Source organism: Oryctolagus cuniculus, chromosome 1 (assembly GCF_051225735.1).
Source record: "Oryctolagus cuniculus isolate XC-2025 breed Fujian yellow rabbit chromosome 1, ASM5122573v1, whole genome shotgun sequence".
NCBI classification, from domain to species: Eukaryota; Metazoa; Chordata; class Mammalia; order Lagomorpha; family Leporidae; genus Oryctolagus; species Oryctolagus cuniculus.
The window spans coordinates 122,072,230-122,298,778 of NC_142867.1; the positions used below are offsets into that span (position 1 = coordinate 122,072,230).

A 226,549-nucleotide genomic window follows, 5' to 3' on the forward strand; every position below is an offset into this window, starting at 1 on the left:
AGGTCACAACAATCATTCAATTAATGAATGAACCCCTCTGCTAGCCTCGAGTTCATTATAACCGAAACTCTGAGTGGGCGGATGGGGTGTTGGCTGACAAATGAAATGTTGAGAGACTGCTTTGGAAGGGCAGCAAACTTCATGTGTGTTCACTGGGCACTGGTCGTTCCCATGATTTATGCAATAATAATATCTCAAGGCTGCTATAGATGTTGAAGGTCACCTAGCGCAGCCCCCCTTCTCATCTTTCGATGTCTTCTATCACATCTCACCAAAGATCATGCCTGGACAATTCCACAAATGAAGAACTCATTACTTCCTAAGGCATCACAGTCCATTTGGGGGGCATCTCCAACCATCTGAGAACTCGTTAGTCATTCACTCAACCAATGTTTATTAAGTGCCAGTGAAATGCCCTGTTTTAGATACTAAAGAAAAGCAATAAATAAACCAACCTAAAGAATAAATAAAAAAAAAAATCTCTACCCTCATGGAGCTTACTCCCTTGCGTTAAACCAAAAGTTGGTCTTACCCCAACTTCTTCCTCAGTGGGCTACTTATAACCCTCCAGACCCTGTTATTACGGGTGGGAAAATGTGCTGAATTATTCTCTCTAATAAATAGTTGAAGGCAGTGTTAGTGCTCCATTTGGTCTTGTCTTTTCAGTTCTCTCAATTATCCTTGGCTAATTGGAAGATTGTGACACTGTTTTCAAATTTCTGAACTTGCTCTGCTTTGCCAATGTTCCTTTTAGAGAGTGCACTGGATGGTTCTGACCAGCCCAGAACACAGCAGAAGCGTCATTATCTTCTTCTAACTCTCTCATTTACATTAATACAATCTGAGTTTACACTGTTATTTTTATATCAAAAATCACTGCTGGCTCATTTGAAACTCTCAACTAATTATCTCAACCCTGTTTTTCTGCCAAGGTATTGATCGGAATTGGAAATGTGTCCTAATAACAGGCAATAACCAAACCACAAATGAGATGCTCCTGATAAACAAGCTTATGTCTCTCAAAGTGTTCTACATTGACTTTCCGGCCAGCTGAAGACCACAGTGCCCCTGGTGCCAGCCAGAAGTCTCCTCTACTGAGTGAGAAGTTGTAGATCCTACTTATAAATGTCAAGTCTAAACCTCAGCTGAAGTATCTGGAAACAGTGTGACAAAGGAAGCTCAAATCTGGCACGGCATCTACAATAATTAAACTGATCTATCTGAGCACTATATGCAGTCGGCTCTCTGTATCCATAGGTTTTACATTCGTGGATTCAACCAACCATGGATTGAAAATATTCAACTAAAAAGACTGCATCTGTGCTGAGCATGTAAGTACTTTTTTCCCTTGTCATTGTTCTCTAAACAACTATTCACATAGCATTTACATTGTATTAGGTATTCCAAGTAATCTAGAGATGATTTAAAGTGTGTGGAGGATTGAGTAAGTCATAAGCAAATACTGGCGTTTTATTTAAGGCACTTGGGCATCTGCAGATTTCGGTATCTGAGCAGAAGTCTTGGACAGCAACTGAAAGAAAACTGTACATTACTTCGTTCGATCTTCACAGCACTCCTTTGACGTGGATAATAATAACCCAGGATGGAGATTAATAACTTGCCCAAGCCCAGACAGATTTTCAGGGTGAAGTAGGATCAAATACGTATCAGTGGACTCCAGAGCTCATGCAGCTAACCACAATAACTGCCTGACTCCCATCCTCGATGCTAGCTGTCCAGTAATACTCTTAGAGGGAAGAATCTGCCCTAATACATGAGTCGTCCTAAATTCTCTTGTAAAAGCAAATCAACAATCAAGTTTAAAAACAAAGAATGGGGCTAGGCATTTTAGGGTGCCACTTGAAACACTAGCATCCATACTGAAATGCCTGGCTGCATTCTCGCTCAAGTGCACCCTGGGAGGCAGCAGGTCTTGGCACTAGTACTTGGATCCTTGTCATCCACAGGAGACACCCAGATTGAGTTCTTGTCTCCTGGCTTTGGCATGGCCCATGCCTAGCTGTTGTGGGCATTTGTGAAGAGAACCAGTAGATGGAATATCTGTGTGTCTGTCTCTGTCTCTCTGTCCCTCTGCCTTTCAAATAAGATGGGGAAAAAAAGAAGAATTTTTTAATTTGAAAGTTAAGATGGCCCAACAGGCCTATTAGCTTGAAAGGGGTCAGGCTGTTTTCTCCCATAAACCCTGGGAAGCAAGGATCTGTGGTCCTTTCATGAAAAATCCTTCTGATTTGGGTCTGCTGATCTCTTATTCTGTCCAACTCAGCAGCCAATGGAGAGTCGAGTTTGCGGGTGAAGAGCCCTTTCCTGACTTCAGTGCTTGTCCCGTTGTTAATGGCAGGAGTTTGCATATTTTACCTGATGATCTGACTCTGCAGAATGGGTTCTGAGTTACACAAATCCAGAGGGTGAGCTAATGGACATGGTTTGGAGATCACTTATCAACTCACTCTAGAGCAAGGCCTGGCTCATTTCAACCAAGACACATAAGGATCCTGAGACCTCGATCTGCTCAGTAAGCAGACTTCCCCTTGCCCAAGAAAAAAAAAAATCTTAAACACTGACTTCAGGTTGCCCATGCATTATGGAGAGACCTCACAAATATTTGGAAGGATTCTTGATTAAAAAGTGAGTAAAGAGAAGTTTCAGATTCCCGAACAATGGTTAAGTCGTGAACAGAATCTCTCTCATTTTCTCCTCTCCACTTAGAGAGAAATTCATTTTTATTTCATTTCTCCATCTATGTATGAGCATTTCCCCTTCTTATTTTATGTTTCTTCTATCCCTATCTCTTCTTCCTATATTTACTGTGTACTTCCAGTTAAAACAATCAGACTATGTAAAAACAAAACTGGAACAATTAGTATGGTAGAACTTTTCTAGTTTATTTACCAAGATGCCCTGTGACTAAAATAGTTGGGTAGCAATCTATGGTATATCACAAGTAGACAGCCATGCTTCATACACACATATATAGAGCCTTTCAATGTATTTTCCCTCTTTTACTCCTATGCATCCAATTTAACATGAATTTAGGGATATTTCTCATGGAAGAGTCCCAGAGAGCATGCCAGCTTAACTTGCTAAAGTCATAAAGAAATCGTGGCTCTGAATTCAGGCTAGACCCAAAAATTCATTCAGCTAAACACATAGCTACCTGACTTCTCATCTCCATGCCTAGTTGTCCGATAACACTCCCTGAGAAGGCAAGATACACAGCAGCTGTGACACATTCATTATTCTTCTTCCTAAATTCTCTTGGAAATGCTAACCAACTGAATAGACTCATGCAACAATTTTTCTTTTGTTTCTATATACAAGGCACCAGACAAAAGATTCTGTAATATTTTATGCAATCTGTTACTATCAAAATCATCTAAATAAATAAATTAAAATGACTTAAATATAACTCCTACAGAGGTCTATAATTATTAGCCCCAAAATTCACAGCAACGTATCTATCCACCTGAAAATTCCTCCACTCTAGGTGGTAAAAATTATCTGGAAATCTAGAATGACAAATCTTAGAGCACTCCAGTATGTCTCATTTCCTCATCGAGTATCAGAACGCCACAGAAAATTCATTGCAGAATCCAAAATGCTGTCACTCCTGGAAGTAGTGGATGATCCTAGCAGTATTTCAGATGATCTAAGAGCATTAAGGGGAGGTCTTGACAGCTTCAGCATGGTTCAGTATGGTCCACAAGGTAAGGTCAATGGTAACAGCCGTGAAGACTTGTAACAGCCAATGTTCCATGTGAAGTTTTCCAGTCTGAATCCATATGGCATTTGACCCTTGAACCATAGGGCTCAAGTTCATCCTCCAAGATGAAGATGAAAAGATATAGGGGATATAGAAGACTGCGTGATAAATGTCCTGAGAAAGGGACAAAGACCAAGCTGATGGATTTTCAAAGCCACTTCTAGATGAAAACGATCAGAAAGGAGTAGCATTTGAAATGGATGCTATAGGAGGTTTGTTTTCAACCCAGGGCACAGAAGAGGTCACTCCACACAGAAATTCACTAGAGTTAGGGAATGCAAGGACATCCAGGGCACAAAAAACTATCCAAATAGTTGAAATGCACATAGGATAAAGGAGTAAGATGATAGAACCACGTAAAGCATTGCTTTGAAAATCACATTAAATCGTTTTGAACTTTATTTAATAAATAAATGTAATCCTTAAAGACCTTCATGTACAGGGGAATTAAAAAAACCAAGTATGTATACCTTTTACTTCCTCTTGGGCTGTAATATTCTGTAATAAAAGAGAATGTTTTATAGCATTTTTTTTAGTTTTATTTCTTTATTTGAAAGTCAGAGTTACACAGAGAGGAGAAGCAGAGAGAGAGAGAGAGGTCTTCCATCCGATGGTTCACTCCCCAATTGGCCACAACGGCCGGAACTGCACCAATCCGAAGCCAAGAGCCAGGAGCTTCTTCCGGGTCTCCCACGTGGGTGCAGGGGCCCAAGGACTTGGGCCATATTCTACTGCTTTCCCAGGCCATAGCAGAGAACTGGATCAGAAGTGGAGCAGCCAGATCTAGAACTGGTGTCCATAAGGGATGCTGGCGCTTTAGGCCAGGGCGTTAACCTGTTGCGCCACAGCACCAGCCCCAAGGGAATATGTTTTATATCTTTTGTTTTCCTAAGCATTTAGAATAGTTTGGTTTTAAACAAAACCCAGTAAAATTCAGCAAACGCAGATATCAGCAATGTGAAGATGATTAAGACATGATTCTAGTGAAAGAGGCAGAGTTGGAAACAAGTAGGTTCAATGTCATCAGAAAGACAGTAGAGTTATGCACAGGACTTGGAAGCATGAAGAGGCCCTAAATATTTGTGCTCAATAAATAGCTGTGGCCTAAGGATGTGGGAGTGTTTGGAGATCTGAAGTTGGCACGAGATGTACAAATGCAGAGTGTGATGTCAAAGAGACCGCCTCAAACGGCTCCACTCAGGCCAAGACTCATGTGCAGCGGACAGTCAGCCCTCTGTACCCATAGCTTTCACATCCAGGGATTCAACCAAGCACGGATATAGACAACACTCAGGAAAAACACTTGCCTCTCTGCACTGAACATGTACAGGCGTTTTTCCTTGTCATTTTCCCCATACACAATACAACTGTCAACTATTTACACAGTATTTACATTGCATTAGGTATCATAAGTCATCTAGAAATTATTTAAAGTCTGTGACTCTGCCACTGCCTAGCTAAAACTAACTTCTCAGAATCTGTATCTCTGGTTGACAAAGTTAGGAGCAGAATGACCACAACTTTTAAGTTTAAACTTTGATAGACTCCTTGTGAGCTGGGTGATTTTACTGTTACCTTCCCCACTGTGTATCCTATAGCAGTACAAAGCATCTTCAAATAGTTTGTGGAAAATGTGTCCTATGGGGAAAAAAAATCCATGCTTGGATTTCAAAAATTGCACCAAAATAAACTGATCTTTTGATTCCATTTTTTGCACTATTTTTTTGAAGTCCGTTCATATACTATGGATCCTTCTGACACCTCTAGCCTGCAGGGCAGAACGTGAAGAGGAGCAGAGGTGGGGGAGGCCCAGTGGGATGCTGGTGAGCTCTGTGCGTGCTGTCAGCTTGCTCACAAGCTGATCGGCTGCAACACCTCCACAGCCTCCATGTCCAGACGCCCAGCCTGGCCAGGGCTCTCCCTTGGAGCCCCAGAGCTTTGCTCAGTCCCATCAGACAGCTGAGCCACTTCTTCACTCCCCCTGGTTTATAAGAGAAGGAGACTTCTGTGCTATGTCTAATGTTATCTAGTCTGTTTTAAAAATGAGACTAGAATAGCCACAGCTCCTCCCTCAGAGGGAAATCCTCGTGGCGCTATTTTAATTGTGTGATGGATTAAGCCCTGGTGAACTGCTAGCATAAATCAACTGGGTCATGCTGCAAACTGCAGGAGGGAATATGGAGGCAGAGGTGGAGGGTTCTAAAAATCACCTTAAAAGACAGAAAGGGAAGAATAAAGGGACCAGAATGAAGCCTCGGAAAAGAATTACCTTCACATTGGCAAGAAAAGTTGGAGAGGCATAAAAAATTCTCCCTCTCTGAGCCTGGTTATTGTTGGCAAGCATCAGAGGTTCTGCTGCAAGGACCTCCCATGATGTCCAGCAGAAAAAATAAAAAAGATGAGAGTGTGTGGGTGTTTTCATTTTAATTAGAGTTATTTATAGGCTAGAGATTGCTGTGTTTATGCGTGTGCATTTTCTTCCTTGATGGTCATCGTCAGCTCTTTTGGTCTTCTCATTACAGAAACAGAGCGGCAACCTACCCACTTCTGGTTAGCACTCTTCTGAGAACCCAGAACCTTCTGCTGAGTCAGGTAGAGATTGAGCTGAGTCCTGCAAAGCAACTCCTGAGACACCACTTCTGCCCTAGGGAAAACGGGACTGCTGACCTGCCCCGCATGTCCCTGGTGTCAGGCTGGGCTGTGAACAGGAATCTGGGGAGACGGGGAGAAGAAATTGTGAGTAAAGCTCCTGATACAGAAGCTGGTGAGTGGGAAACCGAAGGAACGAGCTGGTCATAGAGTTGCCCGTGTCTCCTCGCTCCGCCCCGCCCCCCAGTAGCTCCTCCAGGTTCCCAGAGAGGGAGAAAGGGAGTTGAGGCTAATCCAGTTCTACCATAAAGGATAGATGGTCCTGGGCGATCACTTCTCTGGAATGGACTTCTGTTTCTCTTTATGTAAAGTGAAAAGGCTTAAACGGAACTATCTTCATGAATCTTCACTATTCTGATATTTTACAAGTCAGGGAGTTCTATAAGAAGTCAGAGTTGCTTCACCCACTGTTTCTTCAAAGCATCCTTGACCAAGGCATTATGTTTCTCACCAAGCCTTTGTTAAGAAGCCCGTGGAGGGGCAGGCTCTGTGGTGTAGTGGGTAAGGCCACTGCCTGCAGCGCCAACCTCCCATATGGGCACCGGTTCAAGTCCTAGCTGCTCCACTTCCAATCCAGCTGTCTGCTGCGGCCTGGGAAAGCAGTAGAAGATGGCCCAAGTCCTTGGGCCCCTGCACCCACATGAGAGACTGGGAAGAAGTCCCTTGCTCCTGGTTTCGGATTGGCTCAGTTCCAGCCATTGTGACCAATTGGGGAGCGAACCACTGGATGGAAGACCTCTTTCTCTCTCTCTCTGCCTCTCGTTCTCTCTCTGTGTAACTCTGACTTTCAAATAATAAATAAATCTTTAAAAAAAAGAAGCCTGTGGAATGGGAGCTACCTCTGAGGAAAGAGGAAGGGCAAATAATGATAGCTGGGCCACTTGCCCAGCTGCAAGGGACACCACGTAAGAATGTAGGTTAATATGGAATGACATGCCAAAGGAATAGGCACCCCGGGAATGCCTGAGTCTCTGCAGAGAGAAGTTCACGTGCCGTAAAATGAGGTACAGAAGGTAGGAAAACCTGTCATTATACAACAAGCAGTCACCCAAGTTTAAGGGCCTATTAGGTAAAGCTTGATGTAGAAGCAAAAAAGAAACCTAAAAGAATGAGACAATGATGCTCTCCACCCAGCACGAAACTCCTGGTAACCTCCATTCATCACCAGTTCCTTACCCTTCACCCCCAAATGCACACCGCATCGTGACTACTTTGTTCATTAAATAGCCTCTAAATACTCCTGGTCTTTTTCTGGGGCGATGGTGGAAAAAGAAGAAAGATAAATGGTCAGAGGGGAAAAATCTTGTGACTTAGCTAAGAAGTGATGGAAGGGGGAAGGAAGGGAGGGAGGGAGGGAGAGAGGAAGGGAGGGAGGGAGGGAGGGAGGGAGGGAAGGGAGGGAGGAAGGGAGGGAGAGAGGAAGGGAGGGAGGGAAGGAGGAAAGGAAGGGAGGGAGGGAGGGAGGGAGGGAGAGAGGAAGGGAGGGAAGGAAGGAAGGAAGGAAGGAAGGAAGGAAGGAAGGAAGGAAGGAAGGGAGGGAGGAAGGGAGAGGGGGAAGAGAGGGAGGGAGGGAAAGAAGGGAGAGAGGGAAGGGAGGGAGGGAGGGAGGGAGGGAGGGAGGGAGGGAGGGAGGGTTGTGAGGGAGCCCCTAGCAAGGCGTTGCATTATTCCTAGGAATTTGGCTCATGCCAGCCGGTTTGTTTCAAGACCTTCCTAGCTCCTTTGTGGTTCCCAGATGCTGAGAAAGCCATTCTTTAAGAGGGAAATTGTTATCCGTTCCTTCAGTTGTGCAATCATCAATTTGCAAAACCGAAGCCCATCCTTGCCCTGCCAGATTTCATCTGACCCCAGACAATTAAGAGACCAGCGCTGGCCATTTGCATGGCATCTTGGATCCCAAAAAGACATATGAAAAAAATCATTCATCTCTGAAATATTGGCTGAAACAACCTTGTAACAATTTTTCAACTCCGCTAGCCTACAGAATGCTTACAAATCTCTTCTGACACTAGACACAGGCCAGAAATGATATATCTGATAGAAATTGTCCAAAAGAATTCAGTACTCAAGCTCTGGAATTTGACCCAATTTTTAAAACATCACAGCCTAATTTCCTTTCAGAGCAACCTTGCATTTTTCTAGCTCTTCTTCTTCTGGCTAACTTTGAGACAGTTGGCCCAATGCAAAAAGAGTTCCCTTATTTAGTTCACAAGTTGGGGGAAGGGTAGTCTTACCCCAAGAAGCAACAGGACTCACTGTATATACTTAGAAACTCCTGTTGACACACCGAAGCCCTTCTGCACTCAGCACCAAATGTGGTCCACTGACCGTGCAGGTTTTCCTTGTCAGAAGTATTCTGACCTGGAGACCTTAGCAGATTTAAAACTAAGGAACACGGGTCCTCTTCGCCCTTTCCTAAGACAGCTCTCAAGCACGCCCTGTCACATTTCTGTCCCTAAGATCTCTACTTATATTTTCTGTAGTTTTGATTATCAGAAAGCTAGGGGCTCCATGCAGCCTCTCTCTCTTCCTAAGATGGACTTCTAGCTATTAATATACATTCTTCCTTTTTTTCTTGGTCCAAGACTTCCTATATTTCTGAATCAGCAGCTGTACACATCTGGCACAAAGCAGACTTTTAAATTTGTCACTTCCTAGTTTTCTGAAAGATGGCAGATTCTGAAAATTCCTGCAACCCACCCCCCTCCTGAAGTTTTCTACCATGACTCCATAAAAGAAAAGCTTAGACAAATATTGTCAAATCATTTTGGCTAATACTGCTGAAGCAAAACGATCCATTTCATGATTTAGTATCCTCCCAGCCAATCTCCCTAACACTGCCTTCTGTTTCTTCCGTTTTCCCTAAAAAAAAGAGGTTTTGTTTTCATTTTGGTTTTGTTTGGATACAGTTATTTTTCAGTCATTAGCTCTCTCACTACACTGTTGACAGCGGAAGTTCTTGGTTTATCTTCTTGTGTCTGTTACAGCTTTTGATCTCTTAATAATTCAGAAAACAGTAAGATGGAGGATGAACAGCAATTTGAAGAGAGTCCTCTAGCCAACGTTTCCACTGTCTTTCTGCTCTCTAAGATTTCTCAGTTGTCTGAGATATCTCGATCCTTGGGGAGAATGGAGTCAAACATTCACCCTAAGATTCAGCCTCCACACCTCATGTTTCAAAAAATTATGGCCATACTGAGACATTACACATTCATTCTTTTCTCCTTAACATTAATACTGAACTATTGCTTAGATCCGGGCCCTGTGCCAACCACTGAGAGATAAAGAAGTTACTCGAAGGATACATTGAGTCTCAAAATAGAATGATGATAAGGCGCTTTCTCTGTCTGAAAGTCTTATCCCATTCTCACTAACTACCAATACATCAGAATGTCTGCTGGGCAAGAAGATTTCTAATGCTCAGCTAAGGGACTCGTTATTTCAACACCTATTAGATAGATCTACATGCAAGGATACTTTTTTATAAGATGGGCAGACCCTTGAGATTGCAATGGAACACTGTGGAATATTTTAATCTCTCAAGTGAGTTTCTTAATGTTTTTATTTAGTCCTTCCTCTACCATCCTTTAATCCACATAGGTAGATTCAGAGGACAGATAAGGGCTCTACTATAACATGCAGGGCTGGATAGAATCCAGTACTTGTCTGTATCTCCAATCTCTGCTGCTATTCCTCTCCCTCTGGTGATCATGGTAGCCTGAAACATAACACATCCTTCCTACAACAGCCCCTGAAAATCTTCGCATACACTGTCCCCTCCACAAAATGCTGGAGTGGGGGCTAAGGCTGGGTGGCGGAAGGCTCAGAAGACTCTCGCAAAGGAAAACATTTCTGATGTGATGCAAAGGACCGTAGTCCTTGTGGGACTTCTTCAGCCCACAGAGATATCATGTCTCCCCCGGGAAGCTCCAGCCTCATTCACTGGTGGTGAGCAGCTGTCGCTCTCAAACCCCAGGACTCACTCAACCTTCTGTGACTTACTCCAGCCCTTCTGGGAAACTATCCTCCCCCTCATTCTTAGACCACACATCTCGTTTTGTTGGGGCTCCATGTAGCACAGGCATGGAAACAGACACTGGCATGGAAATGGGGGGTCATTACCCAGTATCACTTTTTCTGAGAATGCTGGAATGAAGGTGCTCATTCTTTGTCACTGAGATGAAATCTGAGTGGTTAACATCTAGAGCTGCACTCAACCTACCAGGGCCTTCTGAAAACGCCATGCACCCCGTAGACACAGAGCTGTGAAATGGAGAAAGCGAAACTAGGTGCAAGTGGTTTGGGGACTCCCATTGCCAGAGCTGTGTAAAGACTCCAACTTTTTAAGGATGTGAGAATTTTTTTTTTCTTAAACCAATGTGATTTGGATTTTCTCTCTCTTTCAAGAGAAAAAGTCCTTACCACATACTCTGGATGCCTCTATCTTCTTGCATTTTGGCAGTTGCGATGTGGGTAAATGCTTTCTCCTTTTCTATTTGTCACACTAGATTGGAAATTCCATGGAAGCTGGAACCATATGAGTTTCATTTATTGCTGTTTCTCCGATTCCTAGTGCAATATGGACCACATGGTCAAATATTGGTAAATATATAGGAATGACTGGATGGATGAATGAATGAAAGATTCCAAGATCCACAAATGGTAAAATTTCCTATTCCAAGGACCTGATTGAAAATAATAATAATAATAATAAAATCTAGCTCTCTAGGCCTAATGTTGGAGTTCATGTTCTGTTCTGGAAAAATTTCCATTAAACAAGTTTTCTATTCACTTTCTCATTCCCCTGGAAGAGCAACTCATCTATGTATGCTTTAGTTATGAATCTTGGTAGACTACGCTACCTGCCCCAGTGCATAACTCCTATGAAGTCTGCACATTGGGAGTGGTGGGCAGAGGAAGCATTCAATCAGTGCAGAGCACCCCTCACATGGCCTTCACACCAAAACCCCTAACAAAGTAATTAGTAATATAGGCAAGAGTTTCATATTTAGTCCATTGGCTCCATGGAGATTTCACTCAGTTGGCTCTAAATTAGGTCAGAGAAAAAGTGGGATACAATTTATCTTCCCCATGTACTCCAACATAGGACTGGAAACTTTTAGAATTAGAAAACAATTGGAATTTGCAAAATGAAATAGCACCTGAAGATTAAGGGTCCCTGTAGGCCCCTGATGGCAGGCAGGCTTTCAGCTATCCATTTGAATAACCATAGTTATTGTTTTGACTTCATGCCTTTGGTCTGGTTTCTGTAGTTGTGTGGTTGGTTTTTTAGCTATTGCAGCTTGTGAAGGAAGATGTAGGCCCTGGACTTTAAAAGTAAACCATATGGGACTTTGACCTTTGCGAGTCACTGTGGTTTCTGGCAGCATTGCTTGCAGGTGAGTAACTTTTCTTAATGCACACAGACCTTAGCTAAATGCCAACTAAACGGGAGGATGGGTGGTTTAGTAAATGTGTGCAAGCTGTGTTAATTCTTGCAAGAGTTTGATCCAAGGAAAAAGTGTCATTAGGCCCTGTGGCAGAATAGGACAGAGGGGATGCTGCAGGACATTTTTTGTTGTTTCACTGTATCTCTCATTCAAGAAAGCCGATCTAGACTTCAGATCTCAAAGACAGCCACTGCTCATTTGTACTAGAGAACTATTGTCAGGTGCTAGCTTAATATTTTTTAATCAGGAATGGTTAATCCTGAGTCAGGTACCCATATCTGTTTTAGAGCCCACAGAGAGCAACGTGGCAGAAATAATTTTGAACTCATGTGGTCTATCCGAAGGTCTGAGAATCTCCCCAGCATGAATTGCATGAGTTAGTTAAATACATAAATTGAGGAAAAGGCTTTAGACTTTGGAGTTCCAAGTTACTGATAGATTGTTTTAGTAAACAAAGAAAAAAGAATGAAGGTCCCTATTTAAAAAGAACACTATCATCTTGGGATGATATAAAGAAAAATAAATCAATGATATTACTATTAACCTGAATGCTAAAAGGGGAATTTAAACATCTTGGTCTAAAATGTTTGCCCTCTAAGATTGAAGCCTGCTCAGAATATCCAACAGAACTGGGGTTTTTTGAAAAAAGAAAAAGAAAAAGGCCATGTTTGAGCCATACAAGCAGAACAGAGGCAAATAAATAATAAGTCTTCAACAATGAATAAAATAAATAAAAAGAAGTGGACGGTATTTCCTTTTCCTTTTTTAAAAGATTTATTTATTTATTTGTAAGGCAGAGTTACAAAAAGAAGGAGAGACAGAGAGAAAGAGAGATCTTCCATCTACTGCTTCATTCCTCAAGTGATCACGATGGCCAGGGCTAGGCCAGGCTGAAGCCCAGAGCCTGGCACTCCATCCAAGTCTCCCATGTGGGAGGCAGGAGCCCAAGAAATTGGCCCATCTTCCGATGCTTTTCAGGCACATTATCAGGGACCTAGATCAGAAGTAGAGCAGCCAAGACCCACATCAGCACTCACATGGGATGCTGGCCCCCACTGCAGCACAACACATGTCCCAGTATTTCCTTCTGATATCATACCGGAGCCTTGTTTGTTGAGCCTGCCCAAGGATTCTTGGGCAATTTGTACATGTTCGATGCTCCTTTTACAACCTTGTTAGAGTCCAGACACTGTAAGGTTTCAGTATACTCTGCAGATTTGACAGAGCAGATAATCCCACAGGCTACATGTTTATTGCCCTAGAGGACTTAGTCAGTTTGATACCTATTCTACTTATTTTTAACATCTTTAAAATGCTCGGTTCCTCAAAGCTTCCCTCTCTGAGTCAGTTTCACCAACTCGGTGATGCCTTCAAGAATGAAGCAATGTATTTGAGAAGTTGTTCTTCTACACTTGTATGCTTTTAACTTTTTGAAAATGACTCCTTAGCAGGTAGAGGACCCACTGAGATGCCCATACAGACTAGCTTTCCGGAGCCAATTAAACTGCAAAGCCTGTAAGTGTGTGTGCATTGTTTCAATCCAAGAATGTCATTTCATGGTTCCTAAGGTGGCTCCCAAGTGGCATCTACACTACAACTATTATGACTCATTTTCTAGCCTTTTTCTCCTGATTTTGTAGGTGTTTTGGTTTGCTTTTTCCTTTGCTTGATCAAGTTTGGTTTGTTATGAACTGTGTATGGCTGGTGAGTTATTCCCCACAGGTGCCAACAAAGAATGGGAATCTCGTTTTTATCATCTGTCCATTGGATGATCTGCCAGGTGTGACAATCTATTTTCTCCAATATGAGAAACAACACAGATTCTCAGTCTATTAAACTTTTTTGTCTTTTAGTCCATTTATAAGCTCAAATAAATGTTGTATGTCTTCTGAAAGGAGGACATATTTTGAGATCCAGTCTGGTGAGGGTTTTTTTTTTCTTGGTATGTGTTTATGTCGGTCCATAGCTGAATTATAGAACTGTATCCACCCACTCTGTTTATGTCTACACGTGAGCAAAGCCTTTATTTCTCGGTGTATGAATGTGAAATAGTGCCCTACCATTAGAGTATGTTAAGAAATTAGATCATGAAGTTTGAAATTAAATGAATTATGTTTAACAAGTTTGGAGAAAATAATGCTTCTATAAACCTCATATTTTCTCAGAATTCAGAATATTGTCCTAGAAGATAAAGGGACTCAACTAACATCTTAAGCATCTGCTTAAGAGAATAAAAATTGTCTTTGAAGAAATTGTTCACAAAGATTTTTTTTAATGTAGAACTCCAGGCTTACATAATCAAGGTGAATTCTAGAATAATCAAACTGGTTTGGTCATTTTGCTTTAACATAGCCATTTGTAGTTCCCCTGATTTTATCAGTGTTAAGCATATATTTTATTTTTATAGGTTTCTAAGTGTTTTCTTATGACAAGACCAGTTATTCTGAACTTTGTAAATTTCTTACACTGGTTTACCAATCAAATTAGGTGAAATTACTTCTGTGTAATTACTATGATTATGAAAATTATGTGCTCAACTGAATTGCAATATAATTTAAGCAAAGTTACAGCATGTTCTGCAATATTTCCACTTAAAGGTAACTTCCAAGATCCTTAATTAATTTTAACCTAGATTTGTGCAAAATCTAATTAATTAAAGGATAATATTTGGACATCTGGATAATTTCCAATGCGATAGAATACCCGCACTTTATATACATATAATGTTCTTCACTTTCGTTTTATTTTGCGAGGGAGAGTGGGATAGAGAATGACAGAGACAGAGACAGAAATCGTATCCTGTGGCTCACTCTTCAAATGCCCACAACAGCCAAGATTGGCTTGAACCAAAACCTAGAACCAAGAACTCGCTCTAGGTCTCCCACATGGTGGCAGGAACCCAATTACTTGAGCCATCACCACCAGGTCCCAAGGTCCACACTGGAGTTAGCAGCAAACCCAGGCACGGTGCTGTCACAACTGGCATCCCAACCACTAAGCTAAAAACTTGCCCCTATTTAGATATATATATGTGTGTGTGTGTGTGTGTGTGTGTGTCCTTACTTGTGTAGGTTATATATATGTAAATATATTTATCATTCATATATGTTATGGAGTGTCTATAACTTCGGGTCATGTTAATGAATAGGTTCTTTTTTTTTTTTTAATTTATTTAACAGATAGAGTTAGACAGTGAGAGAGAGAGACAGAGAAAGGTCTTACTTCCACTGGTTCACTTCCCAAATGGCCACCACGGCCGGTGCTCGCCGATCCGAAGCCAGGAGCCAGGTGCCTCCTCCTGGCCTCCCATGCAGGTGCAGGGGCCCAGGCACTCGGACCATCCTCTGCTGCCCTCCCGAGCCACAGCAGAGAGCTGGACTGGAAGAGAAGCAACCAGGACTAGAACCCGGTGCCCATATGGGATGCCGGCGCTACAGGCAGATGATTAACCAAGTGAGCCACGGCACTGGCCCCGAATAGGTTCATTTTCTACACTTGCATGAGGTGCAGAAAATTTGTGTGTGGCTATAGGAGGTTGTATTATGTGTATTACCACATCCTTACAAGTCTGCTTGTACATGGACAATGATCATTCATCTGCCTCAGAGCTTTTCCTATACAAGTAGAAGTTAACTTATTGCAATACAAGTTATAGTGAATATAGATCACTATGCTATACTAACAGAAATAGAGATAAAAATTCAACAGTGTTTGCAAAGTGATGGAATATGTTTTTGTTTATCAAAGAAAATATAAGAATCATTCTGCTCTAAACTGAAGTATATGAATTTTCCAGAACACATGAAAGGATAGTGAAAGTAAAGCTGCAATGTGAAAACCATTGAATGCTGAGGCTGACACTGTAGCATAATGGGTTAAGCCTCCACCTCTGGCACCGGCATCCCACATGGGCACCAGTTCGTGTCCTGGCTGCTCCACATCTGATCCAACTCCCAGCTGATGGCCTGAGAAAGCAGTGGAAGATGGCCCAAGTGCTTGGGCTGCTTCATCCATGTGGGAGACCCGGCAGAAGCTCCTGGCTCCTGGCCTTGGATCAGCCCAGCTCTAGCTGTTACAGCCATTTGAGGAGTGGACCGGCAGATATAAGACCTTTCTCTCTGTCTCTCCCCCTCTCTGTCTATAATTCTACCGCTCAGATAAATAAATTTTTTAAGAAAAAAAAAAAACATTGAATTCATCATAAAGGTGTGAGAGATTTCCAGAAAGTACATTTTCTAAGTCATATTTAAAACAATTGTGAGCTGGCATTGTGGCATAATGGATAAAGCCCTGCCTGCAACACCAGCATCCCCTCTGGGTGCTGGTTCCTGTCCCAGCTGCTCCACTTCCAATCCAGCTCTCTGCTAATGTGCATGGGAAGGCAGCACATGATGGCCCAAATGCTTGGGCCCCCGCCACCCCCATGGGAGACCCGGAAGAAGCTGCTTGTCCCTGGCTTTGACCTGGCCCAGCCCTGGGAAATGAAATAGCATATGTAAGATCGATTCCTCTCTCCTCTCTCTCTTTCTGTCTCTCCTTGTCTCCCTGTAATTATTTCAAATAAATGAAACAAATCTTTAAAAAATTGTAAAATTTATTCTAATAAAAGCAGCACAATGCATTAAAATTGTGATGAACTTTTATTCCGATGGGTTTACTCATAAAATAATTTTTAAAGGCAGCTTGTGAATCCTTAATGCCAAATATATTCAACTAGAGTTCAATTGATCTTTAAATCTTCAGCTTTTCCTTAACAAGAGATAGTAAATGGTACTCTTTACCATCCATGTAATCTTTCCAGATACCAACAACTCCATTTATTGACAGAATAATTTCTGTGTTTAGATCTACTTACTGTTCTTCTTTTCCCTTTGATTATTTTTAAAATCATTATTTCTAAAAGAAATTAAGTTTTTAAAATAATTACATTACCTTCCTCTCTGTTTATTTGAATATGTTATCACCTTCTTGACTAATAGGTAGTCAAGCTATTTGTGTTAATTGCACTTCTTGGAGAAACAGAACTGATAGGATTTGTATGTACAGAGAGGGGTTCGCATGATTATGGAAACTGGAAACTCCAAAATCTGCAGAGTTCTCAGTCGGTTGGAGACACGGGGAGAAGCTGATGTTATGGTTCAAGTCCAAAGGCCCTGTGCTGCCAAAGCCCCTCCCACTCTGTTCTGTTCAGAGCCTCAGCTGATTGGGTGAGGCCCACACACATTATGTTTTACTCGAAGCCCCCAGATTTAAAAGTTCATCTCATCCAAAAACAATCACAGAGACATCCAGAATGTTTGACCAAATATTGTGGTCTAGCCAACTTGATAGATAAATTAACCATCATACTACTGTTTTTTCATACACACAGGATCCTATCTTAGACAGACCATTAATCTATTTAAAAATTTTTTTCAAATTTGTTTTCTAAGGTCATATCCCAAATTTGGGATTAAAAAAAAAAAAACAAGAATTTTGTTGATAGCCAAAACTTTCCTTGGAGTTTTCCAGAAAGGTCAAGGCAATTGCAAAGATTTGTTCATTTAGCTTACAAAAAGAGAAATACTAGAAATGAATGGGTACGTTTGTGTGTGATGTACTTCTTAATCAGCTCAGTGCTATTTCCAGAACTGTCTAGGAAGACTTGTTAGAGTAAAGGATGGTTTCATGTAGGTAAAATGTCACTAATATAAATGTTCAGATATTACACACTTAATGGACTGAAAATGCCTGGAAATTTATTAATATGTTCACTATATTATGTTCTTATTCTCAGCAGAAACCTTGATCGAACCTTCATGAAATTGTTACGTTCTGTCTCCCAGTAAAGAACCGTATGCATCTCCATTGGCTGTGGCTGATGACCGCAATAAATTAACAACACAGACTATGATTACTTCAATCTCCTCTACAGATATTTGTGCTTTTCCCTCATGCTTACCTGAAGGCTGACAGCCGTTCCTGTCTTCCATGAGGAACAATACCCGCAGCTCACACAAGGACTGTACTGAACACTTTTAATAACTGACATTTTGAAGACTAGACACTTGTCAACAGGGGTTCCAGAATTAAAGGTCATAATTCTTAGTCAATTGTCAGACTGGACTTGACTTTAGGACTCAAAGAGTTCCCAATAATTTTTTTTAGTTCAAAAGCAGATAATTTCATGAATAAAGACTATAATATCCAACAGCAGAAGAATGACGTGGACAAAATGCACTGATGAAGATTTAATGAGGAATGCTTATTTGGCATATTATGTATCCTTTTTTAGACTTATTTTACTTATTCGAAAGGCAGAGTGAGAAAGAGAGAAAGATGAAGAATCTATATCTATATCTATATCTATATCTATATCTATATCTATATATATGCATTTTTGAACACTATATATTCTAAAGAGGGAGAGACACAAAGAGGAAAAGATCTACCTGGGGGTCCATTACCCAAATGCTCACAACAGCTGAGGCTGGGCCAGGCTGCAGCCAGGAGTCTGGAGCTCCTTCCTGTCTCCCACATGGGTGGCAGGGCCCAAATACTTGAACCTTCTTCTGCTGCTTTCCCAGGAGCATTAGCAGAGAGCTGGATCAACAATGGAGCAGCCAGGACTTTAACTGGCACTCCAGTGTGGGATGTTGGCATCTCAAGTGGCAGCTTCACTCACTGTGCCACGACTCTTTTCCTTCATATTATCCTTAATGTTCTATGTTCTCCTAAAAATATGAGGAAGTTCCCTCCTTCTGCTCACAATCTATCTCAACCTTTCACTTTGGTACTAAAAGTAGACATTTGTAAGTAGTAACTGGTTCTCAGCGACATTTCAGAATTCAGAGATTATTTCAGGACTCTGCAGGCCACACCATCTCTGTTGCCACTGATCTACTCTGATGACCACATCTAAATAAATATACTGAGGAGTATATCTAAATTCTAAAGTAGCCATTGGTTATATGCAAATGAATATGCATAGTTGTGTTTCAATGATACATAGAAAAAGCAGGCACTGGGTCTGATTTGACCCCGTGTGCCAAAGTTCATCAACACCTCATCGAAAGCTCCCTGGAACTTCTCTATTTGCTGCCCAGGAACCTTGACTACTATGAGGCTGCTATAGTTTGGATAATAGTTGGGGTGTCCCCCAAAGGCCCATGGGTTGGGGTGTTGCTCTCCAAAGTCTTACATTAATGGCTAATGGATTAAGGGTAGAGACTTGATGCAATTACAATGTTCAGGAGGTGGTCCTAGTGGGAGGGCCTTGGGTCATGGGGGATTCTCTCAGGAGATAATTCTCACAGCCGTGTTCGTTATTTAAACCAAGTTCCATGGTTATTATACCTAGCTTCTCTCTCTCTGCTTTCTGGCTGACATATCATCTCTTCTCCACTCACCACCCTCATCAGATACCAGAGCAGTGGGGCCCCCTGACCTTGTATTGTGAATCTCCAAAATTGTGAAAGAAAACCAACCTTTCCCTTATGAGTCAGCTTCTCTCAAGGTATTTTGGTTGTAATGACCAAAACCTGACCAGATCACAGGCACAGGGTTTTTTTGGTGAATTTGTTAAGGTCCTTTGGATTCATGGGGTTTTCCCTCTACCTCTAACGGATATTTTATCTCCAGTGTGGTAGAGGCTAATAAGCACCAGCCATCTTCCACCAAACTTGGAATTAATTAAGAGAGAAACACAAGGGTCAGACAGGTGGGGATCAACATGTCAGTTTTATGATAGATAAAATCTATTTTGCAGAATGCAGCTGAGGTTTGCAGTCAAGTGGGCATGCTAATACTTCATTCTGAATTAGGCAGCCCGGCTCACCCAGTCACCAGCACATCTGGACACAGGCTCCTCCGTGAGGGCCTATATCTGTCAAAGCTAGAACGCGCAGCAGCCTGGATGTTATGCTCAGCAGGAGTATCTCAGGAGAAGAGGAGGTGGGGTGGGGAGGGAGGGTGAATCAGGCATGCCCAGGTTTATCTCTCAAATTCTCAACAGAAAAAAAAAAATCAATCCTCTTTCCACGAGCAGGAACGAGTTTAGGGGACTGAAAGGCCATGAGTATTTCCCTACTAGAGTTCATCCCTAATGAAATATAAACCAGGAAAAAGATGAAAGGTTTCCCCCAACACCTAAATAACCCATGATCCACTCACTCTCCTGGGCAAGATGTTCAATGATCCCTCCTTCCACACACATGCCCGACTCTGGTATCTTAGCCAGATGCAGCTTAAGGTGCTTCACTAGCTAGCTCCACGCTGCTGCTACCCAGCAAGACTCTTCCTCCCTGACCAGATGAGTCTTCTCAGCCTCTGAATTGTGCCATTCATAACCCCGGCTCTTGTCGTCGCCCACGCCCTGGCATCCTCCTGTAATGTCCTCTGTAGTTTTCTTACTTGATTCTTCTCTATCACTCTATTCTCAGAGACGTCTCTACCCTTGAACTCCTGCAGCTCCTAAGCCCTGTACCACCCATTAGGCATTTGCAGTTTGTATTGTCCATTAACTTTGCACAATTCTATTCCATCTCCAAATTTAGGATTTCAGTTGCTGGATGATCAGAAACATTTACCAGGGTTCTTTGTACTTTCAAAGGAACTAGCACAGCAAGTTCACCTGATAACATAGGTATTCAAAGGTTTACTCATTTATTTTTTACCCTCTAAAACAGTTTAACTATATTTTAAAGGTTTATTTATTTGCTTGAGAGGCATAGCTACAGAGAGAGAGAGAGAGAGAGAGAGAGATCTTCTATCTTCTGGTTCACTCCCCAAATGGCCACAACAGCCAGGGCTGGACTGATATGAAGCCCAGAGCCAGAAGCATCTTCCAGGTCTCACAGGAGGATGCAGGGGCCCAAGCACTTGGGCCATCTTGTACTTCTTTCCCAGGCCATCAGCAGAGAGCTCGATCAGAAGAAGTGGAGCAGCTAGGACTCGAACTGGCACTCATAAGGGATGCCAGCACCTCAGGCAGATGCTTAACTGTCTATGACACAGCGCTGGCCCCTAAAACATTTCATTAAATAATTGCAAGTATATAACAATAAGAGTCTATCACTAATTGAAACTATTTCCATCAGTAAAAATTAATGAGAGGACCTGATTTATTTAGAAGGGCTTCAGGAAATTTCATGTCTCTGTGGTGCTATTGTCCCACAGCTCTGAAACGGGCTTTTAGACTGCTTATTCCCAGCATTGTGGAAATGCAAGCGTGCTGGCTTTCTTGACTGCAACCTTTTGTGAGAAGCTCGGATTGTAAGGTTGTTTGCTTCCAGAAATAGAAGTGGAGTATTTTGATCTTTCCTTCCTCCTCAAGAAAGCCAGCTGAATCATCTGTGACAACAGCACCCAAGTCATTTGGAGGTGTCAGAACACTTGCATAGGCAGCTAAGTCCCTTCAAATAGCGCTTTTCCATACAACGGTAACATTAATTACTCAAAGCAACTCTTTTTTCACATCAGGAGTTCAATGCAGTGTGACACCATCCTGGAAAAAAAAAAAAAAAAGAGCTTTAGAAATTTAAGAAGAATTTGGAGTTGCCACAATATGGAGAGGGGACGTTACTGTCATCTCATAGCACAGTAACTAGAGATACTAGAAATCCCACAATGTGAAGGCCATTCCTGTGCAATGAAAAATTACCCCAGATTCAACTGGTTCTTGAATGTCCCTCCAGACACTCATGTGGGTGAAAACTATAATTATCTGAGCCGAATACTTAATTCCATTTACATATAAACACTAGGACCTAATTTTTGTACAGTTTAAATACATGATTTTGTGTGGTTTGAATTTTCTATCAATGCAACTGCTATGGAAATCAAGGAGAGACTGCATTTTGTCTCATATGGAAATTTAACAAGCTGCATTCATCATTCTGAAAACTCAATTGCTAGTGGCAGCACCACTTTTGGCATTTGAATACCCGTTGCAACACACACATCAGATGTGGAATCATTATCTCAAATATTTCCTCAGTCAAGCAAAGTGTTTTGCAGAAAGCATTTTTCTCCGGAAGTATTCAGCCCACTCCTTGACCCTACTCCCATCAACACTGAGTACAACCCCAATTACACTTATCAACTTGACCCATGCTTTTTCTTTACATGTTCATGTCCCAGCTTTTAAAGCATGAAAAACTTAAGAGCCTTATTCATTCTTTTATCTTTCCAATCTTGTGAAGTAACCAATACACAGAACACATTTCATAAATATTTAGTGAATCCATTCATTCATTCTTTATTTTTTTTTTATTTTTATTTTTTGACAGGCAGAGTTAGACAGTGAAAGAGACAGAGAGAAAGGTCCTCCTTCCACTGCTTCACCCCCACAAGTGGCTGCTACGGCCAGCGTGCTGCGCCAATCCGAAGCCAGAAACCAGGAGCCAGGTGCTTCCTCCAGGTCTCCCATGCGGATGCAGGGCCCAAGCACTAAGCACTTGGGCCATCCTCCTCTGCACTCCTGGGCCACAGCAGAGAGCTGGACTGGAAGAGGAGCAACCGGGACAGAATCCGGTGCCCCAACCGGGACCAGGACCCGGGGTGCCGGCGCCGCAGGCGGAGGATTAGCCTAGTGAGCCACAGCGCCAGCCACCATTCATTCATTCTTAAACTCATTTTATCACAAATATTTTTTCAGCACTTACTGCTGAATGTTAGAAATATTTTAGAGAGTAAACAACATACAGTCTCATGGAGTTTTAATTCTAATCAGAGACAGAAAAAGCACCGATTACAAATTCTAGCTTTCATAAAAAATTCATAAATGTCTCAATCCACAAGTACAAGGTGTTATGGCAGCGTATAAATGGAGGAACCAGGCCTAGGGTGAAAGAGAAATGGGAAGTGACATCTAAGTGTATCAGCTACCTATGCTACATAACAAAGGAGCCCAAAACGCAGTGACTTAAAACAACTCTTTGCTATTGTTCATAAGCCTGTGGGTTGGATGAGAAGTTCTACTGAGCTGGCTCTGGCCCCATTCTACTCTTGGATTCCCCCACAAGTTTACAATCAGCACCTAGGGGTTGGCTGGCCTGGCCTGGCCTGGCCTCAGCTGGGATCCCCAGCAGACTAGACTAGGCTGTGGAATTCCACGGAAGGGGTGGTCTTCTCTTTCATCAGCTGTACGCAGACCTAAGAGTGAACAGGAGGGGTCGGTGCTGTGGCATAGTGGGTAGAGCCACCACCTGCAGTGCTGGCATCCCATATGGGAGCCAGTTTGAGTCCCGGCTGCTCCACTTCTGATCCAGCTCTCTGCTATGGCCTGGGAAAGCAGTACAAGATGGCCCAAGTCCTTAGGCCCCTGCACCTGCATGGGAGACCCGGAAGAACCTCTTGGCTCCTGGCTTCAGATCAGCGCAGCTGCGGCCATTGTGGCCAATTGGAGAGTGGGCCAGTAGATGGAAGACCTCTCTCTCTCTCTCTCCCCCCCCCCCCTTTTCTCTCTCTGTGAAACTCTTTCAAATAAATAAATATATCTTTAAAAAATAACAATAATGAACAGGAGCTGGCCAGACAGACACTCAGCAGAAGAGAACTGTGGTCAGCCTGTAAAGGCCGTGAGGCGGGAAGAAGTGGACAGCATTCCAGAAAGTCACGAAAACCAGCATAACGGCATGCTGGGAGTGAGCAAGTGAGCCATTCTCTGGTGAGTAGGAAGGGATCAGATGTTGGAGAGCCATGTGCTAGAGCTTAGCCTTTATCTAAAAAAAAAAAAGCTTAAAGCAGGACAGGGACATGAACAGCTCTACAGAAATTTCCTGGTGATGTTGGCACTTTGAAAGTCAGTGTTGGGGAGAGGCATACTTAGGAATCGGTAAGACCTGTTATCGTGTTATCCAGGTGAGAGATGAACGAGTATGCTCAGTGAATGAATGAATGTGGTGTATGGTGAACAAATGAATGAATGAATGGAGAGAGTGAATGAATACATTAAATTAAAATTAAACTTCAGGTGCGAGGTTTAGGACCTACTCATAGTAAAACTGTCCTGGGTCAAGTCACAGCTCCCCACTTACCAGTGGGGTGAGTACTTCATCATTTTGAGTCTCAGCGTCTTCTTTTCCAAAATGGAGATGGCAGTAAGACAGAGCTAAGCATGGTGCTGTAAGAACTAATGATCTCACAGAACATTCCACGCAGACCAGGCAAGTGATAGGCGCTCCCACAGTGCACAACTGTTATTGTTGTTAGAGGATGAGGCCTGGAACCCTGCATGATCTCACACACTGAGAGCTGTTATCCCCATTCCTCTCCCGAAAGGAAACCCTATTCTAATCGCTACTGGGCGCTGCAGCCCTGACTCTGATCATGTGGTAGCAATTAAGTCAGAGCCCAAGCTGGGACCAGATAGCATCCACTGCCTCTTGGCTTGCCCGCAGATCCTCCTCAGGTCTGTCTGATGCTGTCAGCTGGCTTCAACTCCGGGGGAGGACAGAGAGAAGCCAGACAGCCGTGAATCTTGCTGTCTGCTTGCAAACGTTCACAGTCTCCCAGGACTAGGAGGAGCTGCTGTCAGGGGAAATGGATAGCTCAGTAGCAGAGGCTGATGCCCTTGGGCTGTACCCAAGCCCAGGGTCAGCTAAATCCTTCGAGAGACCGCAGAGCCCGGCCATGGCCTGGTGTCCCCAGCAACTCCTGTGCAGCTCAAAAATGCAAAGGCAAGGGGAAAAGAGGTGGACACAGGATCCACACCCTGAGCTGCTCTGCGCAGGGCACATCCAGAGGGTAACCGTGTGAGGGCTCAACTCTCAGGATAGGTGGCCTTGCACAATGATATGTAAAGAATTTTTATCGCGTAAGGAAGGCAGTGTACACAGACAGCACTAATCTCTCAGAGTGATGATGGGGACTGCAAACCTTAGAAATGTTTGTATTTTCTTCACCCCTTGCTGCATATTCTCATTTTCACCAACGAAGAAATAGCATCCCAAAAATGAGAAAAACAGTGAAATGTAAAAATCAAACAGTAACTACATTAGGAGCACACATTCTTCATAAATCAATACACTCCTTTTAAAAAAATTCCTTTCTGGAGAAAAAAGAGTTCATTTAAAACCAATCCCAATTTACTCCACTTGGGTATATTAGATAACTGTTTGACCCTAGCAAAGTATACCCAAAAACTCCCCTGACCTGCGCTGCGTGCCTCCGTGTAATATCCCTGGCCTATTCCCAGGGACAGTGATTCAAGATCCAGCTGTTGCTGTAAGAGGCAAATGCACTCCTAGATGAGACATTGCTGAGCCGTGTAACCTTGGGTAGGTTACTTAACTCAAGCTCATCACCTGTAAAATGAAGAGGAAAGTGGTAGCTTCAAGGTGGAGTTTGGAATGAGGTGAGATGCATAGTTGCTGGCTTACAGAAGATAAAAAGGAATTCAAATAGCGAATTGGCAAAAGGCACCGCCAGAATGTGCCCTGCTGGATTCACTTTGGCAGAGTCACAATTGCTTTCTGAAAACTGCTGAAAAGAAGGACCTTTTCCCAAACATCTCCCCTCCTGTTTGGATGTCTCTACCTGGATTTAGTGGTGGTTGTGAGCAGAGCTTTGCAGGCACATGTTGGTCCATCCACCCTCTTCCCTACTTACAACTGAGTGAGCCTCGGGCAGGCTGTTGTCTGAGGGCTTTGGGGCTATCCCTGGGATCAGAATACCTACTGGACAAAGCCAGTGTGCAGAGGCTCATCCAATGACGTCATAGGATCAATGGCCAAGAACGGCCAGAGAGATCATTCCCTCACTTCTTTCAGGCTCTGGTCAAATGTCAAGACACTACAGAGGGCCGGCGCCGCGGCTCACTAGGCTAATCCTCCGCCTAGCGGCGCCGGCACACCGGGTTCTAGTCCCGGTCAGGGTGCCGGATTCTGTCCCGGTTGCCCCTCTTCCAGGCCAGTTCTCTGCTGTGGCCAGGGAGTGCAGTGGAGGGTGGCCTTGAGCCCTGCACCCCATGGGAGACCAGAATAAGTACCTGGCTCCTGCCATCGGATCAGTGTGGTGCGCTGGCCACAGTGCACCGGCCGTGGCGGCCATTGGAGGGTGAACCAACGGCAAAGGAAGACCTTTCTGTCTGTCTCTCTCTCTCACTGTCCACTCTGCCTGTCAAAAAAATAAAAATAAAAAAAGAGACACTACAGAGGCTTGCCTCTGTCCCCACCACGTACTCACATCGTCCATCTCTGGTCTCCAACTCTTCGGAGGGAGACTGGCCTAATTGTGGCCAGACTGTGGCCTGACCCCTTTCCAGCATTGTTGCCTGCACCTGAGCTTTCACACGTACCCACATGTGTGTGCCTCCCCTCAGAATTCTGTGCCACGAGGATAGAGAACTTTCTGTTCTATTCCCTGCTTTACATATGACTGGCATGTAGTAGGCATGCCACAGGTATTTGAAATCAATGAATAAGTAGATGACAGGGCCAGTGCTGTGGCGTAGTGGGTAAAGCCACTGCCTGCAGTGCTGACATCTCATATGGGCGCCGGTTCGAGTCCTGGCTGCTCCATTTCCAATCCAGCTCTCTGCTATGGCCTGGGAAAGCAGTAGAAGATGGTCCAAGTCCTTGGGCCCCTGCACCCATGTGGGAGACCTGGAGGAAACTCCTGTCTCCTGGCTTCGGATCAGCACAGCTCTGGCCATTGCAGCCAATTGGGGAGTGAGCCAGTGGATGAAAGACCTCTCTCTCTCTCTCTCTCTCTCTCTCTCTGTGTGTGTGTGTGTGTGTCACTCTGGTTTTCAAATAAATAAAATAAATCTTTTTTAAAAAAGATAAGTAGATGGCTGGATTAACTGAGCAGTACTTCAAGGGGGAGCAGAGTCCTAGGGCAAGACTACTGTCATGGTTTCACCCGGAGGAAGACCCAAGATTAGTCTCCACTGATTGATCACTTACTGATGTAACACTGGCTAGGCACTGCTCTCCGAGTCTCAATTTCAGCATCTGCAAAATGGGGGCAATAATCACTCACCAAATGTACCTCCAAGGACTACTTAAAGGATAAATTTAAGTCATGGAAATAAATCTACTTCGAGCCCTGTAAATCACCCTTCACAAATGAGAGGTTGGTATTATTTTTTTAAGTACCATAGCAGTGTATTTCCTAAGTGATACCCCAACAGAAAAATGTTCCAATTGGCACGGGTCAAAAGAGAATGCTTCATTCAGGATCCACGTCTGATTTTAAACCTGGCTGCCTCCACCTGCCCCACCCAACACCAGCTCACCACCTTGGCCCCAGACTTTAGAGCGACACAGGCACAGCAGCTCCAAGTGCGGCTGGAACTCTCCAGCAAAACACCCCAGGCACAGCCAGCCCTGGAGCCGACCGAGGCTGATGCTGTGATGCGGCGTTGTCATTGGGTGAACTGGAGTTTGCGTCAGGAGTTGTCGCTTTCTGGTGGTTGCCTGGTGACCCTAATGGAAAATGAGCTGTGGCAGACCATACCACAGAAACCACTCCCTCAACTGGCAGGCTCAGCGGAAAACCTGCCGAGTGCCATCGAAAAGGGGAGGGTGCTGCCCCCAAAAGAGCTGTTGCAAGGGTGCCTGTGCATAGGAGGTGGCAGGGATGGGAAGAGAACTTCAGGGCTGAGGAAGGGCCTGGACCACGGCAGCCCAAGGCGTAACTCCTACAGGAAGGACGAGCTCACCTCCGTGGCTCGTGCTCATCCCCAAGCCTGACTTTAGGAACGGTACCCATTGCTTCCATCAGTGATGGGTACCTCCAACAACACAGCAGGGCACACTTCTGAAGTTGCCCAGGAGTTGCTTGTGCCCATAATTAGAATGATTGTAAGCTGGGCACACAGAGGTAAAGCCACCTGCTCAGAGACACAGCATTCCTGGGACAGCAGGGGTGTTCTGGCTGTGTGGCCCCATAGGAAAGGATACTAAGAAGGGACTAGGACAAGGATCCAAGGTGAAGGCCCCATCAGTGGGGAGGCAATGACCCAGGGCAATTGAATGAGGCTGAGCTGCAGCCCTGAGCTGCTGAGATACCTGGTTATCAAAGTGTGCGGAGGCGCCGTGTGATACACGCCCTAGTGTGCTCGCGCCCCTCCCAGCTGCATTTCCTCCCACATCACTATGATAAAGACTCACTTATGAAATGAAGAAACCGAGCATCTCAGAGGTTGAACAATATGTCTGGGGTCACCCAGTTTCTCAGTTACAGAGCCACGTCTAAGACGACCTCTTCTGATTTCAAGTCTAAAGTTCCTTCTCCTTCCAGCCCACCAACACCCCCGGAAGGGAAGTGATTTTCCCCTGCCCTTCTATTCTCTTTCTCCATTCTTTTTCTCTTCACCCAATCTCTGGCAAGTGACACCCCCACTCCAGTGCTGGCTGCTCTTTGTCTTGATAAATCAAGAGAGAAATCCAGTGATATATTGTTTGTTTGTTTGTTTGTTTGTTCACTCATCTATCTGACACTTGTTTGTTGAGTAGCTACCAAGTTCCAGACATCAAACCAGGTGCTAGGGATGCCGCAGTGAACAGAGAGACGTGGCCTCAGTCCTTAAGGAGCAGAGAGATATTTATTTATCCCTGTGAGAGACAGTTTAGAGAGTTGTGAGGCAGCCCAGCAAGCACGTTAAGTACCCCCACATGCACACACAGTGCTCCCCATTGCCACTCCTGCTTGATTGAGAAAGAAACCTGGGGCAGGTGCTCCATGCAGCAGTTAGGTGCTGGGGTGCCCACACAGCCCATATCAGAGTGATTGCTTCAAGTGGTGACTCCATTTCCAACTCAGCTTCCTGCAAATGCACGTGCCAGGAGGCAGTGGACGATGGCTCAAGTACGACTGTGCCCGTTACCTGTGTGGGAGACCCAGATGGAGCTCCTAGCTCTCAACTTCACCCAAGTCAGCCCTGGCTGTTGCAGGCATTTGGGGAGTGAACAAATGGATGGAAAAATCTCTCTCTCTCTCAATTCCAAATAAAATGAAAAATAAATACAATTATAGAAAGAAACAGAATCTTTATCTAATCCCTTCCCCTCTATGCAAATAATTTCCTACATAGACCGTCAGTCATCTTTCCAGGCTACTAGTGATTAGTGTCTGTCCAACATAAGTTAGAAGGCTGAGAAAAACAGCAATAAGTAGCAGCGTGCTGCTTCATACACTTATATATGGATTGAAAAAGATGTTGCTGAAAGTATTTCAGTGACTGTTACCAGCACTTGCATAACGGGCTGAGTGCAGTGAAGAATGGCTAAGACCACAGCTGAGAGCAATCCCATTCATGAGAGAAGCAGTAGGGAGGCCCGGCCAGGAGCTGGACCCTCCCCGTCTGCCTCCAGGCCTCCGAGTTTGGAGCGCTCCTCAGGTTTCTGGGTGCTCCACTTCATTTGTACTTGGCTGAGACAGTTTCCTGTTTCTAAGAAAAGCCTGCTTGGATGTCTGACGAGGTCTTTCGCGCAGCAAATCCTGTGGCCAAGGGGCAGCACAACAGGGCAAGGAAGCCACCTGGGTGGGGCAGGGGGCCAGGGTGGGGCGGAGGGGAGTGTGTTCTCATTAACCCCCTCCAGCCCGCAGGTGGCCTGGGACTTGCAGAATGAAGTGATTACAAATATTGGTCAGGCTGGATGAAAAACAGAAGAGAAACTTCGGCCTGGGCCAAGTACGCCTGGCCTGAGTGAGGAACATCTGGAATGGCTAAGCCTCAGTGCAAAGATCCCACTGGACAAGGACCACAGAAAGGGTCCCAGGTGTTCACACAGCCCTGGGGGCGCCTGAGGGACCCTGCTCTTCCTCTGGCCCCTGCCATGCCTCTCTCCAGCTCGGCCTCCTTTCCCCAACTCTGTTGTCCTACAGATCGCTTTTGCAGTGATGATATCACACGGCTGTTGTCATGGAGACAGCTGTTAGGGCAAAACAGAACCGTATGACCTTCACCCTACAGCTTGCAACCTGCGGCAGGACGTGTTCTGCTACCACAAGCCTCAGTGGAGCACTCTTGAGTACAAACACACTGGGAATCACCGTGGTGGGAACAGAGACCCTGACACAGAGCCAGAGACAGCCGCGGGAGTGGGAGGAGCCACCTCCTGCTGCAGAGGGTGGCAGCATGCAGACCAGGATGCGAGTGACAGCTGCCTCTGCTCTCCACCACCCACCAGGCCCGTGTGCTCCAGACTCTTCTCCCACTCGTCCCAGCTCCTTCATCACTCCCGAACCACATAGACAGCAGTGCTTGAGTGGTTTGCAATGGCTTTTGATGGGAGACTCTCTCTACAGAAGGTCTCTGAAGGCAGTGTCTGCCGTCCCTGCCACACGAGATCCAGTCCTCAGTCACACTTCCCAGGCAGTGCAGCCCTGCGAAGTCTGCTTGAATCCCTAAAAGCCTCAGTATCCCAACAAAGATGAGAATACACTGGCCCTCACTGGGTTATGAGGATCAGAAGTACACAGAACGGAGGTAGATTCCACCTCAGGGATCTCCCTATTTTTTTTTTTCGTGTCTCATACTAATTCTTGCCATCCACAGTCAAAGAGCTCTTATGAAAATATCAATCCATGGGCCAGTGCTGTGTCTGCAGAAGATGGTCCAAGTGCCACCCACTTGGGAGACTTGGAAGAAGCTTCTGGCACCTACCTTCGGATTGGCCCAGTTTCGGCCTTTGCAGCCATTTGGAGAGTAAGTCTCTCTGTAAGTCTGACTTTCAAATAAATAATTAAATCTTTTTTAAAAATATGAAGCCAGTTATGTTGTTTCCCACAGAAGCCCTCCAATGATTTTCCACTGGGAATGAGATCTTAACCATGGCCCACAAAGCCACACACCCCCGGCAGCCCTCCAAAGCATGCCTTCCACCTTGGTCCCACTCATGCATCTGCCCCGGCTGCCTGGCCAGGCTCCCTCTGCCCTTCCAGGTTCTTCTGCTTCAGAACCCTCATACCTGTATTTCATAAAACAAAAATGTGCAAAAGTAAGCATAACCTTTTTCACTGCTTTTGGTTTATTTGGAAGCAGAAAGACAGAGACAAGCCCCCATGCATTTGGTTTACCCTTAAATGGCTGCAGTGGTCTCTGGGCCAAGAGGTAGCTAGGAGCCAGAAATTCAATCCAGGTCTCCCAGATTGGTGACAGGGGCTCAATTACATGACCCATCGCTGCTGCCTCCGAGGGTCTCCATCAGCAGGAAGCTGGGTTCAGGAGCCAGAGCCAGGAATCGAACACAAGTGCCCCAATATGGGATGCAAGCCTCCTAAGTGCTAGGCAAACGCTTGCCTCTAAAGTGATTTTAATTCCACTTACCACAAACTTGTTGTAGTACCCTCGTGTATATTTATATGTTTTATTAAAGCATTTAATGTGGTGTCTATTAGAGAAATATTAGCTTCTTATGCTATGAAGTTATAATGAGCAAATATTGGTAACTAATAACTTGCTTCAGTGATAATAGCCACTTCTTACGTGGGAAGAGGTCATTACAATTTGTGGGGCATTTTGACATTCACAATCTCGTACAAGTCTCACAGTCTGCTAGATGGCCAACGTTATTCCTACTGCTGTTTGGGAACCTGCTGGACTAGAAAGCAGATCTTCAAACAAGATCAGACCAAGGCTGCCTCAATCCCCCCAGGTAACCTGCCTTCAGGTTAAATCACGCTTTAATCCAGGACAGAGCTATGCACTGTGCATCCCCTCCAGGAGCCTCCTGGACAGGGAGGAAAGCAGGGACTGCAGCCCTGTGGCGGGCAGTGGTTCGAGCTCCCTCCAGCTCCTGGAGCCCGGTTCTGACTGGAGTCATCCCGCATCTTCCAGGACTCACAGTGGAGGCACAGAGTCCTTGCAATTCAGCTGCTTCCTGTCCCACAGGTCCCTGTGCAAATCGCAGGCTCCAGGGCAGCCCACTGTGGGCCCCAGAATGCAGAGCCTACCTAAAGGTCACAGCAGCTGTGGGAAGAGGGGTTGAAACCCACTCTCTCACTGGCTTCCTTCTCTTCCCTCTGAAGTGTCAACAGGGGTTTCCCCATCCAAATGTGGAGCTGGGGGTTGAAGAAAGAGAGGAGAAGGTCTGAAGGTTTTGTGCAGAATGAGGGAAAGGGGAATTCCCTTGTCCAAACACGAGATTTGCTAATAAGAGTAGTCCAAATGAGGAAAAAGGAATGGCAGATAAGGTACAAGGATGGCTGCTTGTGACACACAAACCCCTGGGTTCCCCAAGTCCCCTCTGGCTAACTCCTCTGACTTTAGCACTGCTGTCTGTTCCTGCTCAGGTTCTTGCCATCACATATGTCTAGGTTGGAGGGAAAGCAGGAGTTGTGGAAGCCCTTTCTTCTCTTCACTCTGCCTTTGGGTTTGCTCAGAGAAAAATCATATGCTGACATTCCCAGAAATATTAATTTTTTTCACATTTCTAGCAGATAACAGCAGTCAGGTTCACCCTTTCCCATTCCCACTCGAATAGAACTAACACGAGTATCAGAACTGCAGATTAGCTATCTAGGAAGATGGAAGAAGAAAATGGAATGCATTCGACTCCTAGCAGCCCGCAAACCTGGTACCCCAGCTTTAGTAGATCAAGTGACCCTCCAAGAAGGCAAGGACTAGACGTCGGCTTACAACTCAGAGTTCCCGGTCTCCAGTGAAGCAGTAAACACGGCAGGGGAAATGTAGACTCTTCAGTCAACCGATCTAGGTATGAGTAAGGTGAGCCACTGATTAATTGTGTGAACTTGGCCAAGTGATTGAACCACGCTCCCCTTGCCCCAGTTTTCTCACGCACAGCATGAGAAAAATAAGTATACCAGTGTCTCAGTTCATCTTCTGCCATTATAACAAAAGACCACAGACTGGGTAACATATGAAGAAAAAATGTTTATTCAACTGGCAGTTCTGGAAAGTGGCAAACCCAAAAGCATGCTGCCAGTGAGGGCCCTCTTACAAGCAGGTGCTTGTGGAAGACAAAAAGGACTCACTTTACAACAACAGGCTCTTGTAGGCGAGAATTAACCCACTGCCATGAGAAAGGCATTAATCCCACTTAAAAGCCCAAGCAGCTCACAAAAGGCCTCCCACCACCACCGCAGTGGTGGGCCAATTTCATCTTGGGTTTCAGAGAGGAAACACCACATTCAAACCCCTAGCACTTCCCTTAGCATTTTATGATATTTAAATGAAATAATTTATGCAGAGTTAGCATCACAACAAGGACTCAACATATATTAGATGATATTGTTGCTACTGTTACTACTCAGTCCACTGGGCCGGACTGGCAGATCCAATGTGTGTGAATTTCTTCCAAGTTTATGGTTGGAACCATCCCTTAAAAGTCTATTTTCATTAGCTCCATGGGGTCCCTGGCATAGACTCATTCTAAGAAAAGTGAGAACCAGGTGTGGAGAACAATCCCCATAGCAAAGCTTTAGCCCAACAAAGCTGTGGGGGGAATTCCTGGATGGTTTTTGACTACTAGAACCAAGGCCCTTTTAATGGGAACTCTCACTTTTGTCCATAGTAGGAGTGGGGGCTCTCTGTTCAGTTTAGTTCCTATATTCAAGAGTTCTCCTGGTTTCCCCCAGACTCTGCACTAAGATGGCTAATGAGGCATTTGCCTTCAAATTAATTCCACCAGGATGTTACCATGACTTATCCTCAGTTGGTAGCATTGGAGCACTGAGTCTCAGGGTTAACCAGAAGTTTTGGACAAAGGTTGTGGAAAGTAGGCACATCTTCCTTGGAATCCTGAAAAACAAATAGAGCAGAGACCTGTGCCATGGGACACTCGAGACCTGGGTTGTCAGGGAAGGTCTTCGTTTCAAATCATCTCATCTGTTACACTCATCAATCTGCAATATTTTCTGGAAACTGTATTTCCAGGCTGTGCCTCACACTTGGATATTGCACAGAAATTCATTTTTATACCATGTGAGTTTCAAATTTAGTCTACTAAATTGGACCAATTTATGAATGAGAAGAACCCTAGACTGAACATTGGTTCTATAGTCACTCTGGAACGTCAATGGGCTGAAAACTAGAGACGACGGGACCTAACACCACAGCCAATGACTACCATACAAAAGTCCCTCCTGGATGACTCCAGGGCCTCCCAAAAGAAACACTAATGCCTGAAGTTCTGCTAAAAACAGCCCTAAGAATAATTGTGTTTATAACAGAGAATTATTATCACCACCATCCTTGGAGAATCTCAAAGCAAAATCTATTCCTCCCCAGTACAGCGCCATTGCAATTCTGCAGCCTAAGGAAACAAGCCCAGATGGTAAATGAGCCACATGGCTGTAGAGCCTGTTGGAGAGCCCAGGCACTTGGTGGTCCAGGCCTGGTGGTCCCAGGCTCAACTGCTGTGTTCTTAGTCTGGGGAACCTTGTGGCCCACCCTGGCTCTCACCCAAAGTCCAACATGAAAGTTTCCACTTAAAAGACAACACTATTTCAGAGAAATTTAGCTTTCTCACCAGCTCTACAGAAGCCACCTGTGCGAGGACATTTCCTGTTGCTTAATTTGTATGGTCTCATGGCCTCTGCTGTCTGCCCAGCTCCAACGTGGCCACTACTGCCAAGACATTTGGATGTGCTTTGCCTGTTCCTATTTGCTTTCCTGGGAAGTCTGGGTAGCAAGCACCAAGCGGGAGATCTGGCCTCTGCAAATACTTTCTAATGGAAGAACAGCCACCTGGTCCTACGTGGGCTGGAGTGGGAGGCTGGGAGGAGATGCTTTGACTCGCTGACTGCCGAGTGTCACAGGAAAGGTGGGAACCAACAGCCAGACACACACAGCCCCTCGCTCCTTCCTCATTGTCCACGGCAGAAACCGGACAAGAGAACACCCCAGGCTGGACTTTCTTTATCAGCCCTCACCAGCCTGCGCTGGATTTGGTTCTTTCCAGTGAAAAATGAGCCCAAAAGCCCTGGAGCCTTCTTGGTGATTTACTGAGAACTTGACTTCCACACGGGCTTTCCGGCTGCAGCCAACCCCAGGAGTCAGAGGGAGGAAGAGGAAGAAAATCATAACTGGATGGTCAGATGAGAAACAGATGTTGGAGTCTTCCCTGGGAGGGAGTTCTCCACCTCGACCCCCTCTCTTCATCAGCTTACAAGCTTGGCCCTGAAAAGCAGTCCCTTGCTCTACCTGCATTTCATTTGCCTCCCCTCCACTCTCAAGTGTCTTCCTGCCACCCGCTCCATGGGGATCTACCTTACTGGTTCATTTGTTTCTGATATTAACCAAAAGAAAGGAGTGACAGGTGCTCTGATGGCAGACACGCACTGGACAGGCGGGCCCTGCCATTGAGGAGTTTGCAAGTTATAGAGGGGAACAGAGCCAAATAGGAAATGCAGAGAGGCTAGGTCTGCCCAGGGCAGAGGTGAGGCCTGCACACTGGAAATAGGCAGCAGGGGCTGTGACCCCCGATTTTGTGAACCTGGGGAAGCATTGGAGTGTGAGAGGAGTTCTGAGTTGAGTTTTAAAGAGATTAATCAATTGAAAATGAATAGAAGTCCTTTTGAAGGTATGGACTTGGCAGGCTGCAAGAGATTCACACAACACAGTGGTTAAGAGCAGCATCTCTGAAGCCAGACCGCCTGAGATTCAAACTCAGCTTGAGCTCTTACAAACATACCAGGCAAGTTACCGACTCTCTGTGCCCTGGTTTCCTAGTGTGTAAAGAGAAGATGTTGATGCTTATCCCATAGCATTGCTACAAAGAAAATGTGTAATATTGTCTGAAAAGCGGGGTGGGAGGGGGTGGGGTGGGGGGCTGACATTGCAGTGTAGCAGGTTAAGCTACCACCTGTAATGCCAGTATCCCATATAGGCACTGGTTTGAGTCCCGGCTGCTCCACTTCTGATCCAACTCCCTGCTAATGAATCTGAGAAAGAGATGCAAGGTACTCCTGCACCCATGTAGTGTCTTAGGTGATAAGATAGAGATATTGATCAGAGGCACCTTATGTTTTCCACACTTCCAGATGCCAGACCTGGAAACTAGCAGCTAGAATAAACTCTCCCAGGGCCAGTACCATGGTGTAGCATGTAAAAATTTCCATCTAGGGGCTGGTACTGTGGTATATCAGGTAAAGCCACCGCCTGCAGGGCCGGCATCCTATATGGGCACCAGTTCATCTCCCGGCTGCTCCACTTCCCATCCAGCTCTCTGCTGTGGCCTGGGAAAGCACTGAAGGAAGGTACAAGTCCTTGGGCCCCTGCACCCTCGTGGGAGACCCGGAAGAGGCTCCTGGCTCCTGGCTTCGGATCAGCACAGCTCCGTCCATTGTGGCCATTGGGGGGTAAACTAGCAGATGGAAGAGATCTCTATGCCTCTCTCTCTCTCTCTCTCTCTCTCTCTCTCTCGCTCTCTCTGTAACTCTGCCTTTCAAATCAATCAATCAAAAAAATCCCCCACCTCCCACACTGAATCCCATGTCCTAGAGTCCAGTTCTCTCAGATCCCTCAGATCCCTTTCCCTCCTGTTGTCATCACTTGCTCTGACCCCTTATCTCCTCTCACATGGGTCACAGCACAACAGGTCCGCTGGCCTCCAGCCCTCTCCCACCTCCACCAAGTGAGTTTCTTACTGCTGCTGGCATCAATTTTTGGCATTTCCTCAGAACATTCTTCAATTTCAAATTATATTTTTAAATGCATTTATTTATTTATTTAAAAGAGTTACAGAGAGAGGGAGAGACCTTCCATCCGCTAGTTCACTCCCCAGATGGCCAGAATGGCCAGGGCTGAGCCAGACTGAAGCCAGTGGCCAAGAGCTTCATCCAGGTCTCCTGCATGGGTGGCAGCACCTAAGCACTTGGGCCATCTTGCACTGGTTTTCCAAGGTCGTTAGCAGGGAGCTAGATTGGAAGTGGAGCAGCTGGGACACGAACTGGCACCCATATGAGATTCCGGCATCACAAGCAGCAGCTTTACCTCTATGTCACAAAGCTGGCCCCTCAATTCAGAATTAGCATATGGGCCTCCCATTCACTGTAGAGAAGTAGCTGAGTTTCTAAACATGGCGGAATCCTCTGTGGTCTGATTCCTGGTCCAGTCACAACTTTAAGTGTCCTCAGCCTCTCAACCCAGGTGGAGTATTCGTCCATGAAAACGCCATGTTCCTTCTGTGGACGTGTTTCCCTGAGTGCTAGCAACAGCTTCCTTGTCCAGGCCAGCAGACACACTCCTACTTCCTCAGAACAAGTTCTTGCATCCTGTCTTCTGTGACAATTTCTCTGAATCTTCTGAGTCACCCTTCTCAAAGTGTCTTGCACTTGAACCTATCTACATGGAAGATGGGGTCAGGAAAAAAGTGTGTGTGTGTGTGTGTGTGTGTGTGTGTATATATATATATATAACACTCATTTTTCCTTATACCAGTGGGGAATTTTGGCATGGGCTAGCAGCAAGGAATATGAAACTCTTATGGGCAGGGTTAATTTCTTCATTCAAAAACTCAGCAATCAAATGTATTGTTCCTTGGAGTAGGACAAGAAAGCAGCAGGGAAAGGCTGGGAGTTTTATACAAATGGAGCTCCTTCTGTGGTAAAAAGAAACTCCAGGAGTAGAGACGAAAATTGGCTATCCCTTCCCTTACACACATATTCACATTGTAACTTTTAATCACGTTAAGTGATATTTTCCTCATCCTATATCCTATACCTTCATCCTATACAAGTGCACGCCTAATACTTATACTTTACACAAAGGAGGTGTTTCAAACTATTTATTAAATGTTGAGGGGTGAGGAATCAGCGTGGGGTGGGGTCATTTAGTAAGGAATTGCTACATCAGCAGAAGTGGAAGGTGAGGAAATAATTAGGGAAAACTTCATGGAAGAGGAGATATCTGAGCTGGACATTGGCAAAGGGGTAACTCCTACCACACAGACACGAGTAGATGCTACACTACCCTTACTGCTTGGAGGGATAACCTCTAACTGCTCTACTCTTACTGTAGAAAAGACGAAACCTCTACACAGAGAAGAGTGACTCGAACTGCATCGAAGGGGTAGACTCCACCTACTCAGAAAGGTCAGCAGTAACAACCATTGCCTGGTGTTGATGTCACTCTAGCAGCACGAAGCACGGGGAGCTGGAGGCTGCAGGCCTTGGCATCGAGAGAGTCACACGTTGCACTACTAGATGATGAAAATGAGAGGCTGCAAAGCCTGCGGGCCACTGGTCGTGTGAGTTTCTATTTAAATGAAAGCCGAGAAGATGGAATGATGTTTCCTTTTCCATCAATATATTGCTTTCATTTCCAGGGTTTTTTATTCATGAAATAATTATAAGAAAATTTCCAGCAGAAAATTAAGCTTTATTTACAGAAAGGCTGTATTCAAGCCTAAAGGTCATCAGAGGTACTGAGTAGAATCCAAACTCTGATTACTTACAACGCTCGAACTTCTTTCAAAGATGCCTCAGTGACTCCCGCAGTGGCCAGCATGGAGCTTTCCTTCCAGATCCTCTTCTCTGAGAACAGCCACTTTCCCCAGAAGAGCTGATAACCATTTATGATTGTGCTGTGAGATCCTTACCCTTGGCCGTACCTCAATGGTACAGAAATGGGAACTTGACCTACTGGGAGAATCCACTTCCTATCCAGCTCTCTGCTATGGCCTGGGGAAGCAGTGAAGGATGGCCCAAGTCCTTGGGCCCCTGCAGCCACGTGGGATGCAATTGAGAGTTTGCAACTGAGAGTGAGAAATTTTGTGAATCCTTATGTGTGGCTCAAATGTAAACTCTAAATTGGGGAATTCAGGATCCGCTGTCTGTTGCCTTCGTTTCATTCATCTGATGATTGAATAACTGGGAGATGTGGGGTAGGAGCAGATAGGAAGAAAAGACACCAACTTGTATGGCTAAAAATCTTGGTAAGAGAATTGATTTAACAAAGGAAGGAAGAGGAGTAGTCTGAGCTGATGTCTTGGTTTTTGGTCATAACTATGAAGAGAATTACAGCATTAGTAACAGAAAAGAAGAACAGTTTTGAAGATTTTGGAAATCACTATTTACAAAGAACTAAATGAGATCAGAAGAGTTGGAGAGTGCCTCAAGAGGATGCCCAGGGTTGAAGGATGGGCCCAGACCCTTTGAAATCACCCAACATTCAGGGCAGAAGAAAAGGAGAACGATGCAGAGTTCTGATCTACTTTGGGAAAGAGGTAACGTCAGCTTCCCTCTCACAGTTAAAAGATCTGGATGTAATGGAGCAGACTGGGGAGATGTTTTGATTCAGAAACAGCTGCTGACAAACACCAGTGGAAATATTGGCCATTTCAGATGGAATCTGGTAATATACTTTAGAATGGTGACAAGTAGGGCCGGCGCCGCGGCTCAATAGGCTAATCCTCCACCTTGCGGCACCGGCACACCAGGTTCTAGTCCCGGTTGGGGTGCCGGATTCTGTCCTGGTTGCCCCTCTTCCAGGCCAGCTCTCTGCTGTGGCCCGGGAGTGCAGTGGAGGATGGCCCAAGTGCTTGGGCCCTGCACCCCATGGGAGACCAGGAGAAGCTCCTGGCTCCTGCCATCGGATCAGCGCGGTGCACTGGCCACAGTGCGCCGGCCGTGGCGGCCATTGGAGGGTGAACCAACGGCAAAGGAAGACCTTTCTCTCTGTCTCTCTCTCTCACTGTCCACTCAGCCTGTCAAAAAAAAAAAAAAAGAATGGTGACAAGTAGGTACCTTGACCCAGCAGAGTGGAAAGAGGGCCGTCTGCTCTGGCTACTGCCTGCCCACCCACAAGAGAAGCTCCCAGCGAAGGATGTCTCGCCCCTACCTCCACAGCTCCGTGGTCAGGGGTAGGGCTTGAGCCCTTCCCTCAGGAGATGTAAATTGTCACAGAGACAGAGAAGGGCTTGGCCCGACACGCCATGATGGAATTCATGATGCACAAACTCTGGAACGGCCTCCAGGTCGTGCTTCCTATCATGTGGAACAGGAAAAACAACAGAACAGTGCTTGCCAGAGAAGGAAAAGTGCCACAGAAACACAGAGAAGAGGAACGACACGGAGAGGAAGCCCTGCTGATTTTCCTGATACTGCTTCTGCAAACTTCTCATTTCCAGCTACTGCCTGACAGCCAGAGGCCCCTCACTCACCCCTGAATTGATAAACCACTTTTTTCCCTAGGAGAACTCAAGATATTTCTCATTATTTGCAAATAAATGAATACATAAATGTTCAATCTTAGGAAGTAGTTTCAGACATGCAAAGTTATATATGTAAAGGTAAATATTATAGCATTACATGTGATAAAATGATCCGCAATTCAAAAACCTATCAGTGTTACTTTGGTAAATAAATAAATAAATAAACCATGATTTTGGCTGGCATTGCAACATAGCAGGTAAAGCCACCGCCTGCAAAGCCAGCATCCCATATGGGCACTGATTCATATCCCTGCTGTTCCACTTCCGATCCAGTTCCCTGCTAAAGGCCTAGGAAATCAGCAGAAGATGGTCCAAGTGTTTGGGTCCCTGCCACCCACGTGGGAGACCTGGATGAGGATCCTGGCTCTTGGCTTCCACCAAGCTTGGCCTTGGCTCTTGCACCATTTGGGGAGTAAACCAGCTTTTGGAAGGTCTCACTTTCTCTGTCTGAATCTCTCTGTAACTCTGACTTTCTAATAAATAAATAAATCTTTTTAAAAATAAGTAAAATAAACCATGGTAGTAGTTGTGATAGTTTGATATCATTAGTTAATACTTAATATTCACTTTGAGTCAATAATTGGGTTTTTTTTTTGCTTTATATGCATCTATTTTAATCCTAATAGCAGCCCTAGAAAGTAAGTGCTATTATTTTAAGATAAGCAGTAAAGTTTCTAGCACATTGCTTTGCATGTAGCAATAGTTTAAAAAATGCTAAATAACTATTTGTTATTCTCATTTTTATTGATTAGAAAATTATAGTTAAGTTTTATAAACAACAAAGGTGTCACTCAAATGACTCAAAGCAATGTAGTATGAGAAATGTAATACAAGCATACTTCAAATACTCCATGGAAAATGGAATTATAAGATTATGCATTAATTTTGGTGCCAACATATTTTGAAATCCGTGCATAAGAGGGCTTCAAAAATTCATAAAATGCATATTAAGAAAACTATGGGTTTCAACCTTTTTTTGCACCAAAATAAGTGTATCTTCTAATACCATTCACCACATACTTTTTGAAGTATCCTTGTAATGTATGTGGAAGTGAGATTAGTAAAATGCACCCCTTCCTACCTATTGATCTGGACAGCAAGTATCAGATAGCAGTCCCTTGATCAAGTGTTAGAAGCTAGTAGTACCATTGTTTAGAACAAGCAAAGACTAAAAAAATAATCACTTACCCCAAAAGTTACACTCAAGGTACAGAATGAACCACCACATGTATGAATGATCAATAACACACATGCACATATATTTATCTAAAAGTAACAGCAGGCAGAGCCCCAGATTGTTACCAAGTTTGCTTACTAATTAAAGGAAATTTCAGGATCCTAACTCTGGTTCCTTTGTGTCATGGACACTGAGCTTCTTCTGAGCCTGGCGTGATCAGTACTGGTGGATGGCAGGGTGGTCATTTCTTTGAAGAAAGGCGTATTCATTGCAAGTGATCATTGTCGAATGCTCAAAAGTAAGGCTGACATTTTATGCTTATAAACAACTGCACAAATACTCACATTTATAAATGTTGGAGTTGCAATTCTTCCCTAAGAATTCTGAGTGTGCCTACCGTGACTATTTATATTATCAGTGCTGCAACTCAGAAATAGAGGTTTTTATTTTGGCATGGATTTTCCAGACTGAGTTAGATCTTAGGGTCTTCCTCATTACACTGATCGCTCTATGGTTATTTCCCATTATTTCTTATGAAAAACCCATACTGACACCAGAAGTTGGATTCTTAAAACACCAAACTTGTTACTTCCCAGGGATTTTTTTGTTTTTTATTTTTGTTCATTTATGTGTGGAATACAAAAAGTACCTTCAATTTCACAAAATAACATGAAAATGACAGGTGTTAACATATCACATGCTACACACTCTTATTTTCTTTAAGATTTATTTTTATTTATTTGAAAGGCAGAGTTACACAGCGAGAGGAGAGGCAGAGAAAGAGAGAGAGAGAGAGAGATTCTTCCAACTGATGGTTCACTGACCCAATTGGCTGCAGTGGCTGGAGCTGCACCAATCCGAAGCCAGGAGCCAGGAGCTTCTTCCAGGTCTCCCATGTGGGTGCAGGGGCCCAAGGACTTGGGCCATCTTCCACTACTTTCCCAGGCCACCCAGCAGAGAACTGGATAAGAAGTACAGCAGCCAGGTCTTTAACTGGCGCCTACATGGGATGCAAGCACTTCAGGCCAGGGCGTTAGCCCACTGCACCACAGCGCTGGCCCCACCAAACACTCTTAAGAGTTCCAATAGTCTCTTTTTTTTTTTTTTTTTTTTTTTTTTTTTTGACAGGCAGAGTGGACAGTGAAAGAGAGAGACAGAGAAAAAGGTCTTCCTTTGCCGTTGGTTCACCCTCCAATGGCTGTCGCGGCCGGCGCGCTGCAGCCGGCACACCGCGCTGATCTGATGGCAGGAGCCAGGTACTTATCCTGGTCTCCCATGGGGTACAGGGCCCAAGCACTTGGGCCATCCTCCACTGCCTTCCCGGGCCACAGCAGAGAGCTGGCGTGGAAGAGGGGCAACCGGGACAGAATCTGGTGCCCCGACCGGGACTAGAACCCGGGGTGCCGGCACCGCAAGGTGGAGGATTAGCCTAGTGAGCCGCGGCGCCAGCCTCCAATAGTCTCTTAATGGAGTCTTTGAGTTCTGCTACATATATCATCATGTTATCTACAAAAAGGGATAATTTGACTTTCTCCTTTCTGATTTGTATCCCTTTGATTTCTTTTTCTTGCCCAATGGCTCTAGCTAAAAGCTCCAGAACTATATTGAGTGGCAATGGTGAAACTGAGCATCCTTATCTGGTTCTGGATTTTGGTGAAAATGATTCCAACTTTTCCCCATTTAATATGATTCTGAGAGTGGGTTTGTCACATACTGCCTTGATTGTGTTGAGGAATGTTCCTTCTGAACCCAATTTGCTTAAGTTTTTTTTATTATAAAAAGATGTTGTATTTTATCAAATAATTTTTCTGCATCTATTTGTTAATGTGATATATCATATTTATTGATTTGTCTATCTTGTACCATCCCTGCATACCAAAGACAAACTTGGTTCCTGTGAATAATCTCTCTGATGTGGTGTTGGATTGAGTAGTTAGTATTTTGTTCATGACTGTTAGATGTATGTTCATCAGGGATATTGGACTATAGTTCTCTTTTTTTGTTATATATTTTTCTGATTTTGGATTGAACTTGATGCTGCCCTCAAAGAAGGAGTTTGGAAGAATTCCCTCCTTTTCAATTGGTTTTAATAGTATGAGAAAAATTGGAATTAGTTCCTCTTTAAAGGTTTCATATAATTCAGTGATGCAGACATCCCATCTTGGGCTTTTCATTGCTGAAAGATCCTTTATTACTGATTCAATCTCTGTTTTGATTATGGGTCTATTTATAATTTCTGTATTTTCCTGACTCAATTTTGGTAGACTGCATATGTCCAGAAATCTATCCATTTATTGTAGATTTTCCAATTTTATAAGGCATATAGCTGTTTATAGTAATTCCTGATGAAGTGTTTAATTTCTGTTATCTGTTTTAACATCTCCTTTTATTTCTCTGATTTTATTAATTTGAGTCTTCTCCCCTGAACCTGTTTTTGTTTGGTTGGTTGGTTAGCTGAATCAATGATGTATCAACTTTGTTTAGTTTTAAAAAAAATAGCTCTTCATTTCATTGATCTTTTATATCATTTTTTGGTTTCAATTATTTTATTTCTTCTCTATTTTTTTTAAGGATTCATTTATTTATTTAAAAGGCAGAATTACAGAGAAGCAGAAGCAGAAAGAGAGAGAGGTCTTCCGTTTGCTGCTTCATTCCCCAAATGGCCATAACAGCTAGAGCTGCACTTATCAGAAGTCAGGAGCCAGGAGCTTCTTCCAAGTCTCCCACACAGGTTCAGGGGGCCCAACTTCTTGGGCCATCTTCTACTGTTTTTCCATGCTATACTAGAGAACTGGATCAGAAGTGGAGCAGCCAGGACTCAAACCAGCACCTATATGGGATGTCGGCACTACAAATGGAGGCTTTACCCACTATGCCACAGCACTGGCCCCTATTTTCTCTAATTTTAGTTATTTCTTTCCTTCTACTAATTCTGGGCTTGGTTTGTTCTTGTTTTTCTAGGTTCTTGCGGTGCAATGTTAGATAATTTATTTGGTTCCTTACCAATTTGTTGATGTAGGCACTAATTGCTATAATTTTCCCTCTTAACACTGCTTTTGCTGTAGCCCATAAGTTTTGATAGGTTGTATGTCATCTTCATTCATTTCTGGGAACTTTTTTATTTCGCTTTTGGTTTCTTCTATGACCCAGTCTTTATTCAGGAGCCTGTTGTTCAGTATCCATGTGTTTGTGTATGTTCTAGAGGTCCTTAGGTTGTTAATCTCCAGCTTCATTCCATTGTGGCCAGAAAAGATACATAGTATGAGCTCAATTTTTTTTTATTTGTTGAGGCTTGTTTATGGCCTAGCATATGATATATTGTAGAGGAAGTTCCATACACTGATGAAAAGAATGTGCATTCTGCACTCATGGGATGAAATGTTCTATAGGCATTAGATCCATTTTGTCCATAGTATAGATTAACTCTGTTGTTTCTTTGCTGATTTTCTGTCTAGTTGATATATCCATTGATGAAAGTGGGACATTGACATCTCCCATTATTATTGTTTTGAAGTCTCTCCCTTTAAGATACATTAACATTTGTTTTAAGTAGACAGGCTCCCTGACATTGGATGCATATACACTTACTATAATCACATCTTCCTGCTGAACTGAACCCTTAATCATTAAATAGTGCCCTTCTTTGTCTCTTTTAACAGTTTTTGTGTTAAAGTCTATTTTGTTTTATATCAGAATGACTACACCTGCCCATGTTTGCTTTCTGTTAACAAGGAATATCTTTTTCCATCCTTTCACTTTCAGTCTGTGTATATTGTTGTTGGTGAGGTGTGTTTCTGGTAGTCAGCATATAGATGAGTCTTTTTTTAATCTATTCAGCCAGTCAGTATCTCTCAATTGGAGAATTTAGGCCATTTACATTTAAGGTTATTACTGATAAATAATGAATTGGTCCTACCATTTTTCCATAAATATTGCTACTGTTTGCTTTAGATTTCCTTTGTACTTTTTCTAGGAGATTTTCTGCCTTGACAGCCCTTCATAATGATGGCTGTCACTCTCTGTTTCTGTGTATAGCACATTCCTAAATTTCATTTGTAATGCCAGATGTGTGGCAACAAATTCAATTTCTGTTTGTTTTGGAAGGTCTTTATTCCACCTTCATTTATAAATGAGAGCTTTGCTGAGTACAGTAAAATGGGTTGACAGTTTTTCTTTTAGGATTCAGACTATGTCTCTTCATTCTCTCCTAGCCCGTATGGTTTTGATGAGAAATCAGCTGTTAATCTAATTGGAGATAATCTGATGGTAATCTGGCATTTCTGTCTTACACATTTTAGAATCTTTTCTTTATGCTTTATGTTTTACTGTTGAAATTTGGCTATAATGTGTTGTGGTGAAGATCTTTGCTGATCTTTTTCTGATCTTCACCTCAACACATTATAGTCAACTTAGGAGTTCTATGTGATTCCTGTACTTCAGTGTCCCTATCTTTCTACAAATTGGGGAAGTTTTCTGCTATGATTCCCCTGAACACACCTTCTAACCCATTCTCCCTTTTTCACATCCTGAGGCAATGTATGTCCTAAGACATGTATGTTTGGTCATTTGTTAGTATCCCATAAATCTCAAACACTATTTCCAGTTTTTCTAATTTTTTCCTTCTTCTTTTTTATGCCTGACTATTTCCAAGGATTTGTCATTAGACAAAATACGAATAAGAGTCCCTCAAAATAGCCAAGGTCATCAAAGGAAAGTCTGAGAAATCATCAAAGCCAAGAGGCATTACAGAGATGCATAATGTAATATCCTGGAAAGAATCCTAGGGAAAACTAGCACTGGGTTAAAAATGAAGGAAATATGAGTAAACTATAGATTTGGTTAATAGTAATATAACAATGTGGGCCCATTAATGGTGAAAAATGTACCATATTAATGTAAGATGTTAGTAACAGGGAAAACAGGGTGCAGTTATATGTAATATCTTTCAACATTTCTATAAACTTTTATCTATTCTAAAATGAAAACCTGATATAAAAAGCATGGTTAATCATACATTTACCACATTACCCAGGGTTAACCAAACAGAAACAAACACTTTTGAGAGACAGAGATCTTCCATCTATTGGTTCACTTCCCAAAGCCCAAAACAGCCAGAGCAAGGTCAGGCAGGCCAAAGCCAGGGGCCTGGGACTCCATCCAGGTCTTCTATGAGGGCGGCAGGGACATCAACTGCTACCTCCCAGGGTGTACACTAGCAAGAAGCTGGATGAGAAGTGAAGTAGCCATCCCTAAAACCAGGCACTAAAATATGGGATACAGAAATCTCAAGCAGTGACTTAATGACTGCATCAAATGCCTCCTCGGCAAAAACTTTTTCTTGAATGTTCATAGCAGATTTAATTGTAACTCCTGTAACTCCCCCAAAGTCTAAACAATCCAAATGGACTTCAACAGATGAATGAAAGTGCAAATTGTGGCATATCTAAACAATGGAATATTTCTTGGTAATATAAAGGAAAAAAATTGTTGATAGATGCACCAATAGGAATGGTGTCAGAATCGTACTGAGGGAAGGAAATCAGACCAAAAATAACACATAGCATAAGATCCCACTTACATAAAATTCTAGACATTCAAGCTAATCAACCGGAACAAAAAGCAGATCAGTTACCTGATGACAGGACGTGGGGTGGGGTGCTGTGTGGGAGGAATGGATTATACCAGGAATTGAGGAATGTGGATAGATGATGGATATGTCCCTTAGTTTTAATGTGACAATGGTTCATAATGTAGAATATGCCCATCTCTATCAATTTGTACATTTTAATTTGTTCAGTTTTTATGTCAATTATACTTCAATTACATTATTTAAATCGTACCTTACAAAAAGAAAAGAACAAGTATTTATATATAAAGAAATGACTTGAAAATATGCATGTTTACTTATGTAATGCATCAGTTAATTAAGGTTTTAAGTGTTAGGGGATAAAGTGAAATTCAGGATTCAATAGGATTAGTTAGAAACCATTTTAGAAAAAGAGAAAGCTGTGTTCTCTGTTGTGAGCCAAGAAACTGCTAAGATCCGTCATCTGTAAACAATTTACTTTGGGAAATTATTTTTCCCTTGTAGTGGTTATGTGTTTCCCTGAGCAATTCATACTCCAATTCAATGACCTTAAAATGTAAGAAAATAGAGGTGCATTTTGCTGTTAGTGGAAACAGAGACTCTGGCTGGCTTATGAATGACTCAAGCTCATATCTTAAACTCATTAACACCAGACAGCCAGCTGAACTAGTTGGCCACATTATAAAGTGCAGTGAGGTGTAATTAAAGTACACTAAACTGCACAAGTGTGAAATGTACAATTTGATCAACTTTTAAATGTGTATAAACTCATGAAACCATCACCACATTCAAAATAACACATATTAAGTCCTAAAGTTTCTTTATGCACCCTGTCACTCTCATTCCAAGCAACTATTAATCAGCTTTCTATTTTCCTTATGATTTATTTATTTGAAAGGCAGAAAGATCTTCCATCCACTAGATGACTCCCCAGACACCTGCAACATCTAGGACTGGGCCAGACTGAAGCCAGAAGCCAAAAACTCCACTTGGGTCTCCCACGTGGGTGGCAGGAACTCAGGTCCTTGGCCCATAATCCGCTGCTTCTCAGACACATTAGCAGGGGGATGGACTCTAAGTGGAGTAACCAGCACTCAAATCGACACTCAGTAGAATATGCAGGCATCCCAAGTAGCAACTTAACCCTCTGTACCACAACACCTGCCCCTAATCTGATTTCTTTCAGTACTGAATAATTTATTCTTCTGATAGAATTTCACATAAATAGAATTATACAGTATTGCTTCTTTCTTAATTACATTTCAATGTCTTCAAGAACTTGCATTGGCACCTCTCTTATTCCTGATACTGGTAGTATCATCTCTGTTTTGTTCCCAGTAAGTCTATCTAGAAGGTTATTGACTTGAATAATCTTCTCAAAGAACTGTCTGTTGATTTAATTAATTTTTCGCTATTGCTTTTCTGTGTTCAGATTCATTGATTTGGGTTCTGAACTTTTGTGTCTTCATTTGCTTCAGGTTTTAATTATTCTTCGTCCTTGTCTAGTCTCTCTCTCTTTTTTTTTTTTTTTTTTTTTTTTGGACAGGCAGAGTTAGACAGTGAGAGAGAGAGAGAGAGAGAGAGAGAGAAAAAGGTCTTCCTTCTTCCGGTTCACCCCCCAATTGGCCTCCACAGCCGGCGCTGTGCCGATCCGAAGGCAGGAGCCGGGTACTTCCTCCTGGTCTCCCATGGGGTGCAGGGCCTAAGCACTTGGGCCATCCTCCACTGCACTCCCAGGCCACAGCAGAGAGCTGGACTGGAAGAGGGGCAACCGGGACAGAATCCGGCGCCCCAACTGGGACTAGAACCCGGGGTGCTGGCGCTGCAGGCGGAGGATTAGCCTATTGAGCTGCGGCGCAGGCCTAGTTTCTTTTTTTAACATCTAATCTCAGAATAGTTATAAATTTACAGAACATGAAGTGCGAGTTGTAATACAAGGAGTTCCCATATACCCCTCTCACAATTTCCTCTATACCTCATATTGGTAGCTCTGTCACGTTTAATGAACCACACGCAGCTTCCCTCATTTTTTTATTCTAAAAACATTTTATCCCTCCCAACTTTCCCAACCTCTATTAATCAACATTCTGTGTTCAAATTGAGTTGTTTTTAATTTTTAATTTTAGCTCCTACAGAATGAGGGAGAACATGTATTTGTCCTTCTGTGTTGGGCTTATTTCACTCAATATGATGTCCTCCAGTCTCATTCATTTGGCTGCAAATGGCAGGATTTAATTCTTTTTATAGCTGAATAATATTCCTGTGTGTGTGTATAACATATGTGTGTATATATATATATATATATATATCTCACATTTTCTTTATCCTTGCATCTGATAATGGTCACCCTGGTTGATTTCATATTTTGGCTACCATGAACAGTGCTGCAATGATGGTGGTGGTGGAGGTGACTGTTGGGTACAATGTGTTCATGTCTTTTGGGTATACACCCAGTAGGCAGAAACGGAACTGTCGTATGATCTAGTTCATTAAAGCGGAATCTGAGTTCATTGATCTGAGCCCTTTTTCCTTTTCTAATATAAAGCCTTTTGTGTTACAAGTTTCCTAAGGACTGCCTGGTTGTGTTTTAATTTTTATTGAACTCGAAACATTTCCAAATTTCTTATTAATTTTTAGATTTTTATTTTCTTTTTTTTAAAGATTTTATTTATCCATTTGAGAAGTAGAGTTACAGAGAGAGAGAGAGGCAGAGGCTTAGAGAAAGGCCCTCTACCCACTAGTCCACTCTCAAATGGCCGCAGCAGCCAGAGCTGAGCAGATCTGAAGCCAGGAGCCAGGAGCTTCCCCCAGGTCTCCCATGTGAGTGCAGGGGCCCAAGCACTTGGGCCGTCTTCTGCTGTCTTCCCAGGCCACAAGCAAAGAACTGGATCAGAAGAGGAGCAGCCAAGACATGAACTGGAGCCCATGTGGGATATCAGTGCTGCCAGCAGAGGCCTAGCCTACTAAGCCGCAGCGCCCTTTATTTTCATTTTTATTTGAAAAGCAGAGAGACAGAGAGAAAGAGACACAAGGAGACAGAGGGAGATCTTCCTTCTCCTGGTTTACTCCCCTAAGTGCTTGCTGGACCAGACTGAAGCCCGGAAGCTCAAAAATCAATCTGGGTCCCACATGGGTGGCAGAGACGCAGGTGTTTCAGCCATCATCTGCTGCCTCCCAGGGTGAACACTTGTAAGAAGCTGGAACAGAAGTGGACCAGCCAGAGCGCAAACCAGGCACTCTGATATGGAATGCCAGTGTCCCAAGTAGCAACTTAACTGCTGCACCAAATGCCTGCCCTCCAATTTCTTTTTTTAAGATTTATTTATTTATTTGAAAGTCAGAGTTACACAGAGAGAGGAGAGGGAGAGAGAGAGAAAGAGAGAGAGAGAGGTCTTCCATCCGCTGGTTCACTCCCCAGTTGGCTGCAATGGCAGAGCTGTGCTGATCTGAAGCCAGGAGCCAGGAGCCTTTTCCAGGTCTCCCAGGCGGGTGAAGAGGCCCAAAGACTTGGGCCATCTTCTACTGTTTTCCTAGGCCAGAGCAGAGAGCTGGATCAGAAGTGGAGCAGCTGGGTCTTGAACCGGCACCCATATGGGATGCCAGCACTTCAGGCCAGGGCGTTAACCTGCTGTGCCACAGCACTGGCCGCTCCAATTTCTTTTAATTTTATCCTTGACCCATTAGTTATAAACACTTGCTTATGACTTCTTGGGGATTTTCCAGCTATCTCCTAATACTAACTTCTAATTTAATAGCTGTGTGGTTTTAGAGCAGATTTTCTACTACTTGATTCCTCTTAAACGGTTTATAACCCAATATATGGGCCATCTTGGTCAATGTTTCATTGACACTGGAAAAGAAAGCGCATTCTATTGTTGGGTACAGTGTTCTGTGACTGTCAGGTCCATCGCGTTAACACTGCACAAGACGTTTAGATACTGGTTTTCTATCAGGTGTTGAGATCACCGGCCAACAGTGGATATGTTTGTTTCTCCTTTATCAGTTTTTGCTTCATATCTCATGAAGTTCAGTCATCAGGTGTGTAAATATTTAGAATTACCCCATCATCTCAGTGAACTGATGAATCGGCTACTTTACTATTATTAAATCTGCTTTTTTTCTGATGTTAATGTAGCCACATTAGATTCATGTTGATGAATATTAACGTTATCTATTGCTTTCCATCTTTCCATTTTACATATTTGTGTCTTAATATTTAAAGTGCATTTTTAACTTTAACTTGGGATTGTTTAAATCTTTATAATCTGATTGTGTACAGAAAGTACGTCGAAGATGCCTATTATCTTAATTTCATTTTTCCATGAGCTTTTTTAAAATCCCTTTATCTATTGTTAGCTTTAAACTTACCACTGCTTTTTTATGTTTATTACATTTATTTGTTACTCTCTTTCTCCTGTCTTTATGTACTCTTTTGGAAAAAATGAGCATTTATACTCTTTATTTTTACTTCATTTTTTGCATTATTTTAATGCTTGAGTTTGGGGTCATCAAATACATCTTCACTGTAACAGCTATCTTTCAAGTAAAATTCTACCAGTTTATATATATATATATTTTAAAACCTTACAGGCAATACATTTTCATTCTCTGTTTCTTGAACTGTGTACTATTGTTACACATTTTTTAAAAGATTTTGTTGCGCTTGAAAAGGAGAGTGAGAGAGATCACCCATTTGCAGAATCACTCCTGCAAATGCTCACACCAGGCACATCTGGGCCAGGCGGTAGCCATCACTTGCTGCCTCCCAGAGTGTGCATAGCAGGAAGCTAGATTCCAGAGCAGAGTCAGGACTTGAACTCAGACCCTCCAATAGGGGACCAGGGATACCACGTATCTTCTTAACTGCAAGATCAAATACCCCGTTGTCACACATTTTATTACTACACTTCTAATAAGCCCTGTATTACTTTACATTTGCTTTAATCCATCAATTTTCTTTTAAAGAGATTTAAATAATAAGAAAAAAATTTGCACACATAATTCTTATTTTCAAGGTTCTTAATTCTATCCTATGCATCCAAATTTTCATCTAGTATTAGTTTTCTTCTGCTTAAAAGATATCCCTTACAATGTTTTGCAATGCAGTTCTGTTGGTGATAAAATCTTTCAATTTTTTTTCTTAAAAAGTTTTTGTTTTGCCTTTATTTTGAAAGATATTTTCACCAGATGTAGAATTCTACGTTGGCTGGTTGTTTCTCCTTTCACTCTTTTAGAGACACTGTGCACTATCTTCCTGCTTTAATGGCTTGTCATGGGAAACCTTCTGTTCTTCTTACTTTTGATCCTCTGTGTTAATGTGTCTTCTCTGATTGCTTTTAGAGTTCTTTTTATCGCTGGCTTTAAGCAATTTGATTAGGATGTGCCTTGACATTTTTTTCATGTTTCTTGTACTTGGGGTTTGTTGAGCTTCTACTTCTTGGATCATTGAATATACAGCTGTAATTAAATTTGGAATAGCTTCAGCCATTAATAATTCTTCAAATATTTTTTCTGTCACACTCCCTGCTCCATTGGAGGCTCCAAATACATATTTGTGCAGACACTTAAAATAGTCCCACAGCACACTGCTACTGTATTCATTCTCCCTTCCCTTTTCCTATATATCTGCTTAATTCTGTCTTGCTTCCATTGCTCTGCCTTCACTAACTTTGTCATCTGCAATACTGAATCTGCCCATCAGTCCATCCAGGGTGTCTTTCCTCTCTAGAATTTTTACTTTAGTCTTTTCTGTATGTACTTGCATTTTCATTCTTTCCTCTAACTTCCCATTTTCAAAAAGATTTATTTATTTGATTATATTTATGTGTTGAACATGTGAAAGCATTAATCTCTTCTAATGTCCTTGTGCGCTAATTCTGTCATCTATGTCATTCCTTGGAAATTGTCAACTGCTTTTTTTTCTTCTCTATGGATCATATTTTCCTACTTCTTGCTGTGCCTGGTGATGCCAGACATTGAGAACTTGGTGGATAAATTTGTATTCCTAAAAATATTCTTGAGCTAAGTTACTTGGAAATAGTTTGACCCTGCTGAGCCCTGCTTTTAAGCTTTAGTAGGCACAAATAGAGTGACATTTAGTCTAGGGTGAATTTTGCTCCACTATCAATACAAAAGCTTTCAGTACTCTACTCAATGCCCCATGAATGATGAAGTTTAAGAACAGGCAAAACTAATCCATGGTCAGATAAATCAAAATAGTGAGGGACTGTAGAATGCAGATATGGGAACTTCTGGGGGTCTAACTTACACATAGACGTATTTATCAAAACACATCAAACTGAGCCAAATATGTGCATGTCACTGTATGAAAGTTTTACCTAATAAAAATCATGATATGTGTAGATCTATACATGTTGAAAAGAGTTCTAGGGGCCAGTGCCGTGGCACAGTAGATTAATCCTCCACCTGCAGTGCCAGCATCCCTTATGGGCTCCAGTTCTAGTCCCAGCGGCTTTACTTCCAATACAGCTCTCTGCTGTGGCCTGGGAAAGCAGTAAAAGATGGCCCAAGTCCTTGGGCCCCTGCACCCACATGGGAGACCAGGAAGAATTGCCTGGCTCCTGGCTTCGGATCGGCACAGCTCCAGCCATTGCAGCCATTTGGAGAATGAACCAATGGAAGGAAGACCTTTCTCTCTGTCTCTCCCTCTCACTGTTACTCTCTCAAATAAAATAAGTAAAATCTTTAAAAAAAAAAAAAAGAAAAGAAAATATTTCTATCAAATTTTCAACAGTAGAGAATAATAGGTGATTTTTAAAAATAACGTCTGAGTATTTTGTGTTATCTAAATTATCTTTTTTAATTGAAGATTTTACTTATTATTTGAAAAGCATACTGACAGTGAAAATGAGAGCAAGAGCCAGAGTGAGAATGAGAATGAGAAAGACAGACAGAGATTTTGCATCCCCGGGTTCACTCCCTAGATGGCTGTAATGGATAAGGCTGGGCCAGGCCAAAGCCAAGAGCCTGAAAGCCATTCAGGTCTCCCACATGGGTAGCAAGGGCCCAAGCACTTGGACCACCTTCTGATGCTTTCAGAAGCAGAGTAACACAACAGAGACTAAAGGCATCACAAGCTGTGGCTTAACCAACTGCACCCAGCACCAGCTCCTAAATTTTCAATAAATATAAGCCTTTTGAAAATATATCAAACTAATATTTCGTGAAAGTCTATCTTGTAGGATAAAGGAAAAGCAATTAACTTTTATTGGGTATTTGCTGCCTATCACGTCCCTTGAAAGTCACTTTATTCCATTGCTCCATTTGATCAACATAACAATTCTATGAAGTAACTAATGTCCCATTTGCAAAAGAGGAACTGCGGTTCAGAGAGATTACAAGTTCAAGGTCCTCCACCTGATCTAGGGTCTGCCCTCTTCTGAAGCCCGAGTCTTGATCCTAAGAAAATAATTAAACTACCAGAGACGGATGTTTTAAATTCAGAGAGTAAAGAATCCGTGGCAGGGTGGAAGGCTCCCATGAGTACATCACGGTGCACAGGCATAAGATTTGCCACAGGACCCTGAGCAGTCACCCTTAAAAAGCCAAAGTGAGTAATCCTGATGTCAGAGGCACAAATCAGGGAGTGTTCATCCGAAACTCAAGGAAGTCTAACCTGAGATAAAGAAAGAGGTGAGTAGTTTAGGGAAGAATCCAGAAACTCTAATACTTAGCATAGCGTTTGGTGGGAGAGGGAAGGCCTGTGTTCCTTCCTTCTAACTCTTAGGAGGACTACAGACAAGGGCTATTTTGCACCACCCTGATGGAGGAAGGGTCAAGTCGGTCAGATTACATGATTGAGAATGGGGGTCTTCCCAGTATCAGCTCCTCCAGCCCAGCCCCAGCCTGACTCACTGCTTGGTCACCTGTCTGGAACGGGCTGCGGAGAGCACACCGGTGAGTCACCGGCAGGGCTAGGGGGCAGAGCCGCTTCCAGCAAACAGTGTGCAGGCCAAATCCTCCAGCTGCGTTCACTCCCTCCACTCGCTGTCACATACCATTTCAAGAAGGTTCTCTTTGGATATCTGCAGCATATGTTGTGGGCTGGACTTCAACAGCCGTACTTGCTTTCCATTACATCCAGCATCTTAGAACTGGGATTGGCACATGCATTGCTCTTACAGCTTGGACCGCAGTCTCTGACTCCCAGAAAGCTCCCTCAAAACTGACAGCAGGGAAGGGGCTGGTGAATCCAGCATTCAGACTCTCTGTTTAGAATGTGGGTTGTGACAGCTAAAGGACTTCCAAATGTGCAAGTTATCCTCAGAAAGCCGGCCTATGACTTCTATCAGAAAATGTCAATCCCAGTTTGAGCAACCATTTGAATGGCAATTGGTAGAAAAAGATTATGGCCACATTGTGATGGCTTCACCCTCCTTCAGCTTGTGTATAAAATGGGAGCTGGGGAGAGAAATGGAAGAACTGAATTCTGCCTCCCATCTCCTACACACACACACACACACAGAGAGAGAGAGAGAGAGAGAGAGAGAGAGAGAGACTTTACCCTTTTTCATTGCTTAGCTTGGCTATGCCAAATGCTATGTGCCCAGGGCCAGGTCCAGACTCAGTGGGGGCCTCTGGGTTCCCGTGGCTCATTTATTTCTGAGACCTTTGGCTGAGTTGTATCAGAGAGGCTAATTACCTCCAATTGTGGCACTGTTGTGTGATACCTTCTGAAGAGAAAAAAGAATGAATGAAAAGGGGAAAAAAGTGATCTGCTGACAGCTGGATGCGAACCATCATACAACCATTTACTGCGCATTGCTTGGGGAGCCCCAGGAAGGCCTCCCTAAAACAGCTCTCAAACACATATGCATTCAATCCTCCTCTCCTCTCAGGGCCAGCCCAGCCGCGCTACGTTGGAAAACACAAGCTTACATTTCTGGCCATGAGCGGTGGCTCCCCAAGGGTCAGTAGTTGGAATCTGTAGAAAGCAGGCTCCACTCAAGCCTGTGGATCTGCCCCAGAGCCCCAGCAGAAGCAGAGTGAGACCAGGAAAGGCCAAAACTTCTTGAGCACTAACTGTGTGGCAGGTACTATCCTAGGCACTTAGAAATAAATACGCCATTGATCCTGTAAACAGATCTGTGAGGCAAGTGTCATTATTGTGAGGTGGAGCAAACAGAGGCTCAGCGAAGTCCGTGTGTTTCCAAAGCCACATAGTAAATTCAATCTGTAAACTCTACTTGGTTGCTAGAGTCAGAACATAAATATTTCCTTATTGCAAATGTTGAGCTTCCCCTACCACAAGCAAATATTCCTTTAGAGCAGTCATCTCAGAACTTCTGACCCCATACTCCCGTCACTAAACGCCTTTAAGAACCACTCTGGGACCAGCATTGTGGCATGGTAGGTTAAGCCACCCCCTGGGACACCGGCATCCCATATGTGTCTAGATTTGAGTCCCAGCTGCTCCACTTCCAGGTCAGCTCCCTGCTAATGTACCCGGGAAAAAGTGCAAGATGACCCAAGTCCCTTAGGCCCCAGCACCCTCATGGGAAACCCAGATGGAGTTCCAGGCTCCTGGCTTCAGCCATCAGGGGATGGACCAGCAAATGGAAGATCTCTTTCTCTCTGTATCTCCCTCTCTTTCTTTAACTCTGACTTTCAAATAAATAAATAAATAAATAAAGTCTTTAAAAAAAAAGAGCCACTACAATACATGCATATCTATTTATTTACAAACTACCTGTGATAGGTAATACCTGTTGGCATGTACTGATAATATACCCCAGAGGACTAGTGATTGTTTATCTAAATTTAATATAGTCTTGTTAACTTGGAAAATATTTTTTACCAAATTTTATCAAATCTAGTTAAAATCATTATTGTTTTACTGCAATACAATAATTTGTTTCTGGAACAGAAATAATCCAGCTTTTTTCTTGTCTTCGTGAGTTTGAATTGTTCCTACTGTCTATAGCTCACAGCTTCATTACAGGAAACATTTTAAGTCACTTGTCCATTTTGTGAGGGTTATGTGGTTAAAATTGGATAATTTGGTTTGTAAATTCACTCATTGTTCATATGCAAACCTTAAAATACCATAATACACTAAAAGAGAAATAAAGACACCATTGTAGACCCTCCACCCACGCACATTGCATAATTCCACTTTCCTCACAGTGCTTTGGCTACATGCAAACAACCCAAGGAAGCCTGACTGAGGGCTCCAGGGCCAATACGTATATTTAGTATTTTTATAAATATATTCATAAAAAAAGTCTCGTCCACTTCTAGATTAAATACAAGTATCACACTGCTTCCTCCCGCATCCCATGTCACACTCCATCAATCTGAGCACCCCTCTTTTTGGACACCCTTGCAGGATGATTGTCATGATATTGCTCAGTTGGCCCCTGCTAAGACACAGGAACTGAGGGCTAGATGAGAAAAACTGGTGTCTGAAAAACTGGTGGTGGGCAGATGGAACAGGAGTTGCCCACAGTGGGGTGGGGGGTGGGGGGTGTTCTCAGAGCCCCAGGCAAGACCTGTGCCTGGGGGTGAGACCACACTAGCCTAGGTTCTGGGTCATCCCCAGTGGATTCTAGGGCGTGCTGGCTACAGCAGCCTGGCTTTCTCAATTTCTTCCTTTCTGAGTGCAGCTATTCCCAAAGCCTCCCTCTTAAATACTTGAATACCAGAGTAAATGAAAACACTCTCTTTCAGCACAATGATCCCTTAAGGTTTGTTTTCCAATATGGAAAATAAAGGCATTTCTGCCCTTCCATGGGTAAAAATAACTTGCCATTGATTTTGAAATCCCTTTCATTTGTCTCCCGCAGACCAGTCTCATACAATGGCACTTTGTGTGAGAGCTTTCTGCACGGGCCAGCCTGGCCCCATGGCCTACCGCCTGCCAACCAGAGGAGACCAGAGGAGGGCCTGGAGCTCCATAGTGGGAGAGGACTTTGGGCAGGCCCAACGTTGCTGTTGGATGTCATTCAGAAGTCCCTGCTCAGCGGGGGGAGCCCAGAGAGGAAAGCAAACAGAGCAAGGAGAAGTGGAAAATGCTGAGTCCTGGAGCTAGTGGAATAGCACTCACCCTTCCCAGCCTGGAGCCAGCGCTCTGCCCACCTGCAGCTGCCATAGCAGGCGGGGCCGCAGCAGGAGAGCAGGCCTTGGCACCCAGAGCCCGTGCAAGGCTGGGAGGGCAGAGAGCAAAAGATCCTCTCTTCAGACAGGCCTCCAGCGTCCTTACCCTCGGGGCTGAAAGTTTTCATTGTCTGAAGGGTTCAAGGAAAAATGGTTCACAAAGAAGGGATGAAAAGCTTGTATTGAGCTATGGTATTAGATTTACAAATGGTTCCCACTTGCCTAGCACTTCTATTAAGCATCAACGTATACTAATGGCAACCACCATACCTATCCTGTGAGACTGGTATTCACATCTCCTCGTCACAAATGAAGAAATCAAGGCACACATGAAATATGTCCAAGATCACACAGTTCAAAAATGGCCCATTTAAAACCTCAAGTCTAGTTTGATAATCTGAAGTCTTTAAAATGGACTGCCTCTTCTCTTTGACTTATCAAATTTCCTCTCTACATAGACAAGATGTCATACACACACAGAGGAAACTCAAGATTGAAAGTAAATGCAATGGAGGAAAATGAGAGAAAAAGAACCAAGGACTAGAATATGACAAAGACTTAAAAAAAAAAAACTAAGATAAAGAGATGGCAAGAAATGCAGAGTTGGGGGTAGAAGTGGTCATTGCACTGGCCACACAGACACCTCCTCCTTCCTGTGGCCCAAATTGGATTCTGGGAGTGACGGGGAAGCTCGGGGTTCATGTGGCAAATGGGACTCAGACTTCTCTCCGGGGAAGCTCTGAGGAACAGCAGCTGGAGCGGAGGGATGAACAGCTTCTCTTTCCCTTCCAATTACAGCCTGGGACGGAGAGAGGTACAGGGCTCCAGAGACAGATTAGTGCTCTGACGAGAGAAGACAGCCTGTGTCAGTCATGCACACAGTCCTGTCGCACCCACTTGTGACAGAGCCGAATAGCTCTTTTCCCCAAAGGAAGGAAAGGGAGGAAAGAACGGAGGAGGGAGAGAGAGAGGGAAGAAGGAATGAAGGGTGGGTGTGGAGAAAACAGAGAGATGATTTCTCGCTTCTGTTGGAAGGGATGAGCCCCCAACTCTTATTAGATACCTAGAATTGGCCCTGGAATCCTCAGACCTGAGTCCTAATTTTGCCTGTTCTTACCTTTTTTTTTTTTTTTTTTTTTTTTTTTTGACAGGCAGAGTGGACAGGGAGAAAGAGAGAGAGAGACAGAAAGAAAGGTCTTCCTTTACCGTTGGTTCACCCTCCAATGGCCGCTGCAGCCAGCAAGCTGAGGCCGGCACACCGCGCTGATCGGAAGCCAGGAGCCAGGTGCTTCTCCTGGTCTCCCATGCAGGTGCAGGGCCCAAGCACTTGGGCCATCCTCCACTGCCCTCCCGGGCCACAGCAAAGAGCTGGCCTGGAAGAGGGGCAACCAGGACAGAATCCAGTGCCCTGACCGGGACTAGAACCCGGTGTGCCAGCGCCACAGGCAGAGGATTAGCCCATTGAGCTGCAGCACCGGCCTGTTCTTACCCTTAAACCCTTTATCTAGACAATAATGGGGCTGGACTTTAAATGTGAGCTTCTTTCCAGATCACAAATCCACTCTCTTGTTTTTTGAGGGTGTTTGTTTGTTTGTTTGTTTGTCTCTGTATGTATTCTGGATATTAATTCTTCACCACATCTGTAGCTTACAGATATCCTCACCCATTCTGTCCAATGTCTCTTCACCCTGTTGATTGTTTTTCTTTTGCTGTGCATAAGCTCCTTGGCTTGATATAATCCCATTTGTCTAGTTTGGTTTGGTTTTCTGTGCTTTTGGGGTCTTATCCAAAAACTCAAGGCCTACACTAATATCTTGGAGTGTTTCTCCTGTGTTTTCTTCTAGCAGTTGCATGGTTTGGGGTCTTCAATTTTGGTCTTTGATTCATTTTGAGTTGATTTTTGTATGTGATGAGAAGTGTGGTTCTAATTTCACTTTTATACATGTGTGTATCCCATTATTTCCAATGCCATTTATTAACTCCCTTCTCCAATGTGTGTTCTTGGCCCCTTTGTCAAAAGCCAATTTGCTGTTCACAGATGGACAGGAGGAGATTGAATAATGGGGTGCAAATCAGAGTGAGATAAAGGGAACAGGCTTCAAGTGTTACACAGACAGTGGGGTGACTATAATTCACAAGAACCTGTTACATATTTTCTGAGCAAGTGTAAGAGAGGAGCTCCAAGGCTCCCATCCTAATGATAAAAATAAGGAAACGGCCAGTGCCGCGGCTCACTAGGCTAATCCTCCACCTAGCGGTGCCGGCACACCGGGTTCTAGTCCCGGTCGGGGCGCCGGATTCTGTCCCGGTTGCCCCTCTTCCAGGCCAGCTCTCTGCTGTGGCCCGGGAAGGCAGTGGAGGATGGCCCAAGTGCTTGGGCCCTGCACCCCATGGGAGACCAGGAAAAGCACATGGCTCCTGGCTTCCGATAAGCGCGGTGCGCCGGCCTCAGCGGCCATTGGAGGGTGAACCAACGGCAAAGGAAGACCTTTCTGTCTGTCTCTCTCTCTCACTGTCCACTCTGCCTGTCAAAAAAAATAATAATAATAAGGAAACGGTAATCACCCTGATTTGATCAATACAGTGAAATGTGACACACTATACCCCATTCATATGTATGATTACTGTTCATCAAAATAAATGTTTAAAGTTTTTTAAAGTAAATTTTAAAACTTACATATTCTGTGACCAAGGACAGGGCTGCCATGGTCATCTTTGCTTATAGCACCTGTGGTTGGGGTCCTCGGACAGTTTCCTGCACCCATGCACAGCAACACACAACCTTTGTCCTAAACACAATTTCTGTGTGCCCACTGCACTGCTGCTTCTTTTGTAAGAATCTCTTCTGAGAAAACCCAAGAGTTAGCCGACACATCCCTGCTTCCATCCTTGTCCCTTGCTATCCGTTTTCTACTCTACAGGCAGAATGGCTTTTTTTTTTATTTCTTTTTTTTTTCTTTTTATTTTTTTATTTTTTTTTTTTTTACAGGCAGAGTGGATAGTGTGAGAGAGACAGAGAGAAAGGTCTTCCTTTGCCGTTGGTTCACCCTCCAATGGCCGCTGCAGCCGGCGCACCACGCTGAGCCGATGGCAGGAGCCAGGTACTTATCCTGGTCTCCCATGGGGTGCAGGGCCCAAGCACTTGGGCCATCCTCCACTGCACTCCCTGGCCACAGCAGAGAGCTGGCCTGGAAGAGGGGCAACCGGGACAGAATCTGGCGCCCCGACCAGGACTAGAACCCGGTGTGCCGGCACCGCTAGGCGGAGGATTAGCCTAGTGAGCCGCGGCGCCGGCCCAGAATGGCTTTTTGAAGCACACACTGGGCCACACATATGGCCTCAAGATGCCAAGTTAATCTTCACATTCCCAGTTCATCTCCTGTCCATTCTTTCTCCTCATCTCCCACCCTTACTCCTTTGTATCTATCGCTCTGGTTCCACACATCTCAAACTTCTTGCCTAGTCCATATGCTTTCCCAACTCCTCTCGACCTGGCCCTCTTTTCTCTCCACCTAGCTAAATACTGCTCACTTTCAAGCCCTAAATTCCTTCAGGTTAGGTGTCCTTAGGTGTCAAATCACAGTATTGTTTTCCCAGATGGTGATGCTCCCTTTACTCATCTATGACCCTTAGCTTGCTAAAAGTAGAACAAAGCAAAAAGTTGTTTGCCTTCTTCCTTACGGCTTCCCTGGTACTGAGCCCAGTGTCAACCACATAGCCAGGGCAAAATGAGTGTTTGTTATCTGAATGAATGTGTTTGTTGGCATCATAGAGTAAGGCATCTTCTAGCTATAGCATCCTATGGAGCCATGAACTGGGGTCTCAAAGACTGCATTTTTAGTTTCTGCAAACCAGAGGCCATTAGACCTCCCACCACTCCAGCATTTACTCTTCTTAGTCTCTCATTTCCAACCCAAACCTCAAATTCAGCAAATCCTATGACCATGAAAACCGATGGAAACAATATTACAATTGATAACTGAGTCAAGTAGGTTCAGCCTAAAACCTGGATGTATCACCTAGAAATTGGATGAGACACAGGACAGCGCAGGAACAGGGATAAGGCTGACAGGAGTTGGGGAGAGTTAGCTCTACTGCCTAGTACCAGTTCTTTTTTTTTTTTTTTTTTTTTTTTTTTTGACAGGCAGAGTGGACAGTGAGAGAGAGAGACAGAGAGAAAGGTCTTCCTTTGCCGTTGGTTCACCCTCCAATGGCCGCCGCTGCAGCCGGCGCACCGCGCTGATCCTGGCAGGAGCCAGGAGCCAGGTGCTTTTCCTGGTCTCCCATGGGGTGCAGGGCCCAAGCACCTGGGCCATCCTCCACTGCACTCCCTGGCCATAGCAGAGAGCTGGCCTGGAAGAGGGGCAACCGGGACAGAATCCGGCGCCCCAACCGGGACTAGAACCCGGTGTGCCGGCGCCGCAAGGTGGAGGATTAGCCTATTGAGCCACGGCGCCGGCTACCTAGTACCAGTTCTATCACTGACTCTAAGATGTAGAAGTTCTGGGGCTGGCACCATGGCATAGCAGATAAAGCTGTCGCCTACAATGCTTGCATCCCACATGGGCACCGGTTCGAGTCCCAGCTTTCCACTTCCATCTGAGTCTCTGTCATGGCCTGGGAAAGCAGTAGAAGATGGCCCAAGTCCTTGGGCCCAGCACCCATGTGGGAGACCTGGCCATTGCGACCATCTGGGGAGTGAACCAGCAAACTGAAGACCTCTCTCTGTCTCTCCCTTTGCCTCTTCGTAATTCTGCCTTTCAAAAATATAAATAAATCTTTAATATATATAAGTTTCGAATTCTGGTGCTTTCTCTTCTACTCATTATTATCTGGGCCATTGTTGAGTCTAATAGGATCATGGAGAGTATCACAGCAGTGAAAGGATTTACTGTGAGTAAGTATGCCAGATGAGTACACCAGATACACCAGGTACACGAGATGAGTGGACACTGAGACTCTCACACCAGGACAAGTGGACACCAGGACTCCCACAGGTACACCAGGATGGTGGACACTGGGACTCTCACACCAGGACAAGTGGACACCGGGACACTCACAGGTACACCAGGATGACTGGACCCCGGGACTCTCACAGGTACACCAGGATGAGTGGACGCTGGGACTCCCACAGGTACACCAGGACGAGTGGACACCGGGCTATCAAACGAGGATGAGTGGACAATGGGACACTCACAGGTACACCAGGACGAGTGGAAACCGGACTCTCACAGGTACAACAGGGCAAGTGGACACCAGGACTCTCACAGGTACACCAGGGCAAGTGGACACCGGGACTCTCACAGGCACACCAGGATGAGTGGACACCAGGACTCTCACACCAGGATGAGTGCACACCGGGGTTCTCACAGGTACACCAGGGCAAGTGGACACCGGGACTCTCACAGGTACACCAGGACAAGTGGACACCAGGACACTCACAGGTACACCCGGATGAGTGGACACCGGGACTCTCACACCAGGACAAGTGGACACAGGGACACTCACAGGTACACCAGGACAAGTGGACACCGGGACTCTCACAGGTACACCAGGGCAAGTGGACACCGGGACTCTCACACCAGGATGAGTGCACACCGGGGTTCTCACAGGTACACCAGGACGAGTGGAAACCGGACTCTCACAGGTACACCAGGGCAAGTGGACACCGGGACATTCACAGGTACACCAGGACAAGTGGACACCGGGACTCTCACAGGTACACCAGGACGAGTGGACACTGGGACACTCACAGGTACACCAGGAAGAGTGGACACCGGGACTCTCACACCAGGATGAGTGCACACCGCGGTTCTCACAGGTACACCAGGGCAAGTGGACACTGGGACTCTCACAGGTACACCAGGACGAGTGGACACTGGGACACTCACAGGTACACCCGGATGAGTGGACACCAGGACTCTCACACCAGGACAAGTGGACACCAGGACACTCACAGGTACACCAGGACAAGTGGACACCGGGACTCTCACAGGTACACCAGGACGAGTGGACACCGGGACTCTCACACCAGGATGAGTGCACACCGGGGTTCTTACAGGTACACCAGGGCAAGTGGACACCGGGACTCTCACAGGCACACCAGGATGAGTGGACACCGGGACTCTAACAGGTACACCAGGAAGAGTGGACACAAGGACTCTCACAGATACACCAGGACGAGTGGACACCAGGACTCTCACAGGTACACCAGGAAGAGTGGACACCAGGACTCTCACATGTCATTCCCCCTCTTCATGGAGGAACAACACAGGACCCTGCGCTGTTCTTTCATCTGCTCGGCCCTCCCCTGGTTTGCTGCTGGTTCTTCCCGGGTTGGCTACCGTCCCTTCCACCTCCGTGGAAGGGCGGTTCCCCCTGCCACATTCCCCACTTCCGCAGGGGAGCGGCACACCGCCGGCCGGCTCTCTCGGGGGCTGCACAGGTGTTCCCTCAGATGTTCCCCTTAGATGTTCCTGGTGCATGTTGTCTCTCTCCTCCTTTATAGTCCTCTTCCACCAATCCCAACTCTGCTACCCACACGCCGAGTACACTGCTCTCCTCCAATTAGGAGCAGGTCCTACAGTTTATTGGTTGAACTGGAGGCAGCTGTGTAGAAGCTGTTTCTCCCTTCTCAGCGCCATATTGTGGGAGAGCAGATGCATAGAATAAGTCTTAATTCCAGTAACTTAGTCTAGTCCGAGTTGCTCCCAGTTGCTCCCCACACTCACAGGTACACCAGGACGAGTGGACACCGGGACTCTCACAGATATACCAGGACGAGTGGACACCAGGATTCTCACAGGTACACCAGGACGAGTGGACACCAGTACTCACACAGGTACACCAGGATGAGTGGACCCCGGGACTTTCACACCAGGATGAGTGCACACCAGGGTTCTCACAGGTACACCAGGACGAGTGGAAACCGGACTCTCACAGGTACACCAGGGCAAGTGGACACCGGGACTCTCACAGGTACACCAGGACAAGTGGACACCAGGACTCTCACAGGTACACCAGGACGCGTGGACAATGGGACTCTCACAGGTAACCAGGATGAGTGGACACTGGGACTATCACAGGTACACCAGGACGAGTGGACACCGGGACTCTCACATGTACAACATGATGAGTGGACACTGGGACTCTCACAGATACACCAGGACGAGTGGACACCAGGACTCTCACAGGTACACCAGGACGAGTGGACACCGGGACTCTCACATGTACAACATGATGAGTGGACACTGGGACTCTCACAGGTACACCAGGGCAAGTGGACACCAGGACTCTCACAGGTACACCAGGACAAGTGGACACTGGGACTCTCACAGGTACACCAGGACGAGTGGAAACCGGGACTCTCACACCAGGATGAGTACACACCAGGGTTCTCACAGGTACACTAGGGCAAGTGGACACCGGGACTCTCACAGATACACCAGGACGAGTGGACACTGGGACTCTCACAGATACACCAGGACGAGTGGACACCGGGACTCTCACAGGTACACCAGGAAGAGTGGACACCAGGACTCTCACAGATACACCAGGACGAGTGGACACCAGGACTCTCACAGGTACACCAGGACGAGTGGACACCAGGCCTCTCACACCAGGAAGAGTAGACACCAGTACTCTCACAGGTACACCAGGACGAGTGGACACCGGGCCTCTCACACCAAGACGAGTGGACACTGGGACTCACACAGGTAACCAGGATGAGTGGACACCGGACTCCCACAGGTACACCAGGACGAGTGAACACCGGGACTCTCATAGGTACACCAGGACAAGTGGACACTGGGACTCTCACAGATACACCAGGACGAGTGGACACCAGGACTCTCACAGGTACACCAGGAAGAGTGGACACCAGGACTCTCACAGGTACACCAGGATGAGTGGACACCAGTCTATCACACCAGGACAAGTGGACACCAGACACTCGCAGGTATACCAGCACAAGTGGACACCAGGACTCTCAAGGTACACCAGGACGAGTGAACACCGGGACTCCCACAGGTACACCAGGGCAAGTGGACACCAGGACTCTCACACCAGGACGAGTGGACACCAGGACTCTCACAGATACACCAGGACGAGTGGACACCAGACACTCGCAGGTATACCAGCACAAGTGGACACCAGGACTCTCAAGGTACACCAGGACGAGTGAACACCGGGACTCCCACAGGTACACCAGGGCAAGTGGACACCAGGACTCTCACACCAGGACGAGTGGACACCAGGACTCTCACAGGTACACCAGGACTAGTGGAAACCGGACTCTCACAGGTACACCAGGGCAAGTGGACACCGGGACTCTCACAGATATACCAGGACGAGTGGACACCAGGACTCTCACACCAGGATGAGTGCACACCGTGGTTCTCACAGGTACACCAGGGCAAGTGGACACCGGGACTCTCACAGGTACACCAGGACGAGTGGACACTGGGACACTCACAGGTAACCCGGATGAGTGGACACCGGGACTCTCACACCAGGACAAGTGGACACCGGGACACTCACAGGTACACCAGGACAAGTGGAAACCGGGACTCTCACAGGTACACCAGGACGAGTGGACACCGGGACTCTCACACCAGGATGAGTGCACACCAGGGTTCTCACAGGTACACCAGGGCAAGTGGACACCGGAACTCTCAAGGTACACCAGGATGAGTGGACACCGGGACTCTCACAGGTACACCAGGAAGAGTGGACACAAGGACTCTCACAGATACACCAGGACGAGTGGACACCGGGACTCTCACAGGTACACCAGGAAGAGTGGACACTGGGACTCTCACAGGTACACCAGGACGAGTGGACACCGGGACTCTCACAGATATACCAGGACGAGTGGACACCGGGATTCTCACAGGTACACCCGGACGAGTGGACACCAGTACTCACACAGGTACACCAGGATGAGTGGACCCCGGGACTTTCACACCAGGATGAGTGCACACCAGGGTTCTCACAGGTACACCAGGACGAGTGGAAACCGGACTCTCACAGGTACACCAGGGCAAGTGGACACCGGGACTCTCACAGGTACACCAGGACAAGTGGACACCAGGACTCTCACAGGTACACCAGGACGCGTGGACAATGGGACTCTCACAGGTAACCAGGATGAGTGGACACTGGGACTATCACAGGTACACCAGGACGAGTGGACACCGGGACTCTCACATGTACAACATGATGAGTGGACACTGGGACTCTCACACCAATAAGAGTGGACACTGGGACTCTCACAGGTACACCAGGATGAGTGCACACCGGGGTTCTCACAGGTACACCAGGATGAATGGACACCGGGACTCTCATACCAGGATGAGTGGACACCAGGGTTCTCACAGGTACACCAGGACGAGTGGACACTGGGACACTCACAGGTACACCCGGATGAGTGGACACCGGGACTCTCACACCAGGACAAGTGGACACCGGGACACTCACAGGTACACCAGGACAAGTGGAAACCGGGACTCTCACAGGTACACCAGGACGAGTGGACACCGGGACTCTCACACCAGGATGAGTGCACACCAGGGTTCTCACAGGTACACCAGGGCAAGTGGACACCGGAACTCTCAAGGTACACCAGGATGAGTGGACACCGGGACTCTCACAGGTACACCAGGAAGAGTGGACACAAGGACTCTCACAGATACACCAGGACGAGTGGACACCGGGACTCTCACAGGTACACCAGGAAGAGTGGACACTGGGACTCTCACAGGTACACCAGGACGAGTGGACACCGGGACTCTCACAGATATACCAGGACGAGTGGACACCAGGATTCTCACAGGTACACCCGGACGAGTGGACACCAGTACTCACACAGGTACACCAGGATGAGTGGACCCCGGGACTTTCACACCAGGATGAGTGCACACCAGGGTTCTCACAGGTACACCAGGACGAGTGGAAACCGGACTCTCACAGGTACACCAGGGCAAGTGGACACCGGGACTCTCACAGGTACACCAGGACAAGTGGACACCAGGACTCTCACAGGTACACCAGGACGCGTGGACAATGGGACTCTCACAGGTAACCAGGATGAGTGGACACTGGGACTATCACAGGTACACCAGGACGAGTGGACACCGGGACTCTCACATGTACAACATGATGAGTGGACACTGGGACTCTCACACCAATAAGAGTGGACACTGGGACTCTCACAGGTACACCAGGATGAGTGCACACCGGGGTTCTCACAGGTACACCAGGATGAATGGACACCGGGACTCTCATACCAGGATGAGTGGACACCAGGGTTCTCACAGGTACACCAGGACTTGTGCACCGGGACTCTCACAGGAACACCAGGACGAGTGGACACCGAGACTCTCACAGTCACACCAGGATGAGTGGACACCAGGACTCTCACAGATACACCAGGACGAGTGGACACCGGGACTCTCACAGGTACACCAGGAAGAGTGGACACTGGGACTCTCACAGGTACACCAGGACGAGTGGACACCGGGACTCTCACAGATATACCAGGACGAGTGGACACCAGGATTCTCACAGGTACACCCGGACGAGTGGACACCAGTACTCACACAGGTACACCAGGATGAGTGGACCCCGGGACTTTCACACCAGGATGAGTGCACACCAGGGTTCTCACAGGTACACCAGGACGAGTGGAAACCGGACTCTCACAGGTACACCAGGGCAAGTGGACACTGGGACTCTCACAGGTACACCAGGACAAGTGGACACCAGGACTCTCACAGGTACACCAGGACGCGTGGACAATGGGACTCTCACAGGTAACCAGGATGAGTGGACACTGGGACTATCACAGGTACACCAGGACGAGTGGACACCGGGACTCTCACATGTACAACATGATGAGTGGACACTGGGACTCTCACACCAATAAGAGTGGACACTGGGACTCTCACAGGTACACCAGGATGAGTGCACACCGGGGTTCTCACAGGTACACCAGGATGAATGGACACCGGGACTCTCATACCAGGATGAGTGGACACCAGGGTTCTCACAGGTACACCAGGACTTGTGCACCGGGACTCTCACAGGAACACCAGGACGAGTGGACACCGAGACTCTCACAGTCACACCAGGATGAGTGGACACCAGGACTCTCACAGGTACAACACTATGAGTGGACAACAGAACTGTCACACCAGCATGAGTGGACACCAGGACACTCACAGGTACACCAGGACGAGTGGACACAGGGACTCTCACAGGTACACCAGGAAGAGTGGACACTGGGACTCTCACAGGTACACCAGGATGGTGGACACCGGGACTCTCACAGTTACACCAGGATGAGTGGACACCGGGACTCACAGGTACAACAGTGTGAGTGGACAACGGAACTCTCACACCAGGACAAGTGGACACCGGGACTCTCACAGATACACCAGGAGGAGTGGACACCGGGACTCTCACAGGTACACCAGGAGGAGTGGACACCAGGACCCTTACAGGTACACCAGGACGAGTGGACATCACAGTTTTAATACAGGCTTTGTCGGCTGGGCTACAGATTGTTTGGTTGTTCCTTGTAGTAACAGGAGGCAATTGGAATTGTTGCTCAGGGCTATGATATGGTATTTTAGGGATGTTGCACACATGTGCTCCTAGAACAGCTGAGATGCACAGCTCTGGGTCATCAGCGTGAAAACGATGCAGAGAAATCAGAAACATGTTAGACATGCACTACTCCTGTCACCCTGATGACACTGGTCATTGTCTTTATCATCACCCTTACCTTTCTTCAGGATGTAGAAGCATCTCAAATTAAAGGCGCATTGGCATCAAAATGCATGTAAGTGGAGGACATCATGTTGAGAGACATAAGCCAGACACAGAAAGACAAACAGCACATTTTCTTCCTTATGTGTGAGAGCTGAAATTTAAAATAAAGGGTGGGGGTAATCAAGAAACAAAAAGGAAAAAAATGAAAGAAATGCCTCTGTGTACCAGTATTGCTGCACACATAGCTTTGTCAAACTTTGTTTTAGGCCTTTGTCAAACCAATGGTTAAGAATGTTATATGACTGTAGTTTTAATGATCTGTGATTACTTGAAAATTTTCTGCCTATGCACGAAATGGTCGTTTTTCCATTTAATTATTGTTGATAGCTGTTGCCTACATACCTACTAAACTAGGGTCTTTTTGCTTTTTATTTGCTAAACTTCTTCTGTGGTGAAGCATTAAATGTTTTTACTGTAATGTAATGTAATTTTTGAAATACGTAATTTGAAATGTGCCATCTCAAAAACAAAAAGGGAAGAAAGAAACAAAGAAAGAAAGAAACATGGAGGGAGGAATGGAGGAAGTGAATATCATTACATTCTTCCAGTTGTATCTACAAACTATATTGAGTTTGTTCAAAATTAATTAAAAATAAAAATTTAATTAAAAGTAATTTAAAAATAAAGGTGCATTGGTAGCACTACAGTTGTCAATGTTCTTTTCCCTATGAAACCAGAACAAATGAGCAACTCTGGTCTATTTGAGATTATTAGCACAGAATGGCTTCCTAATTCTTAGAATTTGTGAACTTGCCTTCATCAGAGATCTGTAGGAACAATTCCCTTTTTAAAAAAAAAAAAAGATATATTTATTTATTTGAAAGGCAGAAGGACAGGGTGGGATTTGGGGGGACACAGACAGAGTCTCTCATCCAATGGCTCAATCCTCAAATGCCTGCAACAGCCAGGGATAGGCCAGGTCTAAGCCAGGAGCCAGGAGCTCCATGCGGGTCTCCTATGTGAGCGGCAGGGGTCCAGGCAGTGGAGTCATCACTTGCTGCCTCCTGGACGCATTAGCAGGCAGCTGGGTCGGAAGTGTGGAGCAGCTGGGACTCAAAACGAACACCCCAATACGGGATGCAGACATTGCAAGAGGCAGCTTACTCACTGTGCCACAACACTCACCCTGAAAAAAAAATTTTTGGAAGCTCTCAGTCCCATCTCTCCTGAAGTTTGGACCATTCTTGCATGATCAAGGCAAACCCAGACCAAAGCTCATGGTCATCATCCAGCATGGGATGACTGTTGCCATTTCTCCAACTATCTCTGCGCACTTACTACTTCCGGGCACTCCTGGGACTTGGGCATCCAAAGAAGGGTCACAGCAAAAATTGCCAAACTGCCTGTAACCAGGTTCACAGCATTCACTCCTGCCCAGGGCCAGTGGCTCAGGCTGACAGCACAGAGTGGACACGACAGAGATAGGGGCTATCTCTTGACCCTCAGTAATTCCCACAAGTGGCTGTTGAAAACTTCCTTGTTCCTCTACATCCTATCACATGGAGTGGTCAGAGCTGACATCAAAGCCCTGTGCAAACGCTGTGGCTGAGAGAACTCCAGAGCCTGAGTGGCAGGCATGAGAGATTAGAGACAGGACTGTGGATTCCAACAGGCCTGGGGTTCGTGGAGCACGTCATGGCGACCTGGCCATTGTCATTCCCTAGTGTCGCTCTGGACAGGGGCTCATCCCTATCACTGCTGTGGACGTCAGCACGTGGAGATACACCAGGCAATCCAATGAAACAGGCTTTCCCAGGATAGAAAGCATTTGCCAGGAAAACAGAGACAGGGAAAAGGACCCGCACATCAGTAACAGGAAACACCACTCACCAAGGAGCAAGACAGCTACAGCCACTTGATCCCTTAACTGAGGACTCTTAATTTTTCAGTGCGTGTTTTTTTTGTTGTTGTTGGTTTTTTTTTTTTTTTTTTTTTTTGCTTTTTTTGTTTTTTGACAGGCAGAGTGGACAGTGAGAGAGAGAGACAGAGAGAAAGGTCTTCCTTTGCCGTTGGTTCACCCTCCAATGGCCGCCGCGGCCGGCGCACCGCGGCCAGCGCACCGCGCTGATCCGATGGCAGGAGCCAGGTGCTTTTCCTGGTCTCCCATGGGGTGCAGGGCCCAAGCACTTGGGCCATCCTCCACTGCACTCCCTGGCCACAGCAGAGAGCTGGCCTGGAAGAGGGGCGACCGGGACAGAATCCGGCGCCCCGACCAGGACTAGAACCCGGTGTGCCGGCACCGCAAGGCAGAGGATTAGCCTAGTGAGCCGCGGCGCCAGCCAGTGCGTGGTTTTTAATTCAGCTTCAGACCTTTTAAAATTTCAGCATTTGATCAACACTTGGCTTTTGTCGGATTCCTTAAACCTCTGCCTCACTGTAAGAGGTGCCAGAAAGCTATTTCTTTTCTGCTACTGATTATTCTTAGGTGAGGATTCTCACCGCATGGATGCACCCCACAGAGAGGGGTACCCCAGCAGCTGCTGAGGCAAGACGCCCATCAAAGAGCAAGGGCCTGGTCCTTCAGCCAGCTACCACGGGGGTCAAGAACCCCCACATCGGATCTGGCTTCTGTTCAGCCAGAACTGTGTTACAAACACCTCCCGAGCAGCCACTGGGAAACAGCAGAGAGCAACAGAGGAGTGGACTGAAAGGAGACTTTGTCCTTGCCCCGTGTTTGCGGTGTGAGACGTACCTCTTAGTAACCAGGGCCACCGCACCCACAGATGGTGAGCCATCAGCCAGCATCCTCAAAGGGAACCTTTCAAGTTCTAGGGTGGCACTGTGGCGTCATGGAAAGAACCAGGCCTTAGCAATCAGATGGCTGCTGATGAACCTGATGCCCTCTTGTACTCGCTTCCAGTGTACGTTCCGGAATAAAATGAGCTCCATGCCAAAGAGACACCGAACATGGATAGGCACGTACACTGTGGTCATCAACTCCAAATCTACGGGGACCAGGCAAGGAAGTAAGTGCGTGGGGCCAACCCCTCAGGAACAAACGTAGGAGTCGTGTCCATCTACAAAGGGAGGCTCACCCTTACTGCCCATGGGGGATGCTAAAAAGGTTGCCAGAATTCTGAGACCCTCCCATCACCCCATTCACATGGGCTGCCCGGGTGGGTCCAACACCACGTGGGCCAAACAGGATGTCTCTACGGCACAGAATCGGTGTGTGCGTAACCTCTGGTTTACATTGTCTGCCCTCTTTTACCCCAAAGCACAAGTCACAGTCTTTCTCCTTTTTAGGTTAAAATGGTTGCATTTCATTATACTGGAAAGTTCTGTTGCTGTCTTATGAAGGTGGTTGTGGGGCCTGGGGCCATAGCTCGCTCTCAAGTTGTAGCAGTGGAAAATCAGACTAGCCGTTTTTCTCCCACCACTTCCTGAAAGGCTGTTCAATCTAGATGTTGACCACGACTTTCCTTCATGATTCCTTTTTCCTGCATACCCTGTGTGCCCTTCGAATTCTACCCTACTCTATCCCCAGCCCCCAGCATGGATCTTGGTGGCCCCAGCAACATCATTCAGAGAGATCCCCAAGGCCAGCTGCCTGACACTTGTTCACATAAAACCCTAGCTCTTGCTTTGGGACAGAGATGCCTGACCAATTCCATTAAAGTTTATCTTGTGTCTTTTACCCCAGCCAGTATTAAATCAGATACTTTGAGGGTAACAGCAACTTGGCCCAGAAGGAAAGCCCTCTGACCAAATCCTTGACACAGGCAGAAACCTATTCTCCCTGTACTGCTTATTTAGGGGAAGGAGAGCTCCCATATGGCCTTAGGCTGGCTCAGGAGTTGTGGTTTTTCCCAGGTTTGCAGCTGAAAACTCGAAAAATATCAGGCCCTCAAGCCGTTCTCCCAATGCCTCCCAGAGAGAGGCAGAGGCTACACCGGGATTCAAGGGCCAGGGGCCTTCCTCGTGGCCAGTCCAGCTCTCCGACCACCAGACCACACAGTCCGCGCTGAACGTGTACTCAGCAAGCCTCAAGCTCCTGCCCGAAGAAGCAAATTTTCCAAAAACAGAGCTCTCTTTGTGATCCACTCAGCAAAAAGCCTCCTTCCAGCTGTGAGTCGGGCTTCATGTCGCAAACGCTGGTGTTCATTAAAAACATCCACCTTCTGCAGTCTCAACAAGGAAAAAGCCCCATGCGGGACACATCCCTGAGCCCTCCCCTCCAAAGCACTTACAAACACGATCTCCTTTATGACACGATTTGCGGGGGGTTCTGATAACATGTCATCACTCCCAGGGCCCGAACTGTCACGGAGCAGTTGGTGTCAGAAAGAAAGGTGGATCAACAGTCTCCACTCAGGATCCGCAGCTCCCTGGGGTCAACACCAGGAGCTGTTCCTAGCGGAGATCAAATGTGTATCTGTTGAGTCACTCAAATTTTCCTCAAGTGGCTCTTAGTCCGAACAAATGAGGTGTGACAAGGCCCAGGACCCTCCAGAAAGGAAGACACAACCTACTTAGTAAGTCGGATACTCAATGACTTCCCTACATTCCCACTATAGTTCTGGCTCTATTGGGAAGTCTTTCCCTAAAATGGTCCTGGGCTGATGAGATCAGAAAGACTGCACTGCCTCTCCTCTTGAGCTTGTCTCTGGATGGTGAATTTGTCTTACACCAACACATGATCCAGACAGGAAAGAATCAGGTCAAAGCCGCATCATTATGAATGAATTTCTTTGTTTTAATTTCACACAGTTTAAAATACAATATGAAATCAGGCTACAGTATATAAAAAACTCTCCAGCAAAATGATGTGCCAGCATCAGCTACGAAAATAAACAAACAAAAAACTCCCCCATAAGAAATTTTTTTGCATTTAAAAAAAAAAACCACATAGACACTTATATCGCTACATCTCTAAGCTACCTCAGTTCTGATTTTTTAAAAAGCACCTGCTTTTCCTTTTTTTCATCTTGCTTTTAAATTTTCAGCTTTTAAAAAATATAAATTATACGAAAATACAAGTTGGAAAATAGTCAAACACAATATAACATCTTTTTCACCCCTGTACTTCTCAGCTTAAAAAAAAGGTATTCTTAAAAAAAATTCAATAACTGAGGCAGTATTCCTGATAGAGATAATTTCATTTTAATATATAAATTTATATATGTATATGTATACATATATTTATGGTTCCTTGAAACTTCTTTGGAATGTAGGTAAGAGTTCAACAGATTTATATAGACCCCACCAGAGACAGCAGCATGCACAGCATGTCTAGGAGAGAGAAGGTATATTTTTCACCATGACGTTAGGCAGGTTAATGCTCTAAAACCCAGAGTGCTCATCTCCAAAGTGAGGAAAAGCACATCTGATCTTTGAATGCCACCTCCAGTCCCCACAGCCACAAAATCAGGGCTCCGTGTAGGGAAGTCCCTCCCTACAGTGGGCCCTGAACCCTCAAAACCAAAACCCACACAGGTTAAGGCATCTCTGGGAAAATACGGGTTTCACCCAGCTAGACCAGATTCGCCCATCCTTCCTCGGAAGTTAACATGTGTTTTTAAAAAGCATAAATGCAACAATTCTGCTACATTTCCAGTGTATAAGCAACCCACCACTCTTCCTGGGATGGTCTCTGGCCTTGGACAAAAGGAGAAAAAGCATGCGGCCAGATGGACAAAAGCTGTCTTTAACTATCTACAAATCCTGAAAACGGTGGACCATGAGAGGGAGAGATGGATCCTAGCACGCGAGCGGGCGGAGGAGCACGAGGAGGCACTTTCTTCTATCTTTTCTGCAACAGCAACTGCAGGAGTTGGACAGACGCACAGAAGGGGAGTCTGCAGCTAGACTGAGTCGGAAAGGTTGCTGATTCGAGAAAGTGAGTTTATGCCTGCTTCCAAGAGCGAGCAATGACGGATACCCAGCCCTGCTCTGCTCTCACTCGGTACTGAAATATGGAAAGACTTCCCTAGAAAGCCCAGATATTATTTCAGCTGCAGTTTTGCATGTCTGCAAACACACACACACACACACACACACACACACACACACACTCCCTTTGCCAGTGCCCAACAAAAAGATCATATAATCTAAGAGAAAAGAATATAGTCCAAACAGTTCCACCTAACACTCCCTGAGCAGCTCCTTAAGTATTCTGAGAGCTTCATTAAGGCACCTGCATCTGACAGATAAAAATTACACAGCTGGGAGAGTTCTGCCTTTGCTCCCATGTGTGGGTGTGGGGACACTCGGAATCACAGGGCGATGTTCCTGGTAACAGCTCAGGGTCTGCAAGAGGATCTGGGAGGAACAGCTTTCCTGCCTCTGTGCTTGAAGGCAATCACCACGACTTGTCGCTCAGCTAAATCCCAAAAGGGCCAGCTCTGAGACGCTCTCTTCAGCGTTTCTTCCCTTTTCTCAAGGAAACGTAAGGCCATCCCCTCCACTGAGCTGGGCATCTTTAGAGCAGGAGGGATTCTGATTGTATTCGGCATTTTTTTCTCCACAAGTTAGATGTCCATTTTTGCTCCTAAATCCCTTTTTAAGATCCTGTCTCACAATCAGCAGAAAGATGGGCGCTTCGGTTGATTATGGTTGCATTTAAACTTTAAGGAAATTAAAAATGCATTCGAATCTCATGAATCACCTTTTTTTTTTTTTCACTCAAGCTCCTCCCTTTGTTTCCTTTGCCTTCAAGTCATTCCTCTCTTCCACAATTAATCTTCGTTTGCCCTGGCCCAGGACATGAGACCCACGCCTCGGGAGGCCCTGACACCACTTATACCCTTGACTTTGCACACACAGTCTCCCAACATCCTTCCCGACTGGCTTAGCCTCTTCCAAGGAAAGCCTTGTACCTCTCTTCCCAAAGACAGCCAAGTTAACATTGTACTGAAATGCTCTCTTGCCTAATGCTTCTGAAAGCCAGCACACTTCACCTCGTGTAGACTCTGAAGTTATTCTCACACTCACTCAACAGAAAGCTGCCCGTTTCGGCCTACTGAATAACAGAGTCGGGGGAGGGGGCAGCAACGGTGGGATGGACACTGGGACAGGAGAGGCTGCAGGTTGTTAGTGAGGGATGCTAGGGATCCAGGACTTCCTTCTTCAGACCTGCATGCAGCCTTTATCCCAAGTAATCTATGTTACAGGTGTAGAACAAATCAAGACCCAAGTCACTCTTCCTCCTCAGCTTCCTCTCCATGACTTTAGCAGTGCTCCTAAGTTGACCAAGGCCCCAAGCCAGAGCTTACAAGAATACATTCAGTTCCAAGGCTCAATGTTTCCTAGCCCAACATTAAGCCCAAACCCCAAGAATCCACTAATGACAAGTAAGTAAAGGGGTGAGAGAATATTTTTTTAAATGGTAATGAAATTCACAAGCACAGTTCCCCTGTGCCCAAATCAGCATTAACATTTCCTTCATATACAAGTCACATGAATTTGGAATCCCTGATCTTAGTCACAGAGCCTTGCTTTTCCAATGGGGTCTATATAAACAGGTTTCTTTCACTGTGACAGAATCCTCAGCCTGCAAATAAAAAACAAACTGGCATGATACCGCAATACTGAGACCACCTTAGAGCTTAAGACGATTTTTAAGAAAAAAAAAATACTGGCACAAAATTTAATAAAATAAATTTTAACACAAAAAAACCGTTTTGGCCCCTCCCCACGGAAGTCCATCTTTGTTTTGAAAGAAGAGTGAAAAAGGTAAGTAGTTGTCAATTTTTAGCGCATCCCCCCGACAAATATTTTAGCCCACCCCCCCTTTTTTTGTCCCCCCGGATTTCAACACAAGAGAACGAACTGCCTCTCACCAGTCTTACGACTCTTGATGTGACAATTTTCTCTTGCTAATGGGTTCCTAACTCAGGACACGGTTTTGTCATGGATGACTGAAGAAACTTATTGAACACGTTAGTCTCTTCCTCCCTTCAGCCAGATCCTTCTCTGAGAAGACCCTTCTTCTCCTGAGAATCTGCCCGAGAACTTCTCGCCCTGCCCCACCCACCCCACAGGTCCTGGCTTTCCGTTTCCAACCACACACAATGGCTTACAGCTGCAGCTCCCTTAGCTCCCACCCCTGAATGTAAAAAAATTGAGTTCTGGAAAATAAAAAATAGAATAACAATGGAAAATTGAGAGTCCACCCAACGTGGCTGTTCTTTGCAAGGTCTCAGCAGGGTTGGCCCTGCCCCTTCCATGTCCATCACTCATCGGCATCTGGCTTGACATCCAGCATGGCGTGGAGCTCCTCGGGGGTATAACCCAGCAGGCTCTGCAGGTCACAGACGAAGCGGTAGACATAGCGTTTACCCGCTGTCTTGTGGATGATGTTTTTGTCGTAATAGTAGCGTAGGCCACGGCTCAGTTTCTCATAGTTCATCTTCGGCTTGTTTTTCCTCTTTCCCCATCTCCTGGCCACCTACAGTGTCAAAAATAAGAGGGAAAGCTACAGGATCAATCAAGCATACATCGCTTCGTTGCCTAAAGCCATTCGCGGAGACTCATGATGTCTGCAGATTCACGTACAGACGGGGGCACTTCTCTGAGCCATGGCTTCGGAACTCCATCCTTGCAGGACTGGGCAGGGATGGAAGCCAAGCTGATGAAAACACGGTGACCCTGAACTTCCATATAATGAGGTTAAAGTATTTGGTTTTGGAGGGAAAAAAAAAAAAAAAAAGGAAGAAAAGCTGCCTTAAAGACCCTCCTCGTAACCCACATGGTTAGGAGCACGTTCTTGCTTTAAAAGCGTGAGCCGTAGCGGGAGGGTGTGGAGGGGAACAGCTGAGCTGCAATCACACCTGCCTTTCATCAACAGGAAGTGCTTTCTCTGTACCAGGGCATAAATATTTTCTCATGTCTGCCAGAAGAGAGATCTTGTCTCTTGCTCATTGTTGTTTCTACTCAGAATTGGGCCTGGCACAGATCAAGCGTCAGCAAGCACTTGTGTAAGGGAAGAATGGATGCGTGAACAAAGCATACTCATCTTCCAAGGGCTCTCGAGACATCCGGGCCCTTTCACACGGCAATAGGAAGAGGACCAACTCGGAAAAGGCGACTCTACTGACAAAGGGCCTACTCTGTATGCTCCCGGCACTGCAGGGGCATCCTATCGGACAGTCCAGGAAAACAAGTGGGCAACGCTGGTGCTTTCCCTATTGTTCAGGTAATGAAAGTGAGGCTCAGACAGGCTGTGTAACTTGCTCAAGTTCACACAAGTAGCAAGTGGGATTGCTGGGATGCCAATCCTAGACTATGTCATCTACGCCCACACCGCCCCTTCTCTGGGCTTCCTCTCAGCCTTCTCAACACAGGGGCTCTCAAGTCACTTCTTTCTTACCTCATCTGGGTCCGAAAGCTTGAACTCCCAGCCATCTCCTGTCCAGCTGATAAAGGACTGACAGGATTTATCAGTGAGTAATTCCAGAAGAAACTGCCACAGCTGGATTGGTCCACTGCCTGAAATCACAAGCCACAGGGATCGTCACACCACATACCCAGCGCTCGGGGTGGCAAATCCAACCTCGCGGCAGCCTGCCCACCCCTCCCGCTGTCCCTCCAGCCAGAAGAGGAAGGGAACCTATTGGGGGGTGGGGGGTGCTGGTGGAGGGAGTAGGACGAACTCAGACAGAAAAAGAGAAAAACCTCTTACCCATCCCCCGCCTCCCAAAAAATGTAAGATAATCTATCATTTGCCTTATTTTAACTGACTTAAGGGCTAAGAGAACTTTATTGCTAAGCGAACTCCAGATGGTTCTAAGTTGTCCCCTGGATTATTCTAAGGCAGCATAATCCCTTTACACCTTCAACAACACAGTCATTATGTTTGCCTGAAGGAATGAGGAAGGTGCTAAGGATGTCTTTACCAGCTCCAAGGAGAAGTCAGGGCTCCCAAGTGCTCCTCCTGTCACAGGGAAGCAGACACTACATGTCCTTTCAGTCGCAATACTCCACTGCCCCAACCTCCCAGGCCAGCATCCAAACCAGGAAAGGAAAGCACTGTGGATACCCGAGGAGTTAACCTGCCTCCCAGGAACGTCTCAGATACCCTTCACAAGTTCAATATCTTCTCAACATACACACACATGCTTCCTTTTGTTTACCATTAACGCTGCCAAGATCTTAGCTCTGGGAGGCCTGGCATACTCTGACAGTCCATTTGTTCTCTGCTAAAGGATGTATGCCACATAGTTTCCCTGGAAGAAAATTTCTATGCTGAAAAGATAACCCTACCAGTGGTTTCCTATCCAATTTATGGGCATAGCTGCAGAGCCCGTGCTGCTGGTGTCTACACTGTACCTTCTGACACCTCTCAGAAACAATCCAGACAGGCTGTGATGAGCAAGACCCGCCCATGTAGATGAGTGACACTCAGGATGCTCTAACCATATGGGAGCACAGGACATTCTACAGCTCTCATCCTGCACCTGAATTTCAAATATCTGCTCCAAAGCAAACGGAGATTCAACGGGAAGCAAGCTTTAGGTTCTCTTTCAGTGGAAAAAAGAAATATCCTTTGTGCCCTCTCATGGAGATTTCTCACTGTATCTTGCATCTTGTACTTCTACAAGTCATGTTTAGATTTATCATTTTACTGGCTTCTAAAATCCACTCCCCAAGGCCTCTACTGTAAGCCAGGCACAGAGGCCCTACCATTTCCATCCTAGTGGGTGCAGAAGAAAAAAGCTAAGTCATTTTGCTCTAAGGCACAGTTAGCCAATGGTGACACTGGACCTAGCAACCAGGCCTTTAGCCTCTAAATACTGGGGTGACTGCACTGATGCTTGGCAAAGAGACAGCTCCTGAGCTGCACTAATCATCCCACAGGCCACGACTTCCCACGGTAACAACTTCCTAACAGCGGTCCCTAGCGCTCCTCCTTGGCACACCTCAAGCTAACCACGGAAAATGAATTATCCCTACCTCATCCTTCCAAGAATGCATCTTCAGCTCTGTAAAACCATCCTGGGGGAAATATTTTCCATGTTTTCCAGAACACAATGATTGAGCAAATGCCTATAAAATCATTTAACATCCTAAGACACAGCCCAGAGGGCTACACTGGTAAAGCCTCAACTTCTCTATCTTCTGTTGAAAACTAGTCTACAAATCAGGTGCACCTGCACATTTCTTGGGGGTTGACTGGAGTCACCAGCTATGACTCCATGCCTTGGCTCACAAAGCAAACATGACATTACAGGAGAAGCCATCCCAAGGGGCCCAAGGAGTTAGGAGAGCAGATCTCAAGAAACACAGCTGCGAGAGCCTTGTGATGTAACAGGTTTCCTGAAAAAAATTTACACAGCGTCTCTGAGAGACACAGGAAGAAAAACCAACTACCCCAAAGCTTTGTCACTGAGGCCTCGCCAGAGTCGAGACCTCAGATCTAGGATATAAGGGGGTGAGCAACTGCTTTAAGGCCCTGACAGAGAGAAAACTCACAAGAGATGATTTAACCATGCACCCCCTTATTAACCTGTGCGGCCGACACAACTGCTATCCCATTTGTTTCCATCACTTCACAGCAGAGAAAGCTGATGCAGTGTGGGGCTCCCCGACCTGTGCAAGGGCGGTCAGGTCAGATGGGGAACACGCAGTGTGGCCCCCAAATTCTTCATCTACACACTGCAGCGCTCTGGATAAGACCCAGCATTCCCAACCACCCGCCTGGTTGCACTGGCCCAAGGAATCCAAGGCCCTGGCTTTAAAATTTTCATCTTCTCTTCCTCAGCCCTCATGGTAGTCACAGGACACTGGGCACGGCCAGGGGTTCTACCTCCACAGGTGATGTCCCCAGCCCCCGTGCGTCAGGTGTCTAAGGAACAGGTGCCCTGCAGCAGCTGTGAAGTTAGCTGTGACATTTCATTACTGCTGTGTCCACCTTATAACCCCTCTCACTCTCCCTTATTAATCTTTCGGGGGAGATGGGGGGTTAATTATGCCAAGCTGAGGAACAGGATGGACAGATGGGGGAGCCTTCTACCCCCACAAATCCCAGCCACAGGCAGGGAGCAGCCAGCACATCGGCATGTCCTGGAGAGCAAGGCGCTGGAGTCAACCCAGCCTCCCCACCCCAGAGACTCAGCCGCCATCAAGGAGCAGGGATCCGGTTCTCGTCGCCGGTGCCAGCTCACAGCAGATGGAGCGGCGGATGGAACGGTTCCTGCGGTTTTGTTCTGCCACTGCCATTTCCAGATCTGAAATGTCAAACAGTCGCAGGCTGCAGGCGCCCTGCTCTGGGCCCTTCTGTGTGTACTTGACCCCTGGGGTCTGTGTATATGACCGCGGGACAGGGTGAGTCCTGGCCAGAGTATTTGTTCCTTCATTGGGAGTTTCTATTTGTTCAAAAGCATCGTAAAAATGTTAAATGCCGGGACTGGGACCCCAAGTCCTAGGTACTGCACACTGGAACTCTTTTCACATCAAAGGAAGAGGATAAACAGGAAAAGCAGATGCCTGCGGACGGCACAGGGCCTTAAAGGGGAAAATCGTTTCCGGTTAGCTTCTGCTGTGGTTTGGGGATGGACTGAGTGCGTCCCCAAGGGCTCGCGTGTCGGGAGCCTGGTCCCAGTGTGGCAGCAGCGAACAGTGCTGCCCTGAGAATGAACAGAGGTGATTTTGTAGTGGGATCCCTGAGTTGGTGATGAAAGGCAAGCCTGCGTCCTCCTCACAATCTGGCTTCCCTTCTCACCAAGGGATTCTCTCCCTGGCACACACGTGCTCCTGTCTTGTCGTCTTCTATGGTGCGACGCAGCCAGGCAGGCCCTCACCAGAGCCTGCACCACGTGCGAGCTAAGTACACCTCTTTTCTCTGCAAAATGTCCAGCCTCAGGTATTTCATTATAGTAGCAGGAAAGGCAACACAACGGCGACGTCAGCTCATCGCTCCATCCCCTACTTCTGGCAGACAAACCCTGGAAGCTCAGCCCAGCCCAAATGCACACCCAGTATCCCAGTCCTTTAGAAAGGCCACTCGGTTCTACCAACGAGAGGGACCCACCACTGCTGCCGAAGCTCCCCCTCTGGGATCTTCTGACCGACTCCTAAAACTGCCCTTGTGCAGTGGGGAGCAAGAGAAAGAGGGCAGCTGCGGAACAGTTCTCCCAGCCAGGATGCCGGGCCACGGCACGAGTACCGGCACTGGGCCTAGTGGATGGTCTCCCCGGGGAGCCTGTGTCTCCCTCGCTTCAGGTCTCAGAGGGCAAATCAGGGCCCCGGAGGCCGCTCTGGGGTTGGAATGCGGGCTGGCCAAGCACAGCCGGCAGCCACATCCGAGGTGAGGCCCATCGGAAGTTTTCAGGCCCCAGACTCATCCTACAAATGCCTCAGGCTCGCTCTCCAGGTTATGGCTTTGCCAGCCTAAGTCTGCCCAAATCCACAGTGCTCCAGGGCTCTGGCCCTTGCCCTTGCTCCAACAGAGCCTACAATTGTCAAGCCCCTTTCTCTCTGCTCCCAGCACCTCCCTCCCTGCCCCTGGGCCCAGCCCCATCCAGCTACCCAAATGGACGGTGGTCCCAGTGACCTCTGTCCCTGGGAGCAGAGACCACTGCTAAGAATAGCGCGCGTCATGGGAAAGGCGAGCTCACATGTTCAGTGACTCACAATGGCGTCCCTGTCTGGGGGCCCCACGGCGGTCAAGAGTGCCCTTCACCATGCCGCCCGGGAGTGTCACACATCAGGAATCCAGTGCCTCACTGGGAAACTATGCTTCTCAAGTGGAGGCTCCGAGCAGGACAACAGAGGGAGCCCTGTTAGGAGGAGGTCTGCGGGAGCAAAGGCGGCACACACGCTCACACACACGCCCCCCGCACGCACCCTCTGCGCCCTCCCAGCACCCCCTCACCGGCCACAGGCAACTTCCTGCACGCTTGGTTCTTCCCAGCGTCTGACTGACAGGCAAGGTCTTTACAGCAACACTGCTGCTCGTCCGAACGTGAAGAACACAAGGCTGCCCCAGAGGACCTCGCAGGCGAGCGGCTGGCGGGGTCCCAGCCGCCGCCTGCACTGCTAGCATCCCATCTGGGTGCCAGTTTGAGTCCCGGCCGCTCCACTTCCAATCCAGCTCTCTGCTATGGCTTGGGAAAGCAGCGGAGGATGGCCGATGTCCTTGGGTCCCTGCCCCCGTGTGGGAGACCCAAAAGCTTCTGGGCTGGCTCCTGGCTTTGGATCAGCCCAGCTTCAGCCATTGTGGCCATCTGGGGAGTGAACCAGCAGATGGAAGACCTTTCTCTCTGTCTGTAACTCTACCTCTCAAAGAAAGAAAGAAAGACTAAAGCAAATTCCTGCTCACATGGCTCCTGTTTAAAGTCCCGTCTCCTTGTCCAGGAGCTGCAGTGCCCAGCATGTACCTTGATGAGGGTTGGTTATTAAAAAAAAAAATCCCCTTCCTTTTTAGCCCCTTATCTTGAGGCTAGGAACTGAACAGCCTAAATACATAAATGGCAGTGGGCAGGATAAACTCTAGCAAAATGCCCGTGGAGATAACCCTCTCTGTTGACCAACGGGTCGGTATCTTTCTTCTCATTTTCCAGGTTTGGGGGTGGCCTGCCCTTGGTTGGCGAACAGCGTTCGTGACTGACTTTGGGTTTTGCCTGTACTCCTTCCTCATTTCCATTTCAACCACGAGTTCCCATCTGTCATCTGTGCCCGGTGAGAGGCAGGCGCAGAAGAGAGGTGGAGGTCCCCTCTGGGCAGCCCCCTCCAGCTCTCACTGTGGCCCACCTGCTCTCTACCCATACGTCTCCTCGCCAGAACACACGCGCAAGAGAAGACGCTTCTGTTTTTCTACTGCTGTAACCCAAAGCATAGAAGACCACCCCAGGAAGACACACCTCACCTCACCTCACTAACGATCATCAACAAACAGAACTCTTAGCTGTTGGGCGACACTAGCGTTAGCTTCCTCAGCACAGAGACGGTATCTCACTTGACCCTTGTTCGTATTCTCCATGAAAGGTACGACAGCTCAACTCCAGCAACTCTCCCTAAAGAAAGACATGAGGATCTGAAAAGCCCCCCCAATATAGCATGGGTGACTCCCAGGCTATGTGTCATCAACAAGCTCCCCAAAATAAAACTGACCACACCTCCTGCCCTTTAGGGGTTCATCTGCTACTCTGAGAAACTAATCTCCTTTAGCTCGACTCTAAAAGTCAAGTCAAATACCTCGGTGTGGGCAGGACACTAGATTTATTTTAACCTATGAAACTCTCATGGTTGGTTGCCCTTGCAACAGGTCTGACTCTGCCCTCATCGCACACATCTGGCAGGTGGCCCCAAAACAGAGACCGGGTCTAGCAGCCCCTCCCTTCCAGCCAGGTGTCTCTAGCCACAGCCAAACGAAGACAGCAAAAACAGAACCCTTGAATCCAGAAATGACCCATCTGCTCTCAAACATACCTTCTTTCACGCCACTATAGGAGCACCCGCCTCTCAGGGTGGGCGAGGGGACTCCGGGGTCTGAGCATCATACCCCCCCCAATCTGCATTCATACAAGAGCCCCACATCTGTTCCTATGAAGTCCTTATGAAACAAGGTTGCTGGCAAAGTCAACAGAAAACAGTTGCTTGTCCTTTGGAACAAACTCAAGCTAAAGCTGCCCAGTGGTTGGCCTGAAAATAAATTACACGAGAGGTGATATGACCTGGGCTATTTGGCAGTCAGGGCACCAGAGAGACTTTTTTTTTTTTTTTTTAAGAAAAGTAAGGGCAGGGGCTGTTTGGTATTTATATGGTACAGTTTTATGCCTGGGAGTGCCTCCTCCATTTCTTCTGAGTTATGCCCTTTCTTTGCCAACACCCTAACCGAATCTCATCTCATCTGTAACATGATCCAAATATGGTGCTTTCGGTAACTAGCCAACAAGATTTTGGTTTAATGAGTCACTGAATAGTCAACGTATTCTATAAATATGCTCCTGTATCAATGGCTAGGGCAGTACTGGGGATATGAGTTCCAATAACTCAATTCGTAACAACAGAGAACAACTCAACAGGTGTTTAAGAAACACACCTGATGAACCCAACGATGAACAGTAACTTTATGAGCTTGTATTTATTTATTGCTAAGATAGCCAGTATCCGACAATGGAAACAAACTGGAAAACAACTCACAAATCAATTAAAACCAGTCTGTGAATGTTAAGTTCATGTCCCTTGACACGCTGGAAGGGGGAAAAAAAGGAGGAAGCATTTCAAAGAAAAATTAAGAAATTCAATCTTTTCACAATGGTAAGCAGTGGAGGGTAACAGATGATGGCATGGCATCCTATAAAATTTTTAAAAATTCACACCCACACCCACACATACACATACATACATTCACACACACACATACATTCACACACACACACACACACATACATTCACACACACACACACACACACACACACACCCCTCCCTATAGGAAAGTCTGCAATGAGGATTCAAAGTTGCAAGGCTTAGATCTCAATTCTCTGATTCACTGTGCAATCCTGTCCAACTCCTCAAACTTCTCTGGGCTTTAGCTTTCTCACTGGTAAAATGGAAATACCAACCCCTACTCCACTTTACAGAGATGTAAATCAAGTCCTTATTATACAAAAATATCATCTTTCTAGATAAACCTACAGAGGCAATCACAGCGCAGAACTGTTCAGGATCAATAGAAAATGCAGCAAGGGGATTAAACAGAAAAGTGGAGCAACAGGGAAAAGTTTTAAAAATAGAATCTTCAAAGAAAGAAAGATTGAACTTTGAAATTTCAAAAGCACTAGGTAAGATTTAATTAGGCTTCCAAGAATGAAATTGGCCATTTACAAGGCAACTTTATGAAAGCAGGTTGGAGGTTAAAAAGTTTTAATTATAAAAATGTAAATTGTGTTAATATCTTCAATGTGAATAGTTAAGATTTTCTAAAGTTAGGGATGACCCTGAAATCCTGGCTGTAATTAGAAGTAGGCACCAAAAGGGAGAGCAGATGCAAACTGCTTTGCAAGTGAAAGTATCACAGACATTTATGGTTTGGGGAAATCTTGGCCACAGATGGACTTAGATCCTCTTTCTCCCAAGGCACTTTTCTCCCTAATCATTCATGCCCCTCTCTAAGTGCCCTCCACCCATCATTATGTACAGCCAGCCTACAGTCAGCTCAGCAGCACTGCCCACACAGCAGGTAGTCTGGGCTCAAAGACAGCTCCCACCAGCACTAACAGAGGGTAATGCAGAAGTTCTTGTCCAACCACCATTGCCTGGGGCGGCCCCCTCCAGCCAATCCAGTTGCCTAGCAACTGGCTGGCAGGTGCCCCACCTGCAGCAAACCTAAGTGAGGCTCACTCAGCCAGTTGGCTTGGGTCTGAGAACAAGACAGTTAACACATTTTTAGTGTCTGGAGGAAAAACCTTTGTTTTTGCTTGGCTCCCACACCTGCATGTGTTGAAGTACACATGTGTGGGGGTGGCTGCAGAGAAAGGAGACTGTTCCTCTCTTAAAGGGGCAGCCTCTATTCAAATGCAGCCACCCCCTTCCTCGCGACCCACCACAAACTCTGTCTAACCCCATCTGACCCAACACCCAAAGGTAAACTTGGACAGCGAGCCGGTGAGCTCAAGTCAGGAAGTGGCTTCTTTATCGTTTTTTCCTCCTGATGTCTTCTAGGTAAACTTTACTCTTTCAAGAAGTCACCAGAGATGGGTTAGGTTTGAACTTGGGGATGGTACGGCTGACAGTTTTGTTATAAACCAAAGAAACAGTGCTGACCAAGGTGAAATGTCTTAAGAAAATGCCTTCCTCTGCATCTAGGAAATGAGAGGACACGGAGGACGTGTCCACTGATGGAGAACAGGCCTTCCAAAGTCTACAGACTAACACTTCTCATCAGGATGCTCAACTTGGTCTCTGGAATTTATTTTGTCCTAGGAGTACAGTCCCTCTGCATATTAAGAGTGAGAGAAAACACTAGTTAGGCACAAGAGGAGACTTAAAAAAAAAAGGTATGTAGAAAAATGGAATTAAGCAACATTTACCTTGGTGCAAAAAAAATGTTTTTTGAAATGCCTTCAATTTTTTGATAACATGAAATTTTCCACAAAATTTTGGAAGACTCCTTGTATGCATGGATTTCAATTTTTTTTTTTAGAGCAAAATAAACTTACCTTTGAATTCCACTTTCCATGAACTTTTTGAAGCATCCTCAGAATTCTTGGGGAGGGGAATTAGATACTAAGTGATCGTCAGCACAATGAATTTTTCATGGCGCTGATGCAGCACATAATTTCTGAATACCCCTCAGATCTAAGGTGCTGTATCCAGATTGGCAAAAACAGCACTACAGAATAGTAACAGCACAGGAGCAGCAGAACAAATACTTTTCATTTCACCATAATGTGAGGAGTTAAAGGCACCCTGCCTACGCCTTTTAAGAATTAAGAACAGAGACACAAGCTTGAGAGGCCTTCAACCAGAAAGTGCACCGCACTTGGCTCTGAGTGACAACCACCTCCACAGAGCTCTGCCCTATGAGCATCTCGCCAGCAAAGCCAGCCCCATCCTCATTTCAGAGCTTAAACTTTCACATTCAATCAGCCTAGGAGAACTTTCACTCTCGTTATCTCTCAGGGAGAAGTGAGTCACACAATGCAGTTGGGTGAGTTACAGTCAACAGTGAGCCCAGCAGGAGCCACCCACCAGGGGCATGGGGACGGATGGTCTCGAGCCCTGCCTTACCCACCAGCCGGATTCACCCACCAAGTCAGCGGTGTCTCTCATGCTACCTGGGCTGCTCAGATCTCCACTCCAAAGTCATGCTTCCTAGGGCTGCTCCAGCCAGGGAGGGAGCATGGGGGGAGGGGGTGGCAGGCAGGCCCCTTCCTGTAAGAACAGAGCTCCTCCCCTGGGCGACTCTGTGACCCGAGGATTCTCCAAGCCTTTCCTAGAACTGAACCATAGTGATGCACGGACTCCCCCTGCCTCCTCTTTGCATTGCCCCCCTCCCCGTCCTTTGACAATGTCCCCCATAAACTCCTGGCACATCTAACCACATCTGTTTCTCAGTAGACCCAAATGAACACATGACACTTTGGGTAGTTTCCCACTAATTGTCTGACATTGTGAAAAAACTTGAAAAGCATCGAATTTCTTATTTGCCGTGTGGCTTTGGGCTACACTTCTCCCTCAAAAAAAAAAAAAAAAAAATCTCAATTCCCTTACATGTACAGTAGAGATAACACAACCTTCCTCATGTGGTTTTTGGTGAAGGTTTAAAAAAATTACGGTGTATGGAAGGGTCGAGCACACAGTAGAAGTTTAAAGCCCTGGATCAAGCTGAGTGCCATGACCCAGTCTGTTAGTAATGACCTACCAGAAATGACTAGAATTCCATAAAGGCATTGGCCTCCGGACCTCAAGGAACTTAGAGTTGCACTGATAAGACAAAAGGTTTGCAGGACAACACAGAGTCGTAGTAATAGCTAACACTTAGTACTTCCTATGCACCTGGCATGGTTCCTGGTGCTTTCCATAAACTAACCCACTGATTTCCACAACCAGCCTGTGGGAAAGGGGCTACTGTTTCCGTCATTTTGAAGATGAGAAAGCTAAGGCACACACATGTCAGCTTGCCCAAGGGCAGTGGCAGAGACCACACCTATGCTCTATTTAAAAATCTGCTTTTATTTTTTTTGTTCATTTATTTATGAGACACGGAGAGAAAGAGAGCTAGAGAGCTCTGTCTGCTGGTTCACTCCGCCTACAACATCAGGGCTGGGCCAAATGGGGCTAGGAACTCAATCCAAGTTTCTCCTGTGGGCAGCAGGGACCCAACTCCTTGAGCCATCACCTGCTGCCCCCTGCCCCAGGGTGCACGCTAGCAAGAAGCTGGACTCAAACCTAAGCAGTCCAATATAGGATGTGGGTGTCCCCAGCATCTTAACCACTGCACTAGACACCTCTCCTCTCCCTCCTCCCTCCCCTGCTGTCTATGCTCTTGAGGTCCCTGCTGTCAAATCCCAGGCACCCATACTGGGACTGAGGTGCCAGAGATATTGCAGCAAATTAGTAAGTACAAATAGACCTCTTTGCCCCGAAAATATCTTGCAAGGAAGGTATTGCTGGAGCCGAATCGAGACACAGAGGTGCTTCAGCCGGCTGCTGCCTTCAAAGTCCCCCAGCGCCTACGGGGAACCTCTGCTTCCTACATTTAACAAGGAGGCCGACTTCTCTAGCCATGTGATCTTTCTCTCCTGGTGGCAGATGATTAAGAAAAAACTCACCAAGCTCATCCATGGAGAGGCAGAAGCAGTCAAAGGGGCTTTTCTTCCTGTCCAGTTCAAATCTTTCTGGGAATTTTTCCTCCTCAGTGTCTAGAAAGCTATTTTCCCATCCATCTCTCCTGACTGTGCAGCGGGGTAAACCCTTACTCCACGGAGATTCCCCCAATCCATGCCATGCATGCACGGATCCTCCACAGACATAGCACACAGTTGGGAGTTCTCCCCAGCATCTGAGGGGCTGAAGCTGGGGGTCTGGCTGGCTCCCTGCACCTGCTACTCTCTCCAGCCACTGGGCAAGGGAGGGAAGAGGCTCTGGTTCTTCCTTCCTCACTTCCAAGCTCTCATCCTCTTCTCCACCTGGACACTTTCTGAAGGTGCTGTCCACTGGGGCTATGATGGCTGCAGCAACCTGCAAGCCAGCCCTGCCTCTGCCTGGCCCAAGGACCCCAGAGAGGTCACCTCATGTCTCTGGGCCTCTGGCAATGAACACAAACTGGTGCTCCACCCGGGTCATCTCACACGGTCTTAGACCCACAGTGTCCACATGGACTTTACCTTCCAGAGCTTGGCTCAGGGAACTCCCCAAATGCGAAAGCCCTGCTCTGTTCCTAGTAACACAGCCACTTGTGCTGAGAACAGTTCCAGCCTCCTGCACGTCAGTTCCCTGGGGACTCCTTCCCATCATTCACTTAGGCTCTGACCAGAAGCTTCTTCTGTCGCTGTTTGTATGTGAGTACAGAGAGACGATTTCGCAATCCTGCTTTCCTTCGGAAAACTGTGATTTCAGCGAATACTGCCAAATCTCAGGTTTCACTCTGGATTGAAGGGCTTTGAAGTACTTCCCTTTGCAGTAAAGTTGTTTATTTTCAAAAGCATGTTTTAGCAGCAGCTTCGGGTTACTGAACCTGAAAATTCTCCTGTGAGCCAGAACTTCAGGGTTCTGGGCCTGCCTGGGGACTTTCTTATTCTGTGACTTGAACTGGCACTAGAGCCACTGGGGAGGCAGCAAGTAGAGGATTTAGCTCAGGACATGCAGGGGCTTCTTTTTGGTGACACTGGGGCCTTTTCCCCCTTAGCCGGGACACCAAGAGGCTGTTTGTTTACAAAATCTGCACAACACTCTAAAACAGCGTTTCACTGCCATTAATGAATAGCTTTGTGCTCAGCCTGTCGGGGCTCCAGGAAGAAACAAGTTAAAACCATTTCATTCAGAATTGCAACTCCAAGGGTGGGAATACAACCAGACACTGCCAAGGGCATTGCCACACGGCCCACTCAGTAACAACTGCAGAAATGATAAGAGTGGGACTCCTTATCAGAGGCCACCTCTGGCTATGTCAGGTAAAATTTAGTAAAGGTGATTTACAAGCCATTAACTTTGGACTGATGCCAAATGCTAGCTCCACCCCCCTCCCACATGCCCTAGCCCCCCCCACACACACACACACTCACACAGTGTTAATTAGTGACCAGAGACCCGGAGTCCACTCATTCCAGGCAGACAACGGAAACACTCAATGTGTATTCGCAGTTCTTACTACAGAGCAAAGACGGTACTCAGGTGGAGCATCTAGGACTAAGGATTCAACCCGGAAGCTGCCTGCTGTGTAGACTGCAACTGCATGGCCTGAAGTAGGTCACTCATTTGTGCCTCAGTGTCAACATCTATAAAATGGGGCTGACAATTCGGTATTTTACTCTTTACCTCATGACATTGAAAAAAAAATGATTAGCGATGCCTACTTTTCTTCAAGGATCTGGAAGGCACTTTGCTTAGATCTATAAAACGGAGAGCCTGGCACTACTTCTCTGCAGCCTGTGTTGTAATTAGAAGGGTTCATAATGTACCTCTGAAGAAGAGAAAACGGAGCTTTCTGATTGTATCAGTTTGATCACCGTAGCAGTTCACGGCGAGGTAAGGAGGTGCACTTTGGCGGAAGCCAGCACGCATTTGATGTACTCTGCGCTCAGCTCGCAGGCGGGCTCTCCAGCCATGTTATCTGCCCCCACATCTTGACCTAATTTAACAAGTTGCCATGGAGCCCAAGGAGGGTTGATGCAATTTTCTTATCTTTGAAGAAAGAATATAACTGTTCCAGAGACGGTGAAGATTCAGTTCCTAAGTGATTTCTACACTTGCAGTGCAGTAACTAAGACATCATACCAAGAAGTGAAATGGATTCCTCTGGAGGCGATACAGACAAAAACCTGGGCTCCCGGTGGAATGAGGGGAAGATGGAGGAACCAAGTATGCAGGTCAAGGAACAGTAATGGGAAGGGCACACGGCCTTGCTGTGTGGCCACTGCCTGGTGCGGCTGAATTTCAAGGCAACAGATCGAAATGAGGGAGAAGAGGCAGAACTTGGCAGAGAAAATATTTTCATGAGCCATAAAAATATCACCAACGCTTGTACAACAATTTCTGCTTTTCCACATTTCGGCTCTTCTAGACCTGTCTTACACAGCCAGAGCCCTGTCTGCAGGCATTCTAGTACTGCTCGGGTGGCAGCTGAGGCTGAGTGCGTGTATCCTATCCTTCCTTCCTCTGCTAAGATGAATCTGAAATGACAAGGGACACAGGCGGTTGCAAGAGCAGAAAATCCACCATGTAGGTCTGGCGTGCAGTGCAAAATCAGATGGTGTTCACCAGGCGTGGAGTTGAGGGGGAAAAAAACCACCAAAAATGTAGTCCACCCTTGGACTCTCCTAACACATCCCAACCTTTATTCAGCCCACAAGAAACTGCAGTCCAAGTGAAGGCACACTCACAATGTCCTGAATTCAGCCACAGACAGCGAGCCCCCGAGCTCCTCTGCCTGCTCTGTGCTCACTAAGTGCTCAGATATTTGCCGAAATAATTGATTTGTGACAACGGAGGGTTTTTCCCACCAAGGTCTTGCATTCGTTTGTTTAATTAATTTGAGGCAGTTCAATTACATTTTCACAGCTCTGCCACCACCAAGATAAGGATGAACACCTCTACTTCACCAAAAGCAAAAAAAGGCACAAGGTAAATTTGCCTAAAAGCACACGGTGTTACCTAAGCGTGGGGAGGGAACACGGGGGACTTCTGGTTTCTGGGCTATTGTTCTCACCAATAGGAGAGAGAATGAAAAGTTCAATCCCCAGTGATAAAAAGATACCACTACATGGCCAGAGGCCTAAGATTGGATTTTGATTCGAATGACTCCTTATGTCTGGGAGACTTCCTCTCCTTCCACTCCCAGAGTCCTTCACTCTCAGCAAGGGGAGAGGGAAGGAGGGAAAGGAGGGAGGGAGGGATTCCACAGACAGATGCAGAGCTACCTGGACAGATATGGAGGGAGGGAGATGGAGGCAGAAATGGAAGGAAAGGGCTGGCACCTACTAGGCCATCTACCCAGCAAGGGCTGACACCAAACCTAACTCAGACCTCGGGAGCACCGTAGGAAAGGGAGCAAGTCGTGGTTAGAGACAGAGTCATTTTAGAACTCACTTGGCCTTTTCTTTCCTGGTCCCCATCAGGAAGGGCTTCTCCCCCACCCCCCTTCACCAGCAAATCCAACGAGCATCTAGTTCTTAAATCACCTTGGAGCTATAATGATAATAGAGAAGCTGGCACCCTGTACATCCTCAGAGAGACTTAATACACTTTTTCTCACTGCACATGTCCTCAATGCAAACAGGCAAACTTTCCTGGAGTCTCCTGTCCAGACACAGGACAGGACCCCCTTGAAAGGTTGCAAGTTCCCACAGACAAGCCACATTCAAGCGAAGATCATAGCCTTATTGTCAAGAAAAAAACAAAGCAGAGAACATTCAGGTTGCTTTCCTGGCCCACGACTCTCCATATCAATTTTGGTGCTGCCTCCAAACGGACGTCACTCCTGGGCACTCTTCATGCAATGAACTGCCCCAGGGACTTTGTGAACACAGCATCAAAAACTCCCAATCTTTCAAAGGGGAGCACTTTTCCTAAGCATTGGAGTTACTCTCACAGGCCAGCTGGTTTCCCTCTTAAAAATTATGGTCTTCCCTGAACACAATCATAAGAGTCAAGTACACTTTTCAATCAGATCTGTGGACAGAAACAAGATTCTGCTGTTTGTTTCCATCCACACAAAGGGTCTAAAGGGTGACTTGTCCAGAGTGGAGGGAATTCGAAGAGAATAGAGGCCTAGACCCATCTGAGGAAGTGGAGTGTAAAATAAGCTCCACTCACAATACACTTTCTAGCTTTCAGAAAACACAGTCATCTTACAGAGAGGACCTGATGAACAACACACATTAGAGTTCCTAGGGTATTTATTAAAAAGGGGGGAGGAATTTTTGTAAACAATTGAAAGCAGAGTTATAGAGAGAGGAGGAGAGACAGAGAGAGACAGAGATAGAGAGATCATCCATCCAGTGGTTCACTCCCCAGATGGCCACAATGGCCGCAATTGGGCCAGGCCAAAGCCAGGAGCCTGGAGCATCTTCCGGGTCTCCCATATGGGTGCAGAGGCCCAAGCACTTCAGCCATCTTCTGCTGCTTTCCCAGGCGCATTGGCAGAGAGATGGATGCAAAGTGGAGGAGCCGGGTCTCACACAGGCGCCCATAGGAGATGGCGGCGCCACAGGCAGCAGCTTTACCCGTTATGCCACAGTGTCGGCCCCTCCTTGGGTATTTCTGAGACACACATGACAAATGCTGCCCAGGTGAGGCAGCACAGGTGCTATAGCTCAACAAGCAGCTTTCTGGCTCCATCACACGATTCTCAATCCAAGCCTGAGCTCACTTTCTTCGATGACCTTGCCTCACTCACCGTGTCTGTAATTTTAACTCCAGGAAGACGAATCCTCAAAACTGAACCAAGGAAGAAAGATTCCCTACAAAGGCCAGGATCGATCTGGACAGGGTTAGGGGCCCCTAAGGGCACCTTCTACCCCCTCTAAGTTGGAGCAGCTAAACAAACTGCACCATACAGTCTGGGACGTAGCCCATCCCATCATGCCTTTGGGTGACGCTGTTGCCGCTGCATTTTACAATGACCTCCCAGGAGAAGGCCAGGAACCGTCCCTCACTGCCAGGCCACTAAGCAGAGTTCCCAGCGCTCCTTTGGCCCAGATATGGAAGAAGATCCAAAAATATGAAGTTCCCTACCACCCTTGAGATGACACTATTTTGTTTCCAAAAAGCAACGGCTACTCACAAGCAGAGTGGCTTGGGAGACAGACGTCTTCTTGGGCACTTCTCCCCCAAAAGCCCCCAAAGAGAAAGAAAAGAGCATGCTGTTCAGTCTCTAGGTAGATCGCACGGTGCCGTCCACTGGCCCTGCCCAGGGGAACACGCCTACCTGTGTAGCCAGCCAGGGCAGCAGCAGGAATGACAGGCTTGTCCTTGTTGAGGTCAGCGCGGTCACGCACATAGTCCTTGAAAGTGCCCTTGGGCTTGTGGTTGGGCAGGGCGGCCGGATAGTCCTCGGAGTCGAAGCTGTCATAGGAGGGCACGCGCTGCAGGCTGTTGAAAGACGACTGGCTGCTCCAGGACTGTGTGAGCCGATCGCAACTATCGTAGCTCTCTACGCTCTCAAAAGAGTCCTGGCCCCCGAGCTTACCTGGAGGTGAAGGAGGAGGAGGGGAGACGGGGAGGAGGGATCAGGAAAAAACAAACTGTGAAAACCCTCTTAGGCAGAGCTGCAGGAGGGAGGGGCTGGTGGGCACAGCAGGTCCAGGGGTCACGGCAGGTAGAGGGAAGCCCTGACACTGTGCTGCCCTGTTACACAGCTCCCCACGCACACTCAGACATCGCAGCTCTGCTGGCTCCTGGCTGGCACAGAGACCCGACGTGTGCTAGGGACCTCAAGAATTCTAATGCCAGGAATCTAAACGATGAGTATGATACATTGTTACAGGATTTCTGAGTGATGTATTAGACCTGACGAGTAAATGCAGAAATTGGAGCAATGTCAGACTGAATTTCCTATTGCGTCTCGGGCCAATGAGATGATTGCAAACGGCCAGATTTGGCAAAATATTTTGGTCCTAAGAAAAAGAAAAAAATTCCACTAGGCTAAGAGCAGACTGCCCTTCCCCAATCTTAGAGCTGAAGTGTCATTTTTTTAGCATTTTTCCCAAATACTATTTAAAATTAAATACATGTACTGCCCTTATGCCCTCTCAAATAAAGAGAAGTTATGAGATGCTTTTTCCAAGAGATTAAAATTCACTATCACTCTTGTGAGCAGAAAGCCATATTCTTTATCCTCTCAAGTGCAATTCTGTACTTGAAATTTATACTTCACTGGGGGAAGTGTGGGCAATAAAAAACAAAGAGATTGATGAAAGAGTTAAGGTCCACAGCGGTGTCAGGAATCCTTGACCCTGTACATTGCTTAAGGCATTCTTAACTGCCCACAAGATCATGCAAGTTCATTAATTTCCCAAACCAGGTTATAAACAGCTGCTAGATTGCACAACAGCTCCTGGAGAAATTTCCATTGGCAAAAATGTCATTGAAGAGGAGGCTAACAAAAAAAAAAAAAAATGGTGGGGGAGGAAATAAATGCATTTAAGAGGTAAAAAGGTTCTTGGAAATGTTTTTTATGTTCCACTTTTAGATACTTTCTGGCAACCTAAGCTGAATCCTGGGAGATGAGAGAGCCACCTCATTGTGGCATAAGCCAAGAGGCAAAGGGATGTGACAGATGTCTACATGGAGAGAAATATCTCCAAGTCAAGTCTCAATTGTTCAGGGATGACTGATTATAAATTTTCAATCCCAGAAGATTCACTTTATACAATCCCATAATAATGTATCCCCAGTGTGTTCTTTCCTTCATAACCACAGTGGCAATTGGTTAACACAATGAAATTCAAACATGAACAGGTTCTCAAAACAAAAGTAAATACACAGGAAAAAATACTGCTCCCAAAATTACAAACAAAAAAAAAAAATCCAGATAAAACGCATCTGAGTTGAGGTGTGCGTTCTGTCTGTCTGTCTACACCACCTGTCCCTCCAGGGCTGCTTGTAACAGAAAGGAGGAAATACCAGGTTCATCTCCTGCCTTCCTCTCCTCGTCCATTCAGCGGCACATAGGCTCCAGAAGGCAAATCAAGAGCTGCACAGGATTATGGGCCTGCCTACCCAGCCTGCTGCCACACTTGCACCTCTCTGTCTTTATTAAAAATAGAGGAGTTGTCCCTTCCAGCAATGCACGTGCAGTGACCCCAGGAGAACAGTCCACAACCAGAACGCCACAGCCTCTTCTCAGCAAACGGACTTTATGACAGCTCATAAAAAGGTGTTTGCTCATACCAGCAACCGATCTTAATGGTCATTCAGTTTTTTCTGGGAGACAAACACACCAAAACGCTAAGAAAGAGAATAAGTTTTCACAACAAAACAACCCACCGAGTCACAAACATTGAGGTTGCACTGCTGCTCCCTGAAATGATTCCATCTCTATCAGCCACTTCCACACTTGGAGGGCAAGGAGATCAGAGTTCCCACAAGCACAGTGGCTGAGTCTCCTAGGAGTTCCAACAAGCAATGGCACCAAACTAGGCCATCGCCAGGCCCTGGCAACCTCCCAAACATGAGCCAGACCCAGCACCGCCGAGAGCTGTGGTTAAGAGCAGTGGGCTGCTTTCATTCCAGCTCTATTTCACAACCGAGAGCTGGGAACCTTCATTTACTGGTATTTTCTCCAAAAGCGAGTTGGATCCAACTGGAAGAGATGGTGGGTTCTGCTACTACACCCGTGCAAGGAAGCACGGGTCCTCCAAGACGCTCGCCCGCCGGCCAGTTTTTCTGAGAAATGCTGCAGCGAGTCCTTCCAGAGCTATCCGAGTCCTCCAAACAGACCTCAGAGCTCTCAGAACCATGAATGGGGCAGCACCACAACAACCCACCCAACAGACCCACACAAAGACCGGCCTCAGAGTCCACATGAAGTGGGACACAGAAGCACTTTGTGTACCATCGTGCATATGAATACTACGATTATTAGTAATCAGCTGAGAGGAATGCTTTCAGTCTAGACCAATCGCACCAGCTCGGGCCCTTGGACCCGGTCCCATCTGCAGCACTTCTAACGAGCGGCCAGCAGCCCTGCACCAATGGCCTTTCCCTCAAGTGTCTGTGGCCTGAAGCTGGAGGCAGCGAGGAAGAGGGGAGCAGAGAGAAATACCTCCTGAGCCTTTCTAAGGGTCACTTCTGGTTTAGAGTCATTAATTTGGGGTTGGAGGGGTGGTAGGGTCCAAAACCAAGAACCAGGAAAAGGAGAGGGAGACAGACAATTACACAAAATGCAAAGCCAGACGTAATTTTTAGCAGTGGGCCAGGAGATCTACCCATAGTTACAACAGGGCCTGGCCCCAAACCCACAGCCCTGGCCTCACTGCACATATGTAAAGAAAGCCCCATGAGAAAGAGGGCCGTTCTAGCGCTCTGAGCCGCAGATACACACAGACACACACTTGTGTGTGTGCATTTAAATAGATACGCACCCAAAAATAAAAGACAGAAAGGGGAAGACAGAAGTGGTCCCACCCATTCCCCTTGGGTCTGAAACACAAACACACAGGGGCCCACAAAGGACGCCTGGAGGTTCTGAGTTTGGGGGACTTTCCCTGGACGGGACCTGCGGGGAGGAAGTGTGGGTCTGAACACTCGAAGAAGCTGACCACGTGCGGGGCCCGGGTTAGTACGTGTAGGGTGACTCCTCAACGCAAAAGTGCCCGGGGCTCCCCTCCGAGAGCCTGACAGTGGGTACCACACATGGTGGTACCTCTAACGGGCCAGCCCCAGCCTGACTTCTGTGGCCACAGACCGGCTTTCTCCCGTTCCCCTTCCTGTGTGTAATTATTTCCCACTTATCCACCACAAGGCATCTTTTTCAACTTTTTAGCAACCAGCTAGCTCTTCCTGGAGGAACAAATGCCCTCTACAATAGACTGCACTTGTCTCAGACACAAAACCACCTGGACACTCTGCGAAGTGGGCTGTGCCTCCGAGTGCTTGTGTCCCGGTATGCAAAGCTGGGTGTCAGCCACCTCTTTTTGAAATGTTTTCCTTCACTGTCAGTGAATATTTTGTCACTACTGTAACAGTCATGTCAACAGAGGACCTTCTTTTGGGAAGCTCTGGCCACCTCTGTGCCTGCTCATGGAGCTAAATACACACTTTCAACCACACTGCTGATGACCAGTTCCAAATAAGCCACTGGTTAACCACCTTGTATCTTCCCAAACCAGGGAAGTTACAGGAGGCTAAAGATCCAGGCTGGGTGGCAAAGGTCATCCCAGGTGCCACGCCAGGAGCCACTGTCTGATCTGAGGGTGCTCTGGGAGGAACTCAGAACACATGCAAAGCTTTGATCCCCCTGGGCCACTTTTACTTGACTGTGTCCTCTCCAAGCTAAATCCTCTCAAAGGAACTAGAATACGCCTTCAAAAATAACCAAACGCAGCTAGAGCCACTATATGGGTGACATACTTCACCCAAGTAAGACACCTGAGTGTTTATCCCGCCGGATTTGAGTTCTGCCAGGGAACCCCACCACCACCCACCCATCCTGGTCTGTGTCCTGACGATGACTTGGTTGAAAGGTCATGATGGGAAGGTGTTGATATCTAGACATTCCCAGATGGGAGAGCTGAGCCTGGGAAAGTCACAGGGCTAATGGCAGGGAGGGGACCTGAGAAGCTCCCAGAGTTTCGTCACTGTGGGAGACCTGGGGGCCTCTAGAGAAGACGTGACCTACCACGACTGGTCCGCCCCATGCACATGTTGTCTGGGGTCACGACTTCTTGCTTGATGGCAAAGTAGTCGGTCTGCAAGGGGTCGGTCTGGAGGGGGTCGCGCAGGATGACCGAGGGGTAGTCGTTCTCATACTTGAGAGACAGCAGTTCCTCCGAGCTGATGGGATGCAGGGTCTGGTAGGACTCTGTGATGAAGCTCGGCTCCGAGAACTCCGACGGAGGGACGCACTGGGCGTGCTCGATACCGTAGCCTAGAAACAGAGAGCATGTGCAATGGGACAGGGCAGAGGTGCGTCGCCCACACGCAGCTCTTGGCCATCTACAGTGCTCCACAGTGGGGAACGAGCTGACCACGCTGGTGAGGAAGAGGAAAACACTTTGAAATCAGAAGGGCTTTTTAACCCTCACCCCACTACCTCATAGCCACGGCCCTGACAAGCTGCTCCTGTTTTCTGATGTAGTATCCTCAGCTATAAAACAGGGAAGATGGGGCTGGCACTGTGGCGTAACAGGTAAAGCCACTGCCTGCAGTGCCGGTGTCCCATGTGGGCGCTGGTTCAAGTCCCGGCTACTCCATTTCCAGTCCAGCTCTCTGCTATGGCCTGGGAAAGCAGTAGAGAATGGCCCAAGTCATTAGGCCCCTGCACTCATGTGGGAGACTCGGAAGAAGCTCCTGGCTCCTGGCTTCCAATCGGCACAGCTCCAGTCATTGCCACCATTTGGGGAGTGAACCAGCGGATGGAAGACCTCTCTCTCTCTCTCTCTCTGACTTTCAAATAAATAAATCAAAAAAAAAAAAAAAAAAAAAAAAAAAACAGAGCAGGGAAGCTGACTGTCTTCTCTGGGGCATCGTGATGGACATCCAGAGGGCACCTATGTAAAATGCCCCAGCACTTCTGACACACACCAAGTCCTTAACACACAGCCGTTCACATTACTGCTGTCACTGGAATACTCCTTATAATAAAGCGCAAAGATACAATGAAAACAAACCTACGTCAGACTCCCTTTGCCAGGTAAGGCAGCCGGATAAGAACAGCCACACACCAATTCTCTTTCTCTGGTCATCCCTCCACTATGCTTAGGTGTCTTACGCTAAAAAAGGAGAAGGCTGTATTTTCTGTCACAGAACTTGAAGCTGCATGGTGCATTCTTAAAGAAGGACTTCCCAGGAAAACTGCCATCTCCACAAAGCAAAAGGCAAGAGCAGAGTGCAAGGTCAAATTCCCAAGCCAATCCTCTGACTCAGGAGCAGACAAGGTCAAAGTTTAGGGTTCAAGCTGTCTTCTTTTTGCACGAATTTCATGTGGAAGACATCGAAGAGCATGTAGAAACTCGCTAGGTTAAAACTAACTCACCTAGCACAGACGATGCGGCATAGCGGGGAAAGCCGCTGCCGCTTGCAAAGCTGGCATCCCACATGGGCACTGGTTCAAGTCCCGGCTGCTTCATTTCCTATCTAGTTCCCAGCTCCTGGCTTTGGCCTGACCCATCCCTGGCTGTTGTGGCCATCTGGGGAGTGAATCAGCAGATGGAAGATCTCTCTCTCTCTCTCTCACTCTGTGTGTGTGTGTGTGTTTGTGTCTCCCCCTCCCACTCTGACTTTCAAATGAATAAATCTTAAAAAAAAAAAAAAACTAACTCAATTGTTTAGGTTAAAACTCAACTGATGTCTAACACAAACAAACAGACTGAAAACTTTTGGCATTTTGTGGGAAATAATATGAAAAAAAAAAAAAAAAGAAAGGTCTCCATTTAATAAACGATTACTTCCCACAGGATTACCTTGAAGGAGCCTGAGATGAGCCGACTGGGGTCCCTCCCCAGGGTCCCACGCAAAGAGCAAGGTGAGGGAAGAGGAGCGGGAGCTGAACTTACTAATGAAGTAATCCGAGGTGTAGCGGGATTCTGGATAGGTAGGGTTGACTCCATTCACTTGATACGGTTTCACGTCCTCTGCAACAGACAGGGTCAGCGATGAAACCACGAGGGCAACACGCAAGTCAGCTTGGCCCGCGGCCGCCTTGGAAGCAGGGCCACAGTGACCTCAGCCCCTTCTCTAGGAAATCTGCATGCCTGTTAGCCATGCTGTCCGAGTCGGCCCTGACGGAGGCCTCTGAGGATGAGCTCACAACCCTATGGCTAAGATCATCATTTCAGTAGCTGCAGAGTGGGATTTAATATCTTGGAAAGAGAAATCAGTGAGTAATCCCTGAGGGCTGGGAAAGCAGCCGGGCCTCGCTCCCGACGCCTCCGGGCTGTGCGCACCATGTGAGAGTGGCACAGGCTTGAAGACAGACAGGGGGATACCAACTCGCCAATGGATTCACTCCCCAAGCTTTCCAGAAATAGATGGCAATCCCTAGGCAGAGGATGGCACAGCTTCCGTGTCTCCCGCAGACGTCTGTTTCTTGCATCGCTTTGTGTTTCTTGCATTGCCCTCAGATGGCAAGCACAGGCCCAGGCAGGAAGCAGGACGCTGGAAAGTGTGTAGTGCAATACTACAGCACTCCCACTGTGGCATCAAATGGCTGTCCAGGGGCCTACCTCTCCAGGAATGAGACAGGGATGGAGAGGTGGGAAACTGAGGGCTTCCAGAAAGCCATGGAATCAAACAGCAGTGTCTCTGAATCTCCAGTTCAACGGTCTGATTATATTGCATTGCAAAGAATCAGATTCGGGGCCAGCATTGCAGTTCGGTTAAGTCATTGCATGGGGCGCCCACATCCCATATAAGAGCTGGACTGAGTCCTGGCTCCTTCACTTTCAATCCTGCTCCCTGTTTATGTGCCCAGGAAAGCAGCAGAAGATGCTACAAGCACTTGGGGCCCTGCCACCTAAGTGGGAGACCCAGATGGATTTCCATGCTCTTAGCTTCAGCCTAGCCTAGCCCTGGCCCTAAAGGCCATTTGGGGAATGAACCAGCAGATGGAAGATTTTTCTTTCTCTCTCTCTTTCTAACCCTTCTTTCTCTGAAACTCTGCCTTTCAAATAAAATAAAAAATAAATCTTAGGGGACGGCTTTGTGGCATAGCAGGTAAAGCCACCACCTGTAATGCCGGCATCCCATATGGGTGCTGGTTCGAGCCCTGGCTGCTCCAATTCCAATCTAGCTCTCTGCTGTGGCCTGGGAAAAACAGCAGAAGATGGCCCAAGTGCTTGTGCATGGGAGACCGAGAAGAAGCTCCTGGCTCCTGGTTTTAGCCTGGCCCAGAAATGGCCATTGCAGCCATCTAGGGAGTGAATCAGAGGATGAAGATCTCTCTCTCTCTCTCTCTCTCTGTAACTCTTTCAAAATAAATAGATAAATCTTTTAAAAAGATGATTTTTAAATAAAAAAAAAAATCTTTAAAAAGAAGATGAAGAATCAGACACAGAGCGAGTGTACTGGCTTGGTTTTTCCCTCAGGCATTTGATGGTTTGTTGAAACTAAAGACTGCAGGGGAAAACAAGTTCATGCCTGTCTCCCAAAGACACAGGTCCCAGTGAGATGAAACGGTTCAATGCTGCTTCGGCAGCTTATCAGGTAGAAACATCCCCCGACCCCGTGGCCTCCCAGCCCGCTGCGAACAGCTGTGCTGTCGGGGCGTGTGTGGTCCTGCTGTTGTGTTGGCCTGGTTTCTCTGCAGCCTGGGGACAAACCCCTCGCTGCCCTCTTCAGGTATGTTTCTCTGCTGCCAGTCTCTCTCCACACGACATGGGGCAGGATGACAACAACAGGACGCCTGCTCTCACACCGGCCTGCACCCTAACTCTCGTGACTTCTCCTAAACAACTCTGTCACAGTAAGGTAACCCAAACCTGCCTTTGTGATAGATGTCCCTCCTCCCAGCCTCCTGTGTAATAATAATAATAAAGGAAATACAGGATGGGAAGTTAAACTGACAAAGATTAAAAAAAAAGATAGATGAAATTAAAAAAAAAAGGCTTAGAAGTTAAATACAATAAAGGTTAAGGAAATGAGCGAGATTGAGGAAATCAGCTAAGGTGAGCCTCACTGGAGGGACACAGACAATACAAGCACTTGCCCTTCCTACCTCACAGGGTCATCTCGAGGCTCCAGAGGGGAAAAACATCACTTAATGCACCTTGGAAACTAGAGACACAGAGACAGGCTTGGACACCCCAGAACACCTGGCAGCTCCACTCTGATACACAAAGGGGAACATTGTGTCTGTAGAACACATTTGGGTTGGACTGCCTGGCCCAGTCTGCTGCTGTGTTTAAAAGCCAGCAGTGAGATCAGATCTGTGCCGGGCCTGCCATATCTTCCCCTCTATAAACAGGTCGCTCATGTCAACACCTCCTCGTGGGCGTGTGTGCCGCTACGCAGAGTACACACCGGCGCTGTGGGGAAGACGGTGCAGCTGCCTGCCAGCCCCTGGGAACAGCAGCCACAGAAAAATCCACCTCGGTCTTTACAGCAGCTGAACAGGACTAGTAAAGATAACACTCTGCGCTCGGAGGCCCCGGATTTGGGGCTCTCTGGAGCAGCGCAGAAAAGGGTTTTGCGGAATGACAGTGCTAACCCCCAGCTCTCTCCCTGCCTCCAGCCTCTGTGCCCATGGTTGGAGCTGGTGACCACAGGCAGGGGTGGGCCTGGGTGAGAGAGGGCAGCAGGCTTCTAGGCTTACAGTCAGCTGGAGGGCACTGCTGACTGCTGGTAACTGCCATTTATTTTAAGAAGAAATACAGAAAAATAAGTGCAAAAACACCCAAGTTTGCCGCCTATTGCTGTTTCTATACTCAGCCAGGACTGTGGTACATGAGTCACTTGGTCCAAAAAGGTTGGAAGAAGCTGGTAGGGGAGGCCGTGTCATTATAAGGTTGCGACACAGCGTCCTGATATAACCCCGCTCTCTGCTCCAGATGTAAGGGTGGACGGCACCCGTACAACGCCAGTCCAGTTAGTGGGCAGAAAAGTCTGTCTTCTGAGTAAGATTTGAGAAGCTAGGCATTCCTGCGGGTGCAATCAGGTATTATGTGGCCACAGATCAAAGGAGTGTGTATTGAGATTTCAAGAAGGGGGAAAAAAAAACAGTCTACGGTTGGCTGTGGGCACTGTCTGTTCAAACAGTGCCTGGGCCTCAGATAAGGACTGGGTTCAGAATTTTGCTTGCTGAGAAGCCTCACAAGTACAATCTTGCCAAAGATTAACATCTGAACCCCCAATACATAGAAGAAAAGAAACTAATGCTTATTGAACAACTGCTATAAGCTACAGCTGCAGCAGGCACAGCCCACAGACCACGCATGCTGTAACAGGACACCCCGAGACAACGGCATGGGGGTTCCCACCCGCCACTCCTGCAGCAAACCCTGCACAAGCTCCACCTACCCCCCCCCACACTTACCTTTCTGCAGGATCTCCAGGTGCTCCCACAGGATGTCCCCCACAAAGTCTGGGGCCAGCTCAAGAAAGCAGTCTTTACCCAGGGCGCAGAGGGCTGCTCCATTCATACAGAACTTCTGGAAGTCCACGCCTTTCAGGCTGAACTCATTCACCGCCCACATCACCCAGTCACGCACGTGGGTTTCTGTCCACTGCCGGGGGTCTGAGGGAAAAGACCAAATGAGGGTCCAGCAAGTGAGCCTCTGGACAGGGCACTGGAGGGCCTGGCCTTAGCTGAGGACACCATCCTGCTCACAGAACCAGCTAGCATCGGCCTGCAAATGCTACCTCACTGGGCACCTTCCAGCCACATCCCCACCTGCTCCATGCTGCCAGCTAGGAAATCACTATTGTCAGCCAAAAAGTAACCTAAGAGCATTCTCTGCCGTCCGCTCAGGCAAAGATGTCCACAAATCTCCCTTCTCGCTGCCTTAATGCCATTAGACTTTTTTAAAAGCCCTGGACACAGAACAAATGGCTTCTTTAATAGCAATAATCATAGTAATATGTTTTCTAGGGATTACACAGGCCCCTCCTTGCTCCTAACTCTAACAGTAGACTTGAAACCATTCTTTGCAATTATTTTTATCTTAATCACATTTAGTAATAACCATGGCAATTAGTGGCAGTCATTCACCCAAATAGCTCTCGGTAATGACAAAAGTCCTAGGTGCCTGTATTACACTGGAATCCCTGGGGAGCTGCTGCCTATCCGAGGCTCTGCTGTGAAAGCATCGCAGTGTAGACAACACAAACTCTGCACGCAGGACCTGAGACTTAACTCGGTGACACCTGCTAATGACCGAGCCTTGGAAGGCAGCATAGCTGCTCCAAGAACACTCGTCCATCTAGCACACTGCTTCAGGAGACACTGCCAAGTGCAGTGGTCAGAACTGACTTTGTTCTGCCCCGTGAGTCTCCCGGAGCACCTGGCACTGCTGTCTGCTGAGGTTTGCAGTTAAGAAGTACACATGGGACAAGGTGTCTGGACACATTCAGAGTCTACCCAAGGCTTGGGTCTCCTGCGGTTGGGGACCTTTCATCTGGGGGCAGTGGCTGCTCCAAAGATAGGCCTACTCCTCTTCAAGACAAAAGCATCCCGCCTGGTCTCCACTGCTCCTGAAATGTACCCCAGGGAAAGCTGACGTGTTCCCCATCACGTCTCCCTTCTGACAGCTCTAGTTCCCCAGTAAACCCTCTGGATAAGAAGAGAAGGGAGCCTTCAGTCGATTCAGAAATGCAGCTCACTGGGCTCGGTTCATTCAACAGAAGCCCGGAGAGAGCCTAAGAGAGGGCTTCCCAAACTTGCCTGTACCAGTGCCACCAGCAAGTAAGATTCGACTGATGCAGAACAGGACCTGGGCTGTGCAAGTTTCCCAAGATCCAGAGGCGATTAGAAGGCGTGGACAAGTTTGGAAAGGACTGTCCCGAGAGTGGGAGGGGCTGACAGAGCCGGGAGCTGCAGAAGCAGCAGCAGGTGGGTCTCTGGCTGTTCCCACCGAGCCTGCAACCCTCCACCCACTGCTGCCAACCCCAGCGTGCTTGGCCGGACGTCTGCCCCACGGACGACACGTGATTCCCTTGGAGTCTGGCCTCGGACTGTTTTACAACTACAAACACGTACCTTTCGGGATTCCCAGTCTTTGCTGCTCTTTAGCAAAACCACTGAACGTAGCTTTCAAGGCCTGAGACATCATTTCTTTGCTACTGGGAGTCAGCAGTGGGACATCTGCACATTCCATATCTGGAAGGAAAAAGAATAGCATAGGAATAACTAGACTTAAACAGATTAGGTAACTAATCACTCATAAAGCCCAGCAGGACATGGATGGGCTAAAGACGACAAGCTGAGAAACACTGTAGTCACAGCCTCACCATAGGCCCCTAGTGGTTCAGACCCCAACCCCGCCCTACATCAGGGGCGGGACCATTTGTTTTGCCAAATGGCTATAGCATCATTTCCAGACCATACAAAATTATCAATTTAAAAATTAGCCTGCTTGGGACAGGCGCTGTGGCATAGTAGGCTAAGCCTCCACCTGCAGTGCTGGCAGCCCATATGGGCACCTGTTTGTGTCCTGGCTGCTCCTCTTCCGATCCAGCTCTCTGCTAATAGCCTAGGAAAGCAGCAGCAGAGGATGGCCCTTCAGCAGAGGATGGCCCAAGTGCACCCACACAGGGAGACCCAGAGGAGGCTCCTGGCTTCGGATCAGCTCAGCTCTAGCCATTGTGGCCACTTGAGGAGTAGACCAAAGGGTGGAAGATCCTCTCTTTCTCTGTAACGCTCCCTCTCAAATAAATAAATAAAATCTTTTTTTTTAAATTAGCCTGATACAGATTTATGGAAGTTCGAGTCCCGCCTTGGCACAAGTCTTAGCTAGCCTGCACTCGGACATTCCCCAACCCTGCCTTCCACAGTGGCCTGCGTCCAGAGCACCCGGATTCACCTCCCAGCTCTAGCTGCCAAGTCTACCTTCCTGCCAATGCAGACGCCGAGAAGCAGCAGGTGATGGCTCAAATACTTAGATCCCTGCCACCCACAGGGGAGACCTAAACTGAGTTCCTGGCTCCTGGCTCCAGCCCAGCACAGTCCCAGTCCAAGCCCTTGTAGATGGAAGGGATGTCTCCCTCCCTCTCTCTCTCTCTCTCATTGTGTGTGTGTGTGTGTGTGTGTGTGTGTGTGTCTAGCTCTCAAGTTAAAAAAATTTTTTGAGGGGTTTTCCACACAATGTGCTAGGCCCCCAAAGAAAAAAACCCTAACTCTTGGCTGTGCCCCTGCATAAAAGTATCTTCATTCTTCCTGTACTCCTCGACTAGTGAGCCCATAGTCCCTGCTTATCTTTCACCCTCACTGAAGATCTTAGCATTACTGCACATTTTGTCATCGACATAAAATAACATTCATTCCTTCAACAAATAATTATTTCGTACTTGCTTCATGCGAGGAAGGAAAGAAAAAGCAGTGAAGAGCTGAAAGGTGCCCGCCCCCATTCTGCAGAGGAGTCGGTCACTGAAAACCTGTTTACACACAAACGTTCAAATACAACATCAAAGGCGAAGTCAAGATGCAGCATTGGTGACCCAGGGGGACACCTGCAAGTCTGGAGGCACCATCGCAGGCTTCTCTTTGGATGAGAGACAGGTGGGACCGCAGAGCTGAAGGGTGCATGGGAGTAAGGGGAGGGAAGGATGCTCCGGAAGTGTGGGCCCCAGGGCACCTACATCAGCATCAGCATCAGCATCACGTAGAAACGGTTCAGACGCAAATTCTCTGTCCAAATTCCAGGCTTACTGAATCAGACCCTCCGGGATGAAGGCCAGGAATTCTGTGGCTTTCAACGGAGAATCCAGGTGATGCTGATGACTACCAGAGTGAGCAGACTACCATGTTTCACAGAGGGAAGCAGCAGCAAAGCGGGACGTGTGGCCGTGTGGCCGGGTGGGAGTTACGTATTTCAGTGTCACACAGATCAGTGCAGCTGCAGCAGGGTCCTGGAGCCTGAGGGGACGCTGGGGAGGGGTGCAGGGAGCACGCTAAGGAAGCGATCATTTAATCCCAGCAACGCAGACGTCACTGGAAGAAATCACACACACGACCACATCTTGCTGTAAGAGGATGGCTGTGGCTGTTCCGTAAAGGCTGATATGGCAGGTGACTTTGAATGGACGAGGGAAGACTTGTAAGAAAGCTACAGTACTGGTCGTGGTGAGGGATGCCAGTCGTCCTGACTAGCAAGGCGGCAGTGCCGACAGCAAGAGCTAACAAACCGGCAGTGCATTCGGAGGCAACCTCTACCACATCTGCTTTACGTAGGTGGAGACAAAGAGTGAGGGAGCCCAGCCTGCAGACTGACCAACGAGTCTGCTTGTGCTAGGCCCATGTGCACACCCATCGGAATCTCCATTGCATCCAATCCCTCCTAGACCTACAGGCCACGTCCATGGGGCGGGCCCAGAACCAGGGCTGACGTTTAACATCTCGACACACCTTGGCCACTTCTCACCGAAAACTAACACGCAAAGACATGAGCTGAGAATCTGCTGGTTTTCCTGTGGCTGGTTGGCAGCAATGCACTCCACTGTGGTGGCTTCCAGATGTTTCCACCTCCAGGGCGTCGTGTGAAATGGACTTAGGAAATGGCTGAGTTCCAGGAGAGGCTACTACAGAAGTTCCCCCAACTAGCCACTTCTGAGCCTTGGCTAGTTAAAAACAAACAAGCAGAAAAAGTCCCTGGACATACATAATGTGCTACAGGCTAAATCAACGGGCACACATGACAATGGGTGAGCTCCTTAAAAGGAACTTCTAAAATGAACGGAAATTGCACTGCACCGAAGAAGGCCAGGCAACATCTTCCCTCCCTGTTTCGTTTTAGCAATGTTGTCAAGAAATTGCTCAGTCCAAATCCTGCCCGGGAAGATCAGAAGGGCCCACTGGAGCTGCTCCCCCAGGCCCTGCCAGTGACCGGCAATCTAAGTTCCAGGGAGTGGTGAGTTCGGGTTGCCCTGGGACGTGCCCCCAAAAAAAATCTAGTGGAAAAATCAACATGCCTCCAGGAAGGTTGACAAAATGATGGAAAATCCCAGATTGTTAGGGGGAAAAATACGGGGGGGAGGGGCGAGAATGCTGATTACATAACATCGAGCATACAAACAATGGAGCCATCATCAAATGAGTCACTAAGAAACACATCAGTGCTCCCCGATCGTCCCCACTCTACTCATCCAAGAACAGCTAAGCCACAAGCCCAGAAGGGCCTCCCCTTAGAGAAGAAGTCGCCTTTACTACAGAGAAAGGGGCTCTTTAGGTCACCAGAGTATTACTGCCAAAAGAAGGGACAACGGTAGCTCCTAGCACAAAGCTAAACACACAGTCAATCAACCGATGTTCGGTGAATTGAATTTTTCCAAATCTGGATCAGCTCTGCTCCTTGCACCCCCATCCGACACAAACTCATGAACGAACTCTGTGTGGATTCTGTTTTGTGTGTTTGTTCCCGCCAATGGATTTATGACTTGATGAAAAGGACTTTACTGAGAGCCGAAATCAGCCAGGACAACACATGTGGAAAATACACTCCAGGTGGAGTGGACAAGGAATGGTTCTGTTGCAAACAGGAACTGCGGGAGGAGGACTGGCCAGGAGGCCCCAAGCATCTTCTCAACAAGCAAACCTGGGCAGGTGACGCCGTGGGACGGCAAGGCCAAGGGCGACAGCCCCAAGCCTGAGTCTGCTTCCTGTAACTCCACACGCTCCGGCAGCACGGCTGGACGGGACGCTGAGCTGACAACTCCCTGGACAGGTTTCTGCTTCCTGTCAGACAGCCCGCATTTCCGAGTTCTCTCTTGCTCTCTCGGAGGGAAGCAGCTGGAATTACTTTTGCCTGTCCACCTCCTGGCCATCTCCAAAAGTCCCGTTCACGCGCTGCCAGCCACAGCTGCACTGGGGCCCTGCCAGTGGTGCCTGGCTCTGCCTCTCTGGCTGTGGGATGCAAGTGCTGGTTATCTTGTTAAAGATGGGCTCGCAGCCCGCACCCAGTGAGGGCCAGCTCCGCCCACATGAGACACCTGCCTTTGGACCTGATGAGCTGCAGAAATGGCACATCACTGCTCCGGGATGCGGAGGATGCAGAAGTGAAAGTCACAGCTTTACCCATGTTAATTTTGCTTAAAAAAAAAAAAAATCAAATCAAATCAAAGCACCTCCATAAGAAAGAGAATTCTTGGCCCACATCATCTTTTTCAGTGAGGCGGGCCCTGCATTTGAATGATGATGAATAATCATGTTCAAAGGCAGACATTTATAGAAAATATTAAAATACTAAACTCATCATACGAGATACCCATGCAAAAATAAGAACTGTTCTGCATTGTGAAAGGAAAGCAGTGTAGAAACTGGGGAAAGAAGGAAGTATCCCAAGACTGCCCAGTGTTGGGGCACATGTGACGCAGCAGCTGTCCCTGAACGAGCCCAGGCGTTCTCAATGCAGGCGGACATCTCATCTCTCCCTGTGGCCTAACCCAAAGCCACCTCATAGATGTTTCAAGTGAAATGTAAAACAAGGGTTTCCATGCACGTACACAGAACGGCCAAGTTCAAAGCCGTATAGGTTGAGAGGACCCTTCAAGGGTGTGGCATGTGTCCTTTCATACCCTTAGTTCTTGGAAATCCAATGGCTCATACCAACAATGTCACCCACACAGAGTCTACCCTCCTGGTGGCTTCTGTTTGGGAGGAAGTTCAAGACATTGGTCTCACTGATCTCACTATTTTCTTCTCTCAGTGTAATGACAAATAGAAGCCTAGAGCACCTGGGGTCCCTGGGGTTAGGTGAGAGGTGCATGGCCAAGGACAAGAAATCCCAAGTGCACATCCCAGGCTCATGTGACCACTGCACTGGGCCAAATCCCAGCAGATGACGATACTAGTCCTGTGTCCCGGGCACTGTCACAGCAGAGAGGCATAAGGAAACACCAGGAATGAGTAATGCGCCGCGCACCTGCTGACAGCTTTTCAGCTCTCCAGAACTCTTCACATACACTATTCCACAACATCCTCACAACGCGGGGCTTTCGAGGGGCCTGGAGAGGTCCTACCGAGCCCCCATTGTATAGACAAGAAATCCAGACTCCAGGAGTTCAAGAGCTTGGCCTAAATCACAGGTCGGCAAGGTCCAGCCAGGACTGGAAGCCAGTCTTCCGACACTGGAAATAAGGAGTGGTTCTACTCTACCCTTCTACAAAAGGGTAGATCAGAGATCCAAAGATGATAAAATTTTCAGATCTGAGAAAGAACACCAGACTTCACATTTCTTAGTTTGAGAATTATTTACTCTGCAGGAAATAATCAACAACTTAAAGCTATCTGAAGAAATCCAGGGTGTCACATGGCTAGCCCCATAATGCCCTAATTGAAAGCCATCGTTGTCTGTGATCTCCTTTCCTGGGACTAAGACTAGCAGGCCTCCGTCCCTCCATGTGAAGCAAACAGGTGAAGTGACAACGGGGCTTCCTCCCTCCTCTGCGTTCACCAGCGACAGCCCAATGGGCCACTGTGCACGCAGCACAAGGTTAATTAGTTACATAAAGGCTCACGGAAATATGTGGCTTAAAGCAAAAGGAAACCAAGCAGAAAGCTTCCGGATCCTACACAGAAGGGAAACGAAATGGGAAGAGAGGATCCTGATGGTGTGAAAACAAAAGAAACAGAGGCGGGCCCTGGGATTGACCGACTTGTTGGTGAAAATCCATGAGCTCCGATGTCAATCGTGCCATGAAAAGAACCACACCGGGTAAGCTATCTCCCCAGGCCATTTCTAAAGGAGAGCTGTGGATAGCAGGTGTTTTTCTTTCTTCATTTGGCAGTTTTCAAGCTGCATGCAAGTAGGCTAAGGCTAATGCAAAGCAGAGAAATCAACGTCCCTGCTAGCCCCTCAGTGTTCATAAACCGAAAGCTATGAAAAAGCCCTGGACCACAAGCAGGGGAGAGCCCAGCATAAACGGCTCTGTCCCAACCCAACAGTCCAGCACTGTCCCCATGGATGGGACAAGGCGGGCCCTGGAACAGACTCCTGTCTGTCAGGGACACAGGCAACCCGGCTTCTACACTTCTCTTAAGTCCCCAACCCCCTCGAGGGCATCGGCCAGTAAAATCCACTCCGAAGAAGGGAGAGCGAAGCTGCACAGAAAATCCCCCGTTCACCCTCCAGTGACCTGGCTGACCCAAAATGCAAGCCTGTCTCAGATTACAGCATCCTGGCTCTGCTGCCAGCACACACAGCCACCGCCAGGGAACGCACACTGTTTGGGTACCATGCGCCAACTCTGCGGTGCGTGCCTCTTCGCCCAGGGAAGCTGCCCCAGGGCCCTTAGGGATGGTCTTCTGCGGGGTGCAGCACACCCCAAACTACCCGGAGAAGCCGGAGACAGAAGCCCACAGAGAGGGCCACGCTCCCAGAACATCTGTAGGAAGTGACCTCAGACTTCTGCCTCCTTCCCTCCATCCACCCCGCCCCATCCCCCAAAAGGCACTGCAACACATTATTACCACAGCAGTCCTGACGATTGGTGACTCACCAGGCTCACACATGGTTCCAATGAGCCCTTGACCATTACATGGTAGGGAAGCAGGAAAAACAAATGAAAGCAGCTGTAATTCGGCAGCGCCGGAGCCCAGACCTGCCAGACAAAAGGGACTGCAGGCATGTTCCCAAATTCGTTCAGGCACCTGACACGCAAAAGCTATTTTTAATCACTGGATTTATTTCTTTTCCTCCCCCTCCACCATGCTCCACCTCGGCAAATGTTTCGAAGCCGGAGCAAAACCCAAATCAGTTCCAGGTGTTCAGGGAAACCCAGAGAGGCTCTTCCGCTCCAGGATCCCATCCAGAAAGCACAACCGCCCCCGGGGGCCTGCAGCTCCGTCTTCCCCCACTTCCCTGGAATACTTTTCCCACCCTACACACTAGGCACATGGCGTGAAGGAGGAAACGTCGGAACCACGGCTGCAAAGACGTCCACACTAGCATCTTCTCCGGCAGCCGTGGGCAAGTACAGACACAGACACAGCACCCAAAGACCCGGAGGAGGAGCGGGCTTCTCTCTGCCTTGCCGTGTGCACGGGGTGAAGTGTAAGTGTGGGAACGCCCATGCCTGGCTCATGGTAGGTGCTCAATAAATTCTTGATGCGTTGGACTACCAAGCATTTCATGAAATGCAGGAGGATGTCAAAAACTTCAAGGATAATGTGTGTTAGGAAAACACAATTTGCACCAAAAGAAACTTTTAATTCCGTTTACTACCTACTTCCTGAAGTGCCCCCTCCTGTAAAGACTACACCATAAATGTAAGATTTTGTCAACGTTTTAGACAGAAAGAAGGATCAGGCAACTCCCCCAGGTACAACTATCCAACCAAGAAAGAGAGAAAAATGAATGCTAAAAAATCAGATTCTGAGATATAAATGGAAACTGACATCACCTGAAACTAGATCTCTTTTTTTTTTTAACAAAGCAGATTAATTTCTTACCTATTATGCACCCTCCACTTTGCTGGGGAAAATCCTTTTTGTAGCAATAAGCACCTAAAATCTAAATTATGTGTGCCCTGACCACACTTTCCAGCTATAGGAATGCAATGGACCCATTGAGAAAGAAGCACCTTTGAATTAACATGGCACAAAACACAAGTGTAATCTGATGCTACAAACTCGTTCCTGTATGCTTGGAATTTGCCAAAACTGAAGCTGTGTTTTACCCTGGTGTTTTACAAGTCAGGGAATATGTTTTAATGACTGAGATGAGGATTCCTGTGTGCACGGACCATCTCACAGGTTCCCCTCCACTTGAAGAAGTTAGGGTTCTTAAATGATCATCTTGGGTCAGTCACAAATGCCTCACCTGTCCCCTGGCCTGGCCTGTACCTAGGACTATACTCGACTCCCACCACAAGCCCTGCGTGCTGCACAGCTGGGCGATTTCTTGATCATGAAAAGCACAGACTCACAGCCTCCAGATTACATGGAGGGATGTGAATGGGGCCCTTTCAGCTCTCTCATCGCCTGAGTCGGCCGCACGGCATCCCATTGGTTCTTCCTGTCTTACGCTTCTGGGAGAGGGGAACTCCTGCCTTGCGCCTCCGACTGCAACACTCACCACAGGGTCATAAGGCCCGAGGCACCAGTGTGACACGGGACAGCCCCACTCAAGGAGAAGATGGAAAATCTCTGACATCCTGCGCCTCGCCCTGATCCCGGCTTCTGCTACTTCTGGTTTGCATAACAGTGCTGAGGCTCATCCTCTGAGACCCTGAAGATGCTGGCTCATTGGGCCAGTTAATTTCAAAGTCGCCTAATTCCTACCTAGGAGGATCATTACTGCTATCTGAGTAGCACTTTACACTTTAGAAAGAGTTTTCTGGAACATTCTAGAAGGATCCTCGAAACAACCAAATGTAGTATTATCTGCATCACAGAGGCGAGGAAGCTGGGGCTCTCAAAGGTGACCAAAACGACTTAACTAAGATTATCAAGACTCAGATCCTCAGACAATAAACTCAGGTGTTTTCTCCCTGGACCTGTCCACGCCAAGTTAAACACCAGGGAGGCAGAAACGATGGGGCAGAAGAATATTGCATTTCCTCCACCATTTTCGTTATAGGAAAAAAAAAGAAAACAAAAAACCTCTTGCTGGGGAAGGGCGGAGCCTCAGTCCCTGAGACTTCTGGCAACACTCTCGTCACAGGCTCCACGGCTCATCCTGCCCAAAGCCCTACTCACATGCCCGGCTCAGAGCCACTGGGTACTTGGTCTGGGCGGCAGAAGAGGTGTGGTGGGGGAGGGGTCCTGAGAATCACAAGGCAGGCCGGGCAGGGCAAGGTGGAGGATGAGGCATTTGCTCCATGGGCAAAGGAAAAACCTGGGCAAACAAATGGAGTGGAGCCCGTTTATTTAGGCTGGAAGAGTTAACGTTTTTCTGCACTTTTGAACTGTTTTCCTAAGGCCTGCCTCTCCCTCCCACGCAGGAAACAAACACAGCCCAGTGAGGGCTCTGGTGGCTCAAAGCTAGCCAGGCAAGGGCAGAAGGAAGCAGGGCTGGAGAGAAAGGAGAGGAGCCAGCCAAGGCAGGCGCTGGGAGAGGAGAGGGGAAGATCTGCAGAGAAGCAAACAGGGAGGGAGAGAGAGGAGAAGGCGGAGGGAGAGCATTCTGGAAAACTTGAAGCCAGAATCAAAGGACAGAAAGCAGAGTGGGAGTGGGCTGGCAGGAGGCAGCCGCTGGCTCCCAATTAATAATGTCCAGAAAGCAACATTTTTCCGTAGATTTTGAAAGGAAACTCTCTCTCAGCTTTCTTATTTATTTATACATTATATAAATACATTTTTAAACCAAAGAAGGACCATTTTTCCAATGGGAAAAAAAAAGAAGTCTTGTCAGAGATGAAAGCCAGTCTTCAAAAACCCCTCCGAGGAAGCTGAAACCCCACATGTCTTGGTGCGACAGAAAGGAAAACAAAGTGGACATTCTTTCTGCGTTCTAAGGCCTTTGTATGCAGATGTGTTTGGCTTTTAATAAATAAATCTGGACAGAGAAGGAAAAGCATGCTCACACACGTTCACCCAGTGCACTGGCTGGTCTCAACCCAGGAAAAGCCCAGTGAGAAAGAAAGGGTAGGTGAGTCCCTCTCCCCCCCCAGGACAGGAGACAACTAGCCATGCACACACTCGGCCCACGCTCTCCAAATCGACGGGGATACTTGCTCATGAGTGACAACAGCCAGCAGTGGGGCACTGGCACCAGACTTCCCCAGGGGTCTTTGCACGGAAGCTGGAAGAGGCTCCCTACTTTTCCGGGCATTCAGTTAAGCCATATTCATCACAAAAGGGTTATAAACACTGAATTAAAATCTACTGACTAGGGTATTTTTGGCTAACCATTACAACACAGCTTGGGCCACCTACCTACCATATCAGAGTGCCTTGGATACAGTCCCGGCTCCACTCCAGACTCTAGATCCCTGCTAATGGGCCTCCTAGGAGATCGTAGATGGTATCTTCAGCAGTTGGGTCCCTGCCCCTACCTGGGAGACTCTGGCCTGGCCTCACCCTGGCCATTGTTTGCATTTCAGGAGTGAACCAGCGGATGGGACCTGTGTGTATATGTATGTGTCTTCTTGTCTCTCAGCCATTCAATTTTTTTTTTTTTTTTAAGAAATCTGCCTTAGTACAAATGAATGCACTGACCCTAGTCCTACTGGTTGAAGACAGTGAGTACAGCGTTGACCTTTCTTCCTCTAACAGTGGTCATCCTTTCTGACCCAGACTTCAAACCCCTGGGTCGTGTCCACCACTCCTGATACTGTGGAGTCTCCCCATGCCCCTGCTGTATGCCCAGGCTCCTGACGAGCACCGTAAGTCCAGAGAGATCCAGAGAACGACCACCGTACTCCGTCAATTTAGGTTGGTTTCATACCAAGACAGCGCAGATATTTCTAACCAGCAACACTGCAAAAGCCGTTCAACTACACCGCCACCCAGAACACTTCTCCACATAAATAAATACGGAGCCAGCTCTGTACCGGGTGACTGAATCTTATTAACAAGCCAGTAGGGCTCTACCGTCACTCATCTTAAACTTCACCTTGTCTGATCCATGTTTCTGTGGGTAGGGATTCTTCTGGTACCGTGACTCTATCCTCAACACACCAGCTACCCTTCTCAGCACCGTGCCATCTGCAACCTACTAAGTTTGCTTTCTGCAGCCTTGTCTACTCGAAACCCCTGATAAAAACGTTGACAAGGCAATGACCAAGTACTGAGCTCCATAACCTAACACCAGAGACCATGTATTACTCTGACACTGACATATTAATCAAGACCCTCTGGGTATAGTTGCTCAACCAGTTACAAATCCTCCCCGACTTTGCTATCATTAGATCCACACATCTTTGTCTTGGCCACAAATATATCATGAAAAGACTCAGACAAAGGCATTACTGGAATCAAAATATGAGCTTACAACATTCAGCTGATCTACCCACCACGGAGCCGGTTCTCCCCTCAACTTTCTCCCTAAGCACCAGACAAGTGCTAAAGGCGGCTGATGGAAATGGCTGTGCTGGGATTAAGCCCTCCCCTCCCCTCAATGAGAGAAAGGAGGAAGGGGGCTTGGGGGGGGGGGTGAGTATGGGGAGGGTGCACCACAGGCACAGCATTGCTTGGCTTCTAGAAACAATGAGCAGTTAGAGAACAATGGCTACAGACAAAGTCTTGGTCTATTTATAGCTGCCACTGTGAGTCCCAGACAGCAGGAACTGGAAGTCTGCCGGGTGAGCACAGCTCCAACTGGACCCGGGCTGGAAGGAAGATGAGGTCACCAGGAACGCTGCTGCCTGCTTAGGAATGGGCTTCTTTTCCGAGCGCATAGTTCCTTCTGAGCCCCAAAGAGCTCCTTAACCAAGTGCAGGAGCTTGCTCGCCGGCCGTCACCACGGAGGGGCAGGTCGGAGAGTTAACTGCTCCTCTACCCTGCCCAAAGCAGTTAAGGCCCCTGTCTGCAGAGGTCATGGGACAAACTAACCCTCCACTGATGGAAGTCTACTCTGAAACAACAGTCTTATCATGTCTGTTAACTATACAAGTTTAGGGCACCAGAAAAGAGTTCTTCCGTGGGAAAGTCTCCTCCTCACCTCTATGGAGCTGAATTAAGAGCCCCAAAGCTGAAATTCACAGGTCCGTGTGCCTGGCCTTGCATCCTGCTGAAAAGCGCTCCTGTCAGTCTCTTTGGATGGTAACTCTGTTTTTCGGAATTTTAGCTTTTGCTGTAACAGGACTACGGAGTGCCAATTTTCCCATCTGTGCTTATATTCTTAATCTCCCTGCTTCCCGACAGACTTACTCCAAAAGGCTACCAGTGAGGCCGGCGCCGCGGCTCACTAGGCTAATCCTCCACCTGCGGCGCCAGCACCGAGGGTTCTAGTCCCGGTCGGGGCGCCGGATTCTGTCCTGGTTGCTCCTCTTCCAGTCCAGCTCTCTGCTGTGGCCCGGGAAGGCAGTGAAGGATGGCCCAAGTGCTTGGGCCCTGCACCCCATGGGAGACCAGGAGGAAGCACTTGGCTCCTGGCTTTGGATCGGCGCAGCACCGGCCATGGCACCCATTTCAAGGGTGAACCAACGGAAGGAAGACCTTTCTCTCTGTCTCTATCTAACTCTGTCAAAAAAAAAAAAAAAAAAAAAAAAAAAAAAAAAAAGGCTACCAGTGGTCAGATTAACAAGTAAAATGATACCAGACTGACTATGAAAGGGACCTGGGCAGAGGAGGAAGCCCAGGAGTAAGTCCTGTGCCTGCTCCGTGTGCTGTCACTGGGAGTTTCCACTCACTGCCCTCGGCACGAACAACCGACCAACAGTCAGCAACTGTACCCTTGCATGCAGTCCAACCTCAGAGCTTTAAGAATTCTAAGTGCAAAGCTGGAATCTTCCAAAGACAAAAAACATTCAGGGCTTAACCCAGCAAACTCCTGAGGAGTAACTTCAGTTTTCCACTCATGTCACTGACTCCTTTTCATTTAAATAGCTTAGGACACTTCATGGAGTATATACCAAGACATCTCACCTCCATTCGGAGGGAGGTGGTAGCAAATGTGAACACTTTACACTTTGAAAGCTCAGGGGCAGAGCAGACAACGGCTGGATGCTACTGTAGCCAAAGATCCAAGCAATGGTTAAAAGGGATGCACTGCGTTCCTGCCCCAAGCCCCACTCTCTCCACATTAACTTCAGACATGCACGCATCCAGATGCTCAGGGTCCAGACCATCTGGAGGAGGCTCTAATAAACTTGAACTACCAGGATAACGGAGATAATCACGTATAGGCCGTAGCAAGCAAATATTCCAGGACAGCTCTCACTCCTCACAGATGGTGGAGAATGAAACCAAAATGAAGCATCTGACCACCCAAAACTTGGAAAATCTCCGTGAATGCAGGGGCTACCCGACCTGGTCCAGCACTTCATTCAAACGCTACCTCCTCGACTTCACCCTCACTCCCTGCACCCAACAGGCTAAACATTCCCTTCTCCTCCCAGGGCCCTGCTGAATCATCCCAGGCTAATTTGAGAGCACCACATGGGAGCCACATGGTAGGAGTGGGGAGAAGGCAGAGAGACACACATTCCTGCCCCGAAGGAAGGGTGACTTCAGAGAAGACGCAAAAATTCCCACCCAGGTTTGGCAAGTGCAGGAGCTAAGCCTTCCCTTGACTATCACAGTTTTCAAAAATGCCTGCACATCAGCTAAATGCACCCAAAACCCCTGGCACTGCCCCAACATGCAACATCTGGAGTTCACACTCATAGGCTTTCTAAGTTTAACAATTCATAGAATAGAGGCCCCACTCAGTTGAGCAAATTCAAAATGAAGTCTCTAATGAGGAGTCGCAAATCCTGTTACTTTGGGCCAGGGAAGTAATGATTCCGAGTCCATGAGAGAGTCCTAAGATGCCAAGGAGGTACACAGGGCCCAGAGAGACAAGCTTCGAAGAGAGTATAGTTACTGTCCTTAAGCCATTAGGCTCACTGTTAAACCTATCATCTGAGGCTACTCCAGCATTGGTGTAGATCTGCCTAATCTATTCCTTTGGCTCCTACATCTCCTCAGCTTTGGTCTTCTTGTACAGCTAAAACTCCTGCACTCTACTTATGTGTTCACACTTCGCCTGTTTCTGCTCTTCCATCCCACCCTCACTCTGGCTAAGGGATGCATAAAGCCTTATCTGGGGCCAAAAAGCCACAAAAAAAAAAAAAAAAAAGAGGAATCTACAGAATTTACTATGAAAGTTTAACAACTCCTTGGAGGCAAGTTCTCCTTCCTGGCAACCAGATACGTAATTATAAGATGCATGGAAAGCAGGCTGCTGGTGGGAAGGAGGAAAGAGCTCTGCCATTGGCCAGGGTCCTGCACTATTCACGGAACACAGAACTAGAAGGGACGTCAGACCTCACGTAGTCCAAGCCTTTCTTTTGCTGATGGGCAACATGGAAGTTTAGGGAGGTGACACCAACTAGCCTTGGGTGACACGCTTACTAAATCTAGACCTGGAATCCCTGTCCAGTGGTTTCTTCCCTCTACATCACTGCTGCTTGCTTACAGCAGCAGGTTGGCAGGGAGGCAGCCCCGTGTCTTTCCTATCACTGAGCCCAGGTTCATCATTCTGGATAGACACGATCCGTCCCTAAGAGCTCACCAACCACAGGAGGAAAACCCATTCAAAGAAGTCACAAGCGTGGCTTGGGTTCTGAGGACCCTTGACGCTGTCCACACCCATTCCAGGTTCAAACTGTTGGAGAAGAATTTCCTTACAGCAGAGACTCCCGGCACACGCCAGGGATCCTACGACAAGTACTCTTCCCTACCCAACTCCCATGGCAAGACACCATGGTGCATGACAGCTCTGAACTTGGAGGGTGCCAGTCCTATCAATCCAAACAGAGCACAGACAGCACTAAATTCCACTGACCATCATCTAAAAGGCCCCGAAAGGAGAACAGATTGCCATTGTGTCATGAGAAGGTGTGACAACACTAATAATTCCAGTCCCACTGGTGTTCCTCCAACAGGGTTACCAGGACCCAGTGATAGGGTTATAGGGATACAGCAAATCCCTGACAAAGCTGCAAGATGAAATCGGGCTTTTAATGACTGATGCTGCCTTACCCAAAAAGACCCTGAGTAACAGGCTGCTCCAGCTCCAACCGCAAAGAGCCCACACAAATTTCTTCCCCTCTTTCACTAATGGCCCCCAGCGCCCAGACTTCAGCATTCTAACAACCCCACTCTGCTCCGGAGTCTCGCCCACACAGGCCCAGAGCAGCCAGCCCCGCATGCCTCCCCCAGCAGCAAACCCCAGAGGCTGCCCAGTCGCCAGGCAGCCCCAACCTCCAGATCAATGGGCGAGATGGGCCAGCGGGTGCAGAGCAGAGAGGAAGTGATCAATGCAGGAGAGGGAGGCACCAGCGCCACTCTCGGTCTGCCTGGGTCAGGTGGGAAGGGGAGTGCTAGGGATGCGCAGACCTCATCCGCCGCTAATAAATGGCTCTGCCTCATCAGGAAGCCATTAGGAAATTGCAGCCACCACAGCCCCAAGCTCCCCAGACTGAACCGTCTGCCTGCAGCTGGTGAAAGCGCTCATTATCTCCGCCCAGACTGCACCAGCTCGCTCCGGAGTGCAGCCTAAGCACGCAGCCATGGGAATAGGCTTGAGCTGGAGTATGCAGGGAGGAGGGACGGGAAGGCCACGAGCGACTGAGGAGGTGCAGGGCTTGCTGGGGGCGGGGGGGGGGTACGCTGAGCTTCATTCGGTGACACGGCCCTGGGGGCGGGGGCGGGGGGGCACACTGAGCTCCCCTCCGTGACACGGCCCACTTCCGCCGTCACTGGCTGGACAGCATTTCTCCACTCAAAAAGAGCTCCCAACCCTGGAATGCCCATGGGATTTAATTCTGGGGGTGTCGAAAACATTCTAGAATTAGAGACTGGGGATGGACCACACCACTCTGTGAACACAACCTGAGTGCCTCAGAAAGTCTGTGAGAAAATGGAATTTAAAAAGATAAGTTTATTTGGGTACAAAAGCAATTCTTAAAGTCCGTGCACAGCTGTTTCATAATACTCATTTCTTATGAGCTTTCTGAAGTACTCTTATACTAAAAACCATTAACTATACATTTTGAAACGGCGAGCTTTATGTCATAGGAATTATACCAAAATTCAAAAAGCAAGAATTTACTAAGAGAGAGAGAATGTGTATGTGCACGCGCTCCAGATGCACCTGCTACAGGCTGCCAAGCAATGCGAAGACCCTGGTGACTGACAGCCCTCGACCATTCACCAGGAGTCTCTATTCCAGTGGTGGGGCACAGTTGCTGCCTAGGCACACAGACAATGCTATAGCTCACAACTCCAAGGAGCACTACGATTCCGACTAAGACAAAAGGCTTTGCAATGCAGCCGGAGCACCGTGGCTGGCTTCCAGGAGCGCTGCAGGAGGCGGAGGAAGACCTGCACATGCCGCAAGACAAGGTGTCCAGGAGGATGCCATGGGTGGGTGGAAGGTGCTACTGAGAGGGGACGCCTTGGAGAGGACGGGGTCTCCAAGCCCGCCCCTGACACACAGAAACCACTCATGGGGTGGCAGACAGGCTGTGCTCACCAAGAGGCCGGGGACGAGACGCGCCGGGTGTATGCCATGTATGCCATCCCTTATGCAAGGACTAAGTTGGAAGTCTTTGGGAGATAAAACCCCTCCAACTCTGCACCCCGAAGCCGCCCAAGTACCCACGTAAAGCAACCCTTGCATTTTTCCATTTATACAGGAGAGGAGTTTTTCCCTCCCCAACCCTAGGGGTGGGGGAGACAGGCGGAACACAGAGCGTCAGGCAGAGCAGCCCAGGGCAGGGCAGGTTCCCAGTTCAGGAGCTTCAGAAGGTGCAGTTACAACACGGTGGTGACAAGGGATCTTTTGGGGGAATTCTTTTCCCAGAGGGATCCTGAGTGCTGTCCCCTGGAATGCCCCAGAGCAGCTCTGATTGGTTCTCTGGCCTTGACTCAGATAGAGCAGGGCCCCACCCTCCGATGAGTAAATGAATGGACAGGGAGGAGGAGGGGCGGGGAGAGAAGACAGGCAGGCATCCAGATGACAGGAAAGGAGCAGCCCAGTGCTGACTCCGGTTCAGGGAAGACACCCGCTGAAATTTCAGAGAAGTTCGCGTATGTGGCAGAAGGCGAGCAGCAGTGCTCCGAGCCTCCCGCACCACTGCAGTTGGGCTGTAGCCCTGCCTTGGCAGCCGGCTCGCTGCTGCTTTACAATAAACCGAATTAGTCACTGGCTTAGCAAGCACCCTGACACACACTGGCGCACAGCTGTTTAAAGACACACGATCCCCTTTCTAGGTGCCAGATTCTGGCTGTAAATCAACCACTGCAATCAGCAACTGGCAAACGCTGGGGTGGGTGCGGGGTTCCTACGTAAGTCAAGCACGGTAAGCAGAGTCTGCTAGAACCCGAGAGCCCCCCAGCCTAGCGCGAGGGGCCAGGAGGGGCAGGGGCGGGGCCAGGAAGAATGAAAGGACAGGGAGCGCTTTTCCCACCTCCTCAGGAGGGCACTGGAAGAATTTCTTGACCTGGACCTGCACTGGGTCCACAGAGACGGCAGCGTGGCTCAGAAGGGACGCCGGGGAGGGAGAATGGGAGTGGTGATCCCACCTCCTTGCGTTATCAGGTGCTACAGTCTCTTTCCTTTAACCCTCAGGTAGATGCCCAGGTCATTCCAGGGCAAGGAGGAGCGTACTTTAAACATTGAGATGATTTTATGTGCTGATAACAGAAAGTCCAAGAAAGCGTCTCATGAAGTGCAAGAGCGATGCCTGAAAATCCCGTTCTCATGCTGGAAACTTGACCGAAGCCCCGGCTTAAGCTCAGGAGGGTTATATGCGAGAGATATCCGAAAATAATGCCACCAGCCACAGGCACTCCTCCGGCCTGCCTGATGCTGGGGGTGTGGAGTGGAAACTTTTTCTGTAAGCAGGCTGACAGTAACCACACGTTGAAGAACCACAGGAGTAATACTGGCGTCAGCAGCAGCAGTGAACACTTGGTGCAGAATCTGGTGGTCCAGCAGATGCTGAAGATAACCAGGTGGCAGGGAAAAGGCATCTAACAGGAATCATCGCCAACCCCAGGAAGCTCCTTCCTATCATGCCTGTTGCATGGATCAGAAACAAACACAAGACTGGGGGAAGTGAAATAATTTGCCTCCGGACAAATGAGTGAAGCAGCCAGCCTGAATTCAAACCCAGGGCTGTTTGACCTCAAAACCCTGCTGTTGCCACAGAGGAAGTCATCATCCTCATCATCGCTGTGAGGTCTGGGACAGAGGTCCCTTACTAAGAGCAAGCTAAGTGCGAGTGCCTTCTCTCTGACATGGAGACCTCATCTAACAGATGGGAACGAGAGAACCCATGTGTACCCTGAGATGAGGTGCGGAACCAGTGGCACATACAAATCCACCTGGAAAACACAACGAACCGGGTGTCGATCCCGAAACAAGGGGAACTACAGGAAGACTCCACCAGCCCAGCAATGCTCAAACAGGTGCACAACTGCCCAGGAAACGCAGTGTGCCAGCTGCACCAGCTTTGGGGGAATCCAAACAGCACTTCCTCGGAGTGTGTTGGGAGCAGAAACACCAAAAATATTGTGTTCTTCTGAAGCCAGGCAGTCGGGGGCCACTGGAGGCCTGGCTCACCCCAGCTCCTGGGTGAGGCTGATCAAAGCCCAAGAAGCCCAGGCTCTCCTGGAAAACGAAAAGTGGCCCCTTTGTTCCCCAAGCACCCACAAGCCTGTGGAGGCTTCTAAGCCAATGTGAAACTACCAAGTGCTTCCATCTGCCAGTGGAAGAGCAAGGGGGAGGGCACAGGAAAGTCACGAGGCTCCTGCAAGAAGGGTTTTCAGAAATCCTGAAATAGACGCTGTCAGAGTAAGAATAAAGAATCTCCAGCTAGATCAGAGGTTAACGCCAGGGCCTCCATGTAGACGTTGATTCATCCCGCGTGCGTGTTTGTTTTTCTACAAACATTCCTGTTGCATCAAGTGGCCTCGAGGCCTAGACTTGTGCCTCCAAATGCCCCCGCCCTGGGGAATTCTTGAGCCCGGGCGGAGCTCTGCCTTCATAACTGTTTCCCGGCCTGGAACATGGGGGGATGTTTAGTGAGCCAGGGTAGCCCCCTTTCAGCTGTCCACTCTGAGCTGGAAAATGCAGAGTGGAAGCAAGGTGAACTGCTACACAGCCCAGTGGGAGATATTCACAGAGAAACTGAATGTGTTCCTACCCCTGCTGCCAAGGAGGAGCCCAGAGAGACCGTGCCACCTAGGACACGCCACGATGCTCTCTTAGGACAACCTCAGAAACTTCCCTTGGCAAACAGATGCAATAGAAGCAGGTAGGGCTCTGTAATCAGGAAAGATCTAACTCCATGGCCTTGAGAAAATCACCCGGATTTTCCAAGATTCAACTTCTTATCCACAAATTGGGGGCTGAAATACTAGCCCTAGAGGGTTAGAGAATGGGATTATTTCTGTAGAGCACCTCACAAAAGCCCCCGTGGATTCACAGTAGGGACCCTATACATTCAGGTTTTACGGCTCTCACCCCTCCAAACTGACCCACAGCTATGGGTAGAGTTCAGCAGTTTTGAAGAATGTTTGGTTTGCCATCAGGCGGCAAGGAAGACGTAAAAGCAAACCCCTGATCTCTCTGAAATCAAGGATGCATTTCCTGTACATGCACACAGGACCCAGCCTCGGGGAGTTCCTCTGTACTTAGCATCGCCACTCTAACGTATCTCCCACTGATTTAATAACATGCCCGCCTCACCAGAGGTTCCGGACGGCTTTCTGAAAGTGAACTCATTAAGTCTCCCACTCTCTCCCCAAGACAGGCAGCTCACTCACTGGGCGCCTCCCTCTTGGAGATGAGCATGGAGGAGGCGCCTCAGAGAGGCGGCTATGTTCTGGCAGCTCAGAGTTTAAAGCAAGCACACGCATCCCGAGTCTCACACCAGGCAACAGAAGGTAACACGGCGGCACTTCAAACAGCTTGTCAAAACACGGAATTAAAAGATAAGTATATTTTGGTACAAAATATTTTTGAAATCCAGGCAGTTATTTTTATCTTACTGTTTTTCGTGAACCTTCTAAAGATTCTTCGTAGGCATGGATCTCATTTTTTTTTTTTTAACAAAATAAATTTACCTTTAAATTCCTTTTCCCACAAACAATTTTGGTGTATCCTCCCAGGACGACCTCTTAGGTTGATCTTCCCTATGGATGATAGAGCAAGCATCCAAACCAGGCCAAGGTAAGACCAAGGACCCCTGACTCTGACCCAAACCTACTGCATAAGAGGCCTAAACCCCAGTCTGAGGAGACATGTGTTCAGGCCATACTGGGACCAGCTTTACAAGTTAAAATTGCCCTGACGAGGGCTAATGTTAGGGCCCAGAAATACAAACGCCAACCTTAAAACTCTTGGCTGAATTGATGCTACATGCAGCTGTCTCACTTTCTACTTCTGATTTCCACCTCCTCTCTCCCAGCAATCCAAAGGCTCTCACTTACTATTTCCATAAACCCACTCCCAAGTCAGCAGCTATGTGCCAAGGGGACACTTCTCAGGACGACAGCCTCTCGTCCACCCCTGGAACGCTCCGGCTTCCAGAACAGTGCAAACAAGGTGGAAGGTGGCTAAGGAACAGCATGTTGTATTAGGGAGATAATCTAATCTACGTCCACTGAACTCTGAGTACATATACCTAGTGCCACAGCAATGCCCTCTGTCCCAAATGGAAACTAACAGAGAAAAAACAAGTCCCTTCTCTGAGGATGCATTGAATTCTCACACAGCCCTTGGCACAGTCTTTTCCTATAACATGCTGTTGGCGAATCCAAGTATTTTCCTTCTTGTTTTCTTTTATTCCTCCTCCAGCTACCTGGAGTTCCTTCTGGTCATTAAAAGGGGTAAACTGAGGCACAGAAGATTCAAGCACTATGTCCTACAGCTCTGTATCGTAAAACAGAAACTGGACAGGAATTCTTCTCAAATCTCTTTCAATTAAAACAAAATGCAACTTCTCAAAAGCCAAGGTCAACCTGCTACGGAGGGAACCTGCACACTTGTCTAGTGGCCGCAGAAGAGCACTTTTTTTTTTTTCAACTTCCTGAGAGGGAACTAACTTGCTGTCCTTCTGAAAGTTTTGCCAGTGGCTTGGCCTCATGGCTCTCTGTGCCAGCTTTCCTGGTACTATGCCACAGTGACCACTTCAACCCACGCAGAGCTCAATAAGCAGGCGACTGTATGCAGGCCTCCTAGAATACATATAAAATACACAGAGGAACTCTACCTCTACCCAAAAAGAGATTCCTTGCTGATAGTTTGATCTCAGGCCAACGTTTATTATTATTATTATGTATGTGAATGTGCTAGATACTCATCAAACCAAAGAGATGTTTAACATGACTGTGGCTACAGGCAAATGTCAGGGGACTTGGAGAATTCCAGCTCGGAGCTCCGACTCAGCCACTTCTTGGTCATATAACCTTGAGAGAGGAACTCAGCATCAACCCTGTGTGCTTCCCTTATTTGGAAAATGTTGGTAACTCAAAGGATCACCGTGAGCTCAAACGCCATGAAGTCAAACAACCAGTGGCAAAACACTACCAGAGTTTAACCAGCTATTAAGATGAACTGGTAAACAATATGCACAAATAGTCCTTACTATCTTTCCCCAATTCCACAAATAGCCAACGATTTCTGGAATTCTGAAGACACACATGTGGGATTTAGAATCAGCTACAGTTGGGTTTGAATCTGAACTCCTCCACACCATAGCCTTGAGACCCTGGGCAGGTTGTTTAACTTATCGGGTTCTGCATCTGTGAAATGGGATTAACAAGAGGATGAGGTTTTTGGCACAAAGTTAGCAGACAATAAGTGGGAAAAAGGAACAAAACACAACTCAAAAGGTAAAAGCTGGTCAGAGATGAGAGGTGTCTGCACAAGTACAGGTAGATACGTTAGCCTATCACCAACAGCAAGCTGTTCTTGTTTTTGCCCCCAAAACTAGGGGTAAAACTTAGCCTTCCACTTGTGAAAGAAAAGCGACACTCACTGTGGCAGATCTTCCTCAAAATGTAGAAAAAAAATCAAGAAAATGAGGTTTCATCAACTGCGTAGCACAGCTGCCTTTGCAAACCACGGTGGCCTGCGCTCAGTACACCCTGTGCACCGGGTAGCTTCCGGGACGGCTAGGGGCACCAAAGCAGGTGGTCTCTTGCCTGCCCACAGAAGGGTCAGCCGCCTGCTACCCAGACACCCCTGCACGGGCAGCCCCAGGCAAGCAGGCCCTGGCCCTTCCCTCTGCCCAAACAGGCGGCAGGCCTTTGACTCACTGGGTTTGTCAGCAAGAGGCACTGAGGTGGCAGAACACATTCCTGATGCAGGAGGGGACTGTTGCCCAACAGAGCAGCGCACCAAGGGGGAGCTGTGTGGATGAACCAGGCTCATTACTCAGACCACACGCTGGGCTCTGAGCACGCAGCGGGGGTGGGCTGCTCCGCCTCCTGGGCCCCTACTTACATCTCTACCTCCAGCTCAGACTCCACTCTGGAGCTGCCTTCCGCTGCTACTGTGGCAAAGGCTTATGGGAAAGGCAAGCCACCGCACGCTGAGAGACTGTGAGGAAGGTGTGACTATTGCCCCATGGCCATACCTAACGCAGTCACTCGCCCCAGAGGTGAGCAAGTCTGGTATCAACTCTAACATCTCCCACTCTAGAAGCTGCTCTTTACCCCAAAGTCCCCAGTGATTAAATTGTGCTTAACAGAATTTGGGAATTGGAATGAAAACATCATTTTGCCTACCTTTTGAATGGCAGTCTACAATCTCTCTGAGTGTTGTCCCCCGACACACACACCCAAGGCAAAAAGAAACGGGCTAACAGAGATCTTCCCTCTGTTAGTTGACTCCCTAATTGCTCACAACAGCCTGGGCAGGGCCAAGCCAAAGCCAGGAGCCAGGAGCCAGGAATTCAATCCAGGTCTCCCAGGTGGGTAGCAGGGATCCAAGGACTTGAGGCATTACCACTGCCCCCCAGGGGGTACAGCACGGAGCTATAATCCACATAGAAGCTGGGGCTTCAGCTGAGACGCTCAGATATGGGAGGCAGGCATCCCGGGCATCATCTTAACTTCTGTGCCAAATGCTCATCCTGATTATCTTACCTGTTACCTAAAGCCACAAGATATCAGTATGAAGAGAACTCACACAAGTCACCTTTGCCAGTTAAATTCACGCATGAATAAAATGAGATCAGAATAATGCAACAGCATGCCAAACAGCTGCAAGGTCATGGCTGGAACTAAAGCCTCATGAGTCCTCAGCTGGTGGTGGTCCCCTAGAACCGGCATTCTAGGTATTTTTATGCAACCCTGATTGCTACTATGCTGATCGATCTCCCTTTTCACTTATGCTTCCTCATTGCATTCCATATATTTCATTAGTACCTCCCTGATGTAAGACAACCTATGCTTAATGTGTAGAAGTAACTTAAGTTTCAGGCAAGGAACACTAAGTAGGAAAATAGCATAAATACTGTAAGTATAAAAACCGGCCACATGGACATTACCTGTAATGAATTTTCTGAAAGTTATTTTAAATCAGACTGAATGACACATTCTTATTTTAAATTTGAATGATAACAGTGAATTACACTAGCACAAAACCGTAATTGCACAAAAATGTCACTAAGAACACGTATAGGACCTGGGACATAGTGGGAGTTCCCAAAGGTTTAAAACAAAAACAACAGTCAGCATTGCAGTACAACAAGTCAAGCCGCCGCCTGCGAAGCCGGCATCCCATATGAGCGCCAAGTGAAGTTCCAGCAGCTCCACTTCAGATCCAGCTCTCTAGGAAGGCAGCGAAAGATGGTCCAAGGTCTTGGGTCCCTGCCACCTGGATGGGACACCCAGATGGAGTTCTGAGCTCCTGGCTTGGGCCGTGGCCATTTGGTAAATCAACCACTGGATGGAAGATGTTCTCTATCTCTCCCTCTTATTGTCACTCTGACTTTCAAATAAATAAAATATATTTTTTTTGCTTTAAGAAAAAAAAAGTGGGTATCTACAAAAACTTCACAGGTTTAGGAGATTCCCTTACCTGATCCAAGCTCTTTATTATCCATTTGCACTTGGAAATAGGCACCTGATTTTGTCATCTTCTCTGAGAGTTGATACTTATTCTGATAAAGTGATGGAATTTTTAACAGTTAACAGTAAGAGTGGGAGGGAAACTAACAAAGTTTTTTAAAAGGCACCTCTCTCATGAGCCTATTCATCACTCTGTTCTTAAATCATCCTACCTTCAAAGTCAAGTTCACCCTGAGACTCCAAATGCTCCCCCTTAGGTCCTGTCCCCACACCTCCTTCCCACATCCCTTCCTACAAACCAAGGGTTTATTCTTTGTGTTTATGTAGTCCTTTCATTCTAAACTTGCAATGATTTTCCCAAGCTATTCTCTCAATGCAAAATAATCCTTTCTTTGCTATTAAACCCCCAGCTCCTCTAAGAAGCTGACCCGAGAGAATAGCACAGCCTAGAACCACGGGAAGACAGGGCCCAACAAGTAGAGAAAATATGACTAGTGAGTGATGCGCAGGGATCTTCACACACTCAAACATGGAGTTCCTGGAGGAGAGCGACATCCCCTGAGTGATTCTGACCAGCCATCTCTTGGCCCACCAGAGGGTCAAGTTCAGAAATATCCACACAGATCCAAGAATGCCCACCAGGCCACCGAGCCAGGAACTCCTAGCCAAGTGCAAAGCTTGGTCCAGATGGGGACTTTTCCAAAAGCCTATGAAATCTCTCTTAAATTTGTGCATTCCTGGTTTTTTTTTTATTATTTCCTTTTGTCCTTTCACTAGTTTTCTTGCACTTTCTTACTCTTTTCCTGTACTCATGCTTCTTTTGCTCTTTTATTAGCCAAAAAGGATGTTGCAACTGACCCCCCCAATCCCTTCCTCCCCTCCTGAAGATCCCAGGGCTTGCTGTTTACTTTTGTTTTTGTTTTTGCCTACTTTAAAAGGACACCCCCTCAAAAAAAAAAGACATTTTTTTCTTCGCCTCGTTTTATCTCAACAGTAAACTTTCTCATCTTGAAGAAACATTAAAATGAAAAATCTGTCTTCACTTTTGTAATATTTCCAACTCAAAAGCTCATTGTCTCTTTCTCTCTAACACACACACACACACACACACACACACAGAATATGCAGAAAGTCTACAGGTCCTCCAGACCTTGGCAGAGCAGAACCTAACAGCTTTTCACAGCAAAAGCTACCAGGAGGTTTCAAAGGGCTGAAGTGAGCTTGTTTGAGGTTGATTCTGAGTTGTTTCTCAGGCACTGAGAAATAATGTATTATGTGTCAAAAACAAATTTAAAAATATAACTCAGGCTTGGGGGAAACCACACTGAACTTGAACTGTTTCAAACTCTTAATCTGGTCCTGTTCGCTAACTTTGGATGGTCTACACTGTAAAATTAGCAATGGAGAGAAGTTGCTCTGCAGAGTATTGTCACCAAAGTTAGTGCTAGGTGGAGTGGCCTTCATCTTCCGGGAGAGTCCCAGCTTACACCTGTCATTCGGGAGTGATTATTAATAGTGTCCCTTTCCACTCGCACAAAGTGTCTTGGTTTACATGGCAAAGTGTAACTCTCTATCAAACACCATCAGGATCCAAAACCCAATAGTCTAACATTTTCCAATGCTACTTGGGCTCTAAAAGTGCTGTCTGTCAGTATTTTGCACCTCTCAGAGACAGAATTAAATGCCACAGAAGAGGACAAGTGAGGAAAAGCTGAAAGTGGAGCGTGGCAGCCAAGATGGGAAAGTACCTGGGAGATACGACCGAGATGGTCAAATAATCAATAAATATTTATGGCTTGAGCAGCAGTATCCTAAGTCTATCTGTAAGCATGGCTCTCGGTTTGTAAAACCAGACCTGCCATGACCTACACGGCAGACTAGTGTCTTCCTCTATCAGCATGGAGATGATAAGCTGTACAAGTAACAGGTAACCCAGGCAGGCACAAGGCTTCAGGAGGCCAAGTACAACCAGCCTGCAGAGGCAATTGAGAAAAATTGCAGTTTTTGAAAAAGCTATCTTCAGCAAAGAGTAGCTACAGAGCCATGAACGGGTGAAAATGACAGATCCAAGAACAGCCCTGACATTCCTAACCCTGAGTCGGGCCCTGCTTCACAGTTGTGGGCAGAAGGGAAGACACGGAACACTGCAAACCCAGAGAGAGGCAAACCCTATCAGAGATGCCAGCCGGGCAGGGAACCCAGGCAGCCACTCGCTGGAGCCGCTCATGGAAACACTGAGATTACATCGCCCTACACAAATTCCTCACTGCAATGACTGTGTGGACCCACCACAGCTCTTGGGGGAACGCTCCCCACCCTGCTACTGTAGGCACAGGCAAGAGTGAGGGAGTCCGCGTCTCCACTCACTGTGGGCGGCAGGATCCTGGAGCTACCTGTCCTTCCTCCATTAGGCCACGATAGCTCCACACAATGTGCCTTGACGCATGACATGGACTTGACACAACTACATGGGGGGTTGGGGGTGGAATAAAATCTCCTTGCAGCATAGAGGGTAATCGTAACTACACCATCACCACTCTGGAAGCAGGAAAATGAAAGCTCCAACTAAACCAGTTTGTTGGTCTATGTTCCTCCCAATCCATATGAGACTCTGTGCACAGCAGCGTGAGAGATGAGAGAGGCAAAGAGGGCAGAATCTGGAGGCCGGGGAAAGGCCTGACCTTGGACATACACATAACCACCTTCCCACCTGTGAGAGGGCCAAGGCCATCTGGAAGGCACTGGAAACACAAGAACCCTGGTTCTCGGCCTCATGAGCTTGGCGAAGTGTTGCTCCAACTTTAAGCATCTTCCTAAAACAACACATCTGGCCATCCAGGCCAGCAGACGGCCCACAGGACAGGCCCCTCTGCAAGCCACCCAGGGCCCTGGGTAACAACAGGCATCTAATTCAGCTCAGGGCAGCTTTGCAGTGATGGCAGGGAGCCCCTGCACTTCCTGAACCCCCAGAGCTCCCACCAGCACTGCCTTCTGTTACACCTGTCTTTTAACTTCCAGGGTTGCTGAGAGTAACACGGTACTTTGATTTCAGGGACAAGCTTGTGACATCTCATCAGTTGGTAAGTTTCCAAAATGTGATGTTGGACAAAGCAAGCACCTTTCTGAACATCAATTTTCCTCATCTGAAAAACAGAAAATAACACTCCCTCCTCCACCCCAGAGTTACGTATGAAGCGTAAAAGTGTTCTTTCACGTGAACGTGCATGGCCCACAATGCGTATTTCTGAAACGATCCTATAACTCGTGAATGGCCAGCTTTGGCCTTTGGTGCAAGCCTCTGGACGGCACAATGACCACAGGTCACTTGTTCTGCAAGTGCTGTCTAGGGGAAGTTATGCCTGGACCCTTTGAAACAGAGTCCCCCTTTACTGAAAAATTCTGATCTACACTACCCAGCGCTCAGCTCTGCAGACAGTTCTGAGGCACACAGAGCGAGCTGGGTTCTGGGAGGCCGGCCATGGACTGGTTTGTCCCCTAGAGGGAGGTGACACTCCTACAGGGTGGTCTGGCCTCTTTAAGAGAGAAAAAAAAGTTACACAGACAAAAAAACAGCAACACAAACCAACCAAAAATGCCAGGAATGCAAGCTCTGCCAACCAAATAAATAAATAAAATGCAAGATACTTTATAATAACTGGACATGAGGCATTTCTCAACTCTGCACAACTGAAAACTCTACTTTTCCATGAACTCTGCAAATGTCCCCCTCGCCCTTCAACTTGGTGGCCTTCTGCCTCGGAGGTTAACCTGGACAACTCCAGCACCCAAAGGACCTGACCGGCCCCGTGCCAGGGGGCCCTCGGGCTGCTCTGGAAGTTACCTGCACACCCTGTCTGCTCTCTGGGACACAGAACAAGGCTCCGTTGGCATGAGTTCACAGCCATGTAGGTGAAAAAATTCTGTTTACTCTTTTCCTTCTCAAACAATGGCTTCCACGAGGTGCACAATGCAGTTACCTTATCCCCTACCAAACACGTCAAAGGCCTCTGAAAACTCAGGCTCTTCAGGGTCATTCTGTGTTGACCAGTTGTCTAGCAAAACAATAGGTATGAGGAAGCTTCCAAAAGTTCATGGAAAACTGAACTGAAAGATAAACTGAGGAACAAAATAATTTGACATGCATATATACAAAGAAGGGCCAAAAAGTTCACAGAAAATGCGTATTATGGATTTCAAATGATTTGCACTAAAAGAAACTTAACTTTGAATTCCATTTTTCCCTGAACCTTTTGCAGTGCTCTCAGAGACTATTATGGGTCAGGGACTGTTTAAAGATTGTGCACACAATCACAGCTTTAATTCTCTTATCAACTCTGCAAAGTAGAGAGGTTCTTACACTCGTTTCACAGATGCAAAGAGCAGGACCCAGAGAGAGGAAGTCATCTATCCAAAGTCACACAGGTGCTAAGTGGCCGAGGTTGGACTTGCACCCGGACAGGAGAGCTTCAGAGTCCCTGCTGTGGACCCTGAGGCTGTTCTGTCATTACTGGGTGCAATCAAAACAGATCTGGGTGTACACACTGAGCAAGTGACCTGAACAGCCCTGGCAGCTCTACCCTTCCTCCTCATCCTCACTGATGAAGAGGCAAAGACAGAGCAAGCTGCGAGAGGACGAAGTTTCCAACGATCCCTAAGGTTCCTGTGGATGGTCGCCTTCTGCTGCGTGGACAAGGGGCTCATTTTTTAAAAAAGAATCTTGCTTGGTTCTGGGTCATTCTCATTTTTATTTCAGAGACAGGTCCTGTTTGCTGGTTCACTCCCTAAATGACTGTCAATGCCTGAGACTGGCCCAGGCCAGAACTGGGAACCAGGAACTCAACCCAGATTTACACGTGGGCGCCAGGAACCCAACTACATGAGCCATCACTTTTGCCTGCCAGAATGGGCACTGGCAGGAAGCTGGAGAGGGGAGCCAGAGCTGGGCACTGAATCCAAACGCTCCTTCCTTTGTGGGACCCAGGACTCCCACCTGGCAACACGACGGTCAACCCACACGCCAGCATCCAAAGTGAGAACCCCTGGCTTGATCTGGCCATGAGACCCCACTTCTCCAAGAAGGTGGAACAGAGGCAGAAAGAAGAGGGAAAAGCAAGAGGGTTGGGCACGAGTTGGCTGCAGCACCAGCCTCAGCTAGCTGGGATGGAGAAGCCTCCGCTGAACCAGTACACCCCACTTTACACTCACAAGGAAAACTCAGTCCCAGGATTATTTCAAAGTATATGTCAACTTGGTACTTAGCAAGGTTAAATCCCTCGAGGTCTCAGTATAGGGTAGAAGGAAAGGCATGTGCTTGGTCAGGTCTTAGACACCACGACAGGCAAACACTCCAGGTCTTTTGATTCCTATCTGGACCTCCCCACTGCTTCTCTCGGACTCTCATCAATATAAGAGAGGGGACTGAGAGAGGGGACCGGAGGAAATTCCGGTTTAGTCATTGAAGCAGATAAGATTCCCACATTAGGTGTCTCCATACGTAAGGAACTAGGCAACCTCCTACCCCCCACCCCGCCCAAGAAATCATTCTGACAAATATTTAGATCACGGCCGTGGATACAAAGCCACGCTGTGAGAAGTTAAACTTTAAACACATGTCCTGTATGGTCTGATGGGCAAAGCAAATTCCCACTTAGCCAACGTCTTGTCCCTCCAGCAGCAAAGCCCTGCAGCCCTGGCCACTGTTTCTCCCACCTTCGCACCTGCAAGTTCAAGTCTCAGCCTGGCTTTTCAAGTCACTTGCAATATTACTCAAGGGACCACACACTGAGAAGTTAGAAACAGTTTTACTCCAGTCCCTGGCTCTCTGGGTATTTTTATGTATATGACTTACCTTCTCTGAACCTATTTCCACCTGAGGTATGGTTATCACAGGGACACTTAAGCAAGCAAACATCCAGGAGAAATTAGCTAAACCTCAGTCATGATATTCTGTAGTTACTTTCAAATTTTTCTTTGTTTCCCCCAAGAGTGTAAGAAATCAAACCTTATTGAATGCATGGCAGAAAACCAATCAACTTCTTATCACCAGCTGAAATTCTTCTGTACTGCAGGTGGCTAACAAAACCCAAGTGGGGGCTTGGAAACTTTTTTTTTTTCCAAAGAAGGGAGACCCCTGTCAGGGAGCTTATTAGAATGGACATGGACTGGAGCGTTAGGCCCAACTATCCCCATTTCACAGAAGGGAAAGCTAAGGAGTTACTGGCCCAGCAGCACACAATACATTAAATCTTTTTAATATGAAATGACCAAAAACAATGCTGCAGCTGCTCTCTGCAATGTGAAACATGTGCTGCCGGGGGCTCGGTTCACATTCCCAGCAGGAAGGACCCCGCGCAGGTCTGTGAACTGACATATCTGTGTGACATTTCCCAGATGACCAAACCTGTCTGTTCCCCATAAACACACATAACAACACACATAAACAAGCCATTCTTAAGGCAAGGACCTATCGGCTGAGTCTGTCTCTTTGCTGTAAGCAATCCTTTCCCTTCTTCTATATATGGCTTGAATCAAGTGGGACACCAAGAACTTATCTGGGCTCCCCAAAATCCCCAAAGACAGCTATCACGGGGACATCATTTGTGAAATGCCTCCGGCATTGCCCACTGGATCCCAGCAAGGCTGCAACCTTCTTTACGCCATCCTGGGGTTGAATGTTGGGTGCCCACAGGACATGGGAGTCTTTATTAACATTTCTGAAGCTCAAAGGACAAACACACGAGCTGGGCTTGTGTTGCAGGTTTAAGCAGATCAGGAAAGGGTTAAAATAAGCAGAGGCAAAGAAGTGCTAACCACAAGGAGCCAAAACTAAACTTACTGATAATCACATGCAGCCGAGGAACACTTACTGCAATGAATTATTTTCCAAAATGCATCCCATCTCCCTATGTTTTTCTGCACACCTTCACCTCCACAATTGCTCATCTCCAGGGGGAGCCGACAGGTTCCTATCCTAAAAGAAAGCATCTTTTGCCTCCTCAAACCGCATTTGTTCCAGGAATCCTGTCCGGCTGGACTTTATTAAGCTGCTCAGCACCAAAATCTGTGTCTAAGTTGAAATTTCTTTCCCATCCCTCTCTTCTTCAAGTCCTTGCCAACCAAAGAACTGAACACCACCACAGACCACGGACACATTTTGCTTTTTGGGGGATGCCTTCCTTCTCCTAATGGATCCTTGGCACCAGGGGACAAGTTTGGGGCAAAGCAAGTCACCTGCATGAACAGGATCAGAAGTTTCCCAAAGTGAAGAGCATGATTTCAGCTCGCCCTCCACCCAGAAGAGAGCAGCCGGATGGCAAAGCGACATGTGACAGGGGAGCTCTCGGGGAGTTTGAAAGCGTGTTTGAAGCCCACTTGGTTAGGCACCACTTCTCCTCTCACGGTCTAGGGCTCTCCATCCCGCTGCAAGCCCCGGGGGCCACAGGGTCAGGGGATGACGGCAAAGTCCACGCCCCCCCCCTTCCCCTTCCCTGAACGTTAAGGAATTGCGCCAGTTTTCGCTGTTTGGGAGAAAAAATTAAAAAGAAAAAAAGCAGAAATGGGGACGCTGTTAAGTGTAAGCTTTTGCCTTCTGCTCACAAGAAACACAGCTGTGAAAATAAATACCACCCCCAAACCAAGAGTCTGCGGCCACTACCAGTCCTCCTCCTCCTGGTCGCTAACCTCTCTCCAGCTGCCAACAGCATCCCCGACGCCTGCAGGGACTCGCAGCCCAAGAGGGACCGGCGAAGGGCGCCGAGCACTGGAGGGGGACCCCTGGCCTCTGGCCACTCACCGGGGGAGGGGAAAAGCTCCAGGTCGACCTTTTCTGTCTTGATGATGGTGAGAGTCGGCTTGAGATCCACGGCCGCCTTCATGGTGCCAGCAGCAGTCGGGGACGCACGGGCTTGGAGCAAGTTTGCGGTCACTGTCCTTGTTTGCGTTTTAACGGGGACTCGCGACAGGGGCAAGGGGACCGAGGAAACCCGACTTCCCCTGCCTACAAATCTCAGATTCCCGCAGCCGCGTCCCGCGCCCGGACGGTGCGCGCCCGGCGCTCCCGGCGGCGAAGTTGGCACTTGGCGGAGAAGTGAGAGCGCTCGCCCCAGCCGCGCCCTCGCCCGCTCCCCGCGTCCCGCTCCCGCCGGCGCCGCCGCAGCTCGCTCTCGGCTCCCGGCCGCGCTCTGCCAGTCCCTCGGTTCCCTCCCGCGCTCTCCCCTCCTCTTTAGGGCGTTTCTCGCTGCCGCGCGGAGTCTCGGCCGCTGGGTCCGCTGGCCCTGGGCCGCCGCTCTGGGCTGCGGGGCGGGGTGGGAGGGGAGCAGGGGGCGGGGGCGGCCGGGGGCCGGGCCGAGCGTCCCCCGGCCAATCGGCGCTGGCGGCCCGAAGCGAGAGAAGGCGGGCGGGCGGGCGGAGCGCACTGCGCGGCGCGGCGCGGCGGCCGAGCGGCGGGGCGCGCAGCCCGGGCTGCGGAGCCCGCGGCGGGCCGGGAGGGACGCGCCCAGGGCGGGGGCGCGGGCTGGGCGCGCAGGCCGCCTCGGGAAGGGCCGACCGATTCTCCACGCATTCTTGAGGACTTGGTCACCCGCTGCTGCCCGCCTCCCGGGCGCGGCATAGTTTTCCGAGTGCGTATACATCATTCATTCACAAAGCCCGGCACCCAGGCCGGCGTGCGGGGCCGGCGCGGGGCACGCTGCGGGGCCGGGCGACCGAGAGACTCCGGTTTGGACCCGGCTCTGAAGGAGCCTTGGGTTTTCCGGAGCTCGCCCTCGTGAAGGTGGAGAAATGACAGGGGCCGCGCCTTGGGGTGCAAACCCTGCTCCATGGCGCTGGATCCAGCGCTAAGCCTGGGCAACCTTCTGGGGACCGCGAAACCCACGTCCCCAAAGCTCGCGTGTGAGCGGGCGGTCCAGAGTCTTCCAAAAATTTCCAAGGTGCCTCCCACGCTGGTGGAGTGGAAGGGAGGCTATATTTTCTATTTATCCTGTCCCTCCAATTGTAGCACCAGTTGGCTTAAGCCTTGTCTTTTCTTTCACAGACCCTCCTCCCTTAAGTAAAACTGACAGCGGTCCCAGGCACCAACACCCCCGAAAAGTGCTGCGGAGGGTCTGGTTTTGGGTTTGTGGGGCATCGCTGATAGCCATGGCAATCACAAAGCACAGTGCCTTCGGATTATGCGAGTTGCCAGTGATAACACTGGCTATCACAGATGGAGATGGTTTGTCCAACTTAACAAGTCCACCAAGAGCCATAGGTCCCTCTATGCTTTGTTTTCCTGATTTATTTGAAAGGCAGAGAAAAGAGAGCTCCCATCCGCTGATTCACTGCCCCCCAAATGCTCACAGCAGCCAGAGCTGGGCCAGGACAAAAGCCCGAGCCGGGCACTCAATGTGGGTTTCCCGCAGGAGTGGCAGGAACCCAAGGACTTGAGCCATAACCTGCTGCTTCGGCAGGGGGTGCACTGTAGGAAGCTGGGGTCAGGAGCAGGGGCGGGGTCTTAAGCCCAGGCACTCCATCCCTTAATGGATGCAGGCATCCTTAACTGCTATGACAGATGCCTACCTCTGAGCTCCATCTTTGATTAACGAAGAGATTAAACTTAACCCTTCCTCAGAGAAAGCTATTTGTAATGCTGTTTCCTAGTATCTTGAATTCCCACCACTGGACTGTAACTGTTATAACCTCTGCCTCCTTGTGAGTTGAAACACACCTGCTCGCCTTGCTCCAAACCCACAGTTTTATCTCCTTGCAGATTTCCCACAGCAAAGCAGGAAAGGATCCAGGAATAGAAAATAAATCTCTGGCTCCTGGTCCAAGCTCCAGATCACTGCCCTCCTTCAGTGACCAAAAGAAAATATTTGCTTGTGATAATTCTAATTTTTGAAAGGACAGCCTGTTGCAGCCCAGCTGTGTTTCTAAAAGGTATGAGCAAACAACGCTGGCCTCCAGATGACAAGAACAGACACTTCTGCTCCTGGGAAAAGCTCCGGGAAACAGCTGATGAATGAATTGTACGGTTACACATCCAGGGGAGCAGCAGAGGAAGGGATCTGGAGCGGGGCCTGGCTGTCTCACTGTGAGAACATCAGGAAGAGAACTGAGCGCACCATGCGCTGCTTTGGGGAACTGTGTTCTGTGCGTGTTGTTTTAAGCAAACGCTGGTTCGGTTTAATCCACGCGTGCGCCTGTCTCTGGTTTTAGATGCAGCTTCCTTTCTCTCTCTCTCTCTCTCTCTCTCTCTCTCTCTCTCTCTTCCCCAGTCAGCTTCTCAGAGCTGTCCCGGGAGCTAGCCTAAACACTGCTGCGGGTACCCTCCGAAGTGAGACGCTGAGCGAGCCCACCGTGAAGAAACCATAAACACTTTCGGCCCTTCAGTGAGGGAATTCATTCCTTCACGTCTTCAATAATGACAACTCAGCCAGTCAATCACCCTCCTTCTCCTCCAGGCCTGAAACACAGAGGCTCAGAATGCAAGTTAAGGAATGGGGTTAGGTTCAGTGGGAGGATTGCACAGGCAGCCAGGAAAAGATTTCCAGGAAAGTTACATCCACGTGATGCTAATTATGAATATTTATGTGATCAGAAGTTAGGCATCTCACCTTGGGTCTGGTCCAAACTTCCCTTAGGATGAGGAGCGCTAACAAGGTCAGGTTAAAATATTTTTACATATTCAGGACATCAGTAATCCAATCAGGTCTGTGAGTGTCATGACTTATTAATTGGTTTTGATAGATGAAATTCTTGATCTCTTTAGGGGGCAAGCAGATTTTTCTAAATGTTCTGAACTTCAGGAGACATTTCTATCTTATCCTATCCTTTAAGAGCCATGCCTAACCCAGTGCCCAAGACATTACAGATGTTCAATAAATCTGTGTTGAATGATGAACTATCAGCTGTCTCATCACTATGGGCTTTCTACTTGGCTGTGGGTTCTCCGTCATTCGAAGGTTGAATTTGGCAGCCCAAAGGTCTTCCCTCTGCCCCCACAGTAGAGCAGAACCTCTGTGTCCAGCATGCACGTCCACTCAGATTCTTGTGTGCCTCAGTTTCCCCACCAGCAGAACAAGACAGCTTAACCCTGCCTTCCATCCACTTGACTGTGTCTGATGCCTTGTAAGGCACTCAGAATAAAGAAATCAACTAGCAAAGTACCCCTTTGCTTTTGCTTGTGAGGGGGCCGCCTGTTCCTCCTGAGATTGAGAGAAAACAGAGTGGCATTTTAAAGCATGCTTTGGACTATAATCCCATACATCTGAGGGCTGAGACACCTGAGAGGAGGAATAGAAAATCAACAAGGCTCAGGGCAGGAGCTGGGGGACAGGGGGTGCAGCTGAACCTGAATGGAACAGTCACTTTGTGCAGAAGTTCCCCCAAATACACAGAGTCTCTGAAAACCATGAGCTTCTCTTATGCGTCCTCCTCAACTCCACCCCACCCTCAATAAAAAAAAGAAGCAGAAAAATACACCTAATTTCAACGGATCGTAGAAGAGACAGCTTTCCTTCTCCAGAAGCATTCTAAAATGTTATTTGTCCACTCCTGAATCATGAACTTCAACAAAACAAAGAATCTCTGAGCTCCGCGCTAAAACATGCTTTATTGGAGGTAGGTACAAAAACATTCAGACCAGTAACGGCTGATCCAGAAGGAGTTTATGACTCACAGATGTTGATTTACTGGTATAAATGTAAGATTTAAAAAAAAAAAAAAAGCCCTCAATTAACAACCTGTCTGAGCTGCATTTGTGGTCTCTGTTCTCTGAGAAAGGCAACAGTCCTTGTCCTACACAGAAACAGGCTTCTGAAGCTTAACTCCAGAGCAAGTGGTTTCTCCGTGATAAGTTTAGTCATTAAAAAGCACACCAGGGAAGAAAAATGCCCCAGGCTTCAATATCTACCATTATCAAGCAGCAATAAAATGGAAAATCGGAGATAGGAAGGAAAATTAAAATAACTCCCTTAATTAAACTCGGATGCCAGAAGGCCTTAGGGTGAGTTCAGGAACCCCAGTGGGGACTCAGAAAGTGCTGTTGCTCACTGCAGGCTGGCTCTTTGACCTCACCAAAGCCACTTAACCTTTGTGTGTCACAACCCCCTCTGTTTCGGGGAATAAAATCACCCCTGGCTCTTGCTACCATTTCATACAGGCTCATTAGCTATTGTCTGGAAGGTACAATAAACAATGGACGATAAGAGGCCCTGCAGTTAGGAGGGGAGGGGGGAGGGGGGCAGCGCACAGAGAGGGGAGCATGGAGACCTATCTGCCCTGGAAAGCTCTGGACAGCAAAACAAAGATGCGAGAAGTTAGTGTGGACTCGGGAACAAAATTCAGGTTCAAATTCTGGTGCTACTTACAGACTGCTGCCCACGAAGCACAGTAGATACCGGTACTCACCTTTCAAGACTGGAGGATTAAATGAGATAATGTCTGCAAAGCCTTTAGCACAGAGCCTAGGTCAAGAAAGGTTGCTCAATGAATGCTAACCCCTTACTACTGTTACTAGGTTGCAGTGTAAAGTAGAATATCCGAGAAATCACTTGAAAGCTCGCTCACTTGCTCGCTTGCTCTCTCTCTCTCTCTCTCTCTCTCTCTCCCTTTTGCCATTCCTTGGCAGAATAGCTTGGCCCCTCAATTTACCTAAACTGTCACCAGGGAGAGAGATGGAGACAACCATCACATTTAACTAAAAAATCACTTTAAGCCCCCTTTTCAGTTCTTCAATTGGGAAGCTGCCCCACTTCCACCTCATGGGAAAATTTCCAGCCCTACCCATCTGGAGAAGGAAAACGTAGATTGCCATGTGTTTGAAGGGTCACAGAAAAACTAAGGTTCCAATCCCAAAAGATCACATTTGTGGTGCCTCTCTGGGGACAAATGCTTGGGTCTTGGAATTGTCACAGGGTTGAGCTAGATGGGAGGCGACGCAAGAGCTCTAAGTACAGACCTTCTGTTCACCAGAGGAGAAGCGTGAGTCTCGGCCCAGGACCACACAGCCTCAAGAAAGCAGCGTCAAGGACTGGACCCGGAAGTGCCAGGTGCCCAGCTCCCCACAGCATCTAGGAACCCACAGGAACTGTTCTGGCAGGAAGTCACTGCCAGTCCTCATGGCCCCTACCAGACACCCGTGAGCCCTACAGCAGGATACAGTGTAGCTAGGAACACAGTGCTGGTCAGACTGGATTTCTAGAAATCCAGCAATATTGTGTGCACTGGATGTGTTGTCTTTGGACAAGTAGCCTGCTGGGTAACCACACCATCCCTCCCTGTGGGAGACAGCTTGGCATGGGTGGGAAGGAGGAGAAGCGTCTGGCCTGGCGCTGTTGCTGTCGGCAGTTTCTTTAGACTATAATTACGAGCCATTCAACTACATCTGCAGCCCCAACAATGCGGGACGGACTGGCCTAATCCACAGACCAAGCGACACTGTAAAAGCCACCAGCTTAGACATCACGTATTCCTCTGGAGCAAATCAGACTCCGCTCAGACGGGGAGAGACAGAGTTCTGAGGCTTCCTCCACGCCCAGGGTCGCTTTGCTTCCCCCGGAAGAAGGCCGAGCGTATTTCCCGGGATTGTTGCTCCCTTCTGGGCCTGGATAATGTGGAATGCAGGCTACCCGGCCAGCCTCTGGGGATCATGTAATTTGGATTCCTATTTAAGTTGTCCTAAATTGGCCTCTTCGGGAGGTAGAGGGAGGGTGGCCTCAACACAGCTGGCAGCGAGAACCCGAGTCCTTTAATAACATGGCAGAACCAGAGAACCAGGCTCCCGGCTAGGGGCTGCGTGCCCCCAGGAGAGTAGGATTCCCACGCCTGCCACCCCCACCCCAGGCTGCAGGTGGTTCATCCCCACGGAAGGCTAAGGCCTCCCTCTGATCTTCGGCTGCTTTTCTCTTGAGTTACAAAGACAACACTAAACTTCAAAACAGATGTTCTTTGCCGTTGTGGTTTGAATCTCACATGAAGATCATTTCATTGTGGAACCTTCCCCTCTCTACCACCCACTTTCATTTTAAAATGCCAAGTCTGTGGCCCCAGAGGGCTACCATTTGCCACCCTAGCGATCAAGGAGCAGAGCGAGGGTAGAGAAATTCACCATCCTGTTCTCGACCCTGCAGTGAGGCGGAAAAGGCAGCCAGCCCTAGGAGAAAAAGCGCGCCAGGAGGCACCTCCCCTGAGAACAGTGGGAGGTCAGTTGGCGGGAGACCTGGAGGAGCGATCAGGAAGGAGAGACACCACGTTTCCAGGTCCCTGTCATTCTGAGACTTAAGCCCTCTAGATTCCAAGATGGAATTAAGGCCCAGGGATGTATCCTATAACTGTGCAAAGCCAAATTCCATGTCTGCAAGGCCAACAATCCTGGAATGACACCAACAGATCAATGGGAGGTCCTCCTACTGGAAGGGTTGCAAAGAATCCAGGACCGACCCAAGGCGAAAGGGTCTCAGAGGCCACAGTAAATACAAGGGAAAATCAAGCCTAAAACCTCAGCAGAACACAGGGGACGTTTCTCTGTCCTCCCCACCGGCCCTGCCACCCCAGAATTCCCCAGAGCCTGACCACGCCCCTTGGGGTGTACTTGAACGTGCAAGTCTCTCTCCTCCACTCCCTAAAGGCAAAACAGTCATCCATGTACCCTGTGGCGTTTAGCTCAGGACAGTAGGAGCTCAATATATGTTATTATTTTATTAATGAACATAAGTCCCTGTCGCCCCAAATCTGGGCCTTTACAGGAAATTAAAACGTAGGTATCAGTTTTGTTTTGTCTAAAGTGGCACTCAACACTGCCCAAAGTTTAAGATTAAAGATCTAAGCAACGGTTCTTTGCTAACTGAAAAGGTTTTTATGTGAAGTTTTATTCTTCCCCTCCCCTACCCTTTAGAGGAGAAAGCTGCTAAGATCCCAATATTCCTTTGATTCTTCATCTGCGTTTAGATAACATAGACTTGTTCTGAAGAACGACATTTGGTTGTTTCGTTGTCAGGCTGGCTATTCAAACCGTGTGCTGCTCATTGCTTCAGTCTGTGGCTCAGAGGCAGTCTTCAGGAGTCTTTGAACTTCAAGTTGAATCTTTTATTTCACTGACTGCCGTGAAGAGAGAGTATACAACGGCCATGGACATGATTTGGAAGATCGGGAAAATGCTAGTCAGGAACTAAGTCTTCCCCATCTTTGTGAAAAAGAACCAGAATCGAGGGTTAAACACTTTATGGGGAGTCCAGTGCCTGCTACAAATCCCCTCCACCTTCGCAAATGTAGGCTATCTGGTGTGCTTATCCACCTTTAGAATATACCGAGCTCCAAACATGCCGCTGACATGATGCTGACACGTGGAAAACACCTCCAAGAAGGGGAATGCCAACTTCTCCGGGATTACAGCTCACCTTTGACTCCCTGTTCTTAAGGGTTCAAGAGAGAGAAAGTCTTCTTGACTTTGCAAAAAGCCCGCTGTGCTTGCTGCACATGGCACGCCCACCAGCCAGGTGTCGCAGCTGGAATGAGATGAACGGTACTGGCGGTGATGCATGAGGTGGGTGGACTCAGGCCACGTTTCGCCCATGGGGCTGGCTCCTACACAGGACAGATCTTTCTCCCTCTGAGTTAGTGTGCAGGAGAGAGGCAGACAGGATAGGTGTGGCATGCAAGAAGGCACTGTGCCTGTGAAATCCGCTCTCAAGAGTTGGAGGCTGGGAAACCCGCTCTCAAGAGTTGGAGGCTGGGAATGATAGGTGATGACTGACAGGTGATGGAGAAGGAAGACGGTGGAAAATCCTATAGAAGTCAGTCCTTAATGGAAATGGATTTCGTCAGCCTGACCAGAAGCATCTGGTCTCCCCAGACCAGGAAACCATCTTGAAAAACTTCAGCACAGAAAGGCCTTGGGTGGGAAGCGCCACCAGGGACCCGCTGGGGAGGAGGAGGAGGGAGCAGTACAGCTGGGTGAGGAGCTGGCAACAGACTCTGCGAGGGAAGAACACACGGAGCTCAGCTCTCCTGGGGCGGACTCCCAGGAGACGGCCCTTTCCAGGAACTGCAATTGTTAAATAACGTTGAGAATCTTTAAAAATCCAAAAGATTATAGCTTTTCTTTCAGGGGATTCCGCGGCACTGAGAGAATCCAGATGGCTGCTAACGGCCGCTCTGGGTGCAGGAAGGACCTCCCTTCGTATCGACTCCCACTCGTAGTGTTCTACTGCGTTCTTCCATGGAAAGAACTGGCTTAATTGAACCAAACTGAACAGGCGGTGGAGGTGAGCAGGCAACCCCGAAGAAACCTCCCTCCAAGCAGCCCATGCAAACATCTGCAATTTCTGGCCAAGCCAAACTATCCAGCTATGGTTTCCTCACCATGGAAAGTAGACTTGAACTCTAAAATAACTGGAGAGGCGAGACGGCAGCACAGGACCACAGGCCTTGGCAATCAATAAAGAATGTGAGTGTTGGCTTGGCCATTCTCCTTTGGCCTCAGAAAACCACAGTTTCTCCTCCCAAACAATGGAGGTGATCAAAGTGCCCAGTTCATGGTAGAAGTGCATACAACACGCTTTCGCACGGCACTTTGAGTTAGTGTTACTATAAAAAGCAGAATGGTGCAGGGAGTATGAACCTCCTCTGGATGTTAATCCAAACGACAGTAGATTGTGTTGCCACTAAAAGATTAGGACATGTGTCCCTTCGTGGTGTGTATCATGAAAATCCTGCCATAGTGGGGCTGGCATTGTGCCACAGCAGATTAGGCCTCCTATTGCAACACCGGCATCTTGTACCGGAGCGCCAGTTCAAGTCCTAGCTGCTCTGCTTCCAATCTAACTTCCTGCTAATGTGCCTGGGAAGCCAGCAGAAGATGGCTCAGGTGCTTGGATCCCTGCCATCCACATGGGAGACCTGGATGGAGTTCCTGGCTCCTGGCCTCAGCCTGGCCTGGCCCTGGCTGTTGCAGCCATTTCTGGAGTGAAACAGTGGATAGAAGATCAGTATCTCTCTCTCTTCCCTTCTGTCACTCTGCCTTTCAAATAAATAAATCTTTAAAAAAAAATCATGACAGCGATAAAGATAATTATAAGTCAGAATTATAGGTCCCATTCATCCTTGACACTGTCCCCTTTGGATGAAGGGGAAAGAATCCCCAGGACCCAAGACGTAAGAGGTGACTGCCCCAGTTCTAATCCTAAGCTCAAAACCGCATTACAGATTCATAGCGGGGAGAAGGGCTTGGAGGACCTCCAGTACTGGATGGTTCCCTCTCTGGGTTGCAGTTTTGATACCTATTTCAGTGATTTTGGGCAAAATAATACCTTTTTTTTAGAAGATTTATTTATTTATTTTAAGTCAGAGTTACACAGAGAGAAAAGGAAAGGGGGAGAGACAGAGAGAGAGGTCTTCCCTCCGCAGGTTCACTCCCCAACTGGCCGAAATGGCCTGAGCTGCACCAATCCGAAGCCAGGAGCCAGGAGCTTTTTCCGGGTCTCCGTGCAGGGGCCCCCCAACTTGGGCCATCTTCCACTGCTTTCCCAGGCCATAACAGAGAGCTGGATCAGAAGTGGAGCAGCCGGGACTCGAACCAGAGCCCATATGGGAAGCCAGCACTACAGGCAGCGGCTTTACCCACTACACCACAGCCACGGCCCCAATAATACCTTGTTAATCCATGGGTCTCACCAACTGCCTTTCCACCTGGGCAGTAATTTAGCACAATCCTCGATGCAGTCCAATATGTGCCCGGTTTACCACCCCGCACCTTTCCATTGAAGGCAATCCCAAACCAGCCCCTGTTAGGCAGCCCACCACGGCATCCACCTTGGGGAAGTCTTCCTGTGTGTGATCACATCTTGTATTTTCCTTGGCTGTCTCTTTTTTCTGCCAAACATTTGCTAACAGTTTAACTTTGTGCTATAAACTCAAGCGTCTTACTCATCTCCAATTGAGCCATACACATGCATTTTATTAACGGAATTCAGGACCCAGGTAGCACTCCCTCCAGGCTTGGGCTTGTCACCTGGAATATTCTGAGGAAATTTTTCCTTGTGGGTGTGGACCGCCTATGCTGACCCATTGCCCTAAAGAATCCTAAGGGACGGTGCCTCACTTTGCCCCTTGGACCACCAGAGAGAACCATCAAGGCTTTTAGTATGGTCCCTCTAGCAAGACAGATGTTGCTATTTAGGGGTGGGCAGCTACTTGATTTGCATTCGAGCACTACCATAGCCTGGCACCTAGCCGTCCAGGCTGGCAGCGCAGTCCACACATCCTCTCCTTGTTAGCAGCCGGCTCCGTTTTGGCAGGACGATGGCTGTGTTGTTGGGAAAGCCGACTTAATTGGTTTTCTGGGGAGGGTTAGTTAAGTCACCCCAGCTCGGCTTCAAGTTGATGAAAAGTGTAGCGTTGCCCTTTCCAACAACCGTAGCAAACAAACGATGGGGAAAGGCTCCAAAATGCACATGGCTGGGTCCTCTGGCTCTCCTTTTTTATTCCCAGTGACTTTGGGGAGGTTTGGGCCGTGATCCTGCATACACAATACTGTTCTTGTTCTTCTTTTCTCTACAGAGCAGCCTTGAATAGCTCTGTCTAAAATTATAAGCAGGGGCAGCCCAAGGCTCCAAGAGATCAGAGCCCTCATGCTGGGCCTGAACAAAGACCCTGCTTTTTCCCAACAATTAGCCCTGCAAAAAAGGACATCTATCTCCCTCTATTAAAACCACCACGTGCCTTCAAGTCAGCCCATTGTAAAGCTAATTAAATAACACGCCTCTCTCCCCATGCAGGTCTCCTGATTAGCTTTCCTCCTTCCAAACCCCTGCAAAGAGCCTAGAGATAGAAGAGCCAACGTTCCTCCTCCAATGGGCCCCACCCCATCACCGTGTAGCCACAGCCTTTGCAAAGCCGTCCTGATCCATATGCTGAGCTCCATCCTCACTCACCCACGGCTCACGTTCTAGTCACCTCCAGTTTCAAGTGTGGCTCAAGTTGATAGTTTGAAAATTAATTATTTGGGGAAGAAGAAGTTTCCATCACAATGTAAAGTCTGGGGGTGGGGGAGAGTGTCCATCCACATCAATCTAAATGTCCAGCCGCTGCCAGTGGGATGCCGCCTTCTCCAGGGCCTGGGGAAAATGCAGCCAAGACAGGGCAGGCCCAGGGCTTTGTGAAAGAGGAAAGTGTCCTTTGGAAAAGTGGGGATAGAGAGAAAAGGTCTCTACCAGGTTTTTAAAAAACATGATACAGTCCTAGCATGCCACCCCCTCTTGCTAAATTCCCTTGGAGACCCCTTACTGCAAAGCAAATAAAAATCCAAGCATAACCCAAAAGGCCAAAATGGGTCCTGTTCACCTTGTAAGCTCACCCTTCCCGCCCCGGGATTCTGCTATCCAGCAATCCCAGACTTGAATCCCTTGAACACAGCCTAGAGCTTTCACCCTCTGGTGTACTTTCACAGGATTTTCCCTCCCTGGAAAGCCCTGGGCTACCTGCCCCACCCCTCGTCTCTCCTCAGCAGCAAACCTCACCTTCCTCATGAGGTTTTGCTAGAGAAAATCAGGCACTTCCTGCCCTGTACTCTCAACCCACCGGCTTCTGCTTGGGCACCTACTACACTGCTGTAAACAACCCGAGGTCCCCAAGAGTTGAGACTCTGTTCTATTCTAATCAAATGTCCAACTTAAAACAGCAACTTGGACATGGTGAGTGCTTACTCAGTGTTGGAAGAGCGGACAGTTGGAGACGTGAGTCAAGGAAATAAGGCATGAATGAATGAATGAGTGAGTGAATAAAACAACCTTCTTGTAGTCAGTGGGATCTGGGATGGTGCGTGCAGGCTCACGTCCAGCATCACCACAGATGATCTGTGCAGAAATGGGTATTACTATGTTTTTAATTAATCAATTCGAGAGGCAGAGTGTCGCTCCCCCTCTTCGTGAAGGAACGACACAGGACCCTGCGCTGTTCTTTCGTCTGCTCGGCCCTCCCCGGGTTTGCTGCTGGTTCTTCCCGGGTTGGCTACTGTCCCTTCCACCTCCGTGGAAGGGCAGTTCCCCCTGGCCACATTCCCCACTTCCGCAGGGGAGCGGCACACCGCCGGCCGGTTCTCTCGGGGGCTGCACGGGTTCCCTTAGATGTTCCCCATAGATGTTCCCGGTGCATGCCGTCTCTCTCCTCCTTTATAGTCCTCTTGCGCCAATCCCAACTCGGCTGCCCACACGCCGAGTACGCTGCTCTCCTCCAATCAGGAGCAGGTCCTACAGTTTATTGGTTGAACTGGAGGCAGCTGGGTAGAAGCTGTTTTCTCCTCTCCCAGCGCCATATTGTAGGAGAGCAGATGCATAGAATAAGTCTTAATTCCAGTAACTTAGTCTAGTCCGAGCTGCTCCCCACAGAGTAGAGCAGATGCATAGAATAAGTCCTAATTCGAGTAACTTAGTCTAGTCCGGATTGCTCCCCACACAGAGAGGTCGAGGGAGAGGGAGAGGGCTCACATCTGCTGCTTCACTCCCCGAATCCAGCAACATCTGGTTATGACCAAAAGGAGGAGGCAGGAACCCAATCAATCACCTACTGCCTTCCAGAGTCCGCGTTAGCCAGAGTCAGGAGTCAGAGGTGAGACTGGAACCCAGGCACTCAGGGTGGGATGTAATTGTCTTAAGGAACATCTTAACCACTAGGTTTTCTCCTTTTGAAATTTGGAGGTCTCACACACATGCGCATACAGTTTTCAGATATACTTTTGTAAAAGTAGTAAAAATGGAAGGCGACAAGGCCAGCCATTTTCCAAATCTACTTAATAGTTCTAGAGCTTAACTTTCCAAACCACCTCCAGTCTTTGAGGTTTCTAGCTCATTTAGTCTTTAGACCAAGCATACTTTCCTTTCCAAGTATTTTTCAAAAGAGTAAATCTTCTTGGATATGCCATACAGATGAGCAAATGACTAAAATATAGTCACTTAAATTTTCTGTGAAATACTCACAGGGTTCAAAATTAGCAATGGAATAAAAGAAAACTTAAAGCACTTGGCAAGATGGATTTTGAACTATGCCAAACACTCAAATTTTAAAAGCAGCCCAAGTCACTCAGTGGTTCTCATCACTCACACATAAAACCTTGTAGCAGAAGCCATTACCCAGTGACCCTTTTTTCTTTAAAGATGTAATTCTTTGTGTATTTATTTGTTTGAAAGGCAGAGTTGATTGAGAGACAAGGAGATACTGAAAGAGAGAGAGAGAGAGAGAGATCTTCCATACATTGGTTCACTCTCCAAAGGGGCTAGGCCAGGCAAAAGCCCAGAGCAGAAACTCCATGCAGGTCTCCCACGTGGGTAGCAGGGCCCATGTACTTCAGTCATCATCTGCTAACTTCCAGGAGCACCGCAGGGAGCTAGATCAAGCTCAGAGAGCAGCCAGGCCTTGAAGTGACTCTCTGGGAAGGGATGCCAGCATTGCAAGCAGTATCTTAGCCAACTACCACAGTGCTGGACCACACCCGATGATCCTTGTAACCTCAGTTCTGTGCGGGACGACATTCGAGTCTGCGCTTTCCTTGTCATCTTACTATCACAATCTTGGCTTTTGAAAAGATGTCTTTTTCTAATGTTTATGGGTACCTTCTGTGTAAAGTAAGAAATAAAGGCATACAGCAACAGAGGTAGAATCCACGACTGTGCAATTAATAAGCAATCGTATTAGGAAAAGAGTTCCCAACCTCCAACCTGGAACCAAGGGAGAAAACATTGTCATTCACTTGGCAGTCACTTGGTTCTGGCAAGCTTCCTACTTGCTAAAGTGGAATGCCCACTTTATAATGATCATAATGGATTGAAGGCTGTAAAATTAGACTCTGCTGGCAATAAGCTCTTTATTACCTTTCCCTACCACAGTGTGCCTCCTCTCTCAGATGATGCCTTATGGAAGTCTGAAATCCAAGACCTCTAAGACGTGTGCAAAATAGGCCAATAGATCTGCATTTTTGTATAGCTTTGTCTCCTCTAGATACAGCTTGGCATGAATACAAAGCAGTCATTGAGCAGTGAGTGTGTTAAAAAAAAAAAAAAACACCTGTTCATTTATCAAGGCCAGATCAAATAAACTACATGGCAGAAATAAATTGTTACAACCAAGATAAACAGAAAACATGGTTGAAAGACGAGAACGTTTGGAGTTGAAAACACGTGTGAATGCCATAGTATTAATCAACTAGAAATATCAGATGCATATAATCAATGCACTTTAGCCAAACAATAAGGACAGAAGATAAGGTATATGTATGACAAATGTGAGCACTGTCATGGAGATATTGGATACAAGAATCAAGTATGTTACGTAAACACAATATTATTACGATCTTGCAGAACAGCAAACCTTCTGTGGGCTACAAATAGCTGTTTTCTGAATGCAGTTGAGGTTTTGAACCATGTTAAAAGGCATTCTATAGACAAACCAAGACACAGAAGAAACCTCTCATTAGGAGGAAGAAGAGCTCAGAATCGACTATAGGGAGTGGCTGTGTTGACAGTTCATGTCAATACATTCCAGCTAGCAGGTTATTTAAGCAATGACTTCAGGGTAAGCTGTTCTGCAAATAGGATCTCTTAGAAGAGCAATTAGGAGACACCCATCTTACACTATCTTCACAGAGTTTGAGTCATTCGAAATGCTTTATGCGCCAAACCTCAGACTAAATGTGACCAGGCATGACTTCTTTGCTCTGATTGGAATAACAGTGATGTTTTACCTTGTCTAGCATGAAAGATCACAAAGCATTTCTGTCCACACCATCTCGCAGCACCTCGGAGCAACACCAAAGAGGAGGGAAGCCTCCCAGCCTCCCCTGCGCACCGTCTATCCAGGGCTCAGAGACGCCAGTGTTGTGCACAACTGATCCAACTCAGCTGTGCAAAACACTGAAGATGCACGTTAGCTCACGTCTTTCCAAGTATTCGTGTGTCCAAAGCCACTCTCACCTAACACTCAAAGACCTCTAACTGTGCTTTTCTCCTGCCAAGCCTTTTGTCATCATTTGTTGGATTTCTTGTTAGACTTTTTATCACTCCATGTCATAAGCCATCTGAGTCATTATTTTACACAAAGAAAAGCGTGTGTAGGGGAAAGGGAGGAAAGGCACAGGGCAGTGGATGAACATGATTAACATCCTAATTCCCGTCCACGTCTATTTAGAACAGGAATGAGCGGAGCTGTCAATGGGAGGTAGATACAGAAGGATCCCACGTGGCGCATCTGTCTGGGCTCAAGAATAAACCAGAGGAGGAATGAAATCTGGGCTGGGGTAGGGAGACGAGAGCCAGGACTCTGCTCTCTTCTCGTGGGAACTGAGGGATGAGGGAAACTGACAAGAAATAAGCTCCTGCACCCAAAATGTCTGCAATACATTTCCCTCACAGCTGTAGCAGAAAAACATTGAGAAGCCTTGGAAATAAGAACAATTGGCTATGAAACAGGTATTTCTAATTGTTTTTCCCCACTTATACATGTGTATTGGGATTTTGTAATAACGTTCCAATAGAGACTTCAGAACAAGTAGGACACAGCCATATAAACACCACATTCTGGGAAACGATCCACTGTTACAAACCACATATCCTCCATCTGCACCCAAGAGGAGGTGAGCACCTGCAAGAAGACAAACAGTAACAAGATGGGGAAGGGGACCTGGAGGGTGACTTTGGGATGAAATGGATTGATACTTCCAAAATAAGTACTTTCTTGGGGCCAGTACTGTGGCATAGTGGGCTAAGCCTCCACCTGCAGTGCTGGCATCCCATATGGGCACCGGTTCAAGTCCTGACTGCTCCACTTCTTATCCAGTTCCCTGGGAAATGCCACCTGGGAAAGCAGTAGAGGTCGGTCCAAGTCCTTGGGGCCCTGCACTCACAGGGGAGACCCAGAGGAAGCTCCTGGCTCCTGGCTTCTGATCAGCCCAGCTCCAGCACTGCAGCCATTTAGGGACTGAATCAGCGGATGGAAGACCTTTCTCTCTGTCTCTCTCTCTCTGTCTGTAATTCTACTTCCCGAATAAATAAATAAAATCTAAAAAGAAAAAAGAAGTACTTTCTTGGGTTCACAGTGTCTGTTCTTTCAAAATGCCCAAGTTGAATCAGTTAACTTTTTAAAAGATTTATTTTATTAATTTGAAGGACAAAGTTCAGAGAGAGAGAGAAAGAGAGAGAGAGAGAGATATCTCATCTACTGGTTGACTCCCCAGATGGGCATAATGGCCATAAAGGCCAGGGCTGGGCCAGGCCAAGGCCAGGCACCAGGAGTTCTATTCAGGTCTCCAACATGGGTGGCAGGGACCGAAGTACTTGAGCCATCATCCACTCCTTTCCCAGGCACATTAGCAGGAAGCTGGGTCAGTGGTGGAGCAGCTGGGACACAAACCATCACCCTGATACAAAATATCAGCATCATAATCTGCTGTGCCACAATAGCCAGGATGAATTAATTGTATTAATGTCTATAGTATGTTCTGTAGGTTCAGGGTGTTTATCAGATAACTGTTTGTGATAGTCTTTGAAACTTCTGAGAAATAAGAGAAAAGAGGAAAAGAATTATCAACAAAGTGTCTCAGGCAAATGAATTTGCATTAAATGAGATTTATATAATTGACTCATAAAAGTGTGATGAAATCATCCTAGAAAAGTATGCTGACTTTTTCTTCACGTTCAAACCCACTAAAGTAACTTAAAAAATAAATACTGGGCCAGTGCTGTGGCATAGCGGGTGAGGCCACTGCCTGCAGTGCCAGCATCCCAGATGGGCACCGATTAGTGTCCCAGCTGCTGCTCTTCCAATCCAGCTCTCTGCTATGGCCTGGGAAAGCAGTAGAAGATGGCCCACGTCCTTGGGCCCCTGCACCCAGATGGGAGACCTGGAAGAAGCTCCTGGCTCCTGGCTTCAGATTGGCCCAGCTCTGGCCATTGCTGCCATTTGGGGAGTAAACCAGCAGATGGAAGACCTCTCTCTCTCTACCTCTGCCTCTCTGCCTTTCAAATAAATAAATAAATCTTTTACAGACATTAAAGAGTGTGGTTTTGATTTAACTGTAATACAAGAGGTAAGAAGAGAGCCTTGATTTCCCTATTTAGAGATGAGGAAATTGATAACTGTTTAGTATAACTAGATTTTCATATTTTTCACTCTCCACAAATTGCACACATAATGACTGCTTTATGTTGTCTTCTCCTGGCTACTCTTATTTTGCGTAACTTTACCAAGGCCCGGCATAGTGGTAGATATGAAGCTACGGTTGAGCTTAGATTCAAGTCTGTCATTTATAAACAGTATAACTTCTGGCAAGTTACTTCCACTATGTGAAGCTCAGCTTACTCATCTGTGAAATGGGGAGGTAATAATAACTGACAGGATTTTTGGTAAGACAAATAGGGTGTTTATGCAAAATGTTTGGCAGTATCCAGATCAAAATAAATAATAAATGGCAGAGTTTTTTCAAGTTGACAACAAACACACACATGCTGATTATGTATGCTGTACATTAAGAATGCAGTTAATAAATACAGGTAGTCTATCTACTTAAGAATCTCTGTCCACGAGAGTAATAGTCTAACACAAGTGCTGGTACAACCAGACATGGTCATGCAAATGAAAAAAATGGACCCCTTTCTGTCACAGTATGCATAAAATTTAACTCAATGTGGATGATAGACTTAAATCTAAGCACTAATGCTATAAAACTCTTAGAAGAAAATATGGGCCAGCACCAGGGCTCAATAGGCTAATCCTCCACCTGCGGCGCTGGCACACTGGGTTCTAGTCCCGGTCGGGGTGCTAGATTCTGTCCCGGTTGCCCCTCTTCCAGGCCAGCTCTCTGCTGTGGCCCGGGAGTGCAGTGGAGGATGGCCCAAGTGCTTGGGCCCTGCACCCCATGGGAGACCAGGAGAAGTACCTGGCTCCTGCCATCAGATCAGCGCGGTGTGCCGGCCGCAGCGCGCCGGCCGCAGAGGCCATTGGAGGGTGAACCAACAGTAAAGGAAGACCTTTCTCTCTGTCTCTCTCTCTCACTGTCCACTCTGCCTGTCAAAAAATAAATAAATAAAAAATAAAAAGAAGAAAATACGAGTACATTTTTATAACCTTGTTTTAGGCAATTATTTCTTAGATCTAAAAACAAAATTTAAAAATAAACTGGGCTATAACAAAACTAAAAATTTTGTGCTGCAAGCTATAACATCCCAAAAGTAGAGACAACCCACATTATTAAAGACAGTATTTTTAAATTTTATATCTGTTACAGGACTTGTATTCAGAATACCTAAAGAACTCTTCAATGCAATTGTAAAAAAGACAACACAATTTTAGACTAGGCAAGGATTTAAATAGAGATGTTTCCAAAGAAAATATATAACTGGCCTACTGGCTTGTTAGTGTATGGAAATTTGATCAAGATCATTAGTCACTAAGGAAAAGAAAAATCAAAACCACAATGAAATTCTACTCCGCACGAGGGATCCAATAAAAGGCAGACAGGAACAAGTACTGGAGAGATATGGAGACTGGGAACCTCAAACACTGCTGAAAGGAAGGTAAAGTGGTGCCGCCACTTTGGAAAACAGTTGGGCACTTCCATAAATACTTAAACAGAGTTACTGGATAATGAGCAGCCCCACTCCTGGGTCAATAGCCAAGAGGAATGAAAACATGTTCACACAGGAACCTGTGCATGCATGTTCACAGAGCATTATTTACAACAGCTGCAAGGTAGAAACAACCCAAATGTCCATCAAACAACGGATCAGTAAAATGTGGCATAGCCATCTAGGAGAATATTATTTTAGTGATAAAAAAAGCAATGAAGCAATTAATCATAGATGTATTAAGTCAATTGAAAATAGACCCCAGTTAAAAATAAGAGTGGGAATGAGAGAGGGAGGAGCTGTACAGATTGGCACACATTCCCACAGACTTACCCCTAAGGGTGAAGCTAAAAACTTGCCATGGGACTCCAAGTCCCATTGAGCTGGGTGGCACTAATCCTATCTTAGATGCTAAAGTGATCATATTAAGTATGGAATTGATCATATAGGTAGGACCATAAGTCAAAGGAATCACATAAATAAGACCAAGTGCCTGGTAATAATAGATAGAATTACAATGAGAGAAAGTTTCAACACCAGAAGCAGTCCACATAGCAGACTCAGAATGACAAACACCCTAAACAGCAGTCTGACCTCAGAATCAGCCCCTAAGGCATTCTGATCTGATTGAAAATATCATGAGAGCATTTCAGGCATGGAAAGCCAAGAAATAGTGGCAAAAATGGTTCTGCATGAAAGATATCTGTGAGTGAGACCCCAGTGGAAAGAAGAAGCCATCAAAGAAAGATGTTCTTTTCTCTGAAGGGAGCAGAGAACTTCCACTTTGCATATGACCCTGTCTAAAAACCAACAGAGTTTGTGGACTCAAAAGGCTTCTGCTGGCGCCATGGCTCACTAGGCTAATCCTCCACCTAGTAGTGCTGGCACACCGGGTTCTAGTCCTGGTCGAGGCGCTAGATTCTGTCCCGGTTGCCCCTCTTCCAGGCCAGCTCTCTGCTGTGGCCAGGGAGTGCAGTGGAGGATGGTCCAGGTCCTTGGGCCCTGCACCCCATGGGAGACCAGGATAAGTACCTGGCTTCTGCCATCGGATCAGCGCGGTGCACTGGCCGCAGCGCACCGACTGCAGCGGCCATTGGAGGGTGAACCAACGGCAAAAGGAAGACCTTTCTCTCTGTCTCTCTCTCTCTCACTGTCCACTCTGCCTGTCCAAAAAAAAAAAAAAAAAAAAAAAAAAAAAAAAAAAAAAGGCTTCCATAGCCTTGGCAGCTCATGTCAAGAGCCTCGGGCGATCACTGACATCATAAATAAGAGTGTCAGTTGTTAAATCAACAACTGGAGTCACTGTGCATTTGCTCTCTATGTTGTACCTCTGTCCTTAATGAGTTGTACTATGAGAATTAACAGTAAAACTTGTCTTCAAACTGTACTTTATACTTTTTGTGTCTGTGTGGGTACAATTAGTTGAAATCTCTACTTAGTATAGAGTTAGTCTTCTGTATATAAAGTCAATTCAAAATGAATCTTAATGAACAATTGAATGGGAGAGGGAGTGGGAGGTGGGATGGGAGTGGGGGTGGGAGGGGGGAATGGGGGGAAGAAACACTATATCCCTAAAAGCTGTACATATAAAATTTGCATTCATTAAATAAAAAAAAAAAAGCAATGAAGCAATGACCCATGCTGTACATGGACAAATCTTGGGAACACTGTGCTAAATTAAGAAACCAATCACAAAGACTATTTGGCTCCATGTATGTGAGAAGCCCATGTTAGCAAATTTATAAAGGCAGAAATTAGACCAATGGTTGCTGGGGTGAAGGCGTGGAAGAGATGAGAGGGAATGAAGACAGGCTGCTGGTGGTATGGGATTTCTTTTAGGAAGGATAAAAACGTTCTAATATTAAATTATAGGGATGATTGCACAGAACTGTGAATAAAAAATCATTAAATTGTACATTTTCTTTATTAATTAAATTATTTGAAAAGCCAGGGTGAGAGATGCTGAGGAGGGGCGGTTCCATCTGCTGGGTCAACCCTGAAATACCCCAGCATTAGAACTTGGGCCGACTTGAAGCCAGGAGCCGAAAGCTCAGTTCAGGTCTCCTGCATGGTGGCAGGGCGCTAACTACTGAACTATCGCCACTGCCTCCCGGAGTGTAAATCAGCAGGAAGCTGAATTCAGGAGCAGGGCAGGAGACTCGGCCCCAGACAATATGATATGGGATACGGGCATCCAGAGTGGCATCTTAACTACTTTAGGGAGCGTGTGCCCCTTGAGGGCACATGTACTTGAGTACTACAATTTAAATGGCTTAATTATGTAGCGTGTAACTTGCAACTCAACAAAACATACCTGAATAAAGGGGTTTAAAAAAAGAAAATGTTCTTCTCCAGAGGCGAAGGCAAGACAAATGAAAGAGGAGAGGTTCCTATCACCAGGGACATCTGGGAGCAGCCTCGTAAGACAACCATCTGCTTAAGCAAAGTTCAGTGGAAAAACGGCTAACATTTCCATGACCTTCTTGTCTAAACTTCCTAAGTGGCTTAGAGAGAGGCTGCCCGGGGAACTCCAAATGGAACCTAAAAATATTATCTCCTGGCTTTATAAACATGAGGGCCGCTGATGAAGTGAAGAGCCACGGAGGCACGAGGGGCGCCTCCGCCCAGCTCGGAGAGCCAGCAGGAGGGTCAGACAGGGGCCCAGGCAGGGCCAGGAGGGGACCCTCCATGCAGGGGCGAGAAGGAAAGAATCCCAATGACCAGGGTAGGTACATAAAGCCTAGCCAGGGGGAAACTAGCCCTTTGTCCTCAGCTGCACACCAAGTCTGGACAAACGAGGGCTCCTCACGGAAAACTCCCTCCCTCCACCCCTACTCTGACGTCATCGAGAGGCCACAAAAGAACCAAGCTGTTCTGGTCTGTCCTTTTCTCTCTCCCTGGGGACCGCACCACTCGGCCCCGCCTGCTGACGTGTGGCTTCGGCCAGGACTCCAGCACAGGAGAGTGCCACCTGACTTCGTAGTCCCCATGCTCTGGCAGAGTAAGCACACACTAAACATGCGCTGATTGATAAGGGACAGGAGGAAAGGACTCTACCATAGCCAGGACTCTGGAGCAGTCAATAGCCGGGAATGATCCATGCTCTAACTGATGACTAAGATACCAGGCGCCCTTCCACCAGCCACGATGGGCCTGGATAAGCAGAAGGCAAACACGGACCCTGTCCTCTGCTGTGTGGCAAGGACTGGGATAAGCACCAGGGATACGAGAAGGAAGCATCTTCAAAACAATTATGCAAATTGCAGAGGATGAAAAAATAGGCTTGAATTAAAAAAAAAGAAAACTTTTTGCACCAAAACAAACTAATCTCTCTTTTTTTTTTTTTTTTTGGACAGGCAGAGTTAGACAGTGAGAGAGAGATACAGAGAGAAATGTCTTTCTTCTGTTGGTTCACCCCCCAAATGGCTACTGCAGTCGGCACACTGCGCAGATCTGAAGACAGGAGCCAGGTGCTTCTTCTGGTCTCCCATGGGGTGCAGGGCCCAAGCACTTGGGCCATCCTCTACTGCCTTCCTGGGCCACAGCAGAGAGCTGGCCTGGAAGAGGAGCAACTGGGACAGAACCAGCACCCCAACTGGGACTAGAACCCGGTGTGCCAGCGCCGCAGGCGAGGGATTAGCCTAGTGAGCTGCAGCGCCGGCAACAAACTAATCTTTGAGCTCTAGTTTTGCCCTGAACTTTCTGAAGTACCCTTGCAGAAAGCAGGAGCTCAGTGCTTTGGTCTTACAGGCACAGGAATCATGACACAAAAATCGTCCAGGCCAATCTCTAGATTTGATTGTGATTTGATAATTACAAATTATTGAAAGTGTGTGCACTTTAATCTTAGGGGCTTCTTAACTGGTTTTTGAAATTCTGGGTAGTGACCACATACCCTTAATAACATCAGTTTGTTTAGCCAACAGATATTAACTGGCTACCTGTGACAATTCAAGCACTCTAATGGGCACGGGAACACGACACATACAAAGTCCTTGCCCTTGGGTTGCATTTAGTTTCACAGGGAAGACAAAAATCGGGGAGTCCAACGCAACACAACCAGTGTAAAACACTTCCTCACCCGGTATCCTGGGAACACCGCTGGGGCCCAAACTAAGGCATGAATGGCTTTATTAGGGAGATGGGGTAAAGTCAGGAGCTATTTAGAAGACAACGCGGACGAGGCTGGGCTGCTGGTTGAATGTGAGGACGCAGTGACCATCTGCTGGTTTGCTCTCTCTAATCTTCTTCCAATACAGGGCCCCTCTCAATTTCCACGAGGAAACTGACCATTCTTCACAGTCTGGCTCTGGAGGAGTTGCTGGTGACAGCAACCCCCGTGCCTCCTCTTCTCAAGGTGGGTGCAGGACCCAACACGGAAAGTTAGGGCACCCCACCCCCATGATCTAATTAATTGACCTGCAGAGGGCACACAACCCAGGAACTCTACACATGGGCATAAGGAGGGAGACACTCTGGTGATGTCTGCGACCGTGGACTTCTCTTCTACCAAAGCAGAGAAAGAGGGAGGAGAAAGAGAAGAAGGAGAGGAGAAAGAAGGCAGGGGAGAGAAGAAGGGGAACAAGGTTTCAGATCCCTTAGCATCCAGAGCTGCCCATCTGCGTGTCAACCAATCCCCTCTTACTCAAGCTAGTTTGATCCAGGTCTCTGTCACATGCACAGAGTTCACACCACGCTTAAGGCAGGAAAAAGGATGTCAGTGCCAGCGCCGCGGCTCACTAGGCTAATCCTCTGCCTTGCGGCACCGGCACACTGGGTTCGATTCCTGGTCGGGGCGCCGGATTCTGTCCCGGTTGCCCCTCTTCCAGGCCAGCTCTCTGCTGTGGCCAGGGAGTGCAGTGGAGGATGGCCCAAGTGCTTGGGCCCTGCACCCCATGGGAGACCAGGAGAAGCACCTGGCTCCTGCCATCGGATCAGCGCGGTGTGCTGGCCGCAGCACGCCGGCCACAGCGGCCATTGGAGGGTGAACCAACGGCAAAAAGTAAGACCTTTCTCTCTGTCTCTCTCTCTCACTGTCCACTCTGCCTGTCAAAAAAAAAAAAGAAGAAGAAGAAGAAGAATGATGTCAGTAAGCACCAGTTTTCTAGTCTGGAGACAGGGAGCTGATGGTTTCCTCACCAAGACAAGGGCGCCGGTAAAGACTCGATCCAGAGGCAGGGAGGAAGTAGGGCGCTCAGGTAAAGCTCTGGGGCAGCTGGGTGAGGGCCACGTGAGTTAGGCACAGAAGACACTCGTGGAAAACGACTCAATGTGAAAAGAAACTGCCTTTTCCGCCCTACCGTCCTCTAACGTTCAAGCTTTCTTTAAAGAGGTCATTATTTTTATAGTGATTGTTTTTAAAAAAAAAAGACACAAGCTATTCCTGCACAAGGGAAAGTTCAAGGTCATGGCAAGGATGAGAGAAAGCAACTGGAAGACCATAGATTCTCTCCTGTGTCTTTGCAGCACAGCTTTCACCGCTGTTGGGGGAGGGGTGGTGGGTACTCTCCACCTGCCAGCTCTGCCACTGATGCTGGGAAATTTGGAAAACGGAAAGAGTAAGTGACCAATCACAGTGGGAGAAGTGCAGAATCGCATCTCAAACTTTGTGTGTTCAGGCCTCAACCTCAGTGGTTGGGTTCACACGTCAGCACGCTCAGCCTCTCTTTGGTCTCTCTCACTGGAGCCGGAGTAAAAGATTTCTCCCAAACCCAGCAGCTTTCTTTTCTTACCCACCTGCTCTCTCCCACTTGGTAGTTCCCTGAAAATTCCCTCCAAGTTCCTTTTGAAGATGTTGAAATGTTTGTCTTTATGCAATGGAATCCGAAGGATAATGATTTTAAAAATTACCTAACCCCTTTCCGAAATACCCTGAGAGCTCTCTAAATGGGGATGGGGGTGGGGTTGGGGTGTGTGGTCATTTAGAAGCCCCTTTAGAGGCCAGTGCTGTGGCACAGAGGGTTAAAGCCCTGGCCTACAGTGCCGGCATCCCATATGGGCGCCGGTTTGAGTCCTGACTACTCTTCTTCCAGTCCAGCTCTCTGCTATGGCCTGGGATAGCAGAAGATGACTCAAGTCCTTGGGCCCCTGCACCCACGTGGGAGACATGGAAGAAGCTCCTGGCTCCTGACTCCTGGCTCCTGGCTTCAGATCGGTGCAGCTCCAGCCATTTCAGCCATCTGTGGAGTAAACCAGCGGATGGAAAACCTCTCTCTCTGTCTCTACCTCTGTAACTCTTTCAAATAAATAAAATTAATCTTTAGAAAAAAAAAAAATAAGAAGCCCCTTCAGTAAGGGATTGCAGAGTCAAATTTCCCGGGAGCTAACCTAAATCCTCTCTTCCCATTTAATCCCATCTTTCCCTTAGTCTTCAAAGTGTTTTAAAACACCTGGTCGCCTGCTAGTGATCCTTTGAAAAGCATTAAGTCTGCGTAAATATGTCATCTTCATTGACTTCATACTTAGTTCCAACTCACCCGAAGCTCAATTTCTACAAAAGGCGAAGAAAATGCAAAAAGAAAAAAGCGGTAAATTAAGCAAGGGAGGATATGTGGTACTCGGTACAGCACTTAATGGTCCAGCACCTCTAAGGTAAAATATGTCCAAATGGTGGAAACCCCCAAAAAGTTGTAAGAAAGCCATTTCCCCTGTAGATTTTACAATATAAAGGTTTTGAAATAAAAAAAAAAAAGCTCAAAGCCCTCGAGATAAAAATAGACAGCCAAACAAGTGTTCCTTCAATTCCATTAAAAACTTGTGATATCAGGAAGGAATTTTTAAAGGACAGATGGAAAAGTGATTGTTGACTTAAAAAAAAAAAAAAAAACTGGAATTTCCCTCATCCAAAGCCACTCACAGGCAGCCCTGGGGAACTGCGGATGAATGTGGTGTTGAGGCTGGGAGCCTAATCCTGGAGTCTTCCAGCCCTGCCTCCGCTCCCTTCTGCTCGGAGACGTTTCAATTCCATTCTTTTCCAAGGCTCTCCCTCTCCCCATCTCCGTCTCTGGAGCAGCAGCTCTGAATCCCATTGAGTTTAAAATAAAGAAATGCGCTTCCTAAAGAATTCGCACACAAATAATCTCATTACTGCAGCGCTTAGGTTTATACAGCCGGCGTCCTCTGCACTCTCCGCTCACTCACATGGAACAGCTGCGAGCAGAGAAGTGGTATTTAATTCATTGTGAAATATTCAACAATGGCTACACTGCACTTTTAAAAGCCTTTTGATAGTAAAACCCACAGGGAACAGCCCATCCTGTGTGCTGAAAAGCAGCTTCCCCACAATTAGTCTGTCTATTCAGAGGTCTGAGAACTCTGTGTAAACTTCAGCACGTGCTGTGTACACTGCTCATGGCTTCAAGGGTGTAACCTTTCACAAACGTCTTAGCTGGATGGGGTAGGGGGAGGGCGGGGAGAGGAGTGAAGGGGCGAAGGGAGTGGGACCGTGGTGAGAGGGTATGGAAACCCTCAGAATCCTAGCTGAACGCCCAACACAGCAGAACACAGTCTCCGCAAAGGCCTTGCAGGTTGCCAGGCTGCTCTGTGCCCTGCCAATCACTCAGAGCCAGGATCTCAAAGAAAGCACGCAATGGTAGCTCCGTTTTCTCTCTCTTCGATCTCGGAGTTTTTCCTGGATCTCTGGAGTATGGGAAAGCCAGGGAAACCTTATTCTCTTATCTGATATTAGTCACTAAGGACAAGGCAATGTGAGTGAGAAAACAAAGTCCATGCAGGCAAAGCTTGTATAACAGTCAAAATTACCTGGCTCTGGAGTAAGATTTGGATTTAATTACAGAACCTCTCTCTGCCCATCCCCCCCCCCCCCCCCCCCCGCAGCCGAATTACGGTTAAGCTTCTTTGGGGAGGTAGCTTTACCTCTCTGGGTCTCATTCATTTCATCTGTACAATGGGAATAATACCACTCTCATAGGAATAGTGTAGCAGCAAAAGACCACATCTGAGCTATCCTTAGCACAAAGAAGGCATTTAGTGAGCATTTAGCGAGCAGCAACTTGCTTTACCTCTCAGGCAACTCAGGAAGAACTTGCCTTCTCTTAGACCTTCTTCAATAAGATAATCTAAAATTGCAGATGGAGCCAGCGCTGTGGCATAGTGGCTAAAGCCACCACCTGCAATGCTGGCATTCCATATGGGCGCCAGTTGGAGTCGTGGCTGCTCCACTCTGATCCAGCTCTCTGCTATGGCCTGGGAAAGCAGTGGAAGATGGCCCACGTGCTTGGGCCCCTGCACCTGCATGAGAGACCTGGAAGAAGCTCCTTTATCCTCAGCCCAGCTCCAGCTGTTGTGGCCATTTGGGGAGTGAACCAACGGATGGAAGATCTCTCTCTCTCTCTCTCTCTCTGTAACTCTGCCTTTCAAATACATAAATAAATCTTTTTTTAAAAATTCCAGGATGGGCTATGGACTCCTTTTACATCTATATTCTTAATTGTTTAAGTTTGAGCAGTAGAAGAGCAACACAGAAATAGAGATACACACAGATATTGAACAGAAAGTGCAGCAACACTGGGAAACAAAATCCATAAGTCAAGAAAGCGGTGCATCCTGCAACATGGGTTTGATGGTTTGGGAACTTTGAACTCACACTTTTCAGACTCGGTCCTGATGACATGTCTGAATAGGTTGAAGGAACACAACCATTTTTTTATTACATCCAGTCCAAGCCCCCAGAATCAGCCCATGAGCATTCTTGTTTCAAAAAAGTAACTACTTTGATTAGGAAACCTGATACTCAACCTCTGAGCCTTCCCCAGGAGGCAAGCCCCCAGCCCTGCTAAGAATGTCCAACCCATATATGGGCTAAAGATGGGAATGGGAGGACACCCCTGGGTTGTTCAAAGGAGCTGGCTCAGGTGGGGGCACTCTCTATAGGCTGCAGAAGTCGGAATCCCGCTTCCCCTTGTCTGAGTGAGCTTGTAGCAGAGTGGATGACAGCCCAAGGTTGCAAGAGAAGCCAAAGATCAGCACCGAAGGCTAAGACTGGGGTCAGGTGTAACCAGCTGGGAGGGTCTGCAGCTTCTTGCAGGGGGTCTGCCTCCTTGCTGCTCCATACACTGTTGCAGAGGTCGCCATGGGGGTGGGCTGCCAGGTCTACAAGTTTGAGCCCCTTCAGAGGCAGGATTTCAAAAATGCTTCCTCCCCCACCCCACCCTCCTTGAGCGAGGAGGGATCTAGGGAAAACAGTTTACTAGAAAGTCCCAAAGAAGCAAATCACCTCCAGCTCACGCCCCAGAGCCCACAGGTCTGTAGTAATCATGAAGTAGAAACACATGTTGAAGGAGGCAAAGGAGAGAGGTGGCTGGACTTTGGGCAAGGCTGTGATGCTTTCTGTCTCCAAGACAATGGGATGATTACAGCTTCCAGATATAAATACAGGTCTCAGGGGCTGAAGCGAGCAGTGAGAAGACACTTACAGGAAGGAAGTTGACACCAGCGAATTCATCCTAGTGCAACAAAGCATGCCCAGCTATTCTCTGAGCACAACATGCTAAGGAGCTGTTTGGGGAGGCGGGGGCCGTAGCACAAAGACACTTTTCCCTGGGAGCAGACCACAGGGAGAAACAGGAAAGCTACAGAGCATCTGAAGCATTCTTGGGCGCAGTGTCAGCAGATCACGCCTTTGTGAAACTCATCCGGGCCAAGAAACCCTGCTTTGTGAGTTCCGCAGGTCTGAGTTGTGGCACCAAGTTGTCAGGGTTGATGGACAATGAAGTGTGAGAGCAAGGGAACCAGCGAAGGCCAGGAGAAGCCCAGCTCTGTAGGTAGTCAAATCCCTGCCGGCAACTTAGGCTGCTCAAGCACCCCTTCCAGTGTGAGGAGGCACGGGAGCTACTGGGGAAAACCACCTGGGGAACCCCACCTGCAAAGATGAGCACAGCCCCCCACCCCGGCGTGTTATCTGAACGTGCAAAGCGACCTCCCAAAGTCCAAAGCTCCTCCAAAGATCTGGAGTCGCATCTACCTGGGCTGTTGGGGAATGGAGTGATGGGGGTGGCCAGGGAGGTGACGTGGGGGCAGGAACTGAACTGAAAGCCTAGGGGGGACAGCCTGAAGGCAGCCCCATACATCAGAGCGAAGGCAGTTTCTCTCAGAGGGCAATTGGGTCTCATGTGTGACCCATGACCTCGGTCCCATGCAATATTTCTGCTCCCCCGAGAGGCAGCACGGGGACAAATGGAAACTGAAGGCCATGGTCCAGGTGCAAGGTGGGAGGAGGTGGGGCTGGGGGACAGGGATGGAGGGAGAGGGAGAGAGAGGAAAAAGAAGGCTAGGAGAGAGGGAAGAGGGCAAAGAGTGGAAGAAGGAATGGAAGGCAGACAGGAGAGGTGGGGCAGGGCGGCAATCATCCATTAAGAGTCGGTGCCACGCCTGGTGCCTGGCCATTCCCACATCCAACCGTTTTTCTATCTTCCCAATAATGGGAGTGGCGTGGAGTGTTGCGGGCAGCAGCGGCGAGAGGGGTGCGATTTTATATAACAAATGAGGAAGTTGAGGCTCAGAGGGCTCAGGGATTGGTCTACGGTGCCAGAGCCTGGGCCGGGGGGGGGGGGGGGCAGTGGAGCTCAAACCTGGGCGCCAGTCAGTCCCGCGCCCCTCTAGTCCGCTCCCGCGTTTCTAGGCAGAACCACTCCCTTACCTGGCTACCTGGCTCCCTAGCTCCCCATACAGCTAGAACTCCTCCTCCCCCCTCCTGCAAAACCAACTCTAATCCCAGAATCCGTCCCGCACCCCAGCCCCCGTCCCCACCCCGCCTACTTCGGAACCCCAGCCCTGTGGTGACCCGTACAGGTCGCGATGGCCCTCGCCAACGTCCCCTGTCCCCCCACCTTGGGCCCCCGGGGCCGCCCAGCCCGCTCCTCTGTGGCGGCCGCGCCGCTGGCAGCGCCGGGGTTAACCCACCAGCCCTGCGCAGCAAAGATTTCTGTTTTATTTCAGCAGGGGAAGTGTGTGCTGCCTGATTAGCCTGATGGTTTCCTCTTTTCCCATAACCTCCAGACCCCCACGGCCCAAGTGTTTACTCTCTGAAATAAAAAATCTGCTGGTGTTTTTCTTTTTGTGTGCTCGTGTATTTTGGGAGGATTGCAGAGGAGGAGGGCGGGGTAGGGGTTAGGGACCGGCAGGCTGGGGGAGGGGAGCGCGACGCCTCCTCCAGCTGCAGGCTCCGGGCCTGAGACCCCCTGGCCGCAGTGCAAAAACGCAACTTATTAATGAGGGAGCTGGGTCTCCTGCTGCAGCAGCTATAAACACAGCGAACATCTGGAGCGAGCCGAAGTCTCTCCGCGGCCAGACGCCGAGCACAGGCCCTCCCCGAGCCCCCGCGCGGGCTCACACGCCTTGCCGGGCTCCAGCGCTCACATCCTCCTCCCAGCGCATTCGCAGCGCGCCGCCGCCGCCGCCCGACGCCAGCCCACGGCGTCCTCCGCCCCCAGCCCCAGTTCCAGAAGAGAGGTCAAACTGCTCGATCACGAGAGAAGTCGGGGCCGCAGGGACCTTTTCCCAACTCGGACTGAATATTTGTGGTTTGAAAAAGTTAAGAGAAACTGTTCCCTCCCCCGTCCCCTGGGAGCTGAAGTGCAACTCTGTTACTTCCTAGGATGTTGGGAGCCGCAGCGAAGGAGAGTGGTGGCCAGGGGAAGGAAGGCTGGCCTTGTGAGCGTCACGCCACGAACCCTGCCTGCAGGCCCCGCTTTCCACTGGTTTCCCCTCCTCCGCTTCCATCTGTGAAGGCCCCTGCTTTTCCTGTCCACCCCGGGCTGCTGAGGTCACTTCTGAGAGCACCAGTCCCTAAGTGGGCTGTGCCTGTCTCGCTAGTTCTGTCCAGCCTTCCCTCTCCTCTCTGGGAAGATGAGGCACGGCCGAATTCGCAGGTGTAGGAAAACTAGTCTTGGGCAAGATGAGAGCGCACAGACTCGATAGATAAGGGTGGGGCATTTCCTTCTGCGCCCATGCTAGGAAGACAAAGAAAGGCAGCATGTATTCGTCACCTGCTTAGGTCACGACCTTGTGAGCAGACGGGGCCCCTGTAACCAAGAGTGCAGGATGAGGGTAAAAGGGGAACACAGAGAATCTGCAACTGTTTGCTCTCTCGAGCTTGTTTTTCAGAGAATGTTCCAGGAAAGCTTATCTTGCAACATTGTGCTCCGAGGGGCCCCGACCACCGCAAAGAAGTCGAGCTGCGAGAAACCAGCCTGAGTCAGATTTTTGATCGTACAGTGTATGAAGGGGTTTGTTGCTTCTACAGGAACCGGCCTCCTGCTGCCGGTTTGCACCCCCACGAGGCTCCCCCAAACCCTAGCTGTAAAAGCAAAGTAGCAAACTCTAGCAAACTGCTTGTTTCAGAGAAAGTCTCTTTACTGGCACCAAGTAAATAAGTTTTCCGTTGAGCCCCTCCACTTGAGACTATTGGGCAAGTCGCTTGTGTCCACTAACGCCTGCATTGAATGGGCACAAGAAGTCAAAATGTTGCATTGCACCTGTGAAAGGTGAAGGGGAAAGACGCTCTGATGAGGGCAGCAAAGCCGGGGGACCCTGTGTTGGGCAGAGCTGGTGAGATCTGGGTGGTGGTGTTGTTGTGTCCACCAACCCTCTGCTCCGACTCCACACCTTCAGCGTACACTCCGCAGCGTACAAGGAAGGTTCTTATCATCGGAACAGGAGCTAACACAGGCTCCACTGCAGCAAGGCCGTGGGAGGGTGGAGAAAGAAGGAGGGGGGCATGGAACATCCCTGAGTCAGAGCTGTTCAACCCATAGGTGATACCGTCCCGTCCGTGCTGCAGGAGAGGGTGAGCTATTCACCGTTATCTCCTCATCAGAAGAACAAAATAATAGAGTGAGCTCGTGGGATGCTTGTTTGCATGCAGGTTCTCCTCCTAATGTAGTCCTTGGTCTAAGCCAACCTTGCTTATCTTTCCCCAGTGCCTCCTCCTGCAAATGCAACCTCCTCTTGGAAGTGCAACCTCTGGGCGCCTCAGAGATGGTGTGAAGGTGTGTGGTGCCCTGGGAGTTGCTTGTCTGAGTAGCTGGGCCCCAGCTGTGGCTTCTTGTGAAAGGCGAAGACCTAAGGTAGGAGTACAACTTGCTCCTTCCCAAGCACAACCAGCAGATCCCAATCTGAGCAGGCTCCCATTTCCCCATCTCCTTTAATGTTGAGACTTGGCTTACTGAAAGGAGTTTTATTCCCTAATCTTGGGCTATCCAATAGTTGCATATTAGTGTCTTTTGAAAATTTAGCATAACTTCATGTAGAGTTGGAAAACTGAGAAAATAAAATCCTGAGATCAGGGTTCTCAGCCTGCTTCCTAGTTCACTTTGTTTAAATGACTTAGTCTCCCCTGATGGGAATATTCCAGCATCCTCCCAGGGGTAGTAAGGATCCAATATTGTAATGATCCAATAGTACACCCTACCGGAAGTACACACTTGCAGGATCAAAACTGTTTTGAAGAACAAAGAACCTGAACCAGGTCATCTACAAGAGGAAAACACACCCTTAAGGAGGAAAGCACAGCTATGAGCACCAGACAGACATTGAAACATCATTTGTAAAAACCACAGGGCGTCTGAGATGGTTGGAAAGAACAAACCTGCTATGAGAGTAAACATTTCAGAGCAAGGTGGATCTCCATTTAACAAGTCTCTCTGGCATTCCCTCAACGTTCTCAACACTTAAAAGCCAAATTGGAGGCATCTGTTTCTCTTGCTGAAACTTCCCACCTGGTTGTCCATAGCCCTTTCCAAACACTGCCCAGGTTTGATCGCTCCCAGCCGCCTGGCTGTCTGAGAAAGCCCCAGGAGAGACCATGAACTCGGACTCTCCAGATAGCTCCCACTTGAACTTCCAAAGTTTATTTGGAAAAGGCATTCTTCAGCCTCACGGTTATATTAGTAAACTTGTTTCAGAAACTTTAAGTCGTGAGATCCGAAATTTCCATTGCCAACCGCTGTGTCCTCTACCTACTGATTACTATGGGAACCATTTGCTCTGTCATGTAAATGTGCCACCCCCACACACACACCCTTGGATAAAAGTTGCTTGTAGATAAGGACTGAGTCTTTCCCTCTCTTCATCCATCTTCACAGCATCCCTTATATGGCACCGGCCACCAAAAGTGTTCGACCAATCAGCGGATCACTTTTAAACTCCATGATCCTCAGGCATTTTGAACTCCCAAAATGCAGTCACAAGACATTTCAGGGGCCCACGCTGTGGTGTAGCAGGTAAAGCCGCTGCCTACAGTGCCGGCATCCCATATGGGTGCCGGCTCATGGCCCAGCTGATCCACTTCTGATCCAGCTGTCTGCTATAACCTGGGAAGCAGTGGAAGATGACCCAAGTCCTTGGGCCTGCACCCATGTGGGAGACCCGGAAGAAGCTCCTGGATCCTGGCTTTGGATCAGCACAGCTCCGGCTGTTGGGGCCATCTAGGGAATGAACCAATGGATGGAAGACCTCTCTCTCTTTCTCTCTCCCTGCCTCTCTTTCTCTCTCTGTGTAACTCTAACTTTCAAATAAATATTTAAAAAAAAAAGACATTTCAGGACAATGAGTTATTTCAGCAAGGATTCATAGTGTGGCTTGCTAAGACCTGGCAGTGCCTTGTGCTTTACGTCTATTAACTTGGTGGTTTTCAAAGTGTGGCCTACATCAGTGGCTTCGGCACCAACTGACAACTTGGTAGAAATGCAAATTCTTGAGCTCCATCCTTCACTCCCAAATAAGAAACCCTGCAGGTGTTTTTAACAAGCCCCTCCAGGTGATTATGAGACACCTCTCAAGTTCTGGTTCAATAGATTCAGGGTAGGACACAGGAGTTTGCATTTCTAACAAGTTGTCAGGTGGTACCGGTGCTGCTGGTTGGGGAACACAACTTCTTTTTTTGAAGATTTTATTTATTTATTTGAGAGGTAGAGTTATAGACAGTGATAGGGAGAGACAGAGAGAAAGGTCTTCCTTCCGTTGGTTCACTCCCCAAATGGCCGCAACGGCCAGAGCTGTGCCAATCCAAAGCCAGGAGCCAGGAGCTTCTTCCAGGTCTCCCATGAGGGTGCAGGGGCCCAAGCGCTTGGGCCATCTTCTACTGCGTTCCCAGGCCATAGCAGAGAGCTAGATCGGAAGAGGAGCAGCAGAGACTCGAACCGATGCCCATATGGGATGCTGGCACTGCAGGCGGAGGATTAACCTACTGTGCCACACACAGCACCAGCCTCAGGAACACAACTTTGAGAATCATCAGTGTAGGTGAAGAAACTGAATGAAGTACAAAGATAAGTTGTCTGGAAAGAGCTGATGCAAGCTGAAGGAATCTGGTTCCAGAGCCTGGGCTCTTTACTACTCCGCTATATCCACATCCTTTCTCAGGAAGGATGGGAAGTGGCAAGCAGGCTGTGAATGTGGGAAGATGACAGCTTTGCTGTGTTCAGTGACCAAAACATACCCTAGTGCACTGCGCAAGAAGGAAAAAGAGATTTGTCTTGCTTCTTGAGTCAAGGACCATGGTAAGGAAACCATAGGTTCACTCTGGGAGAGTAAGCTGGGTGTGCCACGCTTTGTTTTCTCAGCTCTTCAGCAAGTATTTTTGCAAGAGTGTGCTTTGGTTACAACATAATATTCAAAAGTGGCCAATTCAAAATAAATCAATCCCTGAAATGAAAAACAGTTTGATAGCATATCACTCTGAAAGAATGCCAAGCAAACCTCATGTTTTCTGATACACACTGTGGTCATTCATAATCACCCAAAGGTTAAGGTTGAATGAAATCAATTAGGGATAGTTGGCAATTGATGGGATGGACTAGTCTGGTGCTCAGTGGGGTCTCTGACTGTAGGTTTCTGGTTCCCAATGGAGAACAGGCATTGCCTGCCTCTAGCTGGCTCTGGAAGCTTACTGTTTTGGTCTGAAAATGGTTTGCTGTCTACCCTGTTCCGGCTCACCAGGCTGAGGAGAGGAACAGGCCATAGTCGTGAATGGCCGAAAGCCGTTAGTGACTTCTTGCAACAAGAGACTGACATGAAAAGTGATGCTTGTTGCGATGATTGAGAGAAAGGGCTGAAGTGGAGGAAGGACACACAGGAGGCAGGGTCAGTGGGCTCCGCTCCAGTCAGACTATAAACAGCAACAGACATTTCAGCCCTGTCTTGTGTAATGGGCTCCACTGATTCACAAGGTTCCCTGACACAAGGATGACGAGAAGCCAAGACAGAAAGGGCCCATTCATTCATGCAGAACACCAGCTCTCGGCCCCCATTGGCTCTCGCTAATGGCTCCAGGCTGATCGGGAGGAGGGGGCAGAGGCAGTCGGGAAGAGGAGACAGAAATGAAAGAAAATGATGACTACAAGATTGCCATGAAGAAATGCACAGCTGCACAGGCAATTGCATGCAAATGTGGCTTCCCTTTTTAGCTGCAGAGTTAATGTCCCCAGATTCATCTATTTTTCTCTTTCATGGCGTCTTCCCCTCCCCTGCTTGCCTTGTCTTTTCCTGGGCTCTCCATTCCTTTCTCCCCCTCATTCATCATTCACCTTCTCTTTCCACTATTCTTCGCCTCTCTACTGATCTCCACTTTTATTTTCTGATTGTTGCCACACATCTCTTCTTTCTTCCTTTATTGTAACATCCACGCTGTCTGCCCAATCGCAGGTTCACCTTGATTACTGAGTGGTCTCACCCCATAATGCTTTCCCCCATTCATGTTTTCCCTTAGCCTGACTCTCTTCCACCCTCCCACAATGCTCTCCCCCACGCCTCCTCCTCTGTGTCTCCCTCCTCCTCCTGCGCCTCTGTCCCTTTGTGAATAGACGAAGGCTGCCACGAGGGGCCTAATCCATCCTCAGTAGTCCCTCCAGTCTGTATTCCAGTCATTGACAGATGTGTAATCCTTGGGAAAGAAGTTCATTCATCCCTTCTGAGCGCATACACGTGAGCGGGGAGCAGGATGGGAAGTAGCCATGAGATGGAGGATGGGAAGGAAACTGAAGTTATAAATAGGATAAAAGAAGATGAAAAAAATGTAGAGTATTTTTTTCTCTTTCTTTTTATTCAACACATCTCCAACAGAATGTGTCCCAGCTGGAGAAATCATTGGTTAGTCCATCTTCATCTCCCATCACTATAACCCTCTGCTCCCCTTCCAAACGACACCCATCACTGAGGGGAGCTGGACCACAGCCCAGAAATAATCCCTGCAGCTCCTTTATCTGGACAGCTCAGACAGCAAAGGAGGGCTGGAAAGGCTCAGGGCTCCTGCCAGATCCTTCCATCAGAGGGAGCCTGGGACACTGGGGATTGCAGCCGTCACATATGTGGAGAGATCGCCACCAACTGGGAGGGGCCACACCCCCTGGAAGCTGTCTACCACTTCTGAGCTGCAGCTGAAGTTGGCCCAGCTCACTCTCAGCATGGTTATTCCATGCCCCATCCTCCTATCCTCCCCAAAGCCACAAGTCTGCGTGGCTTCAACTTCTTTCTTGCAACAGTAAAATAGACGGTGGGAAGAACACCATATTACCCTATATTATGCTGCTATAATCCTTGCATTTGAAAGCAGTTTGATCCTAAGGGATCCTTCATCTACTTCACAGACACTCTCATTGCTCCTGAAGTTAGAACTTCTTTTTTTTTAATACCTGTGAGAACCTTGATAAACAGAGGAGATTAAGAACCATCTCTATTTGGGAGTTCATGTACTTCTCAGTGAAGAAAGAGAAAACCATGTCTCTTTGCTTTGAAGAGACATTCTGAGCTTAACACTGTGGGTATGTGTGGAGGTGAACTCAGCTATTAATGAGATATAACTCAGCAGCAAAGAGAAGTACCATCCAGCAATGAAAGTTTAGGTAGATTGGGAATCTCAGTTGCGTTAGGTAATATAACATGTAAGTCTTATTGCATTAGTAGCATTCAACAATTAAGCAAATAGAATCATTTTGACCTTTTGCTTGTATAAATAAAACCTATCATGCTAGAAATTTTAAAGGATCACTTTTTTCACGTCCTTATATTTTGAGTCTTTAAGTCGATCCCATGAACAGGTGCAAAAATCCTTCTGGCCTCCTTGTGAAATGGGTACAAAGGTTTGACATCTGTGTTTATGCTTGGAGGAACTGAGATACTAAGCAATTAGTGATAGCATAGATGTTTGTTGTGTCTGAAATCCAGGGCGATGTCAAAAAATAACTCAACGATCAATGGCTGTTGGGTCAAGAGAATATGGAAAGTAGGAATTGATTTCATTTTTTACTGGAAAGGAACCAAGCAACTGCAAAGCAACACTTCATGCCTTCCCTACTACACACACACCTTACTAAGTGCGACAGCTTCTTACTTTATGTCTCTCTGTTTATTTCTCGTGAAATAAAGCACGGATAGAAAAGCAACCAGTAGCTTTATTTCTCTACTGTTATAAATGTAGTTTACAATAGAATTATGTGGAATAAAGGGACACAGAACAAAAGGTTGCATTTAAGTTAGTTTCCAGCGATTCTTTTCCCGAAACCCGCACTTGTATAATTCCTCAGAATTACATATTTTCAATATGTAAGAGTAATGACATTTCTTATGCTGAGAATTTATCCAGGGAGAAAACAAATTTTGCCTGGCTTTTTGATATCCAGCCATATATTATCATAACATGATCTCATGGAAAATTGAATGTAACATCTGTATCGATCATTTCTGAGTCCCCAAATTAAACTTTCACATTTTGCATTTAAAAAATGCTAGCAGGTAAACACAAACCAAAGGAATTTGTGAAAAACAGGGTGAATTATGAAAATAGGGAAAGACTTAGCACTGCTCAGGTCCTTGGCAAAATAGATCCATTTGTTGGAGAGAGCTCTCGCAAGGAAGCTGACTCCTGTTCACCAGAGGGCAGCACAGTAACCAGCAAACCACAGGAGGAAGGGGAGTGCTCAGAAGAGAGGAGCTTGGGTTAGGGAAGGTTTGGGAAGGGAGGGATGGAAGAAAGAGAAGCCAGATGCAGGAGGGCCTGGGCAGAGAGGCAGGGAATGATGGAAAGAGATGATGAACAAAAGGTATTCAGTTGTGCAAGAAGGCTAAGTAATTCATACACCTCTGCTTACTCATTCATTATGACTGCAAAATTAGTAGACCTTTTGTCAACAGGCCCACCTAAATGGATGAGTGTCAGGAAATGCACAGTAGACAGGAAAATGATCCATTTACAGAGACCTGAATCGACCTCTCTTGGGCCCACTCCTAGGAATTAGTAGTCTTCCTGTTGGAGAATAAAGTAACCCAAAATTATCAAGACAGTTTGGGACTTTCCATTAGAGAACAATAGTATGGGTACCCACTTAAGCATAGCAGCTGTCATTTCAGAAAACACAACCCTCATCACATTTCCATTGTCCTTCAACTCTACCCTCATTCCCAGCTCTTGTTTATGCTCCTACCTGAGCCACAGTGTTCGAGACCAGTAGGGACTTCCTGAGTGGCCATCTCATCCCAGAACGGGTAGCAAGGTCTTTGCTGGTGATAATTGGCCTGAAAACCACAGGTCATGCGAGGATCTTCATACGTGTTGAGGGGTCCCTGCCTCTGTGAATGAGAAAAATCAAAGGAAATATATTGGAAGAAAAATCCCTACAGTTTATCCCTAATGGAACTATGACTTCATAGGAGCCAATCATATACAAGGGTACTTCGAAAAGTTCACAGAACACGGAATTAAAAGATGATTTTATTTTGGCTCCAAACAATTTGAACTTGAATGTACAGTCTTCAAAAATTCATGAAAAATACCTGTTATGACAAAACTGCATGGGTTTCAAAATTATTTTGCACCAAAATAGACATTGTTTACCTCCATTTGTCCACAAACATTTTAAAACCCCCTAAGCAGGGATCATCCATAGCTAACTCAACTGTTGATTCCCTTCCCACCCTCCTCCAAAAAGGCACAGGGAATGAGGGGAAGCTCAGACTCAGGCTCTGCATGCTTCATCCATTTCTTCAGGTATTGAGGGCTACCTCTTCTAGTCTTTAAGTAGCACTCCTGGTTAACAGTAGGGCAGAACGTGGATTACCTTAAATGTCTAAAATCCTGGCAATTTGTTAATGATAAGTTATCCTGTAAAAACACCGTGAAATGATTTTCTTACAAGACTTATTCCAGGGGCTGGAGCTGTGGCATAACAGGTTAAGCCACCTCCTGTGACAATGCCAGCATCCCGTATGGGTGCCAGTTTGAGTCCCAGCTGCTCCACTTCTGATCAGGCTCCCTGAGAAGGTACCTGGGAAAGCACCAGAAGATGGCGCAAGTCCTTGGGCCCCTGCACAACATGTGAGAGACCCAGATGAAGCTCCTGGCTGCTGGCTTTGGCCTGGCCCAGCCCTGGCTGTTGCAGCTATTTGGGGAGTGAACCAGCTGATAGAATACCTTTCTCTCAATCTCGATTTCTCTATGTAACTCTTTCAAATAAATAAATAAAATAAAGCTTTTTAAAAAATTATTTCAGTATCATAGACCTACTAGGTAACAAATGTCAAAGGAAAAACCCAAAAGGGACCTACATAATAAAATTCACCTCATTTTCAATTAATCAGTGTTTTTTAAAGATTTATTTTATTTATTTGAAAGTCAGAGTTACACAGAGAAAGAAGGAAAGGCAGAGAGAGAGAGAGAGAGAGAGAGAGGTCTTCCATCCGATGGTTCATTCCCCAATTGGCCACAACAGCCGGAGCTGTGCCAATCCAAAGCCAGGAGCCAGGAGCTTCTTCTGGGTCTCCATGCAAGGGCCCAAGGACTTGGGCCATCTTCTACTGCTTTCCCAGGCCATAGCAGAGAGCTGGATTGAAGTGGAGCAGCTGGGACTTGAACCAGCACTCACATGGGATTCTGGCACTGCAGGCGGCGGCCTCACCTGCTAGGCCACAGTGCCAGCCCCAGTTAATCAGTGTTTTACAACATTGGTTGCTAGACAGGAATTGGCATTTTTAAAAATACTTGAGGACTTGTACTTCCCACTCCCGATTTTATAAAATTCATAAAACATAGCCTACACCTAGTACTCTTTAAAGAAGACAGTGTTTTGCAGTGTTTAAGACTCTAATTTTGATGCCAGGTGTATACAGATTCAAATCCTGGCTTACCACTCACTAATGGGGAGCTCGGGCCTCGTTCTTAATCTCAACCTTGGATTACTCAATTGTAAAATGAGAATAATAATACTTCACAAGGTATACAGTAATACAGCAAATTTATACATAAAGCAAAATAAAATATGAAATGCATTTGTAAGAATGTGTCTTGTATGAAATGCATGTAATAGAAAACATGAAGCCTGGTTGTCAACATAAGGTAGGTATTATTTCAATGTAAGGGACCCTTAACATTTGTGGAATTGGCCAAGTGGGCTAAAATGCAGACATAAAAGGAAACACAGCAGATTCACTGAAAAATTTCCTGAGCGTAGGAGTCTGATCTACATTGGCTCATCCTTGATTCCAATTTTTCCTTTTTGATCACTACTCTTTTCTCTTATGGAAATTTAGAGAAAAACAAACAAAACACCAATTAAGAAAACCAAAACTCTATAGATTTGATGTGGTTAAATCTATTGACAGCAGGGTCAGAGATATATCTCCAAAGGTGATATCTTCACTCCTGTAGAATGGCTTCCTAACCCCAATAACATCCTCTAACCAAAGAACCCCTTATGCCCTCTCGCCCCAGGAACATAACCAGAATTCAGCAACATTACGTGACGTTCCGTTGTCAGCATCTATGCTCTCCCCCATGTTGCAATGGTCCACTCACTTAAGTTCAGCTAAAAATAACTGAAAGCAGTATATTGGCACCGGGAAAAATGACAATTGGACCCAAAATGTAGAAGGCTTTGTGAACTTTGTAAAACTTCATTAATTTGGATGTTGTTTTCCATAATATTCATAAAATCACCCAAGAGAGGGCTGGAGGAAGCTTCCTGTGAGGCGAGTCTTCTTCCCACTGAACTAGAGACACTGAGAATGCACTAACAGCCTGGCTGCACAATGGAGACACCATGGGTTGCAGGCCATAAGCTAGGGTGCTCAGTCTTCTGCCGCCAAGTGGCCTTGGTGAGAACTGAAAGAATACACATGGAACAATGGCAGATTTTCCACCTACATGTGCTGAGGCCAAAGATTTTTAGGTAAATCATTAGCAGGGATATACTTAGAGCATGGGTCAGAAAATGTTTCCTGAATTCTGACTTCAAAGCACTTTAGCGACACTTTGTTTTAATCCCGTAAACTCCTGAAGCCACTACAATTAGTTCTTCTTGGGAATTTCCAACAATTGGGCAGGTCTCCCACAATACTTTGAAACTGAATCAATTTAAAACGCATTTCCCAGATCTATAAATCAAGCCGTGTGCTCTTAATAACCAGCCCTATGTTTTCATTTTCCTTCAGAGCCTGTCTCAAAATTCAGAGTTGTAGGCACGGGCTTTCCAGTGAGGACATTTGCCTTCTAAATGGTACTGAAGAGAACTCTAACTCACTTGGTCTTCTGTAAAGGCAATGTGTGAATGACCCACCAGTACTAAGAGTGGTAATGGCATGTAGGGTCATTGTAACCAGATAGTAGCAGTTCGTTAGAAGACCTGCTGAAGAGTTCAACTTTTCTCTGCTAAGGAAATGCTTGGAAAGCAAGGTGTAACACAGCAAGAGGTATTGCAGGAAAATTCTCCGGGTACCAGGTACAGAGCACAGAGGGGAAGGCAGAGTGAGCAGTTAGCAGGCAGGGCATAAAAAATAATGAGTTCCAGACCCAGTGATGACTGTGAGTGTGCTGTGAGTCAGCCCACAGCTTTTGAGTAACGACCATGAATGTATTCGCTTGATGTTACACAGTTGGTTTTTATCGGGGAGCCTTTTTTGGTCCCCAAATCAGGCTGTTCGAGAACAGAAATAGTTCATTTTCTTTTTATTTTTATAAATGAAACTCTGTGCAGTTTAAGACCTATTTCCTCTGTAGCTGTCCTCAAAGGAGACAAGAGGACACTATTTTAAAAAAAATGAGAAGGCAAGCATCTCCAGAGCCATCATAAGCCGTGAGCGTCTTTGCTGGCCGATGCTTCTGAGAAACCTTTTGTGGTTCTGTTATCTAGACACCTGCCCGTTTATTAGACATTTCATGAACTGGCTTAATCACTATTTCATAGAGTATGAAAATGACATTTGTACTCAAGGGAGCCACACCGCCAGTTCCAATTCATTATGAAACTGCCTCCGTTGAGGAGAAGCAGCAGGTTATGAGCAGGTCAGCAATTGGGGCAGCACAGCCCCAGGTGAATGGGGCACCACCCAAGACAGGCTCTTGTCCACCAGTTCTCCTCACTGCGCCCTCCTTTCCTGCACCTGGAAATGCACTGCTGAGATGCGAGCAGCACTGCCAGTCTCTGCCCTGGTCCTAAGGAAACCCCGTAACAGGTTCTCACTCACTCATCCCACTGCACTTGCTGAAAGCAGCCAACATCTCTCACACACCTGTCAGTGCCAACTGGCACTCGAAGCATCCGAAAGATGTGGCCGCCTTTAATCCTCGCCACAGTCTTGCGAGATGAGTACTGCCCTCTCCATTTCTCACAAGTGAGGTTTGCAGAGGACAAGCCCATTTCCAAAGGCGGCACGGTTTATAAAATAATGGAAAGAGAATTCTCATCCGGAGCTGGTTGGTTTTAGACCGCCTTTTCTCCTATCTGGAGAGCATGAAGTTTGCATGGCTAAAGAACAGATTGCCCAAGAATGATAGCTACTGTTCCCTGATGGTACTCAATGACTTACGGTGATGAATATGCATTCACTAACATGTAGCACACCTAATTCCTAAGATGCTAAGAATGTAAAATAAGCAAGAATGCATTATGCCTTCAGGAGTATACAGACCAGTAAACAGAAAACTATGGGGTAGGGGTGGTGGTGATAGGACATTGGAATCTGATACAGTAGCAGAGCCCCACCAAGTCATATTGGGGCCTGAGGCACAAGGGAAAATCAATAAGCTGACCCTGACTTTAAAATGTGAATTTTCCCATAATGATGTTTACATTAATTCTGATTTCTAAAATGCATGACATTAAGATACTATCCCGCTTGATTCCTGAGTAAGACTGGTCACTCCTCTCACCATAGTTCTAGTGTTCAGCAGGAATCCAGTTATGAAGAAGGGATTGTCTGGGTCGTGAGTGTAGACATGGTCAAGTAACAAGAAACCTGTGCCTTAAAGAAGACTCAAGGGGCCAGCGTTGTGGCACAGCAGGTTAAGCTGCTGCTTTAGTTGCTGGTATCCCATGTGAATGCTTGTTTGAGTCCCAGTTGCTCTATATCCAATCTAGCTCCCTGTTAATGCACCTGGAAAAGCAGTAGAGAAGGTCTAAGTACTTGGACACCTGTCGCTCACACGGGAGACCTAGATGGAGTTCCAGGCTCCTGGCTGAGCCTAGCCCAGACCTGGCTGTTTCAGCCATCTGGGAGTGAAGACAGATTCTCATTCTCATTTTCCCCCGCCCCTTCTGTGTCACTCTGCCTTTCAAATAAATAAATAATCTTTAAGAGAATATAAAAATAATAAAGGAAAACATGACATGATCGTATGACTGATTGGACATAATAGATGAAGGAAAAGGAGAAAATTGAAGGTAACTCTTAATAACTTGCTCTTAAAATAGTGGAAGTGGTGACTGTAAATGATGACATAAATTAGGAGGGTGGAATACAATGCCACTTTTGATTGTGTTTAGATGGATTGAAGACAGAGCAAGTTGGTGATGGGGACCCAGAGGTGAATACAAGACAGGAGAGGACCAGAGAGAGCACAAAAGATCAAGTTAGAGCGCAGATTCATGGGGAAGGCAGCTAAAACGAAAGAGCCAGGGTCAACTGTGGGTCTGTAAAGTTGCCTACAGTCAGGAGGAGAAAGGAGGGGACCAAAACAATAAAGAAGTTCCAGCTGAAGGCATAGGAGGATGATATGTGTACAGGGTTAGGGAAACTAAGAGTTGAGCCCTCAGTAGCAGGGGACATAGCCAAGCAGCTGAGAGCCACAGGGTCCCCCTGGCCTCTCAGGCGAGTACATCCCTGCCTTATCCCATCACTCACGGCGTGATGAGCCCCCTAGGGGACAGCACAGCTCTCCCTTCACCTCCAGGTCACTAGAGGACACAAGCCTGCCACCTAAAATTGCTCCCCATGTGATCCTGGGCACAATGACGTGGAGTTCCGGAAGTCTGGAAGCCAGCAGGACAAGGGACACACCCTTGTCTCTGCTCCACTCTGAACATGACCTGGTTCTGACCGCTCCCACCTCAGGCGACCCCTGCCACTTCGGTACAGGGTTCATCTGTCTGTGACTTCTCCCCAGCTCCACTTCCGCATGCCCCAGGGTAAGGGACTGTCCCTGCCTAGTGCAGCAGGCACCACCCTTCTCCAGCACTTGTGGTTCTCTGTCTACAGCCAAGTCTTCCCCACCCCTCCAGTCCTGCCATCGCTCAGCCATTCCTTTTGCTCAATCTTTCTCCTCTCTGCCCCCCTCCAAATCCCACAACCTTGGGAAAGAGGGGTTAGGAGAACACCAGTGTGTGCAGTCTCTTCTCCCAGTTAGTATCTGTGCTTAGCTAAGCTGCCTGCAATGTCCAGGTGTTTGCTTCTCAAACTTTCAGTACCCAACTTTAGGTGTGGGTTACTCACTGCGTCAACTCTATGGGGGCACATCGCTCTGCTTTGGTTAATTTCAGAACCTAGGGCTGGCCTTGGTCGAGGGCTATAGACATATAAGACACAACAAATATTTCTGGACGCTTCTGCTTTTTAAACATGTTTTGCACCTAGTGAGGAAGCCAAACTCACCCAGGGTAGATAGGCACTGTGATTCGCCATCCACAGGATACAGCTGTGTCATGGTCTGGCGGTGTCTTAGACGCTCATGCACTCTACCAGAAAGACAGAGGGCTGGAGGCCAGGAAGCCTGGGTTCAAGTCTTGCTCTACCACGAAGGAGCCCTGTGACTTCCGGTTTAACACTCAGTGCTTTTGCTTCCTGAGAAGGCTGGCCGGGAGGACCTCCGAATTCTTTGCCAACTCCAGATCTCCTTTTCGCTGATCCCTCCACATTCCTTCTCCTGACCTTGTGGCTAACAAGCTTGGGTGGATAAAGTACCAGGGCAGGGTGAGGAAGCCTAGAAAGCTAAAGGTTGTCAGAATCATGGTGTGGGTTCCTGACAATGTGCCCTTACAATGTAGGAAAGCCCTGCTGTTTGTCTTCCCTCTTCTCCCAAACCATGCTCAAACACCGTTTTGCCAACACATTCCCTGTGTTTCAATAGAGGACAGCAAACCTCGGGAAGTACCTTGCTTATGGGGCTCTTACACTGGCTCTCACTTGGTAGGTGCTTGAAGATGGCTTGTACAGGACACAGGCCAGCTCTCAGCTCGACGAGCTTTCACTCTTGACCCTGGGCTGAACAACTCCATGGGCTTCTATTAGATTCCAGATTCCCCCGTCCTCAGAAGATGCTGTGGGAGGGAGCAGCCCCTTCCATGGACTGACACTTTTGGATGAGCTGTCCTGGCAACACCAAGGAGCTCTGGTCAGACTGCATTTGGCCCCAAAGGACATGGCGGGGAAGGGGCTTCTTGGACGCATGTGTCCCGAAGGTCACACTGGTCCCGCTGCTTTGAGACGCAGAGGGTAAGGAGACAAAGTCGAAATCCGCCCGGTCCTCCTGCCTGTGCCTATCACGGAGGCGGGGGACGATGGTGGTGTGGCCACCAGGAGAGGCAGGAACAGACAAAATAGGAAACTCTCAAAGGGCAATTTAATTTTAGACTCAAGGCCAGGAAATTCTTTGTGAAACAATAAGAGTGATGGGCTTGGTCCTTGGTGAAAGGGCAGGGCTGACATGGCAGGTTTCTGAGAGAGAAACAATTCGGAAGCGCAGTGCAGGGTGCTGAGAAGAGAGAACCTAACTTTGCTCTCAAAGCAAAGCTGTGCTCGCCTTCTGTGCGGATCACCTGGGCAGCCCGCCATGTCAGCGACAACACGGCAGCAATGCAGACCAACCTGAGAACCCAGCGGCTGCCTCTTGCAGCAGCCAGTGCTCAAGAGAACATAGCCTGGGGGTACAGAGGGCTGCGACCTTGGAAACCACTGTCCTGGGAGCCTGGAGTTGCCACACCCTGCTGAGTGATCACAGGTGATATTATGGGTAGCATGTGTCAGCTTCTAGTCCCACAGATCCTCCTGTCTCCACTCAGCATGGAGCCTCCCAACTGCATGGCACTACAAGGTGTCAGCTCCTAGGCATCTCGTGATACGGAGATGCAGGGTGGCGTCAGCTCGGAACATTGGTGTGGGACAGGGTTGGGAGAACTTACCATGGCTAAGAGACTACCCAGCAATTCCAATTTGTTCAGCAGCCTACAAAGGGGAATTTGGATCTTTTTTTTTTTTTCTAAATCAAAGAAGACCAATTTTCCATCCACAAGGCATATGGATGCATTAATGAAAGTCTGTTTTAAAAGTTCTTACAAATAATCAGATATCTGAAGAAGATGAACCACGGTCGGATAGTAAGGAGCTGCTATGATTTGAATGAGTCCTCCAGAATGCATAAGTTGAATCTGAATCACCATGACAGTGCTACAAGTGAGTCTTCATGGGTGACTAGGTTGTGAAGGAAGAATCCTCAGGGACCAGGACACCTACAAAGGGGCCTGAAGGGGTGGTTCCCTCCGTCTGTTCCCTCAGGTGAGGGCACAGTGCTCATTCCATCCAGAGCACATTATCAACATGGCACCATCCGGAGCCAGTGCTGTGACGTAGTAGGCTAAGTCTCCACCCATGGTGCTGCCACTCAATATGGGCAACAGTTTGTATCCTGGCTGCCCCTCTTCTGGTCCAGCTCTCTGCTGTGGCCTGGGAAAGCAGCAGAGGATGGCCCAAGTTCTTGGGCCCCTGCACCTGTGTGGGAGACCTGGAAGAAGCTCCTGGCTCCTGGCTTTGGATTGGCTCAGCTTCAGCTGTTGCAGCCAACTGGGGAATGACCCAGTGGATGGAAGACCTCCCTCTCACTCTGTGCCTCCCTCTCTGTCTGTAACTCTGCCTCTCAAATAAATAAATAAATCTTAAAAAAAAGAAAAAGAAAAACCTGGCGCCATCTTGGAAGCCAAGACAAAGCTCTCACCAGACACCAAGCCTGCCAAGTCTTTGATCTTGGACTTCCAGCCTCTAGAACTGTGAGAAATTTCTTATACATTACAGTCCTAGGTATCTCCTTATAGCCCATATAGGATTCCGGCCCACAGGCAGAGGATTACCCAAGTGAGCCATGGTGCCGGCCCCTGCTGATCTTTTTAAAAGCAAAAAAAAATGATCTATTTATTTAAAAGATAATTTCAGAGAGGGAGGGAGGGACAAAAAGAGAAAAAGACAGAGAGAGAGAGAGAATCTTTCATCTGCTGGATCACTCCCCAAATGGCCACAACAGCCAGGGCTGGGCCTCAGCCAGGAGTCGAGAACTCCGTCCGGGTCTCCCACATGGGTGGGAGATGATCAAGTACTTGAGCCATCTTCAATGGTCTTCCCAGGCGCATTTGCAGGGAGCTGGATTGGAAGCAGGACAGCCTGGACTTGAACTGGTGCTTGGATATGGGATGAACATGGCAGCTTAACCTTCTGCACCACAATGCAAGTTCCCCAATGAGCTGATCTTTAAGCTGCTGTCCGACTCCAGCACACTCTAGTTTGTGTTGGCCATTCCTTGTTTGCGCTGATTGAACACAGGAGCTTAGAAAAGCCCCACTTTCTAAGAAATTGTAAAAATACACATTATTGTTCATTTTTTCTTCAATTTCTCTATCACCAAGAGTTACAAGTATAAATAATTCCCTTATATGTTATATTTCAGCTGTCTGTCTAGGAATAAAGCCATCCCCATCCCACACAACAAGAAAAAAATTAGTAGTTTCCACTTAGATTCTAAGTTTCTTTTCGTGCTTTCCAGGATCTCTAATCCCAAGTACTTTACCCATCGTTCTAAAGGATTCCCAGACAGAAGGAAAGGCATTTGCACTGAACATCACAGTAGCAAGCCCAGCACGTTCCAGGGGACTCCGCCGTGGACACGCGCATAGGCCTGAGACCTGAAGCCTGTGCAGAGGAGGGGAAGAGTGTGCCAACAGCCTGAGCCAGGGGTAAGAAAGGACTTGCTTCCCAAGGAGGGCCAATTAACCAGCAATTACTCAAGATAAGAGGACCAGGTCTGTGTACACAATGGGGCTGTAAACCACCAGCTCATGACAACAGAACTTTGATCTGGTGGCAAGGGAGTGGTTTCACTTGGTGGCTAGGCATGAAGCAAGAAGCTTGCCCAATGAGAATGTCCCCACCTTTCCCCCAGTAGCCCCATCTCCTCCTGACAACACCCTGGTATGGGCAACAAGTGGAAATCAACTTCACTCCCCCTCCGCGGTATCCATCTGACACAAACAGAAAGTGCAGGACGTCGGGAGAAGAGATGGCGAATACAAGGAAAAGGGGGCTCACTGGGGTCATCTTCACAGCGGCACTGCTGGGCGCTTTCTTGTGGAGCCATCACAGTGACGCTTCCCAGTAACTTGGGCTCTGTCAGTTTCATAGACGAGCACCCTGAGGCTCAGAGGGGTTAAGTCATGTGCTCAGTTGTGTGGCTCAAGAAAGACAGACAAGACTTGAACTCAAATGTTTCTGCTTCTAAAGCCCAGGTGCTTTCTATCTGTGGCTGCCTGGGACACAGTCAACCAGACTGTGTGCCTGACTCAGGTCCAAAGGCTCCAACGAATGCCCTGGTGAAAGGGTTGAGAAGTGGTCCATTTGTCACTGCTGCAAGTATGATGAACAACTCGAGGCTGATTACTACATAAAGAAGAGGTTTATTTAGCTCAAAGGTTTGGAGGCTGAAAGCCCAGCCCATGGCACACGGCATCAAAATGGCAGGAGATCCTGGGTGAGGAAGAGATCGCGTGACCAGATCGGAAGCTGGAGACCACAGAGTCAGACAGGAAGGCAGAGAGCGATTCAGGGGTTGGGCTGAGATATAACAGCTCACTCTCCCCAGAGCTAACTCAGCATCCCATGGAAGTTACCGTGATCCCTTCCGAGGGCAGCTCCCTCCAATGACCTAACGACCTCTCACTAGGCCCCACCTCTTAAAGGTCCATTCCACCTCCCAGCACTATAGCACTAGGGACTAAGCTCCCAGCACTGAAATCCTCAGGGTACCCAAACTATAGTAGTACCCTTCTACCTCACCAGCATCTGAAGGTGGAAATCGAGTGAAGTTTATCAAATAATCCACCATGAAAGGGAGAACGAAAATATACAGAAAAATATTTGCCCAAGCCTAGGCAAAGTCTACAGTTCGTGTAGCCCTATGGCCAGCTACTCCCCTTTGCTGACACCAGCTGGAGAATCAGACAACCCAGCAAACACACAGGTCCCACTGACACTGCACAGGAAGAATAGATGCCAATGCTAGCCAACAGCTGATGCACTCAGGGATATTTCAATCACCCTGTGGTCATTCAGTGATCACATGTCTGAAGTAGTTCTGGCTTTGTGTCATTTTTTCTGTATAGCAAAAGCAATTGTCTAATAAATGCCATCTGATGTATGAGTCTTAGAAGCCTTTCATAGAATAAATTCACAAAAAAGAAGTCTGTGCGGGGAGAGAGGCATTTGGCACAGCAGTTTAGATACCTGCAACCCATGTCAAAGTGCCTGGGTTTGAGACCCCTGTGTGCTTCCAGTCCAGCCTGCTGCTAATGTACACCCTGGGAGGCAGCAGGTGATGACTCAAGTACGTGGGTCCCTGCCACCCACGTGGGAGACCTGGATGGAGTTTGGGCCTCCTGGGACTGCCCTGGCTCTTGTGAGCATGTGGTGGAGGGAACCAGCAGATGGAAGATCTCTCTCTCTCTCTCTCTCTTTCTATGTTGCTCTGCCTTACAAATAAATATAAATAAATAAAACTTTTTTTAAAAACCCCTCTCTTGTTGGACAGTTCTTGAACTTCTGTTTTCGTTCAGAAAACACAGACACCATATTGAAAGAGAAACAGTTTTGATCAAGAGAGTGAAAGAGGAGTGATTTTTCAAGGCAGTTCCTCCACCTCTACTCTGTCAGGGATGTCCCCTAGACCCAAAGCCTGGCCAATGAAATTCTGGCATTTGGGAATGTTTACTTAGCCATGCCTTCTGTGGGGCCAGCACCCCAGGTGGCCACTCTTGCCCCAGGGCACAGGACTATGTCTCAAGTCTGTGGCTCTGGGGCAGAGTTCTGCTTTTCCTCTAAACAGAGCAAGGTGCCCCCTTAAGTCCACAAGGCCCAGGGGGCGTTTCGTCCTGGAGGACCTCCCCCTCATATCCTCCTGGCTGGTGAGATCACCGAGGCCGGGACCTGTTTAGTCAGCTCTCTCATTCCTGCCCTGCTCCAGCTGGGCCAGCGTGGTGGTGGTATGAAAGAGAGGATGACGCAGAGGACAGATGAGCCAGCACTGCAGGGACTTCCAGGGCTCAGGATGGCTGGCCGACGGAGCACAACAGGAAAGAGCGCTTCCTCCCCTGGATGAAAGGGTCCCTGACATACAACCCATATAAGTACCTGGACACGCTGCCCCCTCCCACACAATGGCCAGACAACGTCCAAGAGTGTTGCCTCTCTACCGCCCCAGCTGTGACCTCACTTCATTCATTACAGGGCTGATCTTCCAGGCGGGAAACGTGGGTTCTGCTTTTGACCAACTGACCCCGAACAGAGGATGGGAGCTCCGTGTACAAGGGCAGATTGCCGACGGTGGCATCGATTGAACAGTGGTGGCTGTGATTATTTTAAGAATACTTCTAGTCTGGCAAAGGACCAAATAATGCTAATGTGACCTTTAATTTGCAAATGAGCACTCTGAGCAATTTTTAAGGGTTAGAAAATACTTGCATCCTAATTTAGAAGATTGTTTCTTGGTCAACTAAATCTCCAGGCCAAACACTGCTTTTCCAAATAGGAATATGTGCTCACTTTTTTTCCTTGTTTAGATTTCCCTTCATTAAAAGTTTTATTTATTCAAGGGGTGAGACAAAAAGAGACAGACAGACAGACAGAACTCCCATCTGCTGCTTTACTCTCCAAATGCCTGCTGGGCCAGGATGAAGCCAGAAGCCAAGAATTCAATTCAGGTTTCTTATGTGGCTCCCTGGAATTCAACTACTGGAACCCTCACCACTGCCTCTCAGGGTTTGCGCTAGTAGGAAACTAGAGTCAGGAGCCACAGTTGGGGTTTGTACCCAGGCATTTCAACAGGGGTTGCAGATATCTTACCCAGCATCTTAACCACTAGGCAAGCACTCACCCCAGATTTCTCTAAGTCAGCAGTTTACAAACAGCCAAGACCTACTGAGATAAGCCAGTGCACAATACCCTCCTGCCTTCAAATTGGTCTGTGGCTTCTCCAGCGACCAGAATTAAGTGATGTAAGCGTAACTGGGGCCCTTGCAGTTGAATGATTCTTCTTTGTAGGGGGCTGTCTTGTGCACCATGAGAAGTTCAGTTACATCCCCCACCCCTCCTCTCTAACTGCCAATAGTGGAGCACTTTCCAAATTTTGACAACCAAATCTGTGTCCAGACCTGATCAAATATCCCCCCTGGTGGGTAAAAATCATCCCCTGTTGGAAGCCCTACTAACTCCCATGGTTTTCACCTGCCAACTTTCCATTCCTGGCACAGTGTTTCTCTTTGTAGTGGCTCAGTCTAACAAAATCAGAGACAAAGGACCAAGCAGGGGCTCTTGGATTATTGGCTAAGCCTCTTGAGATGAGCTGTAGACAGAGAGGCTCCAACAGAACTGGGAAGACAGCAGGTCAGTTAGTGGGACTGTGCTCAGTCCTCTGCTCAGTCTCAGAGCAGAACTGACAGCGTGGGGTCCACGAGGGAGGACCCCATAGGGCCCATGTGCCAAAGATGTGTTTTGTAGAGAATTTATAGAGTCTTTGTTACAGCCCCACCTATAATTGAAAGTTACCTGGTGAAGGTGGTTTACTGAACCTAAGTTTGTACCAATAATGATTTTTATTTGTTTATTTTGCTTATAGAGAGAGCATAGGAGAATTTAAAGGAGTTTGCTTGCTTTACGACTCTGAAAGGTTGCCTAACTAGTTCCTGTGAAACCAAAGCCCGAAGAGAAGTTATGAGAGAAAGTGATGAACAAGAGTTCACAGCTCTCTTAGGCAACCTTCTGCTTTTCCCCCAGGCAACTAGTCTGTAGGATCTCATATTCTGATAATGTTTTTTTTTTTTTTCTGAGATATGGCTGTTGGGAATGAGGCTAGATGGCTTCCTTCTTTGCAAATCAACAACACCCACTCAAAATGTATTAAAAATACCCATCTGAAGGGTCTTTAGTTGAAAATAAGCAGAGTGATCTTGTTTGTGACTTGTAATCTACAACTTCCAGATACTCTGTCTAGGATAAAATACTATTCCTGGAACTTGTATGCTTACAATAATTATTTTATTTCTGTGCTTAAAAGAAAATAAGTGCTTATTTGCGTACATTCCCTTCTCAGACAAGATATTCATTTTTTAAAATTGATTGCAAAACTGGTAAAGAGAATTTATACAGGCTGACACTTAAATATTCTTTTTTAAGCCAGTGACACACTTTGCCCTAAAATCACAACATTATTCACTTGAACAAATCCCTATAATATCATCTTTAAGAAAACTTTCATGCAATTCATGCTGACCTAGGAGGATAACCTCTGTGTGAGAAGCGGGAGGAGCCCTTCTCTGGAAACCCCTCCAGCCTTGTGTGACCTTGAACCGCTAGCCCCCTGGCAATTTCTACTAAGCAAACTTGAGCAACTCCTTGCCTGGACTTGTCGTGTGCATGGGTTTGTTTCGCTTACACATATTTCTAATGTGAATGAGAATCTAAAACTTTTCCTGATTTCAGTTTTTCAGAAGACTGAATGGTGCTTCTATAAAAAGCAGAAGTCGTTTTAGAAACAAGAAAAGTGAGTTACAGCAGCCAGTGCAGGGATGTGTTGACTGTCTTTAACATGGGACTCTTCCCTTGAACATAGACTAGTTTTTTCATGATGACTTTTTTATCAACCCTACAGAAAAGCAGTTTGAATAACTCACATCCTTTAATATAAGATTACAGTGAAAGGTCTTGGTTAACTTTGAGCTTACAGGACCTCAGACAGGGCAGAGGTAGATTGAAGTCAGAAAACAGCTCTGGGGGTAGCGTTCAGGCTAGCAGTTAAGATGCCCAGATCCCACACTGCAGTAGCTGGGTTTGATTTCTTAGTCTAGCACCTGACTGCAGCTTCCTGCCCAAGCAGAGCGTGGGAGGGCAGCAGTGACGGCTCACGCAGATGGGCATCTGAGGAGTAAACCACTGGATGGGAGAACTCACTCTCTAGCTCGCTCTCTCGCTCTGTGTGTGTGTGTGTGTCTCTCTCTCTGCCTCTCAAATAAATAAACAATTTTTTTTTTTTTTAGAAAACAAAGAAGAGAAAGCTGTGGTTAACTGGTCTCTGTTTAGACCTACAAAGGTTCTAGGAAGAGTTAATAATGACAACAACTTGTCTGTCTGTTTTCAGAGTAAGATAAAAATAAATTCAACATTTATGGAGGCTATCTTTGCGTAAAAACATAGAATTTCCAAGGAGCAGTTAATGACACATCTTCTAACATTACAGGTTGATTTAATGTTGGAATTGACCAACGACAGCACTATACACTCTTGTTTTCAGTTAATTTTTTAATTCCCTATTTTTAAGGAACTGAAACATTTCTACTGATCAGCATATAGGTTGAGCAAAAACTTTATCTAATCTTATTTTTATCTTTAAGATTTATTTATTCATTTGAAATGCACAGACATCTTCTGTCTGCTAGTTCACTCCCCAGATTGTGGCAATAGTTAAAGCCAGGAGCCAGGAACTCCATCTAGTTCTCTCCTGTGGGTAGCAGGAACTCAAACACCTGAGCCATCCTCTGCTGGCTCCCAGGATACATTAACAGAGATTTGTAGCTGGGGCTCGAACCAGCATTCCAGTATCAGATGCCAGCATCGCAAGCAATGGTTCAATCCACTGTGCAACAATACCTGCCCTTATCTGGTCCTATTTTAAAGTTCCCTTTATTCCTCTCATTTAGGATTCATAAAAGTTTCCCATAAACTTACCATCACATTTCATTTCCACTTTCTAATTCTGTGATCAGAAATCATGTTACTTAGCTGTTGTGCCTGAAGCCAAAAATAAGTAAACGATAACATGAATAGGTCCAAGGGACATCGATCCATGAAAAACCTTTGCCAGGTGAAGTGAGAAGTGGAGAGCAGCTGGCTTTAACTATTAATTCGGGTCTGAGTTGCAGAAACTCAGACATCCTCAGCGTGGATTTTTTTTACTTTGTGTGCTGATAGAAAGACGCATAATCACACAAGTGAACTCCTCTAAAACGTTCAAAGTTGATGTCAATCTTGGAGTTCAGGTCCATGGCTTCTCAGTGCAGGAAAGGCCAAGACGCGGACAGCCAGGGGAGGCAAGGAGCAGGCTGGGTGGGCAAGGAGAGGGCAGGGAAGATCCCGAAACTTACCACCACTGCAGGACGGGCCATTGCATAAGGGACAGGGCCGCTCACCGTGGAATCCACAAAGTAGCTCATCCTGCTCTCAGCACCTGGGTGGGAGAAAGCATTTGCTGAGCCTCTAGTCCAAGCACCAGAACCCACGAGAAGAGAGTGAATCTGAACTAGGGGTCTCCTTAGAAACCATTCCGTTCCCTTCTTTCTGTGTCAGAGAAGGCAACTGAAAGGAAGCAAGACAGAAGAGACCAATCTCCTACACACAGGGGAGCAACCCCAGACACAGCGCAGGGCCCTGGCTGCAATCTGGGCGGGGTGACGGATGGTGTCCACGTGCTACAGACAAGGAGCAGTGGAGGAATCTCAGAAGGGTCTGTGTCTTCCTCTCCGTGTACCACCCTCGCTCTGTCCCAACCAGGCCTGGCACAGAGCAGGCGCTCAACCTACAGTCGTGGTGCAAACTAGTTAAGAAAGGACTGGGGAAATGGAGAGTCAAGTGAACCAGTCCCCAGGGTGCAGCAAGAAGCTGTACACTCGGGGGAAGTTGTGCACACGGGAGTGACCAGCTCTCATCTGGGGAAGGAGAAGGGACATTACATAACTCCTGTTGAGAGCTATTGTCTGCACTGGGAACCTGAAGGCCTCAAATGCTTGAAGAATGTTCTGGCTGAAGGGATTTTCCAGCTAGCTGCTGGTCATCAGGCAAATCGTTTCTATTGCAAACATCACTGTTGACCTAAATGCTTTCCAAAGTGCATCAGTTCACACACTTGCGCAAATTCAGTGCTATACCCTGTTTTGAAAAACTCCTTTCTTGAATGTTTTAGACGATTCAGTTCTTAATCATATCATCCAGAGGCCAATTTTCTAATCTTGGGAAATGATATTTCAGCATCACTGCTTCTCAGTTTGTACTTGTCTGTTCTTTTCCTTTATTCTTATTAACTCATAAAGCAACTGACATGTTCCACTAAGCTGTGTCTATATGTTTAATTTGCAGTTTTGGTTTGCTATCCTGATGCCACATGATAGCTGATGGATCTGTCACTCTTCATATGTATGAAATGTATGCGGGGACTTCACAAAGTTCAAGTAAAATGGAACTAAAAGATAATTTTATGGGGCATGCACTTGGCACAGCATTTAAAATGCTACTTGGGACACCCACATCCCATATTGGAGTACTTGAAGTTCCAGTTCCTCGCTGCTTCTGATCCAGCTTCTCGCTCATGCATACTCTGGGGAGGCAGCAGATGACGCCTCAAGCAATTGTGTCCTAGCCACCCATGTGGGATACTGAGATCCAATTCCAGACACCTGGCTTTAGGCTGGCTCAGCCCTGGCTGCCTGGCTATTGTGGGCATTTAGGAAGTAAGTTAGCAGATGAAAGATCTCTCTGCATCTCTCTCTCTCTCTCTCTTTCTCTCTCTTCCCCCCCCCCACTAACTCTCAAGTAATGTGAAAATAAATAAAATTTTTAAAGATAAGCTTATTTTTGTACAAACAATTTTGAAATCCACGCATAACTCTATCATAATCCACGTTTTCTGTGGACTTTTTGAACTACTTGTGTGTGTAAATGATACAACTAAACAGGCTTGGCCATGTAAGATTATGCTGACTCAGAGCTACGGTCAAAGAGCCATGACCAGCACAAAGGTGAGGGATGGAAGCCAAAACCCTTCTAAAGACCTAACCCAGAACTGTGTTATTTTAACTATTTTGTCTTTTTAATTTTATTTATTTATTTGAGAGGTAGAGTTACAGAGGAAAAAGGAGACACAGAGAGAAAATTCTCCCATCTGATGGCCGCAATGGCCGGAGCTGAGACGATCAGAAGTCAGGAGCCAGGAGCTTCCTCTGGGTCCCCTAGGTGGGTGCAGGGGCCCAAGCACTTGGGCCATCTTCCACTGCTTTCCCAGGCCATAGCAGAGAGCCAGATCGGAAGTGGAGCAGCCGGGACTAGAACTGGTGCCCATATGGGATGCCGGCGCCCACAAGCAGAGGCTTATCCCACTACGCCACAGCATTGGCCCCACTATTTTGTCTTTTTATGGTTCTCCCAGAGGCAGAACACAGTCAAAATAACATTAATTTTTTTTAAAAAACAGGTTAACTACGGATTCTGGATAGTTCAGCTATGCTAACCAAGATTTCATTCTCTAGTTTCTTCCAGGACTTGAACTGCAGGAAACCAGTTCTCAGGAGGAGCTCTGAGTTGGCAAAGCTGAGTAGTAGAAAGAGATCAAAGGGACATGGCTAGGCAGGGAGTTAGTGAGGGACAAAGGAGCCGAGAGGCTTCCAGTAGTCTCTGTGCTTTAGCCCTGCACCACGAAGCAAACTCCACCCTTCCATGCCAACTCAGCACTCCCAACTTCCCATGATGCACTTGTGCCTCCTCCATCATGAAGAAGATGCCATGATGAAGCCGTGTATGCCGAGCTCCGTAAGGAGCTATGAATTCATCCCAGATGTCATCATGCACGCTGGACCGTGCTAGACTCAACTGTATTTGCATATTCAATTAGAGTACCATTAAAGGACTTCACTGGAATGGAGTCTGAGTAATTCTCTTCCTGAGGCGGCCTGCATTCACTTCTGAGTGTGTACTATTTCTTTAAGCTCTTAAAATAAACCCTGCTCACTTTATCTATGTCTCTGCTTCGAATTCATCTCTTAGGCTGAGACATGAACTTGGCATAAATCCAACTGGGGACCGCAGTATCCCCCACAACAAAAGGATTCTAGCCCAAGGACCTTGTTGACTTCTGCTTCAGTCATCATCTCTATGGGGTTTGTTTCCAAAATAGTGAGCAGCTACAGTGTCTCAGATGGTTGCTGGACACAGGGCATAAAATAAGAGTGAGTTGAAGATATTGCAATTGAGTATATACCCAGCTGTCCTGACCAGGTATCTTGAGGATGGTCTCCAAGAATTCAATAATCCTTTTTTCCCACAGAAGAATTCCTTATTCAAAATCTCAAATTCAAGCTTTACAGTCCTAATGGGTCATCATCAAACTATGCATCCCCAAAATTCAAAGTTCTTTTTTAAAAAATTATTATTGGGGATGCACTGTGGCACAGTAAGTTAAACCTCTGCCTGCAGTGCCGGCATCCCATTTGGGTGCTGGTTCAAGTCCCAGCTGCTCCTCTTCTGATCCAGCTCTCTGCTTGAGCCCCTGCACCCATGTGGGAGACCAGGAAGAAGCACCTGGCTCCTGGCTTCAGATCGGTGCAGCTCCAGCTGTTGTGGCCATTTGGGGAGCGAACCAGCAGAAGGAAGACCTTTCTCTCTGTCTCTCTCTCTCTCTCACTGTCTGTAACTCTACTTCTCAAATTAATTTTTTAAAAATCTTTAAAAAATTGGTTTAAAAATTATTATCAATTTATTTTATTTATTTGAAAGGCAAAACGAAGGGCACCCCATTTGCTGACTCTCTCCTGAGATGCCTACAACAGCCAGGGCTCTGCCAGGCTGAAGCCAGGAACCAAGTACTCTGTCCAGGTCTCCCATGTATGTGGCAGGGAACCATGTACTTGAATTACCACCAGCTGTCTCTCAGGGTACACATTAGTAGGAAGCTGGAATCAGGAGCGAGAGTTAGGACTCAAACCCAGGGACTCCAATCTGGGATGCAGGCATCCCAGCTGCTGTGCCAAATGACCACCCTGCTTCAACTTTTTTTTTTTTTTTTTTTTTACAGGCATAGTGGACAGTGAGAGAGAAAGACAGAGAGAAAGGTCTTCCTTTGCCGTTGGTTCACCCTCCAATGGCCACCACGGCCGGCACGCTGTGGCCGGCTCAACGTTTTGACTACTCATGGATGACACACGTTACTTACACTGGTGGTGTCATATTCAGAATGGCAACCCCATCATCAGATGTCTCCATGGAAACATTGCTCAGCCCTCCAGCATCCTGCAGGACAACTTAAAGTCTCTGCAGATATCCAGGGGTAGCGGAATGCTACTTCGTGGAAGCCATTCAACCTCTGATTTCCTTCCCCAAAGTCCCAAGGGCCTCCGAGTCCTCCCAGCCCTGTTATTCATGCATCAATCATGCAGTAGGCTTCCTTTGTCAGGAGCTTGTTTATCCATTCAGTAAATAATTACTGTGCACCTCCTACGTTCCAAGCCCTGTTCTGGACTCTGGAGACACACGGGTCAACAGTGATTCCTGAACTTGTGGCCTATGGATTCTATCAGAGCCAGGACCAAACTGAAAAAAAGGACAGCGACTATGCTTACACAATGGAGAAGACAAACCCTATCGAACTAGAACATAATGTGAAACGCGGTTTGCCAGCAACATGGGAAAAACAAGCCACAGTCAGGTCTGCTGGGCGCAGAGAGCGGGAAGTCGTGGAAGAGCCCGCAGAGCCAGGTGTCACCACACGGCCCCATGCATCATCCCTAGCCGCCCCTAAGCAGCACGGAACCTCTGCCCTCCTGGATGCTTACCCCTCTGCAACACGTGGAGCAGAAAGGATATTTGGAGCTGGCAGCCGCGTCCTCAAAGACACCAAGAGTTTCTGTCTGCCGGCCAGGCCTCACTCCCCCTCATCACAACACACTTGGAAAAAGGTTCAGGGGAAATATATTTTCTCTTCCAGTTGACAGAATGAGGGAGGAAACCTCTGGCCCAACATCTGGTGCATTCTGTGCTGGACCGTATTCTGGAAGCTAAGACTGCGTGAACGACACCTCCCTTGGGGACCAGCCCTTTGCCCAGGGAGGAAGCTCAGAAGAGGGAGTTGCCAGCGCTCTCAGGGGCTCTCATCTCAGGAAATAACTCTGGGACAGAAACGGATTGCTGCTCTATTATTTTTTTGGAGAAAGCAAAAAAGAACCCTCCCTTTTCCACTTGTAGATAGTGACACAGAGCAGCTGCTGGAGACGCAAATACTTTCAAAAGAAGAAAAAAGGAGCACTTGGCGGAGGAGGGGTGCATTTTTCCCCTTTTCGGATTTGGCCGGAGACGAGTTCCTCCCACGTGACAGCTGCTCGCACATGAGCTGGACCAACTTTTTGTCTTGGCATCGCACATGTTCGAGACCTAAATGCAAACCACCTGTGTGATTTTAAGGTGGCCTCCCCAGCTGAGAAGCAGCCGCAGAACTGTCTGGGTGTGGAAATGATTTGAACACTCGGTAACAGAGGGTCACGGAGAGCTCAGTTCTTTTTCCACGAATGCTGAGCAGAGAGGACGTGCGTCCAGTGTGAGACAGTCAAGCCCCAGCTACGTTTGCTTTGCCCTCCATGCTCCCCCACCTCCCCAGCCCCTTCTCTCCGCACCCCTAACCCTCCACCCCCAGACACAGAACTCTGCTGTTCTCTCCCTCTCTCTTTAAACATTTATTTATTTATTTGAAAGGCAGAGTTACAGAGAGGCAGAGAGAGAGAGAGAGGTCTTCCATCTGCTGATTCACTCCCCAAATGGCTGCAATGGCTGGAGCTGGGCCGATCCAAAGCCAAGAACCAGGAGCTTCTTCCAGGTCTCCCACACGGGTGCAAGGGCCCAAGGACTTGGGCCATCTTCTACTGTTTTCCCAGGCCATAGCAAAGAGCTGCATTGGAAGTGGAGCAACCAGCGCCCATATGGGATGCCAGCACGACAGGCAGCAGCTACGCCCCAGCACCGGCCCCCTCTGATGTTCTCTTAAGCTCTGGGTGCCTCTCTCACTTGCCTGCCCTCCCCACTGCCTCATTCCTTCTAGAAAAGCCCACCTAGACGCGGCCACCTCAGGACCAGGACAGCCTTCCTCCTCGGGTGCACATGCTCGTCTGAGGGCCACGCTGCCTGGAATCCTTCCTGAACCACCCTTCGCCCGGCTGGGGCTGCCGGTTCCTTCTCCCACTCGCCCAAGCGCACAAGGGTGCCTCCAGCAGTGGGTGGGAAAATGGAAACTTAAAAGAGAATGTGCCTTTGCCATGAAGCTTTTGAAGCCCCTCACACTTCCAGCGCCTATCACACTGTTGCATACCTGTCCATTTGTGTCTGCCCCTGAATTCTGCACTATTGGAGGTAGGCGCCGTGCCTCTTTCATTTTTGCATTTCTGTCAGTTAAGACAGACCACGGGGCAGAACAGAAATCATTCTTTTTTTCATCTGTGAATGAATGAGTGGTCTCTTAAGTACAGAGATGTAAGAGGTGGGTCATGTGAGAATATGTTTGTTTCTCAAATCAGAGAGCCTGAGCAACTTGCAGATCTGAATAAAGATCCACATGAGGAGCCCACGCTGTGGTGCAGTAGGTTAATCCTCCACCGGCGGCGCTGTATCCCACATGGGCGCCGGTTCTAGTCCCGGCTGCTCTGCTTTCGATCCAGCTCTCTGCTATGGCCTGGGAAAGCAGTACAAGATGGCCCAAGTCCTTGGGCCCCTGCACCTGTATGGGAGACCTGGAAGAAGCTCCTGGTTCTTGGCTTTGGGTCGGCAAAGTTTCAGCTGTTGTGGCCATTTGGAGAGTGAACCATTGGATGGAAGACTTCTCTCTCTCTTTCTGTCTCTTTCTGCCTGTAACTCTCTCTCTCTCAAGTAAATAAATAAATATTAGAAGAAAAAAAATAAGATCCACATGAAATAGTCACTTGGTTTCTGGATCCGTTCCTAAGTGAAAACCGCGTCCTTCTATTCAACACAGCTGTTATACATCAGGTTATCACACAAGCTTGTCCCCACTGCCCATTACAAATGGCAGCACTGGACCCCCACCCGCAACTATGAAAAAGATGCTTGTCTCCCCCGGTCCTGTCCCACTGGAATGTCAGCTTCCCCAGAACAGGGGCTTCGTTTTCACTCCGCATCCCAACATCCTAGACCAGTGTTTGGTAGCCAGAGGGCACACAAATAGTTATGGACTATAGGAGTCTAACTTAGAAAACTTACACATGGCTGGCGCTGTGGCTCACTAGGCTAATCCTCTGCCTTGCGGCGCCGGCACACCGGGTTCTAGTCCCAGTCGGGGCGCCGGATTCTGTCCCGGTTGCCCCTCTTCCAGACCAGCTCTCTGCTGTGGCCCGGGAGTGCAGTGGAGGATGGCCCAAGTGCTTGGACCCTGCACCCCATGGGAGACCAGGAGAAGCACCTGGCTCCTGCCATCGGATCAGCGCGGTGCGCCGGCCGCGGCGGCCATTGGAGGGTGAACCAACGGCAAAGGAAGACCTTTCTCTCTGTCTCTCTCTCTCACTGTCCACTCTGCCTGTCAAAAAAAAAAAAAAAATAGAAAAAGAAAACTTACACACATGCTCTAACTCGTTCAGCCCTCCCCCTGATGAATGGGGAGAAAGGGTACAGCCACGCTGGGAAGTGGCCTTGCTGAGACCACCGTCTAGGTCTTCAACACCTTCATCTGTGCTTATCAATCCTCAGCTCGATCTTAGGGACAAAAATGATCGACCACAGAGGGGACAAAAAGGGGCCATGTGGTTACAGGAGTGTCTCACGTCCAACAACTCAGAATGAGATTTGCGTTGGACTCTAGAGTCTGACCTTCCTAAAGGACGCTGGCATTCTCCAGCCTCCCACCTGCCACAGGCCTGGGATGTGCAGGCTGCCCTTCCTGGTACCCGGATCTCACCAGTGGTAAGTGCAGCGATGCAGCAAAGAAGGAACGTTCGGGAATGACAGGGATGTTGCAGGCCCCGGCAGCGGATTAGGCATTCAGGAGACAGGCCTTAAGCAAGGCTGAATCTGAGTCACATCAACTCTGACCCTGCTTGGCTGTATTTCTAGATAACTCTGACATCAGTTAAGCTTTCCATTCTGGGGTTTGTGCTTCTAAAGGAAAGGCTGTGGCTTTAGGTAAATAATCCAATAAAAGATACTTCAGAAAAGATTCCTTTTGAGATTGTTTTTGCCAAAAAAATACATACTTATTGCAAGAATTAAAAAATACAGAAAAGTCTATTGCAACAATTAGAAAATACAGAAAAGTGGGGCTGGCGCTGTGGCGTAGCAGGGAAAGCCACTGCCTACAGTGCCAGCATCCCATATGGGCACTGGTTCGAGTCCTGGCTGCTCCACTTCCAATCTAGCTCTCTGCTATGGCCTGGGAAAGCAGTGGAAGATGGCCCAAGTCCTTGGGCCCCTGCACCGGTGTGGGAGACCTGGAAGAAGCTTCTGGCTTCTGGCTTTGGATTGGCACAGCTCTGGCCATTGTGGCCAATTGGGGAGTGAACCATCAGATGGAGGACCTCTCTCTCTCTCTCTCTGCCTCTCCTTCTTTCTCTGTGTAACTCTGACTTTCAAATAAATAAATAAATCTTTAAAAAAATACAGAAAAGTCTAACTGAATATGAAAATAATCTGAAGTCCTACCAACTAGAGATAATCATGCTAATATCTTTTTTTTTTTTTTTTTTTGACAGGCAGAGTGGACAGTGAGAGAGAGAGACAGAGAGAAAGGTCTTCCTTTGCCGTTGGTTCACCCTCCAATGGCCGCCGTCAGCACACTGCAGCCGGCGCACCGCACTGATCTGATGGCAGGAGCCAGGTATTTATCCTGGTCTCCCATGCTGGTGCAGGGCCCAAGCACTAGGGCCATCCTGCACTGCACTCCCTGGCCACAGCAGAGAGCTGGCCTGGAAGAGGGGCAACCAGGACAGAATCCGGCGCCCAGACTGGGACTAGAACCCGGTGTGCTGGCGCCGCAAGGCGGAGGATTAGCCTAGTGAGCCGCGGCGCCGGCCCATGCTAATATCTTATTCAACATTCTTCTGGGTAGTTTTAATGTATCTCCATAAATAGAGATGTAATACACATATGTGATCACAATATAACTTTCATGATATTAATTATCTTCCTAGGGGCCGGCGCTGTGGCATAGTGGGTAAAGCTGCAGCCTGCAGTACTAACATCCCATCTGGGAGCTGGTTCGAGTCCTGGCTGTTCTATTTCCAATCAGCTCTCTGTTGATGGCCTAGGAAAGCAGCAGAGGATGGTGCAAGTGCTTGGGCCCCTGCACCCACGTGGGAGACCCAGAAGACGCTCCTGGCTCCTGGCTTCGGATCAGCTCAGCTCTGGCCATTGCAGCCACTTAGAGAGTGAACCAGCAAATGAAGACATTTCTCTCTGTCTTTCCCTCTCTCTGTAACTCTGCCCTTCAAATAACTAAATAAATATTTTTTAAAAAGTTCATGGGGCCGGCGCCGCGGCTCACTAGGCTAATCCTCCGCCTAGCGGCGCCGGCACACCAGGTTCTAGTCCCGGTTGGGGCACCGGATTCTGTCCCGGTTGCCCCTCTTCCAGGCCAGCTCTCTGCTGTGGCCCGGGAGTACAGTGGAGGATGGCCCAAGTGCTTGGACCCTGCACCCCATGGGAGACCAGGAAAAGCTCCTGGCTCCTGCCAACGGATCAGCGCGGTGCGCCGGCCGCAGCGCGCCGGCCGCGGCGGCCATTGGAGGATGAACCAACGGCAAAGGAAGACCTTTCTCTCTGTCTCTCTCTCTCACTGTCCACTCTGCCTGTCAAAAAAAAAAAAAAAAAGTTCATGGAAAATGCAGATTACCAAGAAATCTATGTATGGATTTCAAGGATGTTTGCTCTAAAAAACTTTTTTAATTCCATTTTTCATAGACTTTTTGAACTACCCTCCTATGTCCTGAAATTTATGACTGACAATCATTCTATTGTATATATGCATCATTCTTCCTTAATGAGTCCCTTATTACTACATAATTAATCTGTCCCAAATCCTATAAAATTCCTAACATATTTTATATACTCATCAAATGCCTAGAAGTAGTATTGTTGGGACAGACTGTACATTCCATATTTGAATATGTATTGACAAATTGCCTTCCACAACAGATAAACCAACATTACACCCCCACTGACAGAGCAATTGTGTTTTCAACTTGAATTTACCCTTTAGTCTTCATATTAGTTTCACAGGCCTGGAATAATGACTAAAATATATGCTAGAGATGAAAATTGCATGTGAGGAATAGAACAGGGAAATAAAGCTGTAGCTTTATTTATTTATTTATTTTGGAAGTCCTTGGTCCTCCTCCCCGGGACTGACTCTTAATAGGGTAAAAAAGTCACAGCACTCCTGACCCATGAGTTACTGTATCTTTCTAGACAGTGCACAGTAGACATGTTTGCTGACTAAATGAAGGGATGATGCTATATTAGAAATAGAATTATAATGTGCATTAAGTACTGGGCAGTGCCTGAAGGTATCCAAGAAGGTCAAGATATCTTCTTAACAACAGCAAAAAAAAAAAAAAAAAAAAAAAGTGTCACCTCCTGTTATGAAGTGTTTTCACATGCAATGCTGACTTTCAATGTTAACCACAAACAGGATCTCATTTTTCTCTGAACTAACAGATATACCAGAGTGACAAGTTTGTCAATCCTCTTCCATTGATTTCTTCCTGATACTTACGAGAGGTTCATTCATATTGCTCAAGTCATTTTAGTAGATGTCTCCTCCCATCTGTCAGTGTCACAAAAGTGACCAAGTCCAACTCTCCAGGAACTCAAATTTAAGATAGCTCATATTTAGGTAGCTGAACTTGCCTCCCTCTTCCAGAGAAACTTCGCAGTTACAATGCATATGCAAGAAAAATGCTTAGGACAATTGAAGATGATTTCTCTGTTCACTCCTAACTTTATTAAGAGCCTCTTTTCTTGACTAAGTATCCCAACACAATAGTAAATACTCCTTGCTTTAAGCAGCTCCTCCTTGCTTTAAGCAGCCAGTACTGACCAGCAAAGGCTATGTTCTGAATTATTTGCTGTTGGCCACTGTGTCTTCAACTCAATCCATCAACTGTTTCACCAGGTTCACAAAGCAGCAACTCACAATATCATCAACACTGCAGACTTATTTCTCCCCAACTGTACTGATCATTAATTCTCCAACACCTATGCAAATGAAAATGACTCACAACTTACTTCCTATTTCTCTCTAAACAAAAAAAGTCAACTCCTAATTAAGCAAGTCCTGTATGAACCGACAGAGCTCAGTAAGTCTCCGGGACTCATGGCAGTATAATTTTACAAGAGTGTATGAGGGTGTTTCAAAAAGTTTGAGGAAAAGGAAATTGAAAGATAAGTTTATTTGGGTGCAAAACAATTTGAAATCTATGCATCATTTTTTCATAATAGGCATTTCCATGAACTTTTTGATATACTTGCATATTGTTTTGCCCTCCCTCAAAGGCAAGTCACTAATATCTCCTGAAAAAGAGATAATAAAAAAGTAGTTTTACTCTGGTGTACCAAAATAGCTAGGAAATTGAGTGCTTTGTAGATTATTTTATATATTTCCTCCTCACTGGAAACAAATCCGTCACCATCACACTGCTGGAGAGGCATCATGAACAAGGGGAACAGGGGTGTTACTTTTCATAAGTGGCAAGAGACTACATTAAAACCTGCTAACTGAAACAAGACAATGCCAATCAGCCTCTAAAATTTCTCAGAAACTATCAATCTACTTCTAGTCCAACAGCCTCCTATCAGAACATCTAGAAGATCCGAGGCAACACTGAATAAATTGTTTTACAATAAAGGTGGCCACAGCCTCATGCAATTTCTCCGATCTTTCGTGTAACCATGAAATTCTACACATGAAACCAGTTAGACTCTGGATATGCTCAGCGCCGTGAACATAGTAGGCATTCACAAATAACCGAATGAACAAATAAAGAAGGGTTGTTTTCTATACCAAGAAACTGGAAACCAAAAAGAATACGTAGAAGGAATGATGTTAAAGTATTCTTACTTCACAACAATGGACATAGTGGAAGTCACAGTATAGGAGATTCTTAGCCAAGTCAAATCCAAAGAATGACTGCAAGACTAAAAATGTCAACTCTACCCCAATGTTATTGCCAAAGAAATCTCTAAAGAGCTTTTGTAAAATAATTGCTTTTTGAATCATAGCATGCAGAGAAGCACATTGAATATAATCTAAAATTTACATTTAGAATTAGACTTGGTTCTGGGTCTTAAGGAGACACCAAAAATAGAGATAGGCCTTGGGAGGACAATGAAGGGGGTTTGGATAGTTTTAGTGATGCTCCTATGTAACTGAACTTAAGGACGCCAGCTGCCTTGGATCTCTCAAATCCAGCAAGCAACTTCTTGAACTATGTCTGATTGTGATTTTCATGGCGGAGAGTCATTTGTTTTATTGCCCAAATTGTAAGGTTCCAATTTCTCAGTATAATCCTAAACAGCTTGCTGGCTTTCTAATATAAGGAGGGATTTTTGCAAATTCAATAAATTTTGGAGTGGGAAAAAAATGCCCTGAGCCCCCAGAGAGGGTACGTGCTTGGCAGGGTGATAAACAGATCAGAGGGTATGGACTACAGGTGAGCCAGTGGCTGTGGAGTTCCTTCCTGTGTGTAAGGCCTTGCTCATGCACTTTCAGCTCACAGTCAAGTCACCTCAAAGTATGAATGCTGTGTGTAAGAGCACCAACTCATTCAGGATTATTGAGGCTTACACAAAACAGAAGAACTTTACTAAGAATTCTTTAAACATGATAAAACAGTCAGTAAGTAATTCTTACTGCTATTTTATCAGTGGTGCCTGACAATTAAAAAACATTCACTAGTCAATAGTATTAGTGATTTGTACTGCCCAAGGTGGCAGACTTTCTGTGAGTCTTAGAGCTACAATCCCAGGGCCTAAATCCCCTCATCTCTTTTTCTAAGGACTTGCATTTGAGTCATGGAAAAAGGATTTCCTTTCATAATCATAGCTTGAGTAGCAGCCTTAGCCAGGAGTTTTGCAGGAGAAAAGAGCCACAATTTCTACTGAGAGGTGGTCGCCGTGTGTCATTGTGATGCATAAAACCAAGAAGTAAGCATTTTTCTTAGAGCGAGCCACAGCCTCTAGGAGACTGAAGGGCATCAATGGCAAGTATCGCAGCTTTCAGAGTTAAACCAACATCTTTTGGATCTCAATGCCCATTTGTTTGTAACACTTTAGCAACTAGAAGTAAATACAAGCAGGTTGTGCTCTACTACAGAAAATATTGCAAGGTCAGTTGGTTGTTCCCACTTTCTTTGTCCTTGCGTTCTCTGCAGAGCAGTGCCCCTAGAGCTTTGATGCACATACCAGTCACCTGAGGATCAGGTTACAGTAGTCTGACGCAGCAGCTCTGAGGTCCAGCCTGATGCTCGAGTGTCTAACAAGTTCCCACTGCGTGATGGGGATGCTGCAGTCAGAGAAACTCACTGCCAGTAGCCAGGCAGCGTCTGGACCCGAGTGGTCAGATTCATCAGTAACTACAACCAGGCGCTTGTTGAAGGGGCGGAGCCCACCGAGGAACAGATGAGAAGAAACTGGGGGCTGAGCAGAAGCCTGATCACCTTAGGCGCACTGTGAACCTGGGCTGGGGACACTGACAGCGCAGGACCCGTCTGTGCCTCTCAACCCTGTGCCCGAGGCAGGGCACCATCACTCTCAAGGATGACCAGGGCACCGAAAGACAGGTTAGCAGAGTGATCTGCATTATATTTTTCCCAATTTCAGGAGACTCAAATCTTTTGGAAGCTCCTTGTACTATGTTTTGCAATCTTCTATGCATCTGGAATTATTTCAAAAAGAAAAATTCAAAAAAATTCTAAAAAGATGAAAACTCTGACTTTTTTTTTTTTTTAACTTTTCCACATCTGAAAATCTCTGCGTTGGGTTCTCCCCATTGAGAATTTCCCCCTGATGTCTGCCTAAACGTTTGCTGCCATGACTCTTATTTTGGAAAATAGTATCCAAATTGTCCCTTCTAAGTTCTTGAGGAAGGTCATTGGAATATCAAATCTACCCTATTTTTGAGAAAAAAAAAGTCCAAAAATATATTTTCTTATTGTTTAGACATGATTTTTTCCCATCTGAACTCCCCAATTATTCCCAAACAGTGTCATATCAGGTAACCAGTTTATTGTCTTTTGTTCTTAATCTTCTCAAGTAAAATATTGCATTTTAAAATAAATTATGTAAGTTTCAAAATGGAACTTGTATCTCCCTTCTTCTGTATCAGTCCTAGCTCCTAAACAAGGCTGGGCACCCAGTAAAAGTTAAAGTGATATTAGTTAGGAGAGGGAGTGATCTACTTTTCCACCAACTAGACCCAGTAGGTTTCCTTCCTAGTGGTGACTGGTCACTCTACAGATTCCCCTTTGGAAAACAGACCTGATCCAAAGTAGTCTCCCAGAGAAGTAGATCATCAGTCTCAGCAGAAAATCCTAGGCTGACTGACTGTTACTTAGCTTCCTAGGACATGCAATGCAAATCACAATTAGTTTAAAATGAAAAGTTAAAAAAAATCACCCACTCTGGGCTCACATTCCCTTGGCTCTAATGGTGGGGGGGGCCCACCATGAACTCTGCTGGTCACATGTCTGAGTCCTTAGCCATCCAATGGGGATAACACGGGTGTCCACCTACAACACTTCCTGTAGTTCAAACAAAGCTGTCCATCCATAGCCCTGAGCAAGCGCTGGCACAGGTTTACCCGTGCTCAGTGGTGTTTGAGATTGCTACCCTTGCTGGGTAAGTGGAGGACGCCAGGTAGCACATCCAGAGAATCACCTGGATTGAATCCTGGAAAGCTAGATTTTGGGCTGAGATCAAGGCAAAATATGTTATGTCTTCATATCTGTTTCCCAGGGCTGAAAAAACACAGGATCCACTCCACCTTAAATCCTACTACATTGTTGCATACAATGTTAATTTCACTGAAATACTGAATACTTTTTTTTTATTTTCATAAAGAGGAGAGAAAGAAGAGAGAGAAGAAGAAAAGAAAGAGATGGAGAGGGAGGGAGAGAGAAAAGGAGAAAAGGAGGGGAGGAAGAAAGGAGGGAGGGAAGGAGGGAGGGAAGGAGGGAGGGAAGGAGGGAGGGAAGGAGGGAGGGAAGGAAGGGAGGAAAGAAAGAAGTCCAAGTTTCGGGTATATAATCATTCGTTCCCCTGTTTCATGTGAATAATTGAGAACAAGTGTGAATAAGTCTGAATGGGTAACTTGAAAAGGATCGTTGCTGCAGAAAACAGCTCTGTTCACCAAAAAACAGAACTACGAGGTGCAGCAGAACCCCAGATATCAGGGCGCTGTCTGCGCGCTGAATCTCTCTGCGCACCCCAAGAAAGCAAGGTAAGCGCCGGTTGTGGGTCTTCCTAACCTGTGCTTGCCCCAGGAGCCTGCACCCACACACCTGGCGACACTTTGATCTTTCATAGCTATTTACATCTATTGTCTCGTCCTCATGAACTAGGTGGAGCAGCAATGATTATTCACATTTCAGTGATGAGGAAAACAAGGCCCCGTGGCACCCAGTAACTGGCTCTCAGTCACAATGCCGGGGTTTAATAGAAGCCAAATGTAGGGGCACCTCCCCCCCGACTCTAAGTCCAGTGCGGCTTCCAGTTCTGACCCTACTCGGCTTTGAACTCCGTTATCACCTGGGATGGGCAGCTGGCCCAGCTCCAAGCTGTCTCGCAGGTTGTCCGAGGTCCCAGACTACCAGATGTTGAGGGGTTACACCCTCTACCCGTCCCCCACCCCCAGCGGGGCTCTGCACTGTGACCTGCGCGCCTGCTTGGCATAAGGATCCCCTAAGACACAGACGGCCCCGTCCGGCCCCGCGCCGGACGGAAGAGGCTGCGTGGCTGGCTGCGCTGTGTGTTATTTCACTACCGAGTTGGCAAGCACGGAGTTGTTGATTTATGATTAGGAGCAGCATGCTCCTTCAAATATTAATATTAATAACGACAACACTCAACACATGAAAAGACCTTTTCATCTTCAAAGCACTTAGGAGACACTGACTGCCTCGCTAGCCCTTCCCTCTGCCAGGATGGCCAGGTGAGAGTGTCAGCCGCAAAGGTAACCCCCCGGCTGCCGGCCCCCTGCTCAGCCAGCGCCTGCCCAAGCCCAGGGTTCGCTCTGGAGACACAAAAAGGAGGCGAGGCACACAGAGCCGCAACTGATAGAGTCCGAGTGTCCGTACTTTCACAGATCAGAGGGAGCTGCCAGTTATCATTTGGGGATCTGTATTTCCTGTTGTTTAACAAATGTCTCCTTTTTTCAGTTGCATGGCAGAGGTATGAAGGAGGAAGCAAAATGGCCTTGAGATGAAAAAAAAAAGAAGTAAGGAAAACCTGCCACCAAATGCCTTGCGCTCAGTAACCCAGCCCGCAGAAAATGCCTCTTGCAAAGGTGGGAACAGAGATGCCTGTGACAAAGTGGAATTGTCAGACAACACCGGCCGATGGAGAGGCGCTGCCGCCCGGTCTCCTGCAGCTTCTCCGGGGCAGTGCCGCCGAGACGCGGCTCAGGAGGGGGAGAGGTGCCCCCATCCCGGCCCCGCAGCCTCCCCCAGCCCACACGTCGGCCCACCGCGGCTGAAGTGCAAGCCCCAAGGGCTGCCGACAAGCACCCGGGCAAACTGAGGCAGAGGAAAACACCCCAGGAGCTAGTTCGGCTTTCCAGATCCAAACCTGTAGCAATTTCCTCTCTAGCAAAGCCATTCACAAAGCTGCCAGGCAAAAACAAAACTAAGCACAAAAAGGTAAAACAATAGGCTCGCTGGGAGTGAAGGAGGAAAAAAAAAAAAAGACAAAAATCTCAGTGTCCCACTGCAGCTGGAAGTCTGGAAGTGCTCCAGTCTGTGCAGAAAACTAAAGAGTTTCTGACCAGTCACCCGTGAGTATCCAAAACCGTGCACGATTTTGCTTTTTCTGAAGTCAGGAAGAGAATGAGCCGCAGTCTGGATTTCAGACTGTTCCAGCCAGGTTAGGAAGCATTTTTGAACAACCGAATTTGGATTAGAAAGATGTGAAAAGAGGAAAAGTGGTTTGCATCCTGAAAGTGCCCATCAATTTACGCTTTAATTCCACAGAATGGAAAAGAAAAAAAAAAGAAAAGAAAGAAAGCCAGGCAAAGGAAAATGGAATAACAGGTTGTAGGCAGAAACTCAGACCTCACTTACTACTTTGCCGGAGAGATAGGGTGCAGAAAGGGGCCAGGGCCACGGGTGAGCTTCTCTCCACGGCTGTGGTCTCTTTCCAACTACCTGCGGGAATCCTCGGCTTGGTGGCTAAAGAGGATGCAAAGACCATAATGTTTCTAATAGAGCTGCCTCCTTAAATTGGGGGGTGTGGTCAAGCCAGGGAAAGCTAGGAAAAAGGCCGTCCTCCACCAGTCGCTGGCACCAGAGCGGCCGGACCGAGGAGAGCTGTCGCTGCTATCCAGGTGGGAAGCTGATAGCATCACTGTTGGGGGTAACACCAAACCACACCTCATTTTCTATCCTCTAAATTATGCTTCAGTCCCTGGGAGGAGTGGGGCGGGAGCTGAGCCAGAGGGAATGGCTGGGAAGGTAACTCTGTGTCCATCCTGTTGCTGATGCAGTAGATTCACTCTTCACAGAATATGTGGATGCTGTGTGTCCCCTGACTTTTGCAGGGGAGCCCCATTTTTCTGGGAAGGGCTCTGATGAGGGATGCTGTTGAATCAGGGCTCAGGAGACTGTCAGTGAGCAGTCACCTGTTCAGGCTTCTTGTTTCTCTCGCTTACTGTGATACGCAATAAGATAATTCCTAAAGAAAGGGAAATAATGACAGAATTGCGCATCTCTTAACCACAGGACTACCTTCTGGAAAAAATGCAAACATCAGTGTGTTCTTATACAAACCAAGATAGCCATGACCTGTGTGACCTGAAGGTTCCACTTCTATAGGGATTTCTGTCTGTCGTTGACCGAGACTTTGTTATGCGATGCTTGACTGTATGAAAGAGGGCTGATCGGAAATTGGAGTTGGGATATATATTTTTATTTTTGTTGTGTCTTTTTTCCAATGTTTTAAGTGAAAGAGTGAGAGACAGAGATCTTCCATCTGTGGGTTCACCCTCCATATGCTCTCAACAGCAAGAGCTGGGCCAGGCTGAAGCTCAGAGGCTGAAACTCAATCTGGGTCTCCCAGGTGGGAGGCAGGGACCTAAGTAACTGTGCCATCATCATCCGCTGGCTCCCATGATGTGCATTAGCAGAAAGCTGGATCAGCAGCAAAGCAGCCGGGACTCCAGCCTAGGCACTGCCAATATGGGTTGTGTGTGCCCCAACCAGGAGTTGAAATTTCTGAAAGGCAAAGCTAAAGTGCCCCGTTCACATAAGTCTTGTTATAGATGATCTCTAAAATAGATCAGCTGCAGTGGCCCCATTCAAAGTCCATGGTGTAGGAATAAAAGGGCAGAAATACAAAGTGGTGGTCCCCTTAGAGAATGTTGCCTGGCGGCCTTGTAGCCACCTCGGTTTGAGTAGGCACACTCTATGGTGGTCATGCACGACGACCTTGATTGTTCAGTGACACATGACTGTTTTGATACACAAGAGCGCTTCAAGACATTCTTGGAAAATGGAGTTAAATGATAAGTTGATTTGGGGTAAAGACCTTTTGAAATCCACGCATCATTTTTTCATAACGTGGGTGTTCCATGAACTTTCTGAAGACTCCGCGTATGTCTCCTTTAGAGAAAATGCAAACAATATGAAAGTCTTACCCCCATTCTAGGCGAAAATGTACAGCATATTTTGTTCACATAGTCAGGACCGTGCTAAGACTGTTACAGTATAATCTCATTTCTATGCATAGAGTTATTTTACTTTGGAAAATTATTTTTGAAAAGTCAATATTTGTCTGCTTAATCTAGCACTTTCATGCTGAAAGAATCCATTTACTTTGAGTCCTAGCTGAGAGTTAAAGTTTGTCATGGTTGGCTCCTTTCCCTTTTTAATGAAGACGCAAACTTTGAAAACCCATGAAAAGCTAATAAATGCCATTCAGAGCAACATCATCATTATCCTTCATTGTAAAACTAGGAATGCAGTTAAGATGGTGTTGTAATTAAAACAAGATTCTACTGTTCATCTTTTGTTTTGCACATTCGCTTGGAAAAAAGGACAACTGAGTTTGTCCTTGGTTTAAGAAATGGCTGTGTCAGGCAAGGTTCTAGGTACTGGGGATATAGTCCTGGGGAGACAGACACGTAAACCAACCATCTCCCTAAATGCAGTGTATGCTGTGAGAGAAGGCTGTGCAGAGAGCTATAGAATCATCTAAGACAATTTAGAAAGTGCACAATCAGTTAAACCAGTCACAGCTCATTACAATTGTATTCTCTGTGTTTTCAAGGGAATTGAGAAACCAGTCTAGAGAAGATTTGGACTGTTGCCCCATAAAGGTGCACCGTGTGATTGTTCAGAGGCCCTGGAGTGTGGACTTGTCACTGTAGAGTCCACAGGGAAGCCTGTTACACCTCACCTCCACCCTCTGCTGCTACCTATCATGGTGTGCAAGAGAGTAAACTAGAAACCCAAAAGGTGCAAATAAGTCACCACTGCCAGAAATTTCCCGGAGAGTGCCCAGAAAAGCAGTACATTTTGTTTTAACCAATATCTTCAAAAATATAGTATTAGTAGTATCCACATGCAAAAGGATGAAGTTGGAGTCTCCCACTCCACCATGTACAAAATTAACTCAAAATAGATCAAAGACCTGAACTTTGTAGCTAAAATTCTTAGGTCGGAAGAAAACATGGGGAAAAAAAACTTCACTATGTTGTATTTTGCAATGATTTCCTTGGATATGAAACCAAAAGTACAGACACACACACACACAGAGAGACAAGTAAGTCAGACTTCAACATTTAGAAATTTTGCACATCAAAGGACACTATAAATAAAATGACAAGAAAACTCACAGAATGGGAGGAACTATTTGCAAATCATATATCTGATTAGGGTTTTAATATCTAGAATAGATAAAGACCTCCCATACCTCCACAACAGATAACTTCACTCCTACAGAGGAAAAAGATTTGAGTAGCTATTTCTCCAAAGATACAGAAGTGACCAATAAGTACATGAAAAAATGTTCAGCATCACTAATCATTAGGAAAATGCAAATCAAAACCACAGTGAGATGCTATATTAAATGCATTAAGATTTTTGTTTTCCAAGAATGAAATAATAATGGTGAAGATGTGGAAAAAATGGGATTCTCGTCAATTGCTGGAGAGAAGGTAAAATGACACAGCCACTGCCGAAAGTAGTATGGTGGTTCCTCTAAACAACAACAAAAGAAAACAGAATTACAGAGGCTGGAGTGGTGGTGCAGCCAGTAAAGAAGCCATCATCCCGTATGAACACTGATTCCAGTCCCAGCTGCTCCACTGCTAATGTGCCTGGGAAAGTAACAGAAGATGGCCCTAGTTCTTGGGCCCTTGGCACTAATGTGGGAAACCTGGATGGATTTCCAGGCTCCTGGCTTCTGCCTGGCCCAGTCGTGGACATTTTGGCCATTTGGGGGGTAAACCAGCAGATGGAAGATCTCTGGGTCTCTCCCTCTCTCTGTAACTCTGATTTTCAAATAAATAAATGAATCTTTAAAAAAAGAAAGAAAGAGAAAGAAATAAAACAAAATTACCATAAGATCCAGCAATTCCACCTCTGGATATATAGCCAAAAGAATTGAAGGCAGGGACTTAAACAGATATTTTTATACCAATGTGTATAGCTGTGTTATTCATAATAGTCAAAAAGTAGAAACAGCCAAATATCTATCCACAGATGAATGGATAAGAAAAAAATGTGGTGGGTACCTGCAGTGGATATTATTCAGGCTTAAAAAGGACCAAAAAAATTACTGAATGCTGGTGAAGATGTGGAGAAAGCTGAATTCAGACACCATTGTGATAAGTACAGCCCCTTTACAAAATAGTAGGGAAATTCCTTAAAACTCTACATATACGATGCAGCAATCTTATCACTGGGTGCATATCCAAAAGAAATGAAGTAATTATATCAAATAGACTGTCATCTTCTACCATATTCATAGACCTTCAGCCACTTATCCTGTTTATTGCAGCACCTAGTCTATTATTATAGATATGAAGTAGCTGAGAGATGAAATCAACCAAGGTGTTCATTAATAGATGAATGGGATAAAGAAAAAGGGGTCTACGGGCTGGCACCATGGTGCGCTAGGTTAATCCTCCACCTGTGGCACCGGCATCCCATATGGGCGCCGGGTTCTAGTCCTAGTTACTCCTCTTCCAGTCCAGCTCTCTGCTGTGGCTTAGGAAAGCAGTGGAAGACGGCCCAAGTGCTTGGGTCCTGGCACCTGCATGGGAGACTGGGAAGAAGCACCTGCCTCCTGGCTTTGGATCGGCACAGCTCTGGCTGTTGTGGCCATTTGGGGAGTGAACCAATGGAAGGAAGACCTTTCTCTCTGTCTCTCTCTCTCTCACTGTCTGTAACTCTACCTGTCAAATAAATTAATAAATAAAATTTTAAAAAAAAGGAAAAAAGAGTCTATATACACAATACTATATTATTCAATTCTTTTTTTAAAATTTTTTTTTTTTACAGGCAGAGTGGACAGTGAGAGGGAGAGACAGAGAGAAAGGTCTTCCTTTGCCGTTGGTTCACCCTCCAATGGCCGCCACGGCCGGTGCGCTGCGGCCGGCGCATCACGCTGATCCGAAGCCAGGAACCAGGTGATTCTCCTGGTCTCCCATGCAGGTACAGGGCCCAAGGACTTGGGCCATCCTCCACTGCACTCCCTGGCCATAGCAGAGGGCTGGCCTGGAAGAGGGGCAACCAGGACAGAATCCGGCGCCCCGACCGGGACTAGAACCCGGTGTGCTGGCGCCGCAAGGTGGAGGATTAGCCTAGTGAGCCACAGTGCCGGCCCTATATTATTCAATTCTAAGAAAGAATGAAATCTTGTCATTTACAACAAAATCGATGGACTGGAAGAAATTATGTTGAGTGAAATAAGCCAAAGACACACATACTGCTATTTTCCCTCATCTGTGGAAGCTAAAATAGATGATCTGAGGGGCCAGCTTTGTGACATAGCATATAAAGCCACAGCCTGCGATGCCAGAATCCCATATGGCTGCCCGTTCGTGCCCTGATTTTTCCACTTCTGATTCAGCTCCTGCTAATGGCCTGGAAAAAGCAGAAGGCCCAAGTGCTTAGACTCCTGCCATCCATATGGGAGATCTAGATGAAGCTCCTGGCTCCTGGCTCCTGGCTCCGGCCTGGCCCAGCACTGGCCATTGCCGACATTAGGAGATTGAACCAGTGGATGGAAGACCTCTCTCTGTCTCTCTACCTATCTCTCCCTCTCTCTGTAACTCTGACTTTCAAATAAGCAAATAAACCTTTTTTTTAAAAGTTGATCTGAAAATATAATAGTGATTACAAGAGGTTGTAAAGGGTTGGGAGAAGGAAGGCAGAGAGGAAGTTTGGACAATGGTGACAAAACACAGTTAGACAGAAGGAATAAGTTTAGTGTTCCACAGCACAATGGGGTGTCTACAGTTCACAGTAGCACATTATATATTTTATGAAGAACCAGAAGACAAGAGTTGGAAGACCCCAACTCTAAAGAAACAATCAATAAATCAGAATGCTCATTGCCCTGATTTGATTAGTACAGGCTGTGTAGATGTGCTGAAATATTATACTGTGTCCCATAAATATATATAAGAATTCCTTAATGACCTGTTTTAATGCTGTTATTACTTGGGCATGCATTTGGCATAACAGTTAAGATACTACTTAGGACACCAGCTTCCCATGTTAGACTGCTGGGGTTCTAGTCTTTGCACTACTTCAAATTCCAGCATTCTGCTTAATGCGTACTCTGCGAGGCAGCATGTGGGGGCTCAAGTAGTTGAGCCCCTGCCACCCAACTGGAAGATTAAATTCTTAGTTCCTGGCTTTGGCATGGCCCAGCCCTGGCTGTTGTGGACATTTTGAGAGTCCTCTAGCAGGTGAGAGAGTTCTTATCTCTCTGCCTTTCCAATAAATAAGTGGATAATTTTAAAATATATTATTATAGTAGATGGTAACATTAATTTCTTTGATGAAAATATTTTAAATTTATCAAAGAAAAGAATGAAATTCTGATAAGTGCCACAACATGGATGAAGACCTGGCTAGGTGAAATAAGCCAGACACAAAACAACTGTTGCTGTATAACGCCACTTCTGTGAGGTCTCTGAAATAATGAAAATTCCCAGAGACAGAAAATAAGACAGAAGTTAACAGGGATGGACAGAGAGAGGGATGGAGAGCTAGGGTTAAATGGGAACAGAGTTCCAGTTGGGAATGATGAAGAAGTTCGGGAGGTCGATGGTAGTGATGGTTGTACAATATGTGAGTGTGAGTACAGTGTACTAAATGTCACAGAGCTGCAATGCCTATTATGGTAAACTTTGTGTTATGTGTGCATCTATTTTCCCACAATTAAATGCATACCCTGTCCCAAAGGAAAACATCGATAGCATTGGAGCTAAGTAGGCCTTGCACAGAAAGATGCTTCCTGATCCCTACAATGGTCCAGCACAAAAGGGAAATGACCTCAGGAGCTCACAGGAAGGAGCACAGGTCCCTCTACACTCACAGGGCCTTGGTTATGTCACCTGCAGAGAGGAGGAAGTAAGATCAACCCAGCCTCCCAGCTGTTGAGATTACTACACAACTAGATGAGAAGGTCAATAATAAATGGAAAAGACAGCACTGGCTGCTCTTTTCTGTCTCCTGTGGTATTGTAGCCCATCAGGATGGCCAAGTATTTTAAGAAAATTCAAGAAAAAATTAAAATTCTGTGACCTGGGGATCACATATATCTTGTGGCCTCCAGGTAAAAGAATTAAACACAAAGCATCTCTCCCCCATCTGAAGGTGTGCAGCCTGAGAGATGGCAGTCTCTCTACTCTTTCAAGACCATTGAAATAATGTCTACTGGAATTTTTAGAATAATTACCACCAAGCTATTTGCTGTTTTTACTGTGAAAAACCTTTTTTCCTTTTTTCAGCACAAGCTACACTGTAAGTGCATATCTTTTTATTTTTTATGATTTACTTATTTATTTATTTGAAAGTAAGAGTTACACATAGAGAGGAAAAGACAGGAGAGAGCTATCATCCACCTGCTGGTTCATTCCCCAGTTGGCAGCAACAGCCTTGGCTGGGCCAGGCTGAAAACAGGAGGCATGAGCTTCTTCCAGTTCTCCCACGTGAGTCCAGGGGCCCAAGCACTTGGGCTATCTTCCACTGTTTTCCCAGACCATTAGCAGGGAGCTGGATCAGAAATTGAGCAGCCAGGTCTCCCATTGATGGCCATATGGGATATGGGATATGGGGTGCCAGTAGCACAGGCAGCAGCCTCACCAGCAACACCACAGTGCCAGTCCTATAAGTCAGTTATCTTCTAAAGGGAAAAGGGACGTGAACCCCCAGAATCTTAGCTTTGCAAGAATCTTCAGCCTTTCATTCATCACTGTTCCCTCACTCCCACCCTGGCCCCTGAAATGCAGGAATTCCTTCACTGAATTTTACAATGATTCTTCAATCCACTCCCTGCAAACAAACAAAAATCAATTATGCAATAAAGAATGGCATTACATTGCATTACATTTAAGGAGAAACACGCAAAGCATTAGCCATTTATTACACTTGGCATATTATCTTCTTTTCCTTCCATCTCATGTAGAAAGCAACTGATGCTTATAGAGAGCTCCATTTATACAGCAAAGCAGTCTTTAAACAAACTGCCCATACCAAGTGGGGTTAAAATGCAGAGACCATTACCAGGGAAGTTGTCACCAAGTATCGAAGAGGCCCCAGAAGATAAGATGAAAGGAAAGCCAAGAGCAGAGAACCTTTGTCTCTTCACGCTCCAGCTCTGGAACTTCTTATCCTGTACTTTGTAATGAATCTCTCTCCTTTGCATGATCAAAAGCCAAGCCTTTGTCTTGAGCCCCAGCTGGAAGTGCAGTGGCACACATACGCATGCTCACATCTGGCTCCCAGGTGCTTGTCCTCCTGCGGGTGCCAGAGAAGCCTACAGAGGGGCCGGATTTCTTGGCATCATCCCTCCAGGACCCTATCATGTGTTGCTCTGTCATTGCTTGCACCAGCTCTGCTTTTCGCTTTTGTTTTTTCCTTCCTCCACAATGTAAAATGGGCTGGGCATCAAGCCCCAGATGAATCGCCTGCAAAACTGCTTGGATAGAGTTTGTAAAGAGACCACTCCATCCTGGGTGAAGAGAATCTCTTTGTATTCCACAAAGGCAGAGTTCCAGCAGAATGGCCAACTCTGGGATTTATGATATGCAGCCTTCCACACTTCCTCCACTGAAACCCCGTCTCTCACCACCTCCTTCTTTATTTTTTTATTTTGATTTTTTGAATTTATTTATTTATTTGAGAGGGGGGGGGGAATTTTCTACCCACTGGTTCACTCCCTAAATAGCCACAACAGCCCAGGTTGGGCCAGGTTGAAGCAAGGAACCAGGAAGTCCATCCTGGTCTCCCACATTGTAGGCATAGGACAAGTACTGGGCCATCTTCTGCTGGCCTAGGTGCATTAGAAGGGAGCTAGATCAGAATCCGAGCAACCGGACCTGAACCAGCACTCACATATGGCATATGGTGGTTTAACCCACTGCACCACAATCCTGGCCCTGGTATTTTATATTTCTAAAGTGTATTTGCTTTTTATTTATTTGAAAGGAAGAGAAAGAGAGAGAGAGAGAGAGAGAGAGAGAGAGAGAGAGAGAACTTTCATCTACTGATTCACTCTCTAAATGACCACTTCAGCCATGGCTGAAGCAGACTGAAGCAGGAGTCAGGAACCCCTTCCATGTCTTCCATATGGGTAGCAGGAACCCAAGTACTTGGGCCAGCATCTACTACCTCCCAGGGTGCACACTAGCAGGAAGCTGGATTGGAAGCATAGGCAGGACTGAATCCTGGGCATTCTGACTTGGGATGCGGGTGTCTAAGTCACTGCTTAACTTGCCAGACCACACCGCACTCCTCCTGCCTCCTTCTTTCACTCTCTTTTCCTTTATTCTCTTTGTCACTCCATCCCCCAGTCCTTTCTCCCTGAAACTACCTTCAATTGTTTCTGGAAGTCTTCTACAAAATTTTCTATCTCAATTTCACTACACGATGAATATGTGTTTGTAGTATATTCAAAGCATACAGAAGAGTACAAATATAAAACTCAGAACCACTGCACCTGCCCACCCCCGCTTCACCCAATATCACACCAGAAATGAACTGTACTTGACTGATATGCAGCCCTCCACACTTCTTCCTATTGTTGTATCAACACTAGACTTTTTTGATGGGATATTGTTAGATGTATAGTTCCAGGACTTGGAATTGTGTGGTCAGCAGTACAGTGGGCGGGGTCATCTTTCCACATCACCCACTTTAGAGCGGTCTCATTTCAGCCATGCTTGGTCATCCCCTGATGTATCTCCTAAGTTCTAGCTCAGTCTCTGAAACAGCCTGGTCTTTTCTCCCAGCATCTGTGCATGAGGCCATCTTCTTGCTCATATGTTGACCTACTGTGCTGTTTCACTTCTGTTTCTTCCCTTGTCTGTCCTGCCTTCTCTCCCTGCCCTGACCCCCTGAGAATGTGATTTTGAGGGGCCGGCACTGTGGTATAGAACGTTAAGCCTCCTCCTGCAGCGCCACCATCCCATATGAGTGCCCATTCCAGTCCTGGTTGCTCCACTTCCGATCCAGCTCCCTGATAATGCACCTGAGAGAGCAGCAGAAGATGGCCCAAGTCCTTGGACCCCTGCACCCATGTGGGAGACCAGGAGGAAGCTCCTGGCTCCTGCCTCAGCCTTTCAAATAAATAAATCTTCAAAAAAATGTGATTTTGAGAGGCAGTGTCTGTACTTGGGACATTTTAGTTCCTCACCAATGGTCACACAAATGGCCTCCCAGCACACTCCCTTGAATATAATATGAAGTGGATGAACTTGAAAAGTTATGTTCCGATAGCTCCACACACATTATGAATAGCATGATAGCCATTTTTAAAAAAGATTCATTTATTTATTTGAAAGTCAGAGTTACACAGAGAGAGAAGGAGAGTCAGAGAAAGAGAGAAAGAGAGGAAGGTCTTCTGTCTGCTGGTTCACTCCCCAATTGGCCAGAATGACCAAAGCTGAGCGGATCCAAAGCCAGGAGTCAGGAGTTTCCTCCAGGTCTCCCACGCAGGTGCAGGGGCCCAAGGACTTGGGCTATTTTCTACTGCTTTCCCAGACCATAGCAGAGAGCTAGATCAGAAGTGGAGCAGCCAGGACTCGAACCGGCGCCCATATGGGTTGCCGGCACTGCAGGCAGTGGCTTTACCCTCTAGGCCACAGCGCTGGCCCCATGATGGCCATTTTTGACATCTAAAAGAATCAAGCACCTAAGTGTTGTGTGGTCATATGTGGTGGTATAGAAGAATTTTTGTTTTAGTCTTGTTTTATGTTTGTGTTTTCCAATTTTCACACAGTACTGTATCCACTTGTACTAAGAACAAAAAGCAAAGTGTTATTCTTCAGTGTGTGATGTTACCAGCCTGATGAAGACTACAGGGCAGCACAGGGGTAAAGTGAGAATGCTGACTCTGAGGTCTCACTGCCCTAATTCAAATCCCAATATGTTGCCAATGCCAATGCCAATGCCAATGGCACTGGAGACAGTGAAAGCTAGGTATTTAATTCATTGCTTGGTACAGAGTTTGTCTTCAGTAACTACTGACTGTTAATGTCAATAGCAGGGCCAGACCCAAGGCTCCTGATTCCCAGTCTAGTGAACTCCTCACCACACCCCAGGATTCTTCAGCGGAGGGGAGACAGGAGCTGACGTCCCTCCCTCCCTACCGGCTGGAATGCTGGTTTGCTAATCAGGAGAGAAGAGACTGAAGCCGCCCCCAGTAATGTAATTAGGACCCACTTGCCGGGGGAGAGGACCTGCTGAGTCAGGAGGACAGCTGCAGCTGCCTCTTGTGGCTCACGCGCGTAGTGTGGGCTGCATTCATTTTTTTCCTTTGGAAACAGTCCACTGATTACACATTGAGCCTGCTCTGGGAGTTAGGCCCTCCTCCTCAAGGCGACTGCAGCAGGGCCATGTTTTCGAGTCCTGATTTAGAAGGCAGCCCACTGTCACTGGAGAGACACAGAGCTCATTCATAGAGCTTCTGACCTGGCCTGGATAGGGCTTCCGTAGGGGAAGCAGTCTGGGCTCGGCTTTCTCCAAGGTGTTCAGCAAGCTGCTGCCTTAGCCCCAACCTCACATCTTCCCTGCACCCTGGGCATGCCCTATACCTGGGCTAGCTCGGTCGCCTCTTCTCAAACACGCCCTGTTTTCCAGGGCAGGCCCATCATGACTGAGAATTCTGCAAACAATGAGTTTATGTGCTGGGAAGAAATTTTAAGGGTTCTGAAATCTCATTGCACTTCAGATAAGTGAACAGAATCGAAGAGATTAATCTTTTGGCTAAGGAAAGGCTTATATAAATAAATTTGTCATACCTCGTCAAAGCTAAGTGGTTAGCCTGTTTTAGCCTATTTGCAGGGACCTGAGTCAGCTACCTATGGGACATCATGGGTGAATCTATAGGCCTATATTTGTGGCTAGGGTAACTGTGCTAGAATAGTAAAGCTCAGGTTAATTGATCTGTTGATGGAGAATCTTCCCATTTTCATGCCAAAATGCCTGGGGCTTCGGTGGACGGCTCAGTCCCCACTAGACTGGGAAGAAGAAAGAGCAATCCAGTGTACCACAAAAGACCATCAAGGGTTCTGCTGTTTCAAAACGTGCCTGGGACCAGAAGTCCAGTAACCACAGTCAGCTGCAGCCATTAATGTGTTGAGAGATTTATAGAAAGTCACATTTGTCAGTTGTTAATGTTCTCATTATATTGGTCGGGTGCTGATGAAAGATTGGGAGTACATGGGTTTGTTTGGAGCCTTTTGGAAACACCATTTCAGCCAAATGCCAGGTTTACTGCTAACGTCTTAATCCCAGATATTCCGCTTTCTTTCTCAACACAGCGAAGACTATCCGTGTACTCAGCACTCAGGAAAATAAACTAAGACGGTCCAGATGTCTCAGGCATTCATACATCTGGCTCTGGCCTGCGTTCTGTCTCAGCCAAGAGTCTTTCTCTGAGCACCCCCGTCTCCCTTTCTCACCAGAGTCCATGCTTCTTTGGCATATTACTCTTCTTTTGTAGTAAGAATTCTATTATAATTATTTGTGCAATTTCTGTCTTCCTTGTTCATTGTAAAAGCATGGGGCAAAGGGTGAATCAACCTTGTTTAACTGGTGTCCCTGCAACACTTATTACTGTAGTGCCTGAAACGGGAAGAAAAGGCTGAACAAACATCTGATGGACGGATGGATGAGCGGGTAGATGGATGAGTGAGTAGATGGATGGGCGGATGGATGGATGACTGAATGGAGGAAGAGATGGATATTTCAATGCTGATTATAGATGCATCTAATTCTTTCTTAGCTGCTGTTTCTTAACACTTGGACTTGTGGTCCTAGACACGTTTTGAAACAACGAAACCCATATTGATCTTTTGTGGTATATTGAATTGCTCTGTTTTCTTCCCAGTATACTGGGGACTGAAGCCCCAGCCATTTTGGTGGGAAAATGGAAAGATTACTCCATCAACAGATCAATGAAATGGAATTTCACTTTCATCTTTCTGCCATTGTTCCTGCTGGTGTCACGCAATCAAATTCTGCACCCAACTCTGTCACACAACCATTGAATTATTTTATCATGTATGTTTTTCCAATCAACGCAAAAGCAAACCTATCAGAAGAAAAATTTGTCTTTTTCATAGCACCACATGTAGTGAAGAGCAAACAGCAAAATTCAGACTGGAAACAGACAAAATGAGTCACCACTTCACACCAGTCTTATTTTTGTCTATTATCTGGATACCTCATTCTATGTCTGGTATGTTCTTCCTTGGCTATCTCAATACATTTGTCATCCTATTTTTCCTTAAGAAAAAGCAAAATAGAAAACACTGACTTGTGATTTCTGGACTGAATCTAGACTTTGGGGTTCTCTTTCCCTCCGGTTTACTTTCCAAGAGTTTTGGTCTGAGAAACACCTGACATGAATTCCTCATTCTTATAGATGACTGTTGCTTGCAGAAAACACTTCATATTGCACAGGTGTATAGAACAAGATCCCAGCTGTGATCTGGAACAAGCAAAGGGTGTAGGAAAAACACGCTGTACGGGCCAGTATTTTAACTCCCCAATAAGCACAGTTTTTTTCTTTGAAAACCAGCTAAGAAAGTCACATAAACTTGAACTCCAGCTTTGCACCATCCAGGAAACATGTGGAACAGCCAGCAACGCTGACCTTGCTCCCAGGAAGAGGCCTACGACCGGACAGAATTTGGCTCATTATCTAATGAGATTGAACCTCTAATTAGGGATGTTCTTTACATCTTGCATCATAGCTCATCCTTGGGCAAGGCACAATGGGATATGGCCCAGCACTTTTTATCTTATTTCGGTGGCATTTCAAAAATGTTTTTTGGAAATTCTGGGTATCTGGATAACAGACACTTCTAAAGAGGGCCAAAATAAGCAAAAAGAGTAAAAGTGAAAAAGCTGTGCTTGCTCCTGGCTTAAAACGGTGCCCAGTTTTCTGATGGGCCAGAGGTGCAGAAGGGTTGGTACCTGTCCAGACTGTGGAGAATGTCGGCCCCCACGGTGATCAAAATTCAAGGACACACAGAGTGAAGAATTGCTATGGAAATTAGGCTCTTCCTTTGAAATCACTTTTCCACGACTGAAATTCAAGGACTTTAATCTTTAATCCAAAAACAGCTCCACCTTCTGTCTCTTTTTTGTGCAATTATTATTCTTTTTAAATTCAAAAATAATACACATTAATTATTTAAAGTTTGGAGAACATCAAAACAAATAATACCAAATTCCTGCATCCAGCTCTGTCCCTGAAGCACATGTCACACAACTGTTGAACTCATCAATAACCCCCACCCAGAGATAGCCAGTGACAGTATATTTTAAAATATGTATTTATTTATTTGCGAGGTAGAGTTACAGACAGACAGAGGGAGAGACAGAGAGAGGTCCTCCATCTGCTGGTTCAATGCACAAATGACTGCAATGGCCAGAGCTGAGCCCATCTGAAGCCAGCAGCCAGGAGCTTCTTCTGGGTCTCCCATGTTTGGAGCCCATGCAGGTGCAGTGGCCCAAGCATTTGGGCCATCCTCCACTGCTTTCCCAAGCCATAAACAGGGAGCTGATTGGAAGAGGAGCAACAAGGACACAAATGGGTGCCCATATGGGATGCCAGCACTGCTTAGCCTACTAGCCACACCACTGGCCCCCCAGTAATAGCACTGCAATGGAACCTTCTTTCCAGTATTTTCTATGCAGACAGGTATCTGTTATGTGGCAGAAAACAAAATATGTGATATCACACACAGTATTTTATTTCTTTATCAGTTATAAATATGAGCTTTCTTTTAATGTCATTGTACAGGTGTCTTCTCCTGCACTTTTTAAATAGCAGCCTACTATTTTCTCTCGGATTCCTAAAATGTCAGGAATTCAGCATAGGACGAGGCCTTCATTTTACCCCGGCTCTTCTAGTCGTGAGAATAGTGAGACCTGGGTTCAATTCCCACTTCTCCTGACTAGTTGTGTGTTTGGGGGGCAGGGTCTTTGGGGCCTGGTTTTCTCGGCTATGCAGTAAAGGGTTACACTGTTGATTTCTAGAAATCAGGAGGATTTGTGATGCACAACTCCTAGAAGGCTCAGTCTCCCAGCTGCTCCATTTCGCCTCCTCTGCACACTCCACAGGAGAGGGGTGTTCTTGGCACCACCATCCTTTGATTCCTTTTCCTTGAATTTCCCTGTTGTCTTTCCCTTGAAACAATGAAACTGGATGCCTGTTATCTGCTCGTGGAAGACGAGTTAGCTGGCTTCATCCATGCTCTGTACCCGACTCCTACTGAACGCGAGAGACCTGTTGCAAACCCAGCAACAAGGCAGATACCTGGGTCTCTGCGCTTACCCCCAGGTTCCTCTGAGCTCTGTGCTCTTCATGCAGAAAAAAAAAACAGCTCAAGGAGCTTATTCCCCCTTTCCAGGCTCCAGCCAGAGACTGAAGAAATATAAAAGGCACATTCATTTTCTTTGGACCCAAAACAGAAAAGTTAATCTTTCCTCTTTTAAAAGGACCAGTAAGGATTTTGTGTCCTACATCAAAGAGAGGCTCTCTCGGAAGAGAGGAATGTTTTTCCAGTGTAGTCTCTGAAAATGAATGGGGGACTCAATTTGCATTTGCCCACGGTTTGGAATGTGAAAGAATTCCGAAGTTCTGATACAGTAGTTGACAGAAAGATTTGCGGGCCTTCCCAAAACTTCCTTGCATAATCCCCCACAACTGGGTTTGGAGGAACTTTTCATGGCCCTCTCCTGAAAGGACAGATCCCCCTGCCCCCTAGTCTAACGAAGTTATTCATGTAACTGGCTCAGACTAACAAAGATCAGGAGATCAAATGAGGTTTGAATTTTATCTCTGCATATCTCTGGAGTCTGTCAATGTAGGTACCTCAAAAGGAGCCACCATCTCTCACCAGTCATCTGCGACCTATCCACAGAGAAGATGCAACCAGGGGCGCTTCTGATGTTTGCTGTTATCATGAATTCCCCTGAGCCCAGAGACTTGTGATTCTGGTGTGAAATCGTCAGGGAGTAAGCAACAGCCTGGGCACATCTCGCTATCTCAGGAGGTGCTGATAGTCCCACATATCAGCAAGCAGGATTCCAAAGAATGATGGCATCAGAGCCCTGGGCGTAGGCTAGGCGTTGCCCTCTCACTGTTTCTCTCCCATCCTTGTCAGGATGACCACAGAAAGTGACCATAGGAGCTGAACTCGGCCCCACTCTCAACCGCTGCCTGTGCTCTGTGCAGAAGATCTCTCCTCCCTGAGATACTGAAACACAGAATGAGATGATGGAGAAAATGCCTTGAAAGGAAAATGCTTTGCATATGAAAGGGACCGGAAGTTTTGTTTATGAATCCTGCCTTGTCTCACTGCTGCAGTCCCTTATAATATTTCTTTGTTGTAACTGAAATTGCCTCACAATAGACAAGTGTCACAGCATGAGGATCCCTACATAAACACAACAGGAAAGCATACTTCAGATCAAAATGATGAAGTGCTTTCGAACATGTAAGAGCGTGTGAGTGTTTGGAGCCATTCACAAATGAAACAAGTGCTTGAGAAAGCCCTGGATCGGTGGAAACAAGAGTTTCTTGCATTGGACCAGACCACAGCGAGGGTTCTCTCCATCTCTAAGAATCTCTGAAGCTACTATGTTGATGGTCTCTACTGCTGTGTTTAAATATGGAAAGGGCTATAACAGAGAAGAGGAAGTATTTTATTTCAAAACATTAGACTCCACCCAATTGATGGAAGTTATAGGAAGCAGATGAAATTTGGCACAACATGGCAACAACATTTAAACATTTACAAATGCCATGTAGTTGACTTTTTCAAATGCAAACTGAGTGAAATGATGGAAGAATCATCTGGCCACAGCTAATCCACCAGGTTTAGACCTCAAAATCCTGGCTGTTCACCCAGTTCTGGGCTCCCTATCTCATACGCCACCTCCAATCCAAGAACTCACGCACTTGGCAAATGAGCATTTTAGAAATCAGAGGAAGGTCACGTGTGAGAAAGCATTCGCCGAGAGTCTCCTCTGGTTCTGTTGCCTTCTAACTCCTTTCTTTCCTAGACTCTCTCAGAGGAAAAATTAAGTTATTATGCCTGGGCTCCAGATACTAGACTGAATTGAATGCAGACTCTTAACAGAAATTTTGTATTTGCTGTTGGGTGTTGCATATGGCTACTATTATCTGCAATGTCCTCCTTTGTAACCACAGCCATTCTCACTCAGGATTGTTCTCTTCTCCTCTCAGAATGACTTGTCCCTTCCCCAGAGCCACTGACAGCAGCACTGTGGGATGAGGTATTCTCCTTCCCAATGCCTGTTCCCCATTCCCCTGTGTATACCTCCAGCGACGACTCGCTGCATGCACAGTACTTCTGTGTTTACAGTCAGTGGAAGACTATGTTTTATCTTTGTATACCCACTGTCTCCCTCGGTGCC

At 47.1% G+C, this 226,549-nt stretch overlaps 1 protein-coding gene across 4 annotated transcripts; it reads right to left on the reverse strand.

The window, feature by feature from the left end:
- Nucleotides 1-74,372: 74,372 nt before the first annotated feature.
- On the reverse strand, nt 74,373-209,611 carry ETS1 (ETS proto-oncogene 1, transcription factor). 4 transcript variants are annotated; one of them, XM_051842815.3, is made up of 10 exons: nt 209,480-209,611; nt 192,539-192,621; nt 176,309-176,453; nt 106,657-106,776; nt 104,995-105,195; nt 101,519-101,596; nt 99,643-99,891; nt 95,230-95,490; nt 79,008-79,126; nt 74,373-78,086 (listed from the first exon to the last, which is right to left on the reverse strand). In XM_051842815.3, the coding sequence occupies exons 1-10, from the start codon at nt 209,607-209,609 to the stop codon at nt 77,871-77,873; spliced, it is 1,602 nt and encodes a 533-aa protein (XP_051698775.2). In that variant the 5' UTR covers nt 209,610-209,611; the 3' UTR covers nt 74,373-77,870.
- Nucleotides 209,612-226,549: the final 16,938 nt, after the last annotated feature.

Excerpts from the sequence above, each read along its gene's own strand:
- ETS1 (XM_051842815.3), bottom strand. The coding sequence starts at position 209,609 with ATGGTCTTTGCATCCTCTTTAGCCACCAAGCCGAGGATTCCCGCAGGT. Across the intron at positions 176,454-192,538 it reads TGGCCCGTCCTGCAGTGGTG|AGGCAGGGACCCCTCAACAC; the intron begins GTAAGTTTCGGG and ends TCTCATTCACAG. Across the intron at positions 101,597-104,994 it reads CCTGGAGATCCTGCAGAAAG|AGGACGTGAAACCGTATCAA; the intron begins GTAAGTGTGGGG and ends TGTCTGTTGCAG.